Source organism: Marmota flaviventris, chromosome 4, assembly GCF_047511675.1.
Source record: "Marmota flaviventris isolate mMarFla1 chromosome 4, mMarFla1.hap1, whole genome shotgun sequence".
NCBI lineage: Eukaryota > Metazoa > Chordata > Mammalia > Rodentia > Sciuridae > Marmota > Marmota flaviventris.
This window is the reverse complement of record NC_092501.1, coordinates 6,795,255-7,037,235: the sequence shown is the minus strand read 5'-3', so window position 1 is coordinate 7,037,235 and position 241,981 is coordinate 6,795,255. Positions and strand designations below refer to the sequence as shown.

General features: G+C 50.4%; 1 protein-coding gene and 1 long non-coding RNA gene across 5 annotated transcripts; one reads left to right on the top strand and one right to left on the bottom strand.

Annotated features, from left to right (window-relative positions):
- Nucleotides 1-2,445: 2,445 nt before the first annotated feature.
- Nucleotides 2,446-135,893, bottom strand: Ctbp2 (C-terminal binding protein 2). 4 transcript variants are annotated; one of them, XM_027930258.2, is made up of 11 exons: nucleotides 135,637-135,893; nucleotides 92,423-92,526; nucleotides 38,369-38,526; nucleotides 10,978-11,132; nucleotides 10,658-10,802; nucleotides 9,371-9,577; nucleotides 6,317-6,531; nucleotides 5,793-5,923; nucleotides 5,150-5,277; nucleotides 4,676-4,793; nucleotides 2,446-2,915 (listed from the first exon to the last, which is right to left on the bottom strand). In XM_027930258.2, the coding sequence occupies exons 3-11, from the start codon at nucleotides 38,424-38,426 to the stop codon at nucleotides 2,735-2,737; spliced, it is 1,338 nt and encodes a 445-aa protein (XP_027786059.1). In that variant the 5' UTR covers nucleotides 38,427-38,526; nucleotides 92,423-92,526; nucleotides 135,637-135,893; the 3' UTR covers nucleotides 2,446-2,734. The 4 variants fall into 4 exon arrangements, with proteins under 4 accessions (XP_027786059.1, XP_071466926.1, XP_071466927.1 ...); XM_071610825.1 differs by lacking the exon at nucleotides 135,637-135,893 and adding an exon at nucleotides 135,173-135,256; XM_071610826.1 differs by lacking the exon at nucleotides 92,423-92,526.
- Nucleotides 65,526-68,271, top strand: LOC114088587 (uncharacterized). Its single transcript, XR_003582016.2, has 2 exons — nucleotides 65,526-65,644; nucleotides 66,099-68,271. It is a non-coding gene; the product is annotated as an uncharacterized lncRNA (long non-coding RNA).
- Nucleotides 135,894-241,981: the final 106,088 nt, after the last annotated feature.

Sequence of the window (241,981 nt, the reverse complement as noted above, 5' to 3'; positions counted from 1 at the left end):
TTTCCTTTTTTCTTTGTAATAGCCAAGTTTTTAGAAGCAGGGGCCATCATTCTGAGTGCTTAGAATAGCATCTGTAGTTAACTGTTCTTCATGGATAAGGAGGATTCTTCAGGGGTCACAGATCCTGTTCTAGTTGTTTGGCCACCTCACTTGGGAAGGCAGAGTGCCTAAGAGAGGCATTAGGAAAGCATCTGGTCTCTGGGGCCTGCATTGCTCATTGTTGAGCTGCTAGGTATCCTTTCCCCAGAGTTCCCTCTTTATTTATTTATGATTAGTTTGATGGGTACAACATTCTTCCCTGTGGGAAAGCATTATATCTGGTTCCATTTTCTAGGTTTCAGACAGGAAAAGGGGCTTTTAAGTGGTTTTCACAACAGACTGGCTGGCTGTTAAAGGCCAAATTTTTTGGTAAATCAATGCTATGTTAAGCTCTTGAACTATTCAACAGCCATAATTATCCTGAGATAGAGTGGCAAAGATTATATATGGCTGGGTAACAGACATAAATATCTTTAGGTTGACTGTGAATAATAATGCCTGAATTGTGTGGACTTAACTTCATGGTTTTTTTTCCTAGGGTAAAATCAGTATGGTGTCTTCTATTCTTGTTGTTCTTCTTTGGATTCAATTATATATATAATAATTTCCAAAGAACTGTCTCAGCAACTGAAATCTAATTAAACAAAACCCACGCACACCACGGATTCACCTGCCTTTTTCTATTTGACTTGTAGTCTCATCCCATCCCATTCTGAACATGTGAAGGTAAAATAACTTTTGTGCACAAATGGTTGGGGTCTTTTTGTGCATTTCAACATCTGTTTGGTAAGTGGTTATAAAGATAGCTTCCCAAGACAATAGGTCAAGTAACTGTCTCCCATGGGAGTTTAAGGTAGTTTCACAGCAGAGTAGGGATGGGGTTGCCTACCTGAGTGATAAGAGAAGGAGGCCAGGGAGGGTGATGCCTTACCACAGGATGTTGTGGGTTGTGACTTATGGTTCAGTGGTAGAGCGCTTACCTAGCATTTGTGAGACCCTGCGTTTGAGCAGAGCACAGCAAAAACAGTTCTCTAACCAGAAGAGAAGGATAAGAAAATGCTCAGAGGGAGTTTGACCTTGGAATTGTGGGCCTTCATATCATATTTTAAATAACATATTAGTTAAACGAACTATATGGTTCTCAGAGTAATACTTCTTTGTAAATCAGTTCTTATGTCATTGGCATGTGTGAACCAGTTCTATTTTTGGGTCGATTAAGACTGAATTTCTTCAACAGCTTTTTTCTGGAATTGACTTCGTTCCAGTGCAGTGTTGCATCTTAAAGGGTTAGATGATTTAGCAGTGATGGGCTTGTGTGAGGTCTTGCTCTATTGGGTAAATGCTGTAGAACATGAGGTAATTGTCAGCATTTGAATCTGGTAATGGAATAGGTAGGTAGAACCTTGGAGTAACAGAGTTGGGAATTGGCGAACAATGCAGTTACCTCTAAACATCTCAAGTAGAGAACTTTTACATTGGTGAGATGTACTTGAATTTCAGAGCTTAGCAGAAATTTTAATTACTTTTTATTGAAAACTGCACTGAACGCTAAATGTCCACCTTTTACAATAAACAAGTACAGTAACGGTAACTCACACTAAAACAAAACATACTTCTGATAGCCATTTTTCCTTTTGGGACAGGTTAAAGTTTTTCTTTTGTCACAAAAACAGGAATGTACCTATACAAAGGCTCAAAATAGGCCATCTTTTTAAACAAAAAGGCAATGATTCACAAAAGACTATGAATAGAACATGTAACTAGTTGATACAAATCTAATAGGATTTGTTAAAATCAGTCACATCTAATAACACATCTGAAGTGTTCTTGTATAAAATATCACGTGAAGAAAAGAATTTATCAATGTCTAAAAAAGTGGGTTTGTTCATAGACAATCTGACAAGTTACCATAAAAAGTGTTTCCTGAGACATAAGGAAATGCAACATTATTCTTGAACCCTTAGCAGTTCAAGACTTTCCACTCAATAAAATAGCTGAGGATCTGAAACTGAGAAAATATATTTGAGTACAAACAGCTTGTGAAACTTAATACTTTTTTCTTTTTTTTTTCTTTTTTGCATCATCAGAGGGTACAACTGAACTTACAACCAACTTGCCTGCTCGGTATGCAGTTCAGCTGTGAGGGAGACACTTCTGTACAGGAGCCTGTACTGTCTTCAATCCTATGCGTGCAGGTGTCTAACACAGGCAAACAGTTTTTTCCCCATTTTTGTAGCAATTTTGTCTTCCTATTAGCAAAAAGAGGTAACAAGCCCCTGTAGACCAAAGGGACTAGAGTCATAAGATGGGGATTTCCTCTTAATATTTTTTTATTTTGATGTTTGGAACTCTTGATGCAACATTCTAGAGCAAGGTGCTCAGGACCTGCTGTGCCCAAGGAACTGATAAAGGAAAAAGCTCTATTTATTCTTTGTGATTTGATGCACAGATGGAAAACTTAACACACAATAACAGAAGTTGGTCGTTAATAAATCACGTCCTATTCTTTCAGCGCTTCCGGAAGCAGACGACATCTTCAGTTTTCTAGCTCTTGTAGCTTTTAACACTGCAACACCAACGATGCATATGTCCAGGGTCAGTTAAAAAGACTGTCAAATTCCTTCTCTTAGTTCATCCATTTTCACTGTCTCTTGGTCCCAAGTTTATCTGAATGATTACCTTTCAGCATTCTCTGCTATTGCTCGTTGGGGTGCTCTCGATTGTCCCCATGTTTTGTAGGCTGGTTGGGAGAGGGAGCTTGGGAAGGGTGTGCCACCGTGGGGAGGTTGTGAGTCACTGGGATGCCTCCAGGTATGATCCCTTCCATGGCTGCAGGAAGTCCTCCCGGAGCCACGCCTACTATGCCCGGCGGATACCTAAGGAGCACATGGAAAAGGGGCCTTGTGAGTGAGCAGAGTGCCTAAAAGCTCTTGGCCCTTCAGGTATTACAGGAAATTTGTTATCCTCTATTCCCCCCAATCCACCCCTAGGGATAATCACAACATTAGACCTTTAATTTTGTGGCTTTTTGCCAAAGACTTTTATGGGCAAATACCTATCCATGCTGTGACCCAACAGGCTCTGAATTTTCTGGCTGACTTAGGAAAGTGTTCACTAGGTGGGTTGATTTTGTGATTTGCCAACAGATTGTGAAGTACTATCGGAAAAATCAAGTGTGACTGTTAATATTGACTGTTTCTTTTCCCAAGCCTTCTGTTCAAATTCTAATCCCCAAGGATTAGAGATTAGGATTTAAGAACCTTTGGGAAGACTTCTCATGAGTCAGATAAGTACCCCAGTCAGCTCCCTTATGAATGGACATGGAGAGAAGCTGGTAACTCTCACCAGAACCCAAGCTTGCTGGCACCTTGTCCTGACAGCCTCCAAAACTGAGAAATTTGTGGTTTGGAAGCCACTGGTCATTTTATTAGTGGCACATACTCTCAAGTTGCTGCTCTTGTGAACTGGGACAACAGCAGCAAACTGGTAACCTGCTGTTTAGCTAACTCCTGCCATTTTATGCATGCCAAGATATGGGCTCACGTTACATTGCAGGCAGGACACACAGTTCTTAGGCTCAAGGTGACAATATATTTAAAGGGGATAAATAGGTGCTTCAGAACGAGTGTCCGCTCACCAAGCTGTCAGGCCCTGGTTGCCACAGTTAAACTGCTAAGGAATCCCTAGGGTGAGCCACCAACAGGAGTGAATTTGATTCTGGTTCAGAGATGGGCATAAGCGGTGACGTGACACTTCAAAGTGCTTATGAGGCAGAGTGGAGACAGAGCCATGTGACCTGGAAGTAGCTACAAGCAGCAATGTCTGGAGAGACTTTCATAGAGGAGGGGCTCCTGATGGTTATTGAGTAAAGGCCCGGGAGGCTCCTGACCACCTTGGGATGCACAGAATGTCTCCAAGAGAATTATTTGGCCATAAATGCAAGTGCTGCCAAGGGTGGGAGGTCCCAGGTTAGAGCAAGGCTGGAGCTCCTCCTGTGTTCTTTCATTTTGCTGAAACCCAGCAGTAATTAGGGTGGGGAAGGGGACAGAAGACAGGACATTACTGCTCTCTTCAGGGAGCCCATTTCTGTCCACCCCCAGTAGTCACACTGTTTATTCAAACTGTGTGCATTTTCCCCCTACCCCCTTTCTGGGGATATGACCCAGGGACACTTGACTTGCTATATCACTGGCCATTTTTGAAAGTTACTGAAGCTGACCTTAAACTTGTGATACTACCTCAGTGTCCCAGGTCACTGGGATTACAGCCATGCACCTATTATTGATTGTGTGTGTAGAAAAGGCCATTGTCCCTAGTTGATTTTCACATTCTTTTGCAAGAATAAACAGGCCTTTCCCCTTGACAGTCTTTCTTCTAGAAACAGATTTTACAGTGGCTTCAGGAGAAGGAGATTCCTGGCATGGTGGTCATACCAGTTTGAGTGACTGTTTCCTTCAAGTTGTGTTTATTCTATGGGATTTGGCATCAAAAGTGAGGATAATGTACACAATTCCCAATAAAAGGCTGATTTTTCTTTATTACCAAAAATCACTGCAAGTTTGGGCTTTTCTTGCCTCCTTTTGTCCCCAAGGGCACAATGCTAGTAGTTCAAGACAAATTCAGTTTCTCTTCTCACCTGTATGTGGCACCATTGAGCTCAGGATGAATTGCTTGCTGGTCTATTACTGACCAAGGAGCTGATGTGACAAAGAATTCCTTGTTGACACAGTTTCTTAAGCTTTCTGGGATGCGACCTAGAGATAAGAGGGTTAAAATTAATCATTCATGTGCAAAGAGTGCAGTCACAGTGAGTTCAATATTACTTGGAGGCTTATGGTGCAGAGAGCCTTCAGCTGGAAAAGAAAATGAACCTCCCGCCCATCTCTGGGGGTCGCCCTCTTCAGTTTGTAACAAGTACAGTGGCTGAGGCTAGAGGGAAGGGATTTCCTCTGAAATTTACTTCAGAATTTGAGCCCAATTCACACACAATTTATTGACTATAACAACTCATTCTGTAGCCACCTGTAGCCCTTGGGGAGCTCCGCTGTGTGGCTGTTTTCTCCTTTCCACCAGCTGGGCTGCAGCTGGCTTGGAGGTATGGAGGGCTCACCTGTGATTGCTCGGCGGATCTCTGTGGCAGCTGCCTCTCTCATCTCAAGTGATGCTTGTTCACTATACCAGGCCGTGTGGGGGGTACAGATGAGATTTGGTGCATCTTTCAAAGGACCCTGAGCAAAGCTAGACAAATGCAAAGGCATTCAATAAATGGGAAAAGTTAAGACCTGGTGACCGTAGTACTTGTCAGCTGGGAACTCTGGGCCACATGGACAAGCTGGGGGGCTCTGTGGAGTGGGTGTGTTCTGTGCTGTATTTCATTGGGGAATGTTATAGAATCCTAGCCCCTAACTATAAGAACAGGAGGATCAGACAGAAAAAGAAAGGCCAATTCTATTCAGAGTTGCCTTCCTCTAATCAGAAGGAATATGCCCGCAGAGAAGTGACTGCTGTCTACAGCTCCAAACCACCATATTGTGTTCGACTCTCCCTTCTCTGATGACCTTTGGGGGATCTTTTGGCTAAACAAACAAGAACATCGCAGTCTTCAGAAGAAAGACTATAATCTTCATCTGCAGAATGTCCTACCCCCAAAAATCTTGCCTAGTAAAGTGCCTCAGATTTAAAGTGTAGAGGGTCAGGTCTGGGTCCTCCACACTCCTGGCAGGACGTTAGAGTCAGGCTGGACACACACCCACCTAAAGGGCTCCGATTCATGCACATCAAGGGCTGCCCCTCGTATCCTGCCCTCCTTAAGGGCCTGTGCCAAGGCCTTCTCGTCCACCAGGCCACCGCGGGCTGCATTAACAAGGAATGCCCCTTGCCTCATCTGTGGGAGCAAAGAGAAGCTAGTTATATATTGCTGCCGCTGCTGCTGCAGGTTCTAGAATTCGGGTTTAATAAGAGCTGCAGCTAAAGGATGGGAATGGGAGGTCTTGGTGATAGATGAGGGCCAGGGGTCAGTTTCTGTTGATACTGACAGGAGGTTGGATGTGTGGTTACTCACCTGCCTGAAGAGTGGTGGGGGACCAGCTGGGCCCTGGGCTAGCTCTGGACCACCCCATGTTCCCGCCACCCCAAGCATGGATTTGTCCCAGGGACTCTTCTTCGTGGGTTCACCATGTGTCTAAGAATCATTTCCCATTCCCTCTTTGCCCAAGGGAGGTGCCACTACCTTTGGACAGAAGTGTCCAGGGTCTGAGGATGTCTGCTTTGAAATTACCTGCTTTATAGTAAAGTCATTGATGAGGTGGTGGTTATGTTCATTGAGATTGCAGTGCAAGGAGACACAGTCGCTCTGATACAGCAAGTCCTGTAGGGTGTAGACCCTCTGCACGCCCAGGGACCGCTCGATCCCATCCTGCAAGTAGGGGTCATAAAATATGACGCTGAATCCAAAGGCCTTGGCTCGAACAGCAACCGCTTGCCCCGTGCGACCTGTGCAGAGACAGAAGGTCCAGGTGAGTGAGATCTCCTGGGGGCACTGTGTGCTGCCCTGTGCTGTCCCAACCCGCTGCTCATTACTTCTTAAGCCTGAGGTCACCATCCTTACTAGCAGCAGATGACAAGAGGACTGCACCCAAGACATAGTGGTATCTGAGCCAGCATTATGCCCCAGAGGCCAATGGGGTCAAAGTGGGGATGGGTGTCCTTGGTCAAGGCCATAGTGCTTGTTGCTTATATTTGCCACACAGTAGGAATTTTTTAAAGGACATTTTCAAATCTATACCCAATTAAATGTTCTAAGGACCCACCCATCACTTACTCTCCACTTACTGGCACAGCAGGCTTCTCATTATCATCATTACTTTATTGCTCTCAATATCTTTCAGGGAACATTTGTTCCCCAGACTAATTGCCTTTGGATTTGCTTCTACCAGGAGTACAAGGGTCAAAACTGACCATTACTGTCCACCTTGAGCCTACAAATTGGCTGAACTCACTCTGAGGCAGGGTGTGTGTCTGCCAGGCCTGGCCCTGTCCTGCAGCAGAGCCTCATGTCTGGCTCCAGCATGGAGTCTGAGACTGTCACATAACAGGCAAGAGAGTATCCCCTGCTCCCTGGTGGCCATGATTTGACAAACCTGTAGACCCCTCAACACAGCCTCTGCTTCCCAGAACAGTTTTCAGCTTGAAAATAAAATGGGATGAGGGATGCTTAGGGCTTAGAGTGATGATAAAATTTAAAACACTTTTTTCAAATATGCAGGCAGGGAAAAAGCAAGGGAAGACCTACATTTCCAAACAGGAAGCCGGTGTTTGAGGGACAACTTGCTGGTAGAAGTCTCCCTCTTGCTACAGCTCCATCTAACTGGGACACGGCCGTGGTTTGGAGGCAAAAGTTTCATAAAGTCATTCTGATCAAGATGGACAGCTGCATGTAATCAGTGCGACATAATCTAGCAAGCCATAACCTCTTCACGTTACCATGTGGACACAGTGACTGGGGTAGAAGAGCAGGACTGTGCCAAGGTACTGGGAAGTGTAGCACCTGTGCCAGAAGAACCCTCTCTTGGCCACACTTAAAACGCGGGGTTAGTGACCCCATTGTGTGGTTGGTGGGAGTCCATGTTCAACAGGATAATATCTCCTTCTCCCACGATGGCCATCCTTAGCCACCCTCCTGACTCCTGCATATTTTGATCTGAGACTGTGGCTCTGTCTAGGAGCTGGTGGAAAAGCAGCCCAAGTGCCAAGTCCACATTTAAACAGAAGGGGGCTGGGTGTTAGTTCTCAGCAGTTTTGTTTTTCATACATTCACAAACACCCACGGATTCACCAGCTTCTACTTTTTCTGTGAGATTTTCTGATGAAAGACCTAATTATCAAAACTAGTCCTTATAGGAAAGAAGCCAAGTGCCTGGGCCTCTTGTTTAATTTTTTTTTTTCCTTTTTATAATTTAGAGCATGCTACCAGTAGTTGCCTTTTCCTTCAGTTTGTTGTGAATGTGTGCTGCCTTCAGGGAACCCTCACCAGAGTAGCCACCATCGGCCTCCTCTGATCGGCAGCGTGAGTGGGGCTTTGTGGACTGCTGTGGATACTCCCAGGCTCAGTCCTTTGGTCCCTCACAGGTGGCTGCACCAGTGACTGGGCAGCCCACAACTGTGCCTTCCTCTGTCCCTGCTAGTTGCTGGAAGGCTACAGAGAGACGATGACAGTTTGTGTGTGGGATCCAGGAAGATGGCAGTAGCTACCTACGGTCAGGAGAAAGCAGGGCTGAAGCCAAGAGGGTGGCCTTGGTATACTAAGAGGGCTCCCAGGGCCTTTAGAAATGGGAAGACAAGGGCACATGTCCAAAGAAATGACCCCAGCAAGGGGGTCCCAGCCTTGCCAGAGACTACACCAGGCCACAGGAGGGGCTTAGGAACTGATGAGGTTCTTAAAGCATCCAGCAACTTCCGCCTCAATTTAGCTACCAGATCCCCAGAGAGGCTTGTGGGGCAAGAGGGCACTTGGGTTGTCAGACACTAAGCCAACTCTCTAGAGACATGGAGCGTGAGCTGAAGGCTCAGCGATTGGGGAACATTCCCTATCCCTCCTCAAGAGGTGCATCCCACCCCATTTCTATTCACAGGTCAGGAAAACTCAAGGTTATGAGCTGGCACATGTTGGGGCTGTGATTTGGGGGACGGCTGAGGCACCATGAGCTGGGATGGGGTGTGTCCCTATTTTAGCCCCCAAATGGACAACAGCATAGCATCTGGCTGCCCCCTACTATATCTGCCAGAGACCCTCCCAGCAGCTGCTTGCTGGTCTCCATGACAGCAGTGAGGTCTAGGAAGATGCTTCCAGCTCCTCTGAAGGGAGCTTCCAGGCTGATGGATAGTCTGCGCCACCCTCTGGCTTCAATCTTCCAATGACATCTAGCTGCTACCTCAGTCTAACATTCAAGACCCACAGAGCCCAGGCCACCACTCAACCACCAAACTGCTTATTGCCCATAAATGTGCCAGGTGTATCCTCCCCACCCTGCCCCTGGCCTCAGGGAAAGTTCAGATGCCTAGTTGTCCTGCAGCCCAACAGTAGAAAATGCTATCTTTGTCATCCTGAGCAGCAGCACAAACCTTGGCTTACAAGTTCAGATGTTACCTCTGAGGGTCCCCGTTTTGCTTCTGACCCAGTCCTCTCACCCCCTGCAAATTGGTGGTAGCCAGGCACTGGCCCTGCCCTCCTTTGGCAAACGCTGCTCCCTGGCTATCATTGTGAACGCGAACTCTTGGAGACAGGACATCCCCGGCTCCTTGGGGGCAAGCCAGCTGCATGTTGGGCACATACCGAAGCCGATGAGGCCCAGTGTCTCCCCACGGATTCGTGCCGCTCCTGAGGCCACCTCGCGGATCTGTTCCACACTCTGTACCCGCGTGCCTTCCCGCAGGGCCTGGTACAGCCACGTGTTGCGGCGGTATAGGTTGAGGATGTGGCAGATGGTGGAATCGGCCGTCTCTTCCACAGCTGCAGATGGGATGTTGCACACAGCGATCCCTGAAAAGGACAAAGGCAAGGCCCAGAGGTGAGAAAACCCTAGGTTCTATAGGTCCCAGGGCTCCCAGCCCACCCTGCTGAGAGCGCAGGTTTCTGCACACAACAGGGAGGTTAGGCTTCTTTAAACTTATTTCTGGAGCCTCCCATCCTCCTGAGCTTCTGTGCTGCCACAGAGATGGCTCAGAAGCTGGGCTCATGGGGCGGCTGTGGTTGTAGGCAAATGCTAGGGGTGCAGAGATGTGTGAAGCTGCCACTTCTGAGGACCCTGGAGGGAAACTGGAATCTGGGGTGGCCCCTTTTCCTTTTGCTGAGCCACTGCTAGGCAGGATGTGGGGAAGGACCATCTTGTGCCTCTTCCTCGGACCTCGCCTGTGGAGCAGCCTCGAGGGCCGCACAGCACTCAGGCCTGGCTCCCTCTGCCAAGGCTGCACTGTGGCCCAGGATGCTGTTCTCGGTGCAAGTCAGGGGGGCCCACCAGGGCTTCACTAGTGGAAATGCATGGGCACAAGTGTCAGTCGTGTGGGGTGCTCCAGCTCAGGCATGGAGCCCCGCCGACCAAGAGGCACTGTGCACATATGGCTGGCCATCCTGGAGCACCAGAGGCCCTCTGGTACCTTGCCAACAGGGATGAGGTGAGGGCTAGGTGGCAGGCCCTTGGCCCACTAGGTTGTCAGACCAGGTTGGTGGTTACAATGCTAGTCATTTGGAAGTGTCCTTTAGCAGCCTCACAATATGGGGCCCCGTGTGCCCAGCGGTGCCACATCTCAGAGGGCCTGTCTTTGGGTAGCACCTGTTGCTTCTGGTGTTCTCTGCTGTCATGGACTGGGCAGGGGCTGCCTATTTTGGCACTGACCTAGGCCCTGCTTCCCACAGTATGTGCTCCATCCCTAGATGGAAGAAACCCGAGACCCAGAGCCTTCCACACCTTCCTCTCCAGAGGTACATGGGCTCCTCTGGTCTTGGGTTCCTGCAGACCTTAGGCTGCAGTGCGTTCTTGGGGTAGGGGTCCTGGTGTCACATCAGAAACTCCCTCGAAGCCAGCCACCCTGGGTGAGGCTCCCTGGCCAGCTATGTACTCACCAAGCTCGCCGGCAGCCTTGATGTCCACGTTGTCATAGCCACTGCCGATCCGCACGATCACCCGCAGGGCCTTGAACTTCTCCAGGTCTTCCCTGGTGAGGGTGATAGTGTGGTACATCATGGCGCCCACGGCCTCATTTAACACCTGCAGAGGGAGGCGGAGCACAGGTCAGAGTCCCAGTCCTTAGCAAAATCATGAGCTAGAGACATGAATGTTTGGGAGCGTGCCGGTGACCTGGCACAGCAGAGGGCAAAGGATGTTGGGGATGCCCGTAGTGGGGACTTGAGAGCAACAGTGACGCAGGACCAGCGTGGCCCACCTTCTCGTGGATCTCCTGAGTGGACTGTGCATCGCAGAAGGCCACAGTGGCCAGGTCCTTCAGGATGGGCATCTCCACGGTGCAGTCTCTGCCGTCCAGCAGTGCCACCAAGGGGCGGGGGTGCAGGGGGCCGTTCATGATCTGGGGGCGGATACCTGTGAGGAGGAAGCGGATGAGTGGTGGGTAAACAGGGTCCCAAGTGTCCCCCTCGGGACCCAGGCCAGGGCAGTAGGAAGCAGCAGAGCCTGGCAGGGCAGGAACATGAGGCAGGACCACATGTGGTTAGGACCAGGGCTCCTCCTCACACCACTGCAGGGCTGTTTTGAGGACCCAGCAGGCTCCGGACACAGTCGTTTCCCCTGAGGCCTAGAGGGAGCATCTCCTGGCCTGTGGGGTGAGGACAAGACCTCCCAAGGAGCTCACGGGAAGCCCTGGGGAGCCAACTCTACAGCCACTGAGGAGTGCCTGCATTACAGCTGTCACTTTGCAGAGGAACTCTGAAGGTAACTGCCTACCATCAGCCCACAGCCAAAGGCCCCAAGACCCTTGGGCCCCCAAGGGCATGGCTACCAGGTGCCCCTCAAAACAAAAATGATGAGGGAGTGCTTGAGGACTTGTGCCCTGAGGAACCTCCCAGAGAACCCCTCGATGGAACCAGGTGGCCAGGGCAGTCTCAGTCCTCTCCCTGACCTAGTGAGGAGTCATAGTCCGTGGTGGGAAGGGCACGAGTGAGGCAAGAGGCCCTTGGCACTCAGAGCAAACTTCCTGAAGGGTCACAGAGCAAGCAGAACCATTTTGGGGGCAGGGCCCTTCTGTGCAGACCAATGCAGTGGTTTCTAGACCCTCAGCAGGGTGGCTGCAAGACCTGCGCCAGCTCTCTGACATGTGGCCATTACTCCCAGATATGCAGACAGGATGGACACCCCAGGTCCCCCCAGGTGCCAGAGCAGGAGTCCAGACCAAGCGGGTGAGCATTCCCTTGCCGGACTTTCAGGGGCGTTGGCAGGACGGTTTATCAGACGGAGTGTATGATTACAAGTTCAAATTGTTAATTAAAAAGGGGCCACAGGGGAGAATGACACCAGGCACAAGGCAAGGACCCAGGGTCATGTGATCTATCTGGGGAGGCGGAGCACCATCGTTCAAGATGCCCATGCACAGCGTCAGTGCAGACCTGTTACCCAGGTAACAAACTCCAGGTTGCCTAGCGATCAGCTCCCTGCAACCCTTGGGCTACCTGACCCAGGTTCAATGCCTGGGCCCCAGCTGCAAGTTCTTTATTATGAGGCAGGGAACGGGGAAGCATAGGGGCTCTCTGGTGCCGACATAGCCTCAGGCTAAGTAGAGGTGGTGGGTGGGAGCAGAGGGGTGCCCTGGGTCCTGCGTGAGGCAGAGCGGACCGAGAAGCCAGGTGCAGGGCTGCTGAGGAGGCCACAGAAGAGCCAGCACAGAGGGTGAGGGAAAGCGTAGGGATAGTTTCTGACCCACAGAACCTGTCCACTGCACCCTGGGGAACCCAGACTTCAATAGAGTCTCCTGCCCCACCTGCCGTCTCAGTCTTGCCAGAAGCCGAGACAAGGGTCCTAGAGGGCCTCGCGCAGTACCAGAGAAGCTGCCAGCCAGCAGACCTCTTGTATTACCCGTTTTTTGATGTTTTACACAAATCAAACAATTTTTAACATATTAGGACGTAATGGACCCATGACAGAGTGAGGTTCAAATACAGCAAGCGGAACACATCCCCGCCAGGACTCTGGGACTGGTCTGTTCCCTCTACCACTAGAAGGATCTGGAGGAAGAGAGTCCCAGAAGGATCTGGAGGAAGAGAGTCCCAGGCACCATGGTCAATGAGGAGTCTGAAAACAGGACCAGGTCGAGGGCTCCGAGTCCTTAGATGCTGTTAAGCCTTTTCCACTGACACCACCAACACTGACAAGGACCTCATGATGCTGCCATTGCTCCTGTTCCCAGCCGGATGATGAAGCCAAGGCGGGGCCACAGGCCCGGCACTCCTCCATGCCGAACAGCGGTTTACCACCTTCCTTCCCAGGACGGGAGGCCAGCGACTCCCCTGTTGTCAATTACTGGCCTCTGAATGGCGGTCCACGTTCCCCTTCAGGAACACTCTTGGAGCACTCGGTGCTGCAGCTCGAGGCGGAGCTGCTGCCCGTCCTCAGGCCTGGAACCGCTGGAGCTGAAGTCGTGTGTAACTAACACGAACTTAGGGTACCAGCAGACAGCATCGCTGGTGTTTGTGAACAGTGACCAGTCACCCACGAACGTCCCTATGGAGGACAATGGTGGCTTTCTGGCCATCGAGCTGTGGTGCCACCATAGTTAGATTAAAAAAAACATCTTTTAGGAGAGTGAACATGGGCTGACAGGCTAGACTCAGCTGTCTGGCGTGGGACTCAGGACAAATGGGACGCGCTCTCCGCGGTGGATCCTGCCACCCAATGATGCATGGTGCTGTTGGGCGTTGTGTTTACATTCTGGGATTGAACCCAGGGGTGCTCTAGCTCGGGGCTACACCCCAGCCCTTTCTTCTTCTGATCCTCCTGCCTGCATTTCCTGCGTCACCGGAAGCACAGTGTGCGACTCCAGGCAGGGCACCCTGCGGTATTCCTGAGGCCTGTTGGCCTGTGTTCTTGGTCACTGTGCGAGTTAAAGTGAAAAGAAAATGCCGCATTAAAAAATGGTTCGAATTGGTATCTGTCCTTTGCAGGTTAAGAGCCAGCCTGCCCCCAGGACATGACTTTGTTGTTTTAGGGATTGAGAATCTCAGGTTCGCCCCCAAGGCAAGGCAGCCTCCATGGTCCGGTCTGGACATGTTCCGAGTGCACCTCCGAAGCCTTCTTGCACCAACAGTGTGGTCCTCAATGCGGCATGTGAAGAGCTGGGGGCAGCAGGTGGTCCACAGGTCCACCAGGGAGAGTCCCCGGAAGGGCCTGAATCCATTACTTCTCTGCAGAAGGTTGTTATGAAGAGGGTGAGCCCGGCCCCCTCCCTCTCCTGCTCCTTATTTTGCAATGTTGTCATCTGCTCTTGCAAATGCTTCCACCGTGATGCCATCTGCTGTTTGGTCTTCACCAGAGGCTGGATCCAGGGGGCTGCCCCACTGTAGATTTTCAGCCTCCCAAACTTTCAGGCTTAATAAGCATCTTTTCTTTAAAAAGTTAGCCTGCCTCAGGTGTTTCATTATAGCAAGGAAAAAATGGTCAAATGCAATGTTTGACATGGCAGTGGAGGCTGCAGTTCTGTGAAGGCAAAGCTGGCGACATACCCAAGTGCCCCAAGGGCCCCACAGGGGAAAAGGAGCAGCCAAAGCAGTTGAATTCATGAAAACAATTTTTCCAAGTCAGAGAATGGTCTAGTAGGTAGAACCCAGATGGGAGCATTGGTGGGCTCAAGGAACTCAAGAGTTCTTGGGGATACTGGCCCCGAGCTATCCTTGACTGCTGGCTCTGGATGAGGGGCCTGGATTCTTCCAGAAAGGAGGCTCAAACACCTCTTACAAAGATCCCGAGACCAACAGTACCATCCAGAGTGCTATGTACCCAGCAAGAAGCTGTCATAGATTAAATGCTTTGCCAGCGCCAAGCCTTGTGAGGTAGCCTGGGTGACAGGAGGCAGTTGGTACAGCCCCCGCCCCTCGAACAATAAGGTAGAGAGAAGAGACAGCCGCAGCCTTGCGCCACCTTCAGAGTGGCCCCACTTCTACCCTACAGAAGCCTTCATGGCTCATGGGCCCAATCATGTCCCCCAACATCCTAAGCAAAGTTTCCCCTAAATTTTGTAAGGCTCCTTAATTCAACAGCCTCTTCTTCTAATCCAGCCAAACAGGACTTACCCTCCTTGGTGAGGTACAGCACCCCGACCTCTGAAGGCCCCATAGACCCTGAGCTGGGGATGGCAAGGGGGAAATTCAGAGGCCTGGGTTTCACAGTACAGACCAGACACGGGACCGGGCTAGGCCGGGGCCTGATCAATACACGGGCAGGAAAGAGGCTCCGCCTGGGACTCGGCACTGAGCAGCCTGGCACAGGGAGGTTGCAGGGGGCCTGGCTGTCTAGCTGAGGCCTACCTTTGTCCCACGGACACATCGATCCACTTTGTGGGACTTCCGAACACCAGACCTGGGATGTGAACCACAGCACAGGTGCTGGAAAGTGACCCAGGCTGCCCCTGCTCCCACCCCTCACCACAAAGACCCAGGGCAGCTTGGGGGCGACTTGCAACAGCACTTGTTGCTGGGTGTGGTGCTGTTTTAAGGCAGAACTGCCACTGCCATCAGAATCAGCTTTATGTCCCTGTGCTTGCCACTGGCCCTCTCACCCGCCAGGTGCGCTTTCCTGCAATGTTGGGGAGAGGTGCGCTCCAGGGAGGTCCCTGCCAAGCCTCTCGGGTGATCTGGGAGAGCGCCAAAGCCAGGCCTAATTTTGGAGACTCAGTAACCTTCAGATTTGTCATGTGCTCGGATTCTTCTCTGGTTCCCTCCCCTTGCAAGTCTCATTTGACACCTCTGAAGGCTCCGCAGAGCCTCTGCCCACCACGCCAAGCAAACCCACGCTCGGCCTTGTTCTGCGCACTGGGGGTTGAACCAGGGATGCTCTGCTATGGAGCCACATGCCCAGCCTGTTTATTTCCGGAGGGTGTCACTCAGTTGTGCAGGCTGCCTGGGACTTGTGAGGTCCCCTTGTCTCACTCAGACTCAGGCAGCCGGGTGTGCACAGCTCGCCTGCCTTTCTATTTCTGCCTTCACGGTGGACATCACGCTCGATGACCCAGCACTTCCTTATGCCAGGACTCTGGGCCTCAGAGTCCCGTGGACCCAACAACACTCCAGCACCACCCTGCCAGGCCAGTTGAAATCTGCCCACCACGCCCAGGGAGCCCAGCTGTTTTCTGTGATGGACAGAGTGGGAAGGTCGATGGTGCCACATGGCAGAAGTGGGGTGAGCTCAGGAAGAGGCAGAATGGTGCTCCAGGTGGCCTGCGACCTCCTCAAACACCCTACGACTCCCTTCCACAGTGCCGAGAGGGTGGCATTTGGGGAGGAAGGAGGGCTCAGTAGCAGCCTGGTGCTCTCCCCCACCTCCTTACAGCAGGTGCCTCTACTGTCCTGAAGCGCTCTTCTGTAGTGGCCGGGACTCCCACCTCCACATACCTTGGGGCCCTTCTCCCTGTGACACTGGCCACTCCCCACCCTCGCAGGGCGCTGGTCTTGCAGCTGCATTCTGGAGTGGTCTGCTACTCAACAAAGCGAATGGACACACTCGGCAAGAGCAAGGCCAGGGCAGTGGGAGCCCATGAGCCCCAGATGGAAGACAGCAAGGCAGACCGTCCCTTTGCTACTGCGGATTTCCTCGGAAGATAGTCCTAGGCAGTGGGCAATCAGGAGGTCAGGACCACCTCAACTCAGAAGCTGGAGGGCGTGGGAACTCCTGCAGGGCAGGCTGCAGCGCATGGGATTCGCACCCCCTCGCCTCCATAATGACAGGAGGGGTTGCCACATCCCAGGGTGGACTCAGAAGAGCCTTCTCCAAGGCCCCATCCAACAGAGTGTCTGAAATTTTTTATGCAACTTTTTGAGAAGTGCTCCCCTCTTCTCATTTTCCCAGATTAGCCACGATCTGTTCCCAAAGCACAGGGTTCAGGCCACCCGGAGCTGGTTTCAGAGGTTGCCCTCCCTCGTGGGCCTCTAACACCCCCATTCCACAGCTGGGAATGACAACACCTGGGGCCCCTACGTGTGTGGGGAGAGCACAGCCCCCTGCTATGAGGATCTCAGGAATGCTCCCGTCATGCCAACCTCACCCAGCAGGAAACAGTGAACCCAACCCTGGCCAAGGCCCGAGCAAGGCAGGTGTTAGAGTCTGTAAACAAATCAGGATGGCACCTGGCATTTTGCCAGAGAAATGTTAGGGTCTGTAAACAAGTCTGGATGGCGCCTGGCAAAATGCCAGAGGGAGTGGTTTGTGAAGTAACGCCAGCGAGCCATGAAGTGTGGAGATTCCTTATTGGTTGACTGATGTATCTAGTTTATGCTAATTAGATAAACTGTGTGGAATGTATAAATACCGCTCCTGTCCTACAATAAACGGCTCCCACTCCTGCTGTATCAGTCTACGCAAGTTGCTCGTCACCCCCCGGTTATTTTGCCCAGCCAGCCGGACTCTGGCACTCCGGCAGGCAGGGGCTGGCCAACAGCAAGCAATGGGAAAGAGCAGCTGGTTGAATATGAACGAACCCGCCGGTGAAGTCAATGGCGGTGGGACCATGACCTGCACACGCTCAGCTACCGCCGGTATCGCCTACCCTTTCTCCAGCGAAGACAACCTGGTGGGAAAGAGTTCTGCAATTCTGCCCACCTGCCCCTTACGCGCCAGGCACCAGGAAGTGGATTGCAACACAGGCTCCCAAGATAGGCTGTCCTCCAGTGTGGACATGCACACCCCCTCTACACCCCACCCTCAGGGGCCCCCGGGGAGGCATTTGAACTACAGTCAACACAGTAACCAGGGGGAAGGGCTTCAGGAGATCTGGCCTCATCAGTCTCAGGCAGGGCCAGAGGTGACAATGGAGGGACCCGAGTAAGCTGGTCCTCAATCAAGCTGCCAAGTCTGGCCTTTGCATGAGCTGGAGGTCTGCCCTAGGGCTGGCCTGAGGACACCTCCACTGCAGGCGATGCACCAGAGTGGGCTGCAGGGACCACGAGAGACTCCCCCACCCCCGTGTACCCATCAGCCATGCACACCTGCTGCTCCTGCCCGGGCCACACTCTAACCCCAGAGGCTTGCTGGGGCTTCTGTTCACCCAGCGTGAGCTCACGCCTGCATGTTTTGGGGAGGCAGATGTCTGGACCCACGGGAAACACACCAGCTCATTCAACAACCCAGAGCACCCCGTCAGTCCCAAGCGCACAGCCATTTGTTGTCACTAGTTGGTCTCAGCACCTCAGGAGAGCTGCTCCTGCAGCCTGTGCAGAGAAATGCTTTTCCTTTCAGCAAGAGCATTTAAAACAACAAGAAGAATGGGATTCTGCCATTTTCTTGGAACCGTCCTCGGCACCCTCCCGTACATATCAGCACTGCAGGTGCTGCCTCGGGTCGCTGTCCACCGAGGGACACAACCAGAAAGTACCTAGAAACCCGTCTTGACCGGCCAGCAGCCAGAACCCAGGCTCTGCTTCTGTTTTCAGAAGGTGTAGCAGGGCTGGATTCCTGTATTCTGCTTTCTGCTCCCAAAGGCCTAGGTACTGGCTTGGGGGCCAGCTGATCTCCAGGTGTGAGATGCACTAGCTTCCCGTGTAGTGGCAGGTCCCTGGAAGGTGTGTGACCAAGAGCTGGTGCACAGGGCTGGGAGCCCTTCTGCTGCCACCTCCTCAAACTTTCAAGGCATCCTCCTCCCAGAGGGCTGGGGCCACTATGCCCTTGGGATTGCTAGACAAGCCTTGGAGTGGCCCCCACGCCCCCTTCCTTCACGTGGCAGAACTTCAAGCCTCTATTTAAGAGATGAACTACACACATGATTTGGCCAAAGAGGAAATCAAGGACAAAAGGGGGCTCTCAAGTGACCAGATGCCAGGACCCTGGTAAATTCACTTTTCACGCCAAGATTCTGCAAAGTCACCAGGCCAGAGCCAGGGTCAGCTGTGAGGTCCACTTGGCCATCCTGGGCCTCCTCTTCCCAGGGGTGGCAGCTGCCCTACAAGGAGCTCATAGCCCTTGAACTCAAGGGCCCACTGAGCCCGCTGGGAAGACCACCACACAGACCACCCCTGCTCAGCCGCAACTACAGATTCAAGGCAGCTGCCTGCAGACAACAGGTCTCCTGGGATTTCTCTCTTCGGGCACACTACACCTAGTGGGGGGTGAGGACACATTCTGTGCCCCAGTAATTAGACATACAGCAGACTTTCCAATGTTGTGCCCGAAAAGTGGGGAAACACGCAAGACTGGTCTGAAGTTGTAAAACAGTAAGTCCCACATCCAGGGCCACGGTCGGTCGACTGCCTCTTTCCCATAATTGATTTTCAATATTTTATCGAAGCAATAAAATCACCTGTGCACCCAAGAAACACAACACACCTGGAAATCAAGTCCCGACTAACCTGGGGAGGGCAAACAGCCAGCCCTTCACTGCTCCTAGGTGCCATGACTACGACATTGCGCCAGCCCTCTCAGCCCCTGTCTGTTCACACCACTTCTCCTCCACCTTCTTGTTTAAATCCTGATTGAGGAAACCAAGACGAAGTCGCAGAGGTACACTGAACTTGCTCAAGGTCATAGCGAGCAGGTGGCTGAGCCAGGATTCCAGCCCAGGTCTTCCTGGCTCCAGAGGCCGGGCACTAAACCCCAGGGCTCACCAACTGCAGGAGGAAGGACCACCCCAAACCCATGACTTACTCTCGAACCTCCCTGTCACATTGGATTGCTTCACCTTGGACGCTGGGCAGACAAGAATTCCAGAGCCCACCCCTGGGATAGACCCAGTCAAAGGAGAGACACAGGATCTTGTTTTCCTGAGCTCAGCTGTCCTAAGGTCCCCCTTCACTAAGCAAGGCTAACTCATCAGCTAGACACTGCGTGCGCTCTCCTTTCTCCCCAGACTCCTTACAGGGGCCTATGACCCGACACATACCCATGCTACTGGCTGATAAGAAAACTGGGCCCCCAACATCCGTCAGCCAGAGCCCTGGTGGCTTCTTCTTGGAAGTCACTCTGGGGGGCAGGGTGGTGACCAGCCACCAGCTGTCCACTTCCTGGGATTTCAGTTAGACTGGAGGGAAAAAACGTGCTCCGTATCCCTCAGCAGGAGCTCTGGGGGTTCTGAGCCGAGAACATCTCCACAGTCATCTCCTTCACTGTCCCAAGACTCACGTGCCATGTGGTCGATGAAGGGAACCGGGTATCGCCAGAGGCTCAAGTTCCTTACACATGTGGCGGCTGCATGCGGTTGTCACCAGTGATGCGGGGGTGGGGTGGGGGTGGGGGGTGGAGATCTGCAGGACTTTGAGGGGCTACAGTTGGCCCAGGGAGAGCACAAGCTTGTGGCCTGACCTCTCTCCAGCGAGCATTTTAGAGCACCAGCGGTATACCAAGTACTTGAGCGCCCACACCCACCAGAAGGAGCTAGGACAAAATCCAGGGGTCCAGAGGGGAAGGACACTGTGTGGACACGGCGAGATCAGGGACCTCAGGGAGGCCTCTGGAGGGTTCCTGCCCAGGCTAGGAAGGCCGAGAGGACATGTCTGCTCCTGTTGGTGCCCGAAAGGGCCTCAACAGAGGACAGGGAAGCAGCAGCAAGCAGGAGGGAAGGCATCCCAGGAACAGAGAGGGCTGGGCAGCCCATGAGTGCCCGGTGCCATGAGCTCTCCCGGGTCACTGCCTCTGATGCTGGTTTGTTCCTTGGAATCAGACCGGTTCCACCGGTGCACCTGGGAACAGGCACCGTGCCCCTCCAAAGGCCCTGGAGAGCCTGGCGGACCCAGGCTCATTTCCCCCCACATTAGCAGGCCAAGTGCCCACAACTAACAATGTGACGTGTCCTTCCTTAGCTCAGGCAGATGCAGGGGAGGAGCCCCAAGCTTTCAGCTCCCTGAGTTTCTCTTACAGGCTTCCTATCCAGCAGGCCCGAGGCCAGGAACACTGCCCATGGCCCGGGAGAGGTCGAGAAGCCGGCTGCCAGCCCAGCAGCTGGTGAGATGCCCCCTCTGTTTTTCAGATGACTGAAGCGTTCCAGGTCAAAGCCCAGTTCACAGGAAAGCACAGAACCCACCACACACTCACATTTATGTCTCAATCTAGAAAACATCCGCCCGGAACGTTCCCAGCAGGGAAGGCTGTTCTCACCCTCCAGGGAGAGCTCCCTCTCTGTGGTGGGCAATCCCGCCCTTCAGTCTGGAAAAAGAGCAGGCCCCAGGTTCCTTCACCAGCTCAGGAGGTGGAAGCTATTCACCAAACCACTCCATATTGTACCGAGAGCCTTGAGACTTGAAACGAGGTGGCTTTGGTGTATCTAACAAAAATTAGAAGACAACATGGAGGTGGCTGTACTAGGGCAGCTGAGGTCACAAAGGAGGAGGTGTGGGTTGGAGAGAGGGTGTGATGTAAGAAAGCAGATTGCAAACCTAGAGCCGACACTTAGACTAGGGCAGGATTCACCGTAGACCAACGGGGAAAAGCCCTGCCAAGCAACAGGCTCGCTGTCCCATCTCTTGCACAATGTGAATCTTTTAAGTGACTTGTTTCTATTTTTACTTTGGATGCTAGGAAGCTCAGAGCAATTCTCCCCTCATGCATGGGTTTGTGGGGAAAGCTGGTTCTGGCCTTATCCCCTGCCTCATCCTCTCCTGCATTTATTTCTCTGCCTGTTTAGTTTTGCCCTTGTGTGTGTTAGAACCATTCCTATTAGTGAGGGTCAGATCCTTTTAGGACCAAAGAACATGCTATACTCCACATAACCCTACAGGAGAAAGTTGTTCACTCTTCAATGACGGATCAAATCCCTGCATTGAGACAGCAGCATGCAGAGGGAGAGGCATGGCCCTGAGGTTACCCGTTAGGGACAGGCATGCACCCAGTAAGGGCCCTTGGAGCTACATATGATCTGAGACGGGCCATGCATAATACTTGTGGTTCCTGGAGCTGTGTGTCAGCAGAAGGTCGCAGAGCCCCTCTGGGCACCGTGGGGCTCTTGCTGGCATGGACCTTGGCCTCCAGTGGACTGGCTGAAAAGTTGGGGTGTTTCCCCAGCTTTGTACCGTTATGGATTTTCCTGTGCTGTTCTGAACACCGCCCTGGGGGATCACGATGGCAGATCTGGAGTCAGGCTAGCTGAAGTCCCAATGCTGCTGTTAGACCTATCGCAGGAGGCTGACCTCTCTGAGCCCCCGATTTGTCATTAAAGTGAAAAGGCAGGGGCAGATGCCATGGGAAGGAGCCCTTGGTAAATGCTCCAGGGTGATAGATAAGGCCCTGCCTCCCTCCAGATGGGGTCGGCTGCCCCTCCCTGGAGCACAGCCCTGGGCTCTTTCTCACAGTCCTCCCAATCCCTTCCTAGGGTCAAGTTCACTGCTCCCAGACTACTACCCACAGCCTCCATGGGGAAGGGCTAACAACCCAGTCACGCTGTGTCATGTCCGCGGACCCCCTGTGTGGTCAATGTGGCCTCAGTGCAGGCCAAGTAGAGGGAGCAGAGTCTTGACTTTCTCCTTTATGTAGAAAGGACTAGAAGCCCTGCACAGGGGGCAGCGGGCACCCCACATCAGTGTTTGATCACGTAAGTCTATATGGCTAAGGTGGGCTAGTCAGTTGTGGGTTACAAGTAGTCTTTTTCTTTTATAAACCTACAAAATCGCCCATGGAGCAGCAAGAAATCTGTGAAAATGCTCTGGATTTCTCACCTCAGATGCTGTGCAGAGAAGAAATTGGCTCCAAACACCTGAGAAGCTTTCCTGTTAATACACGCTGGCTTCCTCACATTAAAAAAGATAGACGGGTGTGGTAGCTCACGCTGTAATCCCAGCGGCTTGGGAGGCTGAGACTGGAAGATCGCAAGTTCAAAGCCAGCCTCAGCAACTGAGAGGTGCTAAGCAACTCAGTGGGACCCTGTCTCTAAATAAATACAAAATAGGGCTAGAGAAGTCCCCAAGTTCAATCCCTAGTACGGGGGGTGGCGGGGAGGGGGGGGGGGAGATAATCTCTCTACTATGGAGGTTAGTGGCCAAAGGAAAGAACAAAAAACAAAGAAAAAAAGTTAAAAACAACCAACTTAGAGGAAAACATGGGAGTCCACTTTCAGGACCTTGCACTAACCAATGTGTTCTTAGAGGTGACATCAAAAGTGCAGAAAACCAAAAAAATAGGACCTTAAAAATGCAAACCTTCATGCTTCAAAGACACTACCAAGAAAGTGAAGAGGACCACGGATGGGAGAAGCCGTGGCCAACCTGTACCTGACCCCAGTAGCCAGGGGGGTCCTCCTAGGCCCAGCGGCCCATAGACAGTGCCTGAGCTGAGGGGAGGAAACGTGGGGAGTTCCTGACCAGACAGTGCACGCTCAGCAAGGGCCACACTTGAGAGCAGAGGGGGGCCCATGGCCAGCCGCTTCTCCCTTCCAGTCTGAGAACCACCTTGATACGGTGCTCAGCATCGAGCCCGGCCCTTCGGATCTTCCAGGACCTCTGACCTGCACCTGTGATGGGCGAGTGTCTGTTTTTGAAGATCTTGGAGAGGCAATGATCCCTGGAGGCATGTGGGGCAGAGGGGGGACCCCAACCCTAATCTGCTATTTAGCAGTCACAGGTGATCTGATGGGCTGCTCCTGCAGGGGCCCGATAGGTCCTGCTGGACAAAGCCCACTCACTGTGTGGGGCTGCCCTCTAAACCAGGGACGGCCCTGTAGAGAAGCCACGGCGCACTGGTGCCAGTCACCTCCAGCAGATCTAGCGACAGGAGCTCAGGGTTGGCCAAGTCCCAGCAGCAGGCATGGCTAACGTGTCCTCCCACAAAAGCATGCGTCAATTCCTTTAAACTGACCAGCAGCGAAGCACAGCAAGAACCAACCCGGGAGCTGCCCGCTGAGCCTGTACCGTGCGAGGCAGAAAACAAGATCTCGGCGCCCTCTCAAGGCAGCCAGGGCCAAGAGCCCACGCGGCTCTGGAGTGACCACCTACTCACATCACTGCCAGAGTGGGTCGGGGCCATCAGGGCAGTGTCCTGTGGCAAGGTGAGTTTACAGAGATCCCCAGGCAGCCATCTGTGCCCACCTGGGGACGGAGCGGGTTTGCTACCAAGGGGCAGAGAGGCTGCTGCAAGGGACAGAGAGCTGTAGAAAGAGGCCAGAGGACAATGGGGCCGATAGAAGCAGCACTGTCAGAGCAGGCCCAGTCCTGGCCAGGTGCCTCCAGTGACTGTGACCTCTGGTAGCCACACTCCCACAAGCCCCAGAGGCAGTTCAGTTCCTTGCCGCCCTGACAGACAAGGACAGAAGCACAGAGCAGGAACACACTGGCTCCAGCATGCAGCGGGCGGAGCAGCGAGTGGAGCTCATGGCTGCCCTGGGTGAGTCCCTGGGCCGAGACCCGCTGCCTTCCCGGGAGCAGTGTCGAGAACCCAGAGACAGCCTCAGCCTGGTGCCACAAGCTGCGGGAACAAAGGGTGCAGCTGGCGCAGGCTGCTGGGTTTTCTCAGGGCAGGAGCCAGGGGCACTGAGAATAGGGACAGCCTAGGGGGCTGAAGGTGCAGAACAATGACCCAGAGCCCCAGTGGGGGAGGCGGCTCCTGGATTTGGAAGGGAGGCTTGGCGGGAGGAAGGGGCCTGGGAGAGGCCTGCTATAAGCCCCTTCCTGCTCCCAGATGCCAGAATGGCTGGACCGCACATGTCTACGTCACACCACAGGAAGAGATGCCCCGGGAGTCACAGAATGCCAGCCCTCGCACACGCCGGCTCAGGTACACCAGCCTCCAGGGGCCTCTCTTGCCCTGACCACAAGTTGGGCTGCGATGCTCCTCACAGATGCTTCTCCAAGAACAGGGTGGCTGGGCGACTCTGGTGCTCCCGACTCCAAGGTCCCCACAAGGGCCTCTGTGACACACTACAATCACAACGACTGTCCTTTTATACCATGATCTTTCCTGGCCCCACATCTGAAGGCAAAGAGCGAGTCTCGTCCCCCTGTGAACTCCAAATGTAGCCCTCGAGCTTACACAGCACCTGCCTGTCACATCAGCTTACTCCAACTTTGGGATCCTGAAGGGCTGGAGCCCTCACTCTGCTGCCCAGACCCCTTCCCCAAATGCCCTTATGCTGAGGAGCCAGAAGAGCTGCATCTTCCCGGGCTGGCTCTACCTAGAGGTGGGAAGTGGTGTAGCTCAGCTGCCCTGGGGGGCCTTCTCCAGCATCCTCCCATCTGAGGGTTCAAGAGTTGCAGACCCTCCAGGCCAGTGGCCTATGCTCTGAACAGCACAGACATCAGTGTGCCTCAAAGCCGAGGGTCTCTGAGGAAGCACCTGTGGGAGGCACCTCCTTCCTCATACTCTCAAGTGGTTGAAAGGTTTCTCCTGGGGCTGATTTCCACCCAGGAGATGGGTGCCCCATCGAGCAGTGGTAAGTGAGAGACTCACTCTGGTGACCCCACTGTCACCAGTCAGCCTCTTAACAGCCCTGAGGAGTCCTCAGCTGGGCCATCAGGTGGGGGTCCCATGGTGCTTTATCCATCTGGTGGCTTCAAAGACAAATAGCTGGAGGCAGAAGCAGACCTCCCAGGGAGGGAGGCAGGAAACCCAAGCTGGGCTGCCCCTCGGCTGAGCCTCCTGCAGGCCGCCAGCTTTGCTCTATGTTAGGAAGACAAGGGTGAAAATGGCGCCAGCACTAGTAGCTTACTGGATGTGCCCTTGCCACCCGGCACAGGGAGGCTCAGGAGGGAGCAAACCCTTGGCCACGAGTGACAACACGTGACAGCCACTGTTGGAAGGCTCTGCAGTTTGTGCCACAGCCAGCCAGGTCAGCGGGAATGAGAGCAGCCCCACCAGGTGCTGCTCACACGGGGCTGACCACAGCCCATTAGTCCTGCACATCTCTGCTGGCTTCGCCTGTCGCTCTGAACCGCTGGGTCACAGGCTGCACTTGGCCAGCAAACAGGAGCCCATCGTTTTTGTGCACAAAGCCAACCACGAAGAGGCAAGTGCTAAAATATCCAAAGCGTGGAAAAAAGAAAAGCCGACACTCTCCCTCTCCTCTCCAAAGGGCACAGGAAAACAAGTCCACTTCCTAGGCATTCCTGCTCCCTAGAAGGATGACATACTCATGTACTGCCAAGGAGGGACACAGCTGGACTGAGGATCTGAAGACCGCCACCTGTTGGCTGGGAGGCAAGGTGGCTCCCCAGCAAGCAGCAAGCACCCCTGGTCCAGGGTGCTTTCCTTTAAGGCAAAGGTGACCTCCGGCAAGGCTCAGCAACCCTGCCTGGGGCAAGTGACTACAGGCACACTGTCCAGTCTCCTGCTGCCTCCAACACACCCAAACCTGCTACACAAGTGGCATTTGCACAGCTGAAAAGCTACAGGGGATGCCAAGCCCCTGCCCCCACCCTGATGAGGAAGAGTCATAATGCCACACAGAACGTATGATAAGGCACAGGGATGACAACTGCTGCTATGGGACAGATCATTTGACAGAGAATTCGCTTGCTGGCAGACTTCCGACTGCAGACTTCTTCAGCACTGGCTGGCTGCCATGCCAAGGAAATAAAAATCAATATCCTCGGGTCTGCAAAACAGTGTGTTAACAATCACACTCCAAACAACTCACACAATATCCCTCGCCCTAGACCCAAATAACAGTGCATGTTTTTGTTAGGAGGCAGTGCTAAATAAACAGAAAGGAGGGGGAAAAATAAGGCAATTTTGCAGGTCCTCCTTCAGCAAAACCTTTCCACAACTTCAATGAGGAGATAATCTTTCTGTGATTATGACCAAACCTTCCCGTTGCTTAGCAACACATAATTAAGGAATATGTTTTCAGATCCGCTTTGCAAGCCCAGCCATTATCAGATGAAATTACTGGAGCAACAAATGTCATCGCCATGCAAATTAGTTGGTTGCAAAGAAAGACTGGCGGAGAGAGAAGGCGCAGGCCCTCAGAAAAATTATCTGACTCGCCTCCTCTAGCGCATTGATTAAAAGTCAAGCAAAGTATATGATCAGACTTAAAAAAAAAAAAAAAATCCACATGACACACAACCAGAAAAGCAGAAAAATTACTTGGTGTTTCTTTGGAAGAATGAAGAGCCTAGAGGACCCCTCTGGGACAACAGTGGCCATGACAGTGACCCGGGGCTCAGCTGATCTGGGGGAACCTAGGAGCACACGACCCGGTTCCTGACACCATCTGCTACCGTCAAAAGGGTGCATCTCGATTTTCAGCATGGTTCCACCCTCTGCCCAATAATGCCAGTTACTGAGGAAAAAAAAAATTGTTCATTCGATAAAGGATTCACTATGTTGGGAAGGCAAAGGGAGAAGAAAGGAAGAAAACGGATTTACGGTGTCGATTTTCAATCAAGATTCTAAAATTAAAGTTAGAAATTCTGATGGCTCAGGTTAGCAGCCTAGAAGTTTAGGCCCAGCCCAAGGAAACACAGGCAGTAAATCACATGTGGCTTGTGCTTTGAAGGAAACCAGTGAGCACCAACCTCCCTTTCCTCAACTTGGAAATATATTCTTCCCTACAAGCAAACAGAATTCCCAACTGTATTTCCCAAAACGAGAGACTAAATCTGTTTTTGAAACACGGAGTTCTAAGGGATTTCAACATCTTGCTTTGTTTAACCCACAAGTGTGGAAACACACATTTTTATCTTTATGGTGGGTAATCCCTATCTTCAAGAGCGCGTGCAGGCGCTGTGGAGGTACCCTTCCACACCATGATGTGCTCCTAAATGGTACAGGAACGGTGCAGGATTTATGGGAGGTGTTTGATCAAACCTCCCTGCCTTTTCCAAAGCCACCCAGGGCAAACTGGACAATCGCCAAGCCTTGTGCACGGAAGGTCACAGCCCGTACCGAATGAGTCTCTCCAGGAAACAGCTCCAGCACTACAAAGGGAAATCCGCAAAGCAACCTGGACTCCACAAGAGATTGGCGAGGTGCTGCCGCCCCAGAGGGCCAGCCTGTTAACGTGACTCTACTGAACCCAGGAGAACCCATGTCCGTTGGCTAGCCTTGGAACTGGACCCGGCACGGTGGCCTTCCAGCTTGGCAGAGCGAGACGATGTGGGTATATGTGCCCACGGCCCAAGTGGGACCTGTAGGAACCCATCTCCCTTCTCAAAGCTCTGCCTCCCTCCCACATCCCCAGGGGCCCTGCCAGGAGAGATGGGAGGGGTGCATTACTTGGCTCCGGTGTGAGCATGGTGGACACGATGATGGGTGCTCCAGTCCGCCGGGCTACCTTCTGGTATGGTGAATGAGGTGTGTGCAGGCTTTGGCTGACTGGCGTCAGGGTCGATGACTCCATGGAGACCCCAGGCTTCCGCAGGAGCTGGGGGCTGCTGTGGGGGCTGGGAAGTGGAGAGGCGGCCATGCTGCGCTCCCGCTTCAGCAATTCCATGGGTACCGTGTACGAGGTGGAGTAGGCTGTTCTAGGGCCTGGGTGGAGGGGGGTCGAGGGGCCTGGGTTAGTCAAGGCCACCCCGGCCTGTGAGGGGTATGTGGGGCCCAGCCGTGTGGTCAGGGTGCAAGGCGTAGGAGAGCTATACCCAGAGTTGGAGGAGACTTGGGGTCCTTGGGGGGCCACCCCAGGGGCAGAGTAGGTGGCTGCTGTCTCCAGGAGATGCTGAGAGGGTGCACTGGAGGGGCGGCGAGCCAGGTCTCCGGCCCGGGGGGGTGCCGCTTGCAGGGGTGCGGTGCCCAGAGAAGCCAAGTCACTGGGCAGCAGTTCACTTCGGTGGCTGAAGCTGCTGGACCGTGTGCGGGGCAGGGGACCTGCCTGGTCCTGCCTCCGAAACTGCATCTCAGTCCTGCAGCTGCTGGCCAGGCGGCTCAGGACTCGGGCCTGGCCCAGGTTGGGCGCAACAGACTTGATGTCCGCATCCTCCAGGGTGGCCAGGACGGCTGGAGAGTCAAAGCCTTGCTGCAGCAGGGCTGCCAGAGTGGCCTCTGTGAGCCCTTCTGCCTGCAGCAGGGCCAGGAACTCAGGGAGCACATTCCTCTTGCCGAGGGCCCCCCGGAACGCCAACAGGTCAGCTTCATAATTCTCATAAGCCACTTTAGACTGGACGCTTTCCCCAGTAGGCCCGTAGCCTCGACTCAGAGGACCAGGGGTCACCCCTGTGCTGCTCTCAGAGGGAGCAGCCGAGCCAGGGTCCACGACCAGGCACGTTGGGGCCACCTGTCTGACAGGGGCAGAATCCACAGGTCTTTCGCCAACATCATTGTAGACCTGGCTTGGCGGGTAGGCAGGTCCCTCTGCCCCAAACCTGGTGTCCGGCAGTTCCCTTCCATACCGACCAGGCGACGGGGCCCTGCTCTGTGGCCGCTGCCCCTGAGGCATCATTTTGCCCCCAGGATCCTGGTACAGGTGCCCGGTGTCCTGCAGGGCAGGTAACTGGCCTTGGATATGCTCCCACGGCACTCTGCTGCCGAGCACTCCGTAGCTGGGCACGGGCCGGTTGATACCTGCGTCCCGATAGTAAGGCGGCTCCCTGGGCACCCTAGTTCCTCTGGACGGGTCGCCATAGTAATCCCGCGGCAGCAGGGCGTGGCGACCAGACATCGCGGCCTGTCTGCTGTCGTAGAGGGTAAAGTCAGGAGCAGAGCCCTTCCTTGCAGCCAGCGAATTGTAAAAGGCTTCCCGGTATAGGTAGGGTTCTGCGGGCCCTGGCAGGACAGCGTCCTGCGCTTGGTGGATTGGCGGTTCGCACCAGGTCCCCTCTCCAGGGCCATACGTCAAAGAGCTTCTCCTCCCTGGGGGGCGCGCGGCCTCGGTGTTCTCCCAGGGTCCCTGGTACCAGCCAGCAGCATCCCAGCTCTGCGATCGGCCAATATTGACGTGCCTGCTGGGAACCGGCATCGGTAGAACAAGTGACTGCAGACGAGGCGCGGGGGGATGGCTTTCTTCATAAATCTTCAATTACATACATCAAAACCAGACCTGGCTACATGTGAACCCTTCCGAGATGGCAGCAACAACCAACTGGGGGTTTCTGTTTCAAAGGACGGCCTAAATTATTTATCCTCGGCAACCTTAGTAGGCAAAGCAGCAGACTCACGGTAACTTTGCCTCCCTCCCCGGCGGTAGCCCGAGGTCTGTCCTGTGTGGCTGTGTTCCGGAAAGGAGGCTGGGTCCCCCTCCTGGCTTCTATGCTCACGTGGACCTTGGCTCTCAGCAGGCGGATTAGGAGCTAAATAAAACCCCTAAAGCTTTTGTTCCATGTGACATCTTGTTAGCCTGATGAAGCTGGTGCTTGCTCCACCCAGGCCTCCCAACCTGTGACTGGGAATTATCTCACACTGAACTTCCGGCTGAGGTCCCTCCTGCTCCCTCCCCAGGGTGCTTTGAGGTCGAGCTCAGCCTCTCTCCCCTCCACTCCCCTGGGTGATCCCCAACTGCCGCCCGGATTGCCTGAGAGCTACAGAAGCAAAATAAGACTGCTTCCATGTCAGCCCAGCCTTAATCCTCCCCGATGAAGCGCTAATCCACTGCACACGGCTAAGAACCGACCAACGTGGGCGGATGGGAGAGTCTCATGTGATTCTGGAGGGTGGGTGCCCTACCCGGGGGCCAGTCTGCAGCTACCACTCTGCCAACACGGGATATGGCTTTGAGGACGCTGCTGACAGATCAGAAAATAGATCCTTTCAAACCACTTGAGGAAAGCAGGACTGGTGACAGGGAAAGGGGGAGGGGGTGGGGGGCACACCCCTGCACACCTTCCAGCAAATGTGCCAAGGGTCAGGAGAAGCCCCATGGCAGCCACAGGACGGGCACCGGGGCATTCGCCACGAGATGGCCAGGAAACCACAAAGGCCGGCTGCATTTAAAAGGTTTTAAATAAAATCATAAACCAGCCCCGAGACGGCTCTGTCTCACCCACAGCCCTCTCAATCCAAGAAGCTTCAACTACTAAAAAATACTATTAAAAAAGAAAAGTTAAAAATAACAATGTGAGAAGTAATACAGATGATGATGAAGTGGGAGGGTGGGCGTGATTCCATTTCCAGGAACTATAGCCCACGGGTGCCAGACCGTCATATCCTACCCACCCCGGGCACTTAACAATACGTATTAAATTTGAGACAAAGTCTGTTTAAACATTCACATTCCCCAAGGAAATGCACCAATTCACCCAATACCCAGAAATTCTGTGGCCACTTCTGGACTAGTGAGCCCCAGACCAAGTGCCACCAAGCCACCGGCCAGGCAATCCCAAGACCATGGCAGGTCAGTCATCAGCTCCATTGACCCCTTTCTGTTCAGAATATGGGCAGAGCTTTCTCCCAGCCAGAAAGGAGAGGTGCCCCATGGACTACCCTTCTGGGAAGGAGGACCAGCTACCTGAGGAGGAAGGCCCGAGACAGAGCATGAGCCCATGTCTGTCTGCTCACCAGCCTCTCCCAGTACTGAATTATTATTACTCGGGGTGCCGCCTCCACTCCAGAACCCGGGTTCTAGTCACACCTTCTTGTGTAGCGATCACCCAAACTACACAGCCTTGGCTCTGAAATTTGCCAAATATTATGACAGAGGTTTTCCTCTGTTAGGCAGAAACAACCTGAGTGAACCTGAACTCCATTTTTTTTTTTTTAAACACATTGGGATCTTTCAGAAAGAGTTACTGTCCTGAAATATCTCACATTGACCATGAAAGGCAAGAGGGGACCAATTTTGGAAAGACTCTCAAATCCTACTGACTTCTTAATCCTGCCAGGATCCTCTCAAGAGGACACTGTACAAACCAAAAATACAAGTATTCAATATTTTGAAAATTAAGAAAGACAACCTACACTCTTGCAGACAAAATAAACCCAAGGAAGAACTAATCTTGAAGGAGGACCAAATGGGCAACTCAGGGTTACAAGCTCACTCTTGAATGCACGGTGTAATGTCAGGCAAAAATTCACAACCACAGAGACCTCTGTGGAGAACGGGTCCAGACAGTTCCAAAAGAGTGGGGAGAAGAACAAGAATGGGACCAGTGCCGGCTCACTGGAGCAGCCCCCAGACCAAGCCCAACACACGTTTTGTGCCTGATGGGGACTGTCCGATTGGAAAAGGCCAAGCTGAGGGGCCACCACTTAAAAAAGGGAGATTAGGCGGAGTCAGCGAATCTCAAGGTCAGGCCAACAAGAAAGTCACCTAGCTCAAAGGCCTGTCCATGGACAGCTGTGTGGTTCCCTGCCCACGAGGTGGACAGATGCTGCCAGGTTGGTCACAAAGCCTCCGAGGAGAAGGTTTGTGCTCAGAAGACGGCCAGCCCCCACCTGGGGCGCTGTGGAGAGCTGCCTAGGGCTTCCACCCATAGCGCAGGCGGAAATGAGAAGCTCCCCAGGAGGGTTGTCCTGCACCTCCCCAGGGAGGAGGCTGAGGTCAGTGGGTTATGCACTGCTTTCCAGCAGACAGGAGGCCAAGAATAGGCCCAGACACACCTGCTTCCTACTTTTAAATGTGGACAGCCTGTGTGTATTTTTTGGAGGTTTCTGTCAAGATAAGTGTTCTAAAATTTAAATTTAAAAAGTGCCTTCTGCCTTTAAAACAATATTCCTTTAAAGAAGCCCCAGCCCCCACCCCCACCCCATCCCTACCAGAGTAATTTATACTTACTCATCTAACGCGCAAAGGCGGGGGAGCCCCAAAGGAGGAAGAAGCCACAGGAAGTCTGGCGGCCCTCATCAGCACCACACAGGCACAAACAGAAAGCAGAACCCTGCAGACACCACTGCAACCAGCAGAGGGACGGAGTGCAAGCTCCCAGGCTCAAGCACTAATGCCACTTTCCAAGGAGAGCAGTGAGCCAGGTGCACCTTACCCATCCAGCCCCTTGCAAAGGGCTGCACTCTAAGCAGGCAGCCCTGGTGTGACTCGCCCCTCAGTGAAAGCAGTGGCTAGCCCCGGACTTCAGGCCCACTTCTCCCACTCCACCTCCGGAGCTCTGGGAAGCGTGTTGCAGAGATTAAGTCTCATTCCCACTCACCAAGGGGCAAAGAGCCTGTCTAGAAGCGTCTGGTGAACAGCCATGCAGAGGGCACATCTCACTGGAACTGCAGGCTGCAAAGGCCACTCAGCTCCTGCCCACAGTGGGTGTCCAGCTCACACCCCTTCCCTCCTCTAGCACCAACACTTCCTGCAGCTCCCCAACCTCTCAGGCCACGACCCCAAGCCCCTCCACACTCCACTGTTCAATGCTTCCTCCTCAGAACTGGGCTCAGAACATTCCAGAATTTCGTTCTTCCTGTTTGGTTTGGATGCTCCTATTATTCCACAACCACCAGGACCCAGCTCAAGTAACCCTCCACCAGGAAGCCTTCTTGTTCAACTTTGTCACTCACTTTGTTCCCAGTTCAGATAAATCACCATCTACTGATGACAAATTCTCCCCGAGAACAATCCCGGGGATCTAGCTGCAGAGACAGGCCATGATCTCTCATGGGGGCTCGGAGCCTGGTCCCCCCCACGTGGCCTTCCGAAGCTCAACACTTGCTTTTCATTTCATTTGACTTGTGGGCCGTCAACCAACCTGCCCTGCAAGGTACTGTCTGGGGCATAGAGGATTCAAGGTGATGGACAGTCCCTGACCTCAAGGAAGGTACAGCTGGGTAGGAAAATGACAGACACCTGCATACGGTCCCCCTCCCTAGGACCGCTTAGTTGTCCGAATCTATGTGCATGAGGAAGCCCAAGCAGACCCAGTCGCAGGCACCACCAGGGCCTGGGCTACAGCAGCCTCCTTCCTCACAGTGAAGCATGACCCATCACCCGACTCACAGTCTTGGGAGGATCTGCCTCCCTCTTTCCAAGGTCATCAGTTCCTTCTGATGCCAGCTGAGTGAGAGATGTGGAGAGAGGGAAACCCACTGTACCTCAACGCGTATCAACATCCAGGACACTTCCCCCGACAGACTACCTCCCAGTCCAGTTAGGGGAGCGTAAGTCTCAGGGCGCATGTGATGTTCAGGACACTTATGAAATAACGGCCTGATGAACTTGGTAGAAAGCAGTCGAGAACAAGGAGTCTCACTGAACATACTCTAAACACTCATAGGTTCTGAGATAGCACAGAGAGGGCAGGACGCTGGCAGCCACGTATGTTTATCTCTGGGTTCTAGTTCACTCCAAGGACTTGGGAAGGCATGCGAGCCCAGAACCTTCTTCGCATTTGGGTGGGGCACTGTCTGCAGGGTGACTGCTGCCCCCAAAGGAAACATAAGCAGGGACTTTGCTGGATGCGCTGGTTCTTAGGAGGAAAACGGACACTCAGCGCTTGGAAGCGGACTAAGAACAAACTTACAGAGAGCAGGAGGCACTGTGCTGGGCCAGGAGCCGAGAGCAGCAGCCACAGACGCTGCACCACACACCTGCGAGCCCCAAAGCCAGGCCCGAGCAGCCTGCACATGCTGCAGATGTGGCAAGGGACAGACTGTGCCTCCAGCAAGCAGGAAAGTGCAGAGAAACAATCAACCAAAATTCAAACACTGAGCATGATTCTCGGAGCAGAAAGTGAGGGCCCAACTATGTGAGCAAATCTACAAACCCACTCCCCCAGCGACCGTGGGGGAACAGGGTGGGTGCACCCCCAGAGCAGCGGTCAGTGCTCCAAGTGCATCTGAACACCAGGACCATATACGACAACATGGAATGTCTTCCCTTGCAAATAATCGCAGTCCTGCCTGTGACTGTTTCCCTGTTGTTACATTTACAGAAATGTTTTGGTATATTTATTTGTATTATGGAGTTTTGAGCCATGTCTAGTTGACTATTGAATATTTAGACTGCTAATATAATTATAGTAAATCACTTAATTACTGGAAATGTGCATAATTGCCCGATACTAACATATAATTAAAATGTATAGCAACATTATTAATTCCATTTTTAAAATCGACTTTTTAGGGCTTTTAAAAGATATTTATTAGGAATGATCATGTAGTACCCATGAACACCAGGTTCCAATACTGTTGCTCTAAAAGTGCTCAATACACCAAACAAGCAGGTGAGCATTCTTAAGAGGACAAGTAAAAAGTTCAGGCTACCAGAAGAAAAACATGAAATCATTCAGGCCCAAGCCTGTGGACACTGGGCATCACACAGGGGAAAAGACTACCCTCTTGCTCTGTGGTCTCTGAAGGGCACACACCAGGCAAGGAGGATGCTGGAAGACAAGACCCAATGGCTCCTCCCAGCAGCCAGTGTTCAGCAACCCTGGAGGCCTCTGCCTTCCTGGTCCCTCAGCCACCTGGAGGACTGCCCATGAAATGCCAGGAGCACCCAGGCACTTTCTTTGGAAAGTTTGCTGAGCAGAACACTTCCTGTGAAATAAGTCACAGGCGAAAGTGGGCTTCCCCCCCCCCTGCAGAACTCTGACTTCTGCCCTCCTCGATGACAAAGTACACACAGAAAAGCCTTTTTTCCATCCTTTTAGTGTATGCTTACGAGAGCATTCCTTGAAACCATTTTTTGACATTTCTATGACATCTGAACAAAATGAAGTAAAAAGAAATATTTACTTTTCTTCAAATTTCATCCTCAATAGCCATAGGGAAAAAAAAAGTGTTTAGTAATTGATTCTACCATAATCCTCAGCGAGATGATCCAGGAAGAGGCCATCAGCAAAGCCACTAAGGTGCGTTACCACTCTACAAACTCAGGGCTGCTGAAAATGCTTCTCTGGGTTACTTTTGCATGCTCTAGTCTCTGATCAACAAATATTTGAGCTGAAACAAAGCAGCTCTGGCATGGTATAATAAGACACGCAACCCTCGGGTGCAATTCACAAGTGTCATGGGTCAACTACGTCAGCAAACTCGAGAACACAGAAGTCATCACCTAAATTATACATCAAAAAAGAGAAGCCGCCAACCTGGGTCTACCCAGCCCACACTGTCAAAGGCTGATAAATCACAAGTATCCTTACACAATGGCACTTGAGGACTGGTTTGTAAGGGGCATCCAAAAAGAGCAGAGGACAAATTTAGTTAACTTGAAAGCCTATTCATCATCGCAACTGATTTGGGTGGAGTCTGAGTCTGGGTTATGTCCTCATCTCTGAGCCTGGGCTGAAGCTCCCAGCCCTCGACAAAGAATGGAACCCATCACTGAGAAGGGGCTGGACAGGTCTTACCAGGCAGGTACCTGATGGGAAGAGTCGCTGCCTAGGAACCATGCTGAGATTTTGATGGGCCACCTGGAGGAATCATAAGAGGTGTGTCCAACTCAGGCCTGGGACCCTGGAGCTGGGTCCCTTGGGGTGGGGAGGATGGAAGGAGCCAGTATCCCCAGAGACCATCCACAGAAGCTCCTTGGAGCATTCTGTCAATGGGGTAACTACAGAGCACAGAGGCTTCCTGCTTTCAATCCTTTAAAAACAAAACACTCCTACAGACACAGGCTATGGGGAAGGACTAACAGGACAGGCTCTCTGGACTTTAAAGAGGTCAGGTGACAGAGGCAAAGCTGATGAGAGTTCAAAGCTGTGTGTGTGTGTGTGTGTGTGTGTGTGTGTGTGTCTCAACACATCCTCGGGCAGAACAAATACCCAAATCCAAGACTGACCTGGGGGAAAGGCTATACAGAGAACAGCATACTGCCTGGTACTGGGTACACACGGCCAGCTGCCCAGTGACTACCAATCCCACATCTAAGAAGTGGCCACAGAACCCTAATAGCTTATCAGTGGGAGTACTGGCAAAACACCTTGGCACAGCTATTGATCAAGCACAGTGAGCAGGCTTGTGAGCTGAGAGGTGTACCTGTAGTTTACGCTTATATTTGTGCACAATGGTCGTTATAAAAATTTTTTAAATCTGACTGCTACTGTTCCTGAAATACACACACACACACACAGATGACACCGTACTTTAAATGATAAAAAACAAATCGGTTGCAAATTCCACATCTCAGATGCCAAACTGGGTGGGAGGGTTGGGGACCATGCTGGCACAGAGGATCTGAGAGCAGAGGGAGGGAAGGTCATGGCTCTTCCCTCCTGACCTCATCCCTGATGTAATGCCTTGAGGAGTGGCTGGGTGGGGATGTGGACCTGCCCCTTGCATAACACCAGCCCAGCAGGGCTGATCCACTAGGGCAGTCAGAAGAGAGGACTCAGCAACCTCAAAGCAGCCCCTTCCTCCAGAAAGTCAAAAGCTAGTTTTTAACAACCTGCCCCAAGCGCTGAACCCAAATCTTCAATTACACCATTGTGTTTGAGTGATTAAAGGGCCAGGGGATTATTTTAGATTCTCAAGACTGAAGATGCGTGGCAACTAAGCAGAATGGGTGACCCCTGACTTGTTCCTACACAGGCAAACCAAAACAAACACCCAAACTAGCCAAACAGATGCTGAGGGAACGAGAATGCGCTGTCTGTAACAGATTCCTAGGGGGCAACTGTTGCCACTGTGGTTATGAAGGAAAAGGCTCTAAGAGGGGACACAAGCTGTAGGTACAAAGAATAAAATGCTGCATCCGCTAACTTTCTGGTGGTTCTGGAAAAAAATCCCTCTATTCATCTCCCATGCACACATGCACATATGCAAAGCTGGATCTCTAGAAAAAGAAAGCAAATGTTATCCAGCGGTAAACAGAGTTGAAGGACACGCTGGTGTTCATTGTACTATTCTCACAGACCTTTCTATAGTCTGTAAGACTATAAGTGATTTTGAAAATGTGAATATTTTTTAAAAAACATAAATGCCAAGCTCCTTATACTATAGCAGAACCCCAGGGATGGGGGCGGGGCCGTCACTGCTCCTACATCCTTAGTACAGAGCTCTCAAGGGGTGTGGAGACACACAGCAGAATATCTTTGATGTCCCCACCCCATGTGGCTTGAGCTACAATCTATTTAAAGGACAAACAATTCCATATGGGTGGCTGCAGAGGAAGGCCCGTGGGGGTGGCACACTCCTGCCCAGGAGCTGGTAGGCCAGGCGTGGTGTGCACTTGGAGGGTGCAGAGGGGGTTACTGCACCCATTTCAGTTCTGTTTGCCATAAATCTTGCAGGGAAGGCACTGGTGACCACTTGGAGCCAAGGCTAGCCCTGGAGCACTGATCTGGGCTGGCAGGGCCCACTGAGCCCCCAGCCACAAGTTCTGGGTTTCTTGCCACTCACTAATTAGGAGAGGATGGTGCTTAATCAACATTTCAGTTCTGCCCCCAGGTTTCCATTAGATTTTTAATTATGTTTATTTTTCCTTTCATGATTAAAACACTTCCAGACATTTTCAAAGATACTCGGGACTTGGACACATCATGAGGGGGCAGTGCTAGGCTCTTTAGGAATATCTTGGAATTCACTGTTGTAAATATCTTAATTTAAAACAGATAAAGTCTAGAAACTTCAGGAAGTAAAAAAACCTGGTCCCAATATACAGCGCCTTTCATATGTAAAATAACCTGAGGTGTATAAAAGAAGCAAACCCCCAGCAGACCCCAGCCCCACCTCAACCCCAGAAGCCAGGCTGGGTCCTGCATGAAAGGCCAGGGGCCCCTTGTGGGTACCTGGGCGGGCGAGGTGTTCAAATGGGAGGGGCTTGGGCTTGAGAGGGCGGGGTCCTGGCCTTGGGTGTGCTAGGCACAGTCCACAGACGACTCTGGTGACCAGGTCCTGGAGGATCTGAGCGAGGGGCTACATGTCTTTCGTTACAAACCGCCAACCACGCTGGCTCTTACCTTCACAAATCCTGTCCAATCGCTGCCGCTTCACTTTGTGCTTATCCACAAGGGCCATTCTTTATCGAACTTTGCAACTCTGAGTCAAAAGGCAAAGCGGTCCTCTAAGAACTTAGGGGAACTCGCAGGAGTCTGCGCGCATTACGCCACTATGCACCCTGAAACAAGGAGAAAAGAATCCTTACTCTCTGGAGACCTTCAGGACACAGGCCATTCAGGACTTTACTGCCACTTGCTACAAGGGGACCTGCCATCTGGCACGTGGTGCTTGCTCTCCTCCAGAAACACCGGTGGAGGAGGCTCCAAGTCCATGTTCGCCATCTCCTGCTTTCTATCTTGAAACAGCGAGCAGTGAGTGCACAAAGACGGCTGTCGGTTATTTCTGCAAGCAGCAAACAGCAGCACGCAGACCTCCTGCCTTCAACTTCAGAGCTACAAACACCAGAGGCCAACCAACCTCCATGGCCAGAGGCTGAGCAAAGCTAGCTGGACCTGCCCTTCATTCCTGTGGATCCGAGGTGCTGTGTGACAGGGGGGTGGAGGGACGGGGTCACAGACAACTGCAGAAGAGCACACTTGGCAGCAGGTCCCAGACACAGTCGCTGAGATGCAGACAGTCACCATGGCTACGTGGAAGCTTCGAGGCCTTCCGGGTGCTTCACAAACCCACTTTCCAGGACGGCCTCATGGGGGCCAGAAATCTAAGCCAGAGCTCAGCACAACACAAGCCCCTCCACCCACTGTGCCCCTTGACCCAGTGCACCATGGAAGTCACGGCATCACCACCCAGGTTTGCCCATGACATCTTCCTGAACCTTCCCCAAATGCAGAGGGGACTGCAGCCAGCACAAGTAGGGGCAGTGTCTCACACTGCTGGCCTTGGTAATGGGACTCAGCTTTGCAGGCTGCAGGTGACTTAGACTGAGGGAGTGGCTGGTGCCTGGAAGCAAAGATGTCCAAGCTGTCTCCAGATCTGGCAAGGAGGCAGCAGAGGGAGGATCTCCCAAGTGGGCTGCAATAGGTAGGACTCTTCAGAGGGAAACCCCAACACAGCCTGGGAGCTGCTTCCCAGTCTGCTTTTGGCAGGAGTTGGGGATGCAGAGTCTGATCCGCAATTGGTTTCATGCAATGTGCCTCTGAGGCCCAGATCATCAACCACGACCCAATGCCTAGTGTTTGGTTCATGGCTTCAGAAACTACATTCTTTCCATTGATTACCATGTGAAGGATCCCAACAGGAATTACACAATGTTTGGGGACCCATTTTCTGGTCTTCTGTATTTCACTCAGAAAAATATGAGACTAATCTTATTTTAAACCAACACCAATACCACACACACACACACATCCTTCCCCCAGAAAAGGTTGCCCTCAGTTATCAACTAGAGAAAGAAGAGATAAGGCCAAAATGAGGCTCCAGGGTTAAAAATGAGGATTCTGATGTATGCTCATCAATTATGCAAAAATGCTAGGAGTTACTTTATCAAGGGTCAGGCTGCAGGTCTGACTATTAAAGGTAGGCGAGTTCCTGGTAGTTAATGGCTAACTTCCCAGCAACAAGGGTGAAAAAGCATCCAAAAGATTTATGGCAATAATTATATGATTTTTCAAAAAAGATCTAGAAAAAGATCTAGGAAACAGCTCAATTTCCAACCACATAAATATTTAATGCAACATCAAAGGACACCAAACTCTTTCCCAAGACCAGGAAGTTTCCTAAAACCTGGGATGACCACATGGAGCACTGTGCTAAAATAAGTGGGGTGACCACGTGGACATGTTTGTCCAGCTCTAATTTCGCTATTGCCAGGCTTTTTGAAAGGCAGGAATGCAGGAGAAGAGGCCTAACTCCCCTGCCAAGCTGCAGGGGGCAGAGAGGCCAGGGCTTGCAAGGGTGTGCATTGGCCCTGGTCACCACAGAGCACTGGGGTCCACCTGCAGCCTGGGCCCTCCTCGCCTCTGGTGAGAGTACAGAGCTCCACCTCATCCAATGGGTGAGAGAATTAATGAGTTAATATTTGCAAGGTGCCGTGGAGATGAAAAATGACAGCATTAGGATCCCAGGCAGGATGGGTTGTATGACCCCACCCCCACCCCCGAGTGAGGCATAATCATTCTTTTTGCTTTCCTTTGAATTTTAATTTGTATAATTAGATGGCTTCCTGAAAAATTGATAAGTAGAATCTCGATCATGCAATCAAAGAGAAGATGAGCTCCCTCCGCTCACACCAACGCCTGTGTAAAAGAGGCTGCAGTGGATTCCTGTGCTGGGCCCTTCTGTGGAGTTGTCTCTGCAGGCCCCCAGCTGTCCCTGTGTCAGGTCAGCCATGTTGGCAGTGGCCGCCAGCCACTGGGTCTGGCCCACCCATCCCCTCGCTGTGATGTTATTAAAAAACATACGTGTTTTCCCTCCTTCACCTTTCAAGGAGCAAGCTATATATACAAGGATGTAATTAACAGGGCTGACTTTCTAATGACGGGTGGTCTGTGCATGGTGGGCCCCTGTTGGCACCGATACCACCAGCACCTCACCCACCATGCTGGGTGTGGCTGCACTGCAGCCTGGCTCTTTTGGGTCTGCTGCAGAAAGTCAACCTTAGCCTTCATCATCATCTACTATCACCATCAAGACAAAATGTATCAAAACCACAAAGGTACAGAGAAAGATGAAATGAGAGGAGGCATGTGTCCCACTCTCCTGCTTGAGCTGAGGACAGGATCCCAGGACCCACTTGCACAATGACTTTGGATCTGCTCTCCTGCGAACTCAGGCTCCTGCTCATCGAAAGGTGACAGTGTCACTCTTGCTCTTGGTGACTGTGACAGAGGAGAATGTGCAAGAAAACCCTTGGTGGAAAGCAACAGGCATCTGTCTCTGAGGACTGTTCCTGCCATTCCCTGGTTCTCAACACCAATCCTTCCAGCACTGAACCTCTGGCCGAGACTGGAAACAAACCAAAGTACCATTCTGCACTGACCCCCTCAGGACGTGAACCACTGATGCCTCTGTCCAGCTTGCCCACACTGTGTAGGCTACCTGCATATACATACACCTGCATAAGCATATACCTCATTTATCAGATTGGCTTTTGGACTATTGAAATGCATGTGTTCAAGTAACCCTTATCTTACTAATAATGACAACCAAGCACCAAGAGAGTTGTGAGCTTGACTATTTGGTCGTGCAACAAAAGGCCATTGAGTGCTTTCTCCGAGTGAACAGGTGAAAAGTTTATTATGGATATATAATGTTAGGAAAAAATGCAGCACATACAAGATTCGTTTTTATCCAGAATTTCAGGCAGCCACTTGGGACAAAGCTTCCCTGCACACGGGAGAGTCTATTATATTTCAAAAAGATGATGGGTCAGAAAACTACTTGGGAGATTTCTGGTCACTCTGACAAGCTGCAGGAGGAGGAGATGTGTTCGACGTGGGTGTCAAGAAAAACAAGGAATGCATTTCGCAACCACTTCCTCTGAACTAAGGGCAGAAGGAAGATTCCCAACGTGCAACACTGTCTAGATGAGTTTTTTTTTTTTTTTAATTGCAGATTGTCACAATACCCTTATTTTATTTTTATGCCGAGCTGAGGATTGAACCCAGTATCTCACAAGTGCTAGGCAAGTGAGCCACAACCCCAGTCCCCAGATGAGTTTTTCTAGATGATCACCAATAGCCATCACCTCCCAGGACCCAGCACCATTGGATGGACAGAAGAAAAACTTAGCCCTCCTCAATTTGCATTTCTAAGTCTCACATTTTGAGGATCTTCTCAGCTTCTTTATTCTAGTTCCCTCCCACCTTCAAAGATTAAACAGCTGAGGGATTTACAGAGTAAGTGCAAGTCTTCAATGGTGCCTTTCAAAATGAAAATTCTCCCCCAAAAGTGGTTAAACATAATGATAGCTTTCAGTTCTTTTAAAGAAATCTACATAAACATTACGCTGATGAAGAAGGTCAAGTTTTACAATAGTCTAATGAATGAATATTATCCTTGTTAAGCAAATATTGACAGACTTTTGCATGGACCCCTGCCCACAAAGTCCTCAGGGTATATTCCCCAGGAAACATGAAGGGCACTTAGACTAAAAATGCGGGAGGTGAGGGTGATCCCATGTAGGTAGAACAGGCTCCCTGCAGCCAGGAGCAGCCGGGGTGCCAACGGTCTACAATATCCAGTCTGTGGTCCCCCAAGGGCAGGACACGCTCTCAGAGAGCCTCCTTTGCCCAGCCTACAAGCTCTGTGGTAGCAAGGCCCAGCTGGGCCACGGTGGGGAAGCAGCACGGGTCCAGGCACAGGCGAGCATCAGGTTGGCAGCTCAGCCCAGGTGCACCTTTCCATAGTGTCTTGAGCTTTCTGGCCCACCAATGACACTACCCTGATGCAGTCTCTGCCTCTGCCTCTAGTCCCAGAGAGAAAGCTTCAGGTGTCCATGGTCCCTCAGGGAAGCCACTCCACAACCTTCAGGAGACAAGCATGCCCAATGCATTCCTTCTGTGTAAAGAGCTGGTCTGACCTTCAGTCATAACAAAGACAGTTCCAGGAGTCGGGACGGTGGGCACCACTGGCCTAGCTGTGGTTAGATGGCGGTCAGAACATTATAATTAATAACAAAATTATTAATATTTCTTTAAGGGAGGAAAGAAGTTTTATGGATGATGAGTGGAACATGAGCTCTCCAGAATCAATTCTCAAAATTATGCCACCTATCACAGCACGAGCCCAATCACTAACTTTAGGTTAGAAAAACAAAGTCTCCTTGGAATTCTCCCATGGGGAATACTGAAGCCTAGCTCCCAATGTGATGGTGTTGGAGGGGCAGCCCTGGGGAGGCGACTCGACTCAGCCCTGGGGTTCCAGTCTCAGGAATAGGCTCAGTGCCCTTGTAAGTAGACTGTTATCCCTCTCAGGAATTAAGCATGTGGTATTTAAGCCCCACAGACCCTGGCCCTCTTGCTACAGCAGCCTGACCTACTCAGACAATGACCAACAGACAGCTCCTTGGTCATGGATTCAGAAGGTTTGCAAATGTATCTCCCCACCCCCACCCCATGGATGTGTTGGTGGTGGGGACTGAACACACAGTTGGGACATAGAGTAGCATAAAAGGTGTAGAGGGAATCCTCCCTTCCCCACAGTTCCCCAACCAGCAGCGCCCTTCCTGAGATACATGTTGAAGTTCAGCTCAGATTCCAGGGGACAGGCCTATCCACCATCCAGCAAGACTAGGGAGCTCATATTTCCCTGTAGAATGCCTAGCAGCCCAACCTTAGGGTAACCTGGTCACACCCAGATCACATGTCTTCCAGCTGTTCCAGGAACTCCACCCTCTGTTCCCCAGGGCTGATGCAACACAGGGCACCCTAGAGATGTTCACAGCAGCCTGGATGCAGTTATCACAGTCCTTTCCCAATGCCCGGAGGCTCTTATGCCTCAGGATCCAGAAGCACTTGGAATTTAAAAAGACAATACACTGCGTATGCCACCTATCACAGCACCAGCCCAGCCACTAACTTCAGATTAGAAAAACAAAGTCTGCAAGACTTCATACCAGAACATGATCATGCCAACCCAACAGGATCAATACAGCAAATAAAAAATAACTCAGGATAATAAATTAGCACAGGTCAAATTCTACCACCTAGGGGTTTTATTTGTTTTAAAGAATTTGGGCATGAGACTTTAAAAAAGCACCCCACCCCAAGTTCAGACCCTGTTAAGTTACATAGTTTGTAAAGTCAAAGAACTTGGAAAGCAAGTCCTCCAGCAAGCGGAAATCACGGTGCCAGAAGCTAACACACTACCCGGCCAAAGGCTGTCACAGCTCAGTGGCGGCAGGCAACTTAAAGGCCACTTAAATGCTGGTGTTTGGGCTCAAACAACCTAAATATTTTCACTTGCTAAATGCTATACTGAAGGACAGAGGGTCTAGGCAGTTGTGGCAGCTCACGCCTGTAATCCCAGAGGCTCCGGGATCCCAGACAAGTTCAAAGCCAGCCTAAGCAACTTAGTGAGAACTGTCTCCAAAAACAGGACACAGAGATTGAGCAGGAAGTCATGATTTTTTTCACTGGTTGTTTCTTTTGGGTCATGTTGGAAATTGAGAAAAGAAAACACTCATGTTTAGAATTTTCACACATTTTAGAAGTACCGTCTTCAAATTATACCTTGAAAGAATACAGTTTTAATAATAGAGGTGGGGTTCAAATGAAAGCAAATAAGCAGATTTTCATTCAAATTAAGAGGCAAAAACTGACGCCTCTGTATTCCCGTTGTGTTTAGACCCAGGAATCGCGTTGCACAGATGCACGTTTGTTTGTCTGGTTCTCTATTACTCTGGCATTAAAACTTTGATCGGCGGCAGAGGAGCTGGGTCAGGCAGGGTAAAGGGATTAGTGACCTTGAATTCAGTGGGGACAGGAGCTCCTCCCTCAGCAGCTCCTCTTTGGTTACATGCTCGGCACCATGATTCTAGAATATTTATATTTCACCAACTGGTGCCCCACCAAGGAAGGACCCAGAATACCTGAAAGTTTTCCTGCAAGGTCTGCAGGGGTCTTCAGTCCTAAGGCTGCTGGGCTGGATGTCACTGGCTAGACCGGGACTCTTTGTTAAATCATGATATAATAGGTAATATATCAATTACACACAGAATATTAAGACATTAATATATACTATGAACATACACTGTAGAATACACCTTATAATGATACTAAAATATAAATTACTAACTTTGTTAAACTCGAGATTATTTAAGTCTGTGGAATGGGGAGGGAAATATACATTTAAAGCAACCTTGAATTATTTAGCATAATCTAATATACATGAAATATACCTGTATTTAAATCACATAAACGCAGTGTATAAAAAATTGCTTATTTATCAAAACTATAATGATAAAGTCTTGAATTTTTAAATTTTTAAAAAGCTTTTTTTTTTTTTTAAAGATACCTGCCTCTTCAATCCCCGCCCAGAGATGCCTCTGTCTGTGGTGGACTGTCAGCCCTCCTTGGGGACACAATTGCCCTTCTTAAGCCCCAGGAGGCTCATCTCCTGACACTTGAGGTCTAGAATGCCCATCCCAGGCTCACAGTCCCCAATCACTCTCAGAAGCAGGGGAAACTGGGCCCAGGGGGCCACCCTCCTCCTCCTCCTCCTCCTCCTCCTCCTCCTCCTGCTGGTCCAGACCTTCTGGGGAGCTAGTCCAACCAGGGAGGCCTGCTACTGCTCAGCGGTGGGGCCCTGTGGCCGGCAGAGGGCACTGTTCACCCTGCCTGGTCTTCCCCAGGCTGCAGAGACTCAGCTGCTTGGCAGTGACTGGCCTTCCTCATTTCTGTTCCTGTGTGGGCTCTACAAGAATCCATCAGCTTCCGAAGGCCTGAGGAGAGGTGAATGTGAGATGCCACATTCACCTCTTCTCAGCAAGGAGATCAGAAGGCAGTGTGCTGCTCTCTTGCAGCAGAGAAGTTCAGTGGTGGGGTGGGAAGGGAAGAAGTGACAAGCCCTCCTGGGGTCTCACTCCTGCACTGAGAGCTGGGATCCTTGCTCCTAGAGCTCAGCAGGGATCACAGCTCAGGTAGAGAAGTGGGTGAAGAAGCAGGAAAGCTCCTGTCCCAGCATGTGGGGTTCCCCAACCCCAGGGCCACCCTGAAGGGTGGTTTTCCATTAGGCCCCTGCTTCTGATTTAAGGATTGGTGAGCCACAGAGATGAAAAATGGAAACAACTCCTCAGCCACAGAATTAGAGAGGACAAACTGTGGAGGCAGGGGGTGGAGCAGCGCCCGTCACGGTTTCCATGACCAGCTACAGATTCTGGGCAGGGCAGGCGCCTGATAAATTGGTGACTGCTCACACCTCTTGGATCCCCGAGATCCTTGCTGCGAGACATGGATGACCTCAGAATACATCACTTTTTGTTTTTCTGGCAGACTCTACTTTGGAGAGAGTTGAGGCAAAGGGGATTTTCCAGTCTTATTTAGAAACGCATGGAGACCAGCAAGGCCTCCTCCTGCCTGCTGACCAGTCTGACCCACAAGGTTCTAGGGCAGCTTCGTCAATGAGTTCACTAGCTCCCTCACCACGAGCAAGGCACCTCAATGGCTCGGGAAAGGAGGGGCTGGTTTAGCTCACTGAGGCCACAGCAACAGGGTGGCATGTGCCCCATCCAGTGCCCACACTACCATGGGATGCCCTTCCTCTCTGACCATCATTTCAAAGCCACAGTTGCCATTGCAACAGGATGCGGTTGGTTCCCCTGCCGACTCCTGGTTTGACCCGACTTTGCTTTTGGAGACAAATGCCCACCAACACATTTGGGGTCCTGAGGGGCTCCAGGCAGCCTCGGAGATGAGCATCCTTCCTCCCTTTATGGCTCCACCATCCCAAGCAACCCCCCACCTTTCTTCAAACAATATTTTCTTGTTAAACCTAGGTGGCTCCTCTGTCCAGCCCACTTTAGTATGGACAACCCTGGGAGTTGTGTGGGCTACATGGTGGCCAAGGAGAGACTGACAGGACCAGTGGCACCATCCTGGTGGGCAGGAGGGGGACTCTGGCTGGACTGGTGACGGTAAGTTATCCAGGTGAGCGCTGACTGGGGTTCTGCATCTGTTTTCAGAAATCATGTATCCGGAGAGGTTCTTTCAAAAACAAAACAGAAGGAAAAGCTCACTCTAAATGGACCCAGCTGTTTGAACAGGCAGGGACCACTCTCCAGTGTTGGCCAGGTGGCAGACAAGGACCCAAGCAAACCCCAAGGAACCCTGTACAGACCCTGCACCCAGCTTAACACGCCCAGGACAGGATGGCCACTGCTCCGATACGGGGCCCAGCCCCTCTCCTCCCGTGTCTGAGCCAATGTTTCTGGGCACCAACTTCAGGCAGTGGTGGGACAGAGAGGTTCACAAGTCTGGGGGCAGCCCGCCCTGTAACTGAGGTGCCCTGTGCACAAAGGGAGGCACCTAGCAGAGCACCTCACAGCTTGGGAGTAAAGTGTTTGTTTTATGATGACACATATTCTAAAGATGGACCGCTGCACATACCCAAGTTCCATGGTTCTGACATTCTTGAATTATTTTGCCTGCTCTGTAGTGAGCTCCAGTCCTGGGGTCCAACCGCATTTGAACATTTACCTTCAGCCTGGGACATTCTGGACAACAGGTAAGATAGCCCTTAGTGGAGAGCGGCTGCTGAACTGTGGCAGGGAGGTGATGCTTGTGGTGTGCCTGCCCTGGGGCATCATGGCTTGGATCAGGAATGTCCCCCAAACTCATGTGTTGGAAGCATTTCCCTCAATGCTGCAGGGTTCAGAGGTAGGGCTCTGGGGCAGTGACTGAGTCATTGGGGTTCTGACCCACAGGGGATTAATCCACTCAAAGCGGACAGGGCTAGCGGGAGGTGGGACCTAGCTGGAGGAGGCAGTCATCAGGCCATGCTCCAGAAGAGTGTCTCCCCCTTTCTCCCCACTTCTGGGCTGCCACTCGCCAACATTCCTCTGCATGGTGTTTCCGCAACAGAATCCCCGATCATGAAGTGAGAGCTCTGAAATTGACCTCTCCTCTACAGATTCCTGACAGGTATTATGGTCACAGCAATGACAAGCCGACGGTGTCACAGGGTGGAAGACTACCACAGCGAGTTCACCTGCACCCTGACCTTCCAGGATCAGACCACCACCACCTGCTTAGACAATTACAGCTCACCTGTGCTAATGGCCAAGGGTGAATTTTGCATAAAATCCCATTAAGGAATACCTGGCGATATAAAAAGCCACTTCAAAAACCTGCTCTAATTTCTGGGGATGCTGTACACATTAGAGGAGCTCAGAGGACTTGTAAGACACCTGGTTGCCAGCTGTATGCCCCAGACCAGATACCAAGTGAGAACAGCATGGCAGGGTGTTTGAGGCCAGGCCCTGGACACCTGCTCCTTGCGGCCTTCCTGACCAAGCCTACACACTTACCTGTAGACTTGGTATAGCACCCCAAGGGAACGGAACTAAAGGACTGTGGGTCACACTGACCGTAAGGGTCTTGTTAATGAACTGACATGTGTTCACCTCAAATCATGTTGAAGCTCCGAGTCCAGTTCCCTCCGAAAGTGACTACATTTGGAGACATGGAGAGCAGCAACCAAGTTAAACAGAGATGGCTGGGCTGGATTCTACCCCAACGACAGGTGTTCTCATAAAAAGCAAAGTGGGGACAGAAATATGGACAGGAGAAGGTTGATATGAAGACACAGGGAGAGATGGCATCTGTAATTCAAGAAAAGCCTAGAACAGGTCCTTCTCTCAGTCCTTCAAAGGAACAAACTCTGATCTCCGTACACGTAGTCTCTAGAACCCTGAGAGAATAGGCTTCCGTGGTTCATGTCACCCAATCTGTACTTTCTTAAAGGAGTGCAGGCAGACTCCTGGCAGCCTGCTCATGTTAGGGTCTACAACTCAAAAGGAATGCTCTGGGGGTACTGCACCATTAGACTTAGGGAAGTTCAGAGCCAGGAAGTCATACACCGTGAAGGAACAGCCCCGACACAGTGTGATCTGTCAAGGGTCTCGGGGTCTTCACCTGAGCCTGCCAGGCGAGAGAGGGTGCCCTATGTGGGCTCAGGCCGGAAAAATCAACACACACTATGCTGAAGTATCCAGCATAGTGCTCATGGGTGGCCACTACATCAGACTGGCTGGACAGTCCCCTATTCCGGAGGGGAAAGGACTGCTGGCCCACTAGCCACCTCCTAGTGCACACAGTGAGCAGGGTCCTCAAAAACTTGTACTTTGTGACTCCAACGGCAGAGACAAATGGAAGTCCTGACCATGACTTCCCTTCAAGGGCAATCTGGGAGTCTGCCATTTGAAGCCCACGGCCCTGGGTCCTGTGCTTACCAAGCAGATCCTCCAGCACAAGGCCACAGGTGGGAGGGAAAAGACAGGTGGCCGCTTAGTGCCCACATGGGTCAGTGGGAACCTGCCCAGAATCCCTGTGGCCGAGGGGGGTTGACGGCCACAGGTGCCTTGGAATGCCTCTGCCTGGCTGTACAGAGCAGGGTGTCCCACTGTGATGGGGATCTGGGCTCCAGGCTCATGGACAGGAGCAAGTTTTGCTTTGGTGGCAACACCTGACGTGCTTCCCCTGGGATCCCAGGTGCACCTTTGTGGCTCTGGGACAGCCTCACACATCTCCACTCATCCCAGGTTCTCAAGTTCTGAAAGGAAACCAGTTCTGACTCCAGAATCTTGTCTGGGCTGCTCACATTCCTGCTCCTTGGTTTGAAGGTCTGAATTCACACAGCACCTCACTGCTGGCCCCAAGGACACTTATTCCTTGAAAACAGAATTTCCAGAAGGACAGACCTGGGTAAATGATGCCATCATGGCACCTCAGGGAAGGGGACAGCACTCCCTAAGGCTTCTGGGGTACCACGAGGAGCTGGTCACTGGAGGCTGTGGTCCCCTCTCCTCTGTCCTTGGAAACCACCCCAGTGCTGTGATTGCAAAGAGCCCCATGAACACCTGGTGGCCATGTTGCCCTTCATGGGGGAAGGACAGCCCTCTGCCCTCTCCAGGTACCTCCTCAGCTTTGCCCAGGGCAGGGCCCAGGCACATGCGGCTCCCGCAGTGACAGCCAGCTCCAGCCACGGGAGCTGGAGCAGTCAAAAGGCTCCACCTCAAAGGGCAGGAAGGAACACAGAGGGAGCATTGTCAAAGTCCTCCACCTTTGGGCTTCAGGGACAGCATCTCAATGACCTCTGGGTGAGCACCTCAGACTTCTCCTGGCAAGGGGAGAGAAGGTCTCAAATGCTACCCCACCCACCCTCCAGGCTGCCTCTAGGGATAGCCAAGAAGTCAGAGTGTCTGTACATTTGGAAAGAGAGGAGGGACAAAGGGCGGCTCTTGGAGAAGCAGCAATATCACATACTCCTGGGAGGCAGGGGTGCTGGCCACAGGTGGCCCCACCTGCCTAGTGAAGACCAGCCTCAGCACTGGGGACAAGCGCAGCCATAACTCTGGGGGACGTTACAGGATCTATCAAGTGCGGGCCCCCTCCATGGTAACTCACTCGGGAACCGGACCTTCTGCTTTCCTATGCTTAGAACTGGTCCTCCAACACAGCTATTAAGCCTGAGCTCTCCAAGTTGGAGAGAAAGAGGATGCGGGTGGACTGCAAACACTGTCGGAGCAGAAACACAACCACTCCCGTGACGGGAAATGGTGGACATGAGCTCTGAGGTGTGGACAGTCCCACCTGGAGCCCCCGCTGCAGAGAAGCCTTGGATCACAGCTGCAGGTGCACAGAGTGGTGCAGGGGTGCACACAGCTGCAACCAGGGGCCTAAAGGCCCGCATGCCCCTGGCGCTGAAACCATGAAACCAGGGTGTTTCTGGGGCCTTGAGATTTCAAAAGTCATCAAATCCAACTGCTCCCTTCACACACAGAACCCGAGGCTCAACCAAGTCAGTTCACTCCCAGGCCACTTTTTTATGGGTTCCCTAGGACACACCATGCCCCCCACCATCCTGTGCAACCCCTATTCCCCTAGAAGAGCTCTGCCAAGGCTTACGGTACCAAATCCTGGAGACCAGAGAGGGAGATTGAGCCACGTCAGCCAGGCTCCTCAGTGACATCTCATTTAGCCAAACCCCACGGCCACTAAACCCCTCGAAGGCGGTGCTCTCCAGACCAAAGGAGAACTGGTCTGTAAACTCATCAAAAAGAAAAGCACAGCTGGGGTTGTGGCTCAGTAGTAGGGTGCTCGCCTAGCATGGGTGAGGCGCTGGGTTTGATCCTCAGCATCATATAAAAATAGATAAAATGAAGGTATAAAAATGTTTAAAAAAAAAAAAGAGAAAAAGAAAAGGAAAGGAGGGAGGGGGAAAAAAGCAGAAGCTAGGGAGACACATACCTGAGTGCCAGCCAGCAGGGACACCCACAGAGAAGTGGGACTGCGGAAAGAGGGGAGGCTTCCAGCGCTGGGTGCTTAGTGTGCACCAAGACCTGCTCTACGTGGCTCTGAGGCCAGCTCCTGCTACCCGTACACAGGCAGCCTCACACACGCTGCCGAGCTGGCTCCAGTAGATACAGCATCTGCACTGCAGAGAGGCCCTGGCATGACAGACACCTGGGTTTTCACACCTGTTCTGCAGGCAAGTCACCGAGACTTGCAGCTGACAAGATAGAGATATCCCCTCCCCACCCAGGTACTTTTTGGGAGAGCACACCATTGGCTCTGAGGAGCCTAGACTGTCAAAGCCCATAAGTTCAGGACACAGGTGCTGAGGGGCTGGGCAGGGTCTGCTCAAGGCTCTTTCCCTCTGGTCACTCACTAGGCTCAGCAACTCCTGGGAAAGCTAAAAGCCAACACTGTCTTCCTGTCTGCTATGGCGATCGCACCTGGTCAAGACTGCAACATGCCATCCTGGACTAGGGGGTGAGTTGCAGGAACTTTTGGGGGCTCAGGACCTCCAACTTCTTCATTCCACGTTGCCATGGCGATGACTCACTCCGTGTGGTGTGCCTACTGGGGACCCACTGCCCAGGGCACATACATCCCTGCTGCGGAGATTTTGACAAGCAACAACCACAGCACACATGTTTCCACATGCAGAACTCTGGAAGGTTCTCTCCCATCACCCGCTGGCCTCTCACTGCATTCTGTGTGCCTCTGCATGGAAAAAGCCAGCTTCCTTCTGCTCCTGGGAGCACCATGGAAGCTGGGTCAGGCCTCAAGTTCCCCTCCAGGTCCAGGGACCAGAAGTGAGACCACTAAACCACAAGATGGAATCATCTTGGGGTGTGAGGCTCAGAAAGAGTTAAATGGATCTTTAAAAACAAAACATGAAAATGGCTTCAGTTCAGTTTGATGAGGTCAGTGAATATGAGGCCTAATGACATGTGTAAGAAAAAACATCTGTCAGTGTCAAAGGTCGGCAGGAAGTGAGTAGGGTCTGGGCAGCTCCAATTGGCTGGACACATGCTCCTAGAAAGAGACACACATGGCTTAACTTAGCCCTAGGGGAACAACAAAACCCCCTTTCAATTGTCCTGAGCAGCCCCGCCTCTGCCTCCAGAGCCACAGAGGACCCTGACTGGCTCTTTGTTCACTCTCTGCCCCATGGAGGCCAAACCCTTCGGAGCAGCCTTCGGGGAACTGGGACAGCAGGCCACAGAGCCTCCTGCTTCACTCTCGTGGAAACACAGCAAATGCCTCAATAAATCCATCACCACCAAAACCAAAACAAGAAGCTCCTTTGGGAAAACAGGAAGTCCTGGAACACAGCACAGCTTCAAACAGGGCAGATTTACTGTGGAACAGCACCAGCTTCCCGAGCCTCTGCACCAATTCACCTTATATCCTGCAGGAGCAGGGGCAGACTGGGCTGCCCCCAGGAGGAAGGGGTCTGTTCTTTGTTACACTCTGATGCAGGTCACAGGTCTGAGTCTTAGCCAGTCCGGCTTCCTGTCCACAGGCCCCAAGAAAGGCCTCAAGGGAAGCCATGCTGCCCTGCTGCAGGAATGAGGCCTGGTGCTCTCTATAAACTGGGGGCGCTGGGGCCTTTAAAGTCTGGGGTCTTCTGGAACCCGTCTGCCCCTCATGGACAGCTACAGTCCCAGGAAGACCTGGCAGCTAGCTAGGTGGCAACTCCTGGGAACACACTGAACTTCACCACTATGCGGCGGGCAGCGCAAGGTGCCAGGTTTCATCTAATATGAAGATCAGGCAGGCAGGAAGACGAGAAGTTCCCCTTTCCCCCAAAGGTACCCAACTTTCAAGGACATAAGTACAGGAAACCTCCTAAGAAACCGTAAGTATCTTCCACAGACTGTGCACACTGCGTTGTGTTCCTTATGCCAGCTCCCGCCAGCTGTGCCCAACTGTCCACTCCTTTCCCACTGATTTTGTTTTGTTTGTTTTAATAACCGCCAAGGATGCTGAGGGCAGTCAAAAGCACAGCATGTGTACCAAAACTCTACCCTGGCTGCAAAGGAGAGCAGAGAATCAAGTCAGCTGACCTCCACACGGAGAGTCCAAGGCCCCAGAGTAAATCGTCCAAGGTCATGCTGCTTACAGTGACCTTCAGCATGTTCCTTTACCTCGAGGAAAGACCAAGGTGGTGGTTCCTGCCCCAAGAGCGCCTGCAGATTCACAGGGACAGCTGCCTGGGACACTGCATTAAAAAACTTTTCAACTCCAAAGGGAATCAAAGTTCTCACTCGTTGGGCGTGGTGGCACAGGCCTGTAATCCCAGCCTCCCTGGAGCTGAGACAGGAGGATCCCAAGTTCAAGGACAGCCTGGGCAATTTGGTGAGATCTCAAACATCCAAAGAGGGTGGAGGATATAACTTGGTGGTAGAGTGCCCCAGGGTTCATCCCCAGTACAGGAGGGAGAGAGGGAAGGAAGGAAAGGCCAGTCCAGGCTTAAGTAAATAAGAAAACGTGGGCAATGTTGGGTATTTCGGGATTTTAGTGAGTTTTGTTGGTTCACGGAGGAAAAAAAAAATCAGTTGAAGATAAACATCAAGGCACACAATTCTGTTTAAATGTGAATTTTTAGTCCACCATGGGAGAAATGGAAAATTGAGAAATGGGGGAGGGGAGACTATGGTACGTAGAACTGAGAACTAAAGTGATTCAGATGAAACGCAGTTTGGACCTAAGCCTTGCCACCACCCAGCCATCCTGATCCACGTATATCCTGGACTCCAGTGAAGCAGCCGGACCTGGTGTGACCACGCCCCTCTACCTGACTGTGGGCCAAGACTTTTATGGGGTTCTTTACCCATGACCTCAGGAGCAGCATTCCAAAGGAGTCACCTCTGAACCATGAGTGTAAGGCCCTCCTACCCGTCTCCAGCCTTTCTGAGGGCCAGAAGGTTGGGTTGGGGGCTTGTGCTAGGTCTAGCTTTGCAGATGTTCCAGGGGAGACACAGGAGACTCTCTCAGGATCTCCAAGTTAACCCACTGTCTGGCCCAGAGTTCACCTTCCCAGGGGATCTGAGGTTCCAGGTCTTTGGTGCCTAACTGAGGCCATCTCGTCCAGCTCTCTTCTTTTTAGTGAACAATACGGAGAAGCTAAGCGCATGTGACCACGCAGCTGATCCACACAAGCATTTCCCCACAGCCATTTATTTTAAGGCACCAAGCGCTATTTTTACACTCCACAGAAACACTGCCAAGGGAATCCACAGAGGAAATCAGAGAAGCTTCAGCCGCCCGGGCTACGCTGGTTTCGCACATCCACAGCGCCAGCGATCATGGTGCACTATCTGCCTCCCTTCCTCAGAGATGAGTCTCATAGCTACAGTCACCGGACATTGTTGAAAATCAAGAATTAAAAAAAAAAAAAAAAGAAATGTTGCAAATGGCTTTGAAATGAAAACTCAGTCTCTCTTCCACCACTGGCCAGGATATCCCACCTGGAACCTCGTTGTGAGCAAAGTGACAACGTGAAATTCCCAGCGTAGGGAAAAGGAGATGCCTGGGACCCATCAGAGAGAGTTCTTAAGTCTTGCCCTCTGCCTACCATTCTGGGTTCCGCAGTTGAGGAAAGGCTGACCCTTGCAGCCCCACCCAGGACTGCTACACTGGCTGGAGATCCTGGCTGACCAGTGCAGGCAGAAATGCTAGGGCAATGGGAGGAGGGAAGAGGAAAATGCAGTTGCCAGTTGCATATCAGCCTGTTCCAGACTCTTCTGGTCAGCCCTGGAGGTGTGCCTTAGGATGCCCAGCAGCCAGTGCCTATTAGATGCTGCTTGCCCCTGGCCTTTAGAATGCTGAACTCTCCCAGGAATCCTCAGAAAACAGCCCTGGTATGTACCATTTTATTTGCACTCAAAACATCCTTTCTGGGCCCAAACTAACAAGCTGAGCTTACTATTTTTGACGAAGGCCTTGGCATTGTTTAGGAATGTTTTCAGGGCTAAGCACATCACTAAAGCAAACATCTTCTTTCCCGCTGCTAGGCCAGCGGAGCTGTGAACATGCCTCCCGACAGGACTTCCAGTGGAACTGCCCCCTCTGGTGGAGCCACTAGCAACAGGTGCCCTGGCTCCAGGGAGCTCTGCTGGGCACCAGAGTCCAGTACCCATGCTGTCTTTGGGGGTGGCTCCTTCAGCAGCCTCTGGCCCCTCACCCCAGCAGCACGGGGAGAGGACCGAGCCTCCTAGGCCTGTCCTCAGCACCCTGACCATATCATTGAATTTTCCCAATGGTGCTAGAAAACAGGCATGATATTATTTCCACTCAAAATGGCAAAAGTGATGCCCAGGGCATGGAACAACTTGCTCAAGGAGACTTATAGGTGTCCCCAAAACTCTGTGTGAGACAACATAAGAAAGTTTAGAGGTGAGGTGACTGAGTCATGCAGCCTTAACTTAATCTGTGCATTCACCACTGATAGGGATTCACTGGGTGGTGACTGGTAAGGTGTGGCTGGTCCTGTGGTGGGTCACTGGGGCTGTGCCTTTGGAATATATACCTCCTCTCAGGTGAGCAGAACTCCACTTCCTGGTGCCAGGCCCTGAGGTGCCTTCCTCCTCCACACCCTCACCTCAGGGCCCAGAACAATGGAGTTGGCCAGCTATGGACTGGGCCCTCTGAAACAGTGGATTCACATAAATATTTCCTCCTCTAAAATTGTTCTTGTCAGGGTTTATAGGTCACAGCAGCAAAAACAAATACCGCCCCCCCCCAAAAAAAACTTGATTAAAACAGAGAGGTAGAGGTAGGCAGAGCCATGCAGTCCAGCTGCAGCTATACGCAAGGGCCTGGAGAGCTCCCAAATGCCCAAGCATGTGATTACATTTATTTTAAGTGCTACAAGGAGAGCACCTTCCCATTGGGCAAGGAGGGAGGGCCAAGAGAACATGCAACTGCCCACAGAGAAGAGCACAGGAGCAGGGGGCTAGAGGCCGCACCCCTCAGTTCTAGACAGTGGAGAGAGCACCCCAAACAGTGGAGGGTACTCACAAAACCCTCGCATTGTTTGACTGCCTTTTAGATAATTTAAATAAAGGGGTGCCAATATGTAATATTTCTAGATTTGAGAAATTCAGGCACAATAAAAAGCCTTGAGGGCGCCACAACCCACGACCCACATCTGCTTTATATTCTGCCTATACACTGATGTAATGAGGTGATGGCTGGACTTGCTTTACAATGATGATGTAAGTACCTGCGTGTGTGCGGACAGCACACGTGAGGTTGCCATCAGTCAACTGTTCACCTGGCCGGTGGCCACACCTGCTTTTGTACATTTGCAACTTCCCATATGTTATTACTTTTCTAAAGCTGCAGTCTGTACAATGGGACAGGGCTGGCTACTAAGTTGCTAGGAGGCACAGCTTTATGCAAATGGCTGCTGCTTCTGTGGCTCTCCTGAGAGGTCAGGAACGTTGGGCCAGCCTGCTGCACACCCGTTTTCCTGGTGGTTCTAAGGAGGACATTGTGTTCCAGTCACCTTTTCAGGCTTCCAGACAGCAGGCCAGTCCTCTGCATGAAGGGAGCTGGACCTGACGGACGCCCTGACCCCAAACCAGCAATGCCCTGGGCAGCAACGCATCAAGGGGCAGTGAGGACCTGGACCTCCACCGCCACGGTGTGCTGACCACGGTGTGCAGCCATTGTTAGCTGAACCAAGAACAATGAGCAAGCCATCATCACATCATCCATGTGGTGAAGCTGACTGCGGGCTACCCCGAGGATGTCTTCGTTTCAGATGTGGAAGGAGCCGGGGTGAATTGCTCTGGTGGGCAGAAACATTTTTGAGAGATGGGGATCGTTTATCCACCTGCAAGCCCCGTGCGTGTTTCGCACATGCACCATGGGACCAATTTCACCCCAACGAGGAGTGAGCATCTGCCCTCAGCCTGGGCTCTGGCCACTTGAGGAACCAAGGAAAGATGCTGAGGCCACCCGGGTGGGCCCCCAAACATGGCAACCTGATCCACAGGCCAGGAAGGATTCCTTCCTGCTGCAGCAAACTGTTAAGTTCCTCTCAACGTACACAAAACCAAGGCAACCCTCTCGTCCTTTGGCTCCCCTCCAGTAGTAAAAATTAATTGCCACATAAAATTGCTGATTCCTAGCAAATGAAGCTATACGATTTATCAACTCACGGATGGCGCAAACTCAATAGTGGTTTAACTACATCACCTGAGTTATGGCTGTGTTTTCTACCAGTGACAGCTTTACGGAGAATATAAGTTTAGCAAATTCATTCACGTAGGACAAACTCCCAAAGTAAACAAAGGCATCAAGCAGATGCGGCTCCCTGTGGCTTTGTCACATAGATTCTCAACCAGCACCAGGAGTGGACTCCCCTTGGGCCCTTCTCTGACCAAGCTCCCCTTGAGTACCGGTGAGTACCCACCTGTCCCTTGCCACCCCCCAGGCTCCAGCACCACCCTACCAGGGGCCCCTTCCCCAAGATGACACAAAGCCTCGGCACCCTAACTTTAGAGTCGTAGTTTTATTACCCAATGCAACTTTGTAGAAGAATCCAGTTATTTAAGATGCACAAGAGACAAATTACTGCCAATAGTGTTTTAATTTTCTGGCAGGGTGGCAAATTTACAAGTAGTTTACAAGGTGCAGCAGACTCTTAGACTGAGAGCTGCTCCCTTGACACACAATGACAAGCAGCACCCCGCTTTCCAAGAACATAGGCACCTTTGTTTCACTGGAGTCACTCCCGAGATCTGGACATCCCTGTCATGTCTTCTCCACCCCACCCCCACCCGCCACCGCTTTCCTTGTCCTTTGTCCCCTAACATAGTGTCATTCTTTCTAAACTGAATGAGACTCGGCCTGGGTGGGGGGTTGGTCACCTTCTGGTTCCACGGTACCTAGAACAGGCCAGCTCTTCCCTGCACTCTGTCTTTGGAGAAAAACACCTTTGGGAGAAATCCCTAGAGAACAGCAACCTCAGGAAGGGTACCGCGAGGGCCCCCTACCTGTCCCTGTCCCTGTCCACAAAGGAAAACCAAGGGCTGCGACTAATGGGAGAAGCAACCGGATTCTGAGAATTCCAGGCTCATGGAAGACGCAGCAAGCCTGGCTGGATCTGTTTTGTTTTCTACCTGTAGCTGTCAGAGTGGTGCCTGGAGGCTGTCCAAGAACCCCGATTTGAAGAACCGACATAAGAAGAAAGTCACAGGTCATTAACCCGCATGTGGATTTTCCCCATTTCTGGCCATTCCACTTTGTCCCTCTGTCAACCCCAGATTCCCCCTCCAAGGATGTGGAGATTCTGCCCACGGTCTGTGGTCAAAGTCACAGGAAGAGAGACCAAGAATGCAGCCTTTCTGGTTTGGTCACTTACCTCAAAGCTGGTTTAGCCCTTTCTCCTTTCATTGGCCAAGTTGTGCATATCTAGGATTTTCGTTCCACAAGTTTCCCCACCTCACTGGTTTTACTACTTAACGAGCAGAGACTATTCCCTCACGATTATCTTAAACGCACCCGCAGGTCACCCCAACTATTTGGCACAGAACACGAAATGCCCAGGAGAAATCTCAGCTGGTGATGAAATGTTTGCTCCAGAAAACACACTACTGTCCCCACTGCTGAGGGGCAGCCGAACCACTCTGTGCAAAAGCTGTGGGTGAGGACTTTCTTCAGACAAGGTCCTCTGGCGGGGCTCCCGGCCATCTCTTCATGCCAAGGAGGCCAGGCCCTCAGAGCCCAAAAGGAAGCCCTGCGGCTGTGGCCTTGCTCACCTCTTACGTAGGACCGAGAACACCCGAGGTCTCCAGGATGCGCGAGGCTCTCTGAAGAGCTGCAGAGAATCCTGAGGGAAGCCAGGGTTGGGACTCAGCTCACCATACAGGGCGACTCTGACAGCTGGCAAAGTCGCACACTTTTTCCTTTGAAGAATTTTTTTACTTAAAAACATGCACAACGGTCCTCTGCAAAATCCCACACCAGGTGACCAAAAACTGGTGACCAAAGACTGGGAAGCACAAGGGACCGAGGGACACATGAGGCCTAAATGTAATGCAGGGTGCTGGTTGGGATCCGGAGACAGGAAAAGACCATTAAGTAACTGAATAAAATCTAGACTTCAATCACTTCTCACCATGCCTCAAGATCCTTCAGCTCAAGGAAGGCTACTCCATACACAGGGCCCAACAACAAAAAGCGCCTGAGCAGGGGCCTCAGCTGACCATGCTGACCTCGGGACAGCCAAGTGTAGTGCAGGGCCAGTGTCAAGGTCAAGGCCTAGGAGAGTGTATGCAGCGCACTCTAAGAGGGTCAATTCCTTGGCGGGACTCCCGCCTGCCCACTTTACAGGGTCTATCATTCCCACAAAGGGGCCCTTTGGTGCCAAGCAACACTGGATTCACACTAAATCCTGTGGCGGGATGGTCCTCAGCCCACATGGTGTGCCCAATAGGAATCCGGGAAACAGAAGGGGAAGGGGAGTTAAAGGTGGATTTCCCCACCTGGCTGGGCACCACTGACCCTAACTCCAGGGGATGCTTCACAGAGAAGCCAGAGTTTTCTCCTCCAATGACCTTCTTGGACTGTGGGAGACATGTCCCTTCTGACCTGATGTGGGCTGAACCCCTGCTGGACATAGGACCAGCACCACAGAATGACCACCCCCCAACTCTCCAGCCTGAAATTCTGTCAAGGAATCCTAACTCTCTACAAAATCGGTGGTGTGAACCACAGGAAAACAGCATTTGCACGTACAACTCCCAGGCCCCTTTTATCAGAAGTTATAAAAGCCTAGAAAGCAAAGAACGTCACAGTCCCATTCTGATAGCCTAAGGTTTAGCGATCAATAAAAACAAGAACGCTCATCCCGAAGTTAGGCTACAGGCTCAGGGGGGCAGGAAGCAGAGGAACACGCGTGCCACACGGGTCGCAGGTTAGTCTGGACGGCACATGGGACTGTAGCCTGCCCCACAGGGAGGGGACTCAGGTTTTCCAGTGTGGTCTTTGGGTTGGGGTGGGAGGACTGCACTAGATCTATCAGTGGCCCCAGACACTGGCGCTCCTGGGCCAGCAGGCCTTGTGAGGGGCTCACTGCATCTGTGTGTGTGTGTGGGGGGGGGCTTTTCTAGAAGGTGGTCCCCCTCAGCAGGCACACCACACCCGTCGTCTTCCTCTACACGTGGACTCCTGGGCTCTCTGGATTGAGGTGTGACCTCACACAAGGCAGCTTTATTTCTGATCCTCCAGGTCCCAGTGGAGGCAAAGAGATAAGGCACAGGAAGGAATGGCGCCAGGGCAGGGCTTGGGGCGGAGCAGGTGCCCCCATCCTCCCCAGACAGCCTCGGGGCTGCTCACTTCCAGACTTTCCTGTGGACAGGGCTCCAGGTCCCCTGGCCTGCTTGCGCAAACCCCTGGCCCACCCACAACAGCCACGGGCCCTTCTGATGACAACACTGACCCTGCAAACAAAGTGGACGGTCATTTCCTGAGCTTTTAAGTCCCCAAGTCAGAATGGGGATGGATCCAATCCATAAAATACCCCAATGCTGAATTTAACAAAAAACACGACTTGTTCAAAGATTCCACTTACACAACCTTAGCTCTCATGTTAAATCCCCGAGGCAGGACCCCGTCACTTTGGCTGACTTCCCCCCCCCCCCATTTCATACAGAGTACTTTATGGATTCACCCCCTTCACTAAAAAATTCCCAGAGGAAGTGGAAAAGAAACCAAAGATGTAAAATTATTTCCTTTTCCTCACCATAAAAAAACAAAAAAATCATATAGAAGTTTTCCCCTACGAGTAATAAACATCAGCTAATAACAATACTTCAACATTGTTTTACTGGCTGTAACAAACACATCGTACCAATGTAAGAGGTCAGTAGGGAACACTAGGTGGGCAGCATATGAAAATTATTAAATTTTTTTCCTGTAAATTTAAAATTGCTGTAATACAAGTTATATTAAAATTATTATTATTTTTATTTTTGGTACTAGGAGCACTTTATCACTGAGCCACATCCCCAGCCCTTTTTTATTTTGAGTCAGTATCTTGCTAAGTTGCTGAGGGCTTTGCTAAATGGCTGAGGCTGGCTTTGAACTTGCAATCCTCCTGCCTCAGCCTCCTGAGCTGCTGGAATGACAGATGTGCATACCAAATCCAGCTAAAATGCTTCTAATCAAAGAAAAACTTACCCATGCCCCCTCCAGTTACATTCAGGGCAAGAGGAAAGCCCCAGTGTGCAGGAAGCCCTCCCCTCCCCCACTTCTGAGCAGACTTGCTCAGCTCTCCACTGTGCATTCCCTCCACATCCAGATGCATCTGTATCCTAGGCAGGACCAGCAATGCCCCGGCCGTTGGTGCCCCACTCACCTGGCAGCAACGGTTGGGGCATCCTAGGAGTGGAAAGGAAATTTGAGGGGAGGCGTCAAACACAGGAGCCTGTGGAAGATGACAGACAGCTCTGGGCATAGGAGGAGGGGCTCACAAGGACAGGGGGCAGGATAGAGAAACCAGAAGACAAAACTCACAACACTGGTGTGAGCTGACAGCCGAGGAAGGGGCAGAGCCCGCAAGCAAATTGGCCATGTGTGTCGTGAGCTTGAGCCCTAGTAGAACCGGAAATCAGTTCAACATGCACAAGACTCACATCCCAACCGTTGGAACCAGGTGAGGGGAACCCAACCCAAAGTGAGCTAGGACCAAAAAGATGGCAGTAAAAACCTACAAGACTCAAATTAAAACAGAGCAAATGGCCACGACAGCCAGCCAAGGAGCCAGAAAATGGACTAGTTGCCAGGTTTCAAGAGCCATTTAGAAAAGCAGGCTCACTAGGGCCACTGAAATAATGGCAAAATAAAAACCTCCACCAACAGAGGATAAATCTCTAAAGCCACGGTTAATGGCCCAATAATTTTTTCCTTCAGTAACAAAAGAATCAGCAAAATCAATTTCCCAGATACCCAGAAAAGCACCCCACTGCAGCCTGACACTTCCCAAACAGATCACCACCTTTGCAAAGATGGCCACCAAGTGCTACAGGTTCAAAAACAGTGCGAGGACAGGAAGCGGAATCTGGCCATTTTTACAGAGGAGGACAGGCCAGAACAGCCAGCTGCACACAGGCAGCAGGCAGGGTGTGTGGCAGGAGACCAAAGGTCAGGAAGACTCCACCTCCTCCTCCAAGCTGGAGGGGGCCTGCCTGGGCCCTGGACAGACATGTGACTTCAACCCTCCGGCCTGGCCAGGGGGTTCCCTGACCAGACACAGAATGGCCAGAACGGAACCCACCTCTAGCCCAGATTTATCCTGCAAGGAAAGGCAACCGGGGAGAAGGACAGATGCCAGTTCCTGGGGTCCCTCGTGGCTGCTGGGCAGGGAACTCAATGCCATTCACTGGAGGCTACCAAATGGAGGCGCTGACCCTGGCGATACACACAGAACAGGTACGGGGCACAGGCTGGGCAGGGCCTGAAAGTTCAGGTACAAAAAAAAAAAAAAAGCTGCTCTTGGAGATTTGATGTGTTCCCCGGGATATGTGCTTCAGGACTAATCATTTTACAAGGTCCCAAATCATTAACAAAACGGTTGATTACAGTTCTGGCAATCATTATTTAAGTCATTACTTAGACTGTTGGATGCAATAAATAGAGAGATGACAGAATGGCAAACAGCTGAGATTCCACCTCCAGAGCCCAAGAACACAGTGTCAGGGAAGGAACAGAGCCGTGGCGGAGCCACATGGGCTCATCCCAGTCTTCAGATGTGAACTGAGCCAGATAAATCACTCTAAGATGCCTTCCTCTGCCTCAATTGCAGGGGCCACTGTGCTAAATTCTTACATAGCCCCCCATCCACTTAATTTTAGTGCTGGTTATGTACATTCAGAGGCTCAAAAATACTTGATAATTCCAGCGGACCCACACAATTTTGAACTGTTTTTAAATATAAAATGGACATATTAGTGAACTAGAAATCAATTAGGACATAGCAAACCCTTTTTGGTAGCAAATCAAGTGCCTTGGTTCATAAAGTGGTGTACACATGGTACTGTGACTCTGACAGTCAAGTTTTACCAAAAGATTCTCTTAGAATATGGGCTCATCAGGGCTGGAGTTGTAGCTCAGTGGTAGAGCACTTGCCTCACATGTGTGAAGCACTGGGGTCCATTCTCAGCACCACATATAAATAAATAAAATAAAGGTCCATCAATAACTAAAACAAAAGACTATAGATTCATTAGAAGGTAACGGCCAACACGGAGGCTTCCTGCTGTGTGGTTACCTAAGACAGAATCCTCCCCGTGGCCAGTGTCTGGAGCTGGGCTGGAGGCTGTGTGATGTCATCTCACCTCCACAAGAGGAGGCTCCGTTCTTGCCCACTGCAGCCCAGAGGTGGAATTCCTGGACCCTAATCCTCAAATCCCTCAGACACCACCGGATGCCGAGGATGTACTAGCACCATGCCAAGTGCCACCCTGGGCACTGCTGACATTGGGGCTGGATAACTCTGCTGGGGGCCGTCTGTGCATTATACTACATTTTATGGCCCATCCCGGCTTCCACCCAGTGGAACGACTTGGATGACAGGGGTTTCCTGCACACATTCCTGGCAGGAACCTTGCCTGCAATGATGTCCTCCAGTGGCCACACTGAAGTCGGGGTGGCCTAAGGACGCACTGTGAAATGTGCAACATTGACTCTGCTCTCAGCTCCAGTACCTTTCCCTGTTCTTCCAGGAATGCTTGGTACTACCTCCAACTACCCTGGCACCTGCTCCGGGAGCTGTTCCTTCCCTACAGCTACGGGTTTAACTAGAGGGAGAGGTCTCGTAAGCGAGATGGCAAGGCCACACAGCTGGTATTGCCCAAACCGGAATGGCCGACTGCCCTCAGGCACAGAGTCCACTTGTCAATCTCTCCTGCAACTGGACAACCCAGCCAGCCCTATCGCCCGCAGCCATCAGCCTTAGGTGCTCAGCCATGAGGGATGTTGACAGGGCTGTCACCTCTTCTTGCTCCTACTCAGTCCATCTAGAAATGGCGGCCTTCTCGGGGCAGGCCTCGACACCGCAGCTAGATGCCCGACTCCTGTCCCAACTCCAAATTCTGACCCGAGATGTCTGCCCCAGCCTGTCAATACAGGGGCCCCAGGAGCAGCAGCTATGATGGTGCCATCTGGAGAATTAAGAGCCTACGCACCTGACAGTGGTGCCACATGCAGAGTGGAGAGGAGCAGGAACCTGGACTTAGCACCAGGCGCAGCTGACCAGCACGGAAGGAGAAACCATCAAACTGCTAAAAGAAGACACTGGAGAGAGTCTTTGGAATCCTGGGTGGGCAACGATGACAAACGAGCCATAAAAATACTGACAATATTCAATATGGGACTTTACAAAACTTCTGCTCATCAAAAAGATTCCATCAACAGAGTGTGATTGCAAAGTAGGAAAAGATATTTTTGGTACCAGGGATTGAGGGATTAAACTCAGTGGTGCTGGACCACTGAGCCACATCCCCAGCCCTTGTTTGTATTTTATTTAGAGACAGGGCTTCACCGAGTTGCTTAGCAGCCTCACTTTTGCTGAGGCTGGCTTTGAACTCACGATCCTCCCGTCTCAGCTCTGGGACACACAGGTATCACCACCACACCTGGCAGGAAAAGAGATCTCAATACAAATATCCAAATCAAGACCTGTATCCTGAATCTGTCACAGGTTTCTACAGTTTTAGTGTGCTAGGATTTGAACCTGCCTCCCACAATGTGTGCACTGGAAACTGTATCCCCAATGCAACGGTGTTGGGAAGAGGGCTCAAGGAGAGGAAATTGGGCCCATAAGGCTACACCCTCGTGGATGCATTAATCCCCTCATCATTGGGACCACACACATTTGACACAAAAGGACCTTGCAAAGCCCAGGGCAGCAACTGAGTTGTAGCAGGGGTTAAAGGTTTCGGATCCATGCTGGCCAGAGGTAGCTTACTTCTCAGGGACCATCCATGGCCTCCGGATCTCTCCCTTAAGAGTCTGAGTGTCCAGAACGCTCCGTCCTCCTGAACCTCTTTTCTTCCTCCCCCTTCAAATTGTCCTTTCTGCCAAGAATCACTTGCCTCGCTACTTCCTGCTGACACATTAATTACAGCAACAAATAACCCGAGTGATGTCATCTAAACGCTCGCTTCCTGTAGTGGACTGGCTGTGGCAGGGGAGGGTGGGGAGGCAAGGCCTCTGCCCCGTGTCCAGCACCTCATGCCTCATTTTAGAGAGGAAAGAAAGACCGCGGCTCTCACTTGGCACGAAGCCCTTACACAGAGGAACTCACCCCGAAGGGTAAGTTAAATAAAAATAAAATGTGTGTCAGGCACCGCTGCCACCAAAACCCAGCTATTGTAGTGGGAAACAGGCTGGCGATTGTGCGGAACTATGTAAGTGTATGCACAGAAAGGGGAGCCATGATGGAGGCGTGGGCAATGAGATGCAGGGTGCGATCACATTCCCTGCGTTCCCAGCATAAGTTAGTGAGGACGGCCCGGGCGGAAGTCTGTGAGGACAGGGAGGCATCTGCGGGGCGTGAGGACGGTGCGGAGGTGGTGGTTCCCTGTCTGTATTCTGAGCATGATGGATAGACCTGGAGACAGGGAGGAAGGGCCAGCTCCAAGGGCCCCGGGCTCAGGGGAAGGGCCAAGGACCAGCTCCAAGCTCCCTGGGCTCAGATGGCAGCTTGGCCCATCGCCTTCACCTGCCCTGGCAGCCAACACTGATGGGTGTGTTTAATTTTCTGAAGGGAACAAAGATTTAAGCTGGATCCAATAGCACCTTCTAGAAATGCTGGGGACTTCCACCAAGTGGGCTCTGTGGCAGACAAAGAGGAACGTGACCAGGAAACCGGAAACCCAGGTTGGCTGGTGACATCACGGCGAGGAGCTATGGGGGCGACGCGGCAGAGGCTCAGCCCGCAGTGTTCCACACTGCCCATGGCCCTTCACCTCTTCACCCGAACTCACCTCCATGTGTTTCATCCTAACAGGGCCACCAGCTGGAGTCTGTCCCGCAAGCCTAGCACTTGGTATCACAGTTATCTTGGATTATGGCTTCAAGAGCCAAGTCTGACCTTGAGTTCAAGGTCACATCCCTAGACGGGTGATCAAAGGGCAGGGGTGGTCACTCTGAGGCCATATGTCCTCTGCCCCATGTCCAGCACCTCATGCCTCATCTTAGAGAGGAAAAAAAGACTGCAGATCTCGCGAAAACTTGTTCCGATCTTGTCACTCCAGTTTCTCCAAGACCCCAAGCAGAACCCTCCTCATGGAAGGCCTCGGGCTTGGGTACCCAAATCAACAATCCAGGAGACTTCAGAATTTATTTTCTATGAGACAAGAGGTCCCAAATATTACCAATACTGGTTTTGTCTGTAGTCCACTAGATACAAGGTCTTAGTGTCAGTTATTGTACACGTATTCAGCTGAGCCCAACCTACCCCATCCTCAACATCACTCCTCACTCAGAACTACCTGCCCTATAGCCACCAAGACTCTTGTACTGCCATGGCTTTTCTCAATGAGCGCTGGTGAGTCTCAGAACAGTGTTCCAAGTTCCTAGCCAAAGTGCTGCTCCCACCTGCTGGGAGGTCCCAGGCAGGTCCAGCTGTGAGAATAACAGCCCAGGCAAGGGACAACTCAGGTGGTGCCTGCAGGGGGTCTGACCACCTTTGGGGCAGTTGACTCCCAAATGTCTTCAGCTGACCCTTACCCCAGTGATAGTGCTCCTTTCTCCTGCTCTGTCTTCTTGTTCCTGAACATGGACACAGTGCTCCATCAATCCAAAACATGGGAAAAGCAGCCCAGGCTCTAGACCTTGATGAGCTGAGGATTCTCCAGCCTCCACAGGGACCTTCTGGGAGCCAGCAACAAACACATCACCCGCTCTGTGGGCAGGGCCCTGGCTTGCCTGTCGCACAGTGAGCAGATGACTTGGGAGGCAGAACCGTCCACAGCCGCTGAAGCAGAGGCTGCCCACACTCACCAGCAGCACAGGGCCCCAGGGAAGTGTGGAGGGGGAATGCTCGAGGACATCTGCACTGATCTGCCTGGGTGACCTCCCTCCAGACTTAAACCCCAGACCTGTGGTCTTAGGGATGCCATGCCCTCGGGTTCTCTTTACAGGGACCGAGATATACAAACAGTGGATCCATTTCAATAAGATATGAAGAAACGAGAAAAGATCATTTTGAAACAGGCTGTTATATATAGAAAATTAAATCAAGTGCCTTGGCTGTAAACACCAGGGCGGATCGTGCACCAGCGTGCCATTAATTATTAACTTTCCTGAAATGTCCCAATACGGACTAAATGGCCTATTCCCAGAGCAAAATGTATTCTCATTGACAAAAGGAGACCAAAATATTTGTCATGGTTGCTAATTTGAATAGAATGGGTTCCAAAATTAGAAAGTGGCTACTTCAATGTTGAGCATCTTGACAAGGCGTTTTGTTTGCAGTTGGAACAGGGAGACCAACAGGCGGTCTCCCCAAGCACTCCGTGCAGTGGGCCTTACTTCCAGGCTCCCCTTTTGATTTTGAATATTTTAGGAAGAATTTTAAAGTCAAGCCACACTCCCTCCATTACTGGTAACCATGCTAAATGGTTCCAATACCGCACCTGAGCATTTGCAGCGATCCTGTCAAATAAAATCTTCCTCCAAGTTAACTCTGCTCTATATTTATGCATTAATATCACAGCTTACTGCAAAGCGCACAAATCATTTTAACAGAGTGTAAATTTAACTACCATGAAGGCATTTTATACTCTGCTTAACTTCACTAAGGGGCCCATATTTTTTGGAGCAGATAAATCAGGTTTCCATATAACTCTACTTAAGGGAACAGAAGTCAAAACTTATAAAGAGAAATATGCCCTGTGTCCCTGGATTACAGAGCAAATAAACATATCTGCACCCCAGCCAAGAATCTCCTTTTGTCATCTGTCACTCTTACCAAGCATAGAGCACCCACTGGAATACCTGGCCCAGGGCAGGTGGAAGGGCGGGAGGAGTTGTCACCTTCCTCCCAAGTCCAGTCCCTGTCCTCTTGCTATTCTGCAATGATGAGGACTGACCACTGTTGCCCTAAGAACATCTTCCCCACATCATGAGGAGCCGACATCTGTACCATCTTGAATGTCATCGATAGAAACATGATCTCCTCTGGATCTTTCTTAAAGGGAACTCATGCCCTGATGTCACAAGGTCCCCAGATGCACACATGAAAAGTAAAAAGTAAAAAAAAAAAAAAAAAAACGGGGCAAAAGAGATCCATCCATACCCACAGCAGCTGAAGTCATAAATTATTACTGAATAAGGGAACTTTAGCCACGGCCCATCTGGAAGGGCCAGACGGGGCCTCACACTGTGCCCTGAAGGTCGACAGAGGGAGGGCCCCAGGCTTGAGAAGCCATGGTCCTAGCCTCTGAATCCAGTGCAGGACGCTCCCAGGTTCACAGCACATAACCCCGAACATGTTGCACCCACCAGTGAGGAGCCCTGGCCACTGCCTCTCGCATCCCACGACCAGACACCCAAGACCTGTGCAGGGTGGACAACAGCAACACCTCCTCAGTTTCTGGGGAAGAGAAAAGTCAAAGACAAGATAAAAAGACACACAAAAATGTGGCCCACTCAAAAGGCCCCACTGGCCAGTTCAGAAGCAACCCGAGTGAGCTTCAAGATAAACCATGGCAGGACCGGCTATGACAATGGGATGAAGGAGGAAGCCGGGGCTGTGGATAAGCATGCTCGGAAGCAGGGATCACGATGAATGCCAACAGCTTAGCAAAGGCGCCAGCAGATCACACTACCAATCATCAGGCTCAACAGAGGGAGGGTGAAGATCACAGGGCTCGATCCCCAGGCTTGTTAATTACAAAGAGAAAGAGAAAAACATGAGCCTTACAGCAGAGAACAGACACGCCACCATAGCCATGTGATCAGAATCAGCTGGCCAGTAAGGAGAGAAACTGGGCAAGGCTTAGTCTGTCTCCCCAGGTGGCTCAGGATGGCTGAAGCCTGGTCAACTGCCCTCCTCCCTGGCCAGCATGTGTTACAGGCCTGAATGACCACATGGCTCCCAAACTCATGTTCATGACAGCTCACTGACGTCCTGTTTAGATTCACCCCTCTGGAAAAGACAGGGAACTATCAGTAGCTTCCCCCCAAAACCTTGTTCTTCTGTTAACTAACCCCGACTTTCCATTCTAATCAATCCTTATAAAAATTTAACATGCCTCTAGCCTCAGGTAACATTTATTTTTAGCTAATTTTGACTGTTCCCAGTGACTAGCCTGTGGTGGGCACACCAATCCATCGGCAGGCAGGCTGTTACCCATGATCACTCTACTGTGATCAGTCGTCCAAGGACACGTGACCAAGGGCCTTTGGTATTACCATCTTCTTAGAAAATTCAGCTCCAAAGCCACAGCAACAGGAAAGTGCTTCCCAGAGTGCACCAAGAGAGTCAGGGATCCCCATTCTCCAAGCCAGCCCGAGGACCCCCTCTTGCCAGTGTCCCCAGACTATTAGGAGGGCCAGCAGGGTATGGACCCCCAGCTCATCAATGCATCCCACCAGCTAGTGCTGAACACCTGCTGGACTTAATACAGCCAGGTTAATATTTATCTTAGGGTTCCAAGTGTACGTCTGACATGGAAATCGAACATAAGACCAACAGAGCCTGCCCACGTCCTCTACACACTTTCCAAAGCTGGAAGTTGGAGCCAATTGCTTGGAAAAAGGTCTTTTGATTTTACTTCTGAATGCAACCAACAAGTCTTCCCACTATGTTGTAGGGAAGCAACTCCTGAGAACACTCGGGGTCCACCCCTCAGGCTCCACAGGAAAACCCCCAGGTCAGGGAGCCGCATGCCCAGCACTGGGCATGTCGAGGATGCACCGTGACCAGACCACCAACCATATGGTACATAAGCTCCCTGATCCGGGGACTTGGGTAAGGACGCAACCTGCAACATGGTTTCCTTGTCTGCAAAAGAGGAAAAAAATGCCACATTTGGAGACTATGAACCTAACCACCCACATCTAGGGCTGGAAGATAATCCAAGCTGCCTGAACAGGACCCAGGACCCAGGACCCAGGACCCACTGGCTGCTGCTTCTAAATGCATTTCTTCTCCACAGGCTGTGAACATGTACCAGCCCACAGCTCCAAGGCCACCGCTGCAGGGTACCTCCAGTAACACAGGAAAGGAGCCGCCGGGGAGCTTGGCCCAGTCATCCTTCTATTTCAGGCCCTCGGCAGCCACATGGAAAGGTGACTGATGAGTAAGAGTCTGACTCAGAGGGAGGCGCTCTGCAGGCTGCTCTTGCGGGTCTGGGAGGGGCTATCTGCTAGGTGGAGGCCCTATGTCCAGTAGCAGGGTACCCCAGCCCTCCTTTCTGGGAAAGGGACACTGGGAGCTACCTCCATCAAAACCACAACTTCTTGGGCCAGAGGGGTTCTCAGAAGCACCCTCTCTCTTCCTGCCCAGCCTTTGTTCCCTGCAGAAGGGCGAGTGCGGCGTCCACAACCAGATCTGGACCCCACCCAGGAAGCAACAGTAACCTACCCACTGGTGCTCTTTCCCACCAAGGCCCCTTTAGATCGCCCAATTTGGCCCCCGGGGATGAAGAACTCGCCACCTGTTACTGCTCGTTTTGACACCCAGCCATGAGTTCTGGCTTCACCCCATTATCGAACCTTTGCCCAAGTGTACTTCCCTTGAACATTCCCCAGGCTCCACGCAAACAAAGCCCTCTCCTTAGCAACAGTGCACTGGGCACAACCCAAAGATGACCCAAACTGGAGCTGCTCCAGCAGCCGGGGTGTTGGCCATGACCAATGACACGGTGGCCAAAATCACCTTCATCCCTCCCGTCACCACCCATTGCCGAGCTGAGACAACAGTCCATCAGCAGGAAGAGAGACAGATTGCAAGCAGCTGCTGAGTCCTGAGATCAAGAGTTTTATTTTAGTGGCTACAGGGAAAAGCCGCCAACATCTTCACTAACAGCATAATTATATCAGAGAAGACGCCCTCCTCCAAGACTCCTGTGCTGCCCTGACGGCAGTTTAATCAGAGGAGGAAAGACGGTGAAGACAGTCATGAGGCAGGATTCTGTCTCCTTCCCATGCACACGTTTGACTCTCTTTAATGACAATGAAAGAAAGCTACACGGCCATATGGCGAGGGGAGCTACCCCGGGTGCGGCCGTTACATAAAGCGTTTAGCAGAGGATTTAGCTGCTGTAAAGATCCCATTAACCAGAGACGGTTTCCATCTCCGACTCCAGGCAGAGCTGGTAGTTTTACTTCTGAGATCGGGGCAAAGAGTCTCCCTCAGCAAGTACTCAGGGAGCCCTGGCACTCTGGCCTGACCTGGGTGACACCACTCCAGGGTGCCACCTAGTCCCGTTTCCCGCCAGCCACCCACCAGCTCCCCCATGGTGATCTCCTGTGTGTATATTTTTACCCTTTCCTACATCACTTCCAGGCACACCAGGGCTGGGAGGTGTCTGACGAAATCACACAGCCCTTGCAATCCTGTGGGGGTGGGGGTGACTTGGTGGGTGAGGTCGGGATTCTGAATGCCAGCTGACCTGCCCCTGGCCTCCTGTACTCCCCCCACCCTGAAGGGCCCCAGCCCTAGGCTGCTGCTCCCTGCCTGGGAGCTCTGCAGACACGCCCACCTCTGCCCAGAGGCTCCCTCCCCTGACCTTCCTGCAGCTGGCTGCCTCCTGCCTCCTCCTCTGTGTCCTCCCAGAGGCCTGCTGCCAACGCTCCCACCAAATCTAAGACTTGATGTCCTGGTCTGAATGTTTGGGGCCCTACAGATTTCTACTGAAATCCTGATATTAGGGGGTGGGCTTCTGGGCATCAGCTAGGGGATAAAGGCAAGCTCAGGATGGGATGAGTCATTATAGGAGAGTCCCTGGGAGCTCCTCTGCCCCTCCACCATCTATCTGCACTACACCAAGAAAGTACTATCTATGAGCCAGAAAGGGGACCTTCACCAGCCACCAGATCTGCTGGCTTACTGATCTTGGACTTTCTGGCTTAGAGAACAGTGAGGAAATCAAGTCCTGGCCTTTAACAGCCAATGGTATATGGTAGGTCTTTCTAGCAGATAAAGAAAATGGTTCTTCCACCAGAGAGGTAAGGCCAGCTCACAGAAAGCCCTCCTGCAGAGGGATGCCCGACCTCTAGGACATGGCTCATGGGTCTGGTCATCCCTGGCACGCAAACAGTTTCTGAATGAAAGTCTATGGACGGCAACAGGCAGCCCCCATTCCTCAGCCCTGCAGAGAGAGAGAAGTCTGGGCAAGTACTGAGTAAGAATGGAAGCACCTGTGAGGGCCATGGTCACCGGGCTCCTGGGCGCAGGTGTAAGATGATACCCCATGGCGATAGGACACCCACAGTGACAGGGTGTCCTACTGGGCCCACAGCTGCTTGCCTCGGCATCAGGAGCCTTCTCATTCCAGTGGACACACCCCACCCACAGGTCTCAGCCTCTCTGAAACTCATTTTCTACTTAACAAGTGAGAGCCCCCATTTAGGAATGTGCCAGGCAACTAGAGTGTGCCTGAATACACGTGATCCTCATACTTCAATGCAGACTGCTCAACACACAGATCCCTAGGGCGAGGCTGGGTGGCCTGCCATGCAATTCAGCAGCACCCAGATGGTCCACCTCAATGGTGGACAACTTGCATGTGCTCAAAGTTCTTCAGATTTAAAAGTCTCCCAGCCCTGCTCAGCCCTGCCTCCTTCACAGGACAACACTGAGGACAGGTGTTTTCTTCTCTGGGCTCAACGTCCACAGGTCCCCGAGACGCCATCCCCGCCCTCCATTCTACTTCCTCCAGGGAGTTCTTCAGGGGTCCAGGCACTGTTGTTGCCTGGCCCTGGAACCTGACCGGCATTCCGGCCACTGAGGACACATCCAGGAATTTCCTGGGCCCAAGATACCTTGGCTCCTGGAGCCACCAAGAGTTGAAGGAGTGGAACAGAAATCCAATCCTTGAAACCCATGGAGACAAGAGCAACCAGCGCCTGCCGTGTGGCTGGTGCAGCCAGCAGAAACAACAGAAGAACCAAGAGAAAGGGGAAAGGGAGTTGGTGAGGGGTAGGGCCTGTGCTGGACAGGACAGTGACTGTGGCCACAACGCAGGACAAAGAGCTCAGGAATGCCAGTGCACAGCGGGAGTGCCCCACATGAGGTGCCTGCTGTGCAACTTAGGTTGGCCTTTGATTCTGGCTGTCACCGTGCAAAGATGGCCAGACACAGATGGTGCTGGAGTGTGCAGTCTACTGCTCAGCACATTGGGGCTCCGAGTCACCCCATGGACTGGCCTCTGAGCTGTATGGGATGAGTCAACACCACCTCCTGGAAATTACTTCGTGTTTCCAGCTGCTAGGAGCTGGCAGCCCTGCCCAAGGCCTCATAACACAGTTACTTAAAAACACAAAGGGGGCAAGGCAACCTCCATGATCTCCACCGCTTGCTGCTGTGGAAGCCAACAAACGTGCACCACGGGGAGGCCCAATTGGAAGGGAGGGAAATGCCAGCCTGAGCCCTGCCCACCCTCCCCCAGAGTCCGATCCTCAGAAGTCAAGTGGGGAAGCATCAAAGCCACCCTTTCACCTGCCTGGCCCATCCTGCTGGGCCTCGGGCTCCAGCGCTGCTCAGACAGAGTCAGTAGCGGAGACGCGGAAGCTGTATTCTCCCATCTCCTGGAGCTTCCAGAGGAATGCAACAGCTTCAAAGCACACCGAGACCTACACAGAGTCTTCCTGTGTCTGATCATGTGCCGCCAAACACTCCTTTTACTTTAACACATGTGCTCTTGACAACACATTTTAGATGAGAATAAAAATTGCTTTTTCACAAGAGGATTGAAAAGGAAAACAAGCACTACTGATGGGAATTTGTTTTTAAACATCTGGAGATTCCAAACTATCAGAGTTTCACAGGAAAAACTTCAAATCAGAACAAAAATGCCCGAGAGAATCAGGGAAATTATCCTGCACAGTTGACCGACTCTACTGAGGACTACACTTTGGAAGGCTCTAGCCCATGGAGACAGAGGACAGTTAACCCAGGGCTATTAAAATGACGACTGTCAACCCAGAGCTTCACTTGCACCCCAAGTATGTCAAGCGGGCCATGGAGGACCCTGTGCTCTAGGCACAGCTCGGAGGGGTACCCAGAGCCAGCACTGCTCAAGAGACAAAACCTCCAAAGCAGCCCACACGCCTTCAGAGTCCCTGCGCACCCTGACGTACAGCAAGCTAAATCCATGTCTGTTCAACGCCAGAAACCACTACTTAGGGTCTGGCTGCTCAGCAAACCCCATGACTGGAACCAATGGCAAGAGGATGATCCTTCTGTCCTCTGCTGCCTCCATACTCACCAGGCCCGCCCCTTAAGTCACCCATCCTCCCTGGAAACACTTCTGCCTGGGCACTTCCTCTTGGGCTGGGCTACAGCTTTGGATTTTGCTGGTGGGACTCCCAGGGGCAAAACAGCCTCAGGAATGAGCCACCCAAGGGGTGGCTCCAATGCCGTCAACCTTGACAGCTGATCATAATCCAACTGATCACAATCCAACCCGAAGGGCTATAGATACCATCTCCCCAAGTGGGCAGGGATGGGCAGGCAGGAAGCACAGCCAAAGGGACTTTCCTTCAAAAAGAGAATTGTGAGAGGGATCCGATTGATAGTTAAGGCTGTTTTCTAAGGAAGTTCAGGGCAAAGCATCTGGGTTAGGCATGTGAAAGAATTATATCTTTACATGTTATTTCTCAGGGGAAGACAGTAACAATGTCTGAGGATAGTAACCACCACACTAATTACCAGTGGGTTGGCAATGTGGGTACTAGGTACAATGTAGGTACTGCCCCACTGCGCAGCACATTAACTCATTCTTTACAAGCCAATGAGACAGATAGTGTTATATTCTTTACAGTCATGGAGAAATGTCACACAGCTTCCAAATGGCAGACAGAATTTGATTCCATGCAGGTGGGTGCTGGCGTCCACTGTCCTGCCAAGAAAGACAACTGAAAAACCAGGATGGGACTTACATACACCCAGACCACAGCAAGCCCAGATCGGTCTTCTGTGAGCCCATGGGTGTGGGCATGAGCCCGTGCCCAAAGGTGAAAGGGGGAGAGAGAAGCATCTAAGCACGAACACTGTGCCAAACGGGCTCGCAGGGAGCAGGAGTTTTTGCCAAACCAACACGGAACACCATTTTTACACTCAGAGGCACTTCTATCTTCCAGGAAAGGCAGGAAGAAAGGGCACAGAGAGTACCCAGAGGACTGGGGAGGGCAGGCTGCCCACTCTGCCTTTGGAAATCTTACATGATACCACTTCCTTCTTCAAGTTCTGGGGTGGGCAGCAATTCCCCACCCCCAGTTAAAAAACAACATACTTCCATCACACAACTATGAGAAGGGGGAGGGGGATAAAAAAAAAAAAAATCACCTACCAATTCTACCATATCAAGATAATCATTACACACTATTCATCACAGATGTCCCCTTAATGACTTTTATGGTTCTTTTCACAAATGTACCTTCAACACTAAATCTTTTCTCTCTAAGACAATTGTTCTACTTATGCTATTTCATACTGTGAAAGCATCATTTGAGAAAGAATTAGCTCTTTTCCCCCACTGTTGGATGCTGGAGGCCTCTGTCATTAAGTAACACTGCATCAAAAATCTTGGTTTATTAAAGTTTTTTTTAAAGCACCAATTAGAGAAGGAAAATCATTAGGTCAAAGGGCATATGCTGGACTTTCCTGGAAAAGTGACCTTGGTTTCCAGGTCAGTTTGAAAGTTTCTGACCAGTCCCAGCACCTTATCTAACCTTCATCCTGCCTACCAGCAAGCACTTGGGGGCAGACCTGAACTGAGACAGACAGACAGACAGACAGACACACACACACACACACACACACCAGTCCCTTCTCACTAGGGGTAGTTCTAACTAGTAGAAAGCCAGGTGCAGCCATAGAGCAAAGGTGGCCACGTCCAGATGAGCCTGAATTCGATGGGACAGCTTCCTCCATCAAGTGCCACTGTTTCCTCCATCAAGTGCCAGTGTGAGGAGCTGGCTCTGTTTAGGAGCCAGGATACTTGAAAACACCCACCTTCATGTTTATGCATTAGTGTCACAGCAACATGCTCCCACAGGGCATGGCACCAGCCACAGGAACACCCGGGGTGGCAGGGCTGGTGTCGGCTGCTCCCCCACCGCAGGGAGGGGGCAGCACATGCTCTTTGAGTTTAATGGCAGCTCACAGCTCACCCTGGAACCTGCCCACCAGACAGCACAGCGCTCTCCCTGCAGCTCCCAACCCCCAGCTTACTCCTTCCTGCCTCAGTGTCTCAGCCCTTCACCTGCAACTGCCAAAGGCCTGCCTCCTGGTCAGGTCCCTCCTGTCCTGTGCCTTCTCAGCAAGGACCTGTTAATCTCTGATACCGGCTTCAACACATCCTTCAAAGGCTGGGGCTGTGGCTCAGTGGCAGAGCCCTTGCCTGGCCTGTGTGAGGTGCTGGGTTTGATCCTAGCACCACACTTAAAAAACACCCTTCAATTTGGAAAACTTTCACTGTGCCCTGCAGCTTGAGGTGGGGACCTCCCTGGGGCACATAGGAAAAGAGAATTCTCATGAAGAATTCCAATGATCAAGCGTCCTTTCCAGTCCTGTCGGCTGCCCCCAAGAACATGCTCACCACCTCTTTGTGTATGACACAACCAACTCGGCGGGCCCTGTTTGGGGTAGTTTCCACGTTAGAAGGCACAGTGGTTAAGGTGCGTGTACAACACACGTCCTGAACAAAGCCGGATACCTAAACAGGAGAGCAGACTGTTCCCCGCATGTGCATGTATTATAGATGGGCTGGCTGGTCACCCAGGCTGCCCCGCCCCCTTCCTTCTTTCAGACGCAGCTGGGTGGGAATTCACTGACCTAATATCACTGGACAGATAATTCCTTGCCTTGGGGAAAGACTGGCAAAGCCCATGGCATCTGCCATTTCCAATCTATGCTTTGGAACAGTGACTTGGGGCGTGTGCCAAGCGGGGGCAGGGCAGCACAGGAGGCCTCAACAGGGCGGCGGGTGAGACCTCGACAATGCAGCCCCAGCCTCCTTGCGAGTCCCTGCTCTGCATGGGAGAGCCAGGCATTTGATCCAGCTAAATCATCTCAAAGCCTGCTCTGGAGAAAATAATTGAATTAAAGAGTTGCCATAACTCATTCCAGCGAGATAAAACCATCCAGTGGGGAGCAAGGAGACGCGCAGGACATCGTCTCCCCAAGACGGCGAGGAAAAAAGCCATATGATGTGGTTCAAAGGACAGATGGGACTTTCCTAATTGTCCCCAGATTCCTAGCAGCAGGAGGGGTAACTAAACGGGTTTCAATTAAAAGTTAGAGGAATAGGGGAAGGCAGGCGAAATTTTGCCGGGTACTGATGAGACTCTGGGATACATTGTCCCAACTTTAGATGGTGAGTGGCAATGGCACATGAGCGGGTGAACCCACCCCAACATGTCACCATGTCAAGGTGACAAATCTGTCAAACGCACTGTCATGGACACTGGCGGGAGAGTAAGCAGCCAAACACCAGGCGCTAGCAACTGTTTCGGGGCAGGGTGCCTCCGTCTCACAGGAGGATCCCTCCACCAAGCCTGCTCCTGCACAGGAGGGTTGGAAAGGGGACAAAGTCAGGTGCAGTGGCACTCGCCTGTGATCCCAGTGATGTGGGAGACCAAGGCAGGGTCACCAGTTCAAAGCCAGCCTTGGCAAAGTCCCACCTCAACATCCAAATAAACTGGTGTAGCCCATTGGTAGAGCACCCTTGGGTCCCATCCCCAGGACCGAGAAACAGATAAAAGGAAACGTGCTAGCAAAGCCGGGAGGTAGCCGGCTGTGGTGCAAGGGTGACGGACACACCCCAGAAGGCCCGGACAGGCCCCAATGGGGGTTTGAGGCCATTTCCATGGGCACCGAGTAGACTCCAACATGGAGAATGGACTTCCAGGCAGTTCAAGCCAATGGTCAGGGTTGCAGGAGACTCACACATCCACCCCTGGAGCCAGTGGTTCTCAGGCAGGGGACAGCTCCCACCCCGGGACACCAGGCAATGGCTGGAGGTGGTTTAAATTGCACTCTGCAGTGAGGAGGGACAGTGTTCCTAGAATGAGGGTGCCAGAGGCTACAGTTCCCATGTCCAGGGACTATTGGGCCCAAAACAGTAAGAGTACCAAAGCGGAGGAACGCTGGCTGGCAGGAATCATGATCGCAGCCTCTGAAGTTTCAAAGGAAACAAGAATGCTAAGGAATGGCTGGGTATCACTGATGCGAACGAAGGTGGCTGATGAAAGGGACAATGGGAGATGGTGACAAAGGCATTCTCAAGCACGGAAGAGTAAAGAAGAAAAACAAGAACACGCTCCAGTCACCTGGAACAGGAAGGTGGTGTCACAGGCCCGAACCAGCCCTCAGCTCACTCCAAGTTCATGCCTCCCGTCCATGTCACCACGCAGGGAGGAAAAACTTGACACACGACTCCACATACATCTCACAGAAAAAGAAGAAGCTGTCGTCATCCCTGGCTGACAAAGGTGAACAGAGACACTGAAGCACTGAAGGCCTCAGAAACCCAAGACCAATGAGCCGACTCTCACTGCTGATGGTTCCCATCTACCAGCCCCATCTCCAGAGTAGCTACAGCAGTCAGGTGGTTCAGCCAGGGGTGCAGGGGTGCAGAAGTAACAGCAAGGGACCGGTTGGCCAGGGGCTCTTCTTCCCACGCAGATGAGGTGGGTTTGTGTAATCCCACACATCTCCACTGGGACTGGGGGTATACCACCACCACCAAAAGCCCCAAGGACATGGCTCTAACAGAGCACTTTCTGCCATTCCCGCAGTGTTCTATCATGTCCCGGCTTTGAGGAACAGGTGTGTTCAGGTGCACACAGACACAGGGCCTGCTAACAAGGAGGAGCAGGTGCTGAGCTCTACAGACAGGACAGATTCCATAGGAAATAGATTCCTCCCCCATCTACCACAGCAGAGGCTCCAGGATCAGGCTGTCCATGACCCCAATCAGGAGTAACAATGCCTCATCTGGGCCCAGCGGCCATTGACCAGGGGCTGGAGAGTCCTTGCATCTGCCAGGAAGTCTGGCCAGGTCTTCTAGGACACAGTCCTTCTAGGAAGCCCCAGGAACAGGGGGCTGGGTTCAATTTCTTTCCCCGCTCTTACTAGTCTGTTTCAGCACCGGGGATCAAACCCAGGGCCTCACACGTGCTGGGTAAGCACCCTACCACAAACAACAGAAAACACATACATGGTTTGAGCAATGTGATCACATTTACCACCACAACTAAACTCGGGGAATACCCCCAGCACCCCACCAGCTTAACACTCTGCCACCAGAGTTAATGCTTCCTTCTCTTCCTTTCTCTGAAAGTAGGACAAGAGAAGACTCTGAACTCAGTGTCACAGCTGCCCTGTGGGGGAAAGCCCGGCGTGTCATAATAAAGTGGCAAAAAACCAAAATTGCTAAATAAAACACAGTCCCGGCGATAAAATCCTAGCACGAATTGAGACGGAAGCCTCTGGAATTGAACACTGACCAATCGATGCTTCCTAGTCCCAGCTCAGCAACGGGGACAACAGACCTACAAGCCCAAACCCATGGCCCACCACAGCCCAGTAAAAGACAAAAGCTAGTAGCCTCGAGATCACAGGTGGGGCCCACAGGGCGAGTTCCCTACACCCCACTCTCCTGATGAATCCCCTCTCCTAAGACAGAGGATCATGAACATGTTTAAGTATTTAAAAAAAAAAGAAGAAGAAAGCAAACTCAGTCCCTGAGCTTGGAAAAACCAAGTCTGGCTAGCACGAACCATCTCCAGGTTTGTTTAGTGAAATTAACTAGCGGTTTAACGGGGGGAGTCTGATATACAAGAGTGCCCCAATTTCTTCAGAGAAATTAACATTTCAATCCTGTTTTTATCTAGAAGTCATTAAACTGTGCAACATGAATTATTGGAAGTGGAGTAGCGAATTAACTCTATTCATCAACTAAGTCCAAACACTTTAGAGTGCATCGGTAATGAAAAAATAGCTCTACAATTCTATCTCTTCTCATTAAAGTAAACCAGTTTTCCCCTCTCTCAGTATATAAAACTGTCTTCTCTTCATATAATTTATATTACCATAAGCCGGCTCACATTCTAAACTATTACACGCCTCCAATTAATTTTTGCAGCTTTTGCCTGAAAATTTAATGAGATAGTAGAGTATGAACCTGCTGACTTCAGATTACGTGTGCGCTCCCAATATTCATGTTGGCATAATAAAATAATCTGATCTGGACCTGATGAGAGCATCTCCCATTGCCAGAGCAGTGAAGGTAATGTATGTGTAAACCAGGTCTGCACGTTTTACTCTTTTAAATCCAATTATAAAATTTACTGGCCTCAAATTAAACTGCTCCTACTCATCAACCTGGGAGAAAAGAAAGACGTGGCCCAGTCTAATTACTGCCCAACACCATTTCCATAAACATTCCAGTGAGTGGTTAAGACGAATGACTATTTGTGCAAGTCCGTAGTTCTCTACCATGGAAGCAGAGGCCAGCCGCTCGGGCAGTGTGGGAAAGAGGAGCCCTTCGCTCTGTTCAGCAAGTCCCCTGGGGTATGCACACCATGGGCAGGGTCCTCACCAACTCCTGTGTCCCAGGTGTGTAAGAAGGTGTAGCTGTTTTGTGTAATACCTGTTTATATGTGCAGGTGTACACACATATTTGAGCATGTGCAGGACTGTGTCTGTGGGTTCTGAGCAGGTGCATGTGTGCGGACGTGTGCGGACGTGTGCAGGAGTTTGCACTTGGTGCTTGACGTGCACCGGAGGAACTTAGGCAGAAATACATAAGTCAGAGGCACTGGCGACCCATGTCTCATCAGGCCCTCTGATTACTAACTTTTAGCCAAAAAGATTATAAAAACCTAGCCTGGCAGGGCTGTCCCCCCATACACGAGACGGGAGGCCTTGTTTAGTGCTCAACACACTGAACACTCAGTTCACAAGGCTTCCTTTCCAATGTCAGCGGCTAGACTGCTTTGGGCTTCTTCAACTTTGCTTTCCTGGTCAGGGATGGCCAGGGACATGAGCCCTGAACCCCTACCCTCAGCTTTCCCCAGGCTTGCTGGGCTGCAGCAGCCCAGACATCCTCTGGAAGACACTCCTTTTTAAAAGGGAAGGTCCCTCACCCTCAACACGGAAAGGAGCCCTCATAAAGAGACCTCTTACGGATGTGTACGAAGGGCAAGCTTGACTGGCCAAAAAGCCTTGGCTTGAAGGAGAGCACAAAGGTACTCTGCTACCAGGGGAGGTGGCAGAAAGATCCCTAGGACTGCCCAGGTCCACAGTCACTGTTTCAATCTGTCACTCAGCTGGGCCAGGGTGGGGTGGGAACCCAACCAGGATTGGTCAAGCTGGGCTCTTCCCAGAACCAACAGTCCTAGCACTCTCGAACCAGATGCATCTGAAATACAGATGCCACACTGTCTCAGGCCCATTCCTAAGGACCCCAAATTCCACAGGGCAACCCCCCGCCATGTGTGTAACAGCAGATCTCTCACCAAGATCACACAAAAATGCTACGAGCCTTCCTGTGCTGAAGAATGGAAGCTATTAACTGTGTTACTGGCATGCACAGATGTTGTCTATTTCTAAAAATTCCCAAATAGATCAATTAGCATATTATAAAGAATTTACTTCCATTCTCCCTTGACAGATCATAAAAGCCCAAACATGACGCTCAGTTTGAAACTGACAAGTGTATATAGCAGGAGGTTCTGTATGAACTGCAGACAACAGCAAAAGAAAATGGTATTTATCATGATTAGACACCTAATTAATTCTAAGAGTAGAATGTCAAAAGCTATATATACATTTCTTTAGTAACCGAAGTTCAACATCAAACAAGTCACTTCTGCTCTGCAAAGGGAAGTCCTAACATTTTCCCAAACATCTGTACCCAGCAATAAGGGCTATTCCGCCTGCTTTCTAGGTAAGTTAAGACGGTAAAAGCAGAGGGTAGTCTGGGTAAGTAAACGAGTACTCGCAGAAAAAAAAAAAAAAAAAAAAAGGCAATACATTTTAAAATTAAATCAGCTTAAATACCACAACATACTTAAACAGGGCTCTAGGATACTCGCCCATCCCCTACCGTGGCAATTAACTCAATTTAAATTAAGAATTCTCGAGTTTCCACCATATGAAAATTCTGGAGGCCTTTTGTGTTTGTTCGATTTGGGTGGGTTGGGGGGTGGCTCTAAGGCAGGCAGGACATTATTCTGAAACTTTAGGCATTGTTCTTACTTGGGTGTCTAGCAATGGCCCTGGGGAGAGGGGTAAAGGAGATAAGGGCAAGAGGAATAAGAGCGAGAATAACAGGCAAAACCAAAATTCAGTTAATAGATGCAGAATTGTCCTTCTCCCCATTCTTGCAGAATTCTCTTCCTAGATTGCAAATCAAAATCTGCATTTAAATAGAATCTTTTTAATGTAGAAAAGAGGAAGCCCTAGGGTACAAAGGTATTGCATTCAATATCTATGGGCACAACATTGCATTTTAAACGAGATGCCGCATTTTGAAATTTACTGAATATATTATACACTCCAAAATTGTCTTGTTATTACTATTTTTACTAAATTCTCCTTTCTTAATGGGTTATGTTTCTTTTACGGCTAGGACTGTTAATAAAAGTAATGTGATATTACATCATTCTATCAATTTCATCGAGAAAAGACTACAGGGTCCTGGATCTCAAAAGCTGTGGGCTCTGATAATTCCAGCCATTATTCAGTGTGAGATTCAAACAGTCTGAATTCATTAACATTGGTTGTTACAAATCTGCATTTTTAGACTTTGCCATAAAATGCAGCAGTCCAAACCCAGTGACCTGAATCTAACAGCCTTTCACGTGAAGTGGTTGCGTTCACCAGCTTCTGCCGTGGCTCTAGGGATAAAGCCCCATGTCCTCTCCTCTCCCTGGATGGACAGAGATGGGAGTGATGTGGGTCCCAGGCCTGCTGCGGTCTGAAGGTGTCCCTCACAGCACCAGGTGGACAGAGTCCCCAGACTCAAGTGCTGATGGTTCCTGGAATTGGGCACTTTAGTGGGTAGCAGGACTGGGTGAGGCTGTGGTCCTTGGTGGCTCTAAGCCTTGCCTGTCCTCACAGGTCCTCTGCTGACAATGTTTGGGCAACTGCGAAGATCTTGGTGCATCAGCAGGAGAGTGGGGAGGAGGCCCATTATTAGACAGGTAGGGTCCAGTCAAATGCACACACCTGGGTACAGAACAGGCCACTCGGGCACAGCCGCTTGGCACCAGCACTTCACCTTTGCTGGGCTTCCACAGTATTTCCTTCCCAAAGTAGGCGAGAACTGGGATCCAACACAGGACATTGGGGGAAAACCATCAGCACCAGGCTGGTAGAAGTGGGTACATCCCAGTCCCAGAAGGAAAATGGAACCTTCAGAACCACCCAAGGTAGGTGAAGCTGGGGAAGGCAGATGAGAGCTCTCCTCTGTCACATCTACTAACCGCTCATGCTAACACAGACCACGGTGCTGCCCTGATGAAAGGCACCCTTCCTTCCTGCCATCTTGGGATGGGCCCCATGCAGAGCCTGCGCTGTCAGCACTGATGCTGCAGCCATTCCTCCGTGAGGTCCTCACCCGGCAAGCCAGGGCCTTGCTAAGCCCTCCTCAGGATGTTGAATGGGCACAACTCAGGTTATACACCGTCATTAACCCCATCCTGTGGGCCAGCTAAGGCACGAGGCACAGAAAGGTTGTTTTCCCAGGTCAGTGGCATCAGAAGCAGCCAGGGTCCAGTGGCAAGAGCATCTCGTGGTCATGCCATCGCCATCAGGATTCTGCTCTGTCCACCGTCAAGCCCTGGGCATTATGATCGCCACTGTTCCCGTGCGAACACAGAAGGAGCCAAAGCCATGGGGCTACGGATGGGAGCGACTGTCATGAGCAATTCCACGAAGAGGAGCCAAGCCGCTTCCTGGCCACGTCTACTACTGCAGCATCAATCTGCTCCGTTCAAACACGAGCACAGAAGTCTTTCCTTTCCGGCCTTGAACAGGCCTTGCAATGCTGCCCTTACGCCTGTGGCAGATCAGAGCACAAATCAATATGGATGCTCCTTCCTGGAGGAAGCTGCAGCCCAGCGTCGTGGTTTAGAGGTCATCTTCTGCTGTAATTAGGGAGCGGCAGCGAGTGGCAATTGAATTATGAGAAGCTGGAGCACTGTATACTCATCCGAGTGAGGGGCTAGGACTATCAGTTACACGCACAGCAGCACCAGCTGCCAGGCCTCTGGAGGCAAGGTGAGGCAAGCAGCTGCTGAGCTGGACCCACGGAAGGAATTTGAATCACAGGCCACCTAAGCATTGGTGCCAATGGATCTGGGGCTTTGGGACTAGGGGAACCAGTTGGGCCTTTGTGCCGTCCTTATGGTCACAGCTTGATGTACCAGTGCAACTGACCGCCCCCTCACCTACATGGCTGGCACAGGCGCGGCAACCCCAGATGATGAGAGAATGCAGCCAGGTCCCCTCGCCACACAGGGCTCAGATTCCCCACTCAACCTGCATGTAGGAGAGCCAGGCACATACCTTTGCCTTCCCGTGTGGAGGAAAGCTCCAGAACATGGCTTTGTTATTTCGGAACATGTACACTCCCCTGGACAGGTAGTACAGCGTGCTGGTTTGCCTTCTGTCTGTGGAAAACACTCCAGGCTACCACAGAGCAAGGCAGCCCTCCCGACAGATGCTGGGATGGGCTCCTGCCTGCACCCAGCCCACTCCACACCCCCACCGGCAGCACTGCAACCCAGATTTACTCATTCAAAAAATACTTGGGGGCACCTGCACTGTTAAGGTCCCCCAACAGAAAATTATGGAGATAATAAGTGCAACGGACACAGGTCTGCCTTGGAGGGCTTGCAAAAATCACTTTAGAAGGTTCTACGTTATCAGAACTCTACCCCCTAATCCATTAATCTCACCCGAAGCTCAGGAGAACCCAGTCAAACAGAACAAAATCCAGCTATGGGCTCTCATGGGACATGAGGTCACTTTCCTGCACTCAGGGCACATAAGCAAGGGCCTGAGCAAGTGAGGTGGGTGGGGGCGCCCAGGCAGAGATCGCAGGATGCACGGAGAGGCCAATCCCAGGGTTCCTGATGCAGCCAGAGACAGAGAGGAAGCCAAGTGTCCAGGAGCACTGGAGTCGAGGTCTCCTAGGACAGAGACCCCGTCTCTTCTCCGCCCATCTAATCCTGTATTCTGGGAGGCCCATGTTGTGGAACCGAACCGCTTTCAGTCAGCACGGGGCAGGACACCATGAGCAAGCCCTTGGCCCAAGCCTCTCCCTGGGAGAGAGGCATCCGTCCCCGGCTCTGGGACCCTGTCTAAGGCCCAGTCCTATAGACCTGCCTCCCCAGGCCCCAGAGGAAGCCATCAGCGGGCTGCCAGCTCCAGCTCAATTATCAAGGAGCTACAGGGTCTGCCCCATGCAGGATGGTTTCCATTGAGTTAAAGGCCCTATGGTTGAATGGAAGAGGGAAGGCAACCACAGGTAGAACAGGTGTCGTTACCAGTGACAGGACCAGATGCCTCACCACAGTCTCGTTTTCTACAAAACTATGTCGAAAGACAGCAAAACGCAGTTCTGAGAAGTCCAGGCCCTCTCCAAGCAATCCAGCTGGAAGTCCACAGGGACACCCGATTCACCAGCCCAAGAATGGACGAAGGGGAGGGTCCTGTGTGGGAGCCAGTTACTGAGTACATGGATAGAGAAATGGAAATTCAGCACTGTAGTCGGATGCGCTGAACTGCTATTTGTTCACGGGTTATGTTTTTTATCCTTGCACATTAACATTTTTTCCCTAATGTTCTATCTTTTTGCCATATATAATTAATTTTAACAGCCTCTGCAACTTACCCCACAGGTTGTTTCTGTTTCTTTTAAATAGTGTACCGCTGAGAAATTGATTTGTTTGCGCCGCGTGCCTAAAGAAACCACATTATGAAATATGTATAAATGTCACTGTTTGGGCCGTTTCTCAGGATAAATACAGAAGAACGTCCCACTTTACTCCTTACATGGGAGTCCGCTTGAGGAAGAGGTTCTCGTGGATCACCCATGTTCCCACACACACAGAAACCAGTGAATTAGGCAGCATTTTCTTTTAAAACCTGCTATTTATCCTTAACTGGTGCAAGTCTGGGGGAATTATCTTAATTGCTACATGGAAAGAATGAATTGCAAAAGCGTTCAGTTAACCAAGACTTTATTTGTAACAGCTTGGGGCCAGGTGGGAGTTGCCAAGTTTGCCAAAAATAAATGAAATCAATCAATAAATAAAGCAAACCTGTTCTGTCAGTGTCAGGTGGATGCCAGAGAAGGAGGAAACACAGGCAGCAGCACCCATCTTTCTGCACCAGATAAAAACACCAGGCTGGGGACCCACTTTCTACGAGGGCCCTTTCCTAGAATGTTAGTTGAGAAAATACATTCAGGTTTTTGCTCTTCAAGCAATACTGAAATTAGGAGTAGAAATGTCACTGTGACGAATTCTGAAAGTACCTGGGTACTTTCCTATCATGTGGGCTGGTTGAGGCCAAATCCTCTTTCTAGCACTGTCTGGATTACCTTGAGCTTATGCAACTCAGGAGTTGTTGCAAGCTCAAAGTTACGCCCTTTACACTTGAACCTGGGCAAATCCCTGGTATTTCAGTGAGGTGATGGATGCCCCCCCACCCCCACCCCCACCCCCACACACGAAAACCCAACTACGACTGCCTAAAAACAAGGCCATGCTTAAAACAGAAGATGCTACTGGTCTCCCGCACTCTATGGGCAGTCATAAAACCAGGAATGGTAACACACAACCACTTCACAAAAATGCCTGCGGAAAGACAAATCCCTTTCCTCTGCCATTAATCATCACACCCAGGAACTTGACTCCAGATCCAACATTTTAAACAAGAAAGCTCATTTCCCTGTCTCCTCATTTACACACCAACATGTGCACCCTAAACCTCCTCAAACTTCAACTTCTCCCTAAACACAAAACTCTCTTTCAACACAGTAGGACCCCCACCCAGCTGCACCCATCTATTCCCACTCTCCCCTGCTCCAGCAAGCTCACTCCGAGCCTCAGAGGCTCAAGGCCCGTGCTTGGTTACTGACGTTGGCCTCTGGTTGTCCCACAGGACGGGGTCGTGGTTCCTGGGTGCAGTGGGAAGACCAGTGCTGGGGCAGGAGCTCAGAGGGCCTGCTGTGCACTGGAGCCCTACCCACAGCCACAGCGTCAGGGGCAGAAGCAGTCTACAGTCATCCCCACTTTGCATGACCAATGCCAGACACTCGAGAAAGAAACTTCCAAGCACATCTAGACCAGGGAAGTTGGTCACCGAGGGTCCTTGATATTGTTGACATAGCAAATCACACCACCTCAGTGTTTCTGTAGGCTCCCTCCAGGCAGGGGAGCAGGAGAAACCTGGGTTTGGGGGTACACCAGCAATACCTGAATCCCAGGTGTACAGGAAGGTCCTAGGTACTGACAGGAGAATCTGAGCACCTAGCTCCTCACACAGGAAATGGGGATCTTAGCCCAGGTGCCAAAGACCTGGGGAGGGTGGGCCACACACCCACACTTTCCAACATGGCATCCAAATCGGGTGCTTGACAGTGATGTGCACAGAAGTCCCCAAGGAACCAGAGGCCAGCGGGCTTGCCACCCTTCCTGAAGCACTGCTCAGAGCCACCCGTCGCAAGGAGGGCCCTGCAGTGGGACACTCACCCTAGCAGGCAACCTCAGGAAGCACAGGTAGGCTTCTGCTGCAAGGGTGACAATGTAAATCGAGACCTTCTGTTTCACTCTGCTCCTCCTGACTTTGGTTGGAACCAGCAGCCGGGGTGGGTGGGTGTCCTCTATAAACAGAGCAGAAGACCAAGCCCACCGGGAGCAGCCAGGGCTGATCCACCAGACCTGGAGAATAAAGGGGGGTTGGACTGACGGTGGCTCTAGTGCTACTCAGGAAGCCAGGCTAGGACTCAAGAGTCTCAGGAGGGAGGCAGGCTGCAGCCACACCTTCCATGTATGCTTGGGGGCTGAGAATGGCAACGGAGTGCTCAGATTCTGAGGCACAACCCACATCCTGCAGGCCCAGGAGTAAAATCCATCCAAATAAGACCCACGATTTCAAAGGGACCCTTTACTCCTCAGAGAGGGCAGGCCAGGGTGGCCAGGGCTCTGCCTCAGCCTGCTGACTGCTTCTCATCTTGACAGTCCCCCAGAGGTGAAAGGCCCCAGGACCATCCTCTGACCTGTGATTTCCAACATAGGCAGTTGTGCCTCCGGCCTCAACATTGGAGCAGGATCACTCGCCCCCAGGTGGACATACTGGCTGACATGGAGCACCCAGAAGGCCCTGGGAGGCTGCAACACTGGGACCACAGTGCCCATGGCCAGACACCACACCACTCCACAGTCCACGCCACCAGGTCCTGAGGTTTAGGTACTGTGTCGGGAATAAGAGAGTGTTGTACTTTGCCTTCCATTTTATCATGTCTGTTCTGCCAGAAATGGGTCAGAGATCCTGACTAGGGAGAGGACCTTGGCTGGCCCTCCAGAGCTCCCGCTTCAGACGGTCAGCACAGCCTGGGTCCCCTGACCAGGCAGGGCAAGGTCTCCCACCACCACACACCGAGTGACCCTCAGATTGCCACCTCCAGGGTCCTTGTTAGGCAGGTCAAGCTTCCACATCATTATTGCAATCTCTCAGAGCCCTCAGTGTGCACAGGCCGCCAGACGCACCGTCACGTTGTGTGTTTGCGAAACCACAGCCAGCATCAGACCACCATCACTGGACATAAAGGCAAAGGGCTGTGACTTGCCTTCACTCACTCACAGACATTCAGCCAGAGGGGCTTCTTTTTCTCTGACACTTGAGTTAAAATTACAAGATAACTAGATGGCTGCACAGAGCACAGCTTAATGACAACAGTATAAGAGAGACCACAACACAGGCCAAGTGATGAGAAAGTTGACTCCCGTTCCCGAGAAGCCAGCAAGCTACAGTGCACACTGGGTCTTCACTGCATAACCGACTGCAGAGAGGACAAAATGCAACAGGTCTGAATTCAGCACGTTGCCTTTCATTATAAATCACAAGATAAGCATTCCTTGGGACAAGAAAGCTGACCTGTTTGATGAAAGTTTTCATAAAAGGCCACAAACCAAAATATGAAGCCTGGTATAACAGAAATCTAATGCTATTAAATTAGGACATGCTCAAAACTACCAAGAATGACAAAAGTGACATAAAAATGGTTCTAGTGCCTCGCACGTTTGCCATTCTGAATTCATGACTTTGATGGAGTTGTGGATTTTTTTTCCATCGGCCTCCTTCTGGGTCTCCAACAGGGATCTCAACAAAGGAGTTGAAATTGCCATGCGGTCCTTTAGGAGACAATTTAGCAGCCGAGGTGTTGCTGTACTTCGACTACAGGTAGGTGGAGGGGGTGGCTGCCCGCAGAGTGGGGTACATCCTACTGGGCATGATGCCATGCTGTAGAGCACACTCAGGCTTCCTGGAGACATGAGAACATCATTCTGAGGGGTCTGCAAGTGTAGTCGGGGGAGAAGGTCAGCCCTGGAGCGGGGGCAGCAAGGCAACCTGTGTGCAGACTATGGAGATCACAAGGCACCATCTCAGCACAGTGGCCAAGCTCCAGTGAGGGCCAGCTCCATGACTGCTTGTCCAAAAGGCCATCCAAAACTCTTTCTCAGGTCAGGCATCCCTGGAATCCCAGCAACTTGGGAGGCTGAGGCAGGAGGATCAGCAAGTTCAAGTCCGCCTGGGCAACTTAGGAAGATGCAGTCTTAGAACAAAAAGCAGCTCTCCATCCACAACACGGAGTGGGGGGGGGGGGGGGGGGCAGGGAATAGCAACAACAAAAAGCTCATTCAGAAGTATGCCAGAAACCCAGGTGTGCTTGTAAACACAGGCTGTGTCGAGGCACACTCGGGGCTCAAGAAGCATCTGCTAACGAGTGTTGGGACCTCATTCCGATACTGGATGCATTGGTAGAATAATTCTTTTCCTCCGAGATGGGGACCAGTGCTAAGCAGGGTCGTGAAGTGGCTCCAACTTGAGTCAAATGAGGATGCCATCATTCACACATGTATTTTAAAAGTACATTTTGTCCTTTTCTACATCCTTATCTTTAGGCGAAATGAGTTCACAGCCCCAGCCCGAGTACCCATGAACACCCAGCACCTTCCTCGGCAGGGCTGGCTCTCCAGGGGGGCACACCCGGGTGAGTGCAGGCAGGAGTCAGGCACTGCCGGTGCTGGCCCACGGCATGGTCGCCTCAGCAGACCTGCCCGTGACACCTCCAGCCCCAGCACTTGGCACAGGAATTCAGGCACGCCAACCCAGAGGACTGTGCCTCTGCCTGGGAATGCCGGGAAGGTGCTACGAGGGTCTTTGGGATAACGGGAGCCAGAGGAAAAGGCACACGTTGGCCTTGAACGGCAAACTGGATGGCGACGGCTGAGCTACCACAATGTCCTCGTGTTCCCCTGGAGAGGCCCCAAAGACCCTTCGCTGTTCTAAGACGCCTAAGGGCTCCCTCTGGAAAGTCCCTGGACGTGCGGGCCACCTCTGCTGTGATGGCTTTTGCCCTGCAAACCTCGTCTAAGTATTCCTGGGGAAGGTCTCCAAGTCTCCAGGTCAAATTAAATCCTGGGGACCATCTTGGCCCACCTACTCAACTGACAAAGAAAGGTTCCATCACATGACCAGAGGAGGCCAGGCTACCTGCTCAAGGTCATCGTCCTGCTGGCCCATCTGTAGGCGTAGGCTGGGGGCAGTGGCCTTGCCCACTGCCCCTCTCTACCACTTGGAAAATGGGGAAGACAGCTGGCAAGACCTTCCCAGTCCCAACCCACTGTCTGCTGTGCTGAGCCTGACAGCTCAGCCCCCCAGCGGCTCATCCCGCCACACGGGACTTCAAGTTGCTAACGCCTCCACCAACTCAGGAGGCCAGACCTGAGACAGCAGTGGAGAGCCAGACCCTCCTCCTGGCCAGCTCCAGCATTCTCCTGTTGGACACCAAGAAAACTGGCTTAGATTTTTCTTGCTTTTGAATGACACTGTTCATTCAAGAATAGAAGAGGGCTTTTTAAAAAGGCAGGAGAAGAAAAAAAATCAATCCCAAAAGATGTTGCCACTTGGAGATCTTGAGTAATACCACATCTAGTGTGAATGGTTGAAGGCATGTTAAAACTAAACTCCCAACCCCAAACCTTGCAGCAGGTGCAGTCTGATCTGTTATCAATATTCTCTCTACCACACTCCAAAAGAGTGTAGGCAGAATTGAATGCTCTCTCTTGCCTATACCCAAATTCCCAATCAACTCCCCCAGAAAAAACATTCCGTGTTAAGACAGCCCAGAGGTTAGCAAGTCTGAACATCTAAGCTGATCCGCGAGTTACCCTCACCAGCAAGCTGCTTTCTTTATAAAAACGTCCATTTAACTGTTTTACAAGGGGCTGGGGTGGCATGAAACCATCTCCCTAATTCATTTTTACTCTTTTTAATTAATACATCAAGAAGTCCTACTACTATTTCCACCCTGACTTGAGTTCCCTTGTAGTATAATTTCCGTTGACTTATCTCTATAGCAGCAGCAGCAGCAATCACTTTACGCTGAACTGTACTGCTTCAGAGTTAATTACATGTATTTTGCTTTTGATAAATGAAAATACCAGATGCAATTAATTGAAAGACAATCAATATGATCCTGCTATTAGACATCCCGGTGATACATCCAGAGGCTGCCGCGATCCATAGTCATCAACTAATTGAAAACACGTTCCAAAGGGGGTTTTTTAGAAAACTGAACTTTTACCTGGAGATGTTTTACAATAACTCACCAATATAAATCTGTCTGCAAATTCTACAGTTCACGCGACGGGCTGTCCGTCTTCTTAAGGGGATACAGCTTCATTGGCTCAAAACCATTTAAGGTGGTGGAACCCTGAAAGCAAAATGAATCAAATCAGTGAGGCTGAAGCAGGGGTGTTGTTTACATCTTAGCCAGCCTTTAATTGCATCTTCCAATGCTTTCGACTCTACGCTAGCTACCGAGGTTATTAAATGGTTTCATTAAAAATACTATTTGTCTTGCTGCAGTCGCACACCAGATCAAATCAACCAGTAGAGCCCCAGAAAAAATGGACTCTTTCCATCTACTGTGACATGAAGCCAGGAGGGCAAGTCCAGAAGGCCAGGTTGTGTCATCGCCAGGAAAATGTCATTTAGCTTTCTTTACATCTCCAAGTGGCAAGCAAAGGGACCAAACAATCAATACCTTCAAGCAAAAAGTATTACCAGCTGTTTTGAGAAATGCAGAATTATGGAGCACAATTCATAAGCCCATGGTTTCTCAGTGCTATTAGCATAAATGCTGACAACCGTTAATCTACTGTAAGTCTGATGAACGGTTGCAGTTGTCCATTAATAGAAGGTCATTTTAACTTACTACTGGAATTGATTACTCAGTTAAGAATTCAATCCTAATGTTCAATAAAATCGCACTTTCTTAGCAAATGCAGTATGAAGTGAGGTGACGCATTAAACAGCACTCACATTTATTTCACTGTACAGGAGTAGAGAGGAAATAGATGGTACCATTCATGTCATCTGAACCACTTCCTACACACACAGAGCTGCAGGAGGAGAGCGCACCCAAGTCCCTCCTGGGGTTGACAGAAAAGGCAAAGGTCCGGGCAGCGGTGTGGCCAGGGGGCTGTTCTATGGCTTTGTAATGCAGAAAGAACTTTTCAACATGGGTGTTGCTATTCAACAGGAGAGTCCACACAGCAAGGTGACCCTTCTCCAGCCTCAGGAGAAAGGACAGGACTGTCACAGCCAGTCCTAGCCATGCCCCACCCCAACTTCCTTACAACCAAGACACACAAAATGCCATATATCACCATGACCAGCTCTAGCTACACTCCAACTTTCCAATCATTCACAACTCAGGAAGCTATGGATTCCTAATAGTTCTCATGTAAAACAGAGGCTGAGCCCTAGGACCCAATCTTGTTTTTTTTTTTTTTTTTTTTAAAAAAAACATACAGGAAGTCACAAAGAAGGACCACAGGACCTCCCAGGTCCTCCACCCACTTCAAAAGAAAACCAGGATCCCGTGTTCACCTCACTACTTCACTTTAGGAGCGGGGCTTTGGAGTGAGACCGCCAACTCCACTCCACAAGAGAGCCCAGGGCAGGAAGGTCTCTGAGGAACCACCCCACGGAGGCTCGAAGCCCTGGTGTAAAATGGGGTCCGTCTGCATAAACCCCAAGTCCTCCCACATACTTTACTCCATCTCTGTCAATCCATGCCACATGAATAGCGGTTACACTGTACTTCTTAAAAGCTGTACAATTTTTTATTGTTGTGCTGCGTTTTATATTGGGAGGTTCCCTCCCAACAACCATTTTCAATCTGAGATGGGTTAAATCCACAAACGCTGACTTTGTAGACATGGAGGGTTAGTTGTACTTGGGCAAAGGGTGACCTCTATCCCCAAAGTTATCACCCAAGATTAAGAAAGACCTCATGGTCCTAAGCACTGTATTATAATGGCATTATAACCCCCAAATCTACAATTTAAAGAAAGTAGAGACAAAGCAGACATCCCAGCCTTTTAACATGAGAAGAAGGGAGGGACTAGCACAGACTTTCAGTAGTCCCCAAACCTATAATGACACAATCACCAAGAGCCAAGGAGCCATCTCCTGTTAAAAACAAAAACAACTGATACTGGAAATTACAGCATGCTAGGCAAGCTCTGTCACTGAGCTACATTCCCTTTTTATTTTTTTGGTCTTGCTAAGTTGCCTGGGCTGGTTTTGAACTTGCTATCCTCCCACCTCAGCCTCCAGAGTGACCAGGATTACAGGTGTGCACCCCCATGCCCAAGGAACCAGGTGGGGGAGCTTCTCTGGAGAACTTCTATCCACACTCCCAAGTGCTTCTCAAAGGTATCTTCTGTTACCGCTTCCCTTCCAGGCTGCTGTATACCCTGCCCATCTCCGAGTCTCTAAATGTTAAAACACCTTGATCACGTTTTATTCATCTCTGGAACACAAGAGGAAATCAAAGATTTAGTTACTTGTGTAACAGAATTTATATTCCCTGCTAAGTACTTACTACTTGTCCTAATTGGCGAGGGACTCCTTTTTCTTTTTCCAGAGTTTTGCACAAGAGACAAAAATGTTCACTGATGCACAAACATATGAAATCAGTTGTCAAAAATGTAAGGAAGCTGTCCCTTTTGGAAAGGAGGAAAAGAAATTGGGGGAAGATTTAGAGATTTTGTAAATTACTTCTTGATTTTAAACAAAGGTCTGAGGACAAACAAAATAACATGGTAACATCTACCTAATCTTGGTGTTGGGCACAGGCTGTTACGTGAGATCTCCACAGTGGAGATAATTACACAGGAAGCACAGCTGTACCCGGAGAAGGCTTCCAGAGAGGTGGCATGCCACAGAACTTCAAACTGGGGGATTCGGGGAAGCCTGTGGACTGCCAAGTGAACAGTGACGGCTTATTTAGTGGGTTAGGAACATGAAAAGACTTGGAAGACTGTCAGAATCTTTAAAGCAAGTGCCCATTGTTACTTGAAGGTCGAAAGAAGTACTTAAAAAGGCTGCAGCTACAGAAAAGCTAAAAATTCAAAAATACTTGTTTCAGCAGATACTTGCTGACAGTGCAGCGTGGAGGTGTACCCCGAGGACTTGCCAGGGGAAATTTTCTTGGCAGGATTTCTCTAAGAACTTCCAGGAGGATACAACCAGATGCAGAAATGACTTAGCTGATTAAGATCACCACTGTTCCCAATGCAGCGGCTGTAGGAGCCCCAGGAGCAGGGCATCTGAATGTCAGTCGGCGTAGCCACCACGTCCAGGTTAACTGGGCTGCTTCTGGCAGAGAGGTTCTGCCTTTGGCTTATGCCACCCACCTGGGGGATCTACTAAACATCCCTTGGCCTGATGTGCTCCTCCCCGCAGGGAGGCCAGGGGCGCTGGTGGGCACAGGCATCCTGGGAGAGGAAGGAGCACCAGGGAAGGAGTTGGAGCCAGCAGAGCTGCTGGGTTTCTAACTTGTTCTTTTACGAAGTCGGGTATAAGAAAAACTGCATTCTCGGTGGAGATGGAATAAATATTCTTTTCTGAAACTCAGTGAAATTAGCACCTTGGGAAACCTGCAAGAGCTCGTGAGGAGCCTAAGCAGATCTTGAAAAGGGACTGAGAGGCTCTGCCTGCTCATTCCACAAGGGCAGGTCCTGTCCATGAACTTAGGCCATCCTTCAGAATGGCTTCTGGGCTCTGCACGGCACTGAAGGGCAGCCGCTCACCACCCAGCCATAGACAGTGGAGAGGGCATGCAGGCGGCTGGGCCCACCCGGCATGAGCACTGTTCAGAGTGCCCACCTACCTGCACCTACTGGGCATGGGGGATTTCTGGGGCTACTTCTCCCAACAAAGGTTTGGGTAGGCTGGCTCTTCTCAGCATGCGGGGCTTTCCTGAAACCTACTTGGATTCTTTGTCCAGACTGAGTTGCTGAGGCTTTCCAATACCCATCTACGGTTCCTGAGGCCGAGTCACACTGGCCAGTGAGCACAGCACAGCTCAGCTTGGGCACTTATCAGGAGGAAGGTCTTTAAGAGGCAATGTGGACAGAAGAGGTGGCCCATTTGACCTGCTCATGGCTTCCCCGAGACCCTCACAGATCCAAGGGCCCAGACATCTTTTACTACTTAAAGCAGACAGGAGTTCACAAAGTCATCCCTTAAGCAGCACAAAGTTACCACAAGAGCCTTGGAAGGGGCTCGGGGAAGAACACTGCATGAGAGGCAGGGTGGCATTCCGGTTTGGTTGGCACATGGGGAGAACCAAGAAACTGACCCTGTCCAGTGCAGGGCAAACTGTCTGCCACATGGCAGACCGCAGCCACTCCTATAACTCGATTCCACTATCGCCTCATGGTAAATAAGCCATGTTGATTAACTTTGAAACAATTATCCTTCCTTGGGGGCAGGGGTCCTGAAAGCCAATTCTGTCTACAACCCTCTACAGCCATCCACCTTGGTCAAGTCGACACTTATCATGCCCCACGTCCCACCGATTAGAATTCCAGAAGGAAAATGTCCTCCAGGCAGAAACTTTACCTACACAAGCTCTTTGAGAAGTGCTTATGGAAACCTAGAGAGATTAAATGTACTCAGCTGGTTTTAGGTGAAGACTGGAAAGGCCCAACAGCCAGAATTTGAGAGCTCTGGTCTTGAGCACGAGGACAGCCATGGAACGCTGGAAGGCGCGACTTGGGACTCTGCCATGTTCTTAAGGAAAATAAAATAGGATAGCGCCTGGGTGTTGTCTCAGATGCAGCCAATTAACCCTGCTCTGCTAGGTCTTTCGGCTGTTGACTTGTGGAGGCCACAGAGCCCAAGGCTGCCAGGCAGGCCAAGGCCAGGTGAGGGGAGAAGCTGCCCGGTGGCCGTAGCTGGGCCTCAACCCGCTGGAGCGCCCTAGGCCGAGGCTCCAGGAGGGAGAAACAAATGAGGGCGTGGGAACAGCAGATGGGAGGGCTTGGCAGCACCAGAGAGGAACACGGAGCGCAAATTGATAAATGGGTGCTGCCGATCAGGGCTGGCGCTGGCCAAGTTTTGAAAGAGGAAAAAAAGGATAGATCCACGAGCAGCAGCCCACACAATGACGTCACTCCGTGAACTCAAGCTGTGTTCCCACACCCCAACTGCCCAGCTGGCGGGAAAGCAAGAGCAGCTGCTGCGGCTGCGTGCGCTGACGGCGGCTCCCAGAGGCCTGGCCAGGCCCCAGGTGGGGGTGCCACGGGCCTATTCACAGTGGCACAGCCACCTCAGCAGACCAGAGTGGCGAGGAGTGCCTGCCTACCAGAGGGACAGGTCTCCACCAACTGGCCCAGCACAAGGAAGCCTCAATCAAACTTACCAGGCTGGGGGTCCACCCCTATGCCACAGAAACCCAAAGGGGCATCGTCTCTGGCCTTTTACATCTCCAAACAGTAATCCAACCAGATGAGGCGCCCACACCTGTGACACGGCTGGGAACTATCTCAGAAGAAACGGAGGGCAGAGATGAGCCCAGGAGTCTACGAGAAGTCCGTGACTACTAAGGAACTGGGGTGTCCCAACAGGAGGTGTTTCCAAGTTCCTCCCACCAGGCCCCCATAACCCCAGTCTAAGGGGGGTGGGGGTGGGGGCAAGGAGCAACAGACGGTAGGCAGAGGGAGGGGTCTTCAACACTAACCAGCACAAGGCGAGATGGAACCTCTGTGCCGACAAGCTTGACCCAAGAGGGGACCAGTCAACAGCGGGACACTTCCTGATCTGCAGGCTCTGCAGACAGTCTACAAGGCAGACCCCTCATGCTAGTGGGAAGGGCACTGGACATCTCATAGCGGGCAACATCTCTGAAAAGTTTAGCCCCTGCTCCACTGACCCCCCCCCCCAAAACAACAGGGGAGTAGATAATCCTCCCCTGATAAACTAGTGCTACTCAGGATACCATGTTCTACATCATACATTTTGATCTTGAAATCATGCAATTAAAAAATTTACAGACATGGGAAAAAATAACTATAGGTCAAATGGAAAACGAAATCAAAACATATTCAAATCTTATATTTAGAAATATTCTTCAGTGATTTTCACTTTCTAATATATACATATATGCATAAGAGGCAGAAAATATACCCAAAGTGTTGTTTCTCCATGCTAAGATTGAAGAGAACTTTTAAAATATATAACATAAAAATAATTTAATTTAGTCATCCCCCCCATACTCTCCTGTATTTCTCCACGTTTTACAAAGAGCATGATTTCCTACAATCTGGAAAAGGCTGTGGGCTACTAGGTCAGGAAGCAGGACAACGCTGAAGGCGAGACACTGCCCAGGTTGCCCCTGCAGGCTCCCAGCCGGGGTGAGCCCCACCAGGACACAGGTGGCACAGCTGCACTCCCCACCAGGTAGGTTTCCAAAGCAGTGTTCTTCCATCCTCCTGCCAGATTCAAGGTCCAAGTTCACCCTACAAACTACACATGGATGCTGCTTTTGAGACTTTCAAGGCAGAAGGCAGAATCCCAATGGCCAAGCAACCTGAGAGAATGGTGGCTGACAGGCACTGTGGGAACCCCTCCAGCCAGTGGGTGGCTATGGGGCCCAGCAGGTCTCAGGGGCTTCTGAAAGGCGGACCTCTCAGCGGGCTGTAGCCAAGCTCCCCCCATGGATTGAACTGCAGCAGAATGAGCAGGAAGAAGCACTAAGAAAAGCAGGAAAGCTCAGGAATCAACTCCAAAATCCTTCAACAACAGGATCAACAGGCCACATGGGAAATACTGACCAGGAACACACAGATGGGTAAAATGAATGCAGCCAGGTACTGGGCTCTGGTCACCTTACCATAGCCCTTCACATGGCAGTAAAGGCCAGGTTGCCTGTCCTAGCCACCATTTCAGGTGTTCACCTCCTTGACAACAAAGACAGAATCCAATTTTTACTCAGAGACCAAGCAGCAGTCAAGAACACTGGGGTCCCTCGGGCTGGGGATGTGGCTCAAGCGGTAGTGCGCGCGCCTGGCATGCGCGCGGCCCGGGTTCGATCCTCAGCACCACATACAAAGATGTTGTGTCTGCCAAAAACTAAATAAATATTAAAAAAAAATCCTCCAGTGATCGAGGCAGGAGGATTGCAAGTTCAAGGCCAGCCTTAGCAACTTGGTGAGACCCTCTTTCAAAATACAAAATAAAAAGGACTCCTGGGGATATAGCCCAGTAGTAAAGTACCCCTGAGTTCAATTCCTGGGACATTTAAAAAAATGAACTTGGGCTGTGCATGGTCAACATTATTGGCCTGAGTCCAGGATGTAGTCGTGTGGTTATCCTTGCCTCCGGTTCCCTAGTGGGAATGGGATGCCATAATGCCGTGAAGTGCTCAGCCTAAAACCAGTACACCAGAAGCCCCAAAACATTAGCCCTCTCGCTTAACAAAAGCTTTCCTAACATGGCTACATGGACTGAAGAACCCAGAGCCCTGGAAAGAAAGGCTGAAGGAAATTCACCCCATTTTATTTCAAAGTAAATTAAGGCTTGAATTGAAAATGAAGACCATCGCTGTCCTCAAACGCAGCAGCCTCAGAGATTGTCCTTTTTAAAAGTCCATTCCCAAACCAGGTATACCAGAGACCAGCATACAAAGAAATTCTGTAAATATGGACTCCAGTGACACCCCCAAGGACCTAACTGAATGTTATTTCCTCTGGAAATAACAAAACGAGTCATAGTGCCAGGGGAGTGCTATGAGACCCGGGAATGGGGTCCAGGTCACCAGCCAGGCACGGAAGGGCAATCCCCCTTGAATCAGTCCTTTCCGTTCCCCACCAACACCCTGTCTGTCAGCAACACTTCAGTGGACCAACTGCAGATGGCAACCAGAGCAGGCCGACCTCCCCGACGTGAGGGTCCCAGATACAGATGCTGCCGTCTCTCACCCAGAGGGATCTGGGGCAGGGAGAGAGGTCAAATGCCCAACTGTCCCATTACCCACCTCGCCAAGTAAGCCCATCTCAGGCACCAAATGGGCTTTCCTGTTCTGTCACCTAACATCCCCCAAAGGGGCACAATGCCCTGAAGCAGGGCTGGCTTAGCAGTCTCCCTTTAGCCAAACAGCAACCAGCAAACAACAAAACCCAAAACCTGCAGAGCCCCTCCAGCAGAGGGAACCTGGGAACACTGCGAACACCGTCCACTGATTCGAGCACACAGGAACTCACCCTGGGAGGGAGTGAGCCTGACCCAGCCTGCACACACAGCCATTACTCAGTTGCATTTCAAGGACAGACACCCTTTAGCTCAGATGTTCATGAGGGCCATAATTCAGAGATGCTGTCCTCACTCACTCGATGAACATGTAAATACACATGTACTTTCAAAGCACAGTGCAAGGGAGCCTTCTTGAGGAACACAGGTGGCTAACGCATAGCTGTGAAGGAGATTCTGGAGATCCACTCTTACTCCAGCAGCCACAGCCACGCAGGGGAGAGGGCTTCTGCCTGAAGAGCCATGGTGACACAGCCTCTGATGGCTTAGCACACGTGCCCCCACAAATATTCGTGGAGCATGACCGCTAATGAACAAAGTGGACTTGATTATAAATTCAACCAAAATTGGGTTTCTTCACATATTTCAGCCAACGTGTAAAAGCACTCAGAGGAACAAAACAAGCTAAACGTGCTCTTTGCTGATCCCTAAACCAGACAGCCCATCCTGATGCAAAGCTGCCCTGGGCATCACCCCATGGACCCCAAGCAAGCAAGGGCCCTGGAACACTCAGTCTCCATGATGGATTTCCAGCTGCCCAGAGCTCCGGTGTGAGACTGAGTCACAAACCTGCAGGGTGGCACACTCCTCATCAGCACAGACACAAACCAGGGACACGTGCAACCTGAATGAGTCTCCAAGGGAACGAAGCTAGACAAAGCTGATCTTCAAAGGCTACGTGCTATGTGATTCCATTTGTGTAGCATTCTTTTATGACAAAAATTAAGAGCTGGAAAACAGATTAGGGGTTGCCAGGTTCAGCACTGGGAAGGGGGAAAGACAAGCCAATTCCCGAACTTTGAATGAGTGGGTCAGTTTCAGGTATAATGAGCCATGTGCCAGTCTAGGACTGTCCTATTCACCTGAAGGGGGTGCAGTTACAAAAGGCTAATTGGGGACTCTTGGGGTGATGCATACAGGAACTTACACGTGCGACAATATTGTGCAGAACTAAAGATACACCCAAGTGCATACTTGTAACACCAGGGAAATAGTATTTGAGGGTAGGAACAGTGTCAATTTCCAGGCTGTTACAGTTACACAATGTTTCTTTCCACTGAGGAGCTTCAGGAGCTGGGTGAGGGATCCGGGTTTACTTCAAAATAAGAACTTTAAAGAAGTAACAAGGAAGTTGGTCCTGTTTTTTGGTTATTTGTGTAGTTTGGCTTGTGCTGACAAGTAGGGCACCTCCTTCCTTTAGTGGCCACCAGGAGCTGGCCTTGTTGATACTGCTAAGGCACCGGGCTGGGACAGGTGTCTTTTAGCTCCCGGGGCCCAGAAGAGCTCCCAACTCCTGAACGCTGGCCTTCTCTTGCTGACGCCGGCCAAGACGCCTGCCTGCTAGTTCAGTTCTTTCCTGGGAACAGGCACAAATGCCCAGCTTGCTCTCTCCCAGCAGCTACCAGCCACCCAGGGCCACACCCGACAGATGGCGGCTTCCCTGGCAGAGTAGCCAGGGGAGGAGGAGAGAAAATCAGCCCAGGGTGTCTCCGTGCTGGGCAGGTGGGCCACTCTGGACTTCTGATCCAGCCTAGCTGAATCGAAACCTCAGGCAGCAGGCTGGAACAGGCCAGGACCATCCGGCTGACACACACAGTTGTACGCGGGGCTGGCCAGCTTCCAACACCCAGCTCGTTCAAAGAAAGTTCTAGAGCTGGGGCGACCCAGCAGATGACCAGGATCAGGAGAGCTGCCTGCCATAGCTCTGCCCCTGCTCTTGCAGCAGCCTGGGGACCTGGCTGGTGCCTGTGGACTCCACATCAGCCTTTTGTACCAGGGGAAAGGTCCGCCGTGGGGCCAGTGCCCAGTCTGTCCTCCCAGAGCCTCTGGGGCCTCCCTTTTAAGGAGAGCTGGCTTTCTCTGCCAAAGCTCCCAGTCACTCCCTGCTGATTCAAAGAATCCAAAGGAAGAAAATTACAGGAGTGCCTTCCCTATTTCTGTCTTTATTGTCTTCAGGGTTACACTTTTTCCAGTTCCCTCGACAGGAGTTTATCCTAACTCCCAGCAACAGCAATGAAAACACCCCCCATCCCCCATTCAAATGCACACTGACATGCACATGGGTGGACAAAAACCTTTTCAATAATACTATTTTCCAGATTCAATAAACCCTTAAATGGCCATTTACTCAAAGATCTCAAACGGCTTTCAAATCAGCACTGCTCAGCTTCAAAGCTCTTGAGAAAAAAAAAAAAAATAACCAGTGAATCTCCTCCACACGAATAAAAATTACATTCTACATAAATTAAATATATAATTTGATTAAACATGTTTATGTCTTTGTGATGACATTTAAAATAGAAGTAATCATTTTCTTTTTTAAAAGAAAAACTCTTTCAAATATAATTCGAAGCTGTCAAACCAATCTTCTGCTACAGATCTTTTAAATGTCACATACCTTCAAAAGGGGATGGCAGTTTCCTTTTAAATATGCAATTCCAAACAGTGTGTTCTGAATCAAGAATGTATTAAAATACACCGCTGGCATTTATCCCGATTTAAGTATCACCCTTTCCCCCTCCCGATTTGCTCAGAAGCATAGCACTGTGGCATCTCTCCCCAGGACAACTCGGGGCCGTCAGTGCCACCGCCACTGGCTGTAATCACGGGGTTGAACACCAAGTCACACTCCTAACACCTTAGGGGGGGGCAAAGGTGTCCTCTGCTGATTCTACCAGTTTCCCTCCCAGATGGCTCGCTGAACTCTGTGTAACCCAATTTTGGCACAGCATCAACGGCCCGATTGTAAGACAGTGTTAATCAGATGCAAGGAAAACTCGGAACTCATTCTCATAAGTCAATGACCTACATATTCAATTGCTTATTCGCCATCTCAGTAGCAAACACTGTGCTATATTTAAACGCAGAGTACAGATCTATCTTTCTTCTAAAAGGCTTAGAGAGACAGATAAGCTTACACTCCAGCCCTCCTCTCCTCAGCACAGGAGGGCAAATCTGTCAACATCAAATGTTTAGGGGACCCTGGAGAGAACACATTGTCTATCTCTCTGCTGTTTGGATAGAGAGGTATGAAGGGCTTTTTTTTTTTTGGTAAGCAGCAAACATGAGTCAATGCTTCTATTGAACTTAAGGAGACTGAGATAGGGTTAATGCTGCCTCCCAGCATCTGGCAAAAATATGTGGGGAGGGGTGGGAGAGCCAGACAACTTCAAGTCAGTTAAGCACAGGTAGCAAGTATACCGAGTGCCCAAAGAAGTCAAGATAGTGACAGGATGTGAATACTTCTTAACTGCAGTCCCCCGGCAGTATCTGAGTCATCTTGGAGCCAGCAGGGGCAACAGCAAAAGCAGTAGAGACCTCTTGAGATCTGGAGCAGGGAAGCACAGCTCAGGGGCTGGCTGCTCACATCTCTTGGTATCTCACCCAGATCTGATGAAGTGCGGGCATGTCGGCCCCCCACCCAACATTCAAGGGTGATCCTGGAGGTGTAGGGCAGAGCGCCGAAAAAGTCAGCTGGACAATCAGCCCCAGGCCAAAGCAGGCACCCCCTACCTGGGAAGGGGAAGCTGCACCCAGGACCTTGCCCTGCACAACTCCAGGGGAGCCTTTCACATAGTCTGGGGTGCAGAGGTGCTGGGGAGAGGGCTGGATGGGATTGCTTCAAATTGAAGTTGGAATTGGTCAAGCTGGGTGGCAAATGCTGTGGGGCCAAGGGCAAGTAACTAAGCCTCTTGGAGCTGAGGCTAACTGCCACCAGGCAGAGGAGAGGAGGGATGCAGCCAGAGATGCACCAGGGTACCACGTAAAGCCAGGCAGCCATGAAACTTAATGAGTCTCAAAAGTCACTGGGGCTTGAAGGAAATCCAGAGGGTGGAAAATTAAGAGTTGGGAAGAAGACTCTCCTCCTCTTCAAACAAAAGTCCCTACTTGGATGGCAAACCCTGCTCCCAGGACATGGACAGGAAGGTCCAGAAAACACTAAGGCCACACCCCATGAGCTGACACCAAAGGCAGAAAGTCACAGATGACCAGAAAGACAGGGCAGTGCACGGTCCATGCATAGCTCTTTAAAGCACTTGTTCCCTTCCCTGTGAGGCCAGATGAGCTTGCTCTCCTCTCCCCGGGCGGCCCCACGGGACTGTCACCACCTCTTGCAGGTGACAATGTTCCTTTGTGTGACCCTTACTATCCTTACTCCAGTTATTCCCAAGGTAGACACACAGCACACCCACGTCCCTGTGTACGTACACACAGAGGGTCCCTGAGTAATGATTTGACTTTACAATGGTGTAAAAGTGATTTGCCTTCAGTAGAAGCTGTACCTTAAATTTGAAATTTTGAACTCTTCCTGGGCTAGTGATACATAGTTCAATCCTCTGACGTGGTGCTGGGCAGCAGGATTGGGCCTCAGCTCCAACAGACAAGGTTGATACAAATGTTTTTTTAGACCCACATCAACTGACAAGCTCCTCCAGGTGTTTCAAGTTCTATTACAAGAGATATTCCTAGCTGAACATGGAGGCACAGGCCTATAATCACAGCAACTCAGGACACTGAGGCAGGAGGATGGTAAGTTTGAGGCCAGCCTGAGCAACTTAGCAAGGCCCTAAGCAACTTGGTAAGATCCTGTTTCAAAAAAAATTTTTTTAAAAAAGGCCCGGGGATGTGGCTCTGTGGTAAGCGCCCCTGGGTTCAATCCCTGGTGTTTAAAAAACAAACAAACAAACAAACAAACAAAATATCCCTGGAAAGGCTCCTCACAGAATGGCCTCCCCCAAAATGTCCCTCTGGCCACAGGTATGGGACTACGGGCCTGGCATGTCACCAGGTCCCGGGCTGTGACAAGGCTTATATAGCAGCTGCCATCCCTCTACACCGCTCCCTATACCAAGGCACTTACTCTTAGGGTCAGCTCAGTGACACATACTGGATATCCCTAGACTCAGAGCTGCCCCCTCCATCTCTGTTTATAGCCAATGTACCAAAATTTGCAGTTGTTTTATTTGTATCTTTTTTTAAAAGTCAACTCTGGTCCTCATCCAATCTCATCCCCTCTTACAGCTTTTTTTTTTTTTTTTTTTTTTTAAGTCCTCAAAGTACTTTCTCGAAAGAGGAAGGTTATAAATAAGTAAAAGAGAATCCACTCAAGAGGACACTCTAGGAGCCCTATAAAACACGCCTCTGAAAGTAACGGCCCCAGAGAGACTTGGGTAAGCTGGCAGCAGCGACTTGAGGCTACAAGGCCAGCTAGCCAAGGCCTGGGGCCCTGGATGACCCAGGTCACAGTGTAGCTGAACAGGTGGCCCCTGTTCAGAACCCCTGCTTAGCCACTGTCCTCACGGTTCTGAGGCAACCTAGAAATACAAGTGCTCCCATGTGATCATCGGGGGCTCCAAGGCCAACTCCTGTCGGTCATGAATGTAAACGGTGGACAGAGATATTAAACAGACGCAGGACCACCCCAAGAACCAAAGGGCCACAAGACCCTCCCTCTAGACTCACTGGTGTCAAGCTTTGTTGGAAAGCAAGGTGGCGTGGGCCACAGGGGAGCAGCGTGGGCCACAGGGGAGCAGCGTGGGCCAGGGACTGATACCCATTCTGAAAACTCCGACTACAGAGGAGCAGGTTGTCAGTTGGCTTAACAGGGAATGGATGTGTTTTCTGGGGTAGGGAGTCCTCAGCCCACCTCCAGCATAGCAAATAGTATAAACCCTGCACCATCTTGAGTGGTGGGAATAAGGGAGAGCACGGGGCTCTACCCACTTATACCAGCAGGAAGCCAACATTCTGATTAAAAAAAAAAAAAAGGTAGCTCTAAATTCCATGATTAGTCTTAGAAGATTTCATGCTTCCAAACAGATTTCTGGGCCATGGAGTAGGTATCTATGTCCACAAAAAATGTTCATAAATGGTTTGTAGAAGTTTTTTTAACGTTTTATTTATTTATTTATCTATCTATTTTTTTATATGTGGTGCTGAGGCTCAAACCCAGCACCTCATGAGTCTAGGCAAGCACTCTACTGCTGAGTCCCAGCCCCAGTAAGCAGTTTTATTCAGCACCCAAACCTTAAAAACAGACCAAATGTCCAAAAATAGGTGAACAGGTCAAGAGGCTAGTAAATTCGTTCAATAGAATATTACTCAGAGGTGCAGAAGAACAAGCAACCTAGATAGGCCCAAACGGACTTTTACATCTAGAAAACATTGATTGAAAAAGGCTCTAGGCAAACAGGTGTGCATGGTACATAATAAGCACATCACAGATACACACTATGAATGATGTGTGTATATTATACATTCTATGGAATTCTAGAACAGGCAAAACTAATCATACTAGAAAAATAAAACAGTGCTTGCCTGAGCTGATCATAGAGGTGGGAGAGGGGACGGCCTGGACAGGACCATAGGGACTTACATGGAGTGACGGTATATCCCGTCCCTTGATGGATGGGTGTGGGATGGCCAAGTGCGTGTCCCTGTTGGAACCCATGGACGGGCATACTTAAGATCACGGGTGTTCCACGTCCCTTCCCAGGGATTGCCCCACTCCACCCTACACTCCCCAAAAATTTTAGCTCAAAGGAAAACAAAATAAAAAGAACCACAAACAAGTGGACCTTGCTTGGGGAATGCTCCCTCCCAGTGATTCGCGGCAGGTCTTCTCTGGACCGAGGCTCACAGAACCAATTCAGCACATAGCACAGGCAACACGCGCTTCCCACAAACACTCAGGGCTTCCAGGAGGTCAGCCGTGCTCAGGATTGTGTCAAATGCAGGTGGACAGCATGGACTCCTACACAGGAAAAGGGCCACCAGAGGAATAAACCCCCAGGACACCGGCATCTGCAGTTCCACAGGGCTTTGAGATAGGGGAAAGGACAGCCCAAGGGTTTCTGATGCCTCCCGCCAGCCTCACCAGTGGCAGAGCAGCCTGCGGCCACAAACAACTCCCAAAGAGCAAAACTACCACCTCAGGTCCATGTGGAAGCAAGCTGCTAAATGCCTTGTGACTTAACATGGCTGCCGTCGGAAAAAAAAAAAAAGCTACGTCCTATTAAAGTGGGGCTTCTCGATCTCAAGTTGGCGTTCCCAGTGCGGGTCATGCGCAGGCTGTACTTACAAGCCTCTCTTATTACCCAAGAGGCTTTTAAAGTATTAAGTACAGAAAATGCATGCAACTCCCCAGTTAAAATAGAGCGCACGGACACTCAAAAAGGTCAAGGCAGCCTCCACTCCATTTTCATTACGGATGCTTCACCCAGATGGCAGGGATGCTGCGATAAAAGCAGTTAGAGATGCCCTGACAAGGACTAAAACCTGTGGCGGAATCCTAGGAGTCTTTGAACTGGCAGATCCTGGAAATCACCGAGCACAGACCCTCCCTCTAGAGGGAGGCAAACCCAACGGGGAGAAGAAATCGCTTGCAGTCCAAAGTGGGGGGAACCTGGGCACCACTTCATTTGAATAAATACAATGCATGTTAGCTGGGGTCCTCCAGAAACCAAAGTCTTCTTCCAGGACAAAAGACTTCTTGGAGAGCCAGAGGGGGCTGGAAGGCAGAGGGAGATGACCAGGATGCCCTACAGTACCTGAGATGGCAGGAAGGAGGAATCACCCCGCGGTCCCTGGCTGTGTGTGAGCTGTGAGTAGGGGCACAGGTTGTATGTAAACTTGGTGTTGGAGTCCAGTGTTGGGACCACCAATTACACTCCCAGAAGTAGAAGGTCATGGAGGAGCATCCTCATGGCTACCACACCAGGCCAGGTCACCGCTACGACATTATACCCAAGACTTGCTTTTCAACTTCGGCACGGTTTTGATAGTTAGACTTCTAGGGCCACCTGGCAGAACCCAATGCATTTAGGTGGACATCACCGGAAGGTATGAGACTTTCATGCTGCCCCCAGTATGCACAGAAGGGAGGAATGGGATCTATAGGACTCAGTGAGTATATGGACATGAAGGGATGGAGAAGTGGAAGCCATGAAGCTGGGACTGGTGACGGGTGGAGGTGACACGTTCTAATGGAAGCAGAAAGTGAGACAGAAGGGGACGGGGGCTCAGAGAATTGACAAGTTAATCAACTACCCAATCTCACTGTATTACTTATGGTCATACACTTTCTCTGCAAGCCAATTGTTGCTCTATTGCATGCAGATCAATTGGGTGTTCTTGATGGGTAGACGACTCAGTTCCAGTGAACCAGGGTGGAGGATCCTCCTCATTCAACTCCTGGCATTCCCTGAGCATTTTCCACATCCAGCCGACAGCAAAAGAAGAAAAACTGGGTAAGGCACGCTGGCTTCTCAACTACTTCTGCCAGAAGTGACACATACTCCCACCCACGTTCCACTGGCAGACCACCACGGGGCTTCTGGCTGACGCCCGGTGGGCTCATGGCCACGGCAACAAGAAGTCCCCCAGGAGGAAGGGAGGAGCGAAGGATCTTTGGTGGACAGGGTGTCGGCTCCTCTGTACCCACCTTCCATCCCAGTCTAAGATGGGCTTATCTCAGAAGCCGCTGGGAACTCTGTCTCTCCAAGCACAAGAATCCTAGATTGTGTGACCACTGAACAAAATCAGAAGAGATGCCAGCTACTCCACAGACTCATCTATTCAGCCCTCTCCTTACCACACCACTCGGAATTCAATACAAGCCTGGCCAGGACTGGTCTTTCATTCACCAACTCCAAGTTAAGCACAGCCAACCATGACAGCATATGCCCAAAGTCCCAGAACTTGGGAATCTGAGGCAGGAGGCTCGAGCCCAAGAGTTAAGATCAATTGGGGCAACGTAGGAAGACCCCATTTCAAAACTGAATAAAACCAAAACCAAAACAAAAAACACCCCTTTTCTTGTTAAAAAATGTCAAACTGTAAACCTTGGGCAATGCTTTCATGCCCATCAAGCCTAAGACACCATGACATCTTAGATCAGCACCACTTCATAAACCACTAAAGAAAAAAAAAAAAAAATACTGTCAAGCTACAGCGTATCATCAATTTGGTGACACAACAATTCCAGAGACGTTAAAATGTTGGAAAACAAGTTAATACAGTGCTTCCGTTGGAGTCTTCCCATACCTTTGGTAGAAACACAGAAATAACCATTTCACAAATAAGGACCTGGGGCTCCCATGGGTTGGGTGACCTGCCAGTAGTCACAGCTGGCTGAGCCAGGAGAGGGGGATTTCCAACAAGCGACTGACTCAGCATGGGGTGCAGGGTCCAGCTCCCCACAGCTGTCTCCTGGCACCCAATTCTCAAAGCCCAAGCCAAGCCCTAGTACTCTCGCATCCTCAGAATTCCGATCCAAATGGCAAATCGAGCACCTTGGAGATATAATATCCTTATAAACACATTTGAATTAAAAAAAAACTCAACTAAAATATGGGTTTTCATCTGCATAACACTTTACCAACAAATTCTATGAAATTCAAGTGAGAACAGATGATGTACGAAAATATCAAAAACAAGGATCCGATTTGGTAAACAGTTGAGCGCTATTTTCACATCATCCTAATGAATTTAGTTTCAATAAACACAAATCAAGCAAACACTCTACAAATTTTAATGGTATGGTACAGAATGAATCTCAGAATGACAGTTCTGGAAAACAAACTCTTTTCATCAAGTGACAGATATCACAAGAGAAGAAAAAATCACCATGGGAGCCTTGGTCCAAAGGGTCTGCTCCCAACCTGTGCATCTGAACTTGGCCCTGGGCTGGCTTGCCTCGACCCAGGCTGAAGAGGAAAGCTCCAGCTGCCAGGCTCCTTCTGATAGCAGGGTCTGGGGGCAGACATACAGCAGGCAGGTCACACAGAGGTGACACACGGCCACCAGCATTGAGTGAACAACACTGGGAAGGAGCAGGATGTGGGAAGGTATCTGGGGCTGGCATGATACAGGCCAAGATGGGCCCACCCATCCTCCCATCTCGGTCCCATCCGCACTCTGAGGGTGGCATCCCAGCTGACGTTTCAGCAAAGTTTTAAAAAGTAGAAATAAACCAAGTTCATGTCAGGCTAGTCACATCACCTGGGTGCAGGAAAACATGTTCCTGCCCCAGCAGGCAAGCCTTACCCCAAGCCCTCTCATGGCTCCACCTGAAAACTGAGGGTTGTGCTTGGAGACTATAAATAGAACACACGTGAATGTGACTGTAAACTGTAGTCATGACAAAAAAGACTGGACGGGTCTCTTGAAAGGGTGGGGGATGGGCTCTGGGAAATAACAACCAACAGGAACAACTCCACCAGTTCTTTCAGAAAGAATCCTGAAGCCCAAAACCACCTATCCCACCAGGAGCCCCCAGAGCCCCAGGATTACACAGGCTGGATCCTTCTGAGCTGGGCCCAAGTGCAGGAAATGGATACTGAGGGTCTGGCAACCCCTGGCCATGGCTCCAAAACTAAAGCAGGGTCTTCTGTCATTTTCTATTGTCCACGTGAGTGATTGAGTCCCAAAAGAAAGACTCAAACGCATTTAAGACTTCACAAAAATGGCATTAAAAGGCAACAGATCAAACTTGAAAAACACATGATAGGAATGCCAATACTCCAAAGCCACCAACCAGAGTGCAGGCCCTTGCCCTTTCCCACATGCACAAAGATTAAGGCAGCCCCAACCACAGATTCAAACACATGACCCCTCGGCAAACATGGTGCAAACGCCACTTCAGCAGTTAACTGTTATCACTCCGACTCACAGGTGGGGAGCCCAAGGCTGGCTCGTGCCAGAGCTCACAGACCCAGGCCAGCCCGTGTGCACCAGCAGAGGCCAGTGTGGCCAAAGCAGAGGAAAACTGGTGGAAGCTTCAGTAAGGACCCCCGGTGGGAACGCAGGACCCTCTACTCCCTCTTGTGTCCCCCCCCACACCCTGGGGAAATGGTGAAGTGAAGGCACTGTTCTAGCTCTGAGCTGGGGCTGATCCAGGCAATCCCAGGAGGGGGCCACAATCCTGGTCCCATCACCTGCTGGAGACCCTCTGAGAGAGAAATCCTGCCAGGCTGGACCACCAGACCACAGAGGCTGCAACACTGGCATCTGCTCTCCTGGCACCCTGTGGTAGCCCTGTACCTAGAGCTGGAGGCCAACCAATCGGAGCCACAGAGCTCCAGCCCCAGAAGCCACCTCCAAGAGGACTGGGGTGGAGCTGACCACCCCACCCCCGCCAGCCTTTCCTCCTCATTCCTTTCTGGAAAATTAAGTCCACCGTGCACCCCAGCAGCTGACCACTTAGGATTTTACAATTCTTAAACCCCTTCCCGTCAGAAGCAGCAGCAAGACAGTGTCACAGGCAATGGACCTGAGGCTCCCCACCAACTCTGCCCAGCTAGAAAGCAGCTTTCCTTAGGCCAGGTATCACTGTGCTCAGGTTTGCATCCTCCCGTCTAGGAGGACGCTTGGGGAGAAACCAAATCCCAGCACCCCCACCCATGCCCTCCAAAGCCCAACGCCCTGCATAAGGAGAGTCCTGGGAACTCCTACCCGCCACCTGCACCTCACTCCCTGCTAGCCAGGGGGCACCTCCCCTCACCCCACCCCATTCTTTGAAGGCCAAGGATCCCTACACAGGGGCTCCCCAAAGTGAGGTCCTGGTCTCCTTTGAGATACCCTGAAAATCTGGATTCTTTTCCTATGAAAAATGTATCACCTCACGCATTTCTGGGGTTCACCCTCCAAGCAGGCATGGTGCCCTGAGAGGTCTCTGCCCGAGTCCAGCCCTCCGGATGGGTTTCCTAGGCAACGGCGGCTCTGGCCTGCTAGCTCCGCATGGACGGCCGAGGCAGGTAGATTACGCTGCTCCAGGTTTCTTCCACAGGGGGAAGAGGCGGCAGCTGCCCTTTATTCGGTGGGGGCAAGGGCCCTGCCAGGCACGGGCCGCAACAGCTACCTCATCCGTGAAACGAATTCCACGTTTTCTTGCTTTCTTTTTTAAAGCCATGACTCTCACCTGTTGATGGAAAGCCAGGCCACAATCCACTTCCAAGTCCAACCAGGGCTTCCTGGCCCTGTAGGGCAGGGGTACCTGTCTGTCAAGGTAACTGAGCAGCTGGGCATCCCAGGGCAGCCCGTGCCCTCTTACCAGGCAGGGAAGTTAGGCTTTCCCAGATTCTCTGGGCCTGTGCCTTCCAGCCCTGGACAGGAAAGGAGTGTGGCCTCACCTGAGGGGTGTCAGCTAGGCCGGGGCTCCCCACCAGGGCTTCCATTAGAACCACCTGGAGCTTTTGAACCATTGAAGGCAGCAGGCCCCTAGTCCAGCGATTGAACCTGTGAGGGTGGGTCTGGGATTGGATCTTTTTGCAAAGCTCCTCAGGTGATTCCCAGGGCCAGAAAGGGATGAGGATAATGGGGTAGAGGGATGCAGGTGGGGAACCGGGCAGGAAGACAAGAAGACCAGTGGGAGGGGGGCCCAAGTTGGCCTCCTCAGGCTCGTAGCCCCACAGCTCACAGCCCATCTTCTGGAAGAGGTGCCCCCTGGCGTCAAGGCGTGTGGGTGGGGAACCCCTAACTCCTACACTCTCCTACTGCCGGGCTTGCCCCCTTTATTTGCTTACCTAGTATGTGCTCTGGTGGATGGCCAGCTCCTTTGAGTCAGAACTGAGTCAGGCCACCCCCTCAGTGCCCAGCACAGCAAGTGCCCCGCTGTCCTACCGTCCCCTGGGGGACTCACTGGCCCTGAGTCAAAGAAGGCCCACCGCTTGAGTGTGCCTGATAGAGGACAGAGACACTGCAGAGGAAGTGAGCAAGGAAAGAGAGCAGCCCACCAAGCGAGTGCTTGCAGGAACTCTGTGCCTGGCACCTCCTGAGCTTCCCTACTTGGGTCTGATTTGCTTCTAAAACAAACTCCTGCAGAGATTGCAATTCACTTAATCCTCACTGTGCACCTACTACATGCCAGGGCCTGATGAACTTGAACCTGGCAGTCTTTTACAAAACGCCGTCCAGAACACTGACTCCTAATCCCCTCCCCCGCCCCCCAATGGCTTTGAGAGTCCAGGGACATGTAGGGGCAAAAACACTAGACACATTCTCCCAAAACAGCAACAGGATATTTTCCTGATGGTGCTGCCCATGGCCTTGAAAGAGCCAGGATATTCAAACAGGCCCTGGGCAGGCAGAGGGTGGGGAGCAGCAGATAGGAGTGTCCCCGTGCTCTAACTGGGAGTGAACCCAGGCTCCCTACAACTGAGCTACCTACACACATCCCCAGGTCTTTTTGCTCTGTAACACAGCTCTCACTAAATTGCCCAGACGGGCCTTGAACCTCCAATCCTCCTGCCTCAGCTGGGATTACAGGCAGGCACTACTCTCCATGTCTCCAGCACTGATGTCACTGCCAGGAATGGAGATGTTTATTTGTTGCAAGGTCTCCTGTTTCTGCTTATTCTTCTACTTCAAAAGTCTAAAATTTCCCATTGGGGTCTTCACATACCTGCCACGAAATCACAATTCACCAAGATACTGGGAGCACCCACAAGCACCAGAAGAAGAGAGATTTCAAAAAGAAAAGTGGTGAGGAAATCAAGGTGATAGACAGCTGTAGGAGGAGTGGGGTATTTCTACATAGAGGTGTAACATGGGCCCACAGAGACAGTGACCAAACCCCGCAGGAGTCTCAGCCTCGGCCTGGGGCCTCCTTTCCTGCCAGATCAGCCTTCCCACCCCCCCCCCCCCAGGTCAAGGATGGTGAGCGGCACATACAACATCAAGGGTCAGACTTTATCTTTTAAATGCACAGTGTTCTTGGGCCAAAAACAAAACAACCTTTCCACGATGCTTTCCAAATTCCTGAAACACGCTTGGTGGAAAAATGGAGCCTGTTTCCTCTTATTTTGAATCTTACATTGGCTGTGTTTATAATGAAATAGAATAACTTATTTATTTGCTTACCTTACTTGGAAAGACAATAAATTGGAAGGGCTTCATAAATCTCACAGGGAATTCCTTTAAACAAGGACTGTCAGCAAAAATTCGTAAATAACCTCCTGCCAGCCTTGAGCAACCCCCCCCCCCCACTGCACATTCTTGTTCCTTCCTGCGTTTGTACTAATCTTCTAGCAAACAAATCAAATCAAGCACCAAAACGTTTTTATTCTTATGGAGGTAGAACTCAGAAAACATCCGGAGTCCATGGGGCTGCAGACTCACGTGGTCTCAGTGAAGATGATATGCAGATGAAGCCCCCCCAAAACCGGCCACACGACTCTCAGTCATTTATGAAACCTGAGTGAGTTTTTGGCTGGCTTCAAAAATAGAGAGACTGGGCTATTCTAGTAACAAGCATAGCACAAATCCCCTCTGAAGCAAACCTTCTCTGCAAAGCTCTGGGTGAAAACACCTTAGGTGGGGCTGGGGATGTGGCTCAAGCGGTGGCGCGCTCGCCTGTCATGTGTGCGGCCCGGGTTCGATCCTCAGCACCACATACAAACGAAGATGTTGTGTCCGCCAAATACTAAAAAATAAATATTTAAAAAAAAAAAAAAAAAAAAAAAAAAAAAAAAAGAAAACACCTTAGGAAAGAAAGTCCAGGGCAGGGCGGTGAGAGGTCCTCAGGCCTCCGGCCTCCTAGGCTAGGCAGGTCCCAATGTGGGGAGCCTCTGGATCCAGGAAGTTCTGGTCTAGTCACTTCTCCCCAAGCAGATGAACTGTCATGCTTCAAGACTGTCCCCAGCAAACCCAGACCTCCAGCAGCCGGTCCTGCCCTGCCACACCACAGGGCTTGGTGGGGCTGATGAGACTGCCCTTCCGCAGTCTGGATGGACAGTTTCACACTGAGGTTTCAAGGACTGTGCTAAAAATAAGTTTAAACAAGAGGCAGAAGGAGGCTTGTGGATAATCAAACGTGCAAGACTGGAAAGGGCAGCAGTAATCAATTTACATATCAGGAAAATATAATTACCATAACCAAAGGGAGAGTTTCCAAGCCAAAGGTTTAAAAGAAAAAAAAAAGTCAAGACCAGCAAACCCAAATGTAGAACAAACGTGTGTTTTCTGCCAGGGCCTGACTTCTGAGTTCCCCGTCAGTTCCCAGAGCCCTGTAACTTCACCCCGTGACCTTGATTCCTGGGTGTAAGAAGCGCGGCTTAAGCAATCCAAACATACTAGTTCACATCCGTCTCTTCACTCAACTGGTTCACTGTGCAGAGACCAGCTTTTGATTTAAGTCCCATGGAGGTTCCCATACAAGCAAAAAAAGCCACTGAAGAGTTCCCGCTGCTGCCCAGGTCCCCGGGCCTCCGGGAGCCAGCTGTTCTGCAGCCTCCGACTCCTACAAGTCGCCCTTCTCTCCAGAACCCACAGTGCTCCAAAATCTGACATTTTGAGCGCTGATATAACACAAGGAGAAAATTCCACACCAGGGCACTTTCATGCGCTATATATTAAAAATAATGTGCCATTATTTTTAATATGTGTATAAAGTGTACATAAAACCAATGAGGGGCTAGGGTTGTGGCTCAGGGGTAGAGCTCTAGACTAATACATGTGAGGCACTGGCTTCCATCTCCGAAGCCTCATAAAACCAAATAAACAAAGGTATTAAGTCTATCTACAACTTGAATGTTTAAAACAAAACATAAATGAATTCTGTTTGGATGTCTGTCCCATCCCCCAGATAGCTTATTACATATTTGCTAATACTCCAAAACCTGGCGGGGGGGGGGGGGGGGGCCGCAAATCCAAAACAGTTCTGGTCCCAAGCATTTCAGAAGAGATCCAGGGCCTGTCCTATTAAGGAGCCACAAAATACATTTCCATCTTCTCTGCTGGGCACATTCCTGGCAATCAATAAACTATAGCTATTATTATTATTCCTTAACGTGTGTCTAATAGTCACATACATCTAGTAGTCTCAGTGTGAAGGCAGAGGACCTTTTGGGAAGGCTCCTTTCAGTGCTTCAGTCACCCACACAAAGAGTACTGTCCTTTTCTCCCCTCCTTTGCAGGGCCCTGGGAGCTTTCAGCTGGGGCCAGCTGAGCCTGAGCACAGAAAATCAAGCACGGGACACTGTGAACTCCCTTCCCTCCAACAGTCAGATGGAATTTCAGATCCATCCAAGGAAGCCTTCCCTACCCAAAGTGGGAGACAGGAGTGGAGCCCAAAGAGGAAACTGGGACAGCATCCCATGCCCAGAACACCCCAGGCCCTGCTATGCTCAAAGGCATGTGGTTCGGAGCTGCTGACCATGCAAGAAGGCCCCTGTGTGGCTGACTGACTGTTGGGGACACATACGGAACAAGCCTATGGATGCCCTTCACAACCGCACAGCACCTTCTCCCTTGTGCTTTTTTTAAACAGTGGATATGTAAAAGCTTCATACAGTTAACGCAGACAACTCAGTGGGTGTGGACACACACATGCACCTGCGATGCCACGTCAAGGTGAACACAGCCCTGTCCTCCATAGCCGCTCTTGCCTTTCTCGGATGTTCAAATAAAGCCCAGCTTTCCGCTTTCCCCATAATAAATTCCAACATTTGGGCAAATGTTTTAGCTGACCAAGGATCCAGGGGGGAACTGCCATGAGGGGCCCCTGGTGTGACAGTGGCCAGGAAGCAGACTAGAGGTGGCCACACTCTGCACAACTTCTACCCAGGTTCCGGCAGACCGTTTCCGACAAGAGCTCTTGCCATGGTCCCTAGAGCCTTCAGGACAGGACCCACTTTCAGCTATGAACCCAAGACTCCAAGGTCTCCTTACACCCACAGCAAGCCTCCCCTGACCCCACCAACATCAAATGCTATAACCAATGCGACCATGTCTCCACCGTCACTGCATGGCAGCTCACAGATAAACACCCCAAGCCAAGGATGCACAAACATCAATCTCAGACCAGGAGTCAAGGTCACATTCAGTCTGAAGTCACAGACATCAAAGCGTTTTCTCAGGCAGCAAGTGCACACAGACAGGAAGCAGCGTGATCACTTCGAGGTGGCCGACCAAAAGATGAACAGGCTCACCTGCCCCTGACTCCATCTGAATGATGGGGGGACCAAGCCTGAGCCATGAAAGGGCACTTCTGGCAGCAGCCAAGAGCTTAAATAACTGCAGCCATCCCTAGTTAACCATTTAAAATACTCCCAAGACATTTCTTAAAGTTTCCCCCCAACAAACAGAAATAAGAGAACATTGAAAACTGCAAAGGAAGCGAGTTAACTGCTGCTCACATCCCAGAGTGCAGCAGGGCACCTGGCCAAGCACTTCCTCTGTGCCCCGTTCCTAAGGGCACCTGGGCTAGGAGCATGGCACCTCATAAACACCTCTTTCTGCAAAGCCTGACCTTCCTATTCCACACGGAGGAAGCAACAGCCGCAGGAGTGGGACCCAGGACTGGCCTCGGGGGATGCTCGCCCAGGTGCTCCAGCGCCACACTGGCCTCCGGGCAGCCTACCTTCTCAGCCAGGAAGTTCTCTAGTTCCTTGGGCTTTCCGCAGACCTCTACCTTTGCAAAGTAGAAGCTGCTTAGGGGTCTTGGGAACACGCACAGCCAGCAGTGGCACCAGCACAGTCAGTATGCAGCCTGGCTCTCTCCAAAGCCACATCCCCCACAGAGAAAGGAGGAAGCGGCCAGTGACCTAGCAGTCACTTGCAGTCCCTCTGGACCTGGAGACAGTGGCTGTGGCAGACGGAACAGGCACCTGTTCCCAGGCCCTTCCAAGAGGGGCTGGCGGGACACAGCATGGACAGACAGCAAGCCTGTGTGTGCATGTCCCCAGGGAACCTGAGACAATGGCCTTAGATGCACCTAGGCCTTCAAGTGTGGGTCCAGAACTGTCCTTTTGGGGACTCAGGTGGTTTAACAAAACAGACAAGATTCTGAAATGATTGCTTTATGACCTGACCTAGCTAGCTAGCATAAGCCAAGGTCCTTCAGTCTCAGGCATCCCTGGGATGACACTGCCTGGGAGGTCACTTAGGCAAATGCATCTGCTCTGACCAAAACATCCTTGCAGACAGGCGCAATCCTTAGACATTATAGATATCCCAGAAATCCCTGGCCTCTCACACCAACACCCACTGACCTTTGTCAAATTCCTAGGCTGGCTTCTCTATTATCCAAAAGGAATGATTTGGCAGCGATGGGCAGGGCTGAGTTGAAGGGAGGCACCTAGGTACCCAGGAATATTCCTGGATGAAGAGTTTGCTATGCAGCCAAGTGGTGGTACCTCAATCTTTCAAAACTGACAGAACTGTGGCCACCTGGTAATCCCAGCTGCTCAGGAGGCCTAGAGAGGAGGATCGCAAGTTCAAGGCCAGTCTGCACAATTATGAGGATGGCAGCCACACACAGGTGTGGACCTTGGGTAGGGGGAGAGCACTTGCCTGGCATGTGTGAGGTCCTGGGTTCAATCTCCAGTACCTCAAAAAAGAAAAAACAAACAAAACCCTTGCAGAATCACAGGGTGAGATTGAGTTTTACTGTACATAAATTATATCTACATAAAATTTTTTAAAAGCTAGTATCCCTCAATAAAAAAAACAAATAATAAAAGTAAATGACTTTCCCTTTTCCTATTCAGTAAGCTGTGGAGTCCCGCAGCCTCAAGGCCTTTTTCCAGCTAAAAGGAGGGCTTGGCCCTTCACCCTCCTCACCAGCTTCCCGGAACCCTCAGCCCAACATCAGTGGCAAGGGTTCTTTCTGGTGGAGGCACACAGTTTGCCTCGCCTGCAAGTCAGTTACACTTTAATTTCGTCAGGGAAAACCCTTTTTACCTCTGGCCACAGTGCCCAGGAAATGAATTCCCTCTAAGAACCTTTCCTTAACTGCTCTCAGCTTAGAGTTCCATCACATTTACCCTCACCATCCCCCTGCAGTCTAACTCTAAACCCAACAGCCTCTCTTACCAAGCAAGGAGGGCACAGGTTCATCCTGTCCCCTCTAAGTCTCTCCAGGAATAGCCCTGGCAGGACAAGGTCCACCTGTGTGTGGCTGCCGTTCTCTCTCCGGCAACCTCAGCCCCTCCAGAATCCTACCTTGTCCCTTCTGGGGAAGTCTGGGCAAGCAGTCATGGAAGGGGCAGTCCAGCTCCCCTGATCCTGTCCTTGCCTGAAGATGCAGAGGCCAGGGGATGCCCTGAGCTGAGAACCCCAGGACACATGTGGATAGGGAAACTGAACTCAGCATCCAAGTTCACCCCAGGGCACCCGGCAAGTTAAGGGCAGAGCCAGGACAAGACCCTGGCGGTTCCTTCTACTAGAGAGGTTCACTGCCACCCTGTGCCCCCTGTAGATATCCTATGTGGGGAAGGCCAAAGTGACAGTGACAACATAGCTTTCAGCCTTACTCTTGGCAGGACACAGGGGGATCATGCCCAGGGATCCCAGAATGAGACAGAAGCTTGAGCCTCATCAAGATGAGTTGGGGCCACCCGATCACTTATCCTGTACCCTGGAGCAGGCCTCCTATCACACCTCTCTGGCTCTCAGGGTCATCATTTGTCAGATGAGAGGTAGTTTAAAAGGCCCAGGACAGTGCCTGGCACATAGCAGTTCCCCTAGAAGCTGTTATAGCCTGTATCCAATAAGGATACCAAGGACCTTGCCAAACACCAATAAAATCTGCAAAGACCTCCAGCTTGAATATTCTAGAATTCTGTGCCTGGATGATTCAGGCCATCCAACCGTGGCACCAGAGGCAAACATCTTCAGGACTAGGTGAGGCAGCCTACTCAGGACACCCCTACCCTCACCCTCATGGTCTCCAGGACCTCATACCTTCTTCCACCCCAGTGAATGCTGCAGCTGAGGGCAGCAGCTGCCCACCCTTGGGATTCTAGATGCTTCCAACTGTGCCTCCAGCTCTTCCAGGGCGTGGTCCTAATTTAAATGTTAAATGTCACTTCTGGAGATAGAAACTTCTGAGTTTGCAGATAAGTCAACTTCTGAGTTTGCAGCTAAGTCAGAGGCCATCGGATGCTCTGCCAGCAGCCTACTCCCCACTCTTGACTTCACAAAGAGATAATAACGACCCACATTTGGGATCACAAGCCCTAGCAAAACTCATTTAACCTTCTCCATGCCCTGGGAGTCATTTGCCCAGGGCTCCCAGCTAGTCATTGGACAACCTGGTAGAACAAGTGCATGTCCTGAGGCTGTGTGCTTACACACCACACTTCAGAGGAGCACCAGGGACCTCCTCAGCTCTTCCAGTGGGTCTCCGCCCTTACCCCAGGCCTGGGAATGACCCACCCCAGGCACTTTCCTACCCAATATACTCCCCCATGACTGCTGTGAATTCAGAGTGAACTCACTGTTCCTCCCTACAGCCCTGGGCTGGCCACCACCTCTGGCTACAGCAGGGGCCCCATTCCAAGTCAGCACCCAGTAGGAACTCCATTCTATTCAAAGCAGATCTTCCTTACGCGCAATTTTCAGAAGCAGCAAATTCCAACACAATGTCACTGCATAAGTTTCCAGCAATCAATCCAAATTGAGTTACCTTATCATATAACATGTATAAACCCAATGCCTAATACTGCACAACTATTTGTTTGATTTACTAAATTATAAAGCTTTTCTAAATCTCTTAAAGGTAGTTTTCCTACTAATGCATAACTGCTTAATTGGGAAGTGTACAAAACATAATTACACTGCCTAACACTCCGATATTGCTTATGGGAATATCTCCGTTCAGGCATTCTGCTTTATTTTGTACTTAATCTCTATTAAGATGTCTATATGGAAACAGATAGGTATGCTACTTTTCATAAACACCATAAATCTTAAAGTCATTGCTTGGTTAGCCACCAAAGTCCAAAAGGAGCCCCAAAAGAAGATGTTTGGGCCCCCAAGCCTACTATTTCTCATATTCAATCTGACAAACCCCTTGCCTTTTCATAGGTAGCCAGGACACCTAGTCCGGGCTACTTAGCCAGGTAACCAGAGTTCAGGCCAGGGCTGTTATATGCTCCCACGGTGATACCTCAAACTTCCCCCAGGAAGCAGTTACCCAAACCAAGAGTTAGTCCCTTCTGCCTAAGACCTCAGTTACAAACCTCGTATAAGGGATAAATGGAGGCCCCTTACGCCCCCCCCTTTTCTGAAGACACCTGCGGATACCTATCAAGTTCACCCCTTCACTCTGGGCTCCCATGGAAGGTGCTAGCTCTTAAGCTGGATGGTTTTCCTCCTGTCCTGCTTCTGGCCTTCAAATCCACACTCCTCTCTAGAATCAGGGGGTCTGAACACGGCTGCCTGTGGCTGGCCTGGCACAGGTGGAGAAGCGACCATCTGGATCTTGCTCCCCCCTTCCTGAACCAGAGGCCATCCACCCGGCTCTGCCAATTCCTCAGGTGGGAAATAACCACAGTGCATTACTGTCCCATAGTAGTGGTGTTAATGTATGACAAAGAACTTCTGCAAACAAAAAGAGAGGTAACCTGTTGGCCTCACGAAGCCCAATTAAAAATTCTCCAAAGAAGATGAAAAGCCTTTGCCAGGAAATGTTCCAGAGTGTCATCCCCAAACGTCTCAGAGCACTGGCATCACAATTAAAAAAATGCAATTGGCACAGGTAGGAGCCTCAGCTGAGCCCCCAAAGGTCGATTTTATCTGCCCTGAACTCCGTGTGCCTATCTCTGACTTGAGAAATTTTCATAGTGTTACACTTCACTAAGTGGTTCAGATTTTACAAAAATACAATTTGTAAAAACCATTTCTTTTCTAGCTGGTGTGCTGTGCTGTTCCACTCTGCCTCATCTCAATAAACACGCTCACTGGTCAGGAGACACAGTTAAATGTCATGTGCATCTGCATGTGGACCCGCTCCCCAAGTGTCAGACAGACAGCAAAAGTCCTCTGGGAAAGTGTGGTGAGGTTTATGGAGGCGGGGATCCCTCCTACACCAAATTAGGAGTAGGGCAGAAACATGCATTTCAATTTTCAAATCTATGCATTTATTTGGGGGTGGTTATTCAAGTTCTATAAAATTTCCTTTCAAACATTTTGTATGCCAAGTGTTCCTTCAGGAGGCCCAGGATGTGGGCTGTTGGGGAGTCTTTAGAGGCAGTCTAGGCCATCCTAAGAGCTGCGTTAAGAGCAGCCTGGGGGAGTTTGCTAAAATGCAGATGTTAGGAGACAGACTCCTGGCTAGAGTGCCCCAGGGATCCCTCTGCATGAGGGCCTCTCTCAAAACACCCAGGCACAGGTCCTCCCTGGGGACTGTGTGGTCTCTCCTGTGAAAACCACCAAGCCCGCAGCCGGCCTGTTACCACCAAATTCTGGGGCTGGAAAGGGCTGGGCAGGGGATGGGCTGGAACCCTTCCGCTCCCTCCCAAGGGCCTTCCCCAAGCTCCTGAGGACCCTAATTTTAACTGTGTGTTAAAGATTTCTGAACCCGAGGTTCTAGATGGAGGTAGAACTGGAATGTCAAGTGCAGCTCTCACAGGGCAGAGGTGAAAGGGAAGTGTCATTCAAGTCCATGAACACCACCACAAGGACTGGGCTGCCCTTATTCCTACCACTGTCACCACCCCAATGATTGTAACAATTAGCTAATGTGAACACCTCTCAGGTAAATCAGCTTCTTATGCACTGTACACTTCCATGATTCACAGCTGGGAAAACGTGGCGGCCTTCTGGCCCCAACGCATGGCCTGCTGGGATGCCCTGGCTTCCAGTAACTGTTGCCTCCCAAGGGCATTTTCAAGGACTCTCTTGCTTTCCCAATCTTGAAACTATAAATTGAACCCAAGAAACTACTGGTCCATGCAATGACCAGCCCCCTGTGACGGTATCGGTCCAACAGACATCTGTCTACACATGCCCTCTCTCACCAATTCACACTCACCCACACTTACTACTCATACTTGGAGCCCACCATGCTGCTTAGCACAGCAACACCACCCAGGGGAGAGAGCATCTCCCGTTGGTAGCTCCCGCTTGGAATCCCAGCTACCCGGGAGGTTGATCCAGGAAGGAGAATTGCCTGTTTGAGGCAACTCATTGAGGCTCTGTCTCAAAATTTAAAAATAATAAGAAGGGCTAGGGATGCAGCTTGGTGCTAGAGGGCCCTGGATTCAATCCCCAGTGCCTCTTAGCGAGGCACGGAGCAGATCCATCCTGTTTGTGGCCCTTTGTGGGTGGCTCGGTCAGCATCTGTGAGTGAATGGGTACCCTGGGAGGAGATGATGGATTACCACCCCATTGTCAGGGCCAGGGTCAGGAAAGGGCTCAAATACCCACAGCAAATCTGCCACCCAGCTGGACCTGGGCCAGTTACCAAAGCACACAACACCCACCCCGTGCCAGGAAGACAAACCTAACAAGAGTCCAGAAAGCGATCGACTGCCCTGACCAGGGTGCAGACCCTCCTACCGCCTGGGGACCTGGAGGAATTACGGAGACAAATCCACGAAGGGAAGGGGCAGGCAGAGTCACTGGTGCCTCTGCAAATGTGGCCACATTCCCACCTGCACCCTGGCTCGCTTGCTCTAAAGTGGGTGCTGAGCCTCAGGGGTAGAGAACTAAAACCCGAGCTGTCCTTCTCAGGGCAGCCGGGGCAGACCCACACCCCCATCCTGGCCGTCCAACAGGCAAGACAACTTGTTTATTCCTTCTCTGGGAAGGGAAAATAGATCTAAATAGAAAAGTAAATATTTTACTGGGCATTTCTTGGAGTACACTAATACAAAGTGACATTCCATAGACTAAAAACAACCTCCTGAGTGATCTGTAGTCTATCACTGTAGTCTCCCTGTACATCTCCCTGTAGACTATAGGTAAATCTGTAGCCTATCTGTAGTCTCCCCACCCACTGCGCCCTTCCCTACCCAGGTGCCCTGCACATTCCAGGTTTTTGTTGTTGTTTACTCTTTACCCAGATTGCCTACCTCCAAATACTTTTCATTGTGACCCCCTCCAAAAAACAAACAACATCAACAAAAAAACAGCTCACCAGGCCCCATAAGAGTCATCCATCTATCCTTCATTGCAAAGGATAAAAATACCCTGAACTGCAGGTCTGCCCCTCCAGACAGGGCACAGCCAGCCCGCCTGCCACCAGTGACCACCCAGCTCACTCCTCACCCTGAGCTACCCACCCAGACCCAGGGAGCCTCCCTGCTGTCCCCAGTGCTGTCCCCAGGAGGGAGAGTACAAAGTGCCCAGAAAGTCATGGCCCCTGTGCTGGGTAAATCCCCTGCTCCCGTCCTGTGTTTTGATGGAGGAAATTGGTGATACCAAGCTCATGGCTTTTCTGAAACAAGACATACCTCCCATACCCCAGACCCACCTAAGCACAGTTCTGAGACCGCCCACACCCTGGCTCCTTTAGGAAGCTGCGCACAGTGGTGGGCCTGCAAAGGCTGAGAAAACTCACAAGTGCCATCTGAGCATTCTGACCTCAACTGCCTACAAGACCAGCCACTGGGCCGGGTCCACCTCAGGCACAACAGCCCGAGGAGCAGCCCCACCCTTGTGTCTTGAGTCTGAGGGGATGAAGCCAGCCCAGAGCTGATCCTGGCCCCGCAGCAGCCCACCCACACACCACCCTTTCCATGTGGAGTGAAGCGGAATGGAGACCTGTTTGAAAACTGCAGGGGGACTTAAAATAGAATATAATCATTACCCAAGCTGGAGCCAGGCCAGGACACCGGGGCTAACATGACTAATTTGTCAAGAGACACCTCCCCGCGATTCCCTCTGTTGACCTGAAACAGGGAGGGCCTCACTCTGTCCCCCAGCCTCCCTGGGGCCCAGGCCCCAGCTAGACGGCAGAGTCACAAGCCCACACGTGTTCCTGAAAGGAAGGAGGGCTGTGAAGCAGGAAGATAGTCTTATAATTAAAGGAAAGCCTGTTTTTCAGGAAAATCTCCACGGCAGGAGGACCTCGCCTCTAGGGGAAGCCAAGGTCAAGAGCTCCAGCACCACCTGCCTGCTCCAGACTTTCTGGCCAGGCTCGGCTCTGGATCTCAGGACACACCCAATTTTGTGCTGTGCCCTTCAGATCAGATAGCCTGTTTGAAAAAAAGCCTGTCCCTTTTGTTCCAAAGAATTCATTCAAATTCCTCTCTAAGGCTCCCGGGACACAAACTCAGGGCAGCAACCAGAAGGAAGCGGCCCCCTCAGACAAGTTTCTCACTGGTTTTGATAGGAGTGGTGCAGACAGAATATCCCAACGGGAGAAATCCTACCCAGCTTCCCGGGTTCTTCCCCTACATTCCCCCATGAATGCAGAAACCAGATCTTATTTTAACATGTGCACAATGAATCCAGTTGAAAGTGAGAAGCAGCCAGAGTGGAGGCGGGGGATATCCCATTCTAGCCCCTTCCTTTGGAGAGGGGCACACCCCAAAGGCAGAGCTCACTTTGAGAAGACATCACACCAGCCCAAACCTCAAACACAGAAATCGGAGTCTGATCTACAGAAAAGGATACCAGGATACTCGACCACTAAATCCAGGTGACCCATACTATCTACATAATCCCAGGTGGTGTGTGTGTGTGTGTGTGTGTGTGTGTGTGTGTGTTGGGGCCGGGAGGTGGAGTATTACCTTAGACACAACCAGATGGAGGGCAAGGGAGAAAGACTGTAAGACGTCTAATCAGTCACCCCCAAACACCCCAAGTCTCAGTTAAAAAGCAAAAAGAAGCCTCAATCAAAGACAGGAAAGACCAGAGCCAGTCAGGGCTGTAACTAGCTCACTTCTGGCTCCCTTACTTACCTAACCTCTTGACCCTCAGTCTCTTCATCAGCTAAGTAGTGACTATCACTTCTACCGCCTGAAGTCAAAAGAACATAAGTGAGAATATGGCTGAGGCTGGGAGTCTTGACTGGCCGGACAGTGAGAATCCAGAGAATTCTCCCCACAAAGCCAGTGAAGACTCTGCCTACCATGCCCGGCGGAGGGTCCCGTTCACAAGCCTTGGTGTTCTGAACGTTCATCCCCAAAGTACAGTGAATCTAAAACTGGCCTGGAAACAATCTAGAAAGCCCTCCGTGGCATTAGACCGTGATATTCTAACAAACAGACCTAATCAGAAAACTAGCTGAACTTATAGCTCCATGTGCTCTGGGGAGAAAAAAAAAAAAAATCAGGAGAAAGATATTTGCTTCTGAGATGAGAATTTCAATCCTGCGAAAACATGCCTGCTAGGTGGCTCAACCCAGCCCAACCCTCCTCACCTCTCCCTCTACTTGGATCCAGTGGGTGAGAGGGGGCAAAGAGCCCAGAAGAAGGCTCCAGAACCCACAGTTCTCCCACCAGGGAATCCTGCCAACTCTCTCCCACCCTCTTCCAACAACCCTGTTCAAATCCCAGCTCAGCCACTTTTAGTGGGGTGGGTCCTGGACAGTCACCTGAAAGTGCCTCCCGATGTCTGGCGTCACTCTTGTGAACCTCAAACTCCACAGTACACACCAATTACGTAGCAAGCTAAGCACTGATACCAAGTAAGCGCCCAATGGCTGCCCGCAACAATGTTACTTCAGCAAAAGTTGGTGAACGTATTTAAATGCCGGCAGGGAACCTAACCTGGGCCACCAAATAAAGTCTGCAAAGGATAGAAAGGCAAACAGAAATTCCTCCAAGGAGATGCTGGCTAAATGAAAAGGCCTGCATTGTGCAGGCCTCACCACTTAGTGCTTGGGCAACCTCGAGTCGCAAGAGTCCCGAGTCTCCAAGTATTGAAGAGCTGCCCGAGTGACACATGCAGAGTAACAGTACAGCTTCCTGCAAATAAACCTGCTACAGCAGCAGGCGCAGTTTCCCGCACCACGGCGCTATTTTGTAGTACAAGTAAAATACTCAGAATCGAGAACTGCGACTCCAGACACTGCCCAAACCACGGGATACAAATCCGCCGGGTCTTAAAGATGCCGCTGTTTACCGTTTGCTTGCAATTGGTCGCGATCGCTCAGTCAATCAATGAACCTCCGCAAAAGTCCACTAGAGGCGCCAGGGACACCAAGACTACAGGTCTGGGGCATCGGAGGCCACCATCACTGGAGCGGGGATGGCCCGAGCAGGGTCCTGCCAGGTACCTGGCTCTGGTGAGGCTCAGTCCTGGGTACCCGGGCCACTAGAACGTCCCGCGGCGCCAATCCCCGCCCAGGGGCCCCCGCTGGTGTGGGGCGGCGTCGAGCCCGACCCCCACCGCCCGGGATCCCAGCCCTGCACAAAGGCCTGCGGGAGGCAGGAGGAAATGAGCGCAGGGGCAGGGACCATTTCCACCCCCTCTCAATGACTTCCCCGCGGCGGGAAGCGATTTCGATTTACACGTGAAAAGGCGACCGCAGCGGAGGGGCGTTTCCGGGGGTGTCAGGTACCGCCGCCCGCGGAGGGGGCGGGGCGCGCCCGCCAGGTACCGGGCCTGCGGGGGCGGGGCCTCCAGGTGCTCGGGCCCGGAAGGGCTGGCTGAGCCGCCAGGTGCGCGGGCCCCTGAGACGTCCCACCTGCGGCCCGGTGTCGCGGAACCCCGGCCCCAGGATGCCCCGACGCAGGAGGCCGTGCTCGCTGGAGGCCCGAGCTCCCGGCAGGTCCGGGGAGCGCGGCGGAGGCGCAGCCCGGGAACCTCGGCCAGACCCCGCCCCCTCCAAGTGCGGCGCGGCCAGCTGTGCGGTGGCCTTCACCGAGGCCCTCCGCCCTCGGCGCCCCCACTTCGGAAGGTCGCGTGGGACACGCAGCGTCGCCCCGGAGTCAGTCTGGGCGGGACCCAGGGGTTCCCGCGGTCCCAGGCCCTCCAAACTGGGCGCCACTGAAACAAGACGGAAACCAGCCTCTTTCAGTATTTCTTCCTCGCATTAAAAACACGGATTACTTTATTTACCCAGCTCGCAGGAGGATTAATGGCCGTGAAATGTTTTTAAGATCAAAACCCTTCCCAGATTTTTACTTGTGGGCACCTATGTGCATATTGATATCTATCTGTCCAGTAAAATACACTACCCATCGCTCTCCCGAAATGACCTCTCCCCTATAACCTGAAAGCCGCTGAGCCACGAAGGAACATAGGTAGGGGACTCCAATTCACCCACGTGCCCTGGGCGTTTGAGCCTCACTTGAAGACCTCTCAACATCTAGAGAAGGCAGAGGGGAACTTTTAATGTTATTTGTCACCCGCACTGAGAAGAAAATGTGGCCTGTCCTCCTAGGCAGGTAGGTGTCCCCAAGCTTGGGCCTCCATCCGGGTCTCCCTTGTTTGGAAAGCCTTGGTCCACACAGAACCCCAGCGGTCAGCCAAGCTTTGCCAGTTCTGGGAGGAGCCCACGCAGCCTGTCTGGCCTGGCAGCTCCACCGGCTAGGCCTCCCTTGTGTCACCAGTACTGTTCCTCAGAGCAAAGCCAGGCCACGTGGCTAAGCCAGGGGAATTGTTGCTCCGCAGAGGCCAGGGATCTACTCCAGTTTGAATCGCACCCTCAACTGTTCCCGGAAGGTGGTTTTCAGAGCTTTCTCAGACCCTGCCTGATGGTTGCTTTGGCCTTACTTCTGCGGGAGCTTACCGCAACAGTATAGGACATCCAGAACCCAAATGAATGAGTGGGCACTGTCCCACTCTTCCTCTGGCCCACTTGGGCCTGAATAAGAGGATAAGCAGTTCGCACTTCCCCTCAGATCACACTGAGACCACCAGTCAGCAAGAGAATACAGCCACAGCTAAGAGTTCCTTTAAAAGGTGCACACCTCACCCCCTCCAACAAAGAATTCTGGCAGCTCAGCAGCCTCAAGCTTCTCCCCTCCCATCCCCCTCCTCACCTCCCCCAACACACACACATCTGGAGCAGGTACAATACTGTCACTTCCTGGTTTGATTCAGGCCCCTTCCAACAACTCCTGGCTAGCCTCAACACTGAGGTGAGACTTTAAAACTGCCATAATGGGGAAAAAATATCCCATTAAGCAGAGAAGTTGACCTCTGATTTAGGTCTATGGTTCCTTCCAGAGAAAACTTCCTGGGTTCCTTCCAGAGAAACTTCCTGGGATTCCGTGCCTCCAATAATGAAGTTTTTGTTTGTCCTGGGCTGGGACAGACTGCAGGAGGCCAGATTTCAGGCATGGTTGGCAGCACAGCTGCAATTAGGTGCCTGGCACTGGGGAAAGACCCCCGTGCCCATCTATGTCCACAGTCTTTCCAATGGTTCTCCCAAGCACTTTGGGAGGAGACACAGAGGGTCACCATTTCCCACTGGAGGGCCTTTAAGTGGGGCAACAGTTCTTATATCATAATTAAGGATTGGTCTTAATGCAAGGAGCACATTTCTGCTATTAGAGGGCTGATTTTGAATGGAGTAGAAATGAATGACTTAAAGAAACATGGCTTTCTTTCTGCATTTTACTTACAATGGGAAGGATTTTTTAGAACCACAATGGTTGAAAAGCAATGCCCTCCCCAACCCCCAGGACTTTTCTGGACTCAGAGGCCAACAGATCCCAAAGCAAGCCTGACCACCAGCTCAGGAAACAGCAGCTATTCAGGGTTAACATCCTCTAAACACCAAATGACCTTTGGGTAATATTACATAGGACACAAGTCACAATTCCCCATAAAACCAAAATCACCACTTGCCCCAGTAATAAGAACTCAACTGTTTTTAACACAATTTTTGTGGCTATTGAGCCCATTTTAGGCAATCATCTATTAGGTAAACAACTAAAGCAGACCATTTCTAAAACATTCACTAAAGGACTGTTAGATAATGAGGTGCATGGGCTAGGGTAGGTACATGAGAAACTGCCACTGGCCCCCACAGTTCTAAGCTAATGTATGTGGCTGAACAGCAGAAGAGGTGATGGTCTCAAGAATGTTCAGTTATCTAGGCCAATCTCGCTTAGGGTGGGGGGTGAAGAGAAGGTGGTAGGCATGCATATCATCTGGGTGGGACCCTTGGTTGGCTCCTGCTGGCCCTAGGTTCTCCGGGTGGAAGTGAGAGGGCTTTGAGTGGAGAAGAGAGATAAAGGAGTTTTAGAAAGGGCAGCAGGCAGGACGTGTCCAGGACACTTTCCCTGACACTGCAAACAGCACTACTTCAAAGTGAGAAAAAATAAAAATAAACACACCTTCTTCCTGGGACATGAGATGCCTCAGTTTTGGGTGCTGAATATTACTTTGTCACTCAAATTTCTAGGGGAAAAAAGTTTGATTTTCCCCACTTTCCTGGAAGAACAGTACTATTTGCTTTTGGAATCTTTCCTCAAAAAGCAAACAAACAAAAAGCCAAACAAGCAACAGCAACAAACCAGATTACTGAAAAGAGGAAGCACACATTCCTTAGCAGTCCAGAAAGACCACCTTCTAAGAAAAACTCTGGAAAGGAGACAGTCCAAATTTCCATGCCCGGCCAAAGCAGATGAATGCCAGGCTGGTTCCCACCCTGCCTGCAGCTCCCGGGGTTCTGTTCTCCATCAGTGAGAATGGAGGCACAACTGCCCCTTGGCTCTCATTGTCAACATTCCACACAAACAATGGCCCGGCTAGCTCTCCATTGTACATTCTGTATTCATTTGTGAATCCCCCTTTTTTACACAATGTGCAAAGCCCTTCTTTTCACAGGCAAAGTTCTGAATGCCCAAGTGCAGCCATAATTTAGGCCTTAAACATTAATACTGACAGCTAAAAGCAAACTCTGGATTATGCCGAAACATTAATTTGTGAATATCTTTAGAATCACATTGATGGCTTTTGGATGCTTTCCATTAAATCACGATCAAAAGAACCACTGAATACCTTAAAAGTGTTTCTGAAGTTTTGAGCAATTATGAAATATAATTTTCCAAACCTGGAGATAAGGAGATCCTTTCAGAAGTCTTTGATACACAGTCTATCAAACCCAGACTTGAATAAAAATTAACTTCAAAAGACAGGCATAGGGAGAAGCCTTGCATTTCACCTTTTTTTTTTTTTCCAGGGGTGCTGTAACTTTAATTTGCAGCCCCGAAAATTAGGATAGGCTTACCAGCTGTAAAGGGGAAACCTGATACCTGCCCAGGCAGCAGCCTGGGAGAGTTCATCATCCAGCACTGAAGTGCCTACCAAAACTTTTCACTAGGCCGCATCTTCACAAGCATTCCTGAGTTAGCAATTCTCAGGGAAGATTCTTGGGGAATAAGATACCCTGACATTTCACCAAATAGGGTCACTTCTGTTAAGGACAAGGACTTCTTTGTAAAGGATGAAACTGTGCTCCCATTTTTTAATTACTACAAAATTGTGTTCCACACTCTGTAATGGAATGATCACTCAGACTTAGAAATATTACCTGAGTTGTGCCCTGCCCAGTGGATAAATTTCCCTTTCCAACCATGTGCTGCATGAATACCTATTTGTGGCTGGTATCAGGGACCTGGGACACTTGGCTGCTGCTTTTCACTGATGGAAAGACTATTAACAGAGGGACCCAGGTTGCACTCTCATACATTATGATGACAGCCTCTCTATATTGAAATGACAGTGGTAAAAAATGACAACTGGGGCCACCGTTCTATTGCTGCTGTAAACTCTTTAAAATTTTTCCATTTAGGGAAAGCATTAGGTGCAAAGGGTATAACTTTGCCTTCAAAAATGATTCATGATGTTGGTGATCAGTTGGCAAATGGCATTCCTGTGCTGAATCTCAGCAGGACCCCTCCCTGAGAGCTGTCCTTTTCCTCTATAATAAGTGAATCTCAAGAATTTCAAATAACATGAACCACCCTGAGCTCCCTTTCTCCTAGTATGTTAACAGTTCCCCACGCTGTTCTCATTCTTAAATCCAGTCCACTTCTCCTTCAGTGGATACCCAGTCCACTCACCAGCTTCAAGACCGGAAAAGTTGTAGGTTGGCTTTGCAGTTTTGTTTGTTGTTGCTATTTGTTTTACTTAATATCTCTTTAAAACACTTTCCAGCCTTAGGAATAACATTTCTGTTTGGAGTTTTTAAAGTCAAGAGTGAAGTTATTGATTATTCCCTGAAAAGGCAACTGATGAACTAGTTAATAATTATTCAGCTAGCAAGTTCTACTGTTTCATCTTGTGTGTGGGGCCAGATTAACAATGCCAGGGAAAGCAAACTCAACTCAGTGGGACAGGAACAGGTGTGCCTGAGTCTTAAAAGGCCAAAATATGTCACCAGTGGTGTGTTTTTACAATGGCAGTTAGTGTTTGTTTTTAAGTAGCCAAACTTTTTACTTTCTTAACTTTAAAGAAGACATACTTTGCTAACATTTCTTCATAAGACAATGACTAAATATTGCACATAAACTGCAACTCCTGCCTAGACAAAGAGGTTTTTTTTTTTCCCCCCAATCACAGCTAAGTTACTCTGCCCATCCCCCAAGAGAGCACCCATTCAAGGGTTAGTTTCAAAGATCCCAAATGAAATCGTAAATAACTCAGGAGGCCAAGCTCAGTCTGCAGAGCACACCACCTTCCCCTCTGCCTTATTAAGGTACCATTAAAGGGGGGAGGGTGGAACATATCCCAAGTTAAGTATCTTCCCAAGCAGGAAAAGAAACCAAAAAGCACCTTGTCAGGTTCAAAACAAGCGCCAAACCCTAATTCCCTCTAATCACTGCTTTCCATAGGGACAGAACTGGGGTTCCCTACCCCTGGGGCACAGAAAACCAATCAACACCATAAATCCCTTTGCCTTCGACCCTCTGGGGCAGGGTGGGGGAGGGGTGACCCAACATCAACACTTATACTAAACCCTTCAGTGCTCTACAGAAATATGCTGGCTTATTTCCTTTGTTTGGTCATGTTATACTTGATCAAGTGTGAACGATTAAACTGGTTTCATTAAAGGCAAGTGCATTCACGGCGAACTTCCAACTTCGATGGCAACTGTAAGCATATTTTGCAGGAGGGAGGGCCTCCTTCTTGCTTCAAACCTAGCATCTCATTAACTTTTCTTTGGGGGGCAATAAAAAGGGCACTGGGGGTTTTTCCAGGAGAGTGTCAGAGCCAGACAAAAGGATATTCAGTGTTTCAACTTTAAGATACAGTCCCTGCTACTTAGAAAAATAAAAAGAAACCTTGTTTCAATATTAAAGCTACTGACTGAAAATGTTGAATTAGCATTTTAAATATTACTTTGTAATTGCTGTAAGAAGTACTCTTTGAAATCAAGTGATTATAAACACAAGATCCTTTAAAGTCCCATTACTTCGAAATGTAAAATACTTTATTTATTAAGATTTCAAAACAGTAGAATTCTCCGAAGTGGATGAAAACTAGTTTTACTTTTGAGAACCGCAGGCAGCAAACCAATCTTAGGGGCCAAATACTGGGTACTTTTAAAACTGTCCTTGAACCCCAGTAGAGAAAGAATATTTTCTTTGAGAGTGGTTCGATAGTGGATGTATTTCGTCAAAGTTTAGAAGGCAGAAAGAAATCACTTTGTAAACTTCCCTCAAATATAACGTTCCCTCAAATATAACGTCCCCTCAAAATTATCCATATCAGATAAAAATATACCAGTCTCTAGAATATCCAACAGAATTGCAAATAAGGCATTTAGCATTTTAAATTCCCAATGCATATTTATAGAATTCTCTTGTCTACCCTTCAAGCCACTCGCATCTGACTCTCTAAGAACTTAACCCGATCTCCAATCTTTAAAGAAAAAATGGGGAAATATAAAGATCTGTTTACCCAGCGTAGGGAAAGGGAGCCCGGCGTGGCGACGTAGGCCACTGCCAGCAGCCTCCACCACGAGCGCGCAGGCAAGCGGAAATTTCTACGAAAAAAAAAAAAAAATTCCTCTTCTCCCTTATAGAATCCTAAACGTGGGGTCCCCAGGAGCCAACTGCTGTTTGGGCCGCCTCCGGAAAAGTACGGGGGTGGGAGGGATAACCACAAACATTCGCGCGCGCACGCTCTCCGGGTCCGCGACCATCGTCGCCGGCGGAAAGCAAGCCACTGGAGGGAGTGTGCGCGCGCGAGTGTCTCGGCGCGGCCCGCGGTGACCGCGCTGAGCTCTTGGGCCCGCGGCCTCCCAGCCCCAGGGCGCAGCGTGGGCTGCAGGCGACCCGCCACGCCGCTGGGCCTCCCGTAGGAGAAAGGCCTGGGCGCGCCTCGGTTCCGGCGCTCCACTGCCCAACTCGCCCCGGGCACTGGGGAGAGAGCCGGGAAGAGAAAGAAAGGCGCTTCCCCTTGGCCGCGCGGGGCCGTCCGGCACCGCGGAGGACGAGGAAAAGGAGGCGACCGCCGCGGCCCGGTTGTCCCTGCGCGGCGCTGAGTCCCCGCCGCCCAGGGCGCGCCCCAGCCAGCCCCTCCTGCGAAACTTTTTCTTTTTGATTCGCCCCACCCGAAAAGTGCGGCCCGGGCGGGGGAGGTGAGGGAGGCGGGCGGGCCGGGCTCCCGGCGGCGGGTGGCGAGAAGGAAGTGGTGCCCGCGGGAGCGCGGCCGGGCAGAGGAAATGCCCAGCCCGCCCGGCCCCCGCCCGGCCCGCCCAGGCCCCGCGCCCCGCCGCGACTTTGGCGGGCCGAGCCCCGCGCGGCAGTGGCGGCGGCTGCTGCTGCTGCGGCGGCGGCGGCGGCAGATGTGGCCCGGCTGCCCGAAGGAGCCAACAATGCCGGGCTGGCAAAACAAAAGGGTTCCACTTCGTCTCCTTCCCGGTCTTTCACTTGCGCTCTCTAGGCGCCGCGCGGGATCCCGGGCAGGCAGGGGCCGCGCCCCCAGGGGCCTGAGTCGCGCGCGCCCCGACTTCCCCGCAGACCCCCACCTCTGCCCCCCCACTCGCCTCGCAGGCGCAAGGCCCGCCGCACCCCGGCGTGCTCGGACTCCTGGTCCCCAGGGATCCGGCCGTATTGTCCCCGCGGCGCGCCGCGCGCTCCGCCCGGGTCGCCAGCGGCCCCCGCACGCGCACCCACCGGGCTCGGGGGGCAGGAGCCGGGGGTGCCTAGGAAACCGTCGCCGAGACGCCGCCGCCGCTGCCCTCCGGACGCCGCTGCGCTCCGGGTTTTTCTTTCCTTTTTTTTTTTTTTTTCCAATCCTGATGGGAAGGAAGGTGACCGCCTACTTCGCATTCATCAACTCTCATCACAACAAAAATCCTGGCGCAAACGCGACCAGCGGGCGCAATCGGTGGCGGGGGGACGACAGGCGGGGACCCCGGGCCGGCATCCACCCCCGGGCGCCGAGGAGAAACACCGGGCCGGGGTCGCGGACCAAAGATGTCCTCGGAAGCCGGCTCGGTGTCCTTCGCCCTCCTCCTCCTCCTCTTCTTCCAGGAGTGGCGCAGTGAGGCGCGGGCACGGCGCCCCCAGCCCGCGGCCGCAGGTGAGGCGGGGGCGGCGGCGGCCCCAGCCCTCCCCCCTCCCCCGGTCCTCCTTACCTCGTCCAGGGCCGCCGGCGTCCACCGCGAAGGGCGCCCACCCGGGAGGCGGCGGCGGCGGCGGCGCTCCCGCCCCTCCCACCCCACCCGGCGGCGGTGGCGGTGGCGGTGGCTGTGCTGCCCCCCCTCAGCGCGGCATGGCTCCCGGCTCCGTCCCTCGCTCCTCGGGCCGCCTCCGGCTCCTCTGGGCCGCTCCCGAGCCACCTTAAAATGACACACGCACACAGGGACACACACACAAAAACTTAATCTCTCCAGCTCCCCGCCCCTCCCCCTCCCGCCCTACCCTCCCGCCCTACCCCTCCCTTCCCTTCCTCCTCCTCCCCTCGCAGCCAAGCCTCTTCCTACTTCCCCACCCACCCCACCCCCTTCCTCCGCCCACCCGGCTCCCGATCACCCCCACCCCTAGTCCGGGCCGCGCGTCCTCCCGCCAGCCCGCCCGCCGGGCGGGGGCTGCACTGGGGGTCCCCGGCCGGCGCCCGCCCCGCGCCGCGCTCACCCCCAAGAGGATGCTGATTCCAACTTGGATCGGGGGAGGGAACGTCCTGGATGCAGAGCGCCTCCCGGCTATTTGCTCTTCTTTATTTGTTTTCTCCTCCGGGAAAGGAGGAGGAAAGCCGAGAGAAAAGGAAAGGGAAAGAAGCGGCTCCGACCGCGTCTCCCGAAGCCTGCTGGCTGCGCAAGAGCGAGGCGGGAGGCGAGGTGAGGGTCGCCGCTCGCTCACTCCTCGCTTTTTTTTTTTTTTTTTTTGGGCAAAGGCGGGGTCTCTCTTTGCAAACCAATGACACAACCCCACATGGGCCGGTCTCGCCCCCTACAGATACTCCTCACTACAAATCGGCTCTCTCGGGGGATTAGTGGCTGCGCGAAAGTGCACACTGGCGCGGCGGGCACTCCCGGGCCTGACCCCCACCCCCGCAAGGTTCTAGGGAGGCTCGGGGCCGCAGGAGCAGGGGCGGGGGTCCAGGGACTGCGGCCTGGAGTCCGGGCTCCCCTCTCCCTCCTTCCTTCTCCTCCCGTTCCACGTGGGGCCCCAGGCTGTCGGCCACGTGGGAGGACGCGAGTCCGGGAGGGCCTCGGAGCAGATCTCCGGGATGGCCCGGACGTGTAGGGCCCCCTCCAGGCCCCCGGAGCGGACCTGCCCCTGTCCCCGCCCGGCGATTCCAACTTCCTCCTGGGCCCCGCGCCGGCGGTTTCTGCCTTCTCAGGCCCGCGGGGTCAGACGAGGGCCGGCCACAGGGGGCACTTGCGCTCCCCAAATCCAGATTCCGGAGGCCGTGCCAGAGAGACGGCGAAGGCTGTGGGTGCGCGGGGATAGGGCCCCATGTGCTGGAACTTGCAACGGTGTGTTCTCCACAAGAAGCAAAACATTTTTACACATTAAAAAAAAAAATGTTCCTTCCTGTTGCCTGGATCTCGCCGGAGCTATTTTTAAAGCCTTGCCTTGAATGGGATCCCGAGGCCTCAAGGGACCGATGCGCGCTGCTGCCCAGGGTCCAGGGGTCGGGGTCCTGGGCTTGCGCGGCGCTCTTTCGCTACCCCAAGCCCACGCCGTCCTGACGTCCTGCTGTTGGAATCTGGACACCAAATACGGATCTGGGCCCAGCGGCCGCTCTCGGCCAGACAGCACCTGGACTGGATTCCATGCCCGTGACCTGCAACATCCGAGCTCCGTCTCCGGAAGGGAGCCAGCGGTGCGGAATGGGGAGGCTCTTTTTCCTGCGCCCCAGGGCCCCCCAAACTCTGATATGATCCCCTGAGTTCTCAGCGCGTCGTCCAAGAACCCCTGTGGGGGCTGCACAGAGCCCTTGACTTGATTTGTTTAAAACCCGTATTGAGATGTTAGGAGCTGGATTGAGACGTTGAGCAGGAAAGGCGCGGGGAGGAGTCTGAGGTCTGGCCTTTGAAGTCGGGGACGGCCATTCCTTGGACCGAGTGAAACGAAGCGCGTGGTTTGGCTTCCTCTGAACCTGAGGACCCTCAACCTATGCCACCAAAGAAACTTACAGCCAAGGCGGGGGGCGGGGACGGGGTGCAAAGAGGTCACGGAACCTCGGAGCCCTTCGCTGCTTCCACAGCAGCCCTGCTCCAGGCCTCCCAATCCATCTCTGCCTGTTGCCAAAGCGCGTCCAGATGCCCCCGTGCGATGGGTAGTGTGGGGCCGTGGCTTCTGTGATTTGCCTTATAATCAAACTGGAAGTACTGGACTGAAGATCTCCTGTTTGTGATGGCATCACAGAACACACAAGATGTCCGAAGCACTTTTTTTTTTTTTACATGGCCCTAACGGAGACAGGCCAGTTATGTGGCTCGAGCCTGCCATTCCGGTTCCATGGGTGAATTCCCAGACATGTGCTCCCAGTTGTCTCCATCTTCTGGTGACTCTATGTCCCCACAGACTTATCTTCAGGGCTCTCTTCTAACCAGCAGTTTCCCCTCAAGGTCATGGTGCTTAAGACTTGGTTATAACTGACCTTGTCCACCACTAGGCTACTGGGCTACACAGTTTCTGCTTCTCTGAGTTTCTTGGACATAAATGATAATAATTATAAAGATTTTTCTGCTTCCTTATTTCACAGAAGATCTTTGGTTCTGAATGGTTGTCCATCCTCCCTGAGAAACCATAGAAAGTCAGTTGGTTCTTCATATCCGTTGCTCAACTTTTGAGCCTTCTATAAATTTGAATTCTCCCTTAGAAAATACTGTCTTCTTTGTTTTGAGAATATTAAAAAGAAGGCCTTCTCAGAGCTGAAAATTATTTCCCACTTCAGCTTGACACCCTGCATTTTAAAATACAGAGCCGGTTGCCTCCAACATATGAATTATTTCAGACTTTAGTTTTTTTTTTTTTTTTTAAAGATGTTGCAAACAAAGAATCCCATTCAAAAATGGGCAAAGACTCCAATAGACATTTCTCCAAGGAAGATATACAAATGGCCAATAAGCACATGAAAAGATGTTCAGCTTCACAAGTCGTTAGGGAAATGCAAATCAAGACCACAATAAGATACCATTTCTTGTCTACTGGAATGGCTATTATCAACAAAGCAGAAAAAACAAGGGTTGATGAAGATGTGGAGAAATAGGAACCCTGTGTATCGCTGGTGGGAATGTAAAATGGTACTGCCACCGTGGAAGGCAGCCTGGCAGTACCTCAGAAAGTTAAACATAGAATTACCATATGATCCAGCAATTCCATTTCTGAGTATGTGCCCAAAATAATTGAAAGTAGAGACTCAAGTGGATATATGTACACCCATGTTCATAGCAACACCATTCACAATAGCCAAAAGGTGCAAACAACCCACATCTATCAAGGGATAAACAAAATGCGGCGCATCCGCACAACGGAATATTATTCAGTCTTAAAAAGGAATGACACTCTGACAGGTGCTACAATCCGAATGAGCCTTGAAAACAAGCTAAGTGAAACAATCCAGACACAAAAGGACAACGTCAATGTGTAATTCCACTTAACTAGAATAGGCAAAGCTATAGACAAAGTGCAGTGGCAATTACTGGGCCTGAAGGAAAGCGGAATGGGCAGTCACTACTCCAGGATACAGGGTTTCTCTTTGGAATCATGATAAAGTTCTGGGAATGAATAGTGGTGGTGATTTCACAGTATTGAGAATGTTTGATATTTCCGGGGGGCCATGCTGCTTGCTGTAATCCCAGCAGCTCCAGAGGCTGAGACAGGAGGATGGCGAGTTGTTCAAAGCCAGCCTCAGCAATGAGGAAGTGCTAAGCAACTCAGTGAGACACTGTCTCTAAATAAATACAAAAATAGGGCTGGGGCTGTGGCCCAGTGGGTGAATGCCCCTGAGTTCAATCCCTGGTACCAAAAAAAAAAAAAAAAAGAGAGAATGTTTGATGTCACTAAATTATGCACTTAAAATGGATAAAATTGTAAATTTTATGTCACATTTATTTTACCACATCATGAAAAAGTTGCAAAGTACCTTTTGTCTTACAAATGTCCTAGCTGTTTCATATTTATTGCTATGTCTAAAGGTATTTTTCAATAAAGAAAAAAGGATAAAATGTTTCAAAACCAATACCAGTTAATTTTTAGAATAAATATCATTAACTAATTGGTATCTGTATATATTACTTCTATAGGATATGTTTGGTTTTCAGAACTTCCAATGGTCACTTCCTATCTGATGAATTGGTCAGGTTGAATTTCTAGTATTTCAACATGGAATTGACAGACTCAAAAAACAGGGGAGTCTTAAAACTCCTAACAGCAGCAGGTGGCAGAACTCATACTGTTCTAGACTTGCCACCATGCTTAGCACTGTGTCACTACCTGAGACACATCTTCAGTCTTCATGGCAGCCCCTTAAGAGAAATTCCAGCATTATCACCATTTTACTGTTGAGGAGACTGAGAGTCAAGGACAGAACATGATGCCCCCACCCGTGCTGCTGATGAGTAGGCACTGGGCTTGGATGCCAGTCCTAAAACAGACACCCCTGCGTGCTAGAAGGGGACTTTACATATCTGCACTGTCAGCAAAGCTCCAGAAAAGACAGACTAGTTAATTTTGAAACATATACTTAGCATCACCTTACTTGAATGTTTTTTTCTTTATTTAATAGTTTAAGAATGAGTCTTCAATCTAATCTTTAAAGGCAGGGGAAGCCCAAGAATTGTGTGGTCAGAGACTGGTTAAAACGGAAAAGACAAAAATGGGCATGATATAGTGGACTTTAAAACTTCTAAGGGTCAATTTTGGAACAATAACAAAAAGCCATGATAATGAGAAAGCAGAAAGTAAATTTTTAGTAACTGGGAATGAGTAACCCATATGCTTTCATATTTGGGAAGGAGAGATAACATGGAACTTACAACTTTGCAACTAGTGCTTTTTTTTCTTATGAAATATCGATAATCATGTTTTTCTGATTGTTCGAGTTAAGTAGCAAATACTACTTTTTTTCAGACCATATTATTGATCAAATTTCTTGAGTGTAGGTGAGTTTGAAACGGACACACTGCAGTCAGATATATATAGAACAGGCGTTTCTACCACTTAGCTATATCCCCAGCCTGCCCCCACCCCTTCCTTTTTGCTAAGTTGCTGAGGTTGGCCTCAAACTTGGGATCCTCCTGCCTCAGTCTCTAGAATCACTGGGATTGCAGGCATGTGCCACCACGCCTGGCTAAGACTTTTTTTTTTTATTCTGGGGAATATATCTTATCTGCCTAGAAGCCTCCATTCGTTCATTTATTTATGTTTGTTTGATTATTTATTTGTTTTTCATTTCTGGGGATCCTACTCGGGGCCTTGTGCATGCTGGGCAAGCCCTCTACCCCTGGATTACATCCCAGCCCTGCATTCCATTTGATCTCAGATTTCCTGGTTTGATTCTGTTTCTCCTGGCTCCCTCCATCTCTTTGGGGGTGCATGCAGTTTGAACTCCCTGTCAAAATGAGTCTCCCCTTGCTCCAGAGTCTGCATTCTTTTTCTGGGTGCCCAGATTGGGATTCAGAGGAGTGCATTGGAGGAGAGGGTCCCAGTTTTCCAGTTCAGCAGTGTGGCCTGGTGGAGCTCCAGAGCTTTAGGGTTGAGGGTGGGTGTACCTGGCACAGGTGTGACTGACTGTACAGACAGGGCAGAGACATTTTCCCTGGGGACCCAGACACTCCCCACTAACTAGGCCAGCACCACTAATCCTGAGATGCTGCCTGTCCTCCATAGGCTCCCCCTCCACAGCCCATGGACAGGGCCACTCCACCCCCAGGAAAGCCTTTTAACTTTGGGGTGCTTTCTGGGTTCCCCTGGAGGGCACTCCTATCACTGGCCATCGATCCAGTCTCTTCCCTTGCCACCCACCAGCAGGGCAGAGAGGAAGGGAAAGGCAGTAAAAACTAGTCCATCAAACCTTGGAGGTTTCTATCACCTCTGCTCTGCACTCCTGCAAGAGAGAACAAAGTGCGTTTCTCTTGAAGATCTGATGGGTTTGCTCCGAAAGATCATTAAAACCATGTGAGTAATCCTCTTTGCCGTGGCTCATAGGAGGCTCAAAGTCAAGTTAATGCTCAAAGATGCTACACCCTAATGGCATATTTTAGAAGGCCACATCCTCCTTCCTCTTTGAAAACTGATTTTGTTTGTTATGGGAGAGGATTGGTTTGTGGCATTGGAAAAGGCATCACAAATATGTGCATATATTCGTATGCTTGGAAAAAAATATCAATTATCCTTTTAATACAAATTAAGGAAAGGTTCAACACAAAAAGTTAAAAAGAACTGTATTGAGAAACGGTATTGAAGGAGTTCTGATTTCCATTTTGGCTTTTTGATGAATTGTAGCATCATGGGATAGTACTTTTTGGAAATTGATAAAATACACGTAAAACCCAACCATATCAATATTCCTGAGTTAGGGCCAGGGACATTCCCCCTTGGGAGAGGAGGTTCAGAGGAGGCAGATATTGTCCTCAAGGGCAATTGTCACATTTGTAGCTCTGGAGTTGAGTGAGGGTTTGTTCAGTGCTGTAGAGCTGCACCCTGGGGGGTGCTCAGGAGGTATTTCCTGGGTAGATGGATGGATGGATACATGAATGAACAGACAGACAGACGGTTCTGAAGTGAGCTGAACCCTGATGTAAGGATGGATCAGTTGCTTAGTGAATATATTTCAAGAGATCTGAGCTGTACAAAAGTTATATATGCAAATGGATTAAGAGAATGAGAAGACTTTCAACTGAACATCTTAGTGTTGGGGTGGTCGGATTTGGGGTGATCTTTAACTTTTTAAATCTTAATTTTGTTTCATTATCTGTATGATTTCCAAAAGTAAAGGGGCTTAGGAAATGAGATATATAGCCTACTCTACAAAGGTTTAGAAAATGATAATATGCATAGAATAGAGAACAGCAGAGCGCACGTGGCCTTGGTAAAAGGATTGCAGTGCGAGCCATCTCGGCGTTCTTGTGCTGGGGATCAAACCCAGGGCCTCCCCCTTGCTAGCCAGGAGCTTTACCACTGTGCTGCAGCCACAGCCCTTCTTTCTACTATCCTAACAACTTCTCTATAAATCCAAATTAATTTAAAATTTTTTTTGAGGCACTGTAGAGTGAACTCAGGGCTTTGAGCACACTAGGCAGGTACCCCAGCATTGTGCTAAACCTTTGCTCCCCAAATGATTTTTTTAAAGGAATGGGGAAAGATGAGGTCTGCAGCCCCAGTGTGGGGTGTTGAGTGTAAGGACTTCTTTTCTTCTATTTAGGCTTTAAACGGGATGTTGTAATTCCCTCCTGCTTTCTACCTCCCTGGGAGTGGCTTTGATGTCTCGGGGAACCAAGGACCCATGAAAGGCCCATGGGACAGGTCTGCTGACACAGTTCCGCGTGTGTCCCCTGGGACAATCGAAGTCCTCTAACTGAGGTCCTTATTGCTCTATTCCCTATTTCTTCTATTTCATTTCCAGAAAGCAACAGTTAGAGAGAAAAAGATAGTGGCCCTAGATAATAGTGGGTCCTTTTATTGTGACTGTTTTGTGCAATAAAATGGACTAGTTATGTGCACTTGAGGATTTCAAGAGTTCCTGGGAGCGGACTTCACTGGATTGTCACTCACCTGTCTCCCCTGTTCAGGGTTCAGCTCACTTCAGAACCGTGATTAGCTGGAGCTCTCGGTGGGTGCTGTCCTCAGAGGTGGCGAGTGGGAGAGGGGGATCCTGCCTCGATGCTTGGCTGCATAGCTGCGCTCACTGTGGCTATAGTACAATCACTACACGATTCATAATTAATTCTAATCAGTGAGTACATGTTGCCTTTACAGATGCTGCGGCCCTTCTCAACCATGCATTAAAAGTCCTGTGCTCACAGCCTACACAGTAAGGAGTACAGATCGAAGTGGTTGAGACTCTCACAGATTCAGGATTTAACTGGCATTTGGGTTTAAAACCGTCACTTTCACCAGGCATGGTGGAGATCACCTGTAATCTCAGCAGCTCTGGAGGCTGAGGCAGGAGGATGGTGAGTTCAAAGCCAGCCTCAGCAACATCCAGGCGCTAAGCAACTCAGTGAGACCCTGTCTCTAAATAAAATGCAAAATAGGGCTGGGGATGTGGCTCAGTGGTTAAGTGCCCCTGAGTTCAATCCCCGGTACCAAAATAAAACAAAACAACAACAAAAAAACCATCACTTTTATTTTTAAAACACACACACACACACACAGTGCCTGAATTCTTTGAAAAACAGTTTGTATGGTCCTAGGAAAACAAAAACAAACATGCAGATTCGCAGACACGATGAATCTGTAATGTAACATCCAGAAGAAATAAACACCCACTCTGAAGCACGACCACTCAGTGAACTGGGAGGAGGGCCTGCTCTGTGACTGGCCTGGCCGGACCCTTGCAGCAAAAATTTACCCGAGGGATTAGGACTCCACAGTTTCCTGTGTGAAGGGTGAAGCTTCGAGAGAGCCCAGGGGTAGGTCTGGCTGCCCCCGGGGATGGTGGGTGACCTATGTAGTCACACAGAGCTCAGCGCTCAAAACGGCTGCCACTTGAACAATAGGCATCACGGCCTCATCGCATGGAGCCATCCAGGTATGTACCTCGTTCTGAAGGAGTGCTTCGCCTAAGGCCCCTCTGCCACGACATGGCCAACCGAGTACAAGGGGTTCTTAGGCCTCCAGTTTCACTGTTCGTCAACCCCCTTGGAAAAGGAACCTAAACGCTGGATGAAGCAGGCCTGTGGAGAGTCGGATGGGGACGTCTCCCTGAAGGCAGCGCAGCAAGGCTCAGAGGCGAACAGATTGGACGAGGAGCACCCTGACTTCGTCAGTGGGTTAATCCACTTGATGGATTTATGATTTGAATGGACCACTGGGTGGTAAGTGCCGGTGGGTGGGGTGTGGCTGGGGAAGTAGGTCACTGGGGAGCATGGCCTTGGGGATTACATCTGTCCCTGGTGCCTTCCTCTGCCCACCAGCTGCCGCACCTTCCACCACTGTGTCCTGCATCATCTCGGCCCAGAGCAGTGGAGCCGGTTGACCATGGACTGAGATCTCTGAACCCATGAGTCAAAATAAACTTTTCTTCTTCTGTTGTTGTTGTCGGGTATTTTACTCCCAGTGATGAAAACCTGACGAACAGGCCCTGTCCTCGTAGAGCAGGTCCCAGGGTGGAAAAGCCTAGAAGCCTTCACCAGTAGCTTTTGGAGTCAAGTAGAAGCCAACGTGAATGTGAGTGTAAAAGGCCCCCTGGCCTCCTGTGAGGCCACTGCCTTGACCCTACCTTGGAATGTTAATTTTCCTCTAGCAGGGAAGGCTGGTGCATGCAGACCTTCAGACATGTGACCAATGGTGACTAAGGCCGGAGTCCCGCAGGCTGCTGATGTCACTCAGAGGGACCAGTGGTGAGGCCGTGGGGGGCGGGGGTCACTGCTAGCAATAGCCAGTGTGGGACAGAGATGGAGTGGTTGGACTCCCCGGGAGCTGGGCACGAGGGGAAAGATCCCTCTTGTCGAAGGAAATTATGCAGCCGCAAGTAGAACTGGTTTTAGTGTCTAAAGCTCCTGATAGTCACCTGCAGTTCAATCGTCTGCAAAATGCCCTATTAACAGACCTTACTTCACTGAGAGTCTGTCCTCCCAGGGGAGCTCTGTACTAAAAAATAAAATAGAATTTAAAAATCCATGTGACCCTGCATTTCCCTGAAAATCTACAAATAAGACCCATGTTTGTGAGGTCAGCTGCTGGCCAGGGGAGCCCACACCACACTTGCTAATACATTGCTCACGGCACCCTTACTGCCCCTAGACAGCATGGCTACTCCTTTGGGTCTGGCGTGGCCCTTGCATGTCCCTGAGGTGGTGCTGCTGGGTTGGACAGGTGAAAGCCCCCGACCTCTGGATCGCTCTTGCCCTCACACTTAATGTGTGCTGTGAAAAAAACGAGGCAGGGTCTGCTAGTTGTCTTCCCTGCTCCAACTTTTTTTTTTTGGTACCAGGAATTGATCTCAAGGCCACTCTACCATTGAGCCACATCTGCAGTCCTATTTTGTATTTTATTTAGAGACAGGGTCTCACTGAGTTGCTTAGTGCCTTGCTAAGTTGCCGAGGCTGGCTTTGAACTCGTGGTCCTCCTGTCTCAGCCCTCGAGCTGCTGGGATTACAGGCATGCGCCACCACACCTGGCATGCGCCAACTTTTCATTTCAAGATTTTTTGAATCTATAGGACATTTGAGTTACATAGTACATGAGTGCTGCCCCCCAAGGCTGCTGACTGTTAGGACCATGTATTGGTACCAGGCATGTTTAATTCAGCTTTCCCCCTCTCTATAGAGAAACAGTTTCCTGAACCATTTGAAAGAATGCTGCAAACGCCCTGCATGTCACTCCTGCTCTAGTCTAGATAAGTGCCCCCCCCCAATCTGTACGTTCAAATCTGGTTTCCAGGGAGCCCTATTGGGAGGGGTGGGGTCTTTAAGAGATGGGCTTCATGGGAGGTCTTCAGGTCACTGGGGAGTGCCCTTAGTGGAGTAGGGGGAGCCCCGCCTCTTCCTCTTCCTGGAGGTCTTGCTCCACCTTCATTCCACCAGGACATGCCACAGAACCAAAGGCACTGAGGCCAGTGGGGCATGGAGTGGAGCCTTGGAGTCTGTGCACAACCAAACCAAACAACAACAAGAAAACACAAATCCAAACAATCAGAGAACACTTCTTATACATGATCATCTCAGGTACTGTAGTAGCAGAAAGGTAACACAACTCCCAAATATTTTAGCATATGTTTTAAAGAAGAAAGTCCTAAAAACCTTAATATCTTATCACACGTATGAAAATTAACAATACTTCTCAACACCAGGGCTGTGAACTCAGTGCAGCCCTACATACGGCCACTCTGTGTGGCTGACCTTGCCCTATTTGTTACAGGTGAACAACAAGCTGACTTTAAAAACTGAGAGCAAGTGTGTAGAAACCTTTGTAGAAAAGTGACAGGTTGAATTGAATTATTATTGAATCTAATAATAAAAATCACCATGACTGTCTTGTATACTTTTCATTTTATTTTTCTAGAAATTCACTTTTTATTATATTTTACAAAAGCATCAGTTTGTGACACAAACAAACAAACAAACCTGTTTCTTCACTGAACTTGTTTGAAAGGCACCAGTGAACACCCAGGCCATGTGCAGAGTTGCCCAACTGTCCCAAAACGTCTTTTGTAGGAGGCGCCTGTGGATCCGGGATGTGCTTGAGGTTCACAGGCTGCATTCCATGGTCACGGGCTCTGCTGGGCTTTCTTAGCAGTCCTAGGCCAGCTTCTTGCTTCCCTGTGGGTGGGTCCAGCTTAGAGCCAGGAGTGTAACTATCAGGGGCCCATCCAAGTTACTGTTCACAAAGCAATAGAAGTCTAAGCCCAGTGATTTGACAAACCATTTTCAAATGACAATATGAATGTTTTCTTGATGCAAAGAAAAATTATATCTGTAGCATTTTGGCAGATGATATGGAGCAGGCAGAGAACCTGTGTTCATGCTGAATCTCAGCCAAGCGAGAGGTGGGTGATGATGGGCAAGGACAACCGCACCTCGGGGGTGGGGGAAACTTTGCACAAGAAGAGAACATTGTCTAGTTTGGGCAGCAGTGCTTCTCGGGCCTGGAGTGGATGTCCTGATGTGGACTTGGTGCTCCTCAGAAGGGAAGCAACCATGTTTCTCTAAATCCATTCCCCCTGAACAGAGAAGTTATGGGATTGTTAGAAAGCATCACAGAAATGTCTGCCATTCATCATGTGTGATTGTTCAACACCGGGTGTGGCTCAGGTAGGGGCTTAGAGTGGATGCCTCTGGGTCTGCATCCAGGGCTGGTTCCCAGGCTGCAATCTGTGCAGGTGCAAGAGGCTCCATGCTTAAAAAGTCTCTAGGTTTACTTTAATGCTCTACAACCACCATCCTCCGGTTCTTCATACTTTTTAAACAAGGGCCTTATGCTTTATTTTGCACTAGGCTATGCAACTCTCCAGCTGGTCCTGCCTGACCACATCTGGTTGACCTACCTCTGATTGCATGCGGGGGCTGTGGACAGGGGCGTGCGAGTTCAGACTCCACTCTTGCAGTCCATAGACACTTCCAGAACAGAGAGCCCCACATTCTGCAACCCACACCTGAGGCTTCTCCAGCACCTGAGGATCTCACTCACCAGCATTTGTGACAGTCCTGAAGTACAGGAGAGATCACGGGTGGGAAGGGAACCTTGCAAGCAATCGTCCGTCACTAGTGGGGACAGGAGCCGGGGGAGAAATGTGCTGGGCTCCTGCCCTTGAGGAGGCAACTCTGAAATGTGCTCAGGAAACTTCTCAGAGTTCCCACCATCATTCAACGCTCCCAATGCCCCTTGCCCTCCCTACACGGACTCTCCTGCTCCTGGGGCTGTCTCCTAAACAAACACCTGCACCCAGGACATGACGAGGTTCTGCTTCTGGGGGACCTGTGCTAAGACGGTCCAGGCAGGGGGTTTCAGCAACACCTACTGGGCCCAAAGGATTGCTGATAGGAGACAGGGGGATGAGCGAGGAAGCGCGAGGCCCAGGGCCTGGCACATAGTAGGATTCAATAAGCGACAGCTGCCAGTGTGGCTTCCTGTTTCTCCTGTCTGCTTTCCCGTCAGCAGAACTGACATGAGATGCAGGACCACATGTGACAGAAACGGTTAGTGTCCTGGGCTGCAGGGACAACTCACCACACACTGGATGGCTTGACCACACATCTTTATTCTCTCACAATTCTGGAAGCCAGGACTCTGGACTCAAGGTGTGGGCAGGACCACGCTCCCTCTGAAGGGTCTGGGGAAAGGGTCTTCCTTGCCTCCTTCAAGTGTCAGGCAATGGCCATTGCCCATGGTGTTCCTGGGCTTGTGGACGTGGGCTCCGGTCTCTGCCTCAGTTGCCGTGGGGCCTTCTCTTTGGGACCTGAGCACACATTCTTGTCTTCAACCTTAGTGGGTGGTCATTGGATTAGAGCCTGCCCTGATCCAGTGTGACCTCACCTTGACTCAGTTACATCTAAGACCCTGTTTCCAAGTAAGATCACATTCCCAGGTCCCGTGACCTGACACACCGCTAGGGGGAAGAGTTCTCCCCACTGTGGAAGACGAGTGGAAGTTATTTAAGGTGAAATGCAGAGCACTCTGGAATCAGTTCATGTGTCACCTTAGAGTCACACTGTGACACCATGAGGCCTTCATGGGAAAGCCAGACTTCCCGGGTGGAGTGCAGAGATGTTTTGACATGGCCTTTTGTAAATGAGCTGAGAATTTAACTTCTGACACAGGCCCTAATCCCAACTGGGCTTTTCCCACGGAGCTATTTATAAATAGCCTCAGATGTTAATTATTAATATGTATAAAATATTTATTAAGCACTTAATTTATACCAGGTTCCTTTGCCAGGCACTAGACAGACAAAGAAGAATCAGGCACAGACTTGGCCCTCAATAAGCGCCTTGTTCACTGGACACTGGTAGTAAAAACTTGCAAATCCATGTATGAGCACCTGCTGAATGCCTCCTGCATGCACAGACAAACTGGGCTGTGAGGCCTTGCTGTCTGCCTGTCTGCCACCCAGCTAGGCTGCCTGGGGAACTGTTCCTGGGCAGCACACTAACACGGTGCCACCCCGGGGAGCTGTGGGGTGTGCTCGCGCTGCAAGCTGGGTGCTGCTCCTGACTCTGCCTTCCTACTGACCCCGTGGTTTTGGATGGATTGCAGCCTCTCTGGCCTCCCTCTCTTCCCCTGTAAAGATGAGCCAGTGAAATCAGACAGTGGCCCATGAACTACTGTCATCATCATGGTCAGCAGAACCAACCAGACTTTTATAAGCACTTACTGTGTGCCAGGAACAGACTAAACCCTTGCCACGCACCACTCCCTTTAGTCTTTGCAACTTCCTGTGAGGTGTGGGTTTAAAAATTGGTCCCATTTTAGCTGGGCATGCACCTGTAATCCCAGCCACTCAGGAGGCTGAGGCAGGAGAATCACAAGGCCAAGACCAGCCTGGGCAACATAGTGTGACCCTGCCTCAAAAAATAGTTCTTACTGTTTACAGATTAACAAACTAAGGCAGAGAGGGAATAAGTCCATTTCCACGGGGAGTGGAGAATTAAAGGTTAGAGCAGGGGTCTAACCCAGTGGTCTGCCAACAGGTTGGAGCCCTTAACAAGTGTGCTGGGCCATCTTCCTGTGCGTGCTGACTTTTCAGTATTGAGAGGACTTTTAAAGGGGGCAGCAGTCCACCAGGTGGTGGGGAGGGCAGGGGTGTGAATCTCGAGCTGTTGGGGAGGAGCGGTGGAGTCTTGTGTCTTTCCCCACCATGGCAGAAACTTGCTCCGCCTGGAGCCGCCTCTCTGCTTGTCCTCTGCGGTGGGTTCTCCCGAGCTCCCTTTGGCCTGCTGGACAGCACCTCTCGCCCTCTCTCCATGCGCTAGAGCTGGGCAGCTCACACCCCACCTCTGAACTTCCTCTAGCAACTACAGACTACCTTTCAAGATGCATTTCACGTCCCTTCACTGCTCCTGGCTTTAGCTCCTTTATATATTCTCCCCCACCAGCCCCAGTACTGGGGCTGGAACCCAGGGCCTCACACATGCCTGGAACATACTACGTCCCCTTGCCCTTTTAATTTTTAATTTGAGTCAGGATCTGGTTAAATTGCCTAGGCTGGCCTTGAACTTGTGATCTCCTTGTGTCAGCCTCCAAAGACATTGGGATTTGTTATGGTCTGGATGTGAGGTGTCCCCCCAAAAGCTCACACGGGAGACAATGCAAGAAGGTTGGGAGGAGAAATGATTGGGTTATAGCCTTAGCTCAATCAGTGAATTAATCCCTGATGGGATTAATTTGGTGGTAACTGGAGGCAGGTGGGGTGTGGCTGGAGGAAGGGGTTCACTGGGGGCGAGGCTCTGGGGTATATATTTTGTACCTGGAGAGGGGAGCCTCTCTCTGCTTCCTGGTCATCATGTGAGCTGCTTCCCTCTGCCGCCCTCTTGCGCCATGATGTTCCTTCCTCCTCACCTCCCACCCTGAGCAATGGAGCCTGTCCTCTATGGATCTTAGTCCACCTTTGAATCTAAGCCTCCAAATAAACGTTTCCTCCTCTACAATTGTTCTGGTTGGGTCCTTTAGTCCCAGCAGCAAAAAATCCGACTAAAACAGGATTACAGGCATGAGCCACTGGGCCTGCTCTAATTTTCCTTCTACTCTGGGCTGCAGATGTCTCCCCTACCCCCCACCCCCAGACCTACTGCGCGTCCTTCCCACTCTGTGCTATCTTGGGAGGTGGACCCCCTCTGGAGACAGCGATTGCCTGCTTGCCTACTGGCTTCCAGTGGGTTTGTCCCACAGGAACCATAGTCAAGCAGAGGGAAGAGGAAAGCTAGGTCAGGGCGTTTATTCTCTTGGTCCCCCTCATCCTCTCCTCCTCCAATGGCCCCACCAGATTGCCTTGGACTGGCTGTGCTTTTCCTCTAAAGGTCAGGCCCCCACCCCTTTTAAAAAAAATCATCAAGTCATGTGCAATGGCACATCTGTAATTCTAGTGACGCAGGAGGCCCAGGCAGGAGGATGGCAAATTTAAGGCCAGCCTCAGCAACATAGGGAGTCCCCGTCTCAAAATAAAAAAATAAAAAGGACTGTGGGTATATCTCAATCATAGAGCATCCCTGGGTTCAATGCCCATCACCTCAAAAGAAAGAAACAAAGGAACAAAGAATGTGACTACTGAACATTTTGCCATTTTATTTTATTTTTTTTAAAGAGAGAGAGAATTTTTTAATATTTATTTTTTAGTTATCAGCAGACACAACATCTTTGTTTGTATGTGGTGCTGAGGATCGAACCCGGGTCGCACGCATGCCAGGCAAGTGCGCTACCGCTTGAGGCACATCCCCAGCCCACATTTTGCCATTTTAAAGTGCAGCATTTTAATGGTTTATAATACATTTATAAGTTTGTGTGGTGATCACGACAATCTAATTCCAGAATATTTTTGTTACCCCCAAAGAAACCTGGAACCTATCGGCAGCCTCTTTTCATTCTTCCTCCCCTGAGCCTCTGGCCACCACTAACCCACTTTCTGACTCTGGATTTACCAGGGCTGGGCATTTTGTATAAATGGAGACATAACACGTGGCCTTCCGCTCTGGCTCTTTAGCCCAGTGTGTCCAAGGCCGTCCACATAGCAGCCGTGTCCGTGCCTTGTTCCGCACAGGCGTCCTTTGGAGACCGTGCACCCCTCCCTGGGTTCTGGTAACTTCTTCCTTTTCCCACTCTTTGGGCCGGGCATGGCAGTGGCCCCAGGCTGCTGCACGATCTTGGATCTTGTGGGGTCCCCTGCTCCCATGTCTTTGGAGGTTGTTCCCCCTCACATTATCCTATTTGGGAGGGGTGGGCTTGTGCTCCAGTGGGTCCCGTCTGAGACCCAGCCTCTTTGCATGTGTCTGTATTTCCTGTGATTGTCATGTGTGATAATGATGAGCTGGGACCAGAACAGTCCTGACCAGGTGCTTACGGTGCATGCTGGGTGTGTGGCCCGTTCTCATGCCTACCAGTTACCAGGCGAGTGAATGGGTTTAAGAATCTCGGGGGTCTCGCCCCCTCCAGCCCTGCTGGTTCTGGAAACACCGGTCAGGGAAGGTCTGTTCCCCGGTGGCATTTTGGAAGCGGCCACGTTCACTTGGTTCACGTGAATATAGAGGAAACTTCTAGTGAACGTCTGTGTTGAAAAGCTGCTGTGACTGTTGGGTTCACACGAAGACACACGCGGGAAACTTGCGAAGCCTTGATGGGGGGGGATGGGCAGCTGACACAGAGCCATTTTCTTGCTTTCATCTCGTCACCACTGGTGGCTGGGAACAGGCCATCCAGCCTCTGCCTACTCAGGAGGATTCTCAAAAGGGTTTTCAGTAAATTTCATTTATTAACAAGGAACTGCTCTACTAGAAAAGAGGAAGAATAACATTTGCAAATAACCTCCTATTACTTAAGGCTTTGATTTTTGCTGTATTATGGAAGAATTGGCAAGAACAGCAGCGTAAGACAATGCGCTCCAAAGCTCAGGACCAAGAGGAACAGGCAAGGGTTTCTTAAGCCTGTCACTCAAACCCGAGGGCTTCTTTCTGGAGCAATCTTTGATGTGAATGCCCCAAATCCAACGGTCATTTAAATCTTAATGATTAAACTCAGGAGCCAGGCAACTGTTTACAACACGAAAGCTCTACAAAATAAGGACTAGGATTTCAACGTTACTGGCCAGAGAAGAAAACTGAGGTCAGCATGTCCAGCTCAGAGCCATTTTATCTCAAAGATAGTGTTACAGCCAGACGTAGAGGTGCATACCTGTAATCCCAGAGACTTGGGAGGCTGAAGGGCGAGCTCAAGGCCAGCCTGGGCAACTTGGCCAGACCCTGTCTCAAAATAAAAAATAAAAAGGATTGGGGTGGTGCACGGCTGTGGTCCCAGTGGCTCAGGAGGCTGAGACAGGAGGATTGCGAGTTCAAAGGCAGCCTCAGCAAAAAGTGAGTTGCTAAGCAACTCAGTGAGACTCTGAGTGGCAGAGTACCCCTGGATTCCATCCTCAGTACTGGGGGAAAAAAAAAGAAGAGAAGAAGAAAACCCTACCATTTTCAACAACATGGATGCATCTGGAAGACATGATGCTAAGTCCAGTGAGCCAGTCAAGGGAGGCCACTTATATGAGCATCTTAAACTTAAATCGGCAGAATAGTCAGTGGTGGTTGTTAGACAATGCGGTAGAGGAGACCAGAGAGTGGACCAATGGGTATAAGGTTGCGGTTACACAGCATGAGTAAGTTCTCAATACCCACTGTTCAATGTAATGCCTGTAGTGAACAAGAAGGGGTTGTTCTCTTAAAAATTGGCTAGGTGGGGGCTAAGGGTGTGGCTCAGAGCTTTCCCAGCATGTGTGAGGCCCTGGGTTCCATCCCCAGTACTGGGAAAAAAAAATTGGCTAGATGGGAAGATTTCATCTTAAAATATTCTTATCACCAAAATAAATAAATTAATTAAAAAAATAAAAAAAACAGCTAAGGGACTTGAGAACTTCTGGAATTGAGGGGTGGGGGATGTATCTATTCCCTGGTGATGGCCATGAGTATGTGTGGATGTCCACACTGCATACATTAAATATGTGCAGTTGTTTTATGTATCAATCATACCTCAATAAATGGTTAAATTTTTTAATGGCCTCAGAAAATAGTCATATCTCATTAAGTTAAAAGAGCCTGTTGGAATTATAGTGCAATCCCAATTTTGCAATAATTTGGGTGCACAGACATAGAATAAGGATGGAAAGATATATATTAAAATATGAACAGGATATGGTCTTTGGGCTTCAGGATTAGAGGTGGCTTTTATGAATGGCTGTCTGTTTGTCTCCGTTCTTTGAGATGAATACACACCAGTTTTCTTTCTTTTTTTTAAAAAAAATATATTTATTTATTTATTTATAGTTTTCGGCAGACACAACATCTTTGTTTGTATGTGGTGCTGAGGATCGAACCCGGGCCGCACGCATGCCAGGCAAGCGCGCTACCGCTTGAGTCACATCCCCAGCCCCACACCAGTTTTCTAATCAGAAATAAATACGCAATTTTTTAAAGGTAAAAAAACAAGAATGAAATTCCGAAAGGATTATGTCACACTCGTGGCAGGTGAGATTGGGGCAGTTGAGAAGTGACTTTCATTTGCTACTTTACATAGTTTTAAAATGTGTGTATTATTGTCATAATTAAAAAAGAAGAATGAGGTCAAAGCAAGGTCAACTTCTTTTCTAATCCAAGCCCCACCAGATGTGTTTTCAGAGTCATGGCTTAAGAGAGAGTCAGTATAAATAAAAAGCACCTGACCACAGCGGAGGCCCCGAAAGCCTTCACAACCGGGACTGTCAAGTTCTGCAAGTTTCAAGGTTTGTGGCACTGTCCCAGCACAGGCTGTTGGGAGGTGACAGGAGCTCTGGTAAGCAGAGGGTGGGCAGAAGCACCTTCAGTAGAGCCTGTTCTGGGGTTGGGGACATTGGGGACCAGAGAGAGAGCCACCTGGTGTCTCAGACAGCAGAGGGCAATGGATAGGAGGGAACACGATCCAGCAAGTGTATGCAACTGTCCGTTTCCAGAATCCAGATGTCCATTAGCAGCAAAGAATGCAGGGGGTGTCTCTGTTCTGACAAAGGAGGTGTTTGGGTTTCGGAGTTGCTGCCCAAGTGTGCAGAAGCAGCACATCGTCAACATACTTGAAGAAACCTGGTCACCCCAGCTTTCCCTAGTATGACAGACCATTGTGAGCCTGGTACGAACATTGCAAGAACTTCAGGATCTGGCAAATTTTGCTGCGTCTGGTCCTGGGCTGGAACCCAGGGCCTTAGCATGCTGGATAAGTGCTCTACCCGGAGCCACACCCACTGCCCTGCAGTGACCATTTTGAAAGAGACAAGGAGTGGTCTATTTCCAACTAGTCTAAGGATTTATTTTACTTCATTGAGTTGATCATGCATTTTTCTAAATGGGTCTCCATTCTTAGGGCAAGTCTGCTTATTTTGATCCTGCTCTTCAATTTAGTATGATAAGTATATTTTTCATATTAATACAAATTTTTCAAAAACTTCCAAAATGTCACACAATGGTCCATAGTATGATTGTGCCATAAATTATCCCTTTGGCTCCCATTGAAGTTGCTGGCAATTTTATTAATATTGATACTGCTGTAATTAATATTTTTGTGCCATTTAGCTTTATTCATGTTTCAGGCTATTTCCTAAGGGGTGATTCCAGTTGCACTCACTAGGACAAAGGCATGCACATTTTTTGGTGTCTTTTTTTCTTGTGGTGCTGGGGATGAAACCTAGGGCCTTGAGCATGCTAGGTAAGTGCCACGCCACTGACTGAGCTACAATCCCGGCTCCTACCATTTTTTTTTTAACCATTTGGTTTTTATTTTATTTCTTGGTCAAATTTTATTTTGGATTTCCAGGTTATATTTTTCTTTCTGTCTTTCTTTGACAGAAAGAAAATAGCTTTCCCTTCTAATCATAAAGGAAATACCTACCCAAGGTAAATGATTCTGGTAAAGAAAAAGAGGTAAATGAAAAGTCCCAGGTATTCTACCACAGATAGAAAAGTACCAGGGATTCTACTTCAGGCATTTCTTCCAGATCTTTCCTTATGTGCTCAGGCACATACATGTGATCACCATGCTTGTTCACCTCTAACTTGTTCCCTTAACACATCACAAACATCTTTCTAATTATTTGTTTATTTATTGTGTTACTGAGGATGGAACCCAGGGGTGCCTTAACACTGTGCCATATTCCCAGCCCTTATAATTTTACTTTTTAAATTTTGAGACGGGGGATGGGGATGTGGCTCAAGTGGTAGCGCACTCGCCTAGCAGGCGTGAGGCACTGGGTTCGATCCCCAGCACCACATAGAAACAAAATAAAGATATTGTGTTCACCTAAAACTAAAAAAAAATAAATATTTAAAAATAAATAAATAAATTTTGAGACAGGGTCTCATTAAATTGTTGAAGCTGGCCTCAAACTTGCAATCCTTCCACCTCAGCCTCCCGAGTCATTGGGAGGCTGTAGCCATCAAACCTGGGTCCCTAATAATTTAATAGAGGACTCCATAAGTTTTTTTTGGCTGTACTGTGTCCCACTCTATGGAGACATGCCGTCTTACTTCACTTTTTTGTTGTTGTTGCTATAACTGGATAGCATAGACTGAGCAATTTATTAAATACTATCACTTGGCTCTGGTTCTGGAGAGTGGCATGTTCAAGAGCAGGGAGCAGGCACCTGTCCCATGTCTGAGAGGGCTCACTTGCTGCGTCATCATGTGTTAGAGGGTGTCACATGCTGGGACCGCAGTCAGTCTAGCTCCCGGCTTTCTTCCTCTTCGTGTCTTCCTGCCCCCCCCCCCCCAACTTCATCTAATCCTGGTTACCTCTGAAATACGCTCCCAAATACAGTGAGCAGGAGCTTGTGGATTATGTTTCTAACTTTTGGGGACACATTCGAATCAAATTTGTGCTTCATGAAAAACCAAATCTGGGCATTTTTAATGTTCTTGACTCATCACCAAAACACTTTCCGGTATCGAATACCTACAGTAGCCACTTCCGGTGCCAGCACGCGCTGGTCACTCTCATGACCAATGAACATCATTGGCAAAGGGGAGTGCAAAGTCGGCTGGTGGAGGGGCTACCTTGGAAGAACAGCTAGGAATCGCGGCAGCCACCTCGGCAGCGGGCTTACTTGTACGGAGCACACTGAAGGGGTGCCGAGGAAGGGATCCGGGAGGATGGTGGCTTCCAGGAACACAGCTGTGTATTTATGAAGCCCGTGATCACATCTCTGAACTCACATGGGGGGCTTATTTACTGTAATGTGACGCATCTTGGGGGAACATTGCATATTGACACCAGCAATTAGCTTGATCTTGGAATCACAATTCTTGCAATTAATGGAGCACCAGTCTGACACTCCAGTTACCAACTCTGCCCAAAAGGCCAGTTGAACCGGAGCGGGGAGACTCCTACTGAGGCGGGACTTGCAACACCGACCAAAAACTGAGATACTGAGGGTCAGACAGGGAAACACACCCATCTGCACCACTTCACCCAGGCCAAGGGCACAACACAGATAATGGCACTTGCCCGTGACAGTGATGCCCCATTTGCTCTGCCCATGAGAACTGTGTGACACCGAGGTCCCTGCTCACATCCTGACTGTGTCCATTTACAGGGCAAAAGGGGCCTTGGATCACCTTCCACGCTCTGCGGGGCCTTGAGAGCTCTGGAGGGGTCTTCCCACAGTCCCCTGGTGGCCTGAAGGCTGCATTTATTCTTGAACTTTTCTCACCCCACACTTGTGCTGAGGGAAACCCGTGCTCCCAGGGCAGCAGAGCCTTCTGAGCCTTGGCTATGTTCCCGCCACCCCTCCTTGAGGGATGGGAGTCCTGGGGACTGAGGGCCTCTGCCTTCCCTGCTCCTGGGGAGGGAGGGAGCGCCAGCCACAGGATCCTCAGCACAGCATGGTTTTCTCCCGGCACTGACCAAAGGTTTCCCGTGGCCTGTTTGCTCTCTTGTGCCGCCTCCATGGTCTTCCTGATCCTCACAGGACTCCCTCTGTATTTAAACTTTGGTTCCCCTTTCCCTCCCTTTCTTCCCCCATTAACTCCTCTCTTCCTCTTCCCTCTTTATCCCCACTCTTCCTGGTGCTCTGCCTAGTGAACTCCTACTCATCCCTTCGAACCCAATTCAGAGCTCAACTCGGGGATGCTTGCCTGTCCCCTTGAGCTGCTCATCTCAAAGTGGGTCCATGGGTCGGGGAATGGCAGGAGGCTTTCTTAAGCAGTCTGGCCTCATTTTGCATTTAAACCCATCATTGGGATTCATTGAAACTTTCTCAAGGGCCCGAAACTGCAAACCAGAGACATGGCAGACGGCTCCACTCTGTTGTGAGGCTCTGGGGCTTCTGGATGACTGGTGGCCTTTGGGACCCCACAGCAGCACCAGAAGACAATGGGGCAGCAGACCAAGGGACTGTTGAGAAGAACCCTAATGAAGGAATGCAGCCCTCCCTCGCCAGGGACCCAGGGCGTAAGCAATTTGTGGGGTCTGCCTCCCAGAAACAATACGGGAATCAGCAGGACAAAGAGCCCGGCTTTGTAAAGTGCTCTGGTCCCCTGTCCCTCAGGGCAGCCACTGCAGCAGAGCCACATGCCACCCTCTTTGTGGATGATGCTCTTTCCCACTTCTGCTATTGGGATGTCCATGCTGTCACCAAAGGTGATTAGACTCCGGAATAGAAAGTAAAGACAGGTTCTTCCCTCCCAAGAGCCAGTGCCTGAGGGAAGACAGGCCACTGTCCCAGCAGCCAGCATTCTGGGATGTCTCCTGGAGGCGTCTCCCTCCTAGACAGACACTTCATGTTCTCAGGAGGGAAAAATACTTCTTAGGGGCTATGACATCAGAGTAGAATTTAGAAGGGTTGACAGAGTTTCAGTGAGTGACAAGAAGGAATGTCATGTACCTCTGGTCCCTGACAAAGTTGGTCCAAATTCTTCTGCTGGCATTGAAGACCTTCCTCTTCTGGAGTCTTCCATGGCTCCCTAGCTCAGTTCTACCAAGCTTAGCACCAAGGCCTAGAATATGCCATTCCCAGTGCCACCATCTTCCAGGGCACTGCCATCTCCTTCTCCTCCAACCCTTTCCTTTTGCCTTCGGCCTGGAAGGCTCCCCTTGTGACCGCCTGAGTTTCTTCCTGCTTCATCCCCCTACGAGGCTGTGGGCTCCATCCTGGTCCCTGGGCAGCCCCTCAGCCTCCACGCTCCTGGACAGTGCTCCTGAAGGTTGGTGGCTTGTTGTCTCTGCAGCCTCGGGAGTGAGCTTCGCTCTGCCAGGGGAAGGGTAAGCACCGAGGCCCCCAGGACCCCTTTGGAAGAGGAGGGTGGAACCCGTGGCTTCCTCTGCTCTTTGCTCCCACACAGGGGATGAGCCAGAGGATGCCTCAGTGTCCCTGGCAGGCCTCTTCCAGAGGGTTTCCGGAGGGACTCACCCAAGAGCATGGACCCTAAGCCCTTCCCTGTCCTCTCAGCAATTCGTGCCCCCCACACATGGAAAATGTGCATGTGCCAGGCACCAGAGGGCTTTCACAGGCTCTGCCCAGACCTTCCACCCCAGAGGGGACTCTGGTCACAGAGAGGAAGAGTCGGAGCCTGGCCCAGTGGAGGCTGGCGGCAGGGTGGACAGGAAAGGCCCTGCAGCCACGGCAGTGTTGGCCTTGGGACTGGGAGGAGCACAGACTTGTGCAAACGTGTACAGGTGTGAATGAGCTCTGCTCTCCCGTGCCTCTCTTGTTTTTACGTGTGTGACTGAGTGTGGTGAATGGTGTGTACATGTGGGTGTGAGTGCATGGGTATGTGTATGAGCGTGTGCTGTGTTGGTGTGTGCATATGTGCATTGTGAATATGTGTGTACCCGTGTGCAAGTGTTGGGTTTGCATGTATGTGTACGTGTGCTTACATATGTGTATGAGTGTGCTCACGTGTACCTGTGTTGTGTGTGTTGTGTCTAACGCGAACATACACTGTGTGTGGGAGGGCATGTTAGGCAGAGGGAACTGCATGTGGGAAAACAAGGGTGAGCAGGGGTCACTCCCTGATTCACTTTGGGCTTCAGGAGAAGGGCGTTAGCAGCAGCGCTGGGGGGGCAGGCGGTGGGGAGGGTTTGAGCTCCTTTGCTCCTTGGAGACCACCTGGAGGGAGCCCTGAGGAGTCTGAACTGGAAGGTGACGTGGCTGGAGCGGGTCCAGTGCCCCTCATCCTTTGGAAGGACGGCCTCCGTGGAAGGGTGGCTAAGCTGGACATGGGCAGGTGAACTCAGGTGAGGGTGAGACCGAGGAGACTGGTACTGGTCCTCCAGTTTCGGGGGTTTGACTTTGACGGAGAGTTGGAAAGAGAGACGAGGGAGGTGTGCGCCTTCGGTCCTGCCTGTCCGTCCTGCTCTTCCATCCCGGGGTTTCCTGCTCCCTCGCCAGACAGTGCCCTGCACTGTATTGTGGAGCCCGGGCCCCCACAGCCTCCAGCCCTGCACTCAGGTGACCCTGTGCTCGGGAGGGACGCCCCCACGGGGCCCTGCACATCTGCGTCAAGCTGGGGAACCTGCCACAGGGCTCTTTTAAAAAAATAAAGGCCTGGGTTTTGAACAAACTCTTTTTTGGGGAATAATTTTTATGCTTCCAAGTATTTGTGGGTTCAATTTTGCACACAATTAATTGTACTTACAAATGCCTCCTTGAGGGCACAATTAGTCGCCGACAACTCCTTCTAAAGGCGCCAGAGGCTAATTGTACCCCCAAGTGAGAAGTTCCAGGTGTAATTAATTATTCTTTAATTATTAAATTTATTACTCATTGGTTGGATGCACAAAGTTGTGCTCAGATGAACCGGCTGGCACGGGGCTGCTGGGGCCGTGAGGCCCGCACCGCCCTCGGAGCAAACCCCTGCCGGGGAGATGTGTGCGAGGAAGCGAGCCCGCCAGCTGCCTGGTCATGGGGATTCCTCGAGTGACACTGAGGGGCCAGCAGAACTGGGTGGGCAGCAGGAGGCCTGGCCCAGAAAGCTCTTGCTTCTGCCTCTGGCTTGGGAGAGGGAAGCAGCTGGGGCTGCAGTCATCCAAGTCTGCCCTGCAGCTGTGACACCTGGGCAGCCCTGTACCCTCCTGAGCCTCGCCTGTGAAGGGCAGTGGCACCAACTAGGTCCCCCAGCACTGAGCACAACAGGGTGTTTGCTACAGGGCCAGCCTCCTTGTGGGCTGACCTCAGGAAAATATTCTACAATCAGACTTACCAGATTTTTAATTTTTAATTTTTTTTGGTGGTGCCGGGAAGGGAACCCAGGGCCTCATGCAAACACTCTACCACTGATCTCCATCCACAGCCCTTTAAAAATAATTAAAAATAAAAAATCTTGTCAGGTGTGGTGGTACACACCTGTAATCCTAGAGACTCAGGAGGCTGAGACAGGATCACAAGTTCAAAGCCAGCCTCAGCAACTTAGCAAGGCACTAAGCAACTCAGCAAGATCCTGTCTCTAAATAATTTTTTTTTAAAAGGGGAACTGAGGCGCAGGGGATATAGCTCAGTTGGTAGAGAACTTACCTTTCGTGCACAAGGCCCTGGGTTCAATCCGTAGCACCACAGAAAAAGGTGGGGGGAGACTGGGGATGTGGCTCAATGGTTAAGTGTGTCTGGGTTCAATCCCCAGAACCAACCAACCAACCAACCATCAAGTAAGTAAATAATCTTGAGACAGGGTTTTGTTAAATTGCTTATGCTGGCCTTGAACTTGCAATCCTCCTTCCTCAGCCTCCTGAGTAGCTGGGATTACAGCAGACTTATCAGTTTTGAAACCTGAATATATACATCAGCTGTGTAACCTTGGGCAGGCGATTTACTCTTCGTGGGTGTCAGTTTCCTCTGTGAAATGGAAATTCATAACAGCAATCCCTTCCTGGGGCTTTGAGGGTTGAGTGGGTTTGTGTATGAAAAGGCTCAGCACGGCACCTGGCCCTGTCGAACTTCAGGAAGTGTTGCCACTTATTTATTTTGTTTCTTCCACGGCCACCAAATTGTTTTCAACAGAGAAATCACTGCACAAATGGTGCCTCCCCAACTTTGTTTAAAATATCCCATATTTATGTGGGTGCCTAAGAGAATAGGTCTTTAGCATACCAAGTCAGTAGGAGTTACATAAACATTCAAAGTGGTCCCAGGTGGCTGCAGGATAGTCATGGGTGGCCATTTTCTTCTTGACTTTTTTTCATTATCTTTCAAGTTTCTTAGTTTTCTGTTTTTTTTGGGGGGTGGGGGGGCGTGGTACTGGGGATTGGACTCAGGGGCACTTGGCCACTGAGCCACATCTCCAGCCACATTTCATATTTTATTTAGAGACAGGGTCTCAGTGAGTTGCTTAGTGCCTTGCTGAGGATGAGGCTGGCTTTGAACTTGGGATCCTCCAGTCTCAGCCTACTGAGCCGCTGGGGTTACAGGCGTGCCCACTGTGCCCGACTCGGTGGTTTTAAGAACACAGTGTGTTGAAACACAGACAACAGAATAACGCGAATGCTGCCAGACCTTCAGCAGGTCCAGGCCCTCAATGCCCTTCTAGGACCGGTTTTGTCCTGTGTCCTTCCCTAACCACACCACCCTCACCAGGAGTGGCCATCTTCTCCTCCCAGGCTCCCAGGCTTTCGCATGCCCCCAGGACGGCGCTCGCACACAACCTGCCTCTATGCTGGCCTGGCCATCATCCCCCCAAATCAACTGCCAGGATCTCCCCTTGCAGCATCCCACACCGGGGCTCAGTCAGGAGCTCAGCTGACAACCACCTGCACTTCGGACCTGCACCCTTCATTTGATTTTATGTTTTCCTGGAACAAAAATTCAGAGCAATCCAGAGAATAATGCAATCAGCACCTTCAGCATCCAGCACCAGAAGCAGCACAGTAATCCCTTCACTTTGCTTTGGTTTGTTTTTTGGAAACGAAGCCTACAGATGCAGTTACTGCCTTCTCCATGCTCTGGCCCAGTTTCTTTTCCCTCCATTCCTGCCCAGATTTGATTTGAATTTGGTGTATCTGTGTGTGTGTGTGTGTGTGTGTGTGTGTGTGAGGATTTTTACTACATGTGTCTGCATCTCTGCACATATCGGTTTTCTGAAGATGTTCATGGTGATCTCATTTTGCAACATGATTTTTTCCCCTCAACTCTCTGTCGTTGAGCCCTGCCCATTGCGAGTGTGCAGATGCAGGTCTTCAGAGGGACGAGGCGAGGCACTGCCGAGAGACACAGGTGACAGACCCTGGGATGCAGGGATTTGCCCAGCCGACTGCTTCTGCATTGCATGAGAGAGTTCTGGCCTCAAGTAACAGAAGCCCAGCAGCCCCACTAAGTTAAGCTACAAACAAATTTATGGACCAGGTAGCTTAACTCACTGAAGGAACTACAGAAAGTCAAGTTTCAGGACACACATCAACAGACAGCCCGGGCATTTGGCGGGCAGGAGCTAACCCATAGCCTTGTTGGGAAGCCACTGGCTAAGGGTTTTTTTAATATTTATTTTTTAGTTTTTCGGCAGACACAACATCTTTGTTTTGTATGTGGTGCTGAGGATCGAACCCGGGCTGCACACACACCAGGCAAGCGCGCTACTGCTTGAGCCACATCCCCAGCCCTAAGGGTTTTTTTTTTTATCTTTGTCATTTCACTCAAGATTCAGGGTTCCTGGGCTGGGTTTGTGGCTCGGTGGTAGAGTACTAGCCTAACATGTGTGAAAGCCAAGTTTGATTCCCAGTGCAGGCAAAAAAAAAAAAAAAGATTAGGGTCCCTCAGAAAAAACCTCACTCAAACTGGTTTACACAAAGACAGAATATACATGACTCACATAATTAAAAACATACTGATCAGAAGTAGCTTCAGGTATGGCCTGATTCAGGACCCAAATGACATCACTGGGACTCCATCTCTGCCTAAATGACATCACTGGGAGTCCACCCCTGCCCTTCTCTCATGGTTCCTCCTTGTCTCATGCTTGTGCTGGTACGACGGCCCCTGCAGTTCCAGCCTTCTAGGCTCTCAACTTCCAATGGATAGACAAACTCTTAGCTTCTATCCTAGCTCTCCCAAGAAAAGGCTCCTGTGTCCATTGGCCTTGGTTAGGGCATGTGTTCATATCTGAACCAATCACAGCGGCCAGAGGAATGCAGTAGTCTCATTGGCTAGTGCCTGGTCACATGCTCTGCCTTAGGAGTTCTACCTGAAGCAGGGGGCTGAGATTCGGGGAGCAAGCAGCTTTTCAAAGGGAGACAGAGGGAAATTTATGTCCAATTGGCCAAAACCCACTCTGCAAAGTGAATAGATAAATAAGCAAGAGAAGAGATAGGAATAAAATGAAACGTGGTAGCAGCAGGCTGGCCATGCAGGACTGGCCAAAGCGGGGGACGGCAGGACCCCAGAGGCAGTGCTGGGAGACGCACAGGGAGTAAGCCACTGTCTTCAGACATCGTGGCAGTGCCCAGGCTCACCGAGCCCCTTGCTGCAACAGGGTGGGAGGCGAGACCCTCCACCTGCTCCCTTCCACCTTGCTCCTATCCATTACTGCCAAGTGATTAACTTCAGCCACATACTACATTTTCCTGGGATTATCCCCTCAAATGAATTATATGAATAATAAAGTTTCAATATTTTTCATTCAGCAATTAATCTTGGTGAGCATAAAACTTCATTTAAAGTGCCGGCACAGTGGCTGGAACCCATTAATCAGCAGGGAAGGAGCTGGCCAGGCGCAGGATCAGCCTGGGCTGTGAAATATGGGCACTTCTCAAAAACCGAGGTCCCCCCAGATTCACCTGCCACCTCGGAGCCCTGCTGGGCTGCCTGGCTGCAGGGCCTCTCACTCGGATTCCACGTGGCAAACCCCAGGTTGGGCTTCACATTCACCGGGAGCGTTCTCCTTCCTCAGTGGAGGAAAGAGATGATCGAAAAAATAGCTCATAAACCCAAACCAGTCATTATTAGAGCAGCAAAAACACAGTGCTTATGCACAGAATAGTTTACGTTAAATTAAAAACCATAACTTATCTCTGAGACACTCCATTTAGTACATCTGAGGTTAAATATGGTTCAGAGCAGCTCCTTCAATTAAATTGTTCTTCCTTTGCTCTAGTAAACTATATTAAACATAATTTCCTGAAAAGTAACAGAGATCATTACTCTGTTTGCAAATTGATACCATGCTATTAAAATAGAAAATATTTGCAAGGATATTTGAGATAACTGTGTTTTTACAGAGACTCTGGTATCTGCCCTGATTTCTGGCTTTCTGGCCTGGGTGCAGGCAGGAACTCTGGACGCAGCAGGACAGGCGGACTGGCAGGCCAATGAGGCTCCAGGCTGGTCCTGGGAAACCAGGAGAAGTTTTCTAGAGACTTCCTGCTGTGACCCCACCTGGTATCTCCCTAGCAGGAGAGCTCCGGCCCAGCTTGGGTTGGTTCTGAGCTGTTCATTTCTGTTGTCGTCGTGGGCTGCGATTCCTGAACTGAAGCTGACTCCATGGCCGGGGCTGGCTCTTCTCTTTGCCACCTGTCAGGGAGGCCTTTACAGTTACCTGGAGCAAGGCTGTCTCTCACCTCTGCAACCCGAGTCTTGCTCACAGGATGATTGCAAGTTCCTAAACAGCCTCTGGGTGCTGTCCCCAGGTTCGAGCACCAGGATTGACGAGCCCATCATGCAGGTCCGGCTGCCATCCGGAGTGACCGGCCATGGGAGGAATGGAAGGCCCTGGTAAGGACTGGGGGACACAGCCTGGCTGAGCTCTGGTACTTTGCCAGGGGCAGAGGCTCTGGGAACCAGGTGGCTCATCACGTGGAAGCCACCTGTCCAGGGCAGTAGGGTGCCCGGTCCCGCCTGCCAGGGACCCTGTCACCAGAGGCAGAAACTGGAGACTGATGGGATTGCAAGGTAAGAGGAGGGTGGAGCCCTCATTCGAGTGCAGGAGTAGACAGGATGTGTTCCTTGCTGCTCTGGCCACACCTGTGTCACTTGAATGCTGTGGTGCAGGAAGGCAGCGCCTCACATTACGTGGAGAACATGCAAGAACAGTCTTCAGAGCCACCCGCCTGCACGGTGGAGACTCAGCCCACCAGGGGGGTCACTGTCCCTGGGACAAGGAGAGCTGCTTGAAGGCCTGGGGCCTCCAGGCTAGAAACTGCTGCTGGGCTGTCTGGTGGCCCCTCTGCAGGTGCCTGAGTTCCAGGCCCCCTGCCTGTGTGCCCCAGCATGTAGCAACTCCCAGCTTTGTCCCGGGTCCCCTGGGCCCAGACATGACCTGGACAGGGTGTGTGTGGTCTATAACAAACCTAAGACAGTGTGTCGCGAGGGACACTGAGCCGTGGGGGAGACTCCGGGTGTGACAGCCGCACTGCGCACTGTGCCCTCCCCCGAGCTCTCGCCAACATCTGACGGGGGTTGGGGGCTGACCAAACCTCCGGCCACCGGTGAGTAAAAAGGTATCTTATTAGTGGCTTCCTCTTGCCTTTCCGGACACCAGTAAGGTGCAGCGCCCTTCATTCACCTCTGGGCCTTTTCCATTTCTTCTCTGAATGGCCATTTTTGGCCCATTTTTCCGTGGGGCTGTCATGGAAAGCATTTCTTCGCGTGACCTGACAATGTACACCTTGTCTTTCATGCATGTTGCAGATACTTTTCCCCAGTAATAAAGGGTTGAGGATGTAGCTCAGTGGAAGAGCACTCGGCTAGTATGCAGAGGCCCCTGGGTTCAATGCCATTCACCACACACACACAGAAGCCAAGGATACCCATTGCAGCCTTATTTTTAATAGTGAAACACTGTTAAAATAAAAAATAAAGCAGAATCTCATATATTTATCAATAAATGACTAGTTACACAAATGAGTGACACATCCCTACTAAGTATTGGGCCACCAAGCCCTAGAGAAGAGACAAGTGAGGCCAGCGTGAGCTCACTGATTGGGAGCATAGTGCAGAGTGAGGTGCAGAGCAGGTTGGGGGGGCGAGAGCGTTTGGATTCATCGAAGCCCAGCAGATAGGAAACTCAGCTGTGCATTTCTCTATGTGATATGTTTTGCGTTTATTTAATTTTGTTTTCTGTGGTGCTGGGAATGAAACCCAAAGCCTCATGCATGCGAGGCAAGTGCTCTACCACTGAGCTGCCCTCCAGCCCTTTCTGCTAATAGTTACAAATGCACAGCAGCACACCTGGAAATACCCCCACAGCACGCACGCCAGCAGCCCCAGGGAGTCAGATTCCTAGGGAACTTGAGTCGTGTGTCCGTATTATTATTTGTATTATTTTATCTGTATTATTTGAATATTTCAGAATGGGCTGCATTCCTCTTTCACACGAGTGGCTGATAGAGAGATGCTGGTGTGTAACACAGGCTCCAGCAAACGCTGCGAGATCAGCAAGGAAGCCAGTCCGCGGGGTCCACCTGCTTCACCTGCGCAGCCCAGAGGAGGGGGAGGAAGGAAGCGGCATCTACTGAGGGGCATCTCCCGGGCGCCAGGCTGAGTCAGGGTCTGCCCTTGCGTGGACATTAGTTCAGAAATCACTCTCCCTTAGTGCGCGTGTTGACCTTGCTGATCTGTTGACCTGTGTGACCTGGAGGGGACACCTAGCCATCTGCTCCTTTGGGTCTCAGCTCCTTCATCTAAGAGAGGATGCTGTCACCTGGGTTGTCCAGTTTGTGCCAGGTGGAGCTTGAGCTGCTACCAGAACAGCAGCCTCAGGGAGCCCATAGCCCCAGGGAGAGAGGTCAAAGTCCTACAGGAAGGGAATCCAGGGGCTGGCCCTGCTCCTTGTCACGTGGCCAAGGAGCAGGTGTCACGGAATTCTCCTGGAGACACCGTCAGATGGTGCTGCTTATCCTCAGGGAGGGCAGAGGCTTGGCCAGGGCCGAGACCCTCACTGTTCCCTTGCCCTTGAACCCTTGATCCCAAAGAGGCCCACAGACGACAGAAGAAAAGTGAGTTCTGTTGGCGGCGTGGCACTTAGAGAGTTAAATCCACTAAGGGAAATCGGGAGGATTCCAGATGGAGAAGACCCTCCAGGGGGAAAATTAAGACGAGAAGAGCCATCCATTAGGGGCCGCATCCTCCCTCTCTGAGACTGTCTCCAAGGCCATCCGTCAGTGCCAAGGCCAGCGAGAAAGACCTGCAAAGATCAATTCCTCTGTGCAAGATAAATAGTTTAAAATAATTGTATATATGTAAAGGGTTTGCCTTCCATAATTGAAGAGAACAGAGGGAGCCACGCACATTCCAGGGCGACTTTCCCCTGCTCCGAGCAGCCGAGGCTGCAGCCTTGTACAGATGGGTTAGTAGCTGGCACAGAGCCAAGACGCTTAATCAATCTCCAAAGTTTATTATGAATAACCCCCAAAGCTCATGGATCATTCTTAGCAAGAACACCATCCTGGTTATTTCCTCATTTTTATAAATTGATCTATAACTTTGAATCCGGGTCCTTGAGAGCTGCAGGGGACATTAAAAATCAGCAAATCCAGCTGATTTTATTCTTTTATTCTCGAAGAAATCAAAGCAAACTGTTCTTGTTGACGTCGGGGCAGGTCGCTGTCCTCTCAGACCCCGCTGTCCTGTGCCCTGCAGGGTCTCACAGCGGACCCAAGGGCTCTGAAGGATGCACTGAAAACCACTGGTTCATTAAACTCCCCCATTTTTCAGATGGGGAAGCTGATGCCCAGAGAGGGCAAGTAACTTGACTAAGGTCACACTCAAGGTCAACGTGGTGGTCACGATGGGTGGCTCCCTCAGCAGCCTTTGCCCAACCACGTTTTTTCTTGACTGAAGAGCCTGTCTCAGCCAGACACGGTGGTGAGTGCCTGTAATCCCAGCTATCTGGGATGGTGAGGTGGGAGGATCTCAGAGCCCATCTCACATAATAGGGACTGAAAGTGCTGTATCTTCCTGCCTTCTAGCTGGAGCATGGGCCTTGACCTAATTCTGGAAGGGTTTACCTCCTAGCAAAAGACACAAGCAAAGAGAAATCATCATTCTTCTTGACCTTCAGTGTGTCTGTGATGAGGATGTGTTGACTGGAGCTGTGGCAGCTAACTTGTAGCCATGAGAACAAGCTCGAGAATGACCACTGTATGCTCTAGGAAACATAGACCACTCTAGGTGTTTAAAGCAGAGGAAATTAGGGATTGCTTACAGAGATGATAGAAGAGCCAACAAGTCAAATGGAATGATGAGGTACACCTCTCCTCCAAGAGGTCAGCAATGTTAGGACACTGTGAACACTCCCAGGGCTGGAGGGACAGAGGAGGAAGAAAGGAGAGCTCAGGATCTGCACTTGGGGTCTAAAATCATGGCCAAGAGCCTCTTGGAAGGAGCTGGGGCACCAGGTGTGGGCTGAGGGGAGGCTGGGCCATAGTACATAGAGACTCATGCACTGCTGGGGTGCCTCAGGAAGCCAGGGAGAGGGAGAGAAATGGCCCACGTCACTCCTCCCTGTCCTCCGGTCCTTCACTGGTGCCTCCTGTTGGTTGAGCGTCCCCAGAATCCTGGGAACTGTAGTTCCTCAAAGTGTAGGTGGAGCAGGGAAGGGGCCAGGGACACAGGGGCAGGCAACCCTTGCCAAGGATGGGCAGCCCTGGGAGGTCTCACCGAGGCCTGGACCAGTCCGTGCCTCGCCTGCTGCTGAGGACAGCAGGGTCTGAGGTCATCCTCTTGGACTTCCTGGGCATCGAATTCTTGCAGCTGAAACAGCTCGTGTTCACAGCCAGATCAGTACCAAACCCAGTCCCTGCCTGGCACCTGCCCCTGCCCAGCAAAGTCAGCGACAGGTCAGAAACCTGCATCTTGCCCACTTTGAGCAGGAAGATGCTGAGCAGGCGGCCGGGCGTCGGGTTCCAGCCCCGAGGTTCTCTAGCAGAGGCAGGGAGGGAAGGGTGCTGGGCCACCCACGTAAGTTAAAGCAACAGATAAGATCCCTTTTAACTCAGGTGGCCCGAGGCTTTAGCCCTGGACAGAAGGCGCCTGCAGGGCCATCCCTGGAGCCCATGTGAAAATCAGGATCTCAGCTGGACAGCCCACCTGAGCTGGTCATTTTCACATTTGTTTAGACTCAGAACATTTCTTAGAAGCCCAAAGTGGGGCTCCCCCTCCTGTGTGAAGCCCCCGAGGGTCTTCCCGGCACTTTGAGGGGGCAGATCAAAACAATTAATTTAGTCCCAGCTCAGTTTACAGACAAGGAGACTGAGACCCAGGTTCTCTATTATCTGCTGCGGGGACAGAAACGCCCTCGAGGTAGCCTGTGTGGTCGGGGGACTTACTGGGGTGGGCACAGGCCTCAGGGACGTGGACCTGGGGCCCCAGCAGCTTGTGCCGTTCGCTCTCTCCCCCTCCCCACGCCCACCCTTCCCCTCCGCCTTGGCCAGCCTTGATGCTGGCTTCAACTCTGACCCTGACCTTATTCTCTTTCTCGGTCAAGAACATGGCTGGTAGTCTCCCGACTGGCCTCTCCAGCCCAGTCAAGGTCAGAAACCTGAATGTCCGTCTCTCCATTCCAGGATGAGAACTTCTGAGGACACACTAGCAGGGTCAGGGACATGAGATGTCTGTGACCCAGCCTTTGCCACAAGCGCAGCCTGGGGGGAGGGGTGATACCAGGGGTGAAACCTGGGGGGAGGGGTGATACTGGCAGGCAGCACCTGGGAAGGACTCAAGTGGGACGGCCCCGGCTGCTCCCATTCCCCGTGATGCCCAAGAAGAGTCGGCTTCAGAAAACCTGCCCGAGCCCCGCTGGTCACGGGATTCCGCTTGATCTTGACCACCCTGAAACTCTGGTCCTTGCTGTCCTTGGCTGTCAGACAGGAAGTCATTTCCCAACTCTTGGTCCTCTTTTGGTCAAGTAGATCAGAATCGCGGGATGCTTCACACTGCAACTGAGGAGGAGTGTGGACAGCGGTGGGCTGGCCCTGGCTGGCCCGGCTGCCCCAGGTTCCTTCCCAGAGCCCCTTGAGGAAGGCAGGGTGAGGCGGTGCCCAGCCCTGCGCCTGCTCTCCGGGCGAGGCCCTGCCTGCAGCCTCCTGGAAGCGCCTCCCTCCTGGGACGGGAGCGCTGGTTTCCAGCATCTTTATTTCTGGGGCTGTGATTCTTATTTGGTTAAATAACACATTTTTAAAAATTGTTGTGATTCCATACTGAAGCGTCCCATATGGTTAATTGGAAGTGTTCTCACCAATATTGCAGGCTGTAAAAACTAATGAGGTAAATGGAAAATTTATCAAGTGCCACAGTTAGAAATTAACTTATAGCTTGACGCTGCGCTCATGGCTAATGAAGTCAGAGGGGAGCAGGAGTCAGGCTTGGCCACCCTTCTGGCCCCGGGTGGGGAAAAGCCTTCCCCCTGCCCATCTTGAGCTCTGTGCCCACCTACCCTCTGCACACAGCGAGCGAGTACAGTGAATGGCGTAGTAGTCCATTTCCTGTGGCTAATAACACAGCACCTTGGGCTGGGTGTGTTGTAAAGAAAAGGGGGTTTATTCTGGTTTATGGCCCCAGAGGTGCAAGGCTGAGCCATCTAGTGGCCCTGCTGGCACAGTGTGAGAGGACAGGGCATCCCATGGGAAGACACAGGGAGCTGTGCCTGTGGGTCCCTTCTGGTGTCTCTCCCTCTTCTTATGAAGCCACCAACATTCCATCGTGGGGGGCTGTGCCCCAGGACCTTACCTGATCTTAGTCACCTCCACAGCCCCACCTGTAACATAGTGGGGTTAAGTTTTCATGCTTAGTACCCCATGATGGGGACAACTTTCCACACAGGAAGCCTTGGGGACACTCGAACAAGAGCAGACCAAGCTTTCTAAGACTGTGTCACTCACAGTATATGTGTAGCCGGTCATCGGGTCCCCAGTAGTGACTGCAGTCAGCAGTTATGGTCCGGGCACCTCCTCAACAGTCTCTTGTGCTCCCCTCCCTTCAAGGCTGTAGGGAGATCTGCGACTGTGGTCATCTTCAGGTCAGGAAACTGAGTCTCCGAGGGGCGTGAGTTGTTGGAGGTCACGCAGCCCTAAGAGGTGGGCTGGGATTTAAGTCAGCTCTGGTTTCCGTATCCGTGGGTCCGCTCAGTGCAGGAATCAGTTCCTTTAACCCAACCATACACAGACGCAGGGAGCCGTGCAGTGCGGGCACCATGCTCTCCTGGAGACACCAGGAGGGAGCAGGGTAGTGACCAAGATCTGGCTGTGAATCCACTTGCTTTGCCACTTGCTGGCCTTGCTTGGCTGCCCCCCACATCTGTCCCACCCTCTCTAGTCTCCACTCTGTGCCCCGGGAGGCTGGCCTGTGGCCCACGGATGGACCCCTTGCCTGGGCTTCTGTTGAGCTTGGTCGGTGGCAGGCGTTGGCTAGAGATGGAGATGGCAGGAGGGTGAGGGGGGGCCATTTATTCTTGGGTCCCCAGTAGTGACAGGTCCCTCCTTGCCAGATGCCGTAGACTGGCTGTATCTCTCCAATGAAGAATGTGGCCTCCCCTGTTAGTCCTTTAGACCCAGGAGGGGGTGGACCCCTGCCGTTGACAGCCCTGAGAGTCTGTGCCGTCCCTTCTTGCTTTCTTAAACCTAGCCTCCGCTTCTGCCATTTCCTCCTTTGAGGACCTCCTCTCAGCTGACTACTTGGAGTGACATTTCTTCCCTGCTAGGACTGTGGGACGGTGGGAAGGCGATTTCACTCAGGTGACTGGCATGGGCCTTGGTTCCTTCATCCCCGAGGTGGGTTCAGTAAAGAGCTGCCATGAGAATTGCAGGAATTTTGCAGAAAACATTTGCACATAACAGAGGCTCAATAAACACCAGCTCTTTTTGCTAAGACAGGGTTCTGCCTTTAAGGACAAGCGCCGAGGGACTCCATGCTGAGTGTCCCATGGGACCACCTGCATGTGTAGAATCCAGCCCTAGATTCTTGGCCCAGGACAAGTCACACACAGGTGACGCTGGAGACCCACAGAGGCAGGCTCCAGCCACATCCATGGGAAGCCACAGGAGGCAGGGCTGGGAAGGCTTCCTGGGAGCTGCTGGTGAACCCACAGGAGCTTAGGGGATGAGGATGGGCAGGGGGCAACCTGATGTGTCGGGAAGTGGGTGGTGGCGGGGCTCTGGCCGCTCTGCTCTGTGGTCTAGACAGCAGCACTGGGTGGAAGCGGTCCTGCGGGTTCTCACTGGAGAAGCACCAATGGGCAGCAACACCTGCCGGGGCAGGGCTCCCGGGTGTGGGTCTCCCGCCCCACCCTGTTAAAAATGAGGGACTCGTCATGGTGGGTGGGCAGCAGAGAGAAATCTAACACCCGCAGCCCACGTTAGACCCTCTGATTTGGGAGCTGTCGTAATGTGGAGAGGACTGGGTGGAGGGGACGGAGGGCAGGACCCGGGTCTTGGCTTGCAGGACATGTCCCTGGAGGAGATGGCTGAAGGGGTGAATTCGAGGGCTTCTGCTCGCGGCTCTTCTCTCGGGGACTTCCCTGCCTGGCCTGCCTCCGCGGTTGAACTTTAGTGCCAGCTCTTTCCACAGCGTCACTCTGTGCCACCATCACCCTTGTCCCAGGCCCCCTCCTGGGATCAGAAAGCACATCTGATGGCCACAGGGTCCCCTTCTGGGAAAGCCAACAGCAAAGCAGCATCTTCCGTCAGAGCCCAGGCCTTGGTTGGGTGCCCATGGGCCCTACATTTTATGTGGGGTGCAGGGTCTGGAGGCCACCAGCCCGGGTTTCAATCTTGTCCTCAGACAAGTGGTGTGACCTCTCTGGTCCTCCGTCTCCCACTCTGCAACACTGGGTAGCCATGCTGACCTTATCAGATGGCACACATTGTCACCTTGTCGACTAGTCTGAGTGCTGATGGGGGACAATCCCACTGTTTGAATCGGGGTCAGGATGCTGCACTCAGAAGAAGGTCTAGGATCAGACCCCAACAGGGTGGAGAAGGACGGAGGTCTTTACTCTTGTGTTCCCGTGTTAAGCTCACCACAGCCTTAAGCAGAGGCAGGGATGTGCAGAGGGTCATTCCTGCTGTTGACCACCTCTGGGCCGGGCCTAGCTGGCCACCTGGGCTGGCGTGGTTTCCTCCAGCAGATCCAGGAAGGGGTCTGTCTGCCTTGGGCCTGCTCGACCTCCCTGGGTACCCCCACACCCACCCAGGTCGGCTCTAACACCACCCTCTACGGGCTCAGGACACGCGTGTGTCCCATCCTCTGGCCAGTTCATCCTCCTCCAGATCTCCAGCACTTGACTCTGGGGGAGGGGCGTATCTGGGACCCCTCTTTGCTCTTCTTCCTCGGCTCCTCTGTGGCTCGTCCTCTCCTGCTATCTCCCCTTACCTCTGTCCACATTGGCTGTCCCCAGGTCTGCTCACTGCCACCACCCTGACAACTCAAGTCCCTCTTCCACCTCCCGCATTGACAACACCACAAAAGAAGAGCCCTCTCCTCTCGGCCTGCCACTGGATTCTCAGTCTCTCTGACGGTGGCTTTTCCCAGAGATACAACGTGCCGATGGCTGATGGCCACAGCCACCAAACACAAGGGCTCAGCCAGCCAAATCGCCCCCCTCATGAGCCCTTGGCACAGGGGCCAGAGGTAATTCCCAGGCCTGGAGGTGCCGTCTCCCCTGCAGTCCCTTGGGTGGCAGCCACACCTGAGTCCTCGGGTCTCCAGGCAGGGAGTCCCGCTTCCTGGGTGCTTCTCACATGGTAGTTGAGTGCGTGAAGCTAGATGGGGCCTCTCTCCGACTCTGAGGCCCCATCTAGCTCTGAGGGACCGCGTCTCTTCTGCACTGTGCCGGGAACTCTTTACAGAAGAGAGGGACTCGTACCTGCCCCTAGCAAGCCGACGACCCTGCAGCAGAGAACACTCAGTGCACACGTCCCTCCCGATGCTCTGCCTGCGGCAGGACACCAACGTCCCAGTCTTGTCCCATCTCTGAGGTTTCCTTGCCTCCCCCTGGCCTGCGGCACAACCTCCCGGCTGGCCTCTCCTCTCCAGTCCTGCCAGACTCTCTGAGCCGACAAGTCTTCTGGAAGAAGGCAGGTCACAGCATGACCGTCCTGAGCCTCAACAGTCGCCTGTCATTTGTGAGGAACCCACAGGTTGCCACCAGGTGGGCACAGGCCTGTCCTTGTTCAGCGGTCTCCCCACCCTCCAGTCATTTCCTCTGTCCTTGGGATGTCCCTTGCTTAGAGCAGTGCCCCACCCCGCAGCTCCACCCTCCCTGTGACAGTCTCCTGCGCACCTTTTAGGCCCCTTTGCCAATCCCACTTTCTCCTGAGAAACTTCTGATTAAACATGTAGCAGGAGAATTTTCAAAAACCGAGAGCACTCAAAGTGGCCCAGCAGGCGATCACTTCCGTTGCAATAATTCAGAAATCCAAATTTGTCATATATATCCAGAGATTTTAGAGTTCTCTGCTTAAACCCAGTAAATCCACTTGTGAGAATCTACATTACAGAAATACCTGGAAGTGCTTTCAGATATTCCTACAGAAGGAGGCTTGCTGCAGTGCGGTGTACGATCCTGAAGAGAAGCAGTCTGGGATGGATCATGACCTAGCCGGTCAGCAGCAGGGCTGCACGGGTGACCCTCCCACTGGCCAACGTGCTCTCAAGACATATCCACGGATGTGGGCAACTGCTTGTGACCTGCGATGTGCACAGTGTAGGCTACTAAGAAGATCTTGATATTTACTATGTGTGTGTTGATACCCATGTATACAGGCACAGACACCGGAAGGAAATAGGAACAGGCCAAACTGTGGACAGTGGCTTTCTTTAGTTGGTGGTTAGTGGATTATTTCAGATTTTATTTTCTATAACTTTCTCTTTGTATTGCTTCATGATGGAAAATAAAATAAACGCCTTTCACTTCAAAAGAAAGCGAACTCCAAGGAGCTCTGTGTATCTTTTAAGGAGGGGACGTTCCTGAGATGATGCAGGGTTTTGGGGTGCTTTTCTCCGTTTCTTCTTAGAGGCTGACTCCCTGGAAGCACATGGACTGCTTTGCTTCTAGCTCACCTGTGGGGCTGAGGGCCTGTGTGCGCCTGGACTGCAGGACGTGGGAGCTGGTTGGAAGAAACTGGTGCTTCCTTGGAAAGCAGCCCTGGCCGGGACCTGGCCGGGATGGCTGGAGGATGAGTGCGGCTGGACCCGCGCCCTGCAGCTCTTGGAGGGCCTCCGTTCTGGTCATCCTGTGGATTCATCTGGAAATAGCTCCATAAATGGAGCTGATGACTGCTGCACAAGATCTTTTTGTTCTTTAAGGACTTACTCTTGTTTTTGCTTTTGACCATCCATTTTTATTTCTTGCTGATTTTGGGGTCTATTTTTAGACCCTGTTGTGGAGATTAAACTTTTTTTTGTTGTTGTTGTTAAGACCCTCCAGTCTCCTGCCTTTTCCCTTTCCATTTCGGTTTTATTTTCCGATCACCTAATGGAGAGGGCTTTACTCTCTCAGACTGGGTGAGTGTTTGAAAGTGAACCTGAACAGGCGTCCCCACATGGGGACTAGGCGCCGGAGGTGAACTTCCTAAAAGCGAGGGTCTCTGGACTCGCAGGGCTCTCCCCTTTGCTGTTCTCTTGGCTCTCTGCTGGAGATGAACGAATTCCTCAACTCAACTCATGTCCTGAACCCCAGGGGAAGTCAAGTGCACAGTCTTATATCGTGGCTTCTCTAAACTCTGAAGTAAAGATCTGATCCCTCTGATCCACGCGTCCCACCTCTCCCTGCAGAGAACTGAGGACATTCATTCAGGGGCCCAAAGACACAAAGCATGCTGGTTTCTGGATGCTGGGCACTCCCCCAAGCAGGAGAAGGACGTTACCCTGATTTTTAGGTGACAAAAGGAAGTTGAACTCAAGTTGGGGACATATGTGGGACTAGTGCGATGGTAAGAGTGGTGGGCTCCCCAGGGCAGTAGCTCAGTTAAATGCACCGCACATTCATTCATTCCACAAGAATTTGTTGAGCACTTTCTAGGTGCCAGGGGCTGCTACAGACTCTGGGAAAAGTAGTGGGCAAAGCAAGGCTGGCTCCCGCTGCCCCCCCAGAAAGCAGTCCTGTGGGCATTCATCAAAACCACACAGATGATATTGGAACTATGACAGGCAGCTTCCACAACACTCTGTGGGCCCAAGGTCAAGGGCCTGGTCCCTGAATTCAGCTTTGTGAGTGGGCCCCTTACCCACACCTCTGCTGCTGAGGCACCAGGATGCTCTAAAGAAAGAAAAGGAGGCTCATAGCTGCAGTCTGTGTTGGGCTGCTGTTCAGAAAACCAGACAGCGGGTAGTTTACAAAGACAAAACTTTTACTGGCTAACAGTGTTGGAGACTGGGGGGTCCAGAGCATGGGTCAGCCTCTGGCAAGGGCCTTCATGCTGTGTCATCCCATGGCGGAAGGCAGAGGACAAGAGAAGGTGAGGACAAGAGGGAGCCCACCCTGAGGTGACCTTGATCCTCCTGACCTAGCAGGTCTTAGGCCCCACTCCTAAGACCATTGCACTGTGGGTGAATCTTCCAACATGGGAACTGTGGGCGACACCTTCAGACTTGGCATCTGGTAGTCTCTGGCACTCTGAAGGCAGCTGCCTCCCTGGATGGCACCTACGGCTCGGACTGCCGGAGTGGGGGGGCTCATGTGGGCCCGGGTTTGGAGCCCCAGCTTAATGGAAGAGTGTCAGGGAACCTGTGTGGGTCCTTCCAGTCAGGACTCGGCCACCCTGTGACCAGGAATGGGAGCCAGAAGAACAGCCTGGGTGTGGGGGCTGCGGGGGCTGCTTCTCCCAGCCATGTTGAGAGTCCTGAGCACGTGGAGGGCCCTCTGCCATAGGCCCCATCCATAGGCCCCTGGAGCAGGAGGCTGGTGAGCACCATCCCATCAGGCCAGAGAGGAGGAAAAGGCAGAGAGAGTCTGTCCAGAGCGTGGCCACACATCTACGGAGCCAGCTCTGAGATTAGACAAATGGGTTCTGGCTCCCAGACCTGCCGCCGAGCCCCAGACCCACGCTGTTTCTTGGCAAAGTCTTTCCACATTCCTCTAACTCAGATCCACCCTAGTTTCGTCCTGGAAATATTGTAGCTGTCATAATCCTTGTTCTAATAAAATACTCATCTGACGACCTATTAGGAAGGCATATTGTTGACAGGAAATGTGCATTTGCCACATTTCCTATTATATTGTCTATTTCCTGCCTCATTTTTCTTGGGAGGGCAGGAGTCACTGGAGATAATAGCATATTGACAGAAAGAGAAGACGAGGGAAAGGGATCGTTGGAAGTGGGGAATTTAGTTCTTTTCTTCGGCAAAGGCTTCTAGCAGGAAATCCACAATTCATTTCCTGTCGGTCTGCTCAAAATAACATCTGCCCCTTCTCCCCTTAACAGATTGTCCCCAGCCCTGGAGGCCAATGCCTTGGTAATATGTGGAGGCCACGTCTGTCTTTTCTGGGGGTGCTGGCCAGATGAGATTCCTTGTCGGGGTGAGAAGATGTCCCATCAGTCAACGGGACCTAGTTGAGGCTGGTGGAATAAGAAGAAAGAGATCTTGCTTTCTAGGAAATTCTTGCCCCACATCTTTTCTCTCTCAGTATCAAACTGCAAATAGTAAATTGCCAGGGTATCAAAACCCTCTTACTGGTGGTGGAAACACCAGTGGTTGTCTGAAGACTGCAGTCTGTGGACGAGGATGCCACTGGCTTGGCCCCCTTCTGGAATGACCCTGCCCTGCACACACCTGTGGGGCTCTGGATGGCAGAGTTCTGAGAGTGGCCAGTGGAGTGTCCCCATGAGGGAGGGGACTCAGACCTGCCCATGGGGGTTAGTGCATGAAGAACCCAGAGGCTGACCTTCCCCTCCAGGACTTCCTGTCTCCACGTTTTCCCTTAGCAGGTGCAGGTGTATCTACAGCTGGGAATGTTGGGGGAGAGGGGAGACTGAGCAAATCTGGGGTGGCCCATCATCCCGGTTTTCCAGACAGTTCCTCTTTTAGCACTGGAACTCCACAGTCCTGGGAAGAACATGATGGTGGGTCACTCTCGACATGTGAATCTTTTGTTTATCAGTCATGTACAGTGCTTTCTAACTCCATGCCAGCCCCCGGGCTAGGCTCCGGGGAGCAAGAATCCTACAGGTCTGGGAGCGATGGAGATAGATATCTAGATTGATATATAGATGACTGCCTGGATATCTAAGTAGGTAGGTAGGTAGATAGAGTGGCGCTGGGGATTGAACCCAGGGCCTTGTGCATGCTAGGCAAGCACTGTACCACTGAGTTACATCTGAAGCCTTCTTTGTTTTATTTTGAGGCAGGATCTCCCTAAGTTACCCAGGCTGGCCTTGAGCTTGTGATCCTCCTGCCTCAGCTTCCAGAGTGTCCTTCTAGCTGAGAAAGAGATATGGATGCAGGTTGTGCAAACTATTCAGATGGTCTTAGGTGAAGAGTTGAGTTTCTTGGTTCAGATAATCTAAAGTGGGGACATGTTGCTTCTCAGGTATGGCTGGATGGGGTGAGTGCATTGCTGTGAGGACAGCGCCCCCTGTAGAAGATACCCAGGGAGACAGTCAGCTCCATGCCAACTGAGGGTGGTGGCAGGGGGTCCCCAAGGATCACTAGGGTGTGCTTGCTGGAAGCAAGGAACTGACGCTGTAAGGGTGCAGATAGCAGAGGACCCTGCTCATCTGTCAGCGCTCTGCCTTCCCCAGCCTCCATCCCCGGCCTCCATCCCTGTCCAACTCAGAGTTCCAGGCATGCTCCCTGTTTCCCCTTTGAAGCATTTTCCTGCAGATTCACAATTGTTTGTCCCAGGATCTGCACGTCCTCTAGGGTCGAGTCCTTTCTCTGGTGAACTTCTCCTATGCCTTAGGAGATTCTGTGTTCTGAGTTAGGAGGGATGTTGGCCATGGATTCCGGTTTGCCTTTGTCACTTATCTGGCTTTTTCCTTCCAAAACTCAGTAGAAAGTTGCCTTTAAGGAATGCCATAGTGAGGACTATAGAGGAGTAAACAGAGGGAGACTCATCTGAGCACCTGCTGGTCCTCGGCCTGGGCAGGGCTAGTGGCTGGGTGAGAAGGAAGCTGGCCCCTAGGCCTGGGAACTGGGCAGGAATACTCTAAGCCAAATTGAGGGCACCTGAGTGAGTTCTTGCTCTGTGTCCAGCAGGCTCCAGGTTCTAGCGGGATGGTTGCCTCCTATGAGCTTCCCAGACCCTACCTGGTACTCCTTTTGGAGCATGCCCCTGCCTACAGTCTGGCTCCTGGTCTGGTTTATTCTTCTCCCCAACACCGTGAAAGCAGGAATAAGCTCTGTTCACTGTGGGAGCCCAGGACTTGGCATGGTGCCAGGCACATAGTAGGCACTTACGACATGTCATAGTTACTATTGCTGGGATTATGCTGTCACACTGAGGTAAAAACGTTACATATGTTATTCGGTTTAGTATTCACATTAACTCCATAAGGTCAGGGTTGGTCTTTATTTCTTAATTAAAAATAATTAAAATACATACCAAAGTTTCCCATTTTATCCCTTTTGAGTGTACACTTTGGTGGTGTTAAGCACACTCACATTGTTTTGCCGTCACCACCACCGTCTGTCTCTGGAACGCTTCATCTTCCCAGCCTGAAACTCTGTCCCCGTTAATCGGCTCCCTGACCCTCTGCCCATCCCCGTCAACCACCCTTCTACTTCCTGTCTGTACGAATGTGATGACTCCCGGAACCTCAGAAAGTGGCTCATACCACGTGCGTCTGGCTCCTCCCGTTGGTGTGGCATTTTCCTTCTGAGGTTGAGTCACATTCCACCGTGGGTAGATCCCACGCTTGTCTGCCTGCGATGGACGCTCAGGGTGCTGTTGTCCTTTGGCTACTACGGATAAGGACCAGGAGTTTCAGAACCCCCATCTTATGGAAATGAATGTGGATGGTGAGGGAAGGTAAGCGACTCCCCTAAGGTCTCCCATGTCACACAACCACCCAAGGCAGAAGCAGCTGTTGGCTTTGCCTGTTGGAGGCTGCCACCCCACAGTTCCTCTCAGTCATGGGGTGAGAAGTCCTGCAGAAGGCTCTCCATTGTACCAGTAAGGATCAGAACAGCTGCTGTCATCAACGCCACCTTTCGATGGGCTTAGCTGTGGAGTAGAAGTTCCCTTCTCATTCAGGTAAAGTGCAGTTGTGGGTTGGTCCCGAGCGAGGGTGCTATTTCTCCATGGGGGTGACTCAGAGGCCCAGTGTTCTTCCCTGTTTGGCTCCACCATCCCTAGGGTCCTGGGTCTCTGCCTCCAGATGTTGGAAGGGGAGGGAAATCAAGGTGGAAGCTACTCAAAGCCCCTGGCCTGGAAGCGAGCACCCCACTTCTCATCTCTGTAGACCAGCCGCAGGCTGCGTGGAGGCCCCAGGGGTGCTGGGAGCTGGCTGCTATTCCCAGCAGCTCTACCTGCTGCAAGTCGGGGCATCTAGTTTTGCTTGGGTCACTTGTGCCTCTGTCACACCAACAAGTGCTGTGAGAATCTGGGTGTGATTTCTCACAGAGCGAGCTGTGTGTGTGCAGGAGGCCGAGATCTCCGGGTGCACAGGAACATCGTTGGGATCCGACCCAGTCTCCGCTGGTGAATCTCACTTTCCAGGCTCCCCCAATGTCATGGGTTATCCCGAAGGTTACTTCTCGGACGGCCTCGGTGTGGAAGCGTTTCCATAGGCAGTAGATAAAGATCTCTTAACCTTGTGTTTCCCTCATATCATCATAAATAGCTCATGCAATGCCATTTCAGTGAGCCTGACAGTTTCTACAATGAGATCTGGATGCTGCGGCGTATCTTCTTGTTATATATAAAAAAGAGTGACAGCATCCATCGTTTACGGTGACACCAATGAAGTCTGCTCGTAGAGGTTCCCTCTCCATCCATTCATAATGCCGTTTATGACTTCGGGCTTTTAAACACGGCGCTCCGGTCTATTTTTCAAATGGACCACCATTATCAGCTCAGGAAGCCATTCTTCAATATTTCATTTTTCTAAGAATATCTGGAATATCTTAATTCCTATGAGGTTTCTCTGCGGGCGAGGCTGTCAGATAGGCCTTTAATGTGAAAAGGGGGGAAAGGAAGCCGTGGCCGGATCACTCTCTCCTTCGGGAGGCTTCCATTTTCCCCTTCTTGTCACGTTCACCCAATAAAGACCCACAAGACGCGTGGCTCCTGAGCGCAGCCGTCCACGCTGTCTGGGGAAGGTGGAGGAGAGTCACCACAGGGGCCGATCCTGCCCCGGGTGCGCAGCACCTCACGGAAGCCATGAACCTGCCACCAGGAGGAGGGAGCGGCCGCTGGAGATGAAGCACAGCCCCCTGGTCCTAACGGGGGCTTGGAGTGAGGAGACCTGCTCTCTGCGTCCCGAGAGACCCCTGCTGATTAGAAATGCCCACTTGGACCCCAAGGAAGCAACCATATGGATCCAAGGAGAATCACAACTGGCATGGCTTCCGGATGTCCCAGGCCTTGCAGGCACCTGGTGTCTCCCTTGGGCCCTGGTCTGCCCATCTTGCTAGAGCTGGGCAGGAGCCACTCCAGTGGGAGCAGAGGCTCCAGCAGCGGGTCTCTCCACGGGCTGAATACAGTCGAGGCAATTCCCACAGAGACTCAGAAGGACCCTGACCTGAGTACCCTCTAGGGAGGGAAGTTGTGGAGCACCCGGAGCTGCCCACGAGCAGCCACTGAGGGTCTGAAATGGACATGCTGGGCACTCGGAGGAGGGGAACGTTTGACCTATTTTAGCAGTAACAAATCCTTTCCCTCACTCGTCCGTCTTTAATTACAAATGAGTTCTTGGTAGGCTTAGCAAGGGTAAATAAAATTGATTCTCTCCACATAGTATTGGAGATGATAAATGTGTTCAAGCCAGGGCTTCAAAAGCCTGTTTGCTGATTAGAAAGGGCAAAATAATGGTGAGAGAGTGACTAATAGGTGGAAGGGATTGTGGTGGGATTGGTCTCCTTGCAGAAATGTCACAGGTCTGATCTTTTAGAGATAATTGCCACCAGATGTCTGTGTTTCATTTTCTACCCTTGGGTTGGCTGGGGCATTACAGGGACTCTGTCCCCCGGGGGTTCTGCCTCTCTTGGCTGAAGTCTGTAATGGAACCTCTCTGTTTCCTTGAAAGTAAGGGCTGTGCCCCATTCATTTGTTCCCTGGTGCCTCACTGGGTCCAGCCAGCAGTGCCGTGAAGAAGAAGCTGGCAGGTGCTGTCATGGCTTCCCGTCCCGCTGCAGCACACACCGACCACAATCTGGGAAGCCACATGACCTTGGAGAGCCTATTCTACATTTTTGGAATGAGGTTAAACAGCACATAGTTTGCAGGATGCATGTAGAATGAATAGGATAAAATATTTAGTTTGACTCATAAGAAATTGCTGATATTTAACTTTTTAAAACTTAATAAAACAGGGATTCTATATGGTTCCACCTAAGATGTATTAGTTGTTCATTACTGCATAATAAATTGTCCCTAAACTTAGCCGCTGGAAACCACAAACATTTGTTATCCTGCAGTTTCCGTGCATCAGGAATCCAGGTTGGCTGAGGCTGCTCCCTGTGCCTCATGGTCTCCGGCAAGCACAGCCAAGGTGTGGGCTGGGCTGCGTCTCGTCTGAACACCCAACTGGGTGCACCCCGCCCCCCCCAGTGACGTAGGCTCACTCACCTGGTTGTGGGAGGTTTCAGTTCCTTGTGAACTGAAGGAAAGGGGCCCTCAGTTCCTTGATGGCCACTGGCTGGGGTCCATCCCCTGTCAGGTCTGCAGAGGATGCCCCAGGGCATGGCAGCTGGCTTCTCCTAGAGTGGGCGGCTGTGGGGCACCAAATACAGAAGCCATATTCTTTATAATCTAATTCTAGGAGTGCCATGTCCTCACCCCTGCCATGGTCCATGTCAGAAGTGAGCTGTGAAGTCCAGCACACACTCCATACTCAAGGGAGAGGTGTTACTCAAAGATGCACAAGCCAGGAAGCAGGATCACTGGGGTCACTCGGGAGCTTCCTCCCACAGTGTGTGACCCTCAGCATGGAGTCTGGCACATGGATCTCAGAAACGGTAAAGAAGATCAAGGAGGGAAAAGAGTTGCAGTTTCAGAGGTGTTTGTATTTCCATTTGTGTGTATGTATGTGTAGGTATATGTGTGTATGCGTGTGTGTATGCATGTGTATATGTGTGTATACATATGTGTGTATGTGTGTATATGCATATGTGTGTATATATGTGTGTGTGTATGCATATGTGTGTATATGTGTATGTGTGTGTATATGTGTGTATGCATGTGTATGCGTATATATGTGTATGCATATGTGTGTGCGTGCGTGCGTGTGTGTGTGTGTGTGTGTGTGTGTTTGGTGCTGGGGATTGAACCAGGGCTATATCCCAGCATAGCCCAGCCTCCATTCACATATTTTTTTTAATATTTATTTTTTAGTTGTAGTTGGACACAATATCTTTATTTTATTTATGTGGTGCTGAGGATCGAACCCTCGCTAGGCGAGCGCTCTACCGCTGAGCCACAACCCAGCTCCTCCATTCACATCTTAATTTAATTGGAATGGAACTTTTTTCCATGTGAAATGATGTGGATGAGATAATCTGGAGTAAAAATTCCCAGTAGCAGCAGTCTCCAACAATCCCTTTACGGAGTGCCTTTGGCCTGCTCTGCCTTGTTCTCCTGGGGTCTTCTCCTCAGCATTCTGAGCCCCTGTCTTCTGGGAATACCTCCGTGGCTGTCCAAGGGACCTTTCAATGCCCTGGGTCAAAGCCTGGGGTGGGGGTGCTGCCAAGTGCAAACGAGGTAGAGAGTTCTAAAGGAGGGACCAGGGCTGAGTTGTCTGACCTTGTGATGTTGGGGTGTGGGCAGGGCCTTGCTGCTCTGAGGTGGAAGTTCCAGCTAAGGGACAGACCCCTCTGGGAGAAGATGCTAGGGAGTGGAGGGAGGAGGAGGGGGAGGGGATCCCGTATCTGTGCAGGTCCGGGGCTCCCTAAGATGGCTCAGCACTTCCTGAGAGCACCCGCTGTTCCCTTGACCCACTTTTACACCCAGCAGGAAGCAGTGGGGTGGAGCCTGTTGGAGCAGTGGCTTAGGACCACTGGAGCATTTGACATTGGCAGCCGCCACTTGTTGGGCAAGCTCTTCCTGAGTTCTCCAGAGCAGCTTCTCTTCTGGGTTCACAAGAGTGGAAGGAGGGGAGAGCTGTCATTTCCCATTCACAGGCGAGACTCAGAGAAACAGGTCAGTTGCCCAAGGCCACTCAGAGTGAGGCTGCGAACCCACGTTCAGCTGAGACAGGGCGTGAGGAGAGCATCCTGCAGACCTGCAGCGCTGGGGAGCTGGGGACGCTGAAGGAGCCACCCAGGGTGTTGCAGCCTGGACTGCTTCTGACTGCAGCACTCTCTTCTCCAGGACCTTAAATCTGAATTTTGCTGCTGCTGCTTCATCATAACCAGCCTAGAGCCCACCCAGAGGCCCAGGCCAGGTGGAGCTGTGGAAGGCGAGTGAGGCAGGAAGTGACACAGAAGCGTGAAGGGAGCTGGGCTGGCGGCTGGGGGACCCCTGACTTGATCTTGACTTCTCCTCCCCCTGGGTCGCCTGGGCAGGTCCCCTAGCTTTTTGAATGGGTCTTTCCCACATTCCTCTGATGAAATAATCATACTATCCTAAGGCTGGATACTACGAGTTTCACGGCCTGTGTGGCCCCAGGAGGACAGTGGCAGCCTCCTGAAACCTTGTGTTGAGGACTTGGATTTGATCCCAAGTTCAGATGAAAGCTTTGGCGTTGACCAGCCCTGTCTGCCATGGCAAGGGGGAGCAAAGCAGGGGGGTACGTACACCTGGCTTTTGCCAACCCTGCCCTAGGCTTCCGTGAGGGTCGAGAGGGAGGATGCGTGCGGAAGGTCCTCATGCCTGCTTGGTACCAACGGATGCCTAATATTTTTCTTTCAGTTCATTCTGATGCAACTTATGACCAAGTCAGTACTTCACTTGGAAAGCACTGAACAGGCCACAGCAGGTGCCCAGTCAGTATCCCCGGAGTGTTGACAGAATCCAAGGCAGGCCAGGATCTCTCTCGGCCATGCTGACCCCCACCGGGGATCCCTGCACCCACAGACTTGGCAGAAGTAACCAACCAGAACCCCAGGGCTGCCCACGCGAAGCCAGGGAGGAGGCATCAAAACGGCCAAGGTATTAAGTTGGTGTATTTAAACCCCAAGAGCTTCACTGTCACCAGGAGCAGCCCCTTCATGAGATATAAATAATTTGTGCAGGCTGATCCCAGTTTTCTCATTAATATGCAAATGAGGCATGCCAGTTGTTAGGTTAGAAGAAAGCTGTCATGTTTATTGTGACAGATTTAATGGATGTGTTTGGATTGTGCATTCAATGTGTTTTCAAGAGCATGTCTTATCTTTGTTTAGGCAGTAAATCAAAAATGTAAACAACAATTCATTAGCATCTGTCAGAAGCTCAAAGCCACATTGTTGTACTTGACAATCTTCCCAGAGGTGGGGGAAAACCTAGATCTGACTTATTCAAGATTAGTTAGAAATCGCATTGGTATTTCTCCTCTTTTGCTCACCGGTGGGCAAGTGGCCGTTGTAGGACAGCAGCTCTGCTTAGAAAGCTTTGAGGGTCGTAGGCCATGGCAGAGACCAGGCAGCTGGCTCTGTCCCCCTCACCTTGCAGTGCCTGCAGAAACTTGCAGCCTCCAAGTGCCCCATGGTGACCAGGGTTCTGGAATGGACACATTGCTTCATTCCACCAAACTCCACCAGCAGCCTGTCGGGAGAGAGAGTGGAACAGAGACAAGTTGAAAAGTAAAAAGATAAATTAGAGACCAAGGGAAACAGACAGAATGTCATGATGTGGCTAAGGAGGAAACGAATTTAGACTTTTATTTTCTGTTCTTCCATGTGATTCTTTCATTTGGCTGCAGGCTTAGCTCTGAGCTTCCTGGGGGCCAAAGCAAAAAGGGGCATTTGAGGTTACAGTGTTTGCTTTTAGGTTATAACATTTACTTTAAAAATAAAAAAACAAAACCCAGGGAGGGCAAGCTATCATCCTATTTAGGAGAGACAAAGGATTTTCACGAGACTTGGTTCTAAAAGCTTCCTGAATTGTGCAGCCCAGGGTAGGCACACAATTGGAGAGTCTTTAGAGTCTTTATAAGACAAGGACCTAACATCTAGCCTCACCTGGATCCTCTCTCTCCTGGCTTCACATCAACACTTACACCGTCCCTCTACGCTGGTCCCAGATCTTTCTTTGCCTGCACAGGCAAGCTCCTGGGAAGGGCAGGCTGTCTTCCTGGTCCTGTTTCATGTCCTTTCCCCCAGTTGGTTGTCCTGCTGTCCTGGACTGGCTCCTGCCCCAGCCCTGCCCACAGCGCTGACCGCTCTTGCCTCCTCCTTTGTGACTGGCCGGGACAGCCCCGGGAGCTCCCCCCTTGGGCACAGTCCTGGTTTCCGCTCTCTGGTGTGGCTCTTGGTGGCCTGCTCCTCTTCCTCAGCCTTCCAGCCTCTTTCTTGGAGTCCTGCTCAGTGCTATTTGTCCTCTACCCTTTGGTCACCTCGTTGGGTCTCTTTCATCTGGTTCTGTCTTCTGGATTTCAGTCCTCACGCCCAGGTGTCCCCTGAGGTCCCTGAGTTGGTACCACCCTGGCTCAGAGCCTTGTTCTGGCTGCCTGGTGCCCAGGTGTCCCTTGAGGTCCCTGAGTTGGTAGGAGGCAGGGACCACGCCTCCACCTTCCCTGGAGGCCTGGCTCATGGGCTGGGGGTGGGGAGCACGCAGTAGGTGGGCTGTTGGGAGCTTCTGGTGTCCACCCTACCTCTTTGGGCAGCCCCTCCCTTACCTCGGCTTCTACTCGGTTGGCTCCTTGGATTCTGTGTGTGGAGGTGCAGCGGGTCAGAGGAGGATGTCAGGGGTTCTGGGGACCTGGGGGAGCACTGGGAGCAGACTGCAGGCAGAGGGCCCTCAGGACAGGCTGTGAGGCTGTGCTCAGCCAGTACCGAGGCTGAAGCTGCACAAAATACCCCAAAGGTGCAGAGGCCCCCCTGCCCTGGGGTCTACAGAGCCACCCAGCAGGGGCCTGGGCCTGGGAGGGGCTGTGGGAGAAGAAGGTTAAGAGCCTTCACTCTGAGCCTTCATGGAGATTTAAACCCAGAGCTAAAAGGGTGCATGAACCTTCCAGCAACTCTGGAAAGCCAGCCCCATGTTCAGCAGGAGTTAAAGTAATTGATGAACTTGTTCTGCAGACGTAGGATCACATAAATAAAGAGCTACGGGTTCTAAAAATAACACTCTGGGGCCTTTTTTTTTTTTAAAGTAAGGTAAAGATTGACTCGCAACACGCCCCGCCCCGGAGGCTCCGTGTCAAGCATTAGGAGAAGGAAGAGAAAGGATGTTGAAAATGCTTATTCAGAAATCAATCAATTTATTCTAAAAGGGGTTAGAGAACCACGTGAGTAAAAGCTGGTCCCCCTGCAGCCCCCAATCGCTCTGGGCAAGGAAGGGGTTAAGGTATGGATTTTTTTTTTTTAAACTCTGGATTTGAAGGAAGACCCCTGGGTGAGCTTTTCATTGTGTCGACTAAAAATGTTTTAAAAATCAATATAACAGTATATAAAAGGATCTTCTAAAGATTGAGACAGCCCAACCACAGCCAAGTGAGCTGCAGGGAGCAGAGCCAGAGGGTGTCTAATCCTCCCAGGTTCCCAGCCAGGAGCAGGGAGGATTTGGGTGATACTTAATGCACGTGGAGAGACCATTTCTAAAGAGCGCTAATTACTTCTGCAGAAGCTGGTGATAAGACCGGGCCCTTCCCACTGGCCGAGTTTGTGCCCAGAGACAGTAATTACACACTTTCCCTGACCCCAACTGGGTCCAAGTTGTACGTGATGCTGTCACCTAATAACTATGATAGTGACAAGGATTCAGTCAACAAACACTTGCTGGCCTGGGCGCTGCACATGGGGATGGCTATCGGGCTCAGGAAGCCAGAAGTCTGCCCTCAGTTGCTCAGACTCGGGGGCAGTGGACTTCCCATGTTCCCACCTTGACCCATTGACAGAACCGTGGCTCCCCCTGTGATCCAGCGCACATTCATAAGCTTCCGGAAGAGCCACTGGCAGCCAGCGCTCACTCTGCTTTGTGTGATGTTCTGATCTTTTCTATTCTTGCCTGTCATTTTATTGAAAAAAAAAAAAAAAGTGTGCTGGTTGCAGCCCCTGAAATTGATTTCATGACCACTACCAGTATACAGTGACCGGAAGTTAGAGACATTCTCATCAATTAGTGGGCGTGAGTAAAAGGTGACTCAAGGGGAACGTCATGTGATAGAGTGGCATTGGCCATGGCGTTCTAGCTGGGGCATCAGGGAGGGTGTCACAGGGGAGGTGGCATTTGAACTGGGGCCCGAATGACAGGGTGCTGCTTCCTATTTAGACGGGCTGTGCTGGGCAGAGCCATGATGTCAGGGCTCGCCTTTCAAGGGCTTTCCCACCTGTGGCTCTACCTGGCACACCTGGGACCCACTTAGACAAGGTGTTAGTCATATTGTATCAATGGGGAAACTGAGAGTCAGAGAGGAGGGACTTGGCCAGGAGACACACAGCTTCTAGGCTTGGGTGGGGCCACTACTTTGCAGCCCCTGCCCTGCCCTGCTGCACAGCGGGAACCCTGGGCTCTGTCTCTGCTGGGCTTCGGGTGCCCGGTGGCTGAGAGCTGGGCTTGGGAGCAAAGCTTGGCTCCTGTCCTGGCCCTCTCTCCTGCTTAGACAGGGACAGTGAGTGACGTGTCTCCCAAGCATCACCAGATAAACCTTCTGCCTTCTCCACAGGGAGATCTGAGTGTGGCAACTCTAAGTGTCCCACCCTGACTGTGGACACCCGCCCCTCCTTCCCTAGACATCTCCTGCTCCCTATGATCTAACCTCCCAGTTTGGAGGCCAACGTTAAAGTCATGTCTCTCTGTTCCTTAAGCAGAGGATCTCCTCTCTCCTAGCCACCAGGCTGAATCCCAGCTTCATCTATTTGACTTCCTTTCTCTCAAGGAACTTACAATTTAATCAGGAGTCCCTAATAGTACACGCATTCTAAATTGCAATCATTTATTGCATCTAGCCTGGGGCTTTTCTGTCTGTTAGAAATATCAGGGTTATTTCCTTCTTTTTAAGAGTTTATGTTGGGAAAAAAAAACTTTACAAATAATGTTTGCTGTTTAATGTTCTCCCCTGAAATATCAATCTGCAAAAAATAGAAATCCTTTTTTACAATTCATCTTAAGGATAGAGTTCCAGTTTCTTATAATGTAATGAATGTACTGCAGATAATGGTCCAATCGTGCAAATGAAAGGCGCATATAATCAAAATGATAATGGAGCGTATTGTACTGCTTGTATAATAAAATCCATACCAATATGGAAATCATATCTCAAGGCAATATTCCTCTCTTTGATTTTTGTAATAATTGTACATGTAGGAGCAGGGCAGCGACGGGTGGGGGGAACACAGGCCTTTATTGCTTCATTAGGCAGCTGGCCTGTCAGCAGCCGGCCCTTCATTTCCAAGGGAACTTCTCTTCTTCACAGGGATGATTTACTGCTCAAGTCAGCTCCCTTCTCGTCCTCGTGGAAAAGAGTCACAAGGAGAGGAAATGGGCTTGCAGCACCCTTGGAAGGGCCCCTCGTGCCTGTTGGGTTAGGGTCTTGGTTTCACTGGGCAGAAGGCAGGCGGCTGGAGCTCTGAAGGGAAGAGGGAAGTCGTCCTCATCTTTGGTGGAACCTGAGAGATCCCGGGACTGGATGGTCTCCCCTACCAGCTGGGTATGGGACACAGGCAGGGGCTGAGGCTTGCAGTGTGCTGGGTCAGCGCACACCAGCTGGCAGGAAAGGTCCCTGCTCAGGCTGGTTCATGCACCAACTTGAGTATGACTTTGGGTTTGACCTCTCCGTCCCACAGAAGGAGGCGGATGCCATGCCCTCTGCTCTTTCCACCGCCGCAGGGTGGGCTTTGCTGTGTGCAGCCTGCGTGGGGAGCGCAGGCCTGTGGGTCTGGAGTTTGAAAGGCAGTCTTCAGAGGCTGGGCACTGGCAGGGTCTTGGTGACTGGTGGGCCTCACTCAGAATCTTGCCTGTAGGTCCTTGGTGTCAGACCCTGTTCTGTGGTTCCTGTCCTTAGCCAGTCTTGATCTGACCATCCAGGCATTCCTTGGCCCCTTTGGGCACCAACGCTTTGGGCATGGATGGGACAACCCTGCCCTACAGGACTCGTGTGGGCCCAGAGCACCAGCTCCTTCCTGGATGAGTGTGGAGTGCAGTGACAGCAGCTACCATCGACACCTGCTGGCGAGAGCTTGGTAGCATTAATCCTGTGGATTCTTCACCAGCCCTTTCAGGTGTGTGCTTTATTATCCCCCTGTTATAGATGGGACACTGAGTCCATGGCCAGAGTCACAAAGCTGGAGGCAGAGACTAAGGGAGCGTCTGATTGCCTAATGAGGTCGACTCTGGTTTCCCTAGAGTCCTGAGAACAAAGGACCCGGCGTGAAGCAAGTCAGACCTGTGTGTCCAATGTCAGAGAAGCAGATGCTGTGACAAGAAGACTGGAAGTTACTCCAGGATCAGGAAGTTGCTCCTTGCTCCTCATCTTGAATGCCATGTGTCTGGCCCCTTCTCCTGGCCCAGTGGGGCCTGGGGCTGTGTCTTCTGGGATCCTGGACAGTGTGGGTGGGCTTGGCTCTGGAAGTCCCCATCACTGTGTATGTGGGGGGAGCAGATAGTGCCCTTCGAGTGCCAGGTGTCAGCTCTGGGCAGGGACAGGAGGAGGAATCTGGGAGGTCCAGAGCTGCAGCTGAGTCCATGGAGATGACCCAACTATTGAAAGGGCACCTGTGGCCCATCATAAGCTGGCTGAGGGACGGAAAAGGGATATAGGAACCTTGCTTATGATAGGGCAAGATGCTGGCCCACTTCTCTGGAGGGATGACTGTTTTTTTTTTTTTTTTTTTAAGGGGGAAAGTTTATCTGCTACTCACGGTTTCAGAGGTCTCTTTCTGTAGATGGCCAACTCCATTCCTCAGGACCTGATCATAAGGCAGGACATCATGGCAGAAGAATGTGGTGGATGAATGTGCGAGCAGGGAACTCCACTGGTCTTTTCTCAAAGGAATTTTTACTTTCACACCCTTGAGCCTGAGATGGGTGTGATCTTGTCAATTCCTGAGATCCCTCAAGTCATCTTTCCTATTTCTCTGGGCAAAGTCTTTAGCATTTCTTTAGTGTCTGTAATGACTTTAACAACCACATATTCCTTAGCCCCAGTTTTACTAGCAGATTTCTGGTCAAACTGAAAGTTTTCCAAATCTTTCTTATTATCATGATAAATTTGACTAAAAACTGCCAGCAATTTCCATGCCACCCCCCAAAGGCTGTGCTGCCTTAAAAATTTCTCCATTAATTAGATTAATTAGTCCATTGCCTTTAAATTCAGTCTCACAGAAAGTCTCAGGACATGGGCAAAGTGTAGATAATTTCTTAGCCAGAACTAACATGAATGGCCTCTGGTCCAATTTCTAATAGAGTCCTCCTTCTCTGAAACCTCTTGACCCCAGTCTTTACTGTCCACAGTCCTATCAGCATTGGTCTTCTGAATTTCCACCAGAAACACCCATTAAGCTTCACTTACAACAATTTATAAAACCTTTACAGCTTGCATCTGTAAACTCAAAATTCCTCCCACAAATTCCAAAAAGTTCCAAAAGCTTCTGAACTACATTAAGTAGTTAAGTAGTTAGGTTAAGTTATTCAGAGCAACAATTCAACTTCTCGGTACCAATTTCTGTTTTAGTCAATTTTTTTTTGCTGCTGTGACCAAAATATCTAACAAAAAAAAATTTTACAGGAGGAAAAGTTTATTTGGCATTCACAGTTTCTGAGGTCTCCGTCCACAGATGGCTGACTCCATTCCTTAGGTCTTGAGGTAAGGCAGGACGTCATGGCAGAAGAGTGTGGTGGAAGATAGCAGCTCAGAACACAGTACCAGCAAGTAGAGAGTGGGTGACTGTCTTCTGAAGTAATACTACTTCCTAACCTTGGCCAGGGGATGCTGCCAGAGAGCCAGGGCTATCTGACCCCTCACTATACTCTGAGCCCAGAGTGGGGAGGATGGCCTTTGGCCACATAGTGAAATAGGGCTCAACAAAAGCCGTGTTTCCACTTTCAGGTCTTTTGGCTGGAGCATGGTGGCCCACTGACTTCTCCATTGTGTTCCAGAGCAATCCCGTGGGCAGACTCAGTTCCTGGGGAGATGAACCTGCCAGGGTCCCACCCTGTCGTATTGTCTTTCCTGCCAACATCCACTCAAATCTTGTCATTCCCATGCCTGTACAGGCTCAGTGGAGGGCAGGAGAGATTAGTGGTTAGGTGTGCACCCTCAGGGACCGGACTTGCTGAGCTTAAGTTGTAGTTCTGCTGTGGTCTAACTGGTGGTCTTGGCCAAGCCCTGGCCCTCTGAGCCACAGTTTCCTTCTGTGAGACACAGGGCTTGATGGGAATAACTCCTGCTGGGAGAAGTGAAGGGCTGAGTGAGTCCATCAGGCAATGGACTCTGGCCACACATGCTCTAGTGCCTCAAGTGTCACCGGCAGGGGCAGCAGGCTCACCAGCCTGGGGAGGTCCCCAGCCTGCTGAAGGTGGTGCACCTGCAGCAGAAGGAGTGGGAGTTGGGGAGGGGTGGCTGTCTGGTAAGCAAGCACCAGCCAGGGTAAGGGGGGCACTGTGGCCCCCCAGAGCCCCTTACAGTGAGCCAGGGTGATGGCCTGCTGGCAGCTCCTTGGCTGCATCACTTTCCTGGAATTGCCCAGAGCCAACTTGTCCAAGGTTGTTGCCCACTCCCCAGGGGTATCTGGTTCACGGTGGAGAGGAATAAAGACCTCAGAGCCCCAAACGTACCTTGCACTCAAACAAGACCACTGTGGCAACTTCACTATCCTTGTTCTCCCATGGTCCAACCCTTGCCTTGTATAGGTGCTGATCTCGAAGGGATCCCTCTGCCATGCACACCTCAGACTATTTCTGGTGCCCACCTAGGACATCATTCCAAGCACTTCATATCCTTGAACCCAATTACTTTCCTGTGAGATGAGTACTATTATAACCCTCATTTGCAAAAGAAGAAATTGGGGATACCGAGTGATTAAGTAACTTATCTAGGGTCCAAAGTGACTACACTTTTTTTTTTTTAAAGAAAGCTGTACAATAAGTAAGCCCAGGTACTTCTCAAGGTGTTCCAAGGAATCCTGCATTGGAATCACCTGAATTGCTTGTTGAACGAGCGGATTTCTAGACTCTGATTGAGTCAGAATCTCTGAGTGGGGAGCTCAGGAATTGTATATTTTACAAGCAAATTAATGTAGGTGTCACTGAACTCTGGGGATGTTATGGTTTAGATGTGGTGTCCCCCAAAAGCTCACTTGTGAGACAATGCAAAAAAGATTCAGAGGAGAAATGATTGGGTTGTGAGAGTCTGAACTCCACCAATGGACTGATCCCGTGATAGGGATTAACTGAGTGGTAACTGAAGTGCTGGGGTGTGGCTAGAGGAGGTGGGAATTGGGGGTGTGGCTTTGGGGTGTGTATTTGTTTCTGGAGCGGTGTCTCTCTCTCTGCTTTCTGATCCTCATGTGAGCTACGTCCCTCTCCTCACTCTTCTGCCATGTTGTTCCTGCCTCACCTCGAGCCCCAAGGAATGGAGCCGGCTATTTATGGATTGAGACCTTTGAAACTGGGAGCCTTTAAATAAACCCTTCCTCCTCTACAATTGTGCAGGCCAGGCCTTTCAGTCACAGTGGTGAAACAGCTGACTAAAACAGGGGAGACGCTCCTGCTGTGGTGACTAGAAGGGATGTTGAGGATTGTCAGGTGCTTTGGGCTGCAGTTACGGAAACAGGGCTTTGAAAGGCAGGAGTCTCGTCCAAGTTCAGGAAGGCACCAGAGAGCCCGGGTCCAGACTCGAATTCTCCCAACTCCCAGGACAGGCAACCGTTTCTACCCAGGTGTGGACGTTGCTCACCTGATGCTGCACATGGACAGGATTACAGCGGAGACTTAGAGGATATCTTCAGTATTTTAAAAAATACTGAACCATAGTTTTGGGGCTGGGGATGCAGCTCAGTGGTAGAGAACATGTGTGAGGCCCTGAGTTCCATCACTAGCACTGAAAAAAAGCACTTTTTGATAGTAAAATAGATAAAATTCAACATTTTAACCACTTTTAAGCATGCAGTGGTGTTAAGTACATTCACGTTGTTGGACAGCCATCGCCCCATCCGCCTCCAGAACCTTTCATCTCGCCAAAGTGAAGCTCTGTGTCAGGAAGCACTCCTCATTCTCTCCTCCTCTGGCCCCTGGCAAACCCTCTGCTTTCTGACTCTATGAATCCGATGGCTCTAGGAACCTCACAGAAGTGGTATTCATCCTTTCAAGACTGGCTTGTCTCACTTAGTGTGACGTCCTCAGGGTTCTTCCCTGTCATGCCGGAAGTCAGCCCCCTTTGTTTTCGAGGCGGTGTGACATTCCACTGGGATCCATCCCTCCACCTGTGGACACTAGGCCTGGTCCCACCTTTTGGGTTCTGTGGACAATGCTGCTGTGAGCCTTGGTGCAGAAGCTGCTGTTCGAGCCCCTGCTTTCATTTGTTTTGAAAGCATACCCAGAGAGGAAGCTGCCAATCATCGAGTCATTCTGCATTGACTTTTTGGGGAAACTGTCAAAAAGTTCTACAATATTCTGTTTCCACAAGAGCCGCCTGGCCCGACACCCCCACTCACAGGGCACAGGGGCTTCACACCCTCCGTGTCCTCCTCACCCATGCTGGCTCTTTCCTGTTTTCGACACTAGCCATCCTCAAGGGTGTGACCACAGCATCTCACCATGGTCACGTTGGGCATTTCAAAGCGTGTCTTGGAGACCACTTTCACCATAGGCTGCTCTTTGACACCCCAGCCAGGATGTCAGGTGCCTCCAGAGCCAGTGTGGATGGAAGGGACTCCATCTTCTTGCCCTGCTCTGGTGGGAGTTCCATCCAGCTCTGTGGCAGAGGCCAGGTGGGGAGACCTGGGTGGGCTGCAGTCACCAGAATGGCAGCCCCAGCCTTGTCACTGATGAATACGGGCTTCAGATGAGTCACTGGCTTCCCTAGTATCTGGTTCCTTGTGTCCATAAATCTCTCCCCTCCTGGTTTTGGCATCGTCAAAGACAGCGGGGTGGCGTTCACCCATGTGCTTGTGCATCTGACTTAACATAGGCCGCGAAGCTGAGATACAACTTCCTTTGTAGAAACTTGGGAAGCATCCAGTCCCCAAAAGAAGTAAAACCAGGGCTGGGGAGCTCCGCAACTGCAGTTAGGGGGAAGCTGGTCCCCTAGATGTTGTGGCCCGAGAGTGGGCCTCTGCCTCTGGGCCTGAATCAGACCTGGGACTGCCCTGGATGGAGGAGCTGCTCCTTCCCACCTGAGCCCCTCCAGGGGTGAACCTCAGGTGCATGTGGAGGCTGTTGGGCTGGGTGGTTTTCTAGGTCAGCCGGGCCAGAATTCCAGAAGCCGGGACCAACCAGCTCAGTGCTTCTCAAGCTGTGACGCACACGAAGCCCCAGGGCTCCTGTCCGTTTGCCAATTCTGGTTCAGCAGGTCTGGATGGGGCCTGACCCGCCGACAGCTGGCCGGCTCCCAGGGATGCTGCTGCTGCTCCCTGGTCCACCTCCGAGTCCCAAGGACCTGGCTGATCTTGCTGGTGCTGCCTTGTCTCCAAGGCCTCAGCCCTGGGACCTCTCTGCACACTGCTTCCCCAGCTTTCTGATGAACTTTCCCTGCAGCTCTGACAAAGGGTCTGATGTTACAGTTCCTGTGGCAGCTGACCCCCCCCCCCCCCGGGGCTAAGGACATTTCATTTATTACGTATGGAACCTGCTCTAAGGATGGGGACTGGGTCTCACCTGTCCCTTTGCATGTCCCAGAGGACCAGCGCCAGGCTGCACAACGAGACTTCTCAGTGCTATGTTTTTGAGTAGTGGTACAGCCCTTCCTTAAGTGTAGATACTTTGCATTCAAACACCTTCGTGTACTGAATTCATGACCTGCCGTTTCTCTTCCCACGGACCTAGCAGTTCCTCCCAGCCTACGTGCTGGGCGTGAATTTTCTCATTTTTATCATCACAACTGTCCTGTGAGTTATTCAGACAGGTATTGACCTGCCTGCAAATAAGGGGAAGCTATTGTTTGGAGAAATGTTTAATGTGCTGCCCAAGGTATCCTAGAGGACAGTGGCAAAAATGGGATCTGACCCAAGTAGCTGCCACCGCTTCCCCAGGAGAGAGTTGGGGCCACCAGCAGGAGCAGGGTCTTGGGCTCCAGACAGGGGTTGTTCCTTCTCACTGGGCCATCCCAACATTGGCTGGCAGTGTTTCTAGGTGCTAGACCTGTGGGTCTTCTTGCCTGGTGGCTAGGTGACCCCATATGGCTTCTTTCCTATCCTGGCATCACAGGCCCTAGCCCTGCAGGGAGACAGCTTGGCAGAGTGGATACTGGCCTTGGCTCTGTCACTTTGGACCCTGGGGTCCTCTGAACTTTGGCTTCCTCTTCTGCAACACGATGCTGTGTGGGTGGCCGGGCAGCTCCAGGTGAACATGCTTCGCGCGTGTCTAGAGACGCACACGCTGCTTGCTGATCGAGAGTGCACGATGTACGATAGAATTGCTTTAGGGTTTGAAAAGTTGGGTGGTCTCAGGTGGCACTGCCACACGTCATCATTTGAGCGGTTCATGCCTTGCTGTGTGGAACAGTGAGACACGAACCCTTGTGAAGTCACCGGCATCTCCTCGCAGCTCAGAGAGCCGATTTCCTTTGTCGTCCTTACAATTCCCCAGGGTTAGCCTGAGTCATCCCACATCGATGGCAGCTTCAAGTTAAAAGTTAATTCTTCTTCTTCATCATATTGAAGACTCTTAACATTTTTAGTGATTTACTTTGCTTTGTAATTATAGATGTGGTGATTAGAATGTCTTAGTGTCTACATTAGATTTTTTTTTAAAAAAATATGATTTACCCCTATTGCTGATTTAAAACTCTTCCTTAAGTTTTTATTCCTGTTTCTGTGTCAGGTTTAGGCACTCTGGTCCAACCCAGTACCTCTGTGGGGGCTATTAAAGTCTCTGTGTACATATATAATTAAGGAATTTCAAAACACAAATTACCGCCTTTGGGGCCAATAGCCAGCGCAGTTACCATCTATCATGTCAGCTCTTGAGATGGTGCTGTGTGTGTTTGGCAAAGTAAATTAACATACAACAACTTTGCTTAAAACAATGCTCACATTTAAGATGCAGCAAGAATCAGGAAAAAACAAACAATAAAGGGTCCCAGGGACAGCCAAAGTCACATGTTTAAAGGAGGAGAAGATTCCTGCCTGGCCCCTTTGATTGTCTGTGGATTTCTGCACAAAGCTGTCTGTAGACCCAGGCTCTCTGCACCTCTTTCTGTTCCTGGCCAAAATGTTTTGTTTACATCACCTCTGAGCGGACGGGGCTTGGAAGAGACCTTGGAGCCTCACCTGTGTCGCCTGCTTTATCAGGACTTATTATCATAGAGACAACGAGCAGCTTTTCTGAGTTTGGAAAGCAGGAGGGAAATCTCCCACCGCTCTCTCCAACCTCAGCTCAATGGGAGGGCAGCCTCTGGCTTTTGTGTCCCAGCTGGGACTCTTGGACTCAAAAGCCTGCTTCTGGTTTTCAAAGTTGGTCCCTTCCCAACATCGTTGCATTAAAAGATTTTTTTTTCCACCAATAAAACCACATTCAGGGCTAATACTCATGCTTTAAAAAATTCAATTGTCCTTTGGAGGCCAGTTAAGAGAAACACATTTCTTTAAAACAGATGTAGTTTGTGGTCCGATGCTGATGTGGACAAAGTCCTTCCTGTTGGGATGAGTGAAATTTCCCCATCTCACAAAGAAAGATATAGGTGATGGTTCCTCACACACAAAAGCCAGGGATCAATGGTTTTATACTGCTCAGCTAGTATTTTGGTGCATATTTTTAAGACCTACTTCTATAGGGATTGATTGATTGATTGATCAATTCCAGTCCTGGGGATGGAACCCAGGGTGCTCTACCACTGAGCTACATCTGCAGCCCTTTTGATTTTTCCGTTTTGAGAAAGGATCTTGCTAAATTGCTCAGGCTGGTCTTGAACTTGTATCCTCCTGCTTCAGCCTCCTGAGTAGCTGGGATGACAGGGGTGGCCACTGCTCCTGCTCTATTGTCCTTATACATAAAGATTCATCTGTTTAAACTGAAAATTTGCTTCATAGCCTTTTTGCTCCACTTACTTACCTTGAACAGCTTCACAAGTTAGTGAATATTTTTATATTTTTAATGGTTGCACATGATTTTATCCCTCAGCTGAGACCATCATTTCTATAGTCTTTGTTGCTGATGAAAATTTAGACTCCTCTCTATTTTTTGGGGGATGGCTATTAAGGATAATGCTTCAGTGAACATCCTCCTACATGCATCTTTGTGCATGTCTATGATAATTTCCTTAAGATAGATTCTTAGAAACGGGGATACTGTATCAAAGGTTATGCACATTGACATTACCATTTATTCCTCTTAAAAATAGCATTTTCCTTGGTAAAAGAAGCAAATTGCTTTAAGACAGATGTGCTGCACTTCTTGTGGTATTCATGCAGAATATCTTGGCAAGAAGGGCTCAAGGCATGTTTTTGATGGCAGCCCGACTAAGGAATGTCATCCCAAGAAGAGACCAGTCACCTGCAGGAGAAGTGGGAGCTGGGAGGGCAGTAATGGAGACTCTTTTTCCCCAGAGTGCTGGTACCAGTCCCTACCCAGGAGCAGAGACCTGAAATGACAAAGGGAACATGGAGCCACAGCTGCCTGGGTAGGAAGATGCCAACTGCTCCCAAGCCACGGGCAATCCTCATGGGGAGGGCAGACACCAAGGATCTTTACCTATTGGAGGCTGTTCATCTGAGATGGTCCAAGAGTTGTTGTAGCAGCATTGTGAGGGCATCACAGTCACAGAAGTTTCCAGAAGTTTTACCAGTCAGACAGGTTGCAGAGTGTCAGATTTCCATTGGGAGGAATTCTGCGGGATAGGGCACTAGGAAGTGAGCAGTAGGTAGCAGTGGTAGCTTTGGCTCAAAGCTACCACTTTTTTTTTTTTTTCCAATTCATTAGAGAACAGCTGAGTCCCTAGGGGTAATTCACTGGCTGGGTTAGATGATATCCTTCCTGATGGGCTGTCACCTCAACGAGACAATGTAGTTTCTGCCCTCTCAGCATGCTGCCATCTCTGTCTTCTGATAATAACCGCCCTGAATTTTCTCAGGAGAACATTAATCACCCCATTGTTAGTCCTCGGGTTTGGATAAGGTTGACCCCACTCACCTGGACCACACAATTAGAATTCTCATCTTCCTCATCACTGTGATTCATCTAGGGATGGGCACATGACCCAGTTCATCCAATCAGAATGATCTCAGGATTTTTGCTTGAGCACCTGTGGAAAAGTGTTCCTTTTTCTCCTTGGAAATTAGCTCCAGTAGAGGCTGGAGCTTCCGGGAGCCCTGGACCAGGAGGAGCACTGCTTGGTTTGGGAAGCATTAAAAATATTTTTAGTTGTAGATGGACACAATACCTTTATTTTATTTATTTATTTTTATGTGGTACTGAGGATTGAACCCAGTACTTCCTACGTGTGAGGAAAGTGCTTTACCACTGAGCCCCAACCCCAGCCCCTTGGGAAGTATTTTTAGAGAATAAAGTCAATGCAAAAAAAGTGAAACAGAGATATAGAAATACAGCTTTGTACAATATAATCTGAGCCCCTGGACCTAGGTGTACTTAAAGTAGAGATACATGTGGAATGTTCTGTTACTTGAGCCAATATATTCGTTTTGTTTTCCCCCTCAAGCTGATTTGATTTGGGTTTCTGCCACTTACATGGAAAATTCCTGACTACTACAGTGTATTAAATTTCGACTTGATCCATGCTCTAGATGAGATAATGTTGCCCTTGAGCTTCTGTGAAAGGACTAAGTTCTATGCTTAAGGTTTCAGGCAGGAGTACAATGTCTCAGAGACAAGGCAGTAGTTGGTGAGTGCTAGATCACCAGGGAAGGGAAGAATCCATTCTGCTGGTAGAATAAAGACAGGGTTCATGCAGAAGGTGATATTTTAATGAGATTTGGGAAAATGTCTCCACTTATAAATGACATGATGTATATATAGAAAATCCAAAACAATCTATAAATTTTTAGCATTAATAAAACAGTTTAGTAATGTCTGGTATATACAAGATCTACATATAAAAATCCTTTGTATTTCCTTATAGCGGCAGCAACAGCAGCAACAACAACAACAGCCCAAAACAAAACAGAAAAAGAAACTATTGCCAGTAGCACTCAAATCAAAACCAACCCAGTATAAACAAACATTCCTTCCAGATCGGTATCAAACATCTCAGAATTAATCTAACAAAAAAGTGTAACACTTCAGCACAGGAAGTACAAATTTATTATAAAGTGAAATTCAAGAAGATCCAAATAATAGAAAGAAAGATATACCATGTTCATGGATTAGAAAATCCAATACTGTAAAAATATCAATTCTCTGTTAAATTAATTTGTAGATTCAATGCAATCCCAATCCAAATTTCAGGGTGATTTTTTTTTTTTTTGGAAATTGTCAATCTGATTCTTACATTTATACTCATACAGCAAAAATGAATGAGCAAATAAATAAGGCAGTCTTAAAGAAGAACAAAGTCAGAGGACTTACACAAATAGATATCCGGGCTTATTATATAGTTACAGTATGGTAACTAGAGCATGATATTGCACAAGGGTGAACAAATAGTCTAACAGAAGGGAATAAAGTCCAGAAACACACCCACCCATACAAATTTAGCGGATTTTTCTCAAAAGTGAATGGCACTGAGGAGTATTAGAGATAGGACAGCCTTTTAATAAATGGTACTGAATCATTGGGATATCCATATTGAAAAAATTGAAACCTGGGTCCTAACTCACACCATATACAAAGAGCAGTTCTCAAAGGAATGATTCCAGAGTGATCTTAGATCTAAATTGGGAAACTAAATTATTAAAGCTTCTAGAAGAAAATGTAGAGAACATTTTCATGACTTAGGCATAATTTCTAAAATAGGACAGAGAAAGCACTAATCATAAAGGGGCAATTGATATGTTGAACTGTGCTAAAATTAAAAATTTTTGTTCACCAAGGGGAGGCGAATGTAAGCCTCATATAAGATATTTGCTATATATATATATATATGAATAAAACCAAAGGCTCATGACCACAATACATGAAGGACTCCCACAAGCCAATAAAAAATAACAACCCAGCAGAAAAACAGGGGAACAACTTGATAAACATTTTACAAAAGAGAATATTCAAATTACCAAAAAATAACTGAAAAGGGGCTTCATTTGTTAATCCTCAGGGAAATGTACATTTAAGTCATAGTAAGAGGCTGGGGTTGTGGCTCAAGTGATAGAGCACTCACCTAGCATGAGTGAGGCACTGGGTTCACTCCTGAGTACCACATAAAAATAAAATAAAGGTATTGTGTCCACCTACAACTGAAAATATACTTAAAAAAACTCATAGTTAAACATCTACCAAAATGGTTAATATTAAAAAGGCCCACATAAGCATGAGTTGGAGAGTATAAGAAGCCTTTGAAACTTTTATTCTCTGTTGGTGGGAGTGTAAATCATCACATCTGCTTTGGAAAACCTTTAGGTTTGTATACTAAATTTGAACATAATACATACCCTGTGGCCAAGTATATGCTCAAAATAATTGTGTACATTTAGTCAATAAAAGACACGTCACACAGTACTATTTGTAACAGACCCAAACTGGCACTATTACACATGTCCATTGATAGTAGTATAGATAATTAAATTGTGGCCCATGGAACACCATACAGGCAGGATCTTGGCTAGTGGACGGTAGGTTCCCAGGCCTTTGGGGCTTCCGAGGTCATTGGACACTGACACTCTGTGCAACAGCTTGCATATTTGAGCATTTTTCTGAGAAAGAGAGCCAGAGTTTTTTCTTTTCTTTTAAAGTACACTTTATTTTTGAGCGTAGTCTTAGGCTCACAGCAAAATCGAGGTGCAAGACACAGAATTTCCTATATACCCCTTGCCTCCTTCACACACAGCCTCCCCCATGGTCAACACCCCCCGCCAGGACGGTGCCTGTTACGAGGAACCCACAGAGACACGTTGTTTCCTCCCCACACCGCAATTTACTGAAGAGTTCACTCTTGGGGGCGTACATTCTATGGGCTTGGATGTGTGTAAAGACATGTACTCTCCCTCACACTATCGTACAGAATATTTCAGGCCCTTAAAGTCCTTATCTCTCTCTCCTGACCCCTGACGATGGCCGTTCTTTTTTATTGTCTCCACAGTTTTTCCTGGACGTCATCTTGTTGGAATCGTGCTCTAGGTGGCCTTTTCACACTGGCTACTTTCTCTCAGCCATATGCACCGAAGTTGCCCCCATGCCTTTGGTGGCTTGATCGTTTGTTTCTTTTTGGTGCAGAATAATGCGCCTCCATCAGGGTGAGCTCTTATGAATTGGCTTACGAAGGTCTTCTTGGTTGCCTCTGAGTTTTGGCAATTACAACTTGAGCTGCTATAAACCTCACCACCCTTGGCTATGCACCAAGGAGCGGGATCGCTGGATGGCGTGGTGAGGGTCAGTTCTATAAGAAGCTGACAGACTGTTTTCCAAAGCCACTGGGTCATTTTGCATTCCCAGCAGCTGTGACTGAGAGGTCCTGTTGCCCCTCCACACCCTGCCCAGCATTTGGCATTGTCAGGGCAGAGATTTTTTTAATCAAGTTTTTAAAGGTGCCTGGAGCCTACAGAGGTTAAGAGCCACTGGAAAGATGACCTCCAAGATACCTCCAGCTGTGCTGGCCACTGGGACTGCAGGCAATCTGGAACCCGGACGGTCATCGGTCAGGGTGAGGCTAAAGCAGTCTGTGGCGGACGGTGGGGGAGGGTGTTGGAAGGAAAAGTGGGACCCCTTCTATCTTGGTTGCTGGACACACAGAGGCAGGTGGAGAAGAGGCAGTCTCTGTTCTCGGGCAGCACTGTAGCAACTGTGATTTCTCAGGGCTTTGTAACAGCACTGCCTAGTTTCTGTAACGTACAGAGATGTGGCTTTGAGGGCACCCAGAAGTTGTCATAATGGATCAAGTCATCCATGAGCACTGGATACAATGGGAACTGCTAGACGCCATCCCAAAAGGGCATCTTTTCTCTTAGGAAACAGGTCACACGACCCATTACATCAGGAGGAATTAGAAGCAAGTTGCTGAGGCCAGAACTTGGCCTGAGGATCGGGAGAAACCTTTCCTTCCGCTTCTGACATGAAGTGATCTGACTTCTTTGATGACAAAAATCTTGTTGTAGGTGATGGATAAATGCACTTTATTAATATTGACTCATGACACTATTCTGGAATTTTTAGCAGATTTCACATTTACATGCTCAATGTGGCAATTTCTAAATGAAAACAGGCCCAGGGAGTGGGGGGGTGGCCTGGGGATGGGGACGTGTGGCTGGCGTGTGGCAGGGTTGGCAGAAGCCATTCACACAGTCCTCAGAGGCTTCTAGCTGTGGCCACAGAAGTCCTCTTGGCTAGGGTGCCTGTCTGACCCTCCTCCTCGGATTGCAAGGGGCTTTTCACGGGGTTTCACAGGGAGAGAGACGTCTCACAGTGTCTGTGCCCACAGGCGAGCCTCTCTGCAGCTGTGTGAACTGGAGTTCTCTCCACCTTGGCTTTCCCCTGGGTAAGACGATGCAGAGGTGCCGGGCTTTGGTGAAGTTTAGGTGGCACACCTGGATGACGGGCCACCAAGCGCAATCAGCAAGTGCCCACGTGGTCACGAAAGACAGAACGAAGGAGGAGCCTCCACAGCGAGGACTGGGGGAGCCCAGGAGGGACAGTCTTTTCCACGGGACAGTCTGTGGAGACCTCAGGGACTTGATATTCACGATGAGCTTTGAAGGATAAGGAGGGTTTTGGTGGAAGTGGCAGAGAGAAGGCTTTTAGGCAGAAGGAAAAGTCTTGAAAAGAAATGTGGAGACTGAGAATCCATTGGAGATTTGGGGACTCTTGGTCCAGGCCACTCTTTGAGTTGCTTGACGTGACCAGAGCTGAGGGCGTAAGGGAGGATGCCATGGGGCGGGATGGTGAGTAGATCCGGAAGTCCTCAGTCCATGGGCTGAGCAGGCATTCCAGGGGGGCCTTCACATTCCATTCTGGAACCATGACTGTCCTCCTAGTTAACGTGCCAGCAGTACCTGGGGCTGAGGTGGTCAACTCTCTGGGCCACTCCAAGAGGACATGGCGTCATGCCTCTGCTCCGCTGGCTAATTTTATCCTAACATTAAAGCAAAGGCTAAATTAGACTGTGAAGGTAAATATACACAGAGAAAGCTACAAAATTAAAAATAGAAGGGAGGGGTTGAGTTGTTAATCATATTGCAGCATTTCAAAAAGAATGGGCTGAGTTTTCCTACCAAAGGATGACTCCGGCATATGAATTAATCTTTTGTATAGGAAGAAATGAAAGTCATTAAATGTCATTGTCTTATTTTAAAAGCAGCAATATCCTGCCTGATTGCAAGTGCTCAGGGGAGGATGATTAAACAGAAACCTTATCTCCGTTGTTGCAAGGAGAAAATTGGAGAAAAGTTATCCAATTACAGATGATGAAACTGAGAAAAATTCTGAGAAGAGGCCAACTTGGGTTGGTAGGCTGTGCAAGAACATGGTCACCTTGGTCCTGCGATGTGCTCACAGTCAACAGCCAGAAACACACAGCCTTGGAAGTTACAGCCTCACTCCAAGTCTTGCTTCCTTGAAACCTTCTGCAAGTTCCTATTTTAGCAGAAGAGGCCCATGTTGTCATGTGCTCCTATAGAATAAGCTCAGGACTTTCAAACCTTGTTCATGGCCCCTGCACTCGGCCACCCTCTCTGTAGCCTGGGTCTACAAGTGCCCCACACTGGGTGTTCCCGATGGGTTACGCTGGGTATTAAGTGACATCTGGTACAGTAAGGTTGCTCCTCTCACCCTCTTGACATTCTGGGCTGGATGACCTTTGTGGTGGGGGCCTGTCCTGTTATTTGTAAAATGTTCAGGAGCATCCCTGGTCTCTATCCCCTCCAAATCCCATTCCCCCTACCCAGTGTGACAACCGAAAAATGTCTTTGGCTCTCGCCCTGAAGGAGAGCCTTCTGGGTAGTCAGTGCTCTGCCTCTGTGCTTCCTGGAGTTCCCCATCAAGAGTAGCTGGAATTCTTACTTTTGTTACTGTTGTCACAACCTCCTAACAGTGGCTTTCTAGCCTAATGTTGTTGCTAATGTACCCAGTGCATGATTTCTTTTCTTGCTTTCTTTTTTTTTTAACTGTATCAAAGTATTTAATTTCTAACTTGTCAATCTAGGATTCTGATACTTTTTTTCTGCAAAGGAATAATTATTTTCCTAAATTCCAAATTAAAAATTGGACTCCACATTTTCCTTGTAAATAAAACCTCAGGGGCAGGTATCATCTCAGAAGAGAATACCACATGAATCACATCTGGTAGAATAGAAAGTTATTGAGCTATCACCACGTGAAGCTGTCACATCATGGGTGACCATTCCAGGAGAACGTGGGCTTTACTGGATACAATAATAAAAAAGCACATTTTAAGTAAAAATCAGCCGGATAACACAGATATGAAAATGAGACCATGGCCACAGGGTTCCCTCTGGCAAAGGAGGAACAGAGCTGCTGTTTCTAAATATTTACATCCATTTAGGTAGTTGGGACTCTATTTCCTGGAAGAAAAAAAAAATAATTTAACTATAATTATCCTTTTACTTGGACCATTCCCATTCCCTTTAGACAAGTTTTTATCACCAAGGAGAAGTTAGGGGAAGGGGAAACAGGTTTTATCAGAGTTGGTCCACACTGGCCACAGCTCTGTTTGGGTGATTTAGAGAAAGGGGTTGCTGCAACTCATCACCCTAAACGTGGTGGCTTTCAACAGCAGAACTTGACTCTCACCATCTGGTGGCTGGAGGTCCCAGATCAAGGGACTTCTGGGCTGAACTCCCCCAAAGCCTCTAGAGAACCCTTCTTCTTTCCTTCCTCTTCGAGTTCCCAGTGGCTCCAGCCCTGGGCTTGTTGTGACATCTCTGCCTCTTTCTGTACAAGGCCACCTCCCCTGTCTGGGCTCTTCTTTTCCTGTTTCTTATGGGACACTCATCACTGGATTTAGGACCTACCCTAATCTGGTGGTTCTTAACCTTAACTACATCTGTGAAGACCTTCATTTCAAGTAAGGTCACATTCTGAGTTTCAGGGTGGACAAGTCTGTTGGGGACAATCTGGTCACTACATCGTGTACTTTCAGGTGGAGCCCTTGAAGGCTTAGTCTACATGGCTGGTCACATGAAGAAGCTCCTAGCAAAAGGGGGTCTTCTTCTCCTCTCTCAGCCTTCAGATTTCCTCTCAAAATGAAGGGATCACAGACAAAATGAGAAGAATATTAGGCACCCCCACCCTTCCTCAGGGAGTTTCACCTCTTCATGGAGCTTTGAGGATGAACACGGAACCCTCTGCTGATGGTGACAGCTCTGTTAGGAGAGTCAACAGAAACTCCCCAGTGCTCCTTTCTCCGTCCCCCAGGCAAGGCAGCTAGAGGGAGGACAGCCTTGAAACTCCAGTGCTTCTAAATTTACTGTTAGTGGCTAACGCACTAACCAAGACGGGAAGTTAAAATAAATGGTGGACCTTAACTGGAACACTGACTGACTGGCCATTTGTTTCCCCTGCTTTGAATATCAGTTAACGTCTGCTCTGTGGCTATCGTGCTCTCCTTATAAGCATTTCGTTGTGGGTGGCTCAATAATGGAAATTCTCGATCTTCTGCTTAAGGTCCCTTCCAACTAAGATATATTTTGGCATTGAACTAACTAACTTCAGATGGAACTCCTACCCTTTAGTCAAAAACTTTCAGGTTCTCCTTAGTTCTAAATGTTTCCCTGCCTTTTACCCATCCATCCATCCATCCATCCATCCATCCATCCATCCATCCATGCATCCATCCATATTTCCTTCCTTATATCCATCTGTTCATCCTTCCTTCCTTTCATCCATCCACCCATCCACCCATCCATCCCTCTATCCCTCCCTCCATCTATCCAACTCTCCATTCATTTTATTTCCTCCCTTCCATCCCTCTGTTCATCCCTTTCCTTATCTGTTATGATTGGGATTTGGAATGTCCCCTAAGGGCTCATGGGTTGAAGGCTTGGTCCTCAATGAAGTAACATTAGAGATGGGGCTTTGAGAAGTGATGGATCATGAGGCCTTTGACTTCATCACTGGATTAATCCAGTTGTAGCTGAATGGACTCTTGGAAGGGTGTTCTTGTCCCCATCCCTCTCCTCTCTCTCCTTCCTGAGTGTCATGTGCTGAGCGGCTTTAGTCCACCAGGCACGTTTAGCATGATGTTCACGCTCAAAGCAATGGATCCAGCCAATCAGGGACCAAGACCTTTGAAAGCATAAGCTTCAATAAATCTTTCCTCCTTGAAGTGGTCTTTCTCAGCTACTTGTCATGGTGATGAAAGCTGACTAACACATTCTCCTTTCATTCAATCAACTATTTATCCACATTCCCACCTTCCTTTCCTCCTTCCTTCTATCCCACTATCCATCCATTTATATTTCTTTCCTTCTGTCTGTCTGTCCACCCATCCTGTACACTAAGTTAAAAGTTGCCTGTGTCCAGGGACAGTGCTGGAGGACTCCAAGGACATAGTGACCATGCAGAGCAGAACCAGGGATTTGTGACCTGAAGCTAATGCAATTTGGGGGTCCTTTTAAAAAGGGCCCTGCAAGTGAAGGGCCTTGAAGCTTAGGTTTCAATGGCTTCTTAGCAAATCCTCCTTTGCGAGGTGTGGCCTCTCCTGTCTTGGAGCTCATATCCTGGTGCCACCAAGGAAGGCTGGGTCTCAGCCAGAAGAGGATTTTGGTAAACATGGATGAAATCCACAAGACCATGGCCCAGAACAATCCTGAGTCCCCTGTCCCCCAGCTTCCTTTTCAGTGCCCCGTCTGACTCTGTTCAGGGTGCCTCAGCTCTCTCCCCACTGCTGTACACAAAGCTCCCCCTCCCCTTTTATACAAGATCACAAGTGCTTCCTGGTCACTCTACTGCCCCATTGTGCTTTACATAGCCTTGCGCCCGTGTCTCTCCCACCCCTCCCCTCCTCTCCCTGTTTCTTTACCTCCTGTCCTTGTAGGGCATCTTCACAGCCCACGGGTCCTGGGGCCTTCTAAGCGGGTTGTTCTAAGCGGGTTGTCAGTTGATTCTTCCCATTAAAGGTAGGCGTCTATCTACCTGAGCGGGATCCACGTGTCAGCTGCAGGAGGACATTTTCTCCACCTTGTCACACTGGTTAACATCAAGTCACTGCCAGGGTGACACTGGACCAGGAAAGGGGAGCTCTGTTTCAGGTCACCTTTGCTTTCCCATCCATAAGAATGGGAGCCACACTGGTGAAGCTGCGGAACACACACCTTGAGGTCCATGAGTCCATGGGGCTCAGTGTCAAAAACAGTCAAGGTCTCCTCATTTCTCATGCTTCTCTTGCCTGGTGTCCAGGGAGCTGATCTCCTCTGACCTGAGTGTGGACTTGATGGAACTATGCAGTACCACTTGGGATTCTCGGAAGGCTTGGATTCATCTGGGCTCCTTTTTGCTGGTGTTTTATTTCTGTTATTGTGCTGGAATCTCCAACTCTGCTGGGGCAGGGCTTGCTCTTTGTTTAAAGCATGCAGTCATCCACAGTATTATGTAGCGATGCCTATGTGGTTTATATAAATAACAGCAGAAATAACTGTAAAATCTTTGCTTCTCAATAACGCTTTTCATCATCAAAGCGCTTTGAAAATATTAATTACTTAATAAGCAAAACAAAAAGCCATAAGTATATTTTGAGCAAAACAGACTTGGTGTTCCTGGGTGGGAGACCTCGGCAAGTTTGCAGGTGCAGGTCTAGTGGTCTGGTCCAGGGGCTACTTGATGAGTTGGGAGTCAGGTGGAGCAAAGCCTGCAGGCCACTGGGCAGGTTGAGGGATTCTGTCCTTGCGCTTCCCGAGGGATCCCTGCCCAGCTCTGCCTTAATGGGGGGACTGCCATGTTCTTTCCATTCCTAGCAGAGAAAACTTAGAGATGTCAAATGGGACCCCAAAGTCTGAGTGTGATTGGTTCCAGATTGCCCACAAACCATAAACCCAACTTGAAACTCACCCAAGGTACAGCTTATCCTGACCGTGTTCCCCGTGGGCTCAGGGGGGCAGGCCTGCTTCTTTTCACCCTGATTTACCTGGCACCCAGTCCCATGATCTTTCTGAATTGATCTCAATATCTTCCAGTTGCCTGGAATGGCAGCTATAGAAAGGCATGTGTGTGACTTTAGAGCTTAGAGTTGGGGTCACTCTGAACATCTCTTCTATATCACCTGGGGGTGGGGTGGGATGTGAAGGCTTGGTGGTCCCTCAGTCAGGGCTTGGGTGGGGTTGGGCCTCACTGTGGTGATTGAGCCCAGCGCTCCTCCTTCCATGACCAGTGTGTACTGTGCACAGCTCTTTGTTTGCATTTTGTATTGGTGCGTCATAGTTAGTCATCATAGTAGGATTGATGATGCTCTGTTTGTACTTGTGCACGACACGTTCGATCAATCCCATTCCCCAGCACCTTCCCTTTCTCTCCTTTCCTCCTTCCCCTGATCCACTTTCTCTACTGACCTCTCTTCTATTATTATAATTATTATTGTAATTAGTGCATTATAATTATATGTGTGGGTGAGATTCATTATGGTATATTCATACACGGACATAGCATAACTTGGTAGATTTCTTTCCCCAGGGCTTCCTGGTTCCCTCCTCTCCTCCCTCCCTCTTGATTCCCTTCTTCTTCTCTATTGGTCTCCCTTTTATCTTTGTGAGACAATTTTTTTTAAATCTTCCTTAAAAAAAACCAAAAAACTCTAGTGTTTACATGTGAAAGAAAACATTCAGTCCTTAACTTTCTGAGTCTGGCTCATTTCATTAAGCATGATTTTTCCAGTTCCATGCATTTATCAGCAAATGCCATATTTCATTCTTCTTTATGGCTGAGTAAAACCCCCTTGTGTGTATGTACCACATTTTATTCATTCATTCATCTGTTGATGGACACCTAGGCTGTTCCCATAACTTGACTATTGTGAATCGTGCTGCTATCAACATTGGTATACTTTGGTCACCATCGTATTCTGATTTTAGTTCTTTTGGATAAATACCAAGGAGTGGGATAGCTGGGTCATATGATATTTAATTCTTATTCTTTTTTTTAATTTTAAATTTATTTTTCAGTTCTTGGTGGACACAACATCTTTGTTTGTATGTGGTGCTGAGGATCGAACCCGGGCCGCAAGCATGCCAGGTGAGCGTACTACCTCTTGAGCCACATCCCCAGCCCTCATTCTTATTCTTTTGAAACATTACTTTCCAGAGTGTTTGAACTAATTTACATCCCACCATCAATGTAGAAGTTTCCTTTTTCCCAAGTCCTCACCAGCGTTTATTGTTGTTTATTTTCTTAATGACTGCCACTCTAACCACAGTGAGATGAAATCTCAGTGTAGTTTTGATTGTTAATGATGTTGACCATATTTTCATATATTTGTTGGCTATTTGTATTTCTTCTTTTCAAAAATATCTGTTTAGATCAGTTTCCTACTTATCTATTGGGTTATTAGTGCTTTTTTGGAGTTTAGTTTTTTGAGTTCTTTATATATTCTGAATATTAATCCTCTGTCAGAAGAGAAGGTAGAGAAGATTTTCTCCCATTCTGTAGGCTTTCTCTTTACACTCTTAATTATTTCCTTTACTGTTGGATTTGATGTCATTCTTGATTTTATTTCTTGAGCTTTAGGAGTCTTGTTGAGGAGATGGGTGCCTGTGTTTATATGTCGCAGGATTGACCCTGTGTTTTCTTCTAGCAGTTGTGGTGTTACCCATTACCCTCGTAATAACATCCTGACTGCACCCCAACCTGGACTTTTAATCTAATCTTATTACAAAATTAAAAAAATTACACTCCAGATACAACACTGTAAAACCCCCGTCTTACTGTTGATGCTAACTTCTAGGAGTTTACCCTACAAAAGCCAAGAGATGAAAGGAACCAGTAAAGTATTTAGAAACATTCAACCCCAGAAGCTTTCAAATCTGACTCTACATGGTGTCCTCTCAACAAACTAAATCCTGCACTTTAGAAAAAGTATTTTATCTGCAAAGAATTTTATCAGCTACATAAGAATCTGTGCAGATTGTATACTGAGGCTACTTACTGATCTGCACCTCTCTCTCTCTCTCTCTTCCCTCCCCCTCTCTCTCTTATCTTCCTCTTGCATGCAATCCATTGCAGCCAAGCAAAATTCTGAACCCAGGCCTCTCTACCTGCATGGTCCCATCCTTTCCCTGGCCCCCAACTGGAAGTCCATGTCCTTGAGAAGTCTTCCCTGCACACTGCTGTGAGATCTTCACATCATCCTCTGACTCCCTACCTGTCTTGGCACTTGCCTCTTCCCCCTGGAAAGGGGCAATTTGCCTCACTTGGGGGCTCTTTCTGGGCTGGGAGCCTTTTGGGAGCCAAAGCAGGTGTCCTTCAAGGTCCCCACTCACTCCCGCCACTGCCCAGCGAGGTCATGTCCTGGTGGGCACTGTGAGCTACACTATCCCTACTCAGTGTCTGCCTTCCCTGGTGCTCACCCACCCAGCTGGTGGCTCAGATGCCTGGGGCCATTTGTCTCAAGGGTCCAGAGGGTGAGCTGCGGTTTCCATGACAACCCTCACACGTGGGTATTGGAGGTCATGTCTGCACAAAGGAAGGGATAAGCCCACTCTGTCGACATACGTGTTTTCTTCGCCTGCAACATCGCACAGTTTTGTTGCCATAACATCCAAAGTATATTTACCGGGGCTCCGGCTAATGCGGCTTCTGCTGTCTTCTGACCTCTGCATGCAATTTCAGAGAGTCTATTTATAACACCTTCTTATGGTTCTCTTTCCAGAAAACTGAAATTTGGCCCCTCAAGTATGTTTTTTAAATACTTTCAAGGAATCAGAAAAGAAAAATAAATAGGTGGATACGGTAGTGAGTAATGGAACGGAATTCTACCTTCTAAATAACCACTCCAGGTTCCGCAGGGACCTGTTCCTTGGAGGGAGCGAAGACCAGGACTCTGCCTTTGAGAAGGGAGGCTCAGTCTCCCCTCCCCTCCTATCAACCCCGCCCACCCCCAGCTGGCTTCCCACCTACTTCCCAACAGGGCTTTCTCCTTTCTTTTCATCTTCGCCAGCGATTGTTAGGAATTATCATCCGCGTGGCTTCAGAAGTGTATTGATGTAAAACAAGCACTTTCTGAAATCACAGTGGTGGCGATCCGCTCTGAAATTCCTGTTTCAAGTTAATGTGTGATGTTTTACTTCTCCTTGACTGAGTTGGGGGTTAGTGATTTCTGCCTATTGGTGTTCTTCAAAAGAAGAAAATTCGTAGCTGTATTTATGAATTTAGAGGATGGCTTTTAAAAGGACATAAATTATGCAAATCTTCTGAAAGTCTTCTGATCTGAAAATGAACTTGGGGTCTTCCCCACCCATCTCCCATCGTGCCAGGACCCTCCCTCCCAACCCCTCTTCTTTCCCTTAGCACATCAGGCTTGTTCCTGTTTGGGGGCCGAGTCTCCTGCCCTGGTTCTGGCCACAGAGTAGACATCCAGGAGCTTTTGTTAAGGTAGACAAGTGGATTTTGCAGATTTAAGATAAGTGCTATGACACATAGGAAAGCCAATGTGTTGGGAGTTGGGGCCCAAGTTCAAGTCCTGGCTGCAGCCCTGCCTGGCCTGTCTTGGGCATCTCGCTCCACCCCAAAAGCACCGCCTTTCCATCTGAGATGGGGTTGGTGGCACCTCGTCCCCAGGACAAGTTGAGGGAGTGAAATCCTGGACAGTGTGTTGGCAAGTGTGGTGCAGAGGGGAAGGAGTCTGTCTGTATTGACAGTCACAGTGACAGCTTGGCAGGGCCGGGGGACGATGAGCTACTTACTGTCTTGCAGATTAGGTTTCATCTCAGTTTTTTTTTTTTTTTTTTAAAGCATTTTGGAATTAGTTCCAGAATGATCTTCACTCCTATTGAAGTTGGGCTGGTCAGGGACAAGAACTGTTGTATGCTTGTGGAGGGGTGGAGTCACCCAACCTCCCCATGTGGTCTGGCCAGCCCAGGACCGCTCTTCAGCCCTGTCCAGACTCCACTGAACTCACTTATCTGTGCCAGGCACTGTGCTGGGGACAGAGAGGCAAGCTGACCCTGAGCCTGGGCACGGCCTTGCCAGCAGCCCTGGAGCAAGTTCCCTCCTGGTCCGAGTCTCTTGCTCTGTTTAATGCTCCTGTAAAATGATACTGACACTGGGAAATTGATAAAGAACAGAAAGTCATTTCCTCATGATTTTGGAGGCAGGGAAGTCACGATCAAGGTGCTGGCATCTGGCAAGGGCTTTCTTGCCGCACTTCCAAGGGGAGGAGCACTGAGTCCTTGCGTGGTGAGGGTGGATGGGCAAGGCCACGGGTGCTGTGAGAAGCAGCCTCCGTTGTCCAGCCTTGAACACTCACCAGGGTGGGCACCTGAGTGGCCTCATCACCTCTTGAGGCCCCCTGCACAGGGCTCCCACACACAGGGGGACACCTGGACTTTGGAGGAGACACGTGTAAAGCACAGCAGGAGTGTCGTGGGGGGGCTGCTCTTTGCGCATCTGCCAGCATCTGCCCCTTGCCCCATCAGGGCCGCAGGATTGTGGCAGATATGGACTGTCACCTGCACCAGGCACATGCCTCCCAACAGTGGTGGGACTCAGAGGAGAAGAGAGCATGATGTGTGCACAGGATTGGGGGTGGTGGTGAGGCCAGCTAGTGAGGGTGAAAGGGCCCCGTGACTGCCATCCAGCAAGAATGGGAAGGGCTTGGTAGAAATGCAGATGAGGGCTGGGGTTGTGGCTCAGCCGTAGAGCGCTCGCCTAGCATGTGTGAGGCCCTGGGTTCGATCCTCAGCAACACATAAAAATAAATAAAATAAAGGTATTGTGTCAACTACAACTAAAAAATAAATTAAAAAAAATGCAGTTGAAATGCCGTTTCTCATCTTTCCACCCTTTGTCCATCCATCGTCCATCTGTCCATCTGGTAAACATTTGAGCTAAGCATCCACCACATGCCAGGCACCATGATTGACATTGACACCCCCAATTGAAACGATTGCCCACTGATTGCCCATCCTGGAGGCTTAGTGGACACAGTGGCTCATATTGAAGATGCCACATCAGTTCAGAGTCAGGGAAGTGTGTCCATTGGCAAGTGCACTAAGTGGAGGTCAGGGAAGGCTTGGGAGTTCATTGGAGAAGGGCCTCACAGATGTGGATGGGCAGGACTCGGGGGCGTGGAAGAGGGTGAGGGAGGAAAGGGCTGCCGGGAGGAGGCTGTGTGTGGGCGGGGACCTGTGGGCAGGTTTGGGAACTGGAGTGGGCTTTGCCTGGAGAGCCGGCCTGCGGATCAAGGTGCTGGCATCTGGCAAGGGCTTTCTTGCCGCACTTCCGAGGGGAGGAGCACTGAGTCCTTGCGTGGTGAGGGTGGATGGGCAAGGCCACGGGTGCTGTGAGAAGCAGCCGCCGTTGACCAGCCTTGACCCACTCACCAGTGGAGGAGGGCAGAGCTCATGGCCACACCCAGCTGGGCTCCCCCCGCCCATCCTCCCATACTTAACCACTCTCTTGCCTGGGAGGAGCCTTGGACTCCCCCTTCCCCTTCGCCATGAGGACACAGAGGCACACCAGATCAACTGCTGGGGAGCTCCCAGTGGCCCTGGGATGCACACCCAGGCTCATCTGGGCCCATGAACTGCACTCAACCACTCTGGGGCCACCTCCAGCAGCCGTTCCCCATGCTCCTTGGCTGACGACCTCCTTTGGGAGGCACTTGGTTTTGGGGGTCCTTCTTGGAACACCCCCACATACAGTCACACATTTCTCCCCTCTGCAGAGGGGAGAAGCCAACCCTAGGCTGCCGAGCTCAGCCCTTCCCAGCCCACACCGACCCTTTGAGAGTCCTTTCTCCTTGCTGCCTTCACGCCAAGGTGATCTGCTCACGGATGTACAGAGTAAATGAGGTTGTTTGGCTTATGGATACAAATAGATACTGCTTTTTGACTTGCAAAATGAATTCCACCGTGACTGGCTCAAACTTAAGTATGCTAATGCTCAATGAACCAGTTGTCTATTTATTTCTGTTTACGCCTGCAGACCCATTAGCAACTTTTTCTTGTTTTCTTTTAGAATATTAAACGGTTCCAACATATTCTAAAAATTAGTTGATTAGCTTGTTAGGGCACATTTTAACTGCTAGCTCCGCCGAACCAAAGGAGAAAATGAAGGTAATTTTGTTTGCAAGGAATGTATGATTTGGAGCTGACTGTTGAAAGATGTGCGGCGTCAACGTAATGAGGGAGTGTAATATCTTAGTTTGCATCAATATGGAAATAACCGTGCGCTTTGACAGACCTGATGCTGAAGGCATCACCAGCCTGCTCATTATGCATGCCGGCTCTGATTATGAAAAATAGTGTGTTTTCTTTTAAAGAGGAATCCACATTATCAATCAAACCACACCAATTATTTCAGAAGGGGATCACAGTGAAACAGACATGGGGGCTTCTATCGAGAGCAGCGCCTGATAGGCAGGCGGATCTTAAGGGGTGTGATATTTTTATTTCGTGACAGTTGTTAGTATTAATTAGGAGCGCTAACGAAGTATTTTGTGTGGTGGCACCCAGACAACCTTCTTTCCCTGCTATCATCTGGATCTTTATTATTTTGTTTTAATGAGCCCTGTCTTCAGTAATATCAATGCACCTCTAATGATACCTCTCATCCAGTCTGACTACTGCAATGCTCTTCTCACGGGGCTGTCATGTCAGGGACACATGGAAAAGAAGGGAGGTGAACAGAGAAACAATAGGAAAACCGCAGCCTGCCAGGGGCAAAACCCAAAGAGGTATGCAAAGTGACGTCCACTGCAGTGCGCAGCCTTTCCGTTCACTGTGAGCGCGTGCAGGGGTGTGAGTGTGTGAGCTGTCCGTGTGTGGGGCAGGTGCGTTTGAAGATTACTCAGTTAATATTTTTATTGCAACCTTGCAGATGGGTCATCAGAAGACAGGATCATCTTTAGGTACAGTCACCTGGGTTTGCTGTTCTTCCCCATGGTCCCCCTGGGTCTGTGAACTGCATGGGGAATGGACAGGTCTTAATGATTTTGGAGGGAGCCCAGCCGCTATTCTCACTCAGGAGCTGATGTGCAATTGGAGCTCAGGCCTGGCTGAAAGAAGGAGCTCTCTCCTTCTGGTTTAAGCCAGCATCTCCATACAGGGGATCACTGTTTCACTGTGATCCCCTTCTGAAATAATTGGAGTGGTTTGATTGATAATGTGGATTCGTCTTTAAAAGAAAGCACATGTTTATCTAGAAGGAAACACAATAAAAAGCTAACGAGAGGGGCTGGGGTTGTGGTAGAGTGCTCAGCTAGCATGTATGAGGCACTGGGTTCGATCCTCAGCATGACATAAACGTAAAATAAAGATATTGTGTCCATCTAAAAAACTAAAAAAAAAAAAAAAGCTAATGAGAGGTGCTGATGAAGCGTGAGGATTTGGGCAGACCTGGACACACTCATCTGGCGACCTTGCATTGCGTCACTTTTCTGAACCTTAATTTCCTGTAGAACAAGCAGGGGTGTGAATTAAGGATAATACACCACAGGGTGACATGTGACAATACACGCTCAGGGCATCCATCCCCAGAGGGTCAGCACTCAGGGAATTCTTCTTGTCACATGAAACATGGAGGCAAGAATGCTGCACCTCTTGGTGATCTTCCTCTCGAGTCGCCCAGCAGCTGGACAGACCGACCAGAGTGGGTGTGATGGTCACCTTGTAGCACTGGGACTGCTCGTGGCCTGGCAGTGTTCCAGGATGGGGACCAGAGAAAGTCTGGGCCCTGGCACCCTGGACACGCGCTGCCCTCCATGGCGTCTCAGAACTGCTGCCCAACCTGCCCTGCTGCCCCCGCTCACCCTCCCACTGAGCCCCAACCTGGGCTTCAGGGGTAGTGACACCCCCAAAAACAGACTTTCTCTGAGTAGATTGTGTTGGGTTGGGGATTCCGTCTTTCTGGGGTGTCGATGTGCACAGCGGGGATTCAGGCCAGGGGAGTGGCTGCATAAACCTGGGAGATGAAGCCAAGGGTCTGAGTTCCAGCCTGGATGGAGAAGCCTTGTGAAGTCAATGCTGAGAACCTTGAACTGTGGTGTCCTTTCCCAAAGCACTTCGCTGGCCCCAGGGACACAGCCTAATTGCCTGCACCTGCTCATGCCTCTACTGACGCGTGCATTCAAAACACACATGCTCATAGTCTGCACAGAAGACTGCAGGCTTGGGTTCCACCTTGTAGAGACTTGCAGTCTAATGGGAGGAATAAGACATACTCTATAATCCTGGTCAGAAATGGCAGGTGCAGTAGGTAGCTCTACTCTGTGCCAGGCAAGCTCGGAACATGGAGGGATCGCAGGCTGCTGGACAGCTTCCTGGTCGAGTTGGCATGGCGTTCATTGGACCACAGCATTTTTGAAGCATGCTTCTTATGGCTCTGTACTTGCCAGGCCCTGGGTTATAGGGTCCCTGCTCTAAGGGATTGACTCAGTAGCAGGGGTGAGGTGTAGAGACTGGCAATGAACCATCCAACAAGTGCCTGGAAGGGACACTTTGCAGAGTGGAGACAGCGGTGGGCAGGAGGCATGTGCTGAGCTGGGTCCGTGAAGAGGAGCAGGCCAGGCCCTCTGGGCAGTGTACAGGGAGCTAGGTCAGGAGCAGCACCGGGCGCAGGGGAGAGAAGATGGGAGGGGAGGGCTGGGGTGTTGGGACGCTGGCTAAGGAAAGAGCATTTTATCCAGTGAATGTGGGGGACTTGGGCAGGGCACCATGCGGGAAGGTGCTTGCAAGGGGCGAAGGTCCTGCAAGCTGGGAGTAGCTTGAGGCCCTCTGAAGGGGGAGAGGAGGCGGCTTCCTCAAAGGGTGAGCAGGGGTCACTGCAGAGGTTGGGCAATGGAGGGAGATACGGGGGCAGCCAGGGACAGGGTACTTACTTGATAGCAGTCCACTCTTCAGGGCACCTTCGGCCTGCTGCTCCAGGCTTGGTGACCCCAGAGGGACATGCTGTGAGTGGGAGGCAGGGATCCCTCCATGGGCCTCTGCGGGAGACAGCACACCACACCCCCACCCACCCCCGTGGCCACATCTGCTCTGTGCCTGAAGTCATCAGCAGCGGGGAGGGTGAGATGGTTAGTCTTGGTCGTCAACTTGCCTGGATTGAGAGATGCCTGGGGAATGAGAGCAGCTCGCTTCTGGGTTTGCCTGTTTCCAGAGATAACTGGCATGTGGGGTAGGAAACTGAGGGGGGAGCCTGCCCTGAGTGTGGGCAGCACCGTCCGGTAAGCTGGGGCCCTGGATGGAGCAAAAGCGAAGGAAGAAGGAAGCCCCTCACCCCCCAAGTGCAAGGTCTTCTCAGGCAGGTGTGTCTATTGCCGTTGGCATATCTCTACTTTTTGGTATTGAGGATGAACCCAGGGGCTCCCTACCACTGAATAACATCTCCAGCCCTTTTTAATGTTTTATTTTGAGACAAGTTGTTGCTAAGTTGCTTAGGGCCTAGCTAAGTTGCTGAGGCTGCCTTAAACCTTCAGTTCTCCCGCCTCAGCCTCCCCTTTGCTGGGATTAGAGGCATGCGCCAGGCAGGGCCCAGCTTGGCTGTGGACATCAGAGTTCAGCTTCTGCAACCTCTCATCCTGGACTCACACCAGCGGCTCTCCAGGGGCTCTCAGGCCTGCCTCAGCCTGGGGCTGCTCTGGGTCTTCCAGCTTCTTGGACTGAGCTGTCCTGGTCCCTCCAGCTCTCCTGCCTGCAGACGGCCTTTGTGGGACTGCCCAGCTTCTCACCATGTAAGCCAATCTAATCACCCGCCTTTATAGGTCTATGTATTTTCTATTGGTTCTTCTGTTCCTCTAGAGAATCCCGACAAATACAGCAGACTCGCCAGACTCAGGGTAAAAATACAGGGTGTCCAGTTAGATTCCAAGTTCATTCAAATTTATTTATTCATTGCTTATCTGAAATTCAAATTTAACTGGAGGCCTTGTGTTTTATATTGTCTCTACTCTTCAGTAAAAAGAATAGAGAAGCCAGCCACATCCTGGGGAAGAATGTGTTTGTGGGTGTAAGCACGAGAGAGAGAGAGAGAGAGAGAGAGAGAGAGAGAGAGAGAGAGAGAGAGAGAGACGGGGTGGGGGGGCAGAGGGAGAGAGAAGGTCTGTATATCTGTATACATCAGTTTTGGGAATAGAAACAACAAAAATTAAGAATAAGTCGGGTTTGAAAATGTCTTACCAAGATGGATGCTTGGACGCTTTCCCAGCAGCAGCCTGACCCGCAGGAGAGCCCATTCACTGACGGTACTTTTGCTCAGAGCCTGGGCCATGGCGTCCCTTGCCGACAGGCCCCCGCCTTCCATGGTCAGTGGGCACCACGCCTCAGGGGGAGTCTGAGGAGGTCTCAGAACATGGCCATGTTCAGGCTCCCGAACCCCAGGAATGAGCAGAGGGCTGACATCCCTACCTGCCGAGTGCCTGGGCCCAGGAGGTAGTGATGGGGTGGGAGCTCCCGGGAGGCCTCCGTGTCAGGTTGTCTGTGGCTGTCCTGAGGGGAGCAGGACCCCCTGGGTGGTACCAAGCTACCTGGCAGAGCTGGCCAGGGGGTGCTGGTGTGTCCTTAGGACCTCCTGGGTTTGTCCTTCCACTGAGATGCTCAGACATGACAGTCTCTGAAGGCTTCGAGGCAGACCCAGCCTGGCACGTCGTCGTCACAGAGAATGAAAAGGTGGATTTAATAATGGCTGGCTTGGGTTCTGGGTGCTGCACAGCCTGGGAAGCCCCTGGCAGTGGGTGCTGAGGGTGGGCCCTTCTTGGACGCGGGCAACCTGGTGGTGCAGGAGGGGGGCAGGAGATGGCTTCAAGAGCAGCTGTCCCCCGAGAGGCCTCCTGCTGCACAGAGAGCCCTGAGCCCCTTCCAGAGAGTAATTTCAATGAACCAAATGGGTTGATCTTCACTCTGGACCACATCTCACACCACCACCCACTTAGACGCAGCCGTGGGGGCTCAAGGTGGAATCAGGCAGGTCCAGCAGGGCGGAGGGTTGCTACAGTGCTGCTGTGATGTGAATTTCTTGACTGGGGCATTTTTTTTTTTTTTTAAGAAAGGGCGACGTCCCTCCTCGAGATTCAAAAAGGACACGTGGTCAGGCCAGGCTCTGGATAAGACAGGGACGGCCTTAGCTCAGGGAGTGGGCTGGGTGGAGGAAGGGCACTTTGGATTCAGAGCTAGGAGTGAGGACCCTGACTTCTACTGTGTCAGTGGCTTTGGGGAAGCACTTGACCTTGGTGTGCCTCAGTTTCCCACCTTTGAAGGAGCTGTGAATGGTGTGGGAACAGTGAGGCATGGAGCTCGTAGAGGCCCCTGACCACCCCCAGAGTACCTGCTTGTGCTGGGTGCCTTCTCCAGTGCTCCGTTTATACCAGCTCATCCTCTCCCAACGACCCCGTGGCTGTGGCCATGCCCATTTTGCAGACGACAAAACTAAAGGAGAAATGTTCTTTCCCCCATATGAGTTAGGATCTGGTGACAGATGCAGATGCATATACAGGTCTCTTTAAATGGTGTGTGTGGCCGGGCAAGTACCATCAAAGGGCCGTGAAAGGCGCGTGGATTAGGGGTCGGGCTTCTTGGCAGTGGTGGGTTTTAAGAGGACCTTGAAGGATTAAAGGGACGTTGCTGGGGAGAGACAGGAAGAGGGCGTCTCAGACAGAGCCTGAGCAATGGCAGGGAGCAGGAGAAGATGTGCGGGTCCTGCTGAGCTGCAGCTGGGTGCAGGCTGTGTGTGAGGGTGTGTGTGTGTGTGTGGGTGTGTGAGTGTGTGGGTTGCAAGCTCAGCCAAGCCCTTTGCGTGTCTTTCTGTGGCAAGTGGGGCTATCTCCTCCCTGCTGCAGACTGACCCTAAACTGTGCTTACCTCTCCGTTACTGGATCTGTCCATCTTTTTAATACGGTGTTTTTGGTGTGCTGCAAGTCTGCCCTTTCTGATCAAGATGGGCTGCCAGACTTGACATTTCAAGGGAAATAGATCCCTGTCTGCAAGAGAAGGTGAGTGAGCTGGGCACGCTCTGCCACCTCCCTGAAGTGGTGGGCAGGTGCGACTGGTGCCAGGGTCTTTGCCAAGCTCAGCCACGTTCATCAGTAGAGAGCCGAGTCGCTGCACACCCATTAGCCCGGGCAGGCACCAGGACAATGATGGGAGACCCTGGCTTCTCCAATGGCTTGCTCACAGCCACCCCTGGTGGGAAGATTAAGGGACAGGGGTGGAAACAGCTGTGACAAAACCCCAACGTGCCAGGTGTTCTGAAGTGTGCATGTGGAATGCACGGGGGAGGGGAGGTCCTGTCCACCTAAAGTGGACAACGCTGTGTCAGGTGGTCCCAGAGCTGGCCTTTAGGGTTATAGGGCTGTTCTAGTTCCTGGGAGCAGCTGAGCAGGTGTCACTGGCCACGTGGGGTGACATCGGGCAGCACAGCAACTAAGCTCTGATGAGACAAGTTTACAAGGAGCAGGAGAGAGGACTGGTGAAGGTGGAGGCTGGCGCAGGACAGGGCTTGGCTGGGGCAGGGAATGCAGGTGAGCAGGAGGAGGTTCTCACACTGCTCCCGGCTCGGGGCTTCTCAGCAGCCTCTGAGGACCTGGGAGGAGCAGCGGAGCCCAGGTGCCCAGGCTGCACACAGTAGAAACTCACTCTGGACGTAAGCACCTCCATTATTCCTGCATACCTGGGTTCCCTGCTCAAGACTTGTACTCGACAAGGGCTCAGCCCAAGAGCCCTTGGCTTGGAGAAGACAGTCCTTCAGGTAAAGTAATTCCACTCAGGGAGACAGGTGTGCTCTTAGGAAGCAATGGGAGCTGGTCACCCAAGGCGCACCAGAGTGTGCTGCTTGTCTGGGGAGCTGTGGCCCACCCTGGTTGCCCAGAGAATCATCAATGGACACTGGTTCTCCTCTGTCCTTGAGGGTAACCTCGGAGTTTTCGTGTGCCTCACCTTTGGTGGGTGGGCCAGGGCTCTGGGCAGGACTGTCCAAGTGTCCCCTACACTATGGAAAGTTCACAACCTGGCAGCAGCAGGCCCAGGGAAAACAGGAGAGAACCCACCCGCGGTGGCTGAGCCAGGAGCCAGCAGGACAAAGTTTCAGCGGGTTTTAAAAAGAATCTTGCAGCCTAAGCCGTTATTCCCCCAGGAGTACATGTGTTTCATGAGAACTGCAATAAAAGCTGGGAAAATATGACAAGTTATGATAGACTGAGCCGTTCGGAAATGACAAGCCATGTGACAAGATGGTATTTTGGGGTTGGGGATAGAGTTAGAAATAATTACAGTATAACCAAGCACAGCTTTCCCACCCCTCTCGCTGTGCCACTGGGGTCTCGTGCGCACGGATTGGAGAGAAGGGGGAATCGTTTGACTCTAATTTCAAGCCTTGTTCCTCTAATGGTTCCTTGTGGAATGATGTTAAATAATGATAATTATTACAGAGCCCTGAGCTCCGAGCTCGTCTTGTCATCTGCAGCTGTGGCCCGTGGGGTCTGCCATCTCTCTCTGAGCCTGGCTGGTGAGGCTGGTCTCCAGATGTTCGCCCATGACTCCTCCTTAGTCCCTGTGACTGTGATTCGGTAGGTGCCAGCCGATGAGCACAGGTACCTTGAGGTGGCATGGCACCCACAGAACCAGGGTGGGTGCCGTGAATTGCAACAGGCAGGGGTACTAGCAGCAGGCACATTGCAAGAAGAGGTGAGGGGCACGAGATGCCAAGAGAAGGCCAGAGCCTATTTTAAAATCTGAGACAATTGTGTTTTCTGGATTATGTGATGTAAGTGATGAGACCCACGGCTGTGGTTGGGTTCTGATCTCTTTTCTCCTGCCCATACCCTTCTCCTCTGCCTCTGCCCCCTTCTGCTTGGGTGTCTTCCCTCAGTCAGTAAGTATGTCTCCTTCCCTCCTGCTCCAGAACTGGGGTGAGACTGGGCAGATCCACTTCCTGTAGGGCTTACTGATCCGGAGGGCCACCCCCCGTCTTCAATACTCCTCCTAGGCACCGCGGGGAACGGCTTGGAGTTATCACCCCCTATGATCACACCGTTGTTTTCTAAGCTATTTCTACACTGTGGAACATTTAGTTTGTTTTCAGTGTTCTGCTTTATAAATAACAGCAATGAGAGACACTTTTGTCCACGATTCTGATGATTTCTTTGGGATGAATTCCTAGAAGTCTAGAAACGAAATTAACGGGCATGACTATTTCCAAGTTTCTTGAGATACAGTTTTAATTGAGCTCTTTTTCTTCCCCCACAAAAAAGTTCATACTTTTTTTTTTTTTTTTTTTAAAAAGGAGCACATCCCTTCAACTCGCAGGTAAAGATGGCAGATTGGACACGCTAAATTTGTCCCCCCAGTTCAGAAAGCTGATTTTTAAAAAGGCATAAACTTTCGAGAACGTGCGCGGAGAACAGCAGTGCTGTCTGGAAGCCTGGGAACAGATGGACAAGGGGCGACTGCTTCAGCAGATCTGAGAGGGCTGAGTCTCCAGCCGGTGGCTGAGAAAATGGAAAATCAACCCAACGTACACAGCTGAGCCCTCAAAACACGCGGGAGTGGGCGGCAGCCGCGAGTCTCAGGTTCGCTGAGGCTGACCCTCCTCTCTCCTGGATCTCTGCCCTTCCCCGGGGGCTGGGCCAGGGTGCTCCATCTTGCCTCCCTGTTCTCTCCTCTCAGATTCCAGGGACGCTGACATCAGGGCTGAGACGGAAGGGATCTCCTTTGGGGAGTTTGGCCAGCAGAGGACAGACTGTGAAGGTACCAACGTGCAGGTTTTCCTGATGAACGTGCGGGGCCACTCCCAGGTGATTTCCGTTCCCACACACTTGCAGTTATTCTAGACCGAGTTTTAGTTCCTCACGGTCAAGCACGAGAACATGACCAAGGATTGCCCACCTTCTAGTTTCCCACCTCAAAGAGAGAGGCCAAAACAGACCATCAGAGAATACTGACCCCACCTTAGGCCACACACAGAAGCCAGTTTTTGAGATGGACAATAGAACCCCACTTGAATGACCGAAGAATAAGGCTTCTAGCAGAGAGCGGGAGAATGTGATCTTGAGGTGGGCAAACATTTCTTAAACCGGACACACAAAAAGCACAAATCATAAAATAAAAGACTGGTTGTTTGGAGTTCACTAAAATTTAGAATTTCTGCTTCTCAAAAGATAATCATTTACAGAATATAAAAGTAATCCAGGGAGTAGGGCTAGATACATACATTAGACAAAGGCTTCTATCTAGATCATACAAAGAACTGCCACAAATCAATAATTAAAGCTGCCCGTCCCCGCAAAAAAAAAAAAAAAAAAAAAAAAAAAAGATTGCTCGAAGACTAAAAGTCTTCTAGAAGTGAAAAACCCAGAATAAAGATTGGAAGAAAAACTTGAGGAATCTCATGAAAATTGAACAAAATCTCCAATGGGTGGAAAATTAAAAAGACTAGAAAATGAGTGGATCAGCTCTGAGAGTAGGAAGAGAGAAAATGAAAAGGAGAAAATAATAAGATAGAGTGCAAGAAAAATCACCAAAACAAAGGACGCACGTTTCAGATCAAAAGGGCTCATGAATTTACAAGTCCATCAAAACAGACCCAGGTGATGAAGTTTCAAGGCACTGAGGACAAACACCGGATGAGTGGAGAGAAGACATAAAACACAACCTCCTCAGGAGAAGGAGGGGATCAGGTGTCATGGTGGCCTCAGGTTTCTCAGCCCAGAGGCCACCCCAACAGCTGAAAGGCAGTGAGCAATGCTGAGGGGAGGGAAAATGATCCCTCAACCCTGAATTCCACCCAAACTATCAATCACATTTGAGGGCAGAATAAGCAGATTCCGACTTGAAAAGCCTGAAAATTTTTACATCTCATGCATCCATTTCCCAGGAAGCTGCAGTAGTTTGTACTTCACCAAAATAATTAGTAACATAGGAAAAAAAATCTGGGAGATGAGGAGACGCAACAAGGGGATAGACGAAAGGATTTCCAGAATGATGTGGAGAGTGAACCCAGCCCTGGTGGGGACCGAGCAGAGGACCCAGATCAGGGCCGTGGGAGCCAAGGTGGGCACAGGCTGTCACCACAAAGATGACCTTTGCTCTTTTTTTCCCTTGCATCTTTAGAAGTGTTTATTTTTTATTTTTTAGTTTTAAATAGACACGGGTTTGGGCCCTAATCCTGGAAGACACAATCCCAAACACCAATCCTGAAGGAGACACTTACCTCTCAGAGGAGACACTATGATCTCAAAGGTGGTTTTCCCAAGGCAAGGCTTATCCATTGCAGTCTGGATGTGCTGACCCTTGCGATTTCCCCAAATATCTTGGCTTAAGAACCCGATTCCTCAGTGAGGCTCCTAAAGCACAAGAAGTAACAGCAAGAATCAATAAATGGGATGGATTCTTCTTAGCAAAGGAAACCATTAAGACCATGAGGAGGGAGCCCACAGAACGGGAGAAAATCTTTATTTACCACATGCACCTCAGATACAGGGTTAATCTCCAGGATATATAAAGAACTCAAAAAAATGTAACACCAAAACCCCCAAATAACCCATTCAATAAATGGGCATAGGAAATGAATAGGCACTTCACAGAAAAGAAATACAAATGGTCAACAAATGCATGAAAAAATGTTCAACATCTCTAGCATTTAGAGAAATGCTAAAGATTTCATCTTACTCTAGTCAGAATGGCAATTATCAATACAAGGAACAATAAATGTTGCTGAGGATGTGGGGGAAAAGGCACACTCATACGTTGCTGGTGGGACTGCAAATTGGTGCAGCCCCTCTAGAAAGCAGTATGGAGATTTCTCAGAAAACTTGGAATGGAACCACCATTTGAACCGGTTATCCCACTCCTCGGTTTATACCCAAAGGACTTAAAATCAGCAATACTATAGTGATACAGCCACATCAATGTTTATAGCAGCTCAGTTCACAGTAGATAAGCTATGGAACCAACCTAGATGCCCTTCAATAGATGAATGAATAAAAAATACCACTGAGCCATAAAGAAGAATGAAATGATGGAATTTTTTAGTAAATGGATGGAACTGGAGAATATCATGCTAAGTGAAATAAGCCAATCCCCCCAAACCAAAGACTGAATGTTCTCTCTGATATGCAGATGCTAACACGCAATAAGGGGGTGGGGAGAATAGAAGTCCATGGATTAGACAAAGGAGAATGAAGGGAAGGGAGGGAGGATGGGAATATAAAAGACAGTAGAATGAACCGACATAACTTTCTTATGGTCATATATAATATAGGACCAGTGTAAGTTCACATTATGTACAACCACAAGAATGGGAAGTCATACTCCACGTATGCATAACATGTCAAATACATTCTACTGTCATATCTAAAAAAACAAATACTAAGAAAAAGGAAATCCTGAAAAATCAAAATTATAACAAGATAATTCTGGAAGACATGATTTTAAAATTCTTTTAAAAAAACTTTTATTACATTTTAAAAGGGGATTTATTTGAGAAACATAAAAATTCAACAGAGCACTTCATAAGCCATTTTGCACAATAAAAGGGCGATGATAGATATTTTTGCAACATAAACACTCAGATATACCAACAACAGATGCACAAGCGTAACAGTTATGAGCTGATGGACTGTATTCACAAGGAAGTAGGTCAAAAAGAGAAAGACACAGACGCATGTCGGGATGGCTGGTAATTGTGCACCCAGCTTTATAACCAGCGTCATCCAAAATGCCCCGACAGACGACCCAAGTCTTTGAGGAGATCAGTCAAGAACCCCTCTGGGTCATCACTGCATGTGAGTCACCAGAAAGCCGATGTCTTGAGATACTTTGCCTTTTGTAAATGCAATGTACAAAAAGGACATCTCTTTATCTATTGAAAGAGTTTCCACATTTTTATGTCCAGGCACAATACTTACACACAACATCAGTGCTCTGCTAACGTACTTTCTCAGCATCCAATTTGTGAAAAATGCATAAAGCAAATTACAACTCTCTAAAAGTCTCTGCACAATTTACGTCTCTGCCATTGGAAATGGGACACAGCCATGCAAGATGAAGTGCGCGGTGCTGAGCCTTGAGAGACCGTGCTGACGGGAGGGGAGCTGGCTGATGGCATATTTGTAAAAATGATTTGAATTCATTTATACGGTATTTATGGGAAAGCCTACTCAGGGGTCAAGACCTGTTAGGGAGAAAATGAAGGAAAGGGTAGAGGTGATCCATTCGGGCTTTGTGGAGACACAGCCCAGAGGAAAGAGGAGAGGGTCAGGCTCCGACAGTCATAAAAATGAATATATCGTTACAACCTGTGATGAACACCATAAAGAAGAATTTCAGGTTGTAAAAGGATTGTAAAACAAAAGAATTGACCTGCACATTAACATTATATCAGTAATATGTTTTCATAAATTGTTATCTATTTCATTTTCTTCAGCTTTTTTATTCCAATAAACTGATGTCAGTGCATAGAGTAGATATAAAAATAGCTAGCTATTTAAGTCTCTAATGTCAGAGAATAGTTTGGAATCAACTTCTTTTGCTAAGGTTTTATCTCTAGAATCTACTCCGATCACTTGTGGTGCTGGTTACAGTCTGGAAGGACACAATCCTGGATGCGGCTTTTCTTGAGTGGTTTCCAGGATTTCATCGTTTGGGATGGTGATCTTTGGGATTTTAGACTTTAGGCATTTTGCCTTTTGGGATTTCAACAGTCAGGATTTGGAGGCTTGGAATTGTCTTTTGGGATTATGATGGACACAGTACACACACACACACACACACACTTACAGATGCATAAAACTTGCCATTTTGACCATTTTAAGAGACAGGTCAGCGGCACTGGAAATGTTCCCAATGTCCTATAACATTGGCTGCTGCCGATTTTCAAAATCTTCATCACCTTCTGCAGAAGCTCTGTGCTCTTCAGTAAAAACCGCCCCTTTCTCCTTCCCCTAGCCTCCGGTAACTTCTAGTCTTTCCGGATTTGCCCACCGCAGGAGCCTCCCGCAGGTGGAACCCGTGCTTTTGTGACTGGCGTCACTTTCATAATGTCTTCAAGCGCCTCCAGGCTGCAGCCCGTGTCCGAGCTCCAGTCCTTCAATGGCCACATGAAATCCACCGCACGGAAGGCCACACGTGGTGGGTGCTATCATCCGTTGATCACCGCCCCTGTCATATACTGGGGGGTCTTTCCTGCCTTGACTTCCTCGTGGGGGGCCCTGGTGAGGTGCTTCTGCCGCCCCTGCCTCGTTTCAGAGCTGTCTGCTGTGACCGGTGGCTGATGGCCGTTATATGAGTCCAGGTGCAGGAAACCAGGATCAGCGGTTCCTGTGGGACGCCCGTGTGGATCCGCACCCTACCCCTTGCTGATACCTGCGAGAGCCGGCCGTGTGTCACTTGGCTCCTGATGGCTTCCTCCACCGATGTCTCCAAATGGACTCAGTCTTTCTCAGAGAAGCTGGAGCCAGACTGTGACCAGAGACCTGTCCATCTTCTCTCTAGGGACCTTCACACCACCCTACGCAGTGAGCCTTATGCCTTGCTGTTTAATTTTCATATAAATTGTCACACCCCATTTACATAAAAGCTGTTGGTAAAATAGTAATATTTTATTGAGAAAAAGGAAAATTTAAACTAATCTGATTCTAAGGGTATTCATTTACCGTATAATGTAAAGTTTTAATATTTGCTAATTTGATAACCTCTGCATTTGGAAAATTTTCTCATCCAAAGCCATGACCAGTGGGTAAGGGCAACGTTTTTTAAGAATGGCCTCCCTTCCGTGTGCTCCTTCCCGTCATCTAATATATTTTGAGAGGAGGCAGAGTGCTGGACCCTGCACTTTAGGCAATATCCTGCTGAAAAAGTATCTGAGATGCTGTCCTGCTGCCCTGGAGAGAAGAGTTAGAGGGGCCAACTCATGGGCTTCACCTGCTTGTTTACCATGGGTCCCCCACCCCTGCGTGTACCTTGTTTCCCACGGGTCCCCCACCCTGCGTGTGCCTTGTCTACTTTTTAGTGGGTTCTTCAATTATGGGCATATGTGTTAAGGGCAGGAACTCTGAGACATGGGCACGTGCCAGTGTCCTCTGGATGTTGCTTATTGGTGCACTGTTGTTGGTCATGCTGACTGTAACTACACATCACGCAGGGGAGCAGGTCTGCTGTGTCCCCCCACTCACAGGAGGAGTCTGCACTTGTTAAAATTAGATTGCTGGAGTTTGTAACAAGAGTCAAAGGTGCTTAAAGTGTGTTGGTAAATAAAACCACACACCGTCTTATTACAATGACAGAACTGATCTATCCACAGGGGAAAAGCATGGAAGGAGGTCTAAAGCAATGCTCTGTTGGCTGATTCTGGAAGTGGAACTCTGGACGAGAGCCTGGCTCCTGTTCTTCCCACTTCCTCAATTTTTAATGAGAGAATGGCAATTATTGTGATGGAGGTGATCTGTCAGAAATAAGGTGCATGCATGGGCCAAGATGTGGAACCAACCTCAGTGTCCACGGACAGATGAATGGAAAAAGAAGATGCGGTATACACGCATGATAGAATATTATTCAGCCACAAAAATGAAATTCTGTCATTTTCAGCAACATGGATGGAACTGGAAGACATTATGATGAATAAAATGAGTTCAGGCACAGAAAGACAAACACTTGAGATCATTACTTATGTATGGAATCTAAAAAGTGGATCTCAAAGAAGTGGAGAATAGTAGAACAGTGTTTTTCAGAGCCTGGGAAGCGGATAGGCAGGGAGGGATGGAGAGAGAATGGCTAATGGGACAGTTGGATGTGAGGAGTAATTTCCAATGCTCTGTAGCACAGTAGGGTAACTGTGGCTGAAAGCAATTTATAGAATATTTCAAAAGAGCTAGTAGAGAGGGCTTTGAATGTCCCAACACACACACACACACACACACACACACACACACACACACACTATCTGAGGTTTTAGATGTGCCCAATTGCTCCGATCTGATCATGACACATTATATCCATATATTGAAATGTCACAATGCAACCCATAAATGTGACAATCATTGTGTGCCAATTAAAATGAAAATACATTTAGAAAAGGAACTAATGCGTGTGCTAATACTCCTATTTTGTCCAGACAGCCGGAGTGTGGTCGGGCGCCTCCTTGGAGCTGCCTCTGCCCAGGCCCAGTCCTGCTCACCCGGGGCAGCCTGCAGAGGTATTCGACCACCCCTTGCTTCGGTCCCTCCGCTTCTCTCCAAATAACTAGTGCTGCGCAGAGTACATTATTGTTCTTAATGAGGCAGACAGGCCCTTGAGACTGGAGTCCAGGCGCGTTTTGGAAATAGACATTACTCTCAGGAAGTGCAGGAAGTGAATCTGGTGGCAGAACGGGGTGACCCGAAGGTTCCCGTATCCTATATAAAAAGAGTCAGATCTTACACTGAAACTTGCTCGCCTGTTGTTTTGTTTTGTTTTTTATGAACCGGGCCAGGTTAGTGTGCCAGACGCAGGGTTCTCTTGCTCTGCTGGCAGGAGAGTGAATTAGCACAGTCTCCCTGGGGGACAACTGGGTGAGTCCTCAAGGTTCTACACGTCCATTGATAGAGCAGTTCTACAAGTAGGGGCTCATTTGAAGGAAATAATCTGGATATTTGTAAACAGAGAGTTGTAAAGTCCATCACAGCAGGACTTACATAACAAGCAATTGGAAATAATAATCAAAAAGGTTGGTTTGATAAATTATGGAACATTTATACATGGCATATTACATTTTTGAAGAATATAGAATAAAGAGGAAATTATTTGACAAACATTTTTATGTGAAAACAGACTATAAAGTGGCATATGGCAGCATGATCCGTTTTTGTATTGGAAATAGATACTTGCTAATTTAAAACAATGGAAAATTATACACAAAGTTGGTAACTATTACTCTGTTTCTGGATGGGAGATTGGGGTTGATTCATTTTCTACACTTTGGTTAATAGATTCTTTCATTCACCCAACACATGTGTCTGAGCTGTCCTGCTCCACGGTGTGCCTAGAGGCCACGGAGGCATGCCCTGGGCAAGGTCTGTCGTGCTGGCCTGGGAGCTGCGCAGAGCAGGGCTTTCAAAGCCAATGGCCTTGACTTTGGGGAAGGAAGTGATGTAGTAGGTTGGCCAATGGGGCTTTTAAGTGGGTTGGCTTCTTCCAATCCACTTAAAAAAGATGGAAGTCTTCCTTTCAGCCTTTTTGGAAAATGGTGCCTTGAAGACTCTTTAAGATCATGTTTTTTTCAAGTAACCCAATCAATCAACAGGCCAAGGAACTGAATAGAGGCTTCACAGAAGAAGAAATACAATCAATCAGCAAACATATGAAAAAATGTTCATCATCTCTAGCAAGTAGAGAAATGCAAATCAAAACTACTCTAAGATTTCATCTCACTCCAGTCAGAATGGCAATCATCAAGAATACAAGCAATAATGAATGCTGGCGAGGATGTGGGGAAAGGCACACTCATACATGGCTGATGGGACTGCAAACTGGTGCAACCACTCTGGAAAGCAGTATGGAGATTCCTCAGAAAACTTGGAATGGAACCACCATTTGACCCAGCTATCCCACTCCTTGGTTTATACCCAAAGGACTTAAAATCAGCAATACTACAGTGACACAGCCACATCAATGTTTATAGCAGCTCAAGTCACAATAGCTAAATTATGGAACCAACCTAGATACCCTTCAACATGTGAATGGACAACGAAAATGTGGTACAAATACACAATGGAATATTACTCAGCTTTAAAGAAGAATGAAATTATGGAATTTGCAGGTAAATGGATGGAACTAGAGAATCTCATGTTAAATGAAATAAGCCAATTCCAAAAAACCAAAGGCCAAATGTTTTCTTTGATAAGTGGATGCTGATCCATAGTGGGGGAGGAGGGAAGAATGAAGGAACTGTGGATTGTGCAGGGAGGGGTGGGGCTGTGGGGATGGGAAGGACAGTAGAATGAGACAGATATTATATACATTATATACATGTATGATTTTACTAGTGGTGTGACTCTGCACCATGTACTGCCCGAGAAATAAGAAGTTGTGCTCCATTTGTGTACAATGTGTCAAAATGCATTTTACTGTCATGTGTAACTAATCAGAACAAATTAACAAATTTTAAAAATCATGTTTTTTTTTTTCTAGTGGGTTATCCATCCATCTACCGGTCAATCCATCCACCCTTTCATCCACTTATCCACTAACATACATCCATTTACCCACTTGTCCAACTACCCAAGAAACTACCTATTCATCCAGTTATCTACTTGCCCACCCACCCACCCACCAATCCATCACCCCTCCACCCACTTATCTACCTATCCACCCACGCATCTGCTTTCCTCAGCTTTTTCACTGCTGTGACTAAAGGACCTGACCAGAACAACTGTAGAGGGGAAAAGGTTTATTTAGGGGCTCACGGTTTCAGAGGTCTCAGTTCGTAAGAGGCTGGCTCCATTCCCGGGGGCTCAAGGTGAGGCAGGGTATCAGGGCAGAACAGTGAGGCAGAGGGCAGCAGCTCACAGGGGATCAGAAAGCAGAGAGAGAGAGGTGTCCACTTGCCAGATACAAATATATACCCCAAAGCCACACCCCAGTCCCCACCTCCTCCGGCCACACCCTACCTCCAGTTACCATTCAGTTAATCCCTATCAGGGAATTAATTCACCGACTGGATTAAGACTCTACAGCCCAGTCGTTTCTCCTTTGAACCTTCTTGCATTGTCTCACCCATGAGCTTTTGGGGGACACCTCACATCCAAACCATAACACCATCTATCATCCATCTATCCGCTCAACCAAATACCTGCCATCCGTCCATCCACCCCACCCATGCACCCATCCATCTGTACACCCATCCTTTGGTTTCTCCATTCACTCCTGAATCACTGACTGCGCATCTCGGACCTCATACCTGGCTGGTCCCGGGATTCAGGCTCACTCCCACCCCTTCAGGAAGCTCAGTCTAGGTCGTCTCTATCACTTGAGCAAAGGAGTGTTGGGAGCCCGGTGTGGCCTGGTGGGTAAGTGGCAATCTGTGGCCACCCCACCTGGACTTCCTTGGGGTGTGGCAGAAGCCAGGAGGCTCTGCAAGATTCACTTTCCAGAAGGTGCCAATCACACTCACCCCCAATCCCTGCCCTCTTGTCAGCACTGGATTTATCAACAGGTAAGGTCCTGGCTTTACCATGGGTCCAGCAGTCGCCCTTTTTGTGTGCCTCTCTGACTATTGATGAGGCTGACATTGTTCTTTCATTGATTGTTGGATTCTCCTTTTCTCTCTGGCCTGCTTGTTATATTGCAGGCGATTCTTCTTCTGCCCTGGGAAGCCTTTGTTGAGGCCTAAATAACTGAGAGCCATGCTCCAGACACGAATGGGCTCACGTGGCAGCCGCGGCCGCAGCGCTGAGAGAGGACTGTGGGTGCCCCGGTAAACCATGTGCAGGGTCAAGGAGGCTGAGGCCAGGGAAGTCTCCAAAGGCAGAGTGAGGAGGGTTACATGAGTTATTTTGAATTAATTATCCTTGAATACAAAGAGCGGTAACAAGGGTGGGGTCAGTCCAAGGCTGGACAGGCAGTTCTCGGGCAGATGTCCTTGCAGAAATGTCTTCTGTGTGAGGTTGTGGGGTCCTCCGTGCAAGGCCTTGGTTCTAGTAGAGCCTTTGTGAGAGTTCTTTTTATCAGGCTCGCATGGGGGACATCTCTCCTGGCAGAGCCTCCTGGCTTTTATTTTTTATATATATATTTATATATATTTTAGGGTTTGGCATGAGGAACTCCATTTTGTTTATGACAAGTCTCATACTTTTCTCGATTGTTACATTTGGAAGCAGACGCTTCATTCCTTCGTGTGGTTTGGTATAATGGGAAGTGCTCAACTCAGCTCCCTTTCTGCTCCCTTTCACAAAGCATGGGGCCTGTGTGTGTTGGTGTCTTCCCTGGATGGACTTCATGTTGGCCGAGACTGGGGCTGTTCGATTTTGTCTGTCTGTCTATCTATCTATCTATCTATCTATCTATCTATCTATCTATTTACTTTTTTGCACCAGGGATGTAACTCAGGGGCACTCGACCCCTGAGCCACATCTCCAGCCCTATTTCTGTATTTTATTTAGAGACAGGGTCTCACTGATTTACTTAGCATCTCACTTTTACTGAGGCTGGCTTGGAACTCGGGATCCTCCTGCCTCAGCCTCCCGAGCTGCTGGGATTACAGGCATGGGCCACCGCACCCGGCTATGTGCTTCTATGTTTAACCAAGTGCTGTGAATTGAGGTATCAAAGTGTTTATATTATTTAGTAATCATAAAGTCTTCTCTAAAAAAAAGTACCTTTACAGTGGAGAGATTTGGCAGATGGAGCTTAATTAAGTGATCAGAGCTGATGTCACCAATGGGGGATGAATTGGCCCACATGCTGAAGACCCGGTGTCATTTGTATTGCAGTTCTGCCAGCAATATAGGCTGCATTCGAACACTGCTTCCCCATCATCTCCTACGGACCAGCCCAACATCCCTTAATCCCAAGCCAAGTTTAACCTCAATGCTGTGGCTGCTGCCTGAATTCTGCCTAGAATTCACAGCCTGAATCTCATTCTACTTCAACAAATTCCAATCGAGGAAGGTACTGAAAAACCACTGGCCTGTGCCTTCTAAGCTGTCTATGTGGGAAAGGCAGACAGGCTTCAGATCTAGTCCAGACTGACAGAAACCACAGCCACGACAGTTAGTGTGACACGTATAGTTTGGATCCCAAGGCCCAAAAATGTTTCTCTAAAGGACATTCTTGGGACAGCTGGGAATTTGCAAGTGGACCATTTGGTAATAGGATTGTGTCAAAGTTAAATTTCTGAATTTGGTAATTATATTGGGGTTACATAAAAGAGAGTTTTTGTTCTTATAAAAAACAAGGCTCAAGTATTCAGGGATGATGGGTCATTATTATGCAATGTGTTTCCAATGAGTTCAGGAAAAAAAACAATAATGAGAGAAACAGGGTGGGGGGGTGCGGAGGAGGGGGGAGAGAGAGGGAGAGGGAGGAGGAGGAGAGAGAGAGGAAGAGGAGAGGAGAGAGGGTGGGGGGAAACAAATGTGGCCCATGTTAATAGTTGATTTGATGAATCCGGGTAAGAGGTATGTTAATGCTTACTCATCACGTTTTTATTTTTTATTCTTATTATTTTTTTAAAAAAATTATTTATTTTATTCATTTTCGTTATTGATGGAACTTTATTTTTTATTTATATGTGATGCTGAGAATCGAACCCAGTACCTCACACGTTCGAGGCAAGCACTCTACCACTGAGCCACAACCCCAGCCCCTTATCACATGGTTTTAAAAAGTGGATTTGGCATTTTCCAAAACAAAATCTAGTCTCTTATGCTTGGAAAGGGGATCGACACCTCTCAAGTACTGTTGAAATCAAGTGTTTTTCTGGAGTGGTCTGGGCTTGGCATCTGCCAGAGCATATCACCCACGACACTAATGGAGACGCATGGCAACTTCTCTTCCCATCAATGAATGAGCTCTGCAGCCAAGGAGGGCAGGCTGCATTCGAACACTGCTTCCCCATCATCTCCTACGGACTAGCCCAGCATCCCTTGATCACAAGCCAAGTTCAACCCCAATGCTGTGGCTGCTGCCTGAAGAGGAGGAACTGTGTTCTAGGAACTCTGACCAGCTCTGGCCATTGGGTAAGCCACTGCTGCAGCTCTTAGGTCCGTGCCACGTGCTGGATTTAGTTTAGTGATTTGTGGTAGGCGTCTGTGCTGATCAAATTAGCAGAATGACCCCTGTGTCCTCTGTACTGACTCTTGTGTTTGTTTGCCAAATGTGGAGTCAACACGATGAAGGACGTGTGGTTCACAGTGCACCAGAACAGTAGCCATCTGACAGGTGACAGGTGTCACGCAGAGAAGCAGAAAGTCTGAATCCATGAGCCTCTCGCCTGGATGCTGACAGGAACGAGGAGGACGCGGGTCTCTGGGGGCTGTTTCAGAGCAGAGAGCCCACATCCTCAGCACCAGCACTTTCAGGGAACTGCTGTGGGAGGCAGAGTTAAGTTTAGGGTGGTCTTCCTTAGGGTCAGGGGGGCTGGGGACACCAGGCTGGAGAGACGGTGGAAGCCACTGGAGAGTTCAGCAGGCCAGGGCTGCTCAGGGAGCATTGAGAAGGGCATGTCCAGGAAGCCAAGCTGGAACAGGAGAGTGAGAAAGTACTTGGGGTAAAGTTGGAGCCCAGGGGGTGGTCGGAGCAGGGAAGTGGGTCGGCCGTGCACCCAGCACAGCCCTGTTCTGGGCTCTGGGCTCCGCTCAGGGGTGCTCCAGGGCCCATGGGGTTCACAGAGAAAGCCACAGAGACTTTTTAGAGGAGGACAAAGAAAAATATGAAGGAAGGGCTGAAAACTAAGAACTTGGGTAAAGGTTGGGGGGCTGGATTTCGCCAGATAAGCGAAGCCTACGGGGCAAGCCTATTTTAGACACAGGGGCACAGTGGAGCATCTTAGGGTCCCCTCTGCCTCAAGGGAAGAGGGACAGGGACACAGGTGAGACCACTCCTGCAGCAGAGCCCCACTTATTTGGTGTCTCCCACTGTATGGATTTTGTGGAATGGAATGATCCAGAACACAGCATGCAGGACACTGACAACGAGTTGCTAGCTTTGCATCTATTCAAGTCAGGAAGACACTTAGGAACCCAGGTCACCTCGGCCTTGAACACGGGACTTTCCCATGGCCAAGCTGGGAGGACAGGCTCCCCTCTGGACTTGTCAGGTTGGGTCTGGGGCACATCCTTATTTTTCTTTTTCTTCAAACTTCCTCAGTGTGGCAGGCGCCTGGGCTCCGGGGCCACCTCGGCCCAGAGCCCAGAGCTGTGTCTTCAAGGGGGTGATAACCTGGGGGTTTGTGGTCCTCGCTTGGTGGCTCCATTGTCACCCTCTGGAGAGTCCTGGTCTTTTGCTTAATGCAACAGGGAGGGCTCTGTCGTGCACTGACAAAGGACTGAGGTGATTGGAAACAGGTGACTCCTGGATTAATGTGGTGACTTGATTTGATTTGTGACCTTTACTCCCCATTTTAGGCAGAAGAATGAGCAACCATAATTGTGTACTGTGTTATTTTTTCCTGCATTTAACCTTCGACATTACCTCCAGGCGGTGCCTGCTTGTCCTGGGCCCAGGAGACGGAGGCCTTCTCTACTCATTTAATTCCCAGTCCTCCCTCCCTTCCAGAGCTGACCATTGTCAGCTGACGTGGAAGATGAGGGAAGAAGTGTAGGTGAAAATGTCAGATTCTCTGCCAAAGAACTTCCCCCTTGTTTCAGAAAAACAGAGATGTCTGGCTTGAATGATTTCAAAATTCTTGCCCCATTCCCTTTAAGCCCATGTTGGGGTGCATTGCGGGCAGCTTCCCCTTGCCCACACCCCTTGTCCCACTGTGGAGCAGCAAGGAGTGGGGAAAGATGACCCTGATAGAGGGCAGGTGAGACTGGCCTAAGGCTAAGGGTTCCCCTTGCCAATGACTGACCATCCAGTTCTAACCAATGAAACTTGAAATATTCTTCTGGAAGTTTCTGAGAAGGTTCTGCCTCACTCTTAAGATAGCCAGGATTTCTTCCTCCCTCTGAGTGTGGAGGAAGAAGTCTGTTTTTTGGATACTACAGTCAGTTGAATAGTGTTGGGATAAAGCGAATGATGAAGAAGGCAGAAATGGAGAGAGGGAGGGACATTAGGTTTTGGTGAAATTATTGGGCTTTCTGGTCAACCGCCTCTGACACCCACTCTACCCCCAGTTTGGTGTTCTATGAGCCAGTGCTTTTCTTTTGCCTAATCCAGTTTGTGCTGGGGTTTTGTTTCTTGCAGCCAAAGCCCTTAGTTAAGAACTAAAACCCTGCCCTCTTTTCCTTCTCCCCCCCAGTTTAACTGGAATAGGCAAGCTTTCTTTTGCTGCTCAGGAATCCCTTTACCCTCCCTTCCCGCCTCCTCTGGGGTCTTGCATGTGTGTGCATGCGTATACAGATCTGTTAAAAGAATTGATAAATACATTGTTCTTTTTCCTTTCTGAGTCTCCCGATAGATCCCCTCTCCAATTCGGTTTGTCTGGGCCTCGCATCCTCCAAGACCCAGTTCAAATATCACTTTCTCTGAAGCATCTTCCCAAGGGGAGTTGCTCCTGCCCTCATTCTGTTACCCTTGTCCATCTATTAAGGGGAACCAGCCAGGCAGCTTCTTGAGGACCAGTCTTAGGGTATGGTTTCTGTTGTGTGGGATGAAGACCTACCATAGTTGAACCAAGATAGGTATCCATTTCCACTCACACAACAGCCTGAGTAGGAACGGGGTCTGGTCCATGAAGTCGCCAGGGCACCACTCCTTTTCTCTCATGGCTCCACATTCAAGCCTTTGTGTGCATGGTGCAAGATGCTGGCCACCCCGTCCCTGTTCTGGCCAGAAGTGGGCAAGGAGAGGAAAGGGCGTATCTTTCCTTAAGGACACACCTGACTTTTGCTCATCCCATTGGCTAGAACTTAACTCAATAGCCTCAGCTAGCTGCAAAGAAGTCTGGGCAATGTAGTCTTTGCATTGAGCCATCAGGTGGCTGAGAACCTTGCATTCAGCCATCAGGTGGCCAGCTGAGAACTTGGTTACAGTGGAGGAGCAGGGGTTAGGTGCAGGGGTGACTCTCTCTTTGGCAAACACCATTGATGCCAATTGCAGGTTAGCTGAGGCAAGTTTCCACATCTAACGGTTTACCCAGCAGGTAAAATGTAACTTAGGTCTATTCGCACCTGGGGCAAGCCTGTGCACAGAGAGCTCCTTGCTGGTGCCAGCCCAGCGAGTGATGTTGCACTGGACCAAGGCAAGGCACAGAGCACCCGTAGGTCACACCCTGTAGTCTGAGACCCGTGACTGACAGCTTCCTGGCATCTCGGAACACCCAAATAGTGCACGGCAGAGCTCTGTTTCCTGGGAATGAGGCGTTCCTTTCCTCATCTGCATGGAGACAGTCTAGTCTAACTCCACTCTGCAGACAATACTCTCCTAGTTTGGCAAAACAGCAAATGAAAACAGCAACGAAAACAGCACTATAGCAACATAAGAAGCATCCTGTTGGCAGCAGAACCTGGGAAGAACTTTCAGTTGCATTTTGAATGGGACTTTGTGGCCAAGTCCATGCAGAATACCTCGGTCCTTGGCACAGGGAGGGAGGGACCAAGGCTCTTCAGGTTGGGGCATCAAAAGTTTGCTGAGAAAAGACACTGCCAATCAAGGTGCTTGGAACATGTGGTGAGTTGTTGATTTCAGCCATAAAGAAAAGGCATGCTATTCTTATTAATAATAATTCAAAAGTAATTTCCTCTACCTCTCTAATTGTTAAATATTTAAAACGTGTTGCTTTAAAAGGTGGGTGGCAGATAATTAAGGAGCCTGCTCTCAGGTTAGACAGTCTTTTGCTGGATCCTGGCAGACACTGGCTGACTGTTATTTGTCAGTGATTCTCTCTCCTCCCAATGGATTCTAATATCCTCAAGGTCAAGATGGTGCTTTAAATCTTAATCCCCTAGATATTGGGTGCTGTGGGTCATGCCTCAAGAAGGCTTTCTCGTAGTGTCCTCTCATCTGAGAACTTCTGTGGCCCACTGATTTCCAGGAGCAGATGAAGAAGGCCCCTGCTGATCCCTTCAGCAGGGCTGCCACCCTGTTTCCCGTGCCTGGCCGCACGGATCCTGTCCAGGTGAAGGCCTCCGTGGGGTCAGTGGGAGACTCTGCCTGTGACATTCAATATCTGGAAATTCGTAGCCTGCTCTGGAGCATCGGCAGCTCTGAGAGGGGTTGGTGTGTGGAAATTGATTTAGCTCTGTTCACTCCGGCGTGTCCCAAACGCACATGAGCACACTTTTTTTGGAGTTATCTTCTGGCTTCTTTGAAGCAGTGCCATTGCGATGTTCTGAGCACTCAGGGAGGTACAAAGGACAGCATGTTGTGACTCTGGTCCCTCTCAGGGCTGTGCTCGGTCTTAACGTTTGGTCGTATTGGTTCTGACTTCTAAAACATCCAGCACCCTTCTGACCCGCCGCTTGGTGAGGTGGAAGGGAACCTGCAGTGCTCTCCCAGCAGACTGGGTCCAGTTCCCGCCCCGCATTGCTGTCGATCAGCACTCCCCACGCATTGCCATGGAAACCCCATCTTTCCTCTCAGTACCTTCCTGGCTCCTCATGGCTCCCCAGGGAAAGCCTCCCCCTCTCTTCCAATCCCAGGGTCCTTGTTTCTGAGCTCGACATCCACTTCCTGAGTTGTGAAGGAGAGGACCGCTCCCTGGACAGTGTGCCCTCTCAGCTCACGGGTCACTCACGCTCTTTGCTCATCCAGGCCTGTCTCTCTTGCCTGTGGACAGGTCTGCCCTTCCCAGGGGACGTGCTCAGATGTGTCCTCCTTCACCGTCTGCTGAGTCATCTCATGCTCTTCAGGCCTCTGCAGACACCTGTGGTTTTGTGGAGTTTTGGTCACTTTCGTGTTCAAGCTTTGTGAGGGCAGGGACTCTGTTCCCCAAAGCTGAGGATTTCCTAGTTCTGGTGCAGACAATGAATTAAAGAATGAGGGCAGACAACCACCTGCCTTTGGATGCTGCTGAAGTCTAAGATTCG

Excerpts from the sequence above, each read along its gene's own strand:
- Ctbp2 (XM_027930257.2), bottom strand. The coding sequence starts at position 29,553 with ATGCCGGTTCCCAGCAGGCACGTCAATATTGGCCGATCGCAGAGCTGG. Across the intron at positions 11,133-27,875 it reads CATGCTCACACCGGAGCCAA|GTATCCGCCCCCAGATCATG; the intron begins GTAATGCACCCC and ends TCCTCCTCACAG. Across the intron at positions 5,278-5,792 it reads CATGAATCGGAGCCCTTTAG|CTTTGCTCAGGGTCCTTTGA; the intron begins GTGGGTGTGTGT and ends GCATTTGTCTAG.